Source organism: Erigeron canadensis, chromosome 4 (genome assembly GCF_010389155.1).
Source record: "Erigeron canadensis isolate Cc75 chromosome 4, C_canadensis_v1, whole genome shotgun sequence".
Classification (NCBI taxonomy): Eukaryota; Viridiplantae; Streptophyta; class Magnoliopsida; order Asterales; family Asteraceae; genus Erigeron; species Erigeron canadensis.
This window is the reverse complement of record NC_057764.1, coordinates 37348960-37621608: the sequence shown is the minus strand read 5'-3', so window position 1 is coordinate 37621608 and position 272649 is coordinate 37348960. Positions and strand designations below refer to the sequence as shown.

Here is a 272649-nt window from a genome sequence, read left to right as displayed (position 1 = left end):
ACGGGAAAGTTGTTCATTATGTCTGTTTATTAGAAGAAAACAGTGAAGATCAATTTTGGATGATAAATTTAAGCTAGTGTGTTTTAAGTGTGGAATATTGGGAGTTATATGTTGAGGGACTATTTATGACAAAATATGAATATTAGTATTAGAGGGAAACCAACCATTGTATGTTGTGTAAATACTCTTTATTTTTATTGTTTGAAAAATGAATTTCACTTAAAACTTTATGTCGTGATTCAACAGCGGGAGGTTCAGTATATGTTCTCCTAATCGGGTTCACGTTAGATAACTCAATCAAAGTAGAAATTTCTGTTTCAGAAGTCTTTTTATAATTAATGCTTAAGATAATAATATGCTTAAGAATATACTTTATAGTATAAGTTAGTCATAAGATCATGTCACATGAAAAAATCAAAAGAGATGATGAAGAAAGGTAATAAGTGGATTACACATGTAAAATTTTATGATATTAGGAGAATTTTTAAGCTATTTTTTAAGAGGATTGATCATTTCTCATTAATTAATAATCTATTTTTTTTTACATCAAAATTGAAAATTTCATTGATATAAACCTAACAAGGATTCAGAATAAACATACAATGTTCAGGAAAGTACAAACTTTGTAATACAAAGGAAACTACAGATTAAAAGAGTGTCATTGGGGCCATACGCGCGTTTTAAACAAAATGAAGTTAATGATAAACCTAAAGTTTATTTTATAACCGTTGACCAATTCCACTTCAACGTAAAGTATATACTAAAACTAATAATACTGTATCTAATAAACTAACCATGACAAAATTGACTATTGATATTAACTAGATTAAAAAGTCAGCTAAAAAGTCAACTATGGTGATGTAGTAATTTTTCAATGCAACAAAGGAGTCATGGACAGATAATATATAAAGATAAGTATTTAATAGCAAGACGATTCAAATTCGATGTAGCATTGTTATAAATTGTTTCTTCTTCTTGTCCATATCTTATCTTATACTATACAAGGTCATGTCACCATGTTTCGTGTGTTTTTCTTAAAAGTCAACAATCTTGTAATAAACTCAAGAAACAACCAAGTCAATGATCAAATAGTTTGTGGCCATTTTATCATTTTATGTATATCCATCTCTTTTTCAGAAGTAGACTTGTATGCCAAAGATTTGGCTATGCGGCTAATAATGTTAACAAGTTAGGGACGCTCGATAAAATCTAACCCAACATACATGAATTATTAGTTTATTTAACTCTATTATTAAGTAGACGGATACCCACGTGATGCAACGCGACAATATCGTCTGAAGCTTCGTGACGGCGTTATATATAGACCAAACACTCATGTAATTATACGCACAAAAATAATACCCGCACAAACTTTTTCGAAAGTCCTAATTTGCAATTTAGACATTTGTGTGGTTTGATAAACTATCTTTAATGAATTAGTTTATAGCATTAGTTCTTTTTATGTTTAAAATATTTTTACTACCTCTTTAGATCAATTAATTACACTATTCATCGCTGCATTAGTTCCCGCCATCACCACCAGTGGTCGCCACCACTACACTGTTAACGCTGTCATCATCGCCACATTGTGCAGGTATTTTTCTAGCTAGTTAATGATCATATAGTTTGGATCTTCAATAATGCTTTAGTGAAAATATTTTCTTTTTTAACAAAAAATTTATAACATGGCTTTTTACATGTAGCAGTTCATAATCAAAGCGAAACTTGTCTTCACACTATACAAACATGATAAAGTTATTTATAACTTTATTGGTCTAACCCTTGAATTAAAATCAAGAGTCCAGATGATCGTTGAATCTTGACTTTTGATTTCAATCTAAAGGTCAAGATGCTTCCAACTTTACTAGTAAAGTTGAAAGCAACTTTAGAGAATCCTCATTCGGGAAAAAAAATACTGGTAATTTAAGATATTTTTCAAGTTTGAATTTATAAAATACCATCCTAGAGTTTGTTTTTATATTATACAAAAAGAATAGCTCTGAACAACATTTTTGAAAATCAAACAGCTAGAATCTTAATCATCTATATGTGACAATAAACTCACGGTATATATTGGTACGTCCGGCCATATATATTTTGCTAAAGTTTAATTTGTTCCAAAGAAAGTCAATATAAACATAAACTGGTACAAGAACTATTTTATACATCGAATCATCTGTTAGATATTTAATAAATTTTTTCCTGAAAGTATTAATTAATTGTTTATTTGTAATAAGTCAAGAATTGCTAAAAATAAATGTACACCCGCAGTACTGCTCATAAAACAACATAAAGAGATGTTATGTATATATCTTGCTTTTAGGTATAATTTACTACCACATATATGATAATCATCCCAACACCAAAATAAATTTCTATATGAAAAAACTATAGAATCTTTCCTTTTAACATGAACTATTGTGAAAACGTGTATGAAAATGTTGAGAGAATATATATTGACTAGTAGTTCTAATTTAAACTTGCGATTTTGTATTAATTTGTGGCCGTTGATCTCTATTAGCAAACCATTGAACTGTTCTTCGAGCAATCGGCAGCCATAATCTCTTTAATCTCTCTTCTTTAGCATTAATGTCACCCAAATTACTTTCCTTGTTATTTGATTCAACATCAAGATATCTTGGATGAACAATGATCTCTGACATCGATCTTTTCTCATCAAGTTTAGCGGATTTATGCTCATTGGATGATCCAATATCCGACTCTCCACTAGGGAATTTCTTGATTTTCTTCTCAAATTCCCTTTTTCGTTTGATTTCTTCCTTTATCTTGATTACTTGGTGATCATGATTTTGGTCATGACCATTTTCGCCTGTTTTGAGAGGCGGGTAATGGTCATGTTTGTTGCATGAGATAGAAGCAACTTTATCTTGATCATTGTAGTGATCAAGATAGTTGCTTGACATGAAAGTAATCATCTCGGATTTCAAAAAGAGAAGATCAGATGAAGTCAAATTGCTCCATCTGTTCTTCGCAATCAAATCATGTTCATAATCGGATACTATAATCCTATGATTAAACTTATGCAAGATTTCTTGTTGATCTTCCAAGATTTCTTTGGCATTTTCCTCTTCAATCTTTTGAAAACTTCTTCCACTTCCAAATCTTGTTGATCCTTCTCTTTCAATAAATAGCTCCAAGTTTGAACCACCTTCACATACCCGACCCGAATGATTACTTAAAAACCTAAAACTACTTGAATACGCGAAAAGGGTTGCATCCTCTTCGCTTACTTTACACCTACAAAGTGGACACCCCGAGTGTTTTTCAAGCCATTGATCCACACAATCAATATGAAAAGCATGTTTGCATTTAGGCAACAATCTAAGAATCTCAACATCTTCAAATTTAGACAAACAAATGGAGCATTCCAAACCATTTCTCCAACCTTTTAAACTAGAAAACCGGAAAAAGGGAAGTGATTCAATAACCGTTTTATCAATACCAGAAACCCTGGCACCGAACCGAGGCAATTCACCTAAATTCTCTTGATTTAGGTAATGAAGAGAAGATGCTCTATGACAACATTTTGCATAAACCAAAAGCAAGAATGTTAAACAAAACATGATGGCTAGAACTCCAATCACAACTGCTAAACTTGGTTGGAAATTTGAAGCTACAGAATCTTGCGAGTTTGGCAAACCATCATTTGGTGAAGACAAAGATTGTGAATTTGATGGATTATGGGAGATGATGATGACAAATATGATGGTATGAACAAGTAGTTTCATTTGTTGGGTCACCGGAGATACACAAAACTCCGGTAACTTGCATGCCGGAAAAGTCATCATCATCATCATGGCAGCTTGTTTGTACAAAGAGAGTTTTGTGTTTTGACATTTGGATGGTTTAGTTATAGACTAGATTCTTGAGACCCGAAAATTTTAATTTTATATATCTAGTGAATAACTGGCCAGTGAGCATACTTTTGATTATTTTTCTATTTTATTAATTTAGAAAACTAATTTAATATTTTTGATATATACTCGTAACTTATTAGAAATTTGAAAACTTATACCGTGATTGGAAAGTGAGGAACTTGATGATCAAGAATATACTTGCCTTCGTAATTCGACAAAGACTTAAAGACAACCGGGCAACCCTCTATATTTCTTTTTCATCCTATCTATCTATCATGTTACCCGACAATTTCATGCGAATTTAAACTCGATTAACTCGAATGAATGCATAAAGATATATCTAATCATACTCTGGTACACGTGCATCATTAAGTTTGATATATAAACTTAATTTAGATATACATGACCAAACAATAATATCGGGTATCAAGTTTTTTTAAGGGTCAACAAAATTACTAAAAACTTCATTCATTAAAATTGCTAACAAGATATGTACTCTCAGAAACAGAGCTATAACAATATTGACTTTAGTTTGATTATTTGGTTGTATCCTTATAAGATAACCATAACTTAAATGATGACATACAAATTTACCTACTACGTATTTAATTTATTTTAGAAACAATTCATGACGCTAGAACCCATGCTGCGAGACAAGGTAGAGTTTAAAAAAATTAAACATTTCGATAATAATCTTAAATTTTTAATTAGGTTGGTTGTCACGTTAGTTTGATTATCTGGTGTCTTATAGAAACATAATCTATTATCTAAATCTGAATCTTATATAAAAACGAATACAAAACAATGTAAACTTATTTGACTTGTACTTTGTTTCCATTATTGTTTATCTTCTATAACATACGAGTCATATGTCCGCATAATGGGGCGACGATAATGATAGCAGCGTGGGGTGGTGGTGGTGGCAACGGCAGTGGCGACATGTGGTGGCGGTAACGGGCGAGAATGATGGTAAATGTAAAAGTAATTGACGTAAAAGGAGGTAGTGTAATTATTTTTAAGGATTGAAGATACCCTTAATTATTAGTCTTTCGGATATATATATATATATATGTGTGTGTGTGTGTGCGCGCGCGCGCACGTGTGTGCACACGCGCGTTTTGTTTAACATCGCATAAAGTTTTTTGTGAAATGAATAAAAATCTCACAAAAGATACATATTATGTTACATATATATAATATATAAAAGAATATATGAATCTTAAAACATTTATGTGTGTATGTCTATATATCTAGTGAAGTTGGTTTTTATAAAACAAATACTAAAGTAAAATAAAAAAGATAAGATTTTGATTTTAGATCATGATGAAATTGATGCACGATAATTCATATAATACATGTAAAAATTGATTCACAATTATTTCATGATTCAAAGCATTTCCAATTAAGAAAAAAAATTGTTTTATCTGTTAACTTATATGTATCAATTAATGGTCCCCGGCCCGAAACATATATATATATATATATATATATATATATATATATATATATAGATTATTTAATACTTAATTAATTAAGATAATAGCACTGTGATATATCCAATGGTTACATTTTATTTTTCAATCTGTATAGAATAATAACAAGTGGCTTTTCTAATTTTATAAGGTTCAAAATGATTTTCAAATTGTATTGTGTCATTGTGTGCGTATGTATGTATACACGCATATATGGTCAGCATAAAGCATGGAAATGAAAAATATATATTTAATCTTTGAATATATCTTTTACTTTAACCGGTCCTAATTTATTTTATCGGTGATATATAATCCAACCCTCCAAAAGTGTTTTACTAGAAGTAAATTTTCAAAGTGCTGGTAAGTTATCTATCTATGGTAAACATAGCATATGCAAATAACTTACTAACATTGATTTTTGGCTGGTTGATGTACATATTTACTACTATTCTACTAAGTACATATAATATTGAAAAAAGTGGAATGAATGTTGTCAAAATGTTTTTATGATGACGGTACTAAAGGGGGGAAAGGGGTCCAATGTCCCCCTTCAAATTTAAATTTTGTCATGTATTTTTAAATTTTTCATAAAATTTTAAAAATTTTTTATAGGTTTTTAACATTTTACCTCCTTTTATATTTATTTTTCATAGGTTTTTAAGTTTACCCCCTTTAAAAATTTTTTCTTGGTACCGCCTCGGATGATAACCACTAAACCCAAATGACTGTTTATATTTTTGTTGATTATTATTTAAATCCAACATCTTTTATCTTTATAATAATGGGGGGAAATGTCCAACCGTATGAAGAATGTAGGCATTATTTTCTTCAAGGGGAAAGTAGTCGTGTACCAAAAAGTGTATGCCTTTTCCCTCAATCAATGGAACTTGTTATTCTTTTCCTCCTAGTAAAAAATCACACTGGTTTTTCTTGTCATATGAACTTTTGATAGATTGATCATGGATGTACAGTCTTTCAAAGCTTTATTATTATTATTATTATTATTATTATTATTATTATTATTATTATTATTATTATTATATTAAATCGTCAGTTTTATTAGAAATTAATAGGATTTACAAGAAATTAGTGGGGTTATTATTATTATGGATTTTTAAGTTAGAATTTTGTTCTATTTTTCATATTAAAAGCATGTTCCTAAATTTTATAATAAAAAAATAATTATTTAATTTATACATGATAAGGCTCTCATTAACAAATCTCATTTATTATCGTATATGCATCTTTAGTTTTATAATAATAACGACATGGTTTCGAACTTCACAAAAAGTTTGATCATGAATATATCAATACTACTAAAATTTCTTGTATACTAAGCACCGAGATTCAAGCCTCCTTGATTACAATATGTAAAAAACAATGTTTGGAGAAAAGTCCTAATGTGATTTGTATCGACTCAGAAAGTGACACACATCGATTCGACGAGTCTGGAGCAAAATTGAATCGTCTCGTTTTTACTTTGTTTAACTCGACCTGTACGACAACTATGGAAGACATTAATGTTGTTGTATTGAATTTTGATGGTATCGATCTCAAAAATGAAGATAAATGTATATCAAGTATATATGAATTCGATATATTAGCTACAATATTTTTTTACTAGCATAACTTAATTAATTGACTTTCTTGAGTGTTTGTAAAATTGTTGGTTTTAATTTAAAAAACTAACTATTTTACATGGTGATTTGAGACAATTTGAAGGGATATTCATTCAAAGAAAGAAAACAACATAAAAGTTATGGTTATCCCTATTTATGTACTTGTATTTATTAATTCTTAATTAGGTTAAACAATAAACTATGAAATGTAGAATTTAATAAATTGATTTGAATATCTTTTAAACATTTTTTATTTAATAATAATCCAAATAAATGGTTCTAGAATAAAGTAAGGTTTAGAGAAGTTTGGGATAAGTTAGATATATTTTTGGCTGTGTTTAGTAACTACTTTTTTAGTCATTATTATATAGATAGATAGATTAGTTAATATTAATATATTATTAATTAAATAAAATGAATGGTAAATAACAGCAGCCCAACACCGTTTTAAAATAGTTGGTATTTTAACAGGCCCCGCGCACAGCTTGGACTCTTGTAGTCTTGTACCTCTCTTAGCCCATCACTAGAAAATGTATTAGGCTTATTATAGCCTATCTATATCTGGACTAGTGGTCTGCAATGACGGTAATAATCCGAATGAAACCCTATATTTTATTCTTGGAGCTATCAACCAAGATGAATTGTTTAACATTATTTTTTATTTTTTTCTTAAAAGTTAGTTTCGATTCAGACATGCTGGGGACAATTTTAACCAGCGATTTGCTAGACCTCCAATCCTCTCTTCATGGAAAATCCCTTGAGATGAGAAACCCAAGACTTGAACCCGAGACTTTGGGAAAAACTCACATTCAGGACCCACATAGTGGATTTAGAAGATACCCCTGGCCAACGGCCAACCCATCTAAGTGGAGTTGGTAAACATTATTTAAGGTAATCACAGTATCACATAACCGAAAAGTTTAATATATCTCGAATTTTGATAAAGACAAGTTTATTTATAACTAGTTTAAAGAAGCCCTTAATATATATTATATCAATAGTTATTAGCTTGTGACAGGACAAAGGAATTGGAGCTGTTTCAATCTTGTTGGTAGGCTGGTAGCTTATGGAGTAGGATGATGAACAAGTTGCAGTTTTACTTAACGATTTAGACGGATAAAGGAAATGGTCTTTCGTTTAACTATAGAATGTTCATGTTTGTTCATTAAGAAAAAACTGGTTCGTTCATGTTTGTTCGGTTTGTTTATAGCGCTGTAACCGTGTCCATCGAAGTTAACATGAACTAATCATCAATGAAAGAATAAAAGTCATAACATCATATAGATTAGAGAAAAGTGAGTATGGGGTTGTTATGCATCCAACTTGGGTGGAAAAACCGAAAAACCCTTCATATACCAATATTTTAATATTCTGAATAAATGTTTGGTCCCCCATAATTTTTATGGTTTAAAAAAATGTATATGAAAGATTTTTCACCCAATTTAGGTGTCTAACAGCCTTAGATTCTCTTCCCCTTGTATATTATTATTATTATTATTATTATTATAAAACAAACTACGTACATTTCAATTTTCATTTCGAAGTTGGTTGTAACTTTTTTTTTCCCTTTTTATTATCATATCAACCTACTCTACTCTAAGATATGGATCAATATTGATACGGATGGATTATTAACTTTAAAAATGTCAAATAAAGTCTTTTGGGCTTCACTTAACGTGCATAAAAAGGTTGTATGTTTTCATATCAAAAGTTCACCCTCTGATTTTTATAATAAAATACAATTATTTAATGTACCTTAATGAAAGCCCTTAAAGATTTATTTAGTAAAACCCATATAAATATTAGATAATAAATGCTAAAATGGCAATATCAATAAGATAACAAATGAATGTGGATATATCTTGCTCCCGATCTCCGCTTTTAAAAAGGATTATTAATTAGCTTGTAACTAACTTTATATAAGTTAATTTGTTTGAGTAGTTTGTCTTTTCCACGATAGCGTTACTAAACAACTTGTAACATCTGCATCTTGCTATCACTTGGCTTATAATTCAGCAGTCAAGGTCAACAATCATAAATAAATTAAATAAAAATAGCTCTAAAAAACATCATTAATGGCAACTTGAAATTGCTATTATTCACGGTTTCAGACATGGAAAGGGAATCATGCCATTTTATAATATGTATGACATGATCCAGCTTGTGTTTTTCTAATATTTCACAGGGTATTATATATTTCTGATAAATCATTGATTGCAACAAAAATATTATCTAGTATTAGAACTGCTTTATTGTTTAGTAAAAAGCATAGTCTTATAAGATAAACCATCTGATCATGCCACTAAAACAAGATTAAACAGTTTTGAGCATATATAGCTTAGTTAAGTAGTGATACCCATACACATAAAATATACGGGTCTCGATGAACATGGAACATAAGGAGGTTTTGAATTCAAGCGTATAACCACCAAGCCATCATCAATTGACAACTCTTTTTTTGAGAATTTTAGAAAATATTTATAAAATATACGACATAATTGGCAAATAACAGAACTTAACAAATTGCAAATTCCAAAAATAATAATACTATGATGGACACCCTTTTCGTTAAATAGAAGAAAAAGATGAAACGTGATGAACCAGTTTACCATCTTGATATGGATTGGTTAACAATTTACGTTTGGAAGGATAGTGACACTCAATGTAAACCGAAAAGCTTATCACCCATAAGCCCTTCGATAAAATACTAATTAGATAAGATTATCTAAAATAATACAAACCATAAGAATGATACTCATCATCACTAAGATGGTCCAAACAGCCAGGCATTATATTTCATAATAAAAGATAGATCTTATATTAGGTAAGCATTTTAAAGTTATCAAAAAAGTTATTACGATCACATGATACCCCTATGACTATGAGTGAAAAATATGTCAAGCATAAAAATATTTAATTTTTAGGTTATTATATATATACTAGTTAATTAACCGGGGTTCAACCCGCGTCACTTAATTAAAAAATTTAAATCAAAAAGTATATAGAAATATGTATGTAATATGTTGTCGATACATTATAATTTCATATTGAGATAACAACATACTTGTAATTAAAGATGAACACTAATATATAAAACCGATTAAGGTGATGAAAAAGTAAAAGCACTACGATAAATCAATGGTAGATTGGATTTAAAATTAAAGAGTTAAGATAAAGTCGATCATCTTTCATATTAACTAAAAATAAATAAATTAAGGTTAGACATATAATATGGGGAAAAAAATGACATAGGACCTAATAAAAAATATATTAAAAGAAAAGAAAAATGATTATAACATCATATATGTTTAAAAACCACTTTAGAAAAAAATGTTATGCCAAAAAAAAAAGCTCTAGAAATAATTTTGTTTTGTTTTATTTATATAAGAGTATATCACCTTAAAATTAGCCATTGAAAAAAAAAAGAAGCTAAGATTAACAATTTTATATACATAGTATAAGTGTGTAACATGGTTATTTGCAAAAATATCGCAATCAAGTTTGCTCCGCCAAATACAACTTGATATTCAAAGTCAAAAATTTACCAAGAAAGGACTTCACTTATTGAAAAGTTTCATTTTTGGTGATGTTGTTTGGTGGACATGCTTATTAGTTATACGGTTAAGTGCACGGAAATCTTGCATATACTTACATATATTTTGGTTTGAAAATTATACCTAAATGAAATCTGGGTTTGTTGAATGAAATATGGGTTTGTTATGAATGAAATCTGGGTTTGTTAATGAAACTGGTTCCACATAAGCTTTTATCCGGGTTCGTTATACAATTGAAAATTAGCAGGGTTGATGCATACAATAGAGTTTCTGTAAGTTAATGCACACAATAACTTTTTGGTCTTAGTTGATTACATTTCCGTGCACTTAACCCTTAGTTATATGTATCTTTTAATTCCAATTATTTTCCGACTAAAATTTAAACTCCAATGGTTATTTTATAAATGGAATGAAACTAGGTTAATTCCTTAAACAAGGAAGATTTATATGTATACCCAACTTACGAGAGCAAAGAAAACGTAATTGTAAAGTAATTTTGTATCGGTAGACAAAAGGAAAACTAGATTAGACAATTAATTTGCATACTGCTTGAGTAAAAAACTTGCATATTCGGTTAGACAAAAACTTATAACAAGGACCAAAATGACAAAAACGCATAACCAATAGACCAGAATTGTTTCTTGATCCAAAACTAAGACACCGTTTATGTAATTATATTTATTATATGGATAATCATAGAATTCAAATCATATCTTATATTAATTCAAAACTTATATATATATGCACAATTTCAACGCTCACAAATGTATTCTATATATGCATCATCATAATAATAATAATCTCATGAACTTCCATCCTCATCCTCTCCTACATACAACACCACCCCATCCCCACTACTAGAAAATTAAGACTTTTTTGAAAAATTTATCTTTTGTTGACTTTTGAGAAATACACACACAATGGCAGGCGGAGGAATGGTGTCCGACAAAGGCGGAGCCAGGGCAGAGTTATACGAACATAAGATCACCTCGTACTTTGTTTTCGCATGTATTGTTGCGGCTCTTGGTGGATCTTTGTTTGGTTATGATCTTGGTGTTTCCGGTTAGTAGCCTCACTCATTTATTTATTTATTTTTTTACTTTTTTTTTTTTTAATTAATCATATGTCTTTGTGAAAACATAGTTTTAACTCTTTGAGTAAAAATAATGACTGTCTACGCGATCATCAGTAGTGGCCGGAAAATTGTCATTGAGATCTAACATATATATTGACTTGATTGACTACAAGTGATGTGTGTGTTTTTGATATTTTTCTAATTTTCTTGTCATTGGTTTGAGGGTATAATAGTCATTTAACATAGATCTTCTGTATCTTAGTCAGTTTCATTGACTAGTTCTATGGGTATTTTCGTAATTCAATGTCTAACTTTGACTGAGTGACTTCAACCAGTAATATTTTAATTTTTTTTTATATTGTATATTTTTTTAGTAATTTAATGTAAAATATTCTGTACTTTAGTCTATCTATCTGACAACTTTATGGGTGTTTTGGTAAATTGGACTTATATAAAACAATAATCTTCTTTTAGATTTGTGTTAAAGGTTAAACATATTAAATTTTGTATTTTGTGTTTGTTTGTTTTTTTTGTTGAAAAGTTGTGGCTATTTTGGATTTTGGCACAAGAAGTGTGATACACCTAATTATGTACAAGCTTTCAATTATTAAATTACTTTATGGAGAATCAAACTATGTTATCATTTTTTGTTATGTCAACTCTGGCAACAACAAATATAACATATATGCATTTTTCCTATGCTTAAAAAATACAAGTCACATATGATTAACAAAGAATCGTTCCTTTTTTTATATACATAAAAAAATATAAAAGATATACGATTTCAATAGAACAAAAGTAAGTCTGGCCGAACGTATATGGGAATGACGATGTCTAGAAGAGTGACGGGCCAAGGGATGATGATATCGGGCACAAGTGATGTTGATGGTGTGACCGTGTGCGTGAGGCTGCACCTAATAAGTCGTTATTGATCATACAACAATTATAAAGTTATGTTTCGTTATTGACCATACAACAATTATAAAGTATCCATCAAAGATAAAATGATTATTTCCTTGTATCTCATACCTGGTCTTACTTTTCTTGCCTAGTATCTTGCACCCTTTACTTGACTTTTATTCTAATATACATTGTCCTATATTTAAAAAAAAAAAATGATTTATTTCATCATTGGTGGTTGCTAATTCAGGAGATATCTAGTCTATATGAAAAACTCGCATTTCTAACTTTTTATAGTATTTGACAAGGCTAGAAAATGATACTTTGGAGGCATGTGGTTTTTTTAAATCACTGTGTAAATTAAGCATATATCACGGACTTAGAACATAAATTTTTTTTAAAATATGTATATTTTACTCATTTAGTTGAACATACAATTATGAATCTATGATAGGCATGAAATACAATCATACATGCTTTGAGTACAACCATGACAACAAATAATTTTTGCTTGCTTAAACTGTTTGACTTTAAAGTCAAACGAGCACTGCAAATTTGACTCAAGAAAAAGTCAAAGTAGTTGAAGTGATGGATTTTTTTGTTACAGGTGGAGTAACATCTATGGACTTTTTCTTGAAGGAATTTTTCCCAAAAGTTTACAAAAGAAAACAAGCACATCTGAAGGAAACTGATTACTGCAAATATGACAATCAAATCCTCACACTTTTTACATCATCCCTTTATTTCGCTGCCCTTTTCTCCACATTTTTCGCTTCCCATGTTACCCGGAACTATGGCAGGAGAGCCAGCATTCTCTGCGGTGCAGTTAGCTTCTTTGCTGGAGCTGTTATGAATGCTGCAGCTCAGAACATTGCCATGCTCATCATCGGCCGGTGCCTTCTTGGTTTTGGAATCGGCTTTGGTAATCAAGTAAGTGTTGCTTACTTGCCGAAAGCTTTACAATCTTCTGCTGTTAAAAAAAAATTAAATTAAATAAGTTTTGCTTTCTTGACTATGCAGGCAGTTCCTCTTTACCTATCAGAAATGGCACCAGCCAAGATCAGGGGAGCAGTGAACCAGTTGTTTCAATTGACAACTTGTTTAGGTATATTTATTGCAAACTTTATAAACAATGCCACTGAGAAACATTCATGGGGATGGAGATTATCACTCGGCCTAGCCACAGTTCCTGCTACACTAATGTTCGTTGGAGGGCTTTTCTTGCCTGAAACACCAAACAGTTTAGTAGAACAAGGAAGATTAAAAGAAGGAAGAGAGGTTTTGGAAAAGGTAAGAGGTACCAAGAATGTAGAAGCGGAATTTCAAGATCTTCTTGATGCAAGTGAAGCTGCAAAGGCCATCAAGCATCCTTTTAGAAACCTTCTTAAAAGGAAAAACCGACCACAATTGATTATTGGTGCTTTGGGTATACCTGCATTTCAACAACTTACAGGCATGAACTCTGTGTTGTTTTATGCGCCTGTGATTTTTCAGAGCTTGGGGTTCGGTTCTGGTGCATCCTTATGGTCATCCACCATCACTAGTGGCACTCTTGTTGTTGCTACATTCATTTCAATGGCGTTTGTTGATAAATTTGGTAGACGGGCCTTCTTCTTGGAAGCTGGCACTGAAATGATCATCTGCATGGTAATCCATCTCATTCTAGTACCAGCATAAAGATTCTATCTTTTTGTGTTTTTGATTGGTTAGTTGGGGTGATTTGTTACTAGTTTCATGTTGTTGAGAATCTTGATCATTTTCTTGTATTTCAGGTGGCCGTCGCAGTTACTCTGGCCCTCAAGTTCGGACAAGGTGTTGAGCTACCAAAAGGAATTGGGATTTTTCTTGTGATCATGATCTGCATTTTCGTTTTGGCATACGGGCGATCATGGGGGCCATTAGGATGGTTAGTTCCAAGTGAACTGTTCCCATTGGAGACGCGATCTGCTGGTCAAAGTATTGTGGTTTGTGTCAACATGTTTTTCACGGCCTTAGTTGCACAGTGCTTCCTCGTGTCATTATGTCATCTAAAATATGGCATTTTCTTGTTGTTTGCTGGGTTGATCGTTATCATGAGCATCTTCATCTTCTTACTGTTGCCCGAAACAAAACAGGTTCCGATTGAAGAGATACATTTGTTGTGGCAAAAACACTGGTTTTGGAAATCTTATTGTGCACCTGAAGCTCAAACTGAAGAAAAAGTAATGAAACCAGTATAATTTGTAGTATATATTTTCTTCTTGCTTGTATGGATATTAAGTTTAATTTCCTTTCAATTGTATGTATGTACTTCAAAATAATGTTTGGTTTATTGGGACTTTATAGAAAAGAAGGGAATTACAAACGTTTCATTTGACAAAATTCTGTTTTCTGTTTGGCTTATATGATGAGAACATTCATGAAAGGTCCAAGGGTGTTGGCATTGTATGGGTGGTGGGCGAGTAGTTGGCGTGGCGCCAAACCGCTACACCGGCCCCATTCCCTTTTCACGTATCGAGTGGTGAGATTGAGTGGTTCTACTACTCATTCCATTCATGAGTGGTAGGTTTTCTCCTCCCTTTCCTTTTCTTTTTCTTGCCTTTTTTTTTGTCTTTTTTTATAAGAGATAGTGTGGTGTGAGTGGTGGGTGAAAGGTGAGTTGACAACAAAATTTTGGTGAATGGTAGAGTTGAGGTGTCATAAGGAGATTGGTTGAAGGTGAGTGGTGAGTGATGGGTTGAGAGGTGGGATGCCAACATATAGTGATAAAAGTTACATAAGAAAATTACATACGATGTATAACTAGCTTATGACTCGTGTGATACGTGCGGATGTATAAGAAATTTACATAACAAATGTTTTTAAAAAAATTAACAATGTTTTGTATATCTTCTAAGATCACTCCAGCCACGAATATTTCATTTCAAAAACAAAGAAAACAAACAAAAACACAACGTATAAAAAAATAGGCTATCATGTTCCAACATTTATTTATGAATCATGCCAATAGTCATGTACCACACCAGCAACAACAATAATAAAATATGAAAGAAATCAGCAAGAAAGAGCTGGAGATATAGAACACCATTTTGGTATTGTAATTTTTGCTTTCTTTTAAACGGCAAAATCGAAATTATAGTAATTCTAATTATTGTAATGTACTATATAACATATAGTGATAAAAGTTATCATTCTCCAAAACAAAATTCTATGATACATATGCTGACCCATTTACATCAATCTCATTTATCTTCAAAAAAAAAATTGGATTAAAGTTGACTCCAACAACCTATCTGTTACTTTTCTGTGTCAAAAGTAACAAAAATAACTCTTGATGGACTAAACTATAATATATAATAGAACTTGAACTACATCACTTTCCCGACCTCTTTCTCCCAAAACACACACACACACACACACACACACACACACAGTGAACTTGAAATCTTGAACAAAGATCAAAGCTTTGATGATTGTTGATAGAAATCCTTAATTAGAATTTTTTCTTTTATTGTAAAAATTTGTTCTTGATACACATTTGTTCTTTGATCTATCTTGTAACTTGAGCTCCATACTCATAGGTCAGCAAGATGATATTTTTATTCTTGTTAATGCTCTTAATCTATCTGGGTATTCCTTATTTTGTTCCCTTTTTGATTATGTCATATTATATTTGCTTTATACTAATCCAGGTTAAATCCTTTTAATTTTAGGAATGGTGTTAAGTTCAGTAGCAGTAGCTAGTTTACATTTAGCGATTTTTCACCTTTTGTTAACCCAAATCTGATAAATTGACTTGATTAGAAAGTGAAAACTGGAAGTTACATTTTACTGTATTGATGATTTTTGGAGTAATGTCATGAAATAGCAATAAAATGTGAGTGAATATCCATTTTGGTAATCATAAGTTTTTCTTGGTCTGCTTGAGTAATTATAGTATAACCCGGTCACAATAGACTACGAATTAAAGGTATCTTTTGCTATGTCACAAAAGTGAGCATGAAGTTTTAGCCAGTCAAATAAAGTTATAAAATTTATAATTGCCAAAGTACAATCAGGAAAAGTTTATTGTTCTTTTTTTTTTTTTTTTACATATCTTCTAGATTTATATGTGATCTGCTGTGAAGTTTGACTGAAAGGACGCTATGAATATATGTCGTCTATTGAGTGTAGTTGACCTTTGAATTTGGAAGTGCTTAAAAACTGTAACATTTTATAATTTTCAGGAGTGTTTGAATGTGCAGTTGGAAATCAATTAGTGTAACTGTGTCGTGTTTGGTGATCTCTTATTCTAAATATTTTCATTGGTTGTAGGTCAAGATTTCTTCAACAAGAGAAGATGGTATGCATGATTAGGTCCACCATAGTGTGCTGAAAGAAATTCCATACATAAACACTGGAGAGATAATAATGGAAACCGGGCGAACACTGCAGAGGTTATGTCGAGTACAAATCCAGAGGCTGTTAATTGTGGTCTTAATCCTTGTGGTTGTTCTCATAGTCCTAGCTCACCCAATCACATTTCCTTACAAAAACTACACATCAACACTCTCACCTGTCACTCAGGGTATTATAGTCCATGAAGTGGCTTTTTATGATAACGCCTCTATTACACACGAGGAAGCTTTGAATGAGTCAAAAGTAGAAGAAGGTTGCAAAGGGCATGATTGTGATCATGGATCTTTACTCTCACAAATTCCAACGAAGCAAAATGATCCTGGTCAAACTGGTCAGATAGTTCCAGTTGCTCTAAAACCAACACGGCTTTCTTACATGATGTCGGTTCTTAAATCAAGTGTTTCTAGTCGTTTCAGTGTAGGGATTTGCTCGTTATAAAATTTTCATTATGGGAAAGATGGGTTTTGACTTGAAAATCTTTTGCTTATTATAGAAAGCTAAGTCGTTATCTGCTCGTGATCGACAACTTCAGCATGTAAGGATGCAAATCGAGAACGCGCCTGTGTTGAGGAGCACTGAAGACCTTCATGCTTCTCTTTATCACAATGTTTCCAAGTTCTTAAGGTATATTCAGGAGTTGACATATTTTCACTTATTGTTATCCAGTTATTGAGGGCTTCATGCTTCTCTTCATTCACTTATTTTCACTAATGACTATCCCCCGAATAGCCTATTTGATACTAACTGCAACAAACTGGTTATCAAGTTGAAGACTAACACTGCATGTTTGTTTATTCGATGCTCCTAAAATTTATAGAATCATGCTCGACGCTGTTGAAAGTGATTTTCACAACTTCAAGTAGCAGAAGCACATCCAAAAACTATATTCAACAATGTGTTTTATTACATTACACCTGATTAACAGACTCTGTTATCCATTTTCATATTATTACTTTCAAGACACGCATACAAAAAAACTGAATAAAGAGAGTAGCTAGCATTTTTTTTTATCGATGATTAGTTAATATAAACATTTCGAATAATGGTAATAAAAAATAACTTCTTGTCTCTACTATTCTACAGGAGCTACCAATTGATGGAAAATACTCTTAAAGTTTACATCTACAAGGAAGGAAAAAAGCCAATATTTCATGATGCGAAACTAAGGGGAATATATGCTTCAGAAGGATGGTTCATGAAACTTCTGGAGAGAAATAGAAACTACGTCGTGAAAGATCCCAAAAAAGCGCATCTATTCTATTTACCTTTCAGTTCACTAAAGCTAAGAAATTTATCGCAAGCACAAAATCCTCGAAGCCAAAAAGATTTAGAGCAGCATTTAAAGAATTACACCGTCTTAATTGCTGGAAAATATCCTTTCTGGAACAGAACTAATGGAGCTGATCATTTTCTTGTTGCTTGTCACGATTGGGTATGCTTGCTTACTTTTTCTTGTTAGATAGCCAATCAATTAACTACACTGGCAGACACTCAAAGTCTTGCATGAAATAGTGGTATCGTGTCAGAAACAATATACGGCTTTCCCCTCATATTGGAGTGAGGTAGGAGAGTCTATAGCCATTTAAACAAGAAAAATTGCAGGAAGCAAAAGACCAAAATAAGGCCTTTCTATCCAGAAGCCGAGGATGCACTATTTAACATAGAAACTTTTTTTTAAAAAAACTTGGAGAATCACTCGAATAACATCTCTTTTTAGTGTAATTCTTTTCGCACTACATTTCTTAACATAACTTTTTTTATTTGGGTATGCTGATAGGCTTATCTTTTGGCGGCCCCTAATAGTCAAAGTGTTGGAACCACGTTAGTGTGACCGTCACTGATCATGTGTCATTCCTGATATGATAATTGACGATAACTGAAATCCCTATGTCTAGTAAATATATAATGGGCTTATTTACTCTTAGAGACGTAGTATAGGGTTTCCCATTAGGTGATTGTAAACTAAGAGGACTAATGATGCACACATTAAACACCAAAGGGGTTGAATGTGTAAATACTCTCCTTATAAATAGAGAGTCATTAACCCTAAGTTAAGGTTAATCCTACACGCATAATACCCTAATTTTCGTGTGTGTATTCCTCTCTAATTCGTGCATCATGTTCCAGCCGAATTTATCATCCCATTATTACTCAATCACCTTGTTATGGGAACCCGAAATCAATAGCAATTATGCTTTATGCTCTTATAGGTTCCACAGGACGATTGGGGATGTTTTATCACTCGAATCGAATCATGTTTATTCCAACACAAAGTCCTAAATCAAGATTTTTATACTATAGCATGAAGTTTTAAGAAAACTCTTGCATTACAGAAATTTTGGTTCCAGTGAGGGTTGATTTTAAAACTGACTTAGGGTATAATGGTATATTCATCGTTTTTTTTAAAAGGTGGATGAATCTTGTTTTGACAAAAACAGGCAATGAAGCTAACAAAAGATCATATGGGAAATTGCATTAGATCTCTTTGCAACTCAAATCTTGCAGGAGGGTTCGAGATAGGCAAAGACACAACTCTGCCCGCTACATATGTTCGTAGTGCAGAGGACCCCGTTAAAGATCTTGGAGGGAACCCACCTTCCGAAAGACCAACACTTGCTTTTTTTGCAGGCGGAATGCATGGAAACCTCAGACCAATTCTTCTTCAACACTGGCAGAATAAAGACCCTGACATGAAAATATTAGGGCCAATGGCCCGTGATATTGAAAGTAAAGCTACATACCGTATGTATATGAAGAGTAGCAAATACTGCATTTGTGCTCGTGGATATGAAGTTTTCTCTCCACGAATTGTGGAATCAATATACTATGAATGTGTCCCGGTGATCATATCTGATAACTACGTCCCACCATTTTTTGAATTTTTGGACTGGGGAGCTTTTTCCGTATTTGTATTGGAGAAAGATGTGGTCAATTTGGGTGATATTCTTCGGTCCATATCTGATGAAAAGTATGTGGAAATGCAGAAGAGAGTAAAGATGGTGCAACAGCATTTCATCTGGCATAAAAAGCCTGTAAAATTTGACTTGTTCCATATAATTCTTCATTCTATTTGGAACAATAGAGTTTTTAGAGTTGGAGCTTAGTTTTGTATCTAGTGTTGTAATTTCTCTGTTTGGCATAGCATGAACTGTATATATGTACAGCTTTTCAATTTGATATTCGAAATAAAATTTGAAAAATCAGGTTCATATTACCGTTTATGGAGGCATAGTAAAATATTATACATGACGGTTGGATATGATTTTTAGAGACAACATTTGTATGTATGTTAACCATAGCCTTTAATGACATAGTTAACAAAATCCATGTCCTTTTTATACGTAGATCATTTTTATATGATATATATCATCGTAACTAGCAATCTAGCATAGACTCTGCTCATCTGCTGTGGCAAGACACAGACAACTTAATACAACATGTAACACAATTTTATTTCAGCTTAGTTTAACTTTTTTTTGTCTGTCTTCTTTTTGTTGGGTGATATAAAATACGGTAATAGATATTTGTATCACAAACTTACTAACACAATATACAATTACTACAAGATATTTAACAAGTGTGATGAAACAACAGTCAAGATCTAAGAATCTACAAACATACATATTGTTACTATTGCATACTAAAATAATCTTGTACCAAGGAAAAATTCCAAGTCCCTAATACAAATATATCTTTTTACGTGTTAACCATCGCATTATACTAACAAAATCCCAAAAAAATCAATCAATTCTTCAACAATCTAAAGATATCAATCAATTCTTCAACAATGTGAGCGTATAAATTTTGAAACTTGTCAATAAAACCAAAGGAAGCTGGTCCAATATTAAATTTAAAATCTAATCTAAAGATGCTTCTTATACGGGGATGATATATATACCACTTTTTTTAATATATTCTTACCACAATGTATAAGTATCTTTACAGACTCTACAAGTATTATCTACACAGATGTGGTACTAATATCAATTCTCTTCTTATATATTTGATTCTATAGAGTTGATAAAAACAAAATCAGATGAATACAAGTCTATCAAGTTTTAACAGGGGCTAATGTCTACTATCTACTAACTTGAATCCAGGACTAACACTATGTTCTTGAGTTTGTTTTTGAAAAAAAGGAAAAAAAATGAAAGATAAATGATTAGAAAAGAAATGGCTCAATTTCTTTCCTTCCAAATCATCCCAAAAGTGGGATGATTGTTTTTGAACAAGATTTGTTGAAATTTTCCATCCACTTCATCTCATTTCCTTTCACTTCCTTCTTTAAAAAAAACTCAAAAACTCAAAAAGTTATAATATCTTTTAGCTTCCTTTCTTTTCTTTCTCATAAAAAACTTGAGAACATAGTGTAAAGATTATGAGAAAGATACTAATTTCAGACTTTCAGTGGATAATATTATTATGAGAAAATGGAGTATGTGGCTGTGATATACCCAAGTTATTTTTTAATATATATGTAAATATTTTGTTCCCTATAAATTTTATGGATTAAAAATATAAGATGTGAGGAGTTCTACACCCAAAATTAGACGTATAACAGCCACATAAACCTTACCCTCTATTATTATTGACATCGATTAATTTGTCGAATGTCATTATGACATTATTTTAGCTTAAAAACATGGGTAATTTATAATTTCAGGACCCAATAATGATATTGCTTGCATGGACCCACAAATTGATTAAATAATTCTTACCACTTTCCCATACAACAATAATCATGTCGGTGCTCAACTCTTTCTAGGATTCAACATCCCATTTCAATTCTAGCCAGGTATTCTCCTCTCTTACACTATACAGCACATACATCTATATATATTTGTATGTATGTAATGTAATTATGTAAATATATGTATCTTAGTATATGGTAATGATTAAACAGATGAGGTTTTGAACTTGAGACCTGACTAAATTTAAGTTAAAGTTTGTAACTTGTGCTTCAAAGGTGGCTCCTTTTTACTTTATATAGATTTCCCTTAAATGAGAATTATTAATCTTGTAAGTTAGTTGCAACCCATAATTTGTAGTACTAATTAGCTCACTAGTTTGATAATCTTTGGGTAGGATATATGAATTGTTATCTATATGATCAAAATGCAGTTACATGTATGTAATATCTGTATTTTAGTGTATGCTAATGATTGTTTGACCAAAATTTGTATTAAAGTTTGTAACTTTTTGGTTTATTAATGATTGATCTTAAAGTTCCAACTCATACTTTGCAGTACTAATTTGAAAATCTTTAGGCAGGACATGTTAATTGTTGAAAAAATTTGATGGCTCTGTTGAAAGTTTTTAGTATGAAGAAAAGGTCACTTCAGTTTCATCAAATAGAGAAAAGAAGATGGCTTTTAGTAGTGGTTTTAGTGGCTACAGTTCATTTGTTTTGTCAAACCCTTATGCTTCCTTATGGAACTGCTCTTTTATCTCTTTTGCCTGGGCACGAGAATGCTATGTATTTCAATCGAATGTCAACTTTTAGTACTTTTCAAGATGTGCTTCAAGAAGAAAGTCTTGAACTTGTTGATGGTGAAAGTTTAGGTGAAGTTTTAGTGGAGGAAAGTAGTGAAACAAGACATGAACTGCTTTCTGTAGACTTAAGTAACAATTTTGGAGATGGGGTTTCTAAGAATAGTACTATTTATATCAAAGAAGTCAAAATGAAGATCGTGAAGATTAATAATGTAAAACCCTTAGATGAGTCTCTTGTCAATAAATCTGGGAATGGTTTCCGGGCTAAAGTTCTTCCGATCAATGAGAAGTATTTTTTGTTCCAAAGTGATGATAGAAAGAAAATGAGATGTTTGATGCCACCAAAATCAGTCATGTACAATGACGCAATGAACCATTTGTTAGCTCGGAATCGAAGGTCCTCTCGAGCAATGGTATGGATATCGAATTTCCTTAATCTGTTTGACAAATTCATATCTTTTTAAATGCCAAATATTTTATTTTTTTTTAAATAATCCTTTGTTCTTGTGAATTGAAAAAAATAAGTATATTTTTTTGGGCAAAAAAGTGCAACGTTCAGTGTTCTTTTTGGCAATTCTGATAAATTTGAATGTTTGTTTGGAGAAAGGATCCAAGTAATATGGTTTGAAACAACATTCCTTTGACATGTTTGTATTGCTTTAAAGAGGCCAAGATGGTCTTCAGCACGGGATCAAGACATTCTTGCTTCAAAGGTACAAATCACTAATGCCCCCTCCCGGGTGACTGATCGAGAACTTTATGCACCCTTGTATCGTAACTTTTCGATTTTCAAAAGGTTGATCCTGATATCAGTTTCCATTTAATCCTAGAAACTAGCATTGATGAGTTTTACTAACATGATCAACCATCTAATGCACTGATGTGTTGTACTGCAGGAGCTATGAGCTCATGGAACGTACGCTCAAAGTATACGTATATAAAGATGGAGAAAAACCGATCTTTCATCAACCAATACTCAAAGGGTTATACGCCTCCGAGGGATGGTTTATGAAGCTCATGGAGGGTAATAAGCAGTTCGTTGTGAAGGACCCGAACAAAGCCCACTTGTTTTATATGCCATTTAGTGCACGGATGCTTGAACACAAGTTATATGTGCGAAACTCTCACAACAGGACAAATTTACGACAATTCCTGAAGATTTATGCAGAGAAAATTGCAGCTAAATACCCCTTTTGGAATCGAACTGGTGGAGCAGATCATTTTCTTGTTGCTTGCCATGACTGGGTATATTTATTCAACTTCCTTACGCATTTTGGACGGTTTGAGTAGATGTGGCAAAATGGGCGGGTCGGATAGATTGGGCAATGGGTGAAAATGGGTAGTTTTTTGTTTGGGCTCACTTGAGTTGACGCAGACCACCTTTCCTCAAAAAGATGTTAAATTGTTGAACAAGTAAATAAGTAATATAAGGATGTTTATAATAATGAGACTATTTCACGATAATCTAAATTTTGAGAACAAATCATTTAGGAGGGACCGTTTCATTTTGCCAACTCAAGTTTGGTGCATAATTAAATCGTACTTATGCAGGCTCCATACGAGACAAGGCACCATATGGAGCACTGCATCAAAGCACTCTGCAACGCGGATGTGACCGCTGGATTCAAGGTTGGAAGAGACGTCTCCCTGCCGGAATGCTATGTGCGGTCTCCCCGTAACCCACTCCGAGATCTAGGGGGCAAACCCACAGCAGATCGTCATATTTTTGCCTTCTATGCTGGAAACATGCATGGGTACTTGCGCAAAATCTTACTCGAATATTGGAACAATAAAGACACGGATATGAAGATTTTTGGTCCTATGCCACCTGGGGTTGCTAGCAAGATGAACTACATAGAACATATGAAAAGCAGCAAATATTGCATATGCCCAAAAGGTTATGAGGTGAATAGCCCAAGGGTTGTTGAGGCTATCTTCTACGAGTGTGTGCCCGTAATAATTTCTGACAACTTTGTCCCTCCGTTCTTCGAAGTGTTGAATTGGGATGCGTTCTCAGTTATCGTGGCAGAAAAAGATATACCCGATCTAAAGACCATACTTGCAGCGATTAGTGACGACAAGTACAAAGAACTGCAGCATGGAGTGAAGAAGGTTCAAAAGCATTTCCTGTGGCATGTTAAACCTATCAAGTATGATTTATTTCACATGACATTGCACTCAATTTGGTACAACAGAGTCTTCCAGATTAAGCCTAGATAGGCCGGGTTTGAAGAGTTAGACACTCTGTCTTGTACTCTATCCATTGACGAATGTAGTATAACATTTGTTAATGTTGTAAATATTTTATAATTTCAAATGAAGTATTTTGGAATGGGTTGATCCGTAAAACTTTTGACCATATGTTGTGAGTACAGGTAACTTCTGGACAATGTAAAACTGTGATACATACCATTGTTGTAGATGGTAAAAAATTGTATCCATTTCTCCTTTATGAAATGCAGTCGCTAGATATGCCAATATCATTAATAAAAGCAGATAAAACAAGTGAGACTAACAAATTTGGTGTAATGCTATTGTAGCTGTAAAAAACAAACAGGACATTATCATTAACAACCGGGAAGTTGTACCATCAACCTCTGAAAACACTAACACTTGTTAAAACCATATTGCAACAAACAGTATCTAATCTAGCTGGTAAACAAGATATGAGGAGGAAATGTAGGCAACTTTTTGAAAAAAACAAGCTTATGAGGTGTTCTTAAATAGGAGCATATTGAAAAATAGTGGATTCTAGTAAGTTTGTTGGGGTGATATAAACTATATAGCTTATGGATTGCAAAATACAAGGAACAGACTTTAAAGTAGTAATACAAAATTAAAATTAGATAAAAATACAGCAAATAACACTTAAACACCATAGGATGTCAAAACTTGCGAATAATTCTTCATAGTTTCAGCTTTCAACTACTAAAAACATAGGTTGTTTACAAGGCAATAACATACAAGCTCAAAAGCAATCAGAATCATTCTTCCATTCGATTATTATCAGATTCACGTTGAACCGTGACCATGACCCTTGTGTCCTTGGCCCTGGATGAATCCTTCGCACCAGGAGCAATAACCATGTGGAGTTGCTGCTCGTGTTCCTTTCTATCTTCAACACGTTTCTTCTTGATTCCAGCTTTCAACCTACATCATCAACAAAAAATTAAAAAAAAAAAAAAACATAAATGGAAAAGATAACAGGTCAGGTATCTGAGCTTATACAACACATTTTTGTTCAAATACTTCAACTTTTTTAATAAATATAAAGTGTTTCAAATATGAATACATATATTACAATACCCACCTGACAATGAGACTTTTAGGTCAGATCTGGATACTTCATGTCCCAAGATCAATTATGTCTACATATATTACTTTAATTTTTATGTAAATAATTAATGCATCCAGTATGATTAAAATTCACTTTAGATATTCTGTAAATAACTTATGCATCCAACATTTTTCTGTAAATATTTGATACAAAATGCATGGTGTACATAGCTTCCATTTTCCGGGGAATTTAGAAAACTCTAATTTAAAATTCACTTTGGGTCACTTTAAAACCCCATTCTCTTGTCTCATTTTTAGCTATCAATCAATATATAATACATAAAACCTATTTGAGCAGTTGGAAGCTGAATAAAACACCGGGCAAAAACAGAGAATGACACGAAAGGAATCAAACAAAACATACCTATCCGTAATGTGTTTCGCCGCGCGGCGGTTTCTAGTTTTGTCAATCTCTTTGATTGCCTTGAGTGTCTGCTCAGTGACGTTTCTGTCATACCTCTCTGGCCTGTTACGCTTCCTCTCAAACTCAAATGTGGTGTCCTTTCAAAGATGAATTTATTGATCTTTAGAAACCAAACAATTTATGTTTAAAATATCACCAATTGTTTGTAGAAAATTTGTATACCTGAGTCATGTCCTTGCCATGTAAACGTCTATAAGCCTTGGTCCATTTCACCTTTCGTGGATTCCTCTTCATTTTGAAGTTTTTATGACATTTTGAACGACAAAATCTAAAGATCTGCAATCATCAAAGTCAAAGTTACAGTCCAAAAATAATATTAATTTATATGGTACACATTACTGTAAATAACATAAAAATATATACCTTTGCATCATTACGAACAAACTGGATACCATGACCAGGATACACCGTAGAGGAGCAAAACCAGCACTTTTCCAACCTCATTGCAACTTCTTAAAATTAGCCCCAACTTTTCTGCAAAAGATCGAACACAAATTTATGCAAACAGTCTAAAAAAGCTTGTATACAAACACAGCTCAGAGAAAACACAAACTCAGTTTTAATCATATATTGCACAAACTATAGCAAACAAAAAACCTTGAATAATATATATATATATATAAACATAATTTAAGACCAAAAACACAATATTGAACGTAAAACAAACTGGTAATAAACAAATATCAAATCAACAACGAAAGAACACTCGAACAAACCTAGTAACAAAGCACACAAAAGAATAAGTCTACCAGACAAGATAATGGGCAGCAAAAACGGTATTTGAAAAAAAAACTTTATAGCAAACTTCAGCACACGTCTCATAGCAAACTGAAATGATCCCAGTAGAGAAAGTCATACTCTATGTGTTCTTAACTTATTGTAAAAAATTCGACACCGCATTGAAAATTTGCCAAAAGTTCAAACTCCATCCAATTCCGACCCGCTAACAAATAAAACAACCTAGAAAGAACAATACAACTGAACTATAATACTAACAGAGTTGTCTACAACTTTCAAATACATGATGCTTTTTATATTCTGTATAGATAAACAAGAGCTGAAGAAATCCTAAGGCACATGTATCATAAATATTGAATAACATCTAATAAAGTTACAAACTTTAGTACATATATTGATATATATATATATTCAGCATATCAAATACAGCGTTTTCAAGGAAAAAAGAACAGCGAAAACTTATAAATGAAACAAACCATAAATCTTAGAAATCTAGTGATGTAATTAGAACATATATTGTTTATAACAGTAATTATTAGAATTAGATCAACATAATAACAACTTACAAAATAAACAGCTAAAGAAATTACATATACATACATATATAGATACATAAATTGGGGGAAAATTATACAAGAAATAATAATTAAGAAGAATTAAAATAAAAAAAGAAAAGAAAAGGCAATTACCTGTTTGGTGTTTAGACCAAAAAGAAAAGGATGCAATAAGAAGATGAGGGTGGGGTTTTTGATATAAACCCTAGAAATTAATACGTGTTTGGGCCAGGCCCAATATACGGTTTTGGGAGTTGGGTCTAAATTTATATGAACCGGTTTAGTTTAGTAGTCTGGTACTAAGCTGATTATTGAAAATTGTTTTTGAGTAAGTTGTGTTTTATGATTTTAAAAACTGGTGTTGTATTCTCGAGTTATTATTAAAGGGAAAAAAAAAAGAGAAGATTGGATAGGAGAAGAAAGGATAAAAAATTATATTTATAATTGCATTCTTGAGTTTTATCATTTAAAAGAAAAGAAAGTGAATAAAATAATTTAAATGCATTTTGAGTTAAAAGAGAAAAATAAGAAAGGATAAAAATATGTAATATTACATTTATAGCCCCATAGTTATTATAGTTCATATAAAGGTTTGAAGGGTATATTGATAAACTTATAACTTATCATTCTAAATATGGAAGGAAAGTTTTTAGCTTTAAAACCCCTCACTTTTCCTTTCCATCACTTTCCTTTCTTTTAATAAAAAACTCAAGAATGCAAAAACATAAGTTTTCCTAAAAATTAAAACTCAATAATGCACCCTAGAATTGTAGTTTTTGTTTCTTTTTTTAGAACGAAAAGGGTTAGATGTTAATAGTACGAATCCAACAGTAACATATAATGTGGACAGTAAGTATGGTTTTTTGTTAAATAGCTGCGTTGGATCAGTGGTTCGATCCTCATGCCCAGCAAGACTAGATGTCATTTTCTACCTTTGGTAGAACCTGAAAGTAGTCACTCTATTTTTTGTAGAGTTAAGACTGTCTAAGTCTCAACCTTCCTCATACACCGTCAAAAACGATAATAGGACCCATTTATTTATTGAACTGTTGTATGTCTTGATTTGATACTTTTTATTCTTTTTAAAAGTAATTTACAAATAAAAATAAAAAAAAATGTTAATCCTTTTAAAAATCTTTTTAAAATTATCAAACAATGACATGTTGATTCCATTTACTCTATTTTCTATTTTCATTTATTTGATTTTAATACATATTATGATTTTATAATTAAAAGGATTTTTAGAATAATTAGTTAAAAGGGTGTATCATTTTTCAAAACGAAATTTTTTACATTTCATATCATTATCTTGGAATTGGTTTACTTGATATATACACTGGAATATGGAAGATGGGATGCGAGTATGCAACATTTAATGACGTAGATTCATTCAAATTCTTAGGTAAACTATTAGGTTATCTCTAATGGGGGTGCCCTTAGGCCCCCTTAGGTGTCCTTGGATATTCTTTGTCGTTGAAGCTTGTCCATAACCAAGGATTTTATGAAGGATTCCCTTATTTGTCCTTGCCTAATATATTTTTGTTTTTAGTTGGAGTTAAAGGATATGTAAGGATGTTTGTATGGTTGGAGATATAATTATATGATTTGAAGGAATTATAAGAATGTATAAGGATTTGTAATGATATGATGTGGCAGCTCATAGACGTCTAAGGGCGTCCTTAGCATTGGAGATAGCCTTATAACCATAGCTATCAAACAGATCAAACCAACCCTACACCAACTCACGAATGGTCACCCATATATTTATATAAAGCTATCTTTAATGGGGTGCCCTTGGATAGCATTGGAGATAGTGATGTGACCAATTTATACATATCGCCCACATCATTATTGGCCATTTTCTTAAGCGTTTTAAGTCGATTTTGTGTGCATTTGGCGCATTTATGGTGTTTGTTAGTGTTTTCAGGCTCTTAACAGGTTACGCGTTCATTTGGCACTTTTTTGGATGATTTTTAGGCCAAGAAGTCGATCCGTACAATCGAGAGTTGTTTAAAGTGGAAAGGATAGAAAATTCAGCAATTTTTCAAGCTGGAAAAGCAAGTCTCAGGTCAGAATATTTAGACTGCGCCGCAATGGGTGTGACCAAGGCCCACTGCGCCGCAATCATGACAGCCAAAAGTGCACACGCAGACCAGTATATTTAGACTGCGCCGCAGTGGAGGGATGAGGCCTCACTGCACCGCAGTCACCTGAAGATCAAATTGTATGTCGTGGATCCTCACTGCGCCGCAGTGAGTGCACGGGAGCTGCAACCATCCAACTTCTTTTGCATCAGATTTTAGGGGGGTATAAATAGAGGCAACTAACTGATTTTTGAGTTTATTAAAATTCTTTCTATGAGTTGCTCTACAGGGAATTTTTTTCAAGGATCAAAGCAAGATTTCTTCATCCGATTCATTGAAGATACACAAGCACCCATCTAGATCGTATCTGCTTTATTGTCTTGCAATTTTACTTTCAAGAACGATTGGTACAATATGTTCTTCCTTAATTTCAATTGTTACTTTCAATTTAGCATGAGTGGCTAGGCCATTAATCATCCACTTTGATGAAACTTGACAGATGATATGATTGCTATATTTTAATTCAATAGTTGATTCAATTATCGTTATGTCGTGATCTTTATCAATTAATTCCTTACAACTTATGCTTTTGATGTTATGGTTTATGTGTTCATCGTTAGTGGTATTAGGTGAATGTATTTATCGTTTCAATTTGATTGTCTATGATCGATTGTCACTGGTTCATGGTATGACAGTGAATGTCAAATTTATAATAGGAATTATTCGATAAATGTGTTTTGAAACGGTTGGTGGTACCACGATTTTATTCACATAGGCATAATTGATAATTGGATAACCAAGCAAACTAATTGTTAGGGAGATTTTCTAGGCATTGGTGGTACCGACTTGGGTAATTAAACTAGTAATTTAGGTGTTTGGGTGATTTGCGGGCGGTTGGTGGTACCACGTGAGCATTTTTATCCTTTCACGATTATCTTTTCAACTCTAATGAATTTGGTCTTAATTGAATGCAATCATGTCTGAAGTCAAGTGAATTCGAAGTGGATGATCGTTATTATTATTGTCTGAAGTTATTTTACTTTAAATTGTCTTGTCTTTTAAATTTCAAAATCGTCAGAGTGAGATAGTGTTCCACCCTGCTTCCAAACTACTTTACGCAACAACTAATTCAATCCAATCCCCGAGAATGAATACGGACTTACTTTTTTATTATATTGCATACGATCGGGTCCACTGCCTGATAGTGTGTAGTAGTGAGTTTTAAGATATATCTAGTTTTTAAATTCTTAAACCCGATTTGGCACATCAGATAGCCTAAGTGATTAAGTGGGCTAGCAATTTCTAGCAAATCGATGAACTTACATCTGAGAGCTTAAGCTTTATATATACTAACATTTCGGTTTTCAAACTATGTGCCAACGTACTAATAGAGTCGTACTAAAAGAGTCGAACACATTAGCTTCTTCATGACTCTCTTGTGTCGTTTGCGCATACCAATGGTTTATGGTTAATAGTTAGCGAATATATATATATATATATATAACAAGAATAGAATAATGTATTTATGAGATTAGACGTGGTAGTATATGTATATTGCAAAAAATCTCCCAATAATTATAAACCAGAGTCTTAAATTATTTTTTGATTAAGTCATAACCATTAGATGATAAAGAAAAATGAATTAGGACCATTAGATCATTTCCATGACCTCATTTTCATTTAAATTCTCCTTACACAATTTCTTTACAAAGTTTTAATTCATTAATTAATTGTTTTCAAAACTTATATCACGTTTATATTTTATTGCCTTTCATTCATTATAAAACTTATATACCTTATTAAATATCTTTATAAAGTTTGTCGTCATCCTTTTCTGAATTTTGTAAAATCCATTTTTAGGTTCTTCATAAGTAAGTCTTCAATAATTTAAAAACTTCCAAATTAAAATTTATATTTTCCTTAAAATTTAAATTTTTTTAGTTACTTAATGATAATTTTTTTCTTAAATACAAATTTAGACTCAAAAACAAATTACAACAACAACAACTGTACCCAATCCCTGAGCGGTGTATGGGGGAGTTGAGTTGTAGACAGTCTTATCTCTACCCAAAGGTAAAGAAATTGCTTCCATAAAGACCTCTAGCCAGGAAGATGTAAAACTCGTAAAAAGGTAAAGTGTCAAATTGTATATAAATAAACAAATACTAATTGATATAGATAGATATGTTAATTTCTCTTTCGACCAACTTTTTATCTTACACTTTTTTAAATTTGGTGTAGTAGACTTGGTATATTACTATTTTAACTTCAAATTGCTCCTATGTTACATGAATGGCTAGATGGAACCCAAGCCTTCTGAAAATCCCTCAATAACTCATATCCACAAATTTGTAAAGTGAAATTTAAACCCAAATGGGTATAATAAGGTCAAAAACCTTACTAATGAGTTAATGATATTGACTATTCTAACTATACTATAAATTTTAACCTGTGCAACATTATATGTTTTTGTTTTTCTAGCCAATGTATCACTTAGATATTTAGTCGTTATATCCGCTTTATGGAACACGTTTTTTATATAACAAAATTTTCAATACAAAAAATATATAACAATATTAGTGTAATACAAATACATTTATTTAAAATTTTCGCACCCAAATTTTAAGAAAACACAACAAAACAGTAATAGAACTAAATATAACATATAAAAACAATATGTTATATATGATGTATAAATGCATTGAACAAAACCAATAACTATATTAATGCAATAATGATAATTTGATGACTGTGATGTTATATATTATGCTTTAAATATTATATGAATGTAAAATATAACGATGATAAAGTTATTATATATTAGAAAACATTTTATATAGCGAACTGGATAAAAATAATGAAAAGCAAATGTTTAAAGGTAAACCTGTAAACATATGAAATTTGTTTAATAAAAACATTAAAACCCAAAAGTTTAGTGTCAAAAACTAAAAACAAAAACTTTGGTAAAGGACAATAGTTAAAAGATTTAAAATCAAAGGTAAAAATGAATAAAGACAAAAGTCAAAAGGTGTTTTACTTAATGCACATACAAATATGCTATGATGAGAGTAAAAGTTATAAAAATAAAAATTTGAAGAGGTAAAGAAAAAACTAACAAAAGATTTTGTTGTATTTTATGCATGAGTAACTTGTACACTTTATATTGTTTTTATGCATAACTAACTTGTACCTTCTTATGCATAGTTTACTCATAATGGTTGTGCATAAATAACTTGTACTATATACATTTCTTTTTGGTATATATATATAATATAATTAATTTGTTCATAACTGTTTATATTCAAATAACCTATATATTTGAAAGATTATTATTTTTGTGACATTCACAACCAAACCTACCAACACTATTCATAAAAAATAATTATTCTCTCTAATACCAATTTTTACAATTCCATTAACAACCCACTCAAACTATTTTTTTAATATATAATAATGCTTTAATACTTAACATTCTTTTTATTTTAGATTTCTTATAAAAATTGAAATACATTTTACACAGCAATAAGTTAAGTCATTTATCTTAAAAATTAGAAGAATAAAAAAAATAGGGTAAATTGTTTCTCAATATGTCTATATCGATACTTAACATATAAAGAACTATCAGAACAATAATGTAAATTGTTTCTTAATATGTAGTGTATTAAAATATAAATGTGTTAAATGTAAAATAATGTTATTACATTAAGTTAACATGTTAATAGTTATATAAGTTCACCCGCGTATTACGTGGGAAAATAATCTAGTTTAATATATAGTAATGATATAAGTTAAGATCAGCCACAACTATTGAAATAATTAACCCTACACCAACTAATAATGGGTCGCTCATTGTGTGATCGAGCGTATATTGTCAACTCAAAATTTATTCAAATGATCCCCATATAATCTTTGATAAAAGATTTTACGAATAGACTACTATTCTGGTTGTAAAATCTGCAAGAATACTTGAATATATATTAATTATGTGTCAAGGCATTTGTGCAAATTTTTAGCACGTTTTGGAGTCTAGCTACGAATCTACGATATGATGATGGTAGAATTCTTAGGTGAGTACGTCGATGGTAATTTTTTATGAACAATATGTAAATCCAAATCCAAATTACTTTTTTTAAGTGTCAAATCAAGATTACTTGGAAGATTATGTTTTGATGTTTTCTATCGATTACACATAAGTTGTCTACTCGTATACAAAACATGGGCTATTATAAGATGACTAATGTGTAAAGTAATGTGTGTACTGTATTATATATATAGTGAAGTTATCAAATGAATTAAAACAAAGATGACAAAGGTGAAAACCACTAAAAAGTCATTCTAAAGACAGAGTTCGTGCGGCTAAGGGCTATCCCAATACGGTATCCAACTATCACCAACTCTCGGATCACCGTCTATCAAATACATACTATTCACAGATGCGTCCATTGAAAACCCCTTTAGATTGTACCGTATTCATCCGTTTTCAACACATAACCCATATAATGTTTTATATTTAAAAAATATAAAAAAAACTAAGGGAATAGTTTTTTATTAGAAAAAAAAAACACACCAAAAAGAAAAAAGAGAGAAAAATTTGTGATTCTCACAATTTTTATCTTTGTTTTAATTTTCACATTAACTCTACTCATATAATAAAGTTTACAATTCTAAACATATCTAATCAACTCAACTAACACATGGATTTTATTCTTTCTCCTTTCTCATGATCTTTACCTTCAATTTTGTTAAGTGTCTTGAATTCTTTTTAGTGAGATATATTTGGTGTATAAATTTTAAACATTTGTATCATTCTTTTATAGATCTCACTATAAAATTCACCCACCGGAGCCGTAGCGAAAGCGAGTCTTCAGAGGGCAATTGTCACTGCAACACTTACACTTTTAATCTCTGGACGGCTAAAACTTGATTCTGCTTCTATAAATAAAATGCATTCATCATACATTTCACTAATCACTACCATTTCACTATCATCACCAATCTTTTTCTATAACATTTTACTTTCCTTTTCAATTCCAAATAGCTTATTCGTCTTCAAATAATGTTCACCAACCCTATATGACCTTCGATGAGATAAAAACACTTATCACAGCTGATATCGAAGAGGACGACCTCCTTCAAGCACAAATGTCAGAGCTGATGCAAAAATTAAAGGACAAACTGAAATGGTGGAAGGAAGAGATATTTGAAATACAGACGCCCAAGCATAAGGTTTTCAAGCTTGAAAAACAACATTTTACCTACTTGCATGAAAAGTTCAACATGATGCAGACTGCTAATGAAAACATCTAGTCTGCCAGTCACACGTTGTGAGACCAATGCACCTGGGCTGACATATACTTTCAAAACTGCGGTGAAGACAAAAGCATCAATGAAGTTAAGTGTCTGGCTTACGATCCTACCTGGTTAAAACCTTGGTATGTCAAAGAATAAGAAAACTTTACTCTAGGAAGTTCGTCAAAAAGAACTCATGATTAATGTATTGTGTTTTTCATTTATCTGTAGAAAGTGTGTTTTTATTTTGGTGTTTTTCTAATAAAAGTATAATATGTTTTTTTAAGTAATATATTGTGTTTGTTTTTTATCTAACAAAAGTGTAAGACTTTATTACTTTTATATATTTTATACGTAAAAAGAGGGTAAAATTTTAAAATTTTGAAAAAAAGAAACAAAAAGAAAAACTTTCAGCGTTCGCATGTATCGGCTCCATATGGCTGATTTGTCTTGCCAATACCCCTTGCCAAAAGGTGTCGATGAAGATAGTGTAAAAAACCGATTTGTCGATTTGTGCTGATAAAATTTAAAGACTACACTTTTGCCCTCAAAGGGAAAATAATAGATGAAGATAGTATGTTGTTTTTACAATGAATTTACATGTAGTTCAATGGAAAACAAAAACTCTATTTATACATAGTAGACAAAAACTCTATTTATACATAGTAGTCTTTCATTTCACAATGAGGCGTGTTGTGTGGAACACCACCTCAATAATTATCTATATCATACTTCTATATTATATATAATAAAGAAAATAACCCTCATACTGAAAATTACATGAGGAAAAATGACTAAAATACCCTTAGTGAATATATATAACAATGTCAGTCATTCTACTTTTGGAATATCCACATTAACTCTTTAAATCAATTATCTAATATCACTCGGCGCCACCACTACTGCCAACAATCGTCCCCCACCACCACATCATCGCCGCCCCGAAAACAGCCGCATGCGCGGGTAAGGTGCTAATATGTCTTTATATATAGTGGTTTTTCATTATTTTTTTTCTTTATTTGTTCAAATTTCACATCTAGTCTTTAAATAGAACTTTCATAGACATAGATTATAGGGTTTAACTAAACGCATCCCTATGGACAGTACTGAAAGTAAATTAAATAGTTGTGCACTTACCATAAAATTGAGAAGGTGGACTTTTGATATAAAAAGTACAAATTATATATATGCACGCTAAATGTTGTCATAAGGGTTGCACTGTTTTTTGTTTTTTTAAAGGCAGAAGAATATATTAATCAACGACTACTAGCAAGTTACTAGTAAGTCCCAATAGTACAACATATTTACAACATTATGGAAAGAAAAAATAACTACATATATCAAACAACTAAAACACCATGACAATCTAGATCTTAACTGCAATGGTACTAAAATGGATGAAAAAAAACCCGATGAGACCCCAGGGAAAAATCCCCGAGACTAGGGACCACGTAACCGGTTTTCACTCTAGTTCGTTTTCGATAGCACCTCATATAGACCTGGACCGAAAATTTTTTCCCAAAAACCATAAGCCCCTTTAAATCCGAAACCCGCACCATTTTTCCCATGATAAATCTTGACTCTTTGCACTGAATGATATCATATACTTATACGTAATAACAATATATATACTTAAAGAGTTAAATTTATGCCACACGATTTTCCTTGAAGGTAGCGTAAATGCATGAGGAAATTCAACCAGTCATTGAATGATCAATTCAAATGGGCCCAAGTTAATAAATGCTCGGTAACACATTTGAATTACGAGAGGGCTCAAATGGCCCAGCCCATTATAACAAAGTTAAGCCAGCTCATGCATTATAATTATGTTTTATAAACTGTATAAAATAAATGTAACGTCACCTGGACTGTTTTTAAAATGGGTTTACAATCCTTCAAAAGTTCAAAGTGCTTTAAATTGTCTAACTTAAAATGATTATTACCTTCAAAATATTTAGATAAGTATGTTTTAAATTAAAATAAAGAAAATCCAACGAGTTAATAGTCCAACCGTAAAGAAGTCCTTCTGTGAGGTTTTCTATCTACTAGATATTAAGTGAGGCTCCTTACCATGAACTCGTTTAAAACAACATTTCTAGAACCTCAATTATGATACATTTTGCACCTGTCAAAAAACAAATTTAAAAAAAAAAGCCAACACCTTAATTAATAAGTTGAAGCCCTGTAACCTTAATTATAAGTTGAACCCCTAAATCTGTTACCTTAGGTCTTGAGTTCGATCCTTAAGGATGACAAACTTTGGGTTTTCCTCTCCGAATACTTGGAACGACCCATAATCAATATCCGTTGTCTAAGGTACATGCAAGGCTTCACTATTATACAGTAAGGTTATTCTGATGTCGTATACAACCGAATGTTTTGATAAAGAAGGATGTTTTCATAATGGTAACTTGGAACACCACTTACAATAATACCTTTTTACTTTACTTTTTCGATTCCTTATCATATCCGCGTTACGTCAATAAATTCAGATGATTGACATATTTTTGACAATGTCTCTTCGTTTCTTATTCACTTACTTTAATTTTCATTTTATATCAATTAAACACAATAGTTTAAAATTATACATATTTATAAAATAAAAATATTATATGGCTATATATATATATATATATATATATATCAAAAAAGTTACATCAACAACAAATTACATCACTACTCGATCCTCGACTACTTTTGCATCATCATCACCTTCCCCTCCGTTAAACTCAGGCAACAAAATCATGCCAACGGTTCAGTTAACCAATAAGTTGTTCGATTTCAGCCGACGAAGACGTTCACAGTATAAACTCACTTCTACATTATGCTCCGGGACATGTATATTTTCTCATTTCGTCATAAGATTAGTTCCGAGACTAGCTAAGAGATTACCAATTAAATTTGCATTGTTAATATCCTATGAAAATAATAATTCAATTATGACACCTCGATATTCATAAATATAGTAAAATAAAATAGACACCATGATATAAAGAGGCTCATAAATGGAAACATTTTAATAAATTGTTTTTATGTTACAATGTGAATATTGTCAGATATTTATTCACCTAGACATGACTATTTCTAACTGTAATTCGTTTTTTTTAGAAATTGGAATCCAGATAAGATTGAAATGTCTTTTGTCATGAATTTCGAGATAATTTAAATTTCACATATATTGTTGGGCTTTGGTGAAAGAGCATGGCTAAGTTTATTATTTCTTTACATATACTTTATAATTACTTAATAATGACAAGATTTACGTTAATATATCTGTTGGTGCACGACCCATGGAGATTGATCGGGCATTTATGTTTCCATGCATAACAAAAGGGTGGAATTGATTTTCACATTGTATAATTATATTAAGAGATAACTAATACTGTAAGATTTATGCAGTATTAAGTAGGAAAAAAGAAAGTAAAAAAGTAGCAATTTCAAAAAATTACATATAAAGAAAGGGGAATGATTAATCCCTAGTTCATTGGCCTAAAAATCCCCTTAATTAATTGGATGGTGACATGTGAAAATTGAAAGTGGAATCCTCTTGTCACATTCATAAGGTTTTAGGAGAACTTTTAAACTAATGTTTAAGAGGATCCATCATTTTCCAAATAAGCTAAGATCGATGGTCAAACAGATTCAATGTTTAGGCGCCACATTAGTAAATTTTGAAAGTAGATAAAATAAGTATTTACTTGAAAGAAAAACCTGGAGAGGTCATAAATATTATTCAAACACAGGAAACATATAAAAGTGTGAACCTACACCATTTAAACATATAAATAAATTATGGGATTTTCTAACTAGTGCCCCTAGTGCACTACACTAGTTAAGAAACATTTAATGAAATTCAACTTTCCTAAAATATGAAAATATGTATTAACTATTCATTTAAAAATAGAAATTATTAGGTTGAATTAATACACATTAAATATAATTTTTGATTAATAAGGAAATAGTTAGTTCATTAAATGTTTGTTAACTAATGCACTGGGCACTAGTTAACAAATCCCATAAATTATATGGTGCATTAATATATTATTACCTTAGTATTTAATACATTTTGATCCATAAACATAAGTCATAAATTTGGCACATATATATAGAGAGAGCAAAATTATGGTATTGATGAAGGTTCCTCTGTTAGCCAACCCCATTTATAAGCCGCAAGCATGGTGCATACATATTAAACCTAATTTTTATTTAAAGTCCCATGCACCACCATTCATTATACCTTGAGATCCCAAAATATCACCATATTGTAAGGAACACAAAAAATTTGAAATTTTAACCGGGAGATTCAATTGTGTTTGAATTTGTGTAAGCCAAATATATACTTGTGAATAAAAAGGTAAATACCCAGAAACTCTTTAGTCCTATAAATGATTTTTTTCCCCTTTCAAACTAGCGACCTAGCTTGCAATGCTGCATGAAATATATACTTGTGGACTACACTTAAACCTTAATTAGTTTCAATTCGGTTCGTAGTTTAACAATCCCGGTTTGATTTCATATATGATCTGTAACTGCTTAACATAAACTAACGTTGTTTGATTACAGTAACTCATTTGGGTTTAATCTTGTATATATAGTTCACAATAAGTTTGGTTCAGAATCATCATCTTCAATTTATATGACTTGTTAGGAAAAGAAATTAAGTTTCATGGAATTGCAAAGCCAAAGTTTTGTGATTTTTAGTTAAATCAGTTTGTATTACAATTGCTTAAGTGGCCTAATAAAGGTTGCCTTCTCTGTTTTGTTTTGTTTTTTTTTTTAACGTAAGGTTTGCGTGTTAAATTTAGTGTGCTTATTAAATGAGACCCCTAGTTTATCAGAGGGTTAGCGTGTTTTGATTCCAAATGGGGTTGTATAGAATAACTAGATGAAAATACGATGAATGGTTTACCTATTTGTTTAATTATAACTAATTCGAACCTGCTATGGAATATAACCTAGGGAAGCCCAAACCATAACTGTAAAAAAATATTCATAAGGTCAACGTAGTTAAAGAATGAAACTTCTATATTCTAATTTCAAGCAACTCAGCATATTCTATGCTAGAGGTGTTATTTTATCTTAAATTCAAATTATATTAGATTTAGGTTTAATTTTACGATACTAATTATATAAAAGAGCCAAATTCGAATCCTTACAATGAGGGTATAGCTTTGGATGGGGTCTAAGACTCTCAGTTATGGAAAACTAGAAGTGTATCTGCGCAATGGGCGACAGTGATCAGTGGCGGCGGTGGGGACGACGGGTGACGCCAGTGCCGGTGGCATTGGTAGGGTAGAGATGCGTTATAATATAAAATTAATTGATTTAATGAAATAGTATAGTTATTTTAAGTATTGAGGAACGTACATTGCAAAAATTTTCAATAACGGTAATATAGATATTTTAAGGGTATTTTAGTCTAATTAAGTATATAACATATAGAAGATGTGGAAAGAGGAGGGGCGATATAGTCTTTTTAAGTTCTTAATTACTTAAATTGAAGAGTTTAGTTTACATTGTAAGGTACGAGCATGGTACCCGCGCAATGCGGCGGTGATGGGGAAGATAATCTGGTGGTGGCGTTGATAGGGTTTTACTTTGCTAGGGACGAAAATGGTTGAAGGGCATAGTTGGTATATCACGTGAGAGGGTGCTTAGCAAGGAAGATTATTTAAGGGCATTTTTGTCTTATCAGGTTGGTATTATAGATTATAGATATAGATATAGATTATAAATATATAAATTACTAGATTGAACCAATGCATTGCATGGTGAATTCATTGTCGTAAAATTTTGTTAAAAATAAATAATACATCTTTCAAATTTAAAGTCTTATATATCCTATTTTAGTTATATATAGATTAAACTTATATGGGCTCAATAAAATATTAATATTGTAAAGTTCTAATGAAATTGAAAAAAATTTGCTGATAATATAAAGTTTTGAATCTATTGAATTAACGTTAACAATTTTAATTTTAAAAATAACTCCTTAATTTTTGTTAACAGTTGACTCAATATTATTTATTCAGCTATTTAATAGGAATAATCTATTATAAATTTATATGACCTTAAAAAAAATACTAAACGCTATATAAATAATAAGTAAAAAAATCCTACTTATCAAAACATAAAGTGTTGTCACATAAGGCCTGAACAGCCTTCTTGAAAATAAATATCAAAGTATTATTTTTAAAAAATAACAATGAAATAAGTTTACAGTAAAATGACATTATATATACAAATAACAAAAGATGTTTTAAGCTTATATACATATATATATATACAGGGAAAATGAGGGTGGTGCTGTTCAACACCTAACTTAGGTGAAATACTACCTAAAACGATGTCGTTTCATATTAAAAAAAAAATAAAAAATTCCACCCGCGTGACCTTCGACCTCCAAAAACACACTTCTCGAAAATAAACTTCCCCCAAAATCAGACTCCCTCTCCAATCGTTACCCCCAAATCTTCATGTTTCTTCCTCTTCATCCTATTGAGCAGCTTGTTTCCTCCATTTCTCCTTGAGTGATATATCTATATTGAAGAGGTTAGTATATATCTCGTTCTATTTAATAATTTTAAATAATAAAACCCTAAATTTTTCAAGTATTTATTTTATATTTTCCTTTTTGCTGTGAAAAAAAATTCTATGTTTCATGTGATTATAGTTCATTCTTTCATGGTGATTGTCTGATTAATTTACATTAAAGTATTAAGATTTTAGTAATAAGTTACAAATATAACATAATTTGTATATGTATATCAATATACTAAAACAGGATTAAAAGGTTCTTTAAACGACACGTGCCGTAATCCTTACTCGACAAGTGTCATTTAGTTAGTTTTTATTTTTAAATATGTTATAATAATCCTTATCTAATATGTTATAATAATCCTTATCTAATACGAATATAACACTATAATATAATATTTAAAAGTAATAATTCTATCTAGATTATGAATCCTATTTAAAGTATGTTTCTAATTTATATCATAAAAACTCAATATTACTAATACACTAGTTAATCAACCCGGGTTCAACCCGGGCATGTTAATTAAAATTTTAAAATTATAAAATATATTAATATATATATATATAGATATATATATATATATGATGTTTATATTAAAGCATTATGACTTGATATAAATCTAATAATTCGACTAACACAATAACTATATAGTTAATAAATCATTAACACAATAATAATTTTTAAAATAAAAATGACTACTGCATTAAGTAAATAAAAAAAAAGACATATTATCTAAGAGATAATTTTTTTTCTTTATATAAATGATTAAGAGAGATTTTTTTTTCTTTATATAAATGATTAATACTTTTATTAAAGATGTAAAAGGCTTTTTCTATTTTATAAATATGACATCATAATTAAATAAAATTTTTTTAAGATGAACTATGGATTTGCCACATCAAAAACTTTCTAAAACTACTTATAGAAAATAATCTTTTTCTATTATATATAGAGATGTACACACAAAAACAGTCTCTAATATGAGTATCACGTATATTCACCATTTTAATTTTAATGTGTTTTTATTTTATGTATGAGTTAAATTATGAGGCATTTATTAGCCTCTCGAACAAAATACAATTAAAGGTTTTCAATCATATATTCAAAATTCACAAACCAAAATCATCATAAATAATAATAAGTGACTAATTGTATAAGTATAACCAATCCGTATATCGTATGGGCTTTAAAACTATCTACCAATAAACTAAAACATAATTGAGATGTTCTTAAAATGACACGTGACGCAATCCTTGATCGACACATGTCCTTTTAATTTATTTATTTTATTAAATTAACTTTTTTAATTGTATATGGATTCAATTTTCTTACTAGACTTAGAATTAAACTCTAACTCTTGACTTATAAATACAAAACACATTATAACCTTATTTGATTGATCGTTTTTTCATTAATAAAATTATATTTTTTTTCTTTCTCAACTCTTCAAATCATATTACTTATAATTCTTATAATAATTAATATATTAAGATAAAAGCTTCAATTTTTTTAGTTTACGAACCGAAATTACAAGGCTAGCCGTCATCCACTATGCTTACAAGTTCCGATTTTGATGTGATTGTATAAACTTAAAATAAATTCAAAACTCTAATTAAACGTATATTATATTTATCATTACTGTTTATTATAATTCGGTTTCGATCATCAGTTTACTTTAACCATAATTTATTTTCTACTCACGAATCATGTATGTGACATATTCAAATTTCTTCATGATACAATTTATATAGCTAATGTACATCGTACGGGTATTAGGACTAGTGTATATATATATATATAAATATATACAAAAAATGATAAAAGAAAAGTACTAAACTATATATGAACTTTTTCATTAGTAATCAGAGTCAACGATAAAAAAAAGGTATTAGAGTAGCCACCCTCTGGAGCTATGCACCTATTGGTACCCAGCGCGTTTACCGCATATACGCTGCCCTGGTGAAAACCCCTGAAGACTTGGTTGAGAACGAGATTCGAACCCAGAACGTGCGCCCCCAAGCCCCCATTGTTAGGGGTACGATACCAATGGACTATTAACCCATTGGTAGAGTCAACGATAATTAAAAAGGAGTTTCTCACATATTACCAATCCGTCAATTAAACAATATATTTAGTTTCAACGATAATTAAAAAGGAGTTTCTCACATATTACCAATCCGTCAATTAAACAATATATTTAGTTGCAATTATAATGCTTTTTGAGGATAAATATTAAAGATCTTATTTTTTTAGAAAATAGAAATGATAATGGTAAGTACATAGAAATAATATGCTTTGTGGTTAATATGTAAGGATCGTTAAAATAGTATTAAAGTTTAAAAGTCTTGGATCACGATTAATACAATAATTTGAGTTATTTATTGATAATATTTATCTTAAAAAATAGATTTTAAAGATTTATATTGTATCATACGAGTAATAATTAAAAATGATGAAAAAATGACAAGTAAACAAAAAGCTTAATTGTCACTTAAATAAAAATTGCCCTATAAAAATAAATCAATCCTCTCTTAATTATATAGAAAAGTATGATATGAAGTGCCAAGTTAATAATGGTGATACTGATGGTAACTTTTATGTATGATTTAAGATGAATGATATGTAAAAAGACATATCTTCTGTCTTAAATCACACGTATAAACTTTACATGTATACCCTAATGTTGTAATTATGTTATTAAATTCAACACGTTAAATGTGTGAAAAAGTGAATTTTTTTTTTAAACAGTCAGTCGGTATTCGGAGACACCTTACCGTATAACGTTGAAGTCCCATACGTACTTTAGAGTACGAGAGGTAGACCATAAACGTTACATGTGATTCAAATGAATAATCCCCGGACATGTCACTCTAGAGAGTTGAACCCATGACCTGAGGTAAAATCAAAGATGACTATAACCAGTTGATCTAACCTTCATTGTCGGGAAATAATGAATTATCCGATCAAACCCTTAATTCAAGATAAATGATGTTATTTTAATTCTCCAATAAATAACATCCCTAAGACTCGTCTTCGAAGAACTCGTGAAATTAGTTCCCGATGGTTAAACTAACAGAGTAACATACCTTATTTGGACTTGGTGGAAAAATTTCACCATTTAGTCTATTTTTTTAATTAAATTTTGTATGTTATTTCTAACTTCTATCCAGAGTTCATATACCAATAAACTTACTTTGAATGTTCAAAGAAAAATTAAAATCAATGCTTTTACCAACCCTTATTTGACCATGATCATTAACCCCTGTTTTGACAACTCTAGTTATAACAAGATCATGAAGTTTTAACTTGTCAGGGGTCCACAATTTAACTCAAACTGGACCACCAATGAATCATATACGAGTCCATGACAACTGAAGACATATGGCGTTTCACTAATAATTCACATATTTAAGTTGTCAATTATACGTGGTATTTCTTTCAACAAATCCTTTTCAGAGGATCCTACTAATCGACCAATAGTAAACTTTTTTAATATATATTGTTTTTCTTAGTTTAAACTAATATTAAAAAGAAAAAAACTAATCTTTTTCCTTTCAATAAGCTTTACTAATAAAAAATTTTTTCCTAACAAAAGAAAACTTATAAATAAAAATAGATAAAACTCATTATTTTTAAAACAATTAATAAGTATATTTTCTGTATTGAACTATACAATTTATATAGTACGATTACGATATACTTATTTAAGTTTCATGAATCACCTATAAACCAAAAAATGGTTATCAACAAATCATGCCCGTTATTTTACGGGTTTACGGTTTACCAACAATACCATCATTTTCACTTTATTTGTACTCTCACATCAAAATTACATGACTTTTTCTATTAGAATACTAACAAAACATGACCCCTATCAATAATTCTTCTATTTTCACATCATTCTAATTTCTTATTTACCATTTATTTTAAGATACACAAAAACAAAAACATATTGACTCACATTTACCTCACCATCCCTCCATTTATCCCGTCTTGATGAAAACACCAAACCCACAGACCGTACCAATGGTGTCTTAGAGAACACACCTAAAACATAATAAGAACATAACCGCTACGTTGAATATATATATATATATATATATATATATATATATATATATATATATATATAGTCTTAAATCATTGATTAAGTTTGTAACTTTACGAGTATATTTAATGAGATAATATATATGTTTTAATTAGCATTCGATTTTATATTTTCCATCATTCAAATATAATGAACAAGCATGACTCATTTTTCTTCGATAGTTTATAGTCAAATACCATCTCTCGAGATGTCCAACTCGGTACATTCATTTGTCTAACAAGGTACTACATCTCTTTCTATTTTCTATTTTTAATACCCTTTTCACATACCCTCTATTTTTGTGCTACCCCCACCCCCCTTTATTATTTTATGGGTTCCCTTCCCCCCTCCTCGGTCGGTTTCTAATTACCACCCCTACCTTATTTCTCCCTTTCTCACATTCTTAATTCTATACCTATATATCTATATCTATATATACCACACCACATCCATATACGTATACATATTACACACACATTATTATTCATAATAATAATTCCTAAATCTTCTATCTACCAACTATATATAAACTCTGCTCAGACCAAACTCTACTAAAACTAGTAGCTTTGCATTTATATTTCCATAACCCCCCTTTTCCCCTCTTCTCCCTTCCATCTTTGCATAAATTACTACACATTCCGGGCCGGGTAACCCAATTCCAACATTTCCTCGATCATCAAAAAGTAGTTATTCACTCACAATGTTGCAACCCGGAATACATATGGAGACTACCACTACATTCTCCGACCCATGTACCATTCAAACCGGATTATCCGAACCAAACCCAAAAAGACTCAAACGTGTCCAAGAAACTGACCCGGAAGATGATCTTACAAATACAAATGTACATGTTAGTACTACTACAACTAGTAGTTGTAACAATAAAACAAATAGTACTAATAATAGTAAGCATCCGGTTTATAGGGGAGTTCGGATGCGGGCATGGGGAAAATGGGTATCCGAGATCCGAGAACCCAAGAAAAAATCTCGAATCTGGTTAGGTACATTTTCCAACCCGGAAATGGCTGCACGTGCACATGATGTGGCCGCACTTTCTATCAAAGGCAAATCAGCAATCCTTAACTTCCCCGAACTCTCGGATCTTTTGCCCCGACCCGAATCATGTTCACCACGTGACATTCAAGCAGCCGCCACCAAAGCAGCTTCAATGGAACACCTATTCATTAACATCACCCAACCGCCGCCGTCCACGCCTTCCACGTCATCATCTGATGAATCGACAACATCATCGTACTCGTCCACGTTGACATCCTCGTCGTCGACAACCTCGTTGGTCACGTCGTCTGATAATGAAGTCTCGACGGCTCCGGCGCCGCAAGTAGAAGAGCAGCAGCTGTGTGAGATAGTTGAGTTGCCGAGTTTAGGACCGAGTTGTTACGACTCGGTGGGTGAGCCAAGAAATGATTTTGTGTTTCTTGACTCGGTTTGGGATTATTATTCACCAGCAGCTGCGCCACCGTGGACGGAGGAGTATAATTTCGCCGGAGAGACACCTTTTTATTCTTCTTCCGGTGGGTTTTTGTCTGATGCCTTATTATGGCAAGTTTAGTCTATATATAATATACTAATAAATATATATTAAATAAATATAAAAAAAGATCTCACAAAGAAAATATGGTTTGTGTGGTTTTTCTTTTTCTTTGGGATTTGCTTGGCTTGTTTGTTGTTTTTAATTTGTTTATGATACTTATATTTTAATCTCAAGTTGTTGATTCTCTGTTTTTTTCTTTCTCGATCATATTCAATTTTCCATCATGATTAGGTGTGTTTAAGTATTTGATTAATATATTACGTTTGTAAAATATATGTAATAACCTATAAAACTTTACGGATGAAAAAATAATTCTCTCAAAAACACAACTTTATATTGTAAACGAAACACCAAACACCACAATAGCTTTGTTTTGTGTAACATACAAATAAATCGTACGTTTAACAGGCTAAACAAGTTTAAAATGCGCAAAGCTTTATTAGTTTTGTTTAAATATTAAAAGAGTACGATTGTTTATCAGTTTGGTGTTCACATTCAACTAATTAAGTGTTTAAGTATCACGGAAATTAACTTGAAGAGTTAGAAATTAAAATTATAAACTCATATGTTAACGAATAAATCAGCTTTGTGAGAGACGTAAGGCGTTATATATTGTCACCTCTAATGAAACTAACAATATGAGTAATACATATATAAGTGCGTGACTTTAACATCTTTGACATATTTTTGATAATATTCCAAAGACAAGAGTTTGTGCAATGTATTGGTGGGGATTTTCCTTTTTCTTTGATGATCAACATGGTCCATTTGAAGGACCCTATTCTAAAGTTATGAAATATCAATCTCGAACCTTTGTTTTATTCTTATTTTCTTTTATTTTTTCATCATGATTTTATTTTCACAAGAACTCTCATATATTTTAGGAATCATCGACAAAAAGATCGCCTTTTGTTTTCTTTTAGAAAGGGGAAACTATTAAGTCTTTTTTGGCAGATAGCTAGGAAGCCACATGTTTTCCAACATCCTTTGAGAAAAAGAAAAAGGTTAAAATAGACTGATACCCCCTCCGTCCTATTTTAATTGTCCATTGATCTTTTAAATTCTTTTTACATAAATAGTTCTCTGTATATACATGATGAAAGTTATATCATTGAAAAGTTCATTTAAAATAAAATTTATTTATATATTTTATATCAAGTGTTAAAAAATATAAATAAAAATATTTTCGGTCAAAGTTGAAGAAAAAGACTTTGAAAGAACAACTAAAATGGGACGAATAGAGTAATATATGTGATTAATTTGACAAGGTTAAATAAATGCTTAAAATCTAATACTAAGATATAAATTCTACTGATTTTTTTATGGGGTTAGCATATCTGCATTTAACAGCAGATAATCTCAGCTGCTGCATATGAAAATCAGGGGTAGGTATTTAACATATGTCAGATTGAAGAAGAAAAAGTGTGAGGACAGCAAGCTGCTCTTAACAGTATATCTGATTTTCTCTTTTTTTATTTAATAATCCAAACCAAGTTACTTTTATAATTTTAACCTATGATCGGTCAATCAAAATTTTATTATATCTTAATCTTAATTTTGACTTGTTCTTCGTCAACACTAGACTTTTGTCAATTTTGACGGATTAATGTGTTATTAAATACTTAAATAATGATAATAGCTATACACATTGTTAGTTTTATGGACTGGTTTTCAGTAAGAACACCTTAAAATGAGAACACTAAAAAACATCATTTTGATGCATTATATATATATATATACATATCTCCTCTAGACTTACTTTAAGAACCACGTGAGAACTGTTAAATTTCGTATTGGATCAGATTTTTTTAAACTTCATTTACATGTGAAACATTGCAAAAATATATGTTGTAAAATAATTCTTTTTCAAAATAGCCTCGTATGAATTTGTGAATGAATTTGTTCACGTTTCAGTTCACATGTGAACAAACGGTTCTATATAAGGTTTTGAAAAAAGTTTTATTCAGCAACATACATTTTAACAACATTTAAAATGTGAATGAACTTTAAAAACATGTGATCCAATACATAATCGGGTAAGGTTTTTTATGAGAACTTTTTTATCTACAAGAATCACGAGAAATATAAGATTAATCCATTTCATCTTTTTAAATGAATGTTAACTAGCCATATATCAATTTAATGTGATGATGGTGACGACGGTATGGAAATGACGGCGACTGATAGTGGTGTTGGTGTCTGGTGATGATAGTAGCGACGAAGAATAATATATATAATTGATATAAAAAGACTAATGAATGCATTTTAAAATATAAAGAATTAAGGGTATATTTTTATCATTAAAGACAATTTTAATAATTTACGTGTTACAAAATAAGTAACATTCTAACAGGGGTGGAATTTTTAATAGGGGGATATATAGAAGGGCTTTACAAGTCAAACGAACAATGGCATCTAGTAGTTAGGGAGTCAAGATAATTAGTTACAATAGCAAGATACTAATACATTATAACTGAAAGTCAAATGTAAGTTATGTCATTCTTCGAAATGTCAAACTCCTTATTATATCTCAACTTATACGAATAAATGGATTTTTAAAAGGGAGCCGTAAAAAAGCACAAAAACTACTAAAGTCATTTAGCTTCATTTTATTCTTTCTGGTTTAAATAACTACTAAACATTATATATATATATATAGTGAGGGATCAAGTGAGAACCAACATATATGGTGGGAACCATTGAAAAATCATCTCTAAAGGCTTTGCTCTAAGAATTAAGGGCTACGCCCGTGCCGTAACAACCGTCACCATCTCTTGGATCGCCGCCCATCAAATCCATACCATTCTCATATGCGTCCGGTGACAACCCCTTTAGAATGGATGTGGGGCAACGCCCGTACCGTATTCATACGTTTGCTTAACGCGTAACCCATATGATTTTTTACAAACAAATTTTTCTTTTTTTGGAATGGGTTTTTGTTAAAAGAAAATTAAAACCAAAAAAAAAGTTGAAAAAAGTGAAAAACAAAAAAAAAAAAAAAAAAAAGAAGGAGGGAAACTAGTGGTTCTCACGGTTCTCTCCATATATGTGGTACTCATATTAACCTAACCCTACCCTGTATATATATATATATATATATATATATATATATATAGGGAAAAAGAAATATAAGGTTGTTTGACACCTAAGCTTAAATGTGGAACCCCTCACATACTAATATTTTAGTATTTTTTGTTTAATGAATAATGCATGGGCCCCTATGATCTTTATGGATTAAAAAAATAATAAGTGAGTGTTCCACACTTAAACTTAAATACCCGACAGCCTTATATTCTCATCCCCGTATATATATATATATGTGTGTGTGTGTGTGTATTAAACTACTAAAGAAAGAATTCTGATGACGTAATAAATGGTCAACAATGCTTTTTTATGTTATCATGACTAACCAGATTTTTTTATTTATTAAGAAAGAAAATGAGTGAAATACACATATCATATTTATAGAGTTTTAAAAATATTTTTAGACTAATGTTTAGAAGAACTAATTATTTTGCTTTAAAAAACCTCAAAATGCGTGAAATGTTCCAGTAAAAACCATCAATGAAGTGCTCAAGTGAATATCATCAGTGAAATGCATAAGTGAAGTGCTTAATATCATCATTAGTGAAATGCATCAGTGAAGTGCTTCGGTAAATATAATCGCAGAGACTACCATGTATCACAATTTTAGCCTAATGGGGATTCGAACCTGTAACTTAAAAAGTTATTAGGAACTTCTCCAACCACTGGACCAAATTAGTTATACTGCTTTAAGTTAAATATGACAACGGGCTGGGTATGGGCCTCATATAGAAAATCCCACACCCAAATCGAATTAAAAATATCCGTCTCAAATCCGGACCCGAACCTGTCAGGTCTCCATGTATTTAGTAACCGTCGGGTAACGGGTTTCCTCATGAGTAATCGGAGATACTTAAAAAAAAATGAGAAAATAACGTGATTATTACATGTGTATCAAGTATTTGATTATTACATCTTAGATTGATGTGGGATTTGTCTTGTCAATTTTATTAAGTATCGAACATCAAATTTTAGTAGTCATTTTAATACTTACATGGTTATTAAGTATGATAGCTTCTACCTTTTGTAAATAAAGATATGAGTTGGGTATACGGGTTCGGGCGGATTTCAGATATACGAGTCGGGTATGTGGGTTTTATCTAAAAACCATTCCAGACTCCAAAAAATATTAATATCATCCTCATACCCGACACTTGACCCGCATACTCGGACTTGAACCAGACCCAAAATGTCGGGTATCGGATTTCTTCATCGGGTATGGTCTTTTTTACCATTCCTAACTAATGATTATTTTATTATCATAAAATTAACATTATACATTTGTTTAAAAGAAGAGTTTTTTTTTGAAAGTTAAATTAACATTAATTATTATAAAATTAACATTATCATAAAAGAAAAGTTTAATCGCCCATTTAACGCGATTTTACCTATATTTATTTAGCACAAAACAAGGTGATTTCACACGTGGACATTAATTATAAAGTTGACCTTAGATCAGTTTTGATCACAAGAAGGAATTAATCGGGAACCACATATTTAATTACTCGTATTAGTTCTACATTTTTTTTGTTTCTTTTCTTCTAAGATTTTTTAAAAGAAGAATGATTAATACTCATAATTTATTAGCTTAAATATTCTTCTAATTTATTGGATGGTAATATGTAAAAACTAAATGGGAGAGATTAAGAAATAGATTAAGTGAAATCAACTTTTTACATTCTTAAGGATTTAGGAAGATTTTTAGACTAATGTTTAGGAGAATTAATCATTTTCTTTTTTAAAAAACAATTAGTATTAATTAACAATTAAAAAAAATAGAGAGGGGATTTCAAGAACACAGATTAAAAATCAAAATTAGATGAATCGTGATATAAAATTGAAACCAGAGAACCCTTCCAGTTGGCTAATATTCGAGCGGTATTTTGTTCAAATTTAACCAGTTGCTTTGATTGAACAAGCAAACAAACTGAAACCGGTTTATGAGAGAATATACGGTGATTGTGGGCTTGATAAGCCAACACGTTGTCAAAACGATTAGGCTTTTTAAGATGGGAAGTTGTTATGTTTATAGATTTCAACGATGTGTCTCTGCCGGAAGAGTAACAAGTTGGGGATGACACCAGGTAGCAAAAAGGGTGAGTGTCATTTAGACTCTCCACAACGGAACAACTTGCTGGAGATTCATGATAAGGGAGTGATGTTTGTGGAGAGGATATTAATGTGACTAATGACGTAAATCATTGGGTCATAGGGTGTATGTGGGGAGGGGAAAGATAGAGAATCTGAAGATAGATGATATAAATTATTTGATGAATGATGAAATTAGGTTGTTGATTGAGTAAAAAGTATTTTTGAGAAAAATGAGTGAAAAACTTGTGTGACATGGTGATTAGGTTGTGCGTGAAAAAGACAACCTGTAATTAATGCGAACAATTTTAAGGTAAATTACATTATTTTAATTGGGTATGTGTTATTAGAAAACACAACTTGTAATTGTTGCGAGCTAAGATTTATGACCTATAGGAAGAACTCTAAATGTATATCTGATTTTATTTGTTAATTTATTACGAGTATTCTAAAATAAATCAAAGTTTAAAAATATAAATAAACCAAAGTTTGAAAGTAAATAAATGTGAGAATCCCCAAAAGACCTTAAAATTAAGGTTTTGACCACCGTAGGAATACAACCATGTGAAATTAGCATGTATGAAAATTTTGATTAGTCCCTAACTAGGCGCACTTAAAACTACAAATTGACAGTCGAATAACTCAGATTTTTTAATATTTTATTTACGATTACAATATACAAGTCAAGCTCATAATCAAATTGGTTATGAATGAGTTGACGATTTTTTTTTTATTTTTTTTATTTTTTATTTTTTATTTTTTTCTGTTTTCGCCTAAAAGCAGCGGATCTAGAGGAAAAATGATACCAAAAGTTAATAAACCTCACGTTTTAATTATTTTGTTAATCCAAATCTACAAAACGCAACATTCATCCTATTACTATTCTTTATTCATACTTTGTTTTATAATTATTTAAATTGAGACTATATTTTATAAGCTTTTTAAATTGTTGTAATACTTATTCATCAATCAATCAAAACCTATTCATATTTCAAAGCTCAAGCATAGAGATCTTCATCAACCATGTTATCTTTCCAGCAACCATTAACTTTAAATGTTTAATCGTAACAATTCATTTCATCTAGTTATTAACCTTTTAATCTCATAAATCATTTAACACAACCGTTAATAATTCTAACCTTCTAAATAAAATGCTTTTGCAAAGCAAAAATGAATCAAAACTTTACAATACGAATACTTAGACTCGACCACACCATTCTCTAATTTATACAATAATAAAGAAAATCCTAAATGCAACCTCAGTTATGTTTACTGTGCATAAAAAACTGTATTTTTTATATCAAAAGTTCATCTGCCATAGAAATCTTACAATAACTAATCTATCTATTTACATTAATAACCTACATTAATCACTATCATCATTACTCTTTCATTACCACCATCATCTTCACATCGTACGAGTATTATCCAGTTGGTTAGTGACATAATTTGGTCAAGGGAGACTAGCAGCGTGTACGGAGTCAAGCTGGAGATGTTTGTCCATATACGTTGGAATGTATAATGATCCTCTCTCTATGTATATATATATTGCGTCTCCCACTTGCACATATGTAATGATCGATGGCTAATTAACGGTACCACCCATCGATCGATCACCACTACCATCCAGGGACCAGATACGTGTGTGTATCGAAGTGTAACTCTCCTACACATACACGAATGTACACATCAATCACTAGACATTCAATGTAAACATTACACATAACCACTCGCTCAACGTACAGTGTTTCTTTTGTATTTATAAGACACCCTCCCTCTCATCAAATTAGGGACTTTCATTTGGTATACCCCTACCCCTACTTAAAAGAGATTGATACCCTTCAAAGAATTGAACAACGTATGTGGTCCTATTTTATGTTGACTTTTCGTTTTTCGCGTACCTATGGCTATGGCTAGCTAGTTCATTTTTATATATCTTTTAATTATCAATGAGGATTGAGCTAGAATGTTAATGGATCATTTTGCGAAAAACACTCATTTTTTTTTTATTTTATTATTATTATTATTATTTTTTTATGTTTTCTAAAAAGTAGTTATAGAAAATAAAAAGCGTATTCTAATCTAAGAAAATTTTATAATAAAACATAAAACAATGTTTTCACTAAAACTTAAAAATATTATTTTTCATTGTTTTTCATTTCCATATTCAATCTCCCTTCACTTACCCCACATTTATAACATATTTTCTAGTTTTTAAAAATGGAAAATAAGAATAACATTTTTGTTTATTTTCTAGAAATGAAAAATCTCTTTTTTATTAAAAAAATAAAAACTAAAAACATTTTTCAAAACCAAATGCGTCCTAATTAAGGTTTCTTAATTAGGAAAAGCCATGTACAAAATATCCAAAACATTATACTAGTTGTACGTAAAGAAAAAAAACACTCTACATTTAGCCATTGTTGACTTAGGTGTAGAGTTTGATCAAACTATTACATGTAATAAAATATTAAACACGTAAAAACATACAATTTGTTGCAAAAGCGAAGAATTGTGGAAAACCATGCAAAATTCGCATATTGAAACCTTTAAGTGTGGGCCACCTTGTTTTCTTCCACTCAAGAACACAATCTAACAAAAATCTTCTCTATAAGTTTCCAAATTGTGACTAATCATTACCTCCTAGTCTCCTACTTGCCGTTCGAAAAAAACCATTTAGCTCCTAAAATTGTTGAACTACCACAAAACGTCATTTACCATCTTTTCTACTTACTCTTAAATATAGATCGAAGAAGGCTATTTTGGTTGCCAAGAGATAATAAACAATTCTTTAACTTTGATATATTATTAGCTAACCGTCTAAAACACACGAGAGACGAGAATCATGGAGATTATTTTATTTTATTTTTTTAACGGCTGAAGTATTATTAAATATAAGACTTACAAGAGGTACTAGAAGTCGAATCACAACAACTAACACGAGCAGCAACAAAATACCAGACATAACATACAATCCAAATACGGTGAAACGAAAGAACATTAGAAAGCTAGGGTAGGATTTTTGATCCACTCGCCCCAATCAATGATAGTCTTCGCGCGTCTATACCGAACCCAGAGGTAAGAAAAGTTGATGATGGCATCAACAATCACGGTATCCCCTTTCTTAGAGTGATTAAAGATAGCATCCTATCTAAATTTCCAAAGCTCCCACCAAGGAGCAATAGTAATAGTTATCACAATATCCTTTACCACACCTTCCTTTTGTTCATATTTTCCACAAAGAGAAGAAAGTCGACGGGGGTCAAGTGAGTAGGAAGATCACATATAAAGCTCCAAACCCGTTTAGCAATGTAGCAATCTATGAGAACACGAAAAGTCGTCTCAATGCCATTCCCGCAAATAGGACATATAAGCGAATTATTGTGCACTCCTCTAAACCAAAGATTAAACCTAGTATGAATTCGATCTAGCTTTGACCACCCTCCAAGTATGGATATTAACTTTTATGGAAACATTGTGGAGATTATTGTTAACTATTCGTTCTTAGTTCAGTAACAAAGGAAAACATGGTAATCACATATTAATTCGTCTGGGACAAGTGGAATGAAAATCTATTACTTCACATTTAGGACGTGCCTTATGTCAGGACTCATCTTTAGGTTGACTAGTCTTAATCAAAGTCACATCAGCAATAAACGATCTAATTAAAGACTAATCCCTTTAAAACCAACTTTATACCAAGGACTAATCTTAAACCCACCTTTTATTTTATTATACACTCACAAATTTAAAAAAAAAAAAAACAAAAAACAAACAAAAAAGCTTTCTCGTCCATGGGGGACAAGTGACCAAGGAAGAGTCCAAGGATAAGTTCAACCCTATGGTGTTACATGAAGGACGAAGGCATAAGGCACCTCCTTAGATACGGGGTTGGTTTGGACAATTCTGTTAGAGTTATTCTTAGAGGTTTATAACATGTTGTAATTTTAGATTCTCTTGTGTATTAATTTTAGTCTTATAGTGTTTTACTAGATGGTTTCTCTGTAACATTAATTATAATACACTTTATTGTTAAAAAAAAGATGTATTATTATTTATTTGAATATTTTTTACTTGGACAGTTCCAGTCATTTATAAAGTCACCTCAAAGTATTTATTTATCACAATGAAATTCGAAGTTAAAATCTTTTGTGAGAAACTTCATAAGTCTTTGCACATTAAAAAATATTAATAAGAAACTTTTATATTCGCAAATGTAAATATAAAAATTCATAAATTTATACTCATTAAAAAATATGTATGAAGTTTTTTATATTTGTTAATGTAGGATAATTCAAATAATTATAACAACTTTTACAGTTGTATATTTGAAAAGAAAAGAAAAAAAAAACATGACCACAAACAGATATAGAGACTGCAACGAATGTTAACACTACAAATCATATTTCATTTGTTCACACTTTTAGGTGAGTGCGAACAAATTAAAAATTTTGTCACGCTTTTTAGTGTGTAGAAATATATTGAATTAAAAGTGTCTGAAAATTTCTCCACACTAAAAAATATGTAGAAATAAAAGTTCACACTTTTTAGTGTGAACTTTTATTTGTACACACTAAAAAGTGTGTAGAAATTTCCATACACTTTTAATTCAAATATATTTCTACACACTAAAAAATGTGACAAAATTTTTAATTTGTTCACACTCACCTAAAAGTGTAAACAAATGCAATATTGTTTGTAGTTTAAAAACATAGAAAAAGAAGAAAAAAGAACACAAGCCTGCGATTTAAAATAAAAAGCTTTCGGCAAGATAAGTTTTATACTCAACATTAGATACGAACAATGCACCTAGACAATAATAACATTGGTAACATTGTCAACACATTTTTTCCATGTGAATCGAGACCCTTTATTTTCCCTGTACGCTCTTCTTGCTTATGTTAGCAATATCAAATAATTCATATGAGATAGAAACTATAAATTTGTGTAATAATCTAAGTATTTTAGTTATATTGTTTGATTTTATTTCAAAAGCTTAGCTACTGCTATGGCTGGTGAAGTTGTATATGAAAGCTTGCAAACAATAGGAAAAACACTACTGAATATAAGACAATATATAGCTTATGTAAGTGTATCATCGATCATCTCGATGGAGTTCATCAACTACATACCAAATATGCATCATTTGACACCATTGTCATACGCTGTCTATTATCTTTACATACCAAAGTACGTATATCTTGCTATTTTCTAGTCATGTCACTTTTACGATGCGCCAATTAACCAATTGGCGTTTTGTTTCCCGAAGTGGATTATTCCTTTTTACAACTTTTTTGCTTCTAATGCCAACAAATTAATAGGTCACAATTAACTCGAGCACGTTACTAGCAGATAATCACATAAAGAAGTCTGTATTTTTGTTGTTTCAAATAAAGCCGATATTAGTATCGTCATTTTTAATAATTATGTCATAACATATATATGACGTCCTTAAGCACTAGCTCAGGTGGTTGAAAGAGTGTCTCTTATTCAAGAAGTATTGTGTTTAAGCCTTGAGATGGACACAGAAAGTCCCTTTATGAGAGATTGACTTAGCTAGATATACCCAGGTTTAGGTCCGATGGACAGAGTTTACCTTATTAATCGATGTGCTTTTGGACGTATTATTATGAGGTTTTCCTTCTATCAGGTATTTGAAATAGACATTTTCAACTTGAAGGAAGTTCTCTAACGCGGACTTGGTTAAGACAACGTATGCTAGACCCCCGCTGTCGAATCGCAATACGAAGTTTCATTTGAAATTCACTTTAAAAAAAACTTAACAAACATACTACGGATATATATTGGAAAATATTTCAATTAATTCACCAGTGGAGATATCGAGTTGTTTTCTGCTAGCTTAATTAGTTAGGCGATCACTGAACATGTTTATCAAATACTACAAATTAACTTGTTTAACCTCAATATATATAATTTGAATTTTAATTAAGTTACCTACTTAATACAAATCTTAGCTAAGTTAGAAGCTTAACTTACACAATTGCCACAAACAGGGCAAACACTTAAAACGTACAGTAGTTGAATTATCTGCATAGCAAGCGAAAGTTAAATTTAAAAAAATTGTTCGATATGAGGGGATTATAAAAATTACGAGTTTTATATTAGATATGCTAAAAATGTTTTAACCGTTTTCATTAGTGTAATCAAAAGATATTATAAGGCAGGAATCCTAACTCTTTTGAGTGTTTCACCCCACATTTTTAATGGAAAAATGATTGTGTATAGTATATATGTTAATTTTGACAAATATTAATTACAAGTTGAATAATGCCAACTTTTTTTTTTTTCTTTTTTCCCTAACATGCTTTATAATCATGCTTAATTAGACTTTTGTATGAAGTTGCTCAACGACGGGCTGAGCACTTAGAAAGTGATAGTCGTTAATTTTAAAATCAAAAATATGTTTTGTTTTTTCAGTATAACTATACTATATTATAAACAAATTTATTTTTTATTTTTTATATATTAAACTTAAAATTTCAATATTGATATTAAGTTTCAACAATGTACAATTATACATATTATAATGCATGATGTACCATACATTATAACCACATTAAATCAATAACTTTCACCACCACCACCGTCACCACCACCTATCTTTGCCGCCACAATCGCACCGCTCGTCACCACCACCCGTCACCGCCATTACATCACCACCCCTCCGCCACTTCCACCACTGTCGCAAAGTACGAGTATCTTTCTCTCGTAATTATATTATGATCATTGTCTGAATTTTCAAAATGGAAATGATATTTCTTAATCCTCATGGGCAATTTTTAATTTATTCATCCTCCTTTTATCAATAGTGAACATTAGACGTAATTTTGATCTTTATTCATTGCTCTGAAAACCAATATAATCATTTCGTATCACGTCATGAGCACCTGGTTAAGGGGGTGGTTGAGCAACTCAAGCGTATATATGATATGAATTTCTAATATAATTAAAATACTTATATTAAAAATCATATTATATTTGTTATTATCACATATATAGATTTTCATCATCATCATTATTTTTGGTAGTACTACTTATATAAAATTTATTTGAAAGTTAAAAATATATCCAAAGTTTTAATTTAAAAACTAATATTACTGATTATCTAATTATTTATCCATTTATTGATAACAATACAAAAGTTAAAAATCGTAAAATGATGCGAACGATGTTTTACACCATTTTTTCGATTAGTGATATCATTACCAATATCAATAGTAACATTAAATCCTAATAAATACCTTTACGATACATGTTTGTTACTATTAGGTTATTATTGAAATGACAAAATGCATATGATTGGGTATGTTCAAACTTTTCTTTATTTTTAAAAATACCAATCGTCAAAGGTATATATAATCGATCCGTACATCGTTTTAATACTAATTAATATCCATAAGTTTCACATTGAATCATCCAACTAGGTTGGTCTATCATCTATACTTATTTATAAAACAACTCCTACCACCACCACCACCCCAATTTTTAATATATCTATAAAAAATTTAATAAAATAATTTATAACATACATACACCATCAATCCTTAAACTAACTACAAACTTCCTTTTACATTAAATCCAAACTTTTACCGCCACAACCGAGTGGGTAATACGAATTAACCTAAAAATAAAATAAAAAAATACAAAAATATAAAAATACAATAGTCAATTTGGCAAAGTAATAGTGTTTTGGGATGGGCAGTATGTATGCATGGACATGACTTTGGCAACAAGGAGTTTCGAAATTCAAAAGATAAATGCACTTTATTTACTGTATCATTTTTGAACATTAATAAATGCTATTTTACTAAATGTATAATTCTTTATTTATTATTTTACAAGTGCAAGTCAAATATAACAATGTATAGTTTAGACTATATTGTGTTAATGGATTACACATTAAAGAGGCCCTCACCCAGTACCTAGTAGGAGGGAAAACAAATAATATGTCAAAAAAAACACGACAACATATTAAGTGAGTATTTTGTCCTCTTAAACCTGAATCTTCCCAAATTCCACTCATAAAAACTTCCTTTACCACTGGTCTATCAACATAATGATCACAATTCTCTGCTCTTATAAACGGTATTCACGTACTGACGTACAATCTTTCAAGAAGATAACTGGATAAGTGTTTTTATTAATCAATGATAAGATTGAAATAAAAGATGAAAAAGAGAGCAAAATATGTTAATGTTAACATTGTTATTATAGATAATTCGTAGTAAGAAAGTAATTTGAATTAAAATTAGGTATTCGGACCTTACATATAAATATTTTATAAATATTTGTAGAATATATAAATAACTTGGATCTCATGTTTTTTATTGAGTAAAATATTTATATGTGAGGGATTATCACCTACTTTAGGTGTATGACAATTTCATGTTCATTTTTCCATATATATACTGTATACTCTCTCTCTCTATATATATATATATATATAGGGATGGTAATATAAGGATGTCGGGTATCTAAGCTTAAGGTTGAAACAGTTACATATTATTTTTTTAATCCATAAAAAGCATAGGGGTCCATGCATTTATTTATTAAACAATAAATAATAAAATATTAGTATGTGAGAGGTTCCACACTTAAGCTTAGGTGTCGGACAACCTTATATTCCCTTTTCTCATATATATTGTTGAAAATGACTATGTAGTTGTTAGACATCCAACTTGGGTGAAAAACTCCTTACATACTAATTTTTTAATATTTTGAATAAATGATTAGGCCTCATGTTTTTTATGTATTAAAAATTAGTATGTGAGAAGTTTTTTACTAAAGTTTGATTGGTTATTATAAAACAGGTATAATAGTAAAATAAATAAGATAACATTTTGACCGTTGGAGCATGATAAAATGATACACAATGGATTATGTGATCGAATGCCACTAGACAAAATTTCTCAATATGAGAGAACCATAATGTTTATAGAACAAAATATATACATTGATATACGAAAATTACCATGATACGTACACAATAATTTCATTGAAGATAAGTTAAATGTTATATTTATTATATATTTTAATAGTTGTTTTATTTTTAGATAAATAATTAATTATCTTAACAAAATAGTCTAAAAATTTTCCTAACTATTGGATTATGACATGTGGAAAAATCAGGGGTAAGATTAGGAAAGAGAATTAGTGGATATCACATGTCATCTTTTTAGAATGTTAGGAGAATTTTTAGGCTATTTTGTTAGGATGATTAATGATTTTTCTTATTTTAATCATAACCTATTAATAACAACAAACATAATTAAATGAAAGGATTTTAAAACAACAAGCATAATTAAATGAAGGATTTTAATTAGTCACACACACACTACTCCCTATATATAAATATAAATAAATATATATGACAAGATGTTTACCGATTTTACCCGAGACAAAGAGACATGATGGCATTTTTAACATGAGATTTATATTTACGTACAAGAAAGGTGCACATGCAAAATGACAGTACACATATATGTATCATGTATATGTATATTTTTACACATCAGTGGCCGGCCCTCCTTCCCACCGCCGAAGGCACCGCCACGTGAGCAGCTGCCACATAACTCCTGCAATGGCGCTTTTAGTTTATAGAATCCTCGATCGATCTGTGCCAACATAGAAAACCATTTTAAATCAATGCTTATTATATACTCGTATATGAGGTCAAAGTCAAACTAGCTAGCTAGCTAGTCTATTCTTAACTAATTAATTGTGCGTACATACGTTGTTCTCCATCAGTTATTTAATTATATATATACGAGTATTTCAGTACTAATCTATTTCTTTATCTTATGTAAATATTAATGTTACTAGCAAATTGATCCATGTTTGGATAGTATCAAAACTTCAAAAAGAACCCGTGGTTGTCTACTACTTCTTAGTATCGCAAACATTTATATATACTATATGGTTTTGCTTGCAAAGATTTGAATTATACATTGATTCTTTTTATTTGTAACTTATTATTGATTGAATTAAATAATTACTCGGTATCTCTTTGTATAGATAATTTTTTATTAGTTGACAATTATAAAAGAATGACATATAGAACTTTTCATTATGTGTAATACTTACATTAATTTCTTAATTTTAAGTATTTTTTTAAAAATTATTCTTTACAATAATCATTATCATTAATTAATAATAAAAAAGTTAAAAAGTAAAAGGATAGATAAAAATACATGATAACAAGTCGGCTCAATTTTAGTTAGCTAGCCAACCTCCGCACGAATAAATTTAGGTAACAAATTGAAAAGAATTGTCAAAAAGAATTTTAATTAAAAACAACTTTTGCCGTGTGTATCATTTGAATGATAAAGTTTTAATAGTTATCCTTATTTTTGGTAACTTAGATATTACTATTAAACTATTAATTTAATTTATTATAATATATACATTAATTTGAGCATTATTATTATTATTATTATTATTATTATTTGGATTTTATCTCTTTTTCTATCTTATGGTAATTTCTTCCTAAATTTTTTGGTAATTTGTGATTTACTCTCGCATTATAAAGAAATGGATGACGCTTTGCAATCTTAGAATGAATTAATGGTTTGTTCTTTTAATGTGATTTATTCACCTAATTTTTCTCTAAGGAGTATAATCTATAATATAATTAAAAGAAGAGGTTGAAATACATTTGACACCTTTAATCCTAATCTTTCATCTTTATTAATCCTCTAATTTTTTAATATTAATCTAAATTAATTTACATTTTTTGGTTTTCCATCACCAATTTACACTTTAACCCAATTTAAAATAATTAATTTACACTTTTTGGTTTCTCATCACCAATTTACACTTTTTAACCCAATTTAAAAATAATTAATTTACACCTTTTGATTTTCCCATCATTTACGACTCCGTGTTGTACATGTATAGACTGTTTCGGAATGGAACAACCCGAAAAAAATTAAAACGTTCGAGATGGTCTTTGTTGATAAATTGGTATGTATTTTTCAAATTATATAGTTTACACTTTTAGAATATAAGAAACTGTAAATTTTTTATTTAATAAAGTTGAAAAAAAAAGGTAAACTATAATCAATATTTATATGAAATTAATTTCCGTATATTTCTTCTTTAACTTTCTTATTGATTAAGTTGTGATATATGACTTAACTAATCTAAATATTATGTATTAAATTTTGTAATTGTAACCTATATTAACTCTTAAGATTTACGATTATATCTTTCTATAACCTTTTAGATATAAAGTCTAAACTTGCTATGAGTATGGTTCTGATTACGTACTTTAATAGATTGACTTTGATTATTTTGATATCGTTTTGAAAGTAGCTTGTTAATGGCGTATACTTAAGATTTACAATTATATATTTCTATAAGCTTTTAGATAAAAAGTCGAATTTTGCAATGAGTAAGATTATGATTACTTTAATATAGCGACTATGATTATTTTGAATCTATTTTGAAACTAGCTCATTAATGGTGTAAATCTTTAGCCGTTATTCTATAAGAGGAAAATGTTACATACTGAGATTGTGTTGAATGTTTCGTATGATTATTTAGCATGGTGGAACAATTCATCATTTTAGTTTGTGTATGATAGATATATTTCGGATCTTATGAAAAACATGATATCAATTTTAAATAATACCTTTAGATAAAACCCTTTAAACCACTTTATGTTTAAGATTTAACACAATAGGAGATGACTTTGCAAGGTTTTTGGCTCGACTCTTTTTTTTTAATCAAGAATTTGTTTCTCTATCTTTCTTGCATTTGCAATCATTTGATCCCCGTTTAGAATGTTCTTGACTGGGTTCCTTTTTTATCCTGAATAATTTTTTTGGATATGTATGCAAAGATGTTTATTCGATTATTATGTTTAATTTGTTTGGGTTTATTTTTTAAAATTGAATTAAATACATAAAAACACACTAAAAGAACTTATCAGTTTTTCCACGTATTTTTTTTTTTTGCTATTTGCAGGGCATGATCATACATGGCTCAGTCAATGGTGAATGGTCAAAAAATTTTAGGAGTATTTGACCGATAGAGTGGCTATTCAGCTAGCGAATTTCCAAGTTGATTTCGCTATATATCTATTTAATATATTTGAATTATAAATTTTTAGCTTTGATTAATATATTTTGAGACTACTCGTTCATTGGACGACCCTGAACACTAGTATAATTATAGTTCATAGTTTCTTCGTGTAACTATTTTATATATCAAAGATATTTAGGTGATAAGCATACAAAATAGGTTACAAAAATACAACACTACTTATAAAAATAAAAATTATAGAACCGTTATCATACTACAACTGGAAATTCTAAAAGATATGACTAACACTCAAACCAAATTATTTTTACGTAGGACAAAAACGTAAAGGTGTTGATCAAATAGATAGTAATTTTGTTTATATATATTTTTTTAGATAGTAATTATAGTTATATTTCTTTTACTGTACGAGTGTCTAACTATCATTATTGAACTCATACTAACGATAAAAAACATAATTAAGAAAATGAAACTAAATTAAGTAACGTAATATGTGTTTTTCGAAATGAAATTTAAATTGGAAGAAATGATAATGATTAAGTTGAAAAAAGAATGAAAAAAAAAAAAAATGAAATGTTATTTTACATTAAGTGTTCTTATTTTTGAGAAACTTTTTAATGATAGATTAAAAAACAAAATTTAATATAATGTCATAAATACAATTATATAAAAAGTTTAATTGATAAGAAAAAGCCTAGATATGTCGAATAAGGTTTTTTCTAAAAATAATGATGTAACTAAAAGTTCGTTTTATTTATATAATAGATTCAAGTGTTTGTATGCGAGTAAAAATAAGTTAAATGTATGAGTTATTACTCGCGTCTATCTACTGTTATATTACCGTCCAACGTAACGAACGGGTTTAATCTAGTAAGGTATATTGTGAGTTTAAGTTATATACAAGCTAGTTAAGCCTGCATAAAAATACGTCATTTTAAAGACAACTACAAATTACGTACTTACTTAATCACTAACCACATTTAAAGTGATTAAGTATATATGACCAATATCAAAATACTTTAATTAGGAGACAAATATTAGTCGATCATTTTCACGGAGCATTGCCAAGATACACTTAATGCAATTACATAATAGAATGAATGAATGATATCCGCCTATTTGGTACATTTACAACTAAATACCATTCTCTATTCATAGGAGAACCATTCTCTTGGTAATTAGAAACGGTTTTTATGTGTAGTCACCAAGCTATTAGAGAAGTACATGAACCTCAACATTTTAGAATTTAATTTGTACTTCAGTTGACTTTCATTCAATTCAGAAGGTAGTATATGTGTGAATTTGGAATCCAAATGCTTCGATCTTTGGATTACTTGAATATTTATCAGAAGAATTAAGATCGAGAATTGTGAGATTCAAATTTGAAAAAGGTAGTTCCATCTATTATAGTCTTGATATATACGAGTAATAGATGAAAAAAATTAAGACAGGATAAATTTTCAAGTATGTGTTATTGTTCCAATGCGACCTCTTGGAACAGTCTCAATATTCTTCATATTGCAACTATGATATATTGCAGCCATATATGACAAATTATCATAATTTGCTCTCTCGGTAAACATATCATAATTTCGCATTATTATTACTCCTCATTGTTTTATTAACTAATATATTGTTTATATTTTAATTATATATGTTTTGAAATTGTTGTATTTATTTAAGTGACAATAAAGTAATAAGAATATAAAAGAGACGGGAAGGTAATAAGGTATTTCACGAAATATTTTATTTAGTGTGTCAGTTTAGAAACACTGGCATAACATTGATGCCATATATAAAACTGATAAACAAAAGACTAAGGTCCTGTTTGTTTAAAACTTAATAATGAACATACTAAAAACAAATACTTAATTTATTAAGGTTTTCTTGATTTAATAAATAAAAACAAATATATTGACATAATCCATACATTCATTATGTATATATTTAGTAACTTTATATATCTATTCACTCACTTAACGGATAAATATACAAACAGACCGTAAGCCTTACGAACAAAGTTGACCACGTAAAGAAGTCTCATTAATATGTTAACACAGTGAGGCATTGAAGACCAAGGTTGTGTAGTTGTGTATTAAGTTCAAATTGGAACAAAGATGGACTTCAATTCATCCACTTACACTAAATAAAAGGCATAAAGCACATAAGGTTTTGTCGTCATCACTTTACAATGCATGCCTTCATATGATACAGGTGATCAGTCACAAATAAGAAAAAGAAATAATAATACGAGTACAATTAAGTTTAAACTAACTTTATACTTATTCGTATACAGGTCCCATTTTGATAACTGTACGATTCTATTTACAGGTAATGCCATAACATATGACACCATGCATGACATTAATCCATTAATTAGTAGGGTAACCGGTAACGTCGCTCGTATATATGTGTTAATATTAATAAGGCCTACCAAAGAATCAAAGATTGTTCGATATTGGGTAACAATGCATTTTCATAGATATGGCCGGATAAGATACAAGTCATGCATACAACTACTACATATATTCAGTTCGATGATAATATTCTTTTGATCGAGGACGTCATGGCCGGACATCCCAATTCAAGTAAATTAATGACCAAAAAATGCTCAACTTTTGGAACTAAAATCATGCGTATATATTTATTTTGTGAAATTTATAGCATCCATCCATATATATATATTATACCTTATATAAGTGCTGAATGTAATAAGTGGTTAAATGCATAAATGATGTCCGTCCTTTTTTTAGTCATTGCTGAATGTAATAAGTGACTGAATGTATAAATAATGTCCGTATATATTTAATAAAAAAAAAGAACAATACCTTATATAATGATAATTATTTATGCGCTTTGTTAATTTTATGTATTTCTAATGCATTAAAACGATTTTTTTAGTGTTCTCGCGCTGTTTTCATTTTAAGGTGTTCTCACCGGACCCCCCCCCCCCCCCCCCCCCCAACACACACACATATGGGAAAAATGAATATGTGACCATCATGTATTATACCCAAGGTTAGGTATAAATCCCTCACATATCAATTTTTTAATATTTGTTATAAATTAAGTAAATCACATGACCACCATGAATTTTATTATTAAAAAATGATATGTGAAAAGTTTTATATCCAAATTTAAATACAAAATAGCAATATATTTTCTTCCCCTAACTCTATATATATCACTATCGAACACTCCGACACCTTTTTGCCTATATGTTCCTATCATATTCATCGATCCATTTGGACAACAGTGCATACTATCTTTATATGCACGAAAAAATGTTCCGACATGATCTTCATGTATATGAAAAATTCGTAAAGACATTATTAGTTTATTTAGTGGGTTAGGAGACTATTTGAGACACTTTTAGCATGTTCATTTGTAACTAAAAATGCTATAGGTTGGATGAATAATAAAATGGTGGGAGCTGAGATGATGAAAAGTATATATATGTAATTGACCAATGCGCGCATGCCCTATTGTCAAACTACACTTATTATTTTATACAAACAAATACTTTTGCCCAAAAATAATTGACAAGAAAAAAAAAAGGAATTTATATAGATACAATTTGATTCAAGATATATATGGATGTGGACTTTCCATATGAAATTGACACTTCTGCCATTAGATCTCTTTGCCGACTCTACCTATTTATTTTCCTTTACCATAAAATATGAAAAAGCATATTGAAGGCAATATATAAATATGTGTATACTATACACGTACAATTAGCTAGTCAAAGAAAATAGGTGAAACTAAAAAGCGGTTTTACCGACTGTATTTGTTTTTATTAATTAATTATAATTTAAGGATTTAAAGACCAAGCAAATCAATTAATCTTCCTGAACAAAAACAAGGGTCTCTACTCTCTAGTGGTTCTTATTTTAATGAATTAAACTGATCAAATGATTGTTTTAGAATAACTAATTAACTATTTGTTACAATTACTCCTTATAATGAAGCGGAACCATGACAATAGACGAATATATATACATATATTAAAATGAACTTAATTTTGTGTCGTCCTAAACTACTATTTGTTGCGTATTTAACTATATATTGTGTTGAATGATCAAGAGAGAATTTGATCATCTTATCTTGAGTGACAATATTGGTTAACAAATGAAATAATTAATGACTAAGATATCTGATTTCTAATTAAAGCTTTATATATAATTGATTGAAAGACTGTCCGGCCCAATGTACGTAAAAAGATGAGTATGCAACTTAATTGATATTTCCATGGTTTTTCCAACGTAACATATTTATAGAAATTCGAACCCGTAATCTGAGATCTTCATACGTCTTGCTATAAATTGTTTTTTGCTTTGTGAAAGTGTAATGGGTGTTTGGAATTGCGTTTAGAAGACATGACCAAATTATTGCGTTTACAAAACACAAATAATTAGAAAAAGAAAAATGCACTGAAATATGTTTTTCTAAAGCACAGATTTGAAAATGTAAAGTCTATTTTGAAATCGCAAGGCCAAACAACAATGGTTTTTCATAATAGTTTAGCACAATATTATTACAATTGACTAAGAGTAGTTTTATTATTTGGTGGGACTCTAAATTTTTTCACAAATACATCATTAGTTAATCTTTTTGGAAATTAACCTATATATATACATAATAAAAGCAAAATGATTAATTCCAATGCAACTATTTGATGTGCCCCTGAGGTGTTTCTCCATATATCACTACTTAACTGATCGTTTTAAAAAATTGCATATATATTAGTTGGTAAATAAAATAAAACAAAATTGTCAAATAACTAACTAAAATTTGGCATATCATGAGTTTCAACGGTTAGGATTTTATCTTAAATAAATAATGTTGACACTAATTTCCATAAAATCGCTTTTGTATATTATGCATATGGTACTGTTGTTAACTGAAGTTGAATGGAAACAATATGTGCATATATATATATATATATATATATATTTATAATTCAAACAAAGTTGACCATGAAAGGAATGGTAGGAAGGGAGGGGATGATGGCAGGCGACAGTTGTCGGTGGTGGAGCAACGTTTGGGGTCCTCCATAAACTTTGGATTTTTCCGGCGGAATTCACACCGCCCCATTATCTACCACACATTCATCCATTCATGTTGTATTTTCAATTTAAGGACAGACATCCATGCACGTACTGCCGGAATTCATCTTTTCGAGTCAATGATAGCGATTATATATTTTATCTTACTGTCGGATCGTCCTAGCTAGCTAGCTTTGTCTATAACCCGCCGGTTCAATTTAGTTAATTATGTGTAATTAAATCTGCAATTAACGATCTGAATTGGCTTCATCATGGTGTTTTCGGTTGTTTTTAAACGATTCAATATACATAATATATATACATAGCTCGACAAGTCGATCTGTTTGATATAGAATTGTGCATGTTCAAGCTAGTATGAGCTTCAAATATGGTTTGAATATACAACTCTGTAAGTATATATAGGGTGTAAACGAGCCGAGCCTAGCCCGATCTTTGCAGTGCTCGAGATCGTTTTAAAAGCTCGAGCTCGGGCTCATGATGTATTAAGAAAGCTCGAGCTTGACTCAAGATCGGCTCGTTAATTTGTAAAAAAAAAAAAACCAAAGGAATTCGAGCTTGGCTTGAGCTCTAGCTCAGTAAGTGATCAAAATTAAGCTCGATTATTTGAAGCTAAGGAAATTAAGATTATTTAAACGAGTATTCTAAACTAAGTGATCAAAACTATTTGAATTGGAATAACCAAATGATTTGATATTCTGATATGATCATATATGAACAAAATTCGTTAACGAACAAATTAAATTATATCCAGTATTACATATGCTCATGTGTAAATGGTTTTTACATAAACTTTATTTTTATATTATAAGAATACAAATCTTATTATGATAATTAAGGAAATTAACCTAAGATATATCTAAATTTTCATAGAATTTGTAAAGGAAATCATATATCCTATTAATAAATAGCCTAATAATTAACAGTTAACCTTAAAAAATGACATGTATGTATAATCCATTTAATCTCATTTTTAATTTCATCTTTGATTTAAACAAATGTCATGATCTAATTGTTAAAAGTAGTATTAGCGAATATTTTAGGTAAATATATCAATTTCCATGGTTGTCACATGCCACCAAAAACAATGCCTTAAGTTTTTGTAAACTATTAAGAAAAATTAAAATAATATGTATTCATATATAATTAACTAGTCTTCGGTCTCGTCTAATAGCTTGGTGGTTTCAAAGTATATGTGTTATAGCTATCCTTTTACTGTAATATATTTAGTTATTTTATATAAGTGATAACAATTTGTCTAACAAAATTAGTGATAACTTCGATAAAAGAAACAACGATATCCATTATAGTGAATAATTCTTTTAAAACAAAAAAAGTTACTATCATTTAATTAGCAATATCAAAACAAATGAGAAAAGTACAGTACAAGTTACAATAATATCATTCAATAAGTTGGCAATAATACTATTGTACTTATTACACTAAATCAAACAAAATAAATCGTCTTTTTCCAGATTACAACTGTTGCATAATATATATATTGTCAACAGTATGATGTATGAAACAGTATACGCAAACATTCTACACACCATCTAAAAAATTCGGTCCATATAGTTGTTTAATATATCTACCATAGATATTGTCACAATTTGATAAATATATAGTACTAATCATTCTTGGTTATAATATTAGACAATTGATGACATGTTTGTTTTATAGCACTTGTTTAATAAATATTTACTAAATCAGCTACGCTACAAGCCTACAGAGACTACTTTTGATGTTGAAATGTTACCAAGAATGGGTTGAAATAAATAACCACCAAATAATAGACAAAAATACGACATGTAGAATCCTAATGAAAGGTCCATATATATTTCATATTTGCCATATTCCATCATCACATATATATTTTACGTCTACCCATACAATTATCATATTATGGTAGACCCACCCAAATGTACGAATAGCATTAAATTTGATTAGAAATAAAGTCTTTCGATAGCTACTTCTATATGCCACCCAACATATATGTCTCCTAGCTAGTTAAATACTGTATATGTGATTTACTATTGTCCTCTAGAGAAAGGTTGTACTACTATTTGATCATAATAAATTAGTTATATGATTGTTTACCAATTAGATTAATTAAAAATAAATATGATAAAAAAGTTATAATAATTATATGGGGAAATGGTAGGTATTGCATAAATACGAAGAAAACATAATAATGTATTTTGCCATTTGAAATTTATTAATTATACATATTAAGTATTCGGTATGTGAGAATAACAATACCTAACATACTCACATTATCTATGTTTTCCCTAATTCTATAAAATATAATAATAACAATACTTAATCAGTCGGAAGTGAAATATAATAATATATATGTATTTAGTCGATAGGAAAATGATTGATCAACCTAACCAAAACAACCTAAGTACATGATGATGACATTTGGCATAATCAAATGAAGAGATTGAGAGAGATAATGAGTGGATTAAACATGTCATATGATAAAAACTTTAGGTTGATTATTAGGTTGATCTTTAAGTTGATATATCATTATTCTAGTCGATAAGTTAATATTATATACTAGAAATCTGGTGTTGCAAATTTATACTAATTAATTTTATCAATGAATACAAAGACCGTATTACCAACGGAACTAGCAAATGCATTAATTAAGCATTTTTGTAATTTATTGATGAGGAAATTTCACACTAAATGCGAAGTAGGCATCAGATTGTTGTTAAAGAGTACACCAAATTGGCCGGTGGCCATTAAAGAAGCTCGATCGATTGAGCTCTCGATCAAACATCAATGACATGATCCTAGCTACTTAATTTCTCCAAAGAACTATACTGTATATGCCACTCATGCATGTTTTAATGAAGTATATATATGGTTGTCCAATCGACAATTGGGATCATGGAGACAATGAAGTGAAGTTAGCTAGCTTTATAATAAAAGCGTCTTCTTAAATATATAAAGATGCTATATATAGAATCTTTTGTTTTTATTTACTTATTTGGAGTAATAGTAAATGACACAAAATGAAGTTGAAAGTTGGGTTGATTGGCCATATTTTGTTAATGATTATCTTTGTAAATCCCTTTTTGCTATGGGGACGTCTCAATCGATTTGACTTTTGAGTGTCTAAAGCGAAATTATGAAATGATGACTCTTTAGCTAAAAGTTGTACGTATTAATACTCGACTAAATTAAAGCTTAGACACTCTTTTTTATTCAACTTTTTTGCTTGCCTCAAATGTAAAGAAAAAATGGACTCAAACTTCCTCTTGATTTCAAAAGTTAACTTCCTTTACCAACGGATTTCTGAATATACATACGTTTACATAAATGGGGTCTTAAAGAATCAAGAACTTAGACGGCAAAAGTTTAAGAACGGAAATTTTAAGACACTCATGTTACCTGCTTCTTGTATCTTGTTGTAATGCTAGTGAGTCTAGAAATAAGACATATATCAATCAATGTCTTCTTTATGAATTCTCTCATTAATTAAGTAATCGAAATACAACAAACCTCTTAAAAAGAGGTGATATACTTATCTCTCTTTCTTTTATACATTCACCATTATGTACAATTTAGATCAGACTATACATAGTTTTGGTAAAAGTCTTGAAAAAAGGACAATATAAATCACTTCCCTTTGGAAAGCCCTCACCGAGTTCAATTGTTATCGGGAAAAAAATAGGCACTTCTAAGTAATACTCATGAAAACAAGTGCTTTTATAATTATATACAAGATACATTATTCTTTTGTCCTAATAAACAACATTCTAAACTAAATAAATAGTTAAATGTATGTTAAATTTCAATCAAATAATGTAACGTAGCACTATAGCAGCCATTGCAAACAAACTTCAATATAACATATTATTATAGTTATAGTTGTATAAAAATTAATCATTCACATACTAAAATTTTTAAAGTCATGCACACAACCTAGCTTCTGGTCAAACATGCATATGGGTGTGTTGATGGGGGTAAAACTCAAGTATCGGTCTTCTCGCCTTTATACCCAACAAATTTGTGTCGTCAATTTGAGCCTTTAGGTGGGTGCACATTAACGGTATATGGCAGCTCAGATGGATCGGAGACTTAAACCAAGAGGAAGGGCGACCTCACCTCACTGGTAGAGAGACTATTGGAAATTAATTTGTTTCTTTCGCCATCAATTTTAGACAAGTGGTGGTGAACTCTAGACGTACGTATTGGGTATAATTTCAGTCAGATCGACAACTATCCAGACTTATACAAAATTAATTTGCAGATCTTAACTGAACCAAGTAGTCACAACTCATGTGGTTCTTGAGTGCCCCAAAAATCAAGTGGGTCTTTGGCTTAAAATTATGACCTGCTGGGTGGTGGCATATTACTAGTCAGTCTTTGATCTAAACAGGAAGTCTTCCTTTTACAGGTCTGATCTAAACAGGAGATTATTCGATCCATACGGGGTGTGTTACATTTTCCTTTGGATAATCCGGAGTTAGAGAAACCGTATAGTTCATGCGTATCATGATAATATTGACAAAGTCCGTCAAGAGGATCTATTTGTTTTGTGTCCAAAAAATGTCATAATTACTTTGGTTTTCTAATTAATCTGTAAAAAGGGGGGGACGGGGTTATGTTGGAGACGTTAGATAAGCAGCAATCCTGGTGACTTGAGAGTTGAAGGTGTCTTGATATAACTTTTTTTGTATCATGTATCCTAATTACTTTGATTTTCTAATTAATAGCGGTTTTATTGGGAGCAACCTTATTCGATCGAGCTCTCCACCTTGGTGTTAGCTTTTAACAAAAATCTTCGCCTTTCCAAAAGAAAAATCCTCGTATATCGAGAGCATATATCATATGCATATTTAAAGTAGATAGGGAAAAAAACATAACAGGTTTTACCATCAATAACAAAGGTTTTCTTCATTCAGTTACCATCAAAAACACTTATTTGACTCAAATGTACATGATAGCTGGTTGGCCATGCCCACTTTCAAACCCTTTCACTAGCCACTCCCATGATATAATCTAATAAAGTATATGAGTCACCATACGTGTTATAATTGGGACATATTGACATAACCATAAATAGCCCTTAAATCAACTGTGGATTGACATATTCAAGATCAGTTATAGAAAATTGAGACTTTTGGCACCTTTTCATGTCGAATGCCTAAACACATGTTGGCATCTTTAACGGCAGTAGGCCAAATTTTTTGCTTTGAAGTTGGATATTGCATGTTATAATGGTAACAAGGTGGAGAAATAGAAAAAGTTTGGATCTACTCATCTCTTTAACTGTGGTTTAGAACTCCTTCCACCATCAATATTCGCTACAAAATCTTTGGTTGGTCAAAGCCGTTCTATAAAATGAAACTGTATCACATCTAATTACCCTTTTAAGCAAAGAAACTAAGGTTTAGTGCCATGGGTTTTTCTTCATCGTTCCAGTTCTCGAAGTGGCCGAGCTTATTTTCTGCAAGAAGTTACAAAAGAAAAACAAGAAATTAGGTAAAAAACTTATGGCTAAAAGAATATGATATGAAGATGTTATTGTGTACCGATTTAGACTTCTTTGTCTTCCCTCGAATCCTGTTCTTTTGAGGTTTCAATTTATAAATTCGCACCATCCAATGATGCGTTGTGAATACCTGCAAACCATAAGAATCAGTAACATGAACTTGGGAACTTTTTTGGCAGGAAAAGAAGTTTTTGTGTCTACATATGAAAGGGGAAAAAAAGGAACTTTGAGGATTGTTTTGAACTTGCCTCCTCAAAATGAGTTAACTTAAAGTGCTTCTTTCCAATTTCGGTCCTCCTTACTCTATCGTATCCTTTACCACCATCAGTTTCCACAAACCTAAATTATAATAGCAACTCGAGTTAGAAACAATGACGATTTACACTAATGAACCAGCAATGGAACGTGTTTGTTTGCATATACGTATATGTATACATATATGAATATATGATGCCAGAAAATATAAAATACAAGGTCAAAGAAGTCTCTTTCTAATCGGGATGAAGTTATAATATCTAGGGCCATATTCATTTACTCGTACCCAATTGGTTGAGTTGAAACTACGAAGTAATAAGAATCAACAGCTACAAGTATTTCATAACCTCAATGTTTTGGAGAAACACCATACCTAAAATAAGATAGTTTGTACATGAGACTGTTAAGCATGGTTGGAGTGGCTTGAGAGTCGATTCGGTACTGACCATCTCTCTATACAAAAGAACGAAAATACAAAATTATCTTGATAGTTAATATGAGAGCTTAAGTAGAGGCATTCCATGCGCTTTGTACAATTTAAGAAGTATGATAATGCTGTGCATGGTTGTTGCCACATGCAATACTTACCAGATAATCAGGTTCCTTGATATGTGGGAACACACCTCCTCCTATACGCACCATCCATAAGAATTTATTTATGTCATCGCTAGGGTATCCCACAAGACCTGAAATATAAAGCTTCAGAATTCTAATTTTCTCCCTCGACATCTTTTATTTGATTTTATCGCGGTGAAAACACACCTCCAAACACAACAAGGACGTATTTTACATCCAAGGAGTTGAAAATTTCCCAAGCTGCCTTTTCAGGGGATGACATGGCAGTACCAACAGTGGCAATATGAGTGTTGTTCCATGTGTTGTTATCAACAATGACAGTTCGGTTTGCCATTGCAGTTGTTTGGTAACCATAATCCCACCAAGATGCAACCTGGAAGTGTGTAGCATCCATATTTAGTGTAAGCATAATGACACTTGAAATTTCATGTCTAGAGAGGTGCTCTTAGTACACTTTTAACTGTTTACAGATTAACCAACAGGCCTTTGGCAGTTTGGCCCAATGGTTTTGGAGGATCTGTACAACCATTAGGTTTTGAATCCAGGTCTCTTTAGAGAGATAGGTGTATCAATTTGATGAACTTTAAAAGGAAAACTATCTAGAATACTATTAGCAGAAATAGACAATGCAAATTATACCAACTTACTTTGTCGTCTACTTCAGTGTTATGGCTTAACCAAGCATAAGCCTCTCTAAAATCATCAAAGACATGAAGCCCGTCATGTGAATGAGAGGTAAGGACAATTGAAGGAGCTGAATATGCCTCTGCAGCAGCCCAAACGCTGTGGACCTATGATTGCATATTTACGCATGGGTTTAATTTAAAGAATACCAATTCTAGCAAAAGAAAAGTATCTAAGTAATGTTTGATGATGGTTAACAAAAGTAGCCAGGTAAGAAAAAAGAAGCAATTGTAACCACTGAATATAGTGATGGAAGGAAGAAAGTATGCTTACCACATAGAACGCACCCAGTAACACAGTTAAGAAAAGAGCAAAAAAAGATGCCTCAACAGGCAAGACCAGGGGCCTCTTTTCGGTCTTAGACTTGACAGAAGGCTTTTCAATAATCTCTTTTTCTTTTTTCTTATTTTTCCTTGAAGGCCGTTCCTTTAACGAGTCCTCTTTTTTGTCGTTTTTTATCACATCAGTTTGTGGAGAAGCCTTATTACCAGATACAATCTCCCCTGCCTTGGTGGTCAGTGTCCACAAAGAATCTTAGACAAGGAACTCTTCATATCGGGAAAATATTATATTTATTATTGCTTAGTCATATCAAGTACTTACATCAGTCTGCAGAGTCTCAGATAGGCCAGATATGTAAAATTTAATGGATCTAGTGAAAACATCAAAAGCTTCAGAAAGAGCAATTCCAGACATAATGCAGGCAGCAGGAGCAAGCACAAGCATTAGCCGTACCTGTCACGGCATTTTACATAAATAATGGGTTTGAGTGATGGAAGAATAGACTAGAGTAAACAATATGCGAATTTTTGGTGTGGTAACTACTTACCATGACACCGGAGAAATAAACCGACATTACAAGATAAAGGATTACAAAGGAGCTTGCATCTGATAGTGGAGTAAAACATGCCTGTCAGATAGTAAAGTAAAAAGCAGCAAGTTAAGGAAATATAATAGATCAAAAGTAAAAAGGGACCAAACTCTAAGAATATATATTTGGATGAACATCACGAGCTTACAATAATTCCAGCAGGGACCAAGAACGCTAAAACATTTAGATCCATAAAGTAAGAGGGCCATGTAGGTGGTTGATGTTCACTAACACTGGCAATGATTGGGATGTACTTGCTTGCATAAGTTCTGAAACAATAAAATAAAATTAAACCTAAAGAATTCAGTTTATTCAACGTTTTTGGCGGGTTGGTTTGAGAATGAAATGCTAGTAAAGGAACATAAAGTTACATTAGTAACTAGCAAATTAATTTAATCAATTTATATCAAGGAAAGACATGCAAAGAGAGAATATATGTTTAAAAGTGGACTAGACAATTGTAATAGTCACATGAAGCAATAAAGAGACACCAAACTTACGGATCAAGAAGACTTAAACTTCGTCCACTCCATCCCTTTGTAGGACTAGATGCAACTACTGCTACAAGTACTGCTACTACAGCGCAAGATACCACCCTGAATGATGTACAAAATAAATAAATATATTGAAGAGGAAGTTCTGAAATTCTAGAACCAATTGTAATACTTCATATCTTTCAGTGGGAAACAAACTGTCTAAAGAATCAATTTTGACTTTTAAGATTCAGTTTATCATCTTTTTGTCCCAGATAAATGCAACATTGGAAGAGCATTACAAATGCTAGAAAATTTATGTAAAGCAGCAAATGTTCAAACTTACAAGCCAACAGATACTACAAGGGTGACAGCTACTTTAAACATCTTTGGAGAGAGAATTCCTTTGATGTAATATACAAGAGCCACCACATGGATGACAATGAAAACCTGTAAAAAAAATCATTAGAGTTGACAAAAAAAAGTATGTAATACTTGAAATTAGTAACTACAATTACCACACCACGATTAGTTGTAAAATAATATCATGTGTATGAAAACGAAAACCACAAAAGCACTATATCTCAGATTCTCAGTATTTACCACCAGCCTAGTTGTGTGACAAATTCAGTTCAACTTTAGCAACATTTATGGTCTGTTCACTCTGTTAGTCTGTTTGAACAACTTACCGTTGATACATCCCCAAATATAAGATATGCATGATTTATATAAATGTACTGTTATAAAAAGAGGACATGAGCAAGAACTGCACCAACATTCATTGACATGAAACAACTCTTTCAAAATATATCTATTTTGTAAGCTGCAACTAAGTAACAGAAAAGACAATTCATATTGTGAGGTCTAGAAATACCTATTAATATTGAGGCAACAGATAGTGAGTTCAAAGATTTTGAAATCATGTTTATACCTCTTGTGTTAGTTAGGGAAGATAATGAATCTCATGTTAATTCCAACTCAAACAAGATTCGATATTGGTCCAACTATATAAAGAAAAGCTAATTTGTAACTAACTTGTTATAGAATATTATTGCCCTTCAAATCATAAAAACTATAGAAGTTCATACAAGGACAAGACTGTCTTTATAACATTTCATATCAAAGCCATGTGACCATGTCAGAAATCCTAGAGATGCATCAAAAGCCTAGATTCCTAGAATACCATAAACATGTCCAAAGTGGCACACTCATATGTGGAACTCACCAAGAATGATGCAAAATGTTCTGATGTCATGACAGCATTAAAACCAACAACAGGCACCAATGCTGCCAGTAGCGTTCCCAAGACAACCTGCATAGCCATCACAAAGACGTTAATGACTTGAAAGCAACTTTAACAACAAAAGCCAACATCATATGAAAAAATTTATAGTAAGTATTTGTGCTAAACCAAGTTAGTCTTTCGTAATCACTTTTGTGCAAAAATAGCTTTAATAAAAATACGAGTAAATAAATTCAGAGCTCTTAATTTTCGTAATTTTATTGAACTGTTATCATGTAAGTTGGACAGCAAGGAAATAGATAATGCAAAATCTTTCTCTTTTGAAATGCTTCTTCAGCAGCAACATTTCTTTCTAAATATTCAAGAACAGGATATTATATACTTACAAGTGGTGCGTATGCAATGTATAGGCGCGATGAATAGCGACCAGTCACGATGCAAAGAAGCACATGCATTGGTATGAGATTAATGATAAAGGTGTACCCTCCCCAAGAGCAGACCTGAATGGATGAAGAATATTATGTAAGATACGTAAATAGGAATTAATAGAATCAGCATAACATGTAAGTTGTAACAAAGAAAATCTGGACCATTCTAAGCATACCATGTAGAAGTATGAAATGGAATTTAATGTAGCGTAAAATAGGGATCCGGTGTTTAGAGTCTGCAAATACAATTATGTTAGTCATAAAAATATCTAACACATATATCTGTGTTCATATCATGTATTCCAATAAATTGTACAATACTGGCTGTTAAAATTAACACTGAGCTTTGTTAAAAATAAAATTGAAAAAAAGGTTAGCACTGAGCTTTGTTAACAAGATATGAAAGGAAGCCATTTGTATCAATATCCAACCTTAATGTAGAGATAGAATGTAAAGATCAAAGCAAAGATAGCCACAGCTTCATTGTCGTAGCTCCCAGCTACCGATCGGGATATATAGGATGGCACCTATAAGAATATAAAATAATCAATAATCAGATAAAACATTAGATCGTCATATGCAAAGGGATCAAGGGAATGAGTAAAATGTAGCACTACACTATCGTAGGCAGTGAATAGAGTTCTGTACACAACTACAACTCCTAAACTGCCCAAAACCCAAGGCTGGTGTTTTGAGTCTTTGATTACACGGGTGAGTATTGAGTAATTGACAAGTAATCATGGACAGTGACCAACGCAACGAGCCGAATGGGAAATAAAAATGGATTAGTCAAAATCACCTTGAAGTTTTCTAATTGAACAGCTTGATGTTTCTAAACATATTTCTAGGGTCCTACAAACAACTATGTTTATGTTTAAGATTTGAAGTATTTAATTCTATGGTCCTATGAACATGTGATAAACATAATTTTGAAATTTATGTATATAAAGTTACAACCCAAATACCCCCCGCCTAGGCCAATTACTCCCTACATCCAAGCCGGCCACTTGGGGACCACCTAGCGAGTTTTACAACGGTGATCACCTGAAGGCCAAAAGTATCTTTCAGTGGGGCCTAGTATTTCCCACTGTCCTTGCTCACATTCTGACCTCTAAGGCAGTTTATATGCTCGTTCTAAAACGTGTTATCATGCATTCACATCTCTGAAAGGATAAATGAACAAACTATACAGACTGAAAACATGATTCTCTGCTATTGGCAGCTTTACGTAAGCTATTGCATATTTGCATATGGTATCCATACAAGAAACTGATTCTCAGTTAATACTGGTGTGTGTCCTTCACATTAATGTCACACCATAACTTCGCCTGATTCATCTCCCCAGTCAGAAGCGAGCCGCAAAATTTGGCGGCCAGAACATTAAATATGACAAACCAGACTCTGTCTGAATTTACACCTACAGAAGTTTCATGTTTGATAACTGTTAAGAAACTAGACCTGTGTGCTTCCCAGAAGTCCTCTAAATGTTGAAGATACTGTAAGTATATATATGTGTGAAGGTGAAAAACTACATGGTCTATCAGAAACTCAGAGCACAGAATGAACTTAAAGGGCCTTATGTTTCATGTGCACTCAACATACATCTAAGATGTTTCTGAACATAGTTATAGAGTCTAATAAAAAAGAAATCCACCTTGATGAACTCATGTATATGAAGACTAAGCAATACAAATTGGAACTAGACTGTAAACTGCAAAGGAGTTCCACTCCTAAATCCTTATTAATGCACTATTCACATGTGTCTTACGTCAGTTAGTAATTGATTTCATTAAACAGTGCATGTGTCGTAAAGAAGTTGAGTGGAAAATAAGAAGAGATGATATCAAATTCTAGGAATTTCAGATCAAAGTTCTCTGCAAGTCTGTACGGTGTAGCTGAATGCATACAGCAATATCGACTGAAATTTATATAAAAGAAAAAAGACTAAACTATTACAAGTAATCGTTATGTAATTACCATGGCCAGAAGAACTGCAGCAGTCAGTCCAGCACCTGTTCCCTTAACTTCCTATGTAAAATCAAGTGAATAAGAATGAGGGATCTCAGTATCATGTACAACATTCATTCTTAATCTATATATTACAGCCAGAAAACAAACCAGCACATAGAAAACAAACCTTAGTTAAGAGATATGTTGACCATGCAGCAAAGGCAGAGAACACAGGCGCAGTAAATACGCACACAGTTTCAACAGACAAAGGAATATTTAAGGATTGAAGCACCCTGAAATCAAGAACTTTTAGTTATTTACTGAAACAGTACATGAGGCATCAACGGTTGCACTTAAGAATAACTAGCAAAAAAATAGTCGAATAGAAGAGACTGATACGCACTTCCATATAGTTCCAGCTGTCAAGGTCAACCCTGGGTAAACGGTTCCACCAATGACTCGTCCAAGCGGATACCTAAAGATACGTAAGCAATATTGTGTGAACTTCAGTGAGGGGATGCACAATTATAAAAAAGAAAGAAACAAAAGTATATCCACATACCAGGTACGATCATCAAACCAGTTCCAGAAGTCATATATCCCGTTCTTTGTAAGGAACTGTAATCAAAAGAAAAACATAAGCAATATAAGCATGCACCATAGGCACAAACAATTGTTATGAAACAAATTTTTGCAATGCGTTGAGAGGTGAGAGAGGAGGTAAATGTGGTTATTTAAGAATGTCTCCTCAAAAAGAGAGTACCAGATACTAGCCCGTCTACTTTTCCTTTATTCTTGAACCTTTTTATTCCGTTATGAAAGGTGTTTAAGTATTCAGAGTATTATATCACCAGACATAAAGTTGTTACCAAGGGTGGGTATAAATTCTATATACAGAATTAGCATATCAACACACTCCGTCCTTCTAGTTTGAGTTTGGAGTTCATTTTTAGTCTTTACAAAGAGTCAAAGATCCCAAAAGATCACTCATTAAAATAAGTCAATTCAGCAAAATTTCCAGGATCAAATAGACAATAACCACGGTTTCATCAGAAATCACAGAATGCTCACATTTATGGCCCTCTATAGTAAAAAATGGATCACCTTTTTACGTTTTAACAGCTACATAACCATCATATTTGTCAATTAGATTCAATAAAATCTTTAGAGCTGAGTGAACTCAATTATAAAATCAACAGCACGAATCTCTTAACTAAATCAATTATATACATAACTAAATAAATTAACAAAAAAAGGAAAAAGAATATACCTGAGTGACTCTATAATTAAAATAAGGATCAAATTCATGAATAACACTTTCATACTTAATAACCTGAAAACACAAAAATAATATATAAAAATATATTATAAGATACAGATCAGTTAAATAAATTCAAGCTTAAATATATAGATCCGAATGATTTGTAATAAATATATACCGAAAATAAACGGATCGAGAATGCAAGTACTCCAATCAACAACAGAATGAAGAAGGCGAGAACATTTCCGAAGGCGAACCGGAGAGACGACGGTGACGGAGAAGACGGCGGTGGTTTGGTGATGATGTCGACGGGAACCGCCATTACTGGCCGTCGGAAAGTGTGTGTGTGTTTTTGAAAGTGAGATCGGATTAAGTGAAGTCAACGAAGACTGAGGGTGTTCAGTTATTAGTTAGATGTGTCATATGTGTATGTGTGATTGGATCAGACTAAGTTTTGTACACGTGTTGTGTGATTATTGGCTATGCTACGTGAATTTTCTTAAACGGAGAAAGATACTCCTTTAAACTATGGAATTTGCATAAATGAAATTACATTTGACTCACCAAGTCGAGAAGGTTTGCCGTATGCATAATTCTCGAAATTTGATTTTTTTACTCGTGACTCAAATCATAAAGGCATCCATAATGGCAAATTTGTTTCCCAAAAGCTTTTGCCCCAATAATAAAAACTTGAAACTAGCATTAAATCCTTTAAATTGTAATAAAATATGTAAGATAGAGAGTGTAAAAACTTGAAGTTTTACAAGTCATTGGAAAAAAAGTTTTTACTCCCAATGATAAAAAGTCTTTATAAAAGGTTTTTGTAATAATATCAAGTCTTAGAAAAAGCTTTATAAAAATACCATTGGAGATGCTCTAATAGTCAGGATATTTGAAAATGTATATTTTTATAATTATGTGTAAGTATTTTTTTTTAGACATATTGTAATGTATTAATATATTAAGCTAAAAATAGAAATACTATTAAAATCAAATTAAATTTAAAAGCATATAAAAGAGTTATGTTTAAAAAAAATAAAAAAATTTAAATATTATTTTGTGACTCGGAACATGACTCGAACCGACTCGCCACAAAACACGAGTCTTGTTACGAGTCTAGAGTAAAGCGAGTCATTCCATCGAGTCGTCTCGTTTTCCCTTTGTTTTGGCTCGACTCGTACGAGTTCGACCGTATGTGAAACGATGCGTGGTGTACAAAACATTTTTTAGAAAAATCTTTGCTATCCACTATTTGTCCTTTTTTTATACTAGATATAGATGTATGCGTGGCATACAACACAATTTCAAAAGCAGATACAAATGTAAGTTAAAATTAAAATTATATCAATTGTGTCAATCAATACGAGGCTTCGTGGATCTATTGGTAATCCAAAGGTAGCTCGTAACTTTTAGTTCCTTAATAACATAACAGAAAGATGGTACTTTGTTCAAGAAAATGCATTCATTTTTTATCTCTCAAATTATCCACCAAATATAAACTAGGTTAATATATCGGCTCTTGCTATAGTTGATGTGAGGGTGATTATGTAAGCTAGGTAAATCAAGGATGATGTCAGGTTTGATTAGAGGTATATTGGCATATTTCACTAAGTTAGAAAGAGAGATTGTAGAAAATTAGCGAACTTCAATATTGAAAGAAAAAATGGTGAGTGAATTCGCTGTATGAGTTGCACATAGAGCAAATTGCTGAGGTGTATCAATTGCTTTTTGGTTTGGATTCTATCCATTTCGAGACACCAGCTAAAAATGTTAATCTTGAATGGTGCAAGGTGGTTCCATGGGAAAGTTCGTCAATTGGGTCCAATTATATACTAAAACCAAACAATTTGAAACAAAATCAACCACAAATAGGGATGGCAACGGGTAGAAAAAACTCGTAATCCACGGATACCCATCCGTCATGAACGGGTAATTTCAACAATTTTTACCCGTGGATACGTAACGGGTATGAATATGTGCCTGTTTGCGGGTCACGGACGGATAATGAGTATACTATATCCGTCATGGATAAATCCGTATCGCGAACCCGCGATACCCATATAAGATACCCGTGGATATATCCGTCATATAGTGTTAACCCGCATAATATTATTTAATTCTACACACAATTTATATTATACTTGTGATATATATTAATGTGATAGTGTCTAATGTATTGTTATTTGACGTAGAATTTGAGAAAGTTTTGTTTATGTAAGTTCCGAATTTCATATATATTTAGTTTCTTTCAATACACTATTTTTTATCTTGTTGTATAAAGTATCTTATAAAAAAGCAAACTAATATTTCATTGAATACTCGTTCGACAATCACGTTTATATTTAAACAGATTAAAACATTGAGAAATGAAGAACTTTGAATAAACTGTTTAAGTATTCAAAGGATATTAAATAATTGATTGTATTTTATAATTTAAAGTAATAACCCGCGTATCTATCCGTGAACTTACATAACCGCGGATCATGGATATAGATAACATATTTTACCCGTTGGTGGATACCCGCAAATTGGTAGATCATAAAAAACCCACAGACATGATAACGGAAAAGAGGTATCTGCACCCTTAACCACAATCTAGTAACTATATACAAATTAATGTCTTAAAGTATTAACTCCATATACAAGGTTTTGCCTGCACTTGTCTTATACCTCTAATTTTCTATCTAATTTTTTGGTGCAAAACAATTATTATTCTTAGAAAAACCATGAATTTGTTCCTCATTGTCACCACCAATTATATTGCCCCTAATATGTAGAACAAATTAACATCACAACTTATCATTTCAGCTCCTATTTTATCTTTGAGTCTTTAAAAGCCTGATAATCTTTGAATTTCAAATGGTTAAAAGTTATATGGTTCATCTACTTCCAAGTCCATTGCAAAGTAAGACCTAAAGCTATCATTTACACTATATTCTATATTGTTTTAGAACACTTAATTTTAACAAAACCATTTTATCAGTCTTTTTATTCATTCGGCATTTTATTCCGGTTAATTTTTTCTAGTATCTCCCCAAAATCCATTTTACATACTTTCGATCAAAGAAATTATTATGATAATATTAACAAAAGATAATTGTAAAATTGCATGACTATTGATAATGCTTTAATTTTCTTAATTAGCTTATATATGTTTAATTTATGTAAAATGAAATTGAAAACGACATATATGTTTAATTTATTGAACTTTAATTTATATAAGTTAATGTGTGATTGAAATTGAAATAATATAGATATAGTAAAATGAAATTTTTGAATAAAAAGAACTGGCTAATCAACCCAGGTTAACTGATACACATTTTGCAAATAAACCGAATGATACCTAGGTAGCTTTAAAATATGTTGTCATATTAAAATGTATAATAACAACGTTATGTAAGTTTAAAAGTTGTGATATATTATTATGACAAAAACAAAATTAAACGGTAACAAAATTGTGTAGTTGTGGACATACGATAAAACACATTCGGTTGACAAAAACAAAAAAATACCATTATCTGGAAAACAAACACCATAGTTTTGGCCTATTATAAATAAAAAATAAGGTGATTAAAATCTTACATAATAATACAAACATTTGATAAAACTCTATATTAATGATACATATTAGAAAAAAAGATAATTTGAATTTTAAATTAAAAAATTATGATGATGTCATAATTAAATTAAAAAGATGTATGGTAATACTACATAAGACAACTTTTAAAAATCTTATGTCATCGAAATATCTATATCCATATTTATAGTATATTATAAAGTAAATAAGTTTTAATTTTCAACTTTCAATTTCAACAATGTACACATAATACATAATGTACCATACATCAATGGCTACAACTTTATCTCTACTCTATAAATCATTTTATTATTCTAATTCTTTCAAAATCTTTTATTTCAAAAACCGTACATCGATAAATTATAAAAATTATATAGGTGTTCTTAAAATTTCATGCTCTTTCATTAGAGATGTCATTCGATATACTTTCGACGAATTTTTAAATCCGTGGTCGGAGCCCGTACGGCTAAGACATTTGGCTATGATACTCTATGACATATCACCTCCTATGACCTATCATACTCACTATCTCAGCACGCAACGAGCGGGTACTTGCTCTCGTTTCTCTATTAACATAATAGATTTATTTATATGTAAATTTAAAATACAGTTATATGTAGAAAACATTTTTAAATATTTTATATAATAATTGTTTTTTAACCTAATATGTATACATCGATAATTCATTCTTTATTTTTTAAAGGTAAATGACTAAATTTTTTAAAAAGCTTACTAATTGAGTCATTGAGATTTGAGGAGTAAGAAAAAAATAAGTGGTTGAAATATAGAGTTAGTTTCACAAATCGTCCTTTATCTTTTACCAAAACATCACGTTTCATCCTTTAACTTTCAAAATGACACTGGCAATCCTTTATACAAGGATAATGGTCACGTTCAGTCCTTTATATAAACGGACGTTATTGTTGGATGGTAACCCTCCTCACGTGAAAGCCATGTGAGGGCACTCTTGTCTTTTCCCCACCCCTTTTGACCGTCCTCTCTTTCTTTTTCACTTATATTACCTTTTTCTCTTCACTTTCCCCATTTCACACCAAAACTAAACCTAATATTTCATAAAATTCAATAAATTGTGGCCTCCAACAAGAAAATGGTGTTTTGTGGGTGCGGTAGGGAAGCAATAATTCGGACATCATGGACAGACAAAAACCCAGGAAGGCGTTTTTATGCATGCCCAAATGAGGTACGTTTTCATTAAATTTCAATTAGATAATAAATCTTGTATGAATTGAAATGGTTTCTTGCACTTTTGGTAGGCTTCGAAATGCAGATTCATTGGATGGGTTGACCCACCGATGTGTCAACGTGCAATGGAAATTATACCAGGCTTGTTGAGGTCTAAGAACCGAATTGAAGCACAACTACAAAAAAAAAATAACGAATTGAAGAAATTGAAGATAGTGTTTGTGGTTGTATTAATTGTGATTTTGTTTGTAAGATTTGGTTAGTAGTTTGAATCAGTGTATCTTGTATCTTTGTTAAGTATCAATGACAATGGTTATGTTTTAGTTTCTTTGTCAATTTTCTTGAAATTTGGCAATACATTTTGTATTTCATCAGAGTGTCAATAATTTACATTTTGTACATGAGCAGAGTAACAATAATTTACATTTTGTACATGAGCAGAGTTTCAATAATAATTATTCGATTTTGTACATGAGCAGAGTATAAGACATGTGAAATTTTGACTTGGTATAAAATCAATGGACATAAAAGACATAAAATACACATAACACATTACATAGACTAGAAAGACATAAGTACTAGTAGCAGAGTACATGACCACATTACATAGACTAGAAAGACATAAGTACTAGTCTGAAATTACATGGACATAAAAGACATAAGTACCATAACACATTACATTGACTAGAGTACTAGAAGCAGAGTACATGACCACATAAGGTAGCAAAATGTATCAAAAGATTGCATGATCACATGACCATATTACATTAGACATAAATATCGAATAACATTAAACTTTCTTTAGGCTGCTTTTCAGAACACATCTTCTACCACCTGGACTTGAAACAACATTGGACTTGGTAGATCTTGGACCTCCAACTTGAATTTCCTAGACTTTGACCTCCATCTGCACTAGAAACTCCCTCATTTGGAACTCTCTTTCTTTTGCTTGGTTGTGTTGGAGCACATTGACTTGCTTGTGTTGGAGCACTTTGACTTGCTTCAGTTGGACCAGCTTGACTTCCTTGTGTCCATTTGCAAGTTTTCTTGTTGTGACCAGCTATCCCACATTTCTTACAACAAACAGACCTATGCTTCCTTGACAGTCTCCCACCTTTGACCATTTCATCAATCTCTTCTGCAGTCTTTCTTCTTTTCTTTTTAAGCCTTCCAACAGGTACATGATAAGCAGGGTAAATGATCATAGTTGGTATTTGACACTTAACCCACATATTAACACCACTGGTTGGGTTAATTTTGAAATTGTACATCAATTTCCAAGTAGTCATCCTATAAATAGGATCAACCCATGCCTCTGGCACATCAACTGGTATTTGATTATTCACCATATCCCAATTAACTGCAATTGCATGTTTGCATGGTATTCCTGTGATTTCCCACCTTCTACATATGCAACTCATTTCATCAATATTAACAACACACTGATCTGACCAAGGGCCACTCACTTGATATTTGTTATCACCATTAAAGATAGCTTTGTATGATTCAGCCTCAGTTTTGTTAACTTCTAACAATTTAGTTGCAGTGGGGGTCAAAACACCTGTGGACTTGTCTATAGCCTTACACACATTCCCAATCTTTATCATCAAATACTCCCTAATGAACTCTAGACAAAATATTATGGGCTTCTCCCTACCCTTAACCAACTTGCTATTCAGTACCTCACACATATTATTCAACAACACATCAGATTTAGCCCTCCCTGTTTAGAAAAAGTACATATATTCATATTCTGAATTTAGAAAAAGTACATATATTCATATTCTGGATACAACATACCTGAAAAGTGTGATCTACTCCAATGTTTAGGTGGGATTTTGGCTAACCAGTTGTGTGCAGGTTCAATGAATCTTTTGAATTCAGACATGTACTTGGTAAATTCTTGGACAGTTGATGCAGTTGCACACCTCCACAGATGATTCTTAAAAGCTGTACCTCTCCATTGCAGCTTCATATTTTCATGGATGTGTTTTACACAGTACCTGTGTTCAGCACATGGAAAGACTTTTGCTAAAGCTGGAATGAGGCCCTGTGCATAAATTTTAAGTAATTAAGTAACAAATTATCAGTAATTAAGTAAAAAACTATAATTATAAGTAAATGAGTAACAAATTATCAGTAATTAAGTAAAAAACTACAATTATAAGTAAATGAGTAACAAATTAAGTAAATTTATAAATAATTAAGTAAGAGATTAACCTTTTGTCTATCACTTATGAAAGTGAAGTTGGAATTCCTCTCTAAATCTAAATCATCTCCCAGGCATTCTAAAAACCAAGTCCAAGAGTTAAGGGTTTCTGCTTCTACAACTGCATAGGCCACTGGATATATACCATTGTTTGAGTCAAGTGTAACTGCAGTCAATACCTGTCCTGGGAAAGGACCAGACATAAATGCCCCATCAAGGCCCAACAACTCCCTACCAACAGACTTATAACCCCTCTTTAATGCTCCTAAACAAATATAAATTCTCTTGAAAACTCTGGTAGGCTCATCTGCACTAGAAGGTCTTTCAACCTCAAGTTTTACAGTAGTGCCAGGATTTGAAGTCTGTAACTCAAGTATATAGTCTCTCATTAGGTTGTATTGTCTAGTGTAGTCTCCTTTCAGCTCACCTTTTGCTCTTTTCTTAGCTCTCTGTGCTTTCTGCTTTGATAAACCTATCCTGAATTTCTGTTGGAGTTCTTCTTGCAATGCTCTCCCTGGTATGTCAGGATTACCTTCAAAGATAGCATATTTGCAGATTAATGATTTAACATATTTAAGTAAAAAGATAGCATATTTAAGTAAAAAGAAATATTTGCAGATTAAAAATTAACATATTTAAGTAAAAAGATAGCATATTTGAGTAAAAAGAATTTATGGATACAAGCAGGATTACCTTCAATCCGTTGAATGATATTCTTGGCCAGAAATGTGGATGTGCATTGTTTAATAGATCTTGATTGAAGACATTTGTGCTCTTCCTTGCATGTTTGGACCATCCAAGTTTCAGAACCCTTGATCTTGGACACATGTAATGTCCATGGACAAGTAAACAAATCTGGATTAGTTTTGTGTCCTCTACCTCCTTTATTTCACATGGGAATCTTTGTCTGCCACATGGCTAGGCCCATCCCCACTTGTATTTTTCTTCTTAGGCTTACTCTTTTGGACATTTGTATCACTAGGCCCATCTGCTACCTTATTCACATTCTTCTTTGTCAACTTGGGCTTCCAAGGCCCTTCTGGATTATTGACTTGCTTTACACCTGCATCCTTCACAGTTTGGCCCAAATTTGTTTGACCAAGTGGATCAAAAACAGCTAATTTCCCTTCACAGACCACTCTAACTCTTTTTTTTTTAATCATTTTTTATAATTTTCAGTTGTCTTCTGGTTTCAATTGCATGGCTTCTAACCATATCTTTCACCTCCTTTGAGCTCCCAAATGTCTGACTAGGATAAAAGTAAGTTTTATGTAAATGACCTTCCACATTTGGCTTCTTCTTACCTAACCTTTTTAACATTCTATTCCTAATTTTGTTCACATTATCATCAGCATCATAAGCACTCTCAAATTGTTCATTGTCTCTAACATCAAGTTCAGAATTCTGTTCTGTCAAACCTACATCCTGTTCTACAGGTACATTGTGTCCCATGAACTCCAATTCTGGATCTACATTCATTTGAAAATGTCTCATATCCACCTATGCCTCCTCTACTTCATTCTGTTCATCTACTATGTAATCACTATCTTGACTATCATCACCACTACTATCACTATTGTCACTTGTATCATCCCCATTACCTTTTTCTTCTACACTATCATTACTACCCTCACCACTCATTTGCCCATTTTCATCTAAATCATTAGCACATGGAAACTCTACATGAGCTTTCCCTTTATCATTAGCACATGGAAACTCTACATGGGCTTTCCCTTTATCATTATTCACATTATCAGTTGGTTGGCTACTTGGAGTTAGCACAGGTTCCTCATTCCAGTCAAGTAACAATTTTCTATAAGGTCCAGTTTTATGTTTTGGTCTGGTTATAGGTACATTAGTCATTTCATCATCAGGTATCTCCTCAATCACTAATTTCTTGGCAATTGGTGAAAAGTACGAACTTAAATTGGTCTGGTCATGTTCTACGTAAACTTGTATTAGGTTATTGTCATCAATATAATTAGACAAGTTATGAACATCCCCATCACAGGATAGAGGTTGAAGACCATCTTTTAAATTAGTTTTTGGTTTTAAAAAATAATACCACATAAGCTGCTTTTCCTTATAACCCAAATCCACCATAATTGAGTCCATTTCATGCAGTGAGAAAAAATCAATATTAATACAATCGGCATAGTTTATCTTACCCCCATTGTATTTCATCACTGGCTTTTGTGTAAAAGAACCTCCATGGTGAATCTCCATCGAGAATAACCCAACATAACAAGCTACATTATTTAGAAAAAAAATTAATTAAATAAAGAAATACTTTAACCTAAATTGATAAACCCTAACCATATTATTGTTAATTAATCAAAGAACTCAAACAAATAAAGAGATACTTACCATAACCTTTATCCAGATCATAAACTTCACCTGGTGGTCGAATAGAATAAAGAGGATTAGATGTCATTTTTTAGGGTTTTTATTAAAATGGGAGGGGTGGGAGTATTTATAAGGGAGAAAGAGAGAGATGACGGTCAAAAGGGGTGGGGAAAAGACAAGAGTGCCCTCACATGGCTTTCACGTGAGGAGGGTTACCGTCCAACAATAACGTCCGTTTATATAAAAGACTGAACGTGACCATTATCCTTGTATAAAGGATTGCCAGTATCATTTCGAAAGTTAAAGGAGGAAACATGATGTTTTGGTGAAATTTTATGAAATTTTGTCTTGAAATATATTATAAATAAGTGATTTCAATTATAAAATGAAAATAAGAATAGATATAAAAATATAGATAATAAAAAAAAAAATAATGGGATATCTATATAATTATTAAAACAGTAAGAATCCAAACATTCTAAAGCCTTTTTCCAACCTAAAGCAAGCTTCAAATATTGTCACGTAGGATTTATCCTACGTGGCATCTCTATATTTTTCCCCACAATTTATATTTATATTTAATATTTAATATATATATATATATATTTAATTTATATTTATATATTAAAGTAAAAAATAACAATTTCATCTAAACAAAAAAAAACAACAAATGGTTTAAAGATTTTATAACGACATTGCTATATTTTACTTGCTTTCTAAATATATATGTAATAATTAGTATTATTAAATAAGAAACTATATCTTTATAGGGTTTTAACTTAATCCGTAGTATAAAATTTATTTTATTCATAATTAGATTCAAATCTTTTAGGCAAAGATAACAATGTATTTTAATAAATATATATGGAGTATTAAATTTCTTAATAGGAATTTGAATATTTTAATTAGATAAATAATATCATTTTACCCTATAAATTAGGTTTCATCTTTCTTAAGATTTTAACAGTTTTTTATACATTACTAATCTATCTTACTCAAGGGCTTTTCTTTGATCAAGGTAGTGAATAAACTAATGTTAACGAATTCCTCTTTTTATTATATTAAGTGGCCATTACACATGTGTAGTCACTAACTGAGTTATCATCTTTTTGACACAAACTAAATTGACATAATTATCACTATTTGTACAACGCCAATTTTGTTAACGGTTAGTTCCCAGGAGCAAGTTTTTCTTTTAGACCATATCTACAATAAATCAACATTCATCATTAATTAAAATAGCCGCACATCGTGCAGGTAAAATACCTAGTACGAGTATATAAAAGTTTTTTTATGATTTTTGATAGGATTAATCAATTTGTTTTTTGAAATAAAATGAAACACCAACTCTAGCGAGCTGCAATTACATATCGGGTCCATAAATACAAGGGGTGCAGCCAAAAGATAAAATCCGAACCCAATTAAACCCTAAAATTTTCGAAATCAACCACCATCCCCAATTTCAGATATTATTATACCCTATAATAATCGTTTCAGTTATTTACAACTATTTTATTTCGATCTATTTTATGTTTCGAAATACCTAGATTTGGTTTCACGTTTGTATATACATATACATTTTACGTATACGGATTTGAAGTTATATCGATCTAATTGATTTTTTTAGGATGGGTGCTTTGAAGGAGATATTGCCACCTGCGAAATCGTCCGCGACTACTTTCTACGATCATTCGAGTGAACCATGGTTTAAGCAGAGATACAGTGCACCGAAGGAGGAGGAAGAAGCTGCTGCGGTTGTGAAAAGTAGCAAGATTCCGTTGTATAACACTGCAGAACGGTTGAAATACCGGCCGTCGAAAGCAGAACATTACGGTGATGGTGGGGCGTTTCCTGAGATTCATTATGCGCAGGATATGGGTAGGAAGAAGGACACGTCAGGGCCAAAGACGTTGCCTGTTACTGTTGATAGTCATGGGAATTTAACGTTTGATGCTATTGTGAAACAAAACGAGAATGCTAAGAAGATTGTTTATTCGCAGCGTAGGGATTTGGTTCCGAAGGTTTTGAAAGAAGAGGAGGATGAGAAGCAGAAGGAGATTGAGGATACCACACAGCAGACGAAAGCGGCTCTTGAGAATGTGAGGTTGAGTGCTGCGCAGCCGAAGAATGTGCAGACCCAGTCTCAGGATTCCAAGTATAAGCCTTCACAGCAGTCGGCTGCCTTTAATTCTGGTGCAAACGAGAGGATTATTAGGATGGTGGAGATGCCTGTTGACCCGTTAGAGCCACCAAAGTTTAAGCATAAGCGTGTTCCTAAAGCTAATGGCTCACCTCCTGTACCGGTTATGCACTCGCCTCCACGACCTGTGACTGTCAAAGACCAACAAGATTGGAAGATCCCTCCGTGCATTTCTAACTGGAAGAATCCAAAAGGGTACACGATTCCACTTGATAAATGTCTGGCAGCCGATGGTAGAGGACTTCAGGAAGTGCAGATTAATGATAATTTTCCAAAGTTTTCTGAATCGTTGTATTTAGCAGAGCAAAAAGCCCGAGAAGCTGTTGCTATGAGGTCCAAAGCTCAAAAGGAAATGATGATGAAAGAAAAGGAAAAGAAAAGCTAGAATTGAGGGCCTTGGCTCAAAAGGCAAGATTTGAAAGAACGGGTGCCGGGGTGCCTATTGGTAATGGTTCCTTCGTACCATCTGACAAGGATATGATGGATACCGATGAGCCTGTTGAACGTGAACAGGAACCCAGGCGTGTGAGGGATAGGGACCAACCTAGAGAATCTAAAGAGGAGAGAGAGGAGCGGAATAAGAGAGAGAAGATAAGTGAAGAGAGACGTAGAGAGAGAAGGTTGGAGGCTAAAGATGCAGCCATGGGGAAGAAGAGTAAGCTCACAAGAGACCGTGACCGTGATATTAGTGAAAAGGTTGCACTCGAGATGGCATCCGCTGGTGCATCACATGGAGGTGAAGAGCAGTATGATCAACGTTTATTCAATCAAGACAAGGGAATGGACTCGGGCTTTGGAACTGATGATCAATACAACTTATATACTAACGGGTTGTTCACTGCACAACCGACTTTATCTACTTTATATAGGCCAAAGAAAGATGCCGATGATGAGATGTATGGTGGGGCTGATGAGCAGCTCGAGAAGATCAGAAAAACTGACCGGTTTAAACCTGACAAGGGGTTCAGCGGTGCCGGTGAGAAGAGTGGATCGAGAAGTGGACCAGTTGAGTTTGAGAAGGACGCGGGTGAAGAAGCTGATCCGTTTGGTTTGGACCAGTTTATTACAGAGGTTAAGGGAGGGAAGAAACCACTGGATAAAGTTGGAAGTGGAGGCACTATGAGAGCAAGTGGCGGGTCATCTACACGAGAAGGGTATGAAGGGTCCGGCAGGAGCCGTATTGGGTTCCAAAAGGGACGCTAGATTGAGTAGATCTTCGCTGCCCTCAGTAGTGCTTTGTCAAAACCGGTGTCTTGGACACCGGTCAACTCCCAGCCAAATATTAAAATAAGTAGAAGCAATTTGTTTAAATAAAGCAAATAACAATCAACAAAACGTAACAAAAATAAGACATGAATGTCTCTCAGTAACATGTATCTCATTGGAATAGTCATTAAATTGTATAATAAAACATTTATTACGATCTTACTATGTGTGAGTTCCTCTTCTTATACACATTGGAGTATATTTATAGCAAATCAAGGTGATCATCAAAACCTAATCGACACTACCCGACCCAATCAAGACAAGAGCCACACCTGAAGCATCCATTCGATCCTGGTGCAAAGTTGAAAGTCCAAAAACATTGATACTAAAATTGTCAATGTTGTTTTGTCTAACTTTCTAAATAGTTGAAAGATTGACTTTTGAAGTCAAAAAAACCAAGTTAAAATTTGCACCAAACGAGCTACTTCATCTCCCTCGAACCAGCTACTTCGTTACCTGATAACTACTACTCTACTTCTTAACACGGATAGACTATACCTTAGTCTAACTATAATGCCACTCGAATGAACTTGAGCCCTCCACAATTAACTCGTAAACTATATCGAAAATCCCGAAAAATACTCGTAAGTATTTTTCATGAACTGTAACGAAACTAATTAACACACTACTTAATGGATCATAAACGAGCTTATTACAGCTTTTAGAACGAATTTTTAACATACGACTTTTATACAAATTGAGATCGAAGTTTACGAACAATGTTTCGAATGTAAAACTTTAAATAAAATTTCCCGCTGACGAGTAAGTTTTAGAAAATATAACATGAACATAATAAAATGTATAAATGTTTCATACTCTTCAATTTATATATACAATTTCATCAGTATAAACGGTTTCTACGGAAGAAAACCCATCAGGTCGCATAAGGTTTTTTTATAAAAAAGAAATGAGTTTAAAACCGGTGTCTTAGACACTGGCATTGACAGAAGTACAAAAAAAACAAGAAGCCGGCTTTGTAGATATCGACTATGAAAGTAAAATTGGAAAACCCAGTGTTTCAGATACCGATTTTGTATGAAAAAGAGCCATGTAACACAAGACCGGTGTCTTTGACACCGGCTTTCACCCTTAAAACACAAGCCCGGTGTCTTGGACACCGGTTTTCGTAGGTTTACAAATTCAAAAACAGAAGTTCGTAGTTACACCAAAAGCCTCGAAAAATGTCGTATCCATACAAAAAATTCAAATTTGGATGGGTGTTTTTGGTGCTGTTATACTCCACTATGAATACTTTGTGCTATTGGTACATGCATTACCTTGTTTTTTAAGGAAAAAATATAGGGAACTCATAAATCGATGTTTGGTTTGCATTACGGTGGGTGTTAAGTTTTTAATTTTTCAAAAATCTCGGACATCAAATGTAGTTTAACTCAGAAGTCGAACCTGAATGTAATGTCATTTGTTTGCTGAACCTTTGTTTGATTTGGTTAGCCGTTGATCTTTCATAAGAGAAACGAAAGCTATTGTATCTTTATTTGGTTCCATTACGAATTAATATCTCTTTATCAATTTGCTATTTGAAAAGTCCATTTAATTCAGTTCATGTATTTAATGATGTAGAGCTTGCTGTATAAGATGGTGGTTACAGTGAAATTTCATGGTGTATTATCAAGTACCCCGTCTGATGGAATTGGGAATTGTCCAGCGGAATTGTGTATCCTTATAGTACCCACCTAATATACAATGTAATGGAACAAAATAATGATACAGGGTAATGAAAGCATTGAAACACCAACCATTGAGCTATTTAGACCACCAATAACCTAGGTTTGTTTTTTTATCTTCTAAGTTGATGAATGCAAAGGGTTATACACTTTTCCACAATTTTCTGGTAAGAAAACAATGCCACTAAAACACTACATGTACTGCATTTGACCTACTAGTGAAAAAAAATGCTATGAATAAATTGCAGCTGAAACATTACTTTTATGGTATGCAACTACTTATGACATAACAATGGACTTCTTACAATTTTTTATTTTTTGTTATAGCAAATCTTACTTTACGTTTACTCTATTCTATAAACCATTTGTCAGGATTTAAATCCTAGTGTTTTTTTCAAGAGACCAAAGCTTCTATACCACCCCACTAAAGTGGAGAGCTGGAACTTCTTACGTTCATATCCAATTTTTTCCTCAAAACAAAAGACAAGAAAAACCATATTTTTACAGATATTTACAATAACAGCTGGTTTGCAGCTAAAAATAGAAAGCAACAATATCTTGAAATCTTGATAATTTTTTCAATAGGTTTATAGTGGTCTTGATTTATATTAGAGGATCATGTCAATTGAAAAGTCGATATATTGTATGAATCTGCAGCTGATTACACAATTGGCATAGGCAGCCTATTGTGTCTGTAGAAGGAGAACCGCAAGCACATAAATCATCAGCACTACATAACAAGCTGACTTGATAGCCATGAAAACAAAATATCGAATAAGTGTAATGCCCTGTCTTACTAAACGTATAAAATGATATCAAAGGAGCTAAAAGGAGAAAAGGCCATTATTCTTATTTAAAAGTCAAACCAAATCCAAGCAAAAGTGAAAAGTATTCAAAGGTCTTAATAATTCAAATATAAAGTGTTTATTCATGAATTCAACTTTAAGCAAAATTGCTAAGTCCACTTCAGCCTTTGCTCCGTCCAATTCGATCACCTTACGCATAACAAAGAAAAATAAATTCGGCTGATCCAAAACCCAGTGAACGGCTATAACAAAAGCAGAAGAATAATATATGGCATGCGAATACACATTTCAAAGACAAACTTATTTTCAAAACAAAATCCGTATATTACCACAATATCTTATTCATAGACAAACTAAAATATTATAAAGACAAGTTTCATAAATTAATGCACTAAAAGTCAGACATATAACTTAACAAAATGGTCGAATGAAATTCTAAGGTAACTTCTCCACTAATCGTTCATTTTTATGACACTACGATAAACGTCCTAAGTCAAACTTACCAAAATATAGCTGGGAATGATCCATACGTACGCCTCCTATCAAAATATAGCTAGGACAGTAGATATAACAAAATACACCGTTATGGTTACGTCATTGGCTAAAAATACATTATTATTTATTCCATATCTATCAATGAGTTAAAATATATCTGTTTGATTATTATTACTTATTATTAATTATTATCTAAAATTTTTTGGGGTATCATAATAGAGAAGTAATCCATACTGCACACTTTACTTAATCTTAGCACTGCCACTTTAAGAAAAAGTTACAAATTAAACCTTTGAATTTGATAAACATATTACATAATCCCCCATGCTTTACCTAAGATAGGTACTGCATGCTTTACCTAACTTTTCCCCATCATAATAAGTACCTTCATAGCTTCTTCATCCATGCAGCAGAAACTTTCTACAGGAAAGATTGTCTCGGGGACAATGTTCTGTTGCAATGCCAAAATCATAGCCACGTGATTTCTACTGCAAAAGGCAAGCACAGTCCTCGGTTATTAGACACAATAGATGAATGAGATGGCATAATCTTTATAGCTAGAGGGATTATTAAGTTGATATAAAAAGTTAATCACCTGGCCCATGAAGGCACAAACTTCTTGGCCCATGAAGTCACAAACTTCTTGGCCCATGAAGTCACAAACTTCTTGGTGGGTAGATCTTCCTCATCAGAACATTGATATGGAGAAATGTCATATGAAATTTTTTGAACTGTCAATTTCACTACCCCTGCTTTTACAGGTAACATTTCCTAATATCAATTGTCACAAACTTCTTGGTGGGTAGATCTTCCTCATCAGAACATTCATATAAGTTGTACGTTTGATTGCCTAATATCGTTGCTTGATGGCCCTGATCAAAAAAAAAATTTCATTTTTTTTATGCATAGGCCATCAAGCAACGATATTAGGCAATCAAACGTACAACTGATATGAATGTGCGCAATAAAGATATACCAGAATTTTTTCTGTCCTCAGTCTACTTTGATATCTAGATTTGTGTTTTTATTCTGTCTCGGATTATCAGATCCTTTCTTGTTGCCGGCAATTGCAGCCTGTGCCAAACGACATTAAGATAAGTGTTGACACCAAGAATCAGAAACAACTGAAAAACTACAAAAGATTAAGGGGGGACTGACAGTTTTGGACTGCTGTTTTTCCAACTCCACTTTCCCAGCTGCACACGGTTTTTCATATGGTAACATGTGTTTTTTTTGTGCTTCTGTAACTAGCTTTCTTATGTGGGCCAAATGCTTCTTCTCGTCTTCCTCCCTTTGCCTTTTCCTTGCTGCACGCTCAAGCTTGAATGCTTCCTTCTTCCCTTTTTGCTCATTCTCCTTTTCTTGTTCACGACGTTTTTCACCTTCCGCAACCTCTAGAGCCTTCACCTTGATGTCTTTCCTACCTTGAACAAGAAACACAAGGTTAAAAGAATATCACACATGTTTATCCATGGAATAGAAATAAACAGATACTAAATCAACAAAAGCCATCACATTAATTCTTCTCATCTCGAGTCAATACAGATCTTTCAGTAACAGATCGATATAGATGTAAATTTAATTACCTGTGCAAACAGAGGCTGCTTGTTTATGTTGCACCATTGGAATAGATGATGTATTGTTTGATACAATATTGTTAGAGTTCGCCTGCTCCCTCGGCATTTCACTTCTCATGCTGCTTATTTTTTTATTTATTTATTTATTTTTAACTATATATACAGATAATCTCGGCACTTAATCAACTGACGTTACTGAAGCATGGCCAGGGTTCTTTATACCCATTTGAATGCTCTTTATAACTGCCCCATTATAACCACATTTATTGCATCAGTTACAGCATTTGAAATCTTCTGTGATCGCTAAAGAAAGTGTATATCCCTAGAAATTCTAGAAGTTATTAACCAATATAAATTGTTATCATATTAATACTCCACACTCCAACGAATAAGTACCTATTATAGATAAGTAATATATATCGAGCATGACACAAAAATACATAGAGCCATGATTCATAAAGAGTATGCATTAGCTACAGAATCATATTCACAGTCTGAGATAACAAGATTTTTAGCTGGATCTATAGGCCAATAACAAGCTCTCTCTTCCTTCTTTTTTGTATGATCTTTCTTGTTTCTATAACAGAATCATGATTGATGCTTGCTATCTTAAACTAGGTTGGTTTGATTTAGAATACACATACTACAATAAGTAAAAAAAATTTCTCTTCAACTTGTATTTTTGATAAAGATGCACGATCTACATTTTAATTCCTGGATGCTTTTTTTCTTCGAAGATGTATGCATCATGTTCAGCATCCTCCTCCACAGGTTTGTCGTTGTCTAAACCACTATTCATCATCTCATCTTTTGTGCTCTCTTTAATTTAATGTTGTTATGAGAATCCATCCTTCCAGCATTCCGACTGCTTGACAAAAAAAAGCCGCATTTGGTAATTGTGGGGCTCGTGGCTCAAATGAAGTGCCTCCGGTCCTATGATCTATTGATGAATCATGAAGCAAGACTCCTTTAGAGGATAACATTTCTCTCCCGACAATTTATCGAGCTTTCTCGTCCTGGAAAGTTGACTACAAATTTCGTCTAAACCACATTCATCTATGTCATCACTGTTTAGTTGCATAGGTTTAAATATCATACAACAGTCGGAAGCCTGCAATGAAACGAAATCTTCTAATTCCGGGCATAAGGTGATGAAGGATCCAACTTGATGCCAAAACTTGCAGGTTGCATTACAACTGCAACTTCTGGGGGGCCATTTTCCACAACAATCTCCATCTTTTCTTGACGGTTAACACCAAGTGTTGAGATTCTTTCATTGAACCAGACTTCAACCTCGAAACTCAGGGAGAAACAATATTAGAGGAGAAAACTGGCTTACGTACACCTTCACTGATACAAACAGCTTGTGTTTCCTCAGTTTTATCAATAAGCACCCAAGAAATTTTAAACTCATCCAACTTAATACAAGAGCTTATAGGCTGCATTATACCCGGGGCTTCTATCTGCTCATTTCCCACAACAGTTTCAGCATTTTCTTGGTGATTGTCACCAAGTTGAGATTCTTTCATACAGCCAGATGTGGACCTTGAAAATAGGACAGAAGTAATATTGGCAGAATCTACTTGCTTATGTACTTCTTCACTATTACATAGCTTGTCCAGTTCTACCACCAAGCACCTGAGAATTTTTTTTACTGCATCTAGTAACTTGATGGAGGCACATTAAGTGGACCAACAGGGAGGTGGACCTCCACTTCTTTTGGACTGCAAGAAGCAGAAGTACCCCATTTTACAGAAATCTCAACAAATATCATGTGTTGTGTACTTTAAAGCTTCATTCTTGCTGAACTGCATTGTTTGCGTACAGTTGATTTCGTTTTATGTAATCAATAACTTCGTCGGATGTTAGATATTTCACTGACAAATTCCTTGAAATGCAATCTCTGTAATTACATAAACAGAAACACTTAAGATTTATGTCACAACAAATAAGAAAGATGAGGATTAAGTTTATTAGTTTGATGGCTACCTTACTAAAGTTGAGCTGATACGATTTGGTATTATTTCATCCACCACTTCGATATTATCCTGCATGATTTAGAGAAGGAAAAATAATATTTAACGAAAAGATGCAACAAGATTGAAGAAAATGCAATCAATCAGAACAAAGATGTTATGTAACTTAGATATAAGGAGTTGAGAGCTTAGCAAATAAGATCCTTGAAAAAAAAAGAACACCCATAATGGGTTATCAAGATTGTTAGATAGAAAGTACTAGTATGTAAAATTGTATTGTAAAAATGAAGGTTGGTTACCTTATCTTCTGTTAAGATTTCATCACATGAGATGATTTTTTCAATGTCTTGACCTTCTCTGCAAATACAAACCACGCCATAATCTCTGCATATGATAGTTCAACAGATGGGGATGTGAGTCAACAGATGATAGTTCAAGCCAATGGGGTTGGTGGCCCATTAGTAAGGTAACTGTACCTTGGGGTTTTCCATTAGTGCGTTGCCTCTTTATTATTGAAATGAGTTGGTAATCGCACATATGAGATTGAAAACTTGGGGGGGGGGGGGGGGGGGGGGATTTTCGAGTATTTACATGAAAGTCCTAGGTTTGATCCTAGGCATTCAAGTTAGTTTAGAGTAGGATAGATTGCCATTCAAATAAAAAGTCATGAATTTGTGCTCATCATACATTTTTATTAGATTACTTTATTTGATAAAAACGTGATTATTTTTCCTTATTGAGGGTCAAAGTATTACTGATTATTAGCTGCAACAGATTTGATTATTTGGATCAGAGGAATGACCAGCTTCATACTTTTAACCACAAACACCCTTTTGAATATAGTGTTAAATTGCTATTAGTTTGGATACGGTAAAATCAATCTGTTCATAAGTACATCCGATCTAATAAGTACCTAATGTCAGAATTCATAATTTCTATGTCTATGACTGGTATCTCTAGTATTTTCTTATTTGTTACCTGTAATCTACTATTTGGGCAGAATAACCCTAACCTATTTCTAGTAAAAAACTGAACAAAGTCATTTGATAGGAATGTAAATGTATTCACAAGTTTGAAAGTTTGTACAACACCACTGGAAAGCTATTGCAAATGATTCTAGCAGATCAGAGCCACAGACAAGCACGACATTTAGGAACGCTACAAATCCATCAATAAAATTAGTCTTGATAGCAAATGGGATTTTCAACCCTAAAGCTTCTTCTACACAAATAATTACGTTTTATGCCTAATTAACAAATATGCTCAATAAGTACAGTTGTGGCACAACAGAATCCACTTTCTGTGTACCTGTAGGGTACAAAACATACCACTAGATACTAGCCCATTATTGGAAAAGAAACTCCTTATTCTTGACAACACCGTTAGTGAGCGTTGAAAGGAACGTTGGTTTGCCTAAAACAAATAAATGGCTCTGCATAAATATACTAAAGTTTAAAAATAAGGAGAAGTAGTATTTATTATATATTCAACCTGCTTTAGTCATAAAAGTACATTGCAACATGTTCGAGTAGGGCTTTAATAGCATATTTGTGTGTGCAAGAGAGAAAGATAGTGAGAGTGAGAGACCTCCCAACTATCAACCATTATAAACTCAGAACTTTTGCAAGCTAGTTGGCACATCGCGATATGATGCTCAGCTGGTATGAGACCCTATGCAAAGATAAATATTTCAGCTCATTCACCAATTCTTAAGAATCTGTAAAGGAACAGCAATAAGCTATAGTAGCCGAATCTTGGTCATAGGTGATTGCACAAAAAAAAAAAATCTTTGAAACCATAGATTCAACTAAAGTGGCATATTGTTGGTACAAATATAATTAGGTTCATAAATATAATGCAGAATGCAAACTCTCATTGTCATTTAGAAAATGAAAAAACAATAAAAGTCTAAAAGCTTCACAAGATTTCGGTTTGACCATTACAAGTCTGAATGTTCTTTAACTGGCATGAACAATATTAAGCTGCAGGAAGTCACATACCTTTTTCTTATATGCATACTTACTTTGCGTTCGAACGTGACGAACCATCTTCTTCTTCATCTATGGACTCTAACGACAACTTCTCGAGGGACAACGGATAATCCATTTCTCAAAGTTTTGATTGCTGCTGGCATCCAACACAAAGAAAAATCATAACTTTTTTAACCTTAATTTAACAATAATTAAGTAAACAAACCAGTTTGCATCTTTCACATTTGCATGAACTTAACATTTTTAAGGCATTTAATAAGCTTCTGTATGTATAAATACTTTGATATGAGTAACAACCTTTTTTTATTTTGGAAGGATTTTGCTAACCCATAAAGTTTGTAAAAGTAAAGCATCGTAATTGAAATAAAATAAGTTTACCGATCGACTAATTTTGAGGTTTAATTTCTATATTTTTTTAATGGTTTAATTAAGCTACATTAAAAAAAAAAAAAGGAATATAAATGATAATCGCAAATAAGAAAAAGGAAAGAAGCTAGAAACTCTCAGAAGGTTGGAGGGAGACTTGCATTGGTGTGGTATGGCCGGAGATGAGCGGTGGCCTGATCGGTGCCGGCGAAACAGGAGATCGAGGGACAGGGAGCATCTGTTAAGCGGTGAAATATATATGTATACAATTGATGATGATGTTCATTTTCATGATCATGATGAAGACAAACAAGAATGGGTAAAAGACGTGCTTAATGGTTTCCTTAAACTTAAAAAAAATGGTTAAACCGATTTTCTATTGTTATGTCTGAATCTAAATACTACATTGTTGTTCGTTGGTATTTATAAATTTGAATTTAAATTAATTTTTAGTATGACAACATATTACTATCAATTATTTTGTTTCTGTTTCCTCTTTCTATCCAATTGTATTTTTCTTTGTTTATTAAGTTAAAAGAATGAACTGTGAAAGAATTAATTGCAAACAAAAGGCCAAAATAAAAATTGCAAACAGAAGCCCATATATACGATGCATGCATAAAAAGATATACTACTTGTTTCATACTGTATTTATTTTCAGCAAATAGTCAAATCCTAAATCCTAAACATGCATTATATATCCTAAACATTATTTTCAGCATAAAAAGATGGGATTATGACACTGGAGTGTAACCAACTATGACTCAATGGTTATGTAATGTAGTGACCTTTTAAATTTGCTATCTGGTGTAAGTACCTTTCATTTTTGTTTTTTTAATGTACTGGTTGACTTGTTGTATCGGTAGCCAGTAACAATGTTAATTTTACTTTGAGATTATGGCACTTGAATGTAACCAACTATGAATGAATGGTTATGTTATGTAATAATCTTTAAAACTGGCTATCTGGTGTAAGAACCTCTTATTTTTGTTCTTTTCATGTACCGGTTGACCTGTTGTACGGTCATGGTTACGGTTGTGGGTTGTGAACTCTGACGAGATGGATGGTGGATGGTCTTTGACTCCGACAAGGTTGAAGTGGGTGGTCGCAGTCTCATTTTTAATTTTTTTCCGTTCAAGAGGTGCGACCTTCTCTCCACCGTCTCCACATCCGGACACGTGCCACCGCTGACTGGCACAAATAAAATAAACAAATGTCAGCCACCACCTAGACAACCACTGTCGTCATCCTCTATCAAAATCATCCCCTTTTACCCTATTGTAAACCAACGTTGCTGTATCTTAATGGTGGTAGGGATGGAATGGACGAATCTTTATTGTTAACGATGATGAGGTAATCATAACACAATCCGATTTGGGGATTAGGGTTTGTCACCATCAAAAAGTGAAAGATGGAAAAATGATTGTTATTATCATTAACACTTTCGCATACATCGAGTGACAAAACAGAGAGGTTTTTATATCAATTTAATACTTTCGTAGGTCACTACATTACATAACTATTCGCTCATAGTTGGTTACACTCCGGTGCCTTAATCCCTATTTTTTTTACGTCCAACGTGGCATTACCGGTTACAAATAGGATGTTACCTAGTATGATACATTAAAATTAAAGAACAAAAATGAAAGGTACTTACTTCACATAGCCAATTTGAAAGGTTAATACACTATATAACCATCGAGTCATAGTTGGTTACACTCTGGTGCCATAATCGCTAAAAAGATATATATTTATTTATGTATTCCACGCAAATACGTACATAAACATTATATATATATATATCCTAAATCCTGCCTAAAATTCTAATCTAGCTAGCTTAAAATAAACAAGTTCCCTAAACCACATACATGTGTCGCAACTCGAAACTTCTTCATTGTCGTCAAAAGCACTCCAACCCCTTTGAATTCGACTGATATGCTTCTTGACAGTTTGTGTTAATTACTTTTTGTAGACTAGTTAACCCATTTCTAATCCACATTTTATTCAATATGCATTCGATTTCATCTCTGCAACGTTTTACATTCCACTTGTTTCCTTGTAGTCTTGAGTACTTCATGTGATGATTCAAAACGTTTAATCCTTGTTGACGCGATGCATCATCTCCTCGCGAAAGAAGAATCATCCCATACACATACGTCGCCTTTGAATGTCCCTTCTTGACTGCTCCTTTTAAATACTCAAGTCCAGATTCGAACTTACCTAGGTTGAAATACTCAATCTGCAATTAATGAGATCATATCCAACATCAATATATATTTATTATTTAATAATTAATAAAGAGGTATTTAGCTCGAATAACAAAAAAAATTAACCAATACGACTATACGAGTAATTAACAAATGCTTTCACGCATAATAGTATCAATAAAACGTATGTACGTACGGATCTTACCATTCCATGCCAAAACAATGCGTCAGAGTTTCCTTTTTCGAAGCAGTGAGTTAGGAAAGAAAGCTTTCTATCATTCAATGGAAACCAAGGATTTATTGGAAACTTGTCTAGTGAAATACTTCGAGAGATTGAGTCATCTTTCGTCGCGTCTAGCAGAGCCTTGCAACTACATATAATCAAACAATAATAGAACGGTTTTTTAGCTGGGTTCGATCTATTATATTCACATAATTAATAAGGTGGAAAGTACTATATGTGGGAAACATATATGCATCGATTAAACTTTACGCTTTTTTAATAATAAAGATTAGTTAAACATGCATGTTATAATTTGCTTGGCTTTTTTCTTGAAATCTTGCTTTTCTATTTTTTCTTGTTTACTTTGTTTATATAACTATTTACTTTATATATATAGGAAACTATGTGTGTCATATGTCAATATTAAAAACGTACACATAAGGTCATCGATCATGATCGAATTGTAAAAGTAACTAATTACCTTAGTTTAGCTTTAAAAAGATTATCGAACGAATCTGAAGCAACACAAGCAAGTATGTCGACTAGAATGTCTCTTGGAAGTGACCCGAATGTCGTCTTCTTGGCGTATCGTCGACGAACAGATTTCCCAACTTGTTTTTCTCCATGTTTATTATGACTACCGTTTTGTATTTTTCTAGATTTTCTTGAAAATGCCATTGGTTGTTATCTCTTGACGAAATTATCTTTTTACGTAAGAAGATTTTTATTATGAAGATATGATAATAATGATGCTTATATATATAGAAATCGAAGAATGTGTTACTTGTTGAGAAAGTATGGGGATATGTATTCCGCGTATAAAAAGGAAGGAAAGTATGTATATGTAAATAAATAAGGAAAGCATTGTTACCATATATGAATTGAATTTATAGAAGATTTGATATTTGATAGATAAAAGTATGTACGAGTATCTACCAATAAATTAAAACATGAGTGAGATGTTTTTGAAACGACACGTACAGTGGCGTAATCCTTGATTGACACGTGTCCTTTTAATTTATTCAACTCCTATTATTTATAATAAGTTATTAACATGAAGACTTCAAAATTTTGAATTACGATAGGATTTTCCAAGTCTATTTGCCGTCATCCATTGTTCTTATAAGTTTTGATTTTGATGCGATTGTAAAATTTAAGCTAAATTCAAAACTTTATCTAAACATATATTATATTTATCAATATTGTTTATTGTAAATTAGCTTCAATTATCGGTTTACTTTAATCACAATTTATTTTCAAACTCATGGATCGAGGCATATTGAAATTTCTTTATGACATAATATATATAGCTACCGTACATAATACGGGTATTAGGAATAGTACGTAAATAAATAAGGAAAGCTCTGTTACCATATATGACTTGAATTTATAGAAGATTGATATTTGATAGATAAAAAAGAGGAGAAGAAAAAAAGAAAGTCAACTTTGAATGTTGGTCAATATAATAAGTCAATAGCATAGCCAGTGTACTGTGTACGTAAATAAACCACTAACTTTGAATTCAACTATTTATTAGTACTTGTATTTTACATTTTTACCCATCCACAATTATGTATAATATTTTATCAATGTTTAAAATACTTATAGTATATCTATTAATTTATTAATTTATTATTCCGTATAATATATATTTTAATAACTTTTATTTATAAAATTTTTAAATAATTTTTAGTTGATAAAAAGTTAAAAACATTATCTCATAATCTCATATAAAGCCCAAGGGTATGAAGGGTCCTGGGTTCCAAAAAGGGCACCAGATTAGAGGATCTGTCATCGTCTTACTGGAAAATTGCTTGCATTACAAAGTTTTTATTTTCGAGTTAATTTGGACAGGTGTTCAAAAGAGATTAAACAAGTTAAGCTTGCACAAGTACAAACTTAGTTTGCTGTTTATCTTCCAAGGTGATGTTTCCATACCATGCAAAGAGTAATACCCATTTCCATGTCTTATCTGACTTTGATAACAATGCAAATAAAACATAACATTTACAACATGCTTTGAACATAAAGATAACTTCTTTACATTCATATGTAACTTTTTACCCAAAACCAAAAAGACCATAATTGTCAACATATGTTTTACAAGAACAGTTGGTTTGCAGCAAAAAAGAAAAAATGACAACCAAGTAATAATTGTTTGAATGCTGGGTAACTCTTTCAACATCTTGTAGTCTTCATTTAAGGAAAAGGATAATGTCAATGAGCTTCTATCTATGATTCCACAGTAATTATACAGAATCATCATACGAGAACTCGGTCATCCAAACATAATTCTGATAATTATCACCGATTCCAATATAGACTTCCAGCATCAATATAATTGTGGTCCTGAACTTGGAAAAACTGAAAGTATCTAACCTAACAAAACATTTCAGAATCAATTTGCTCAACATTTGGGAAGATTTGTCTCAGAGTAGTCACATAGTCCGACAACTTGGCCTGCAAATTTTTAAAGAAATGTTACATGTTTATGGAAAAAAGATATGGATTTTAGTCTTTTAGAAAATTGCATGCTTGGTTCATTCCGTGTGTAAATCCTTCTTGGATCACATTCTGATATTGCATCCTTAAACACTAGCATTTTGGTACTATCTGACCAACATCTATTAATAAGATCATGATCAAATTGGTTCACCTTTTAGCCTGAAAATAAAACTAAATGACAAAAAATGGGGGACACATGGAATACATATATAGTTTCTGTAGTAGTGGTGGTGTAGTAAAACAATGATTAGCAAGTCTTCCAAGGGCCAAAAAGATGTAGATGTCACCTTAAAATTATTTTTATAGGGCGATGAATATTATGTAAAACATTCTACTGCTTCTTAACAGCTTAACCATAGCCCTAAGGGCTATTATTAGCAAAATTCTTAATAAGTTTCATGGAAGGATAGAGTATTATATTGAACACAAAGTAAGAAACCAAGGCTAATGCAGAAGCCCTAATTTTAAAATTTGAAGTATATAAGATTATGCTTACACATGGATTGTGTTCAAGGTAAATAGTGGTGAGCTTCTCTCTCGAACCAGAAACTGCCTCAGCAATGCCATCTAAAGATGCTAGCTGGTTGTCATTAAACCATAGATCTTCTAAGCTACAATGAGAAAACAGACGAATAGAAACAACAATGTAAGGAAAAATATGTATGATAAGAATCAAGTCAAATAACTGATGTATACATACCATGTCAGTTTCTCAATATCCTCGATTGCTGCAAGTTTATTTGAAGAAACATCCAAGACCCGCAGGTTTGCCAACCTTGATAGGCCCTCCATTTTTGCTATACCATTATGGCTCAAGTATACTTCTTCCAAGGCAGTACATTCCTGGTGACAATAGAAACCATAAAAACAATTTCCTAGTCATTTTGGTAGAAAAGCCATACTAAATATTTGGGGGTGCTTGGGTAAGCTTATTTGATGAGCTTATCAGCTTATTGTGTTGTCAAAACACAAAAGGCCCCTCTGCAGTATATCAGGTGATTCTGGTTAATAAGCTATTTTTAGAAGCTCTTGAGTAGCTTTTTCCAGAAGGGCTGATTAAGCTAATAAGCTTTTTTTGTAAAATAATAAATAACATTAGCTCCCTCATTTAAACCAAACATCCCTTTACTATAGCATAACAAAAAAGCTACCTCTAGCCCTTTCATAGAAGTTAGTCGATTGCTTTGCAAACTGAGCTTCTTGATGCATCTTAATCCACATAAGTTGATGGACTTTATACGATTGCGACCTAACCATAGCTCCTGTAACTTGGTCAAGTTCTGCATATTCTCCATCACCTAGAAGAGAAAAGTTTTAGATGGTCGCAAACAATACATACTTGATAGTTGAGGTGCGTAAGAATTCTGGCATACAAATATGGTGTTTATGCAAGTTCTAGTTTTCATATTGGCGATAATATCTTACATGTTGCTACCAGTGATTGGGCAATCAAACACACAGTTTTGGGATTCTACTCTTAAGATTTCAAGTACTATTCCCGTGAAAGCCAACAAGACCATCATTCGTGTATTTCAGTAATGTAAAAACTAAAAACTATTTGCATGCAAGTATGCTCTTCATCATTAACTGTTTGCAATCATTAGTATACCGTTTCTGCAGAATGTAATAATCAACTTAAATGGCATCGACTCACCCGTAATCTGTTGGAACCAAGTTCAAGAATTTGCAATTCAGAGAAGTGCTCAATCTCCTCGATCTTGGCAACTTCATTTTTAGAGACATAGAGTTCCTTGAGTGTGGTTGATGCCTTGGACAGTCCACTCATCGATGATATTTCATTAAAGGAAACATCAAATACCAAAAGGGTTTCAAATATACTGACATCGGGAATAGTCTTCAACTGGTTATCCCTGAGAACCAACTCCTACATAAATATCACAAGTAAGAAAATAATTCCACATGAAATTCATCTTGAATAGCAACATGTGTACATTGTTCACCTGGGTACAGAACATGGATACAGTCATATCAAAAGACAATGGATATCTTAATTAACTTTTGATGATAACGTGCTAGATTTTGGACAGATATATAACTATATAAGTGGCATAACAACGAGGCATAGTTTTAAAAAACATACATCAATTGGCCCAGCAAGTTTTGTTTGCCTTAATATGGCTCACTATATAAGAATATGCAATTCGCTCAGTAAGATTTGTTTGCCTTAATATGATGGTAATGGTCAGCAGAGCTCCTCTTCATAGACAACAATTTATATTACAAGCTCCGTCTTAATATAAATTCTGAGAACTGGTTCTCTAATTAGCCAGTTATCATATGGCACTAAAAACTGATTCAAACCCATACAAAAGAATCACCAGGCCGTATTACTACGTATATACAAACTGAAGGAATTATGAAGTTTCGACATCCGGATCCAATAACCACACGTTACTTTCTAGTCATAATATCTTCAAGTGTAAACCATATTAAAGCTATTCATATTCCTTAAATACTAATCATTTCACAACTACTATTATAAATCCTCTATGATATAATCACACACACACACACAACTACTATTATAAATCCTCTAGGCATCAAAATGTAGTTTTTAAGTGTTCTCATTTGTTCTCATTTTAAGTTGGTTCTCATTTGATTGTCACCATATATATATATATATATATATATATATAAATATCACTTATGTTCTATAACATAGCAAGTTTAATCTAAACTTATTACTAAGAATCAAAAAACAATATAGATACAAATAACACACACACACACACACACACAGATAGATACAGATACATATGTATGTATGTATACCTCAAGGCCAGAAATCTTAACTTAATACTAAAAATTTTAGAAAATAATAGGGTAATTTAAGCTTATATAGATATAGATACAGATACATATGGATGGATGGATACCTCGAGGGCGGAAATGGAGGTCCAGCTGGAAAGAGGTTGAACGCCGGCATCATCGAAGAGATTTTGACGAAGAGAAAGCTTTTTGAGATGAGATAAATTAGAGATACGTGAATCTAACTTATTCAATCGATTGGCTGTTAAATCGATCTCGACGAGGCTGGGCGGGAACTCGACTGAGTCGAGATCGTGGAGCTGATAGCTGCTGACATCCAGGATTGTTAGCGCTGTTGAAGATTCGTCATCTTGTTCGGTGATCATTGGATCGGTTTTTGATGGTGGAGCTTCCATTGATTTTTGCATTTACAAAAACCCTAGAAAGAATATTGGTTTTCCTTAGTTTATTCACCCTTTGATGACGATGAAACAGTACATAAATTTTACTGTTGGTAAAAAATGAGTGACTATCTTTTTCTTTTTAACATGTGCACATTACACAAATGTCGATGCACTCCCTACCTAACATGGTAAAGACCTACTTTCAATGGGTAGTCGGTTGTCTTAACCGAATCCCGCTACATCCAAATTGAGTCGGCTGTCAAGGGAAAACTCCAAGAAGCTCTCGCACATGAGAAATTTAACGGAGAGTCGATTCTACACTTGGCAGGGATCGAACCCTCCACTTCAAGGATAAAACCTTGGTCAATCACCACTGGAGCCGTGGATCATATTAGGGATGTGCACGGGTTAAAATCCGGCCCGAACCGTGATGACCCGCGACCTACGAGAGCATGAAAAATAGAATCGTGACCTGGCTATGAAGGTCCTGGTCGGGTGGGTCATGTGTTTCCTTCACAATTTTTCAGTTTTAGGCTTCACCTGATCCGGTCCGAACGTCCAACCCGTGACCCGCAACTGCACCAAAAACGTGACGTGTGACCTGACCCGTTAGGGCTTCAAACGGGTCAGGTCAGACACGGGTTTCTGGGTCTTTTGCTCATCCTTAGTGAAAATGAGTGACTAACAAAATATACAATGGGAAAGGGATTCCCTCAAGTTACAAATAATTTGACTAGACCTTTGATTAAAAATCAAAAGTTAAAATTAAAAGATTATATTGTAATCTTAAATCTTGATTATATCATGGGTTAAGATATATCCAATTTAATTAGTCAAGTTGAATAATCGGAGAGAATCTCTTTTCGTATACAACTCCGTTGGTCTTTTCTTTTTATGTTGCAGTTTGGTTAAATTTGAGTTTGTATTTACAAAAAGCCAAAAGGGAGTTTAACGAAAAAAATGAAAATACAAATATGATGCCATGTGATGTGGCAGCCATCTAGTGGTAAAATGGCCATATAAAAAAAAATATTGACGGTGATATCTCCATTACGATTTACCAGTACAACTGTACAACACAACCAGCAAATATATTTTTTAATATAAATAATTTTATTACAATAATACAAGTTGAGCTATACGAATAATCACATCACTAGCTACCACCTTAACCTATATTCCTTTTGTAAGATTTTGTAATCTATCATTGAAACCTTAGATAACTCATTGGTTAATAACATTTCCCCATTGGATCTCTAGGTTGGTATAAAGTTCAAGTCGTGTTGTATTCCTCCTAACTCGGTTGTCATGATCACTTTCCATGAATCAACATGGGAGCCGTATTTCTTCAACAACAATGGTGACAAGCGAAACACATGGCTACGCGATGATGATCATTAGGAATTCGGGATACGTATAGTACGTGGTTGAGTCAAATCGCCAGAATCATCTTTACTTGTTTCATCTCATATTTTCATATAATAAATATAGCTTTCTTTCATATCAGTCAAATTTTGTTCATATACATAATGTAAGCTTAATTTGCTTCATATCAGCATGTATAGTAATCGGCAACAGGTGCAGTAAACCTTTCATGTATAGTAATGACAATGTATCATAAGCATGCCCAATTTTTCTTAACTTTTGTACTCTTCACAACTCGTCTAAAGCTAATTCGCAAAATGCTAATCTTGATCCTACTTTGACATAAACCAAGGCTCCAAATAGCGAATAGCCCTTCTTTATTGCTAACAATATAAAATGGATAAAATTTGCTATAAATTGCTATCTATACTTTTACCTCTTCAAAAGCCAAAAAGGCTTATATCCGCTACTAAAACTCACAATTCCGCAACCTTACTTGTCCTGGTCTATGCATAATACTTCTGGGAAATCAGACTCGCGTTTCATTATCCGATTAAGTTGACTCATTCCCGACAAACCTAGCACGATCAAATTCAGGAATCCCATTTTCATCGAGAAATGTATAATCAGGTTTGTTTGACTTCATCTCAGTCAACCCTTCTGCTGCTGATATTGACTCTGGCTTTTTCACACCATTGAAGCTCGTATCATTCTTTTTATCCTCCTTATTAGGTTCATTGAATCCAAATCCATCATCATTCAATTCATCAGGATTTTTCGCGTCATCTAGATTCAGATTCGAGTCATGCCCACAAGTTGACTCCAATGGTTTGACAAGCCCTTTTCGTCCCAACGTCTTGATCATCCTCTCATAATTAAGATGAAGTGCAACGCTCTTGCCACTAAGACTAATCTTTGTGTATGACTCCCTAATCTGGTACAGTAACCAAATGCCAAAAGCCACAAACAATGCATTACGAATTGTCTGTTTAGTAGTAGATAACTTTGGTTTGCTGTTCTTGAACCCGCAGTGGTTACTCATCATGATCAAAACAACTTTCCTACACAATTTCAGAAAACGCCAAAATTAATCACGAATGTGTAAATACACAACTTAGAAGGTCAAGCTTAAATATATGATCGATCAGTAAATTTCAAAACACAATTTGTTTTTATCCATTTACTATTCTACTGTCAGATTATTTACTAAATCTAATAAAATTATCACTCAAGTCTCGTCACATCTAATTAAGAAGAAGAAAAAATAAAACAAATACATCAACAGGTATCCAACTTGTCGCGCCTTGTGTATGAGTATATATATACAACTTCTAAACCGTCTATATAACATATATCGTGTTGTATAGAATGTTCAATTCATTGTTATCATACATACATATATGACCTCTTATCATAAACCAGTGACGTGGCAGCAGGTTTAAAGATCCGAGAACTTTATTATATATAAGGCCGCTACATCACCAAAATGATCGGATAAAAAAGATAACCATATGCATACGATAAGTCAACAATAAATTTTAAACCGTCTTACGTCGTTTTGAGTTCTGTAACTAACTTTCAAGTAATGAATCAATTATATCTATACTTTAATTGCTATAACATGGAAACCTTAACACACACACAAAGATATATATATATATATTATATACACACACACTATCGTAGTGGTAAAACTGGGTGAAGGAAGTGATCGTTAAAATAACGGTGATAATTTTTGAAGAGAAGATTTTTTTTTTTTTACCTTGTAGCGTACGGATCGAGCAGAATTTGTTCGCTGAATGATTTAAGAAACTCCTAAAAACTGAATTCAAATTATTGAAGTGAAGTGAAATTTATGGGACAATATGTGGAAATCTTTGAATTTTGAACGAAAGATGGAATGATGATAAAATAAAACGGTCAACAAGTGTTTTTTATGTGACCTTTCTGTTGAACGGATTTTGTTTTTGTTTGTTTAAAAATAATTTATGGTGTTTTTTTTAGTTAGGAAAAAAACAAAGTTATCATAAGTAATTATATTTGTTGAAAACCCAAATGATATCGTAATAATGTGACCACATGGATTCATAGTTGAAGTCAAGAGGTCACATGTGTGAGGATGATAACTTATCAAACATGAGTTTTATGCATGTATATCATTTAGGTATCAAAACGATATATGGATAAAAGATTTCCCACATGTTTACTCTTTTTTATTTGTTGGAAAACAATAGTAAAATTAATTTGTATCAACATAAAATATTATACACATTATATTTGTCAAGGAAGCTGTCTTTCTATCTTTACTATCTTTACTACTTTATAAAGCAAAAACCTATTTCTATTTTTAGAAAGTTTTGTCTTTGAAATACCGAAAGTGCCTTTGGACATTTTATGTTTTTAATGAATTAATTTACACTTCAACCCTTATCTTCTAAAATATTTTCACTATCACTTTTACATCAACCTACAATCCAACACCATTTGACACCGCTACCACCACCAATAATACCATCACCGACAACACAAAACCTCCATCCCCACTAACGCCGTCGCATTGCGCGGGTACCATTCTCGTCTATGGTAAAAGTATTATTATCTACATATTACATCTCCTTGTATTTTATTTGTTATGTGTTTGAATATAATGTTGTTGTAAAATTGTAATACTATATCGCAAAGAAGATGAATTTTGTTTATCGTTACGGGTTCTTTGGAATAATATGTTTTTGTTGTAAAGATAAAGAAAAAATTACATTGTTTTACTTTTTTTTATTAAAAAGATTTTCTATAAACCAACGGTTTATATGATAACACTATAAATTTATAAATTAAAAGATATAGATATGGTGTCATGGATTCATGGTCACATGGTGTAAAAACAAAATGGGACGAAGAGTAATTTATTTTGTAGTGGATAATTAAGGCCCATTGCCATTTAGGATTTTCAACAAAGCCTACCTGATTAATATTAAATGGCTGGGCTTAAATCTATGAAATATTGGGCTTATGCTGGAATGTGGAAGGCACTTACAATTACAAATTACATAAACCAAAGAGTTATCGACACGGATCGTCCATGTGGTTTACCCAAATAGTCACGTTTCATCCTTATTAATCAAAAACCTCATTGACAGTCCTTTATAGGAGGATAAGGTTCGTGTTTAATCCTTTGACTTGTTGACCATTATCTTACATCCGTTAACATCTCCACGTTAGGGTATTCCAGTCTTTTCCTGCCTAAAGGATAAAACTTGATATATATTCTACCTTTATGTCTGATGATCAGATTTGTTCTATCTTCCCCACCCATTTCTCCATTAAACTCTAGCTAATTGAATATACAAAATGGAATCAAATAAAATCACTATCTCAAATACATACACAAAATACAGATGTTATTTGACTTCCTTTCATCGTCAACATAATTTTCAAAACATATCTAGCTAATCTAATATAAACAACACCAAAATCAATAAATTGAAAAAAAGCCTCAATTTGTTTGTAGAAAAAATGAAATCACATCTAGATATACCCATGTAATTACATACAAACTTTAATACGTATATGTTTCTCCGATGGTAACCACATACTTTTTTTTTCCTTAGATACCAAATCCTAATCTTAATTTGGAAAACCCACCAAAGCGCCGCCATCTCCAACAGCACATGGGGAGGTTGAATCTGGGCTAAAAAAGGTCGCGGATGATGCGGAAAAAAACTCAGGAGTCGAAGCCTTGGTTCGTGGGAGTACTCGAAAAAGGTCGAAATTCCCTATAGTAGGCTTAGTAGCTAATCAAAATAAAATAGAAAGGCTAAAGGGGCTGCATAAGCACCACCGGAGATGATGGTACGTGTTGGAGATTCCGGCGAGCTTCATTTCCTGCGACGATCTATACCTATGTATATGTATGTGTATATGAACAGGAATATGTATAGATCTGTGTGTGTATGTACGTATATTACTACGTGTACAATGGCTGGATCGTCCCTGCAGTTGTGGCAGTTGAAGCCGGATTTTTGTCGTGGTGGCCGGGTGTTGACGGGTTCGTATGGCTGGACTTTCTTACGGTTTTGGTGGGGCTACTGCTCTTCCGCGCCGTCCCTTAATGATGTTGATCGGAATCTCTGTTTTGGTGCCATCACAGTATCACACATACACACCCACACATACACACCCACACATTTATATATGTATATATAGAGAGAGAGAAAGAGAAAGATTGAGAAAGAGAGTGGAAAATGCAGGTACATTAAATAAGGATCCATTAGTAAATTGGCATCTCAAATTTGTACTCTGTAGATTTTATATTGGCAAAAGATTCAACCTTTGTTTTAAAGAGTTAGGTCCGGTTTATTGTATTTTGTTAAGGTTGTAATGTACAGATATAGATATAGATTTATTTGTTATAAACGATGATATACAGATGTGAGAGAAGCAGCTTTAAGAGGAGAGTGAATTTAGGTAAAAAGAATGGATAAATATATACTGTAATTTTTATTATATATTTAATTATAGTTATGTTTTATTAATTTTAAAATGATCAAGTTCCTTTATGCTTTTCAAAGTACTAAAATACCCTCACGTTAGAGGCACGTGAGATATTTAACGGAAGAAAGATAACGGTCAATAAGTCAAAGGACTATATACAAACCTTATCCTCCTATAAAGGACTGTCAATGAGGTTTTTGATTAGTAAGGATGAAACGTGACTATTTGGGTAAACCACAGGGACAATCCGTGTCGTTTACTCTAAACCAAATTTGAAAACTGAAACTGGAACTTTTGTAGTCTAACTTTAACTACCTATAAAAATGGACAACGCCAACTCTTGCAGTCTAACTACCTACAAGAATGAACAAACATCAATTCTTGTAGTCTAACTACAAATATAAAGATACTTTGTACTCACCTTATTAACAACAACTTGCAAATAATCCTTAAGATAACTCGAACTCAAAACCTATTACAATTGCAAAATACATGATTACTTATATATATAGCTTAATTAACTTTCCAACTAACCCATAATATACATATATTGTTGTGTTTGGCTAAATACATAATACACTTTTCTTAAAAATTCTCAATTTTAATTCTAATTAACCAAACAATAACAATTATAATAATATGGTTTCCAAATTTTTTTAAAAAAGAATGATGATAATAATAATCTTATTATCATCATATGTTAAACATATAAATATTAACACTTGTCAATAACTTTACCTTCACTTGAATTAACTAGTAATCACTACTTCTAAACTTGAAAATCCCTAAATTTCTCTTGATGAGCCCTAGCCAAAATTTCTTTTAAATAACTAGAGATGAGAGGCTATTTTCCTTTAATTATAGGATTATTATTATTATCACTTAGAATTTTGATTAGGATATAAAAGAAAGAGGTCAACAATCGATGAAAAGGAAGCTCCTCATGTTCTTTTCTTTTTGGCGGTGCACACTCACGATCTACACACACTAAGGGTGGGGGGAGAGCTTCCCTACTCCTCCCCTCCCCTTCCCGATTTTTCTTCTCCTCCCCTCCCCTCCCCAAATGCTAGGAGCACCTCGCCACCCCTTCCCCTCCCCACCCTTTTCTATTCAATTTCATTTATATTTATTTTTAAAACTAAAACATTTTATTTAATAATTAAAAACTAATACAATATTAAATAAAACAACAAATTAAAACACCAAACTACAATATTAAACGAAACGACAAAAAAAAAAATGAACTACAATATTAAACCAAACTACAATATGAACTTGAGTCCGATGGCATATTTGGGGGTGTTGGGTCGTGTTCCGAAAATATAGGATTGTTGAAGAAAAGGTTCATGGTTGTTGTTTGATAAATTATATGTGTATATATGATATATGTATGTGTGTGTTTTGTGTTAGTTTGAAAGGAAATCAAAAAAAAAAAAAAGATAACTTGTTGTGAATGAAAAAGGAGAAGAAAATAGAAGAAATAGAGAAAGAAGGAGAAAAGAAAGAGAGAGGGGTGGTGACCATTGGTGTGGGTCCCCCTTGCTTTTTTTTTCAAGCTCAAACGGTCAAAAAATCTGGCACCACAACTGGTACCACGCTCCCCAACTCCCTCCCCACCCTACCGGTACCAGGGGGTCGGCGCGGCGTGCCAACCGGTATCGGCCCGGTACCGGTCCCCTCCCCTATCCACTCCGTCCACCCTAACAACTTCCAGGAGGTTTTTTTTATTTTTTATGTATTTGGTATATTTAATTAAAGTATTTTATACTACTAATTACACTTTATCCCTTATTATTTATCTAATATATTATTTAGGCACCAACATATTTATAAGGAAATGACTCATTTATCCTTACTAACTATAAAATATAATATTATAATTAAAATATTAACTTTTAAAAAATCGGGATGTTACATTTAGTATGGTCGAAAATGGTTACAAAGGTTAAATTGCATATCACCAAAGTTAGAAAATCAAACTCGATATTTCTGGATAGTTTAAATAGAGAAAGCCTTATTCATTTTACCTGTTTCTTTTATAGAAAGTTTATATTCTGAGTTTTTTTCTTCTACTTATAATCATGTATCTTACTGTTAAAACTCAGATCATGTAAAGCACGCTCTTTAAAGAGAACAGTGATCACTATAATTGGTTGGCCAACCTTTTGCACTACACAAAGAGCCAATCTTTATATTAAATAAAAAAGGATTGTTGTGACATCATCATTCCATAAATATTGGTCATTTGTCACATCTAAATTATTTCTTAATATTAAGTTTGTTTTTTTTTTATAATTTACTTATGTGTCATAAACATTCTTATTCTTAAAATTTATTGCATTTTTGTTTTTGTTATTTTATAGATATTTTTTTAGAGATATATATTTTTTAATTTTTTTAGAGAAAAACTCTAATAAATTATATATTTTCTTATAAGTTTTATCGTCTAAATAATTTTATCATTACATATTTTTAATTATTCACATATTATGCGAGTTAATAAACTAATTATAACTTATAAGATATACTATTTTGAGGAGACGAGTGCTCTTAGACTATCGCAACTTCGGTGGCGAAAATGCGCTTTTATAAAACTTTGATTGATATGTCCGGGTTAAACCCGGATTAATTAGCTAGTAAACTACGAAAATAAGATCTAATTAGATCATTATAATTTGTTGCAAATGAACGATTTTGCAGGGTAGAATCCACAAATTCAACTTATTGGTGATAGGAAACACATTACATTATTCCACCATAAAAGACATATATAAAACAAGTTACTTTGTCTTAATACTCCAAGATTTGATTCTAATTCCGGTTTCAAATTTAAAAATCTTGTCAACTTGCTTTGGCAATTAATTAATCAATCTTTATATGTATCATTTGAAGTCGTTTTCTTCACTTAAATGGCTAATTAATTATAAGTTGTATTAAATTGATTACTTGGTTGGTTGATGTTGCCTTCGTTCATGGTCATTTTCATTTGTTACTTTCTCTATTGAATAAAAGTCAACAGTAATTTATGTATGATTGTATTCTAGTCATGATCATATCATGCGATCCAAGCCCGAAGTTCTGATGTGTCCATATATCTCAACAAGACCAAATAATGACCAATAAACTACTAGAAGGTGTGATTCTTGATGAAGTTATTTTTAGTTGCTAAACAGTAGTTCTATTATAGTGTGACAGATTAAAAAGTTTATATGGTGAGAGCCTAAAAGCACTAACTAGGAAGCACATAAAAACTTAGAGGCTAAATGGGCTAGCTAAACTCAAAAAAATTATTTTTAATATTCATTAATTCAACTTAGCATTTATCACTTTTATGCAAATAATAAATGCAAATCTTTATATTTTAAAAAAATTAAAGTTTGTTAAATACACTATAACTAGTGCCCTGGTATACTAGCTAGCAAATCTCACATTAAAAAAAAATATATTTCTACCGAACAAATTTTGTAAGCGAAGTCTTCAAAACGTTACAAAGCTATTTGAATAATGTAAATTTAGTTTATTATATATTTGTTTAAATATTAATAAAGAAAATGACAATGAAAATTACTCCGTATAACAATAGTCCATAGATTAAAGTGCGAAAGCGGGTACCAAAAATATTACTTTGAAAAAAGTGGGCAATTAAACAAAACAAAACATAACTTTAATGATATTTTATCTACTTTAAAATGAGAAAAAGCCTCTATTTGTCCTGGTTTATAATAGCGGAATGATGTATCTAGTGATATTGATCAGTTGCTTTAATTTTCATGATCCGCTTTTTTAATCTTTGTAATTTATGAAAGGAAATGTTAAATACAGCCCTTAACGTGCATAAAAAAATTTGCACTTTCCATATTAAAAGTTCGCCCCCTGATTTTCATGGTAAATGTACAAACAATTTATGCACCTTAAATACAACCCTAAGGGCTGTATTTAGCAAACCCCATTTATTAATAAAGCCGAATCTAAATCAAAAATCTTAAATGTTCAATCTACATTCGAGATGAAAATGTTCAAAGAGTGTTACATGAAGTTCGAGCTTTACGACTGCTCAATTAGATATCATTGTAGAGTTTCAAATACTAACTACTAACTTGTTATAAAAAAAAACATTTCTAGTCGTGCCATTTAAATTAGTTTGGTTAATCAAGGAGCAAAAGTATATATGGTTAACTGATCCACAGGAGAAGGTCAAGTGGTTGAGCACCTGCCTTATAAGCAGAAGGTCTTGGGTTCAAGACTTGGGAAGTACATAGGTAGTCTTTATATGAAGGCTTGGCTTGGGTATACCCAGGTCCAAGTATGAAAGGGCAGGATTTACCCCTATTGATCGTCGTGTTTTCGGGCGGATTAGTAGGGGGTTTTCCCCCCATCGGGTATTTCAAGGGCGCAGCTATATAGGGGCGGGGAGGGGCGCCCGACCCCCCGAAGTTTTTTTGCGATGTAGGGGTATATGGTTTTCGTGTAGAAAAATTTTGATATACTCGGTTTTGACCCCCTATTTTTTTTTAAAATAGTGTTAGGGGAAAAAAAATAGATCCCGACCCCCCACTGAAAATTTTCAAGCTTTACCACTGGGGTATTTGAAATAGGCATTTCTACTTCGAGAGAGCTCTCTAACGCGGACCCGGTTAAGACAACGTATGTTAGATCTCCCGCTATCGAATCGTGATACAAAGTTTTCAAGCGAAATTCACCTTTTAAAAAAAAAAAAACTGATCCACGGCAAGCTTATAGGCTAATAACATAGCTATTTGGTAATATCTTTTCAGTTTGAACACCTCCAATGATATTTTGTATAGTTTTTTTATAAGCTTTATTAGTATTAAAAAACCTATTATAAAGATTCTTTTTACCATTGGGTGTAAAATCTTTTTTGACAAAAGCTTATAAATTTCAAGTTTTACATTCTTTCTCATACATTTTTAATTGTAATTTAAAGAATTCTAAGCTATTTTCAAACTTTTGTCATTGGAGTGAAAATTTATTTATAAAAAGTTTTTAGAAAAAAGTTTTCTCACTAGAGATGTTCTTATTTTATTGGTTTATTTTAAATATTTATTTTAATATTTTTTAAACACTTTAATCTAGTTGGAAGTGTACTTAATAATATGTGGCCTTATATATCGTATTTCTTAATGAAATATTTCAAAGGTCCATTATCTTGAAGGTCTTTATCAATTAACTAACCAATGTGGGACTAGCCCACTTGGTAGAGGCTTATGCCTCTTGGAGAGAAGACCAAGGGTCAAATCTTAGTATAGGAAAATTTGGAGTAAATCGGATATGGTGTAATAATTTGTTGTTCAAAAATATAAAAATAAATTATCAATTAACTTTCTAAGGGTGTTGGCATCTAGTACACTTATCACTAACTCACCACTCACTTCCAACCAATCACCTTATGTCACCTCAAATCCACCACTCACTCACAACTAACCCAAAAATTGTTGGCATTGCCATCACTCACTCACCACTCACTACAACCATTAAAATACCTTACATAATACTAAAAACAACATTAAAAAAAACTTACATAATACAAAAAAAATGCATATAAAGATCTAAAAATGGTATCAGATTGAGATTAATCACCTATCCCATCCTATCCCATAAACCACGACAACTAGCAATGCATATTTCATTTGTAAAATCTTCATGCAAGTTAGATACAGATTCCACTAGCTGTGAGCACAAATTTTGCATCCTTTCACGGATTTCCCCCTATCCGTCAGCTTCCTTCGTTTCTTCAAGAATTCTTTGAAACCGTGTGCTGTGACTTGCTTGCACCTGTAATGATTTGTGACTCGTTAAATTTTAAGAAGTGAAACAAAATGTTTTTTTTATCGTATGGTTCTATGCTACTTACATTACTAATGAGCTTGACCATAACAACCTCTATGTAGTTTTTGTACTTTGCCCTTAACAAGACAATAACCACATTCATTTGCTCCCCATAAGTTGACTTTTTATCACCGTTGGCTGGAAGATACGATGCCTATGACTCGAGTGTTTTCTACTCTACAATGTAGAACATCAAGGATTCTTTTGATGGTATTTAGAAAAGATCCCAACTGCCATTAAACAAAACATAGAACAATGAAACTATTTGATTATGATACATAATTTTTTCATAAAATATTTAGAGTAGAAATGTCTCACCTGATTAGTAATGGAATAGGGGGCATTTGATAGTCTTCTAGTTAATTTTATGGACTTGAATTCCAAGCCTCTTGGGAATGCTATCCTTCAATGGTGTCAAAATATCTGCATATTGTCTTTCGAGTGCTTTCACAACTGCTCTTTCCACATTCGCAATGACCTATAGGTTGAAAACACAAAACATTTAAAAACATAGAATATGCATGCTTGTGTTTGGGATTGAAGCTTGGGTCATTACAACTCACATTCTCCAAGATCAATGTGTACTCCGGCCATAGATATATCACGAATTCATAGCCACTCAACATTTGCTATGTCCGACCCGTGCAATACAATACCAAGATAAAAGGAAGTAGAACCGACCTCCACGAGAGCCGAAACCTATCATACATGTATCACATTAATCCTAAAGCATCTCAAAAGTTAAGGTCTCTTAAATATTGACCCTATATTACTATAAAAGCTTTATTATGTCCATTTTATATGGCTTTGATCTAACCAAGGTGGAATCATTACGTTTTGCTTCACAATGAGTTGTCAAGACATGACCATTGTTGCTTAATCAAAACTTTTGATTTGTTCAAACTATTTTTTGGACACAGAAGCCTATACCATTATAAAGTAGACTCATTTACGCTTTTGTGGCCGCTTGAATCGTTGAAAACGGACTTACGGTTTACAAGTTATAATCGTTACAAGAAAGATGAGTTTTTGGCGTAAAACAGAAACATCTGGCGTAAAGCATTTGTAGAGGGGCGTAAATTACGCTGGGTACAGCTCTGAACTCGACCAACAACAGCCAAACACCCCTAAATCGACCCCAAACTCGTTTTTGATCATTTTGGGACCATTTTGAAGCTACCAAACATGTTACTAACATAATTTGAACAAAACCCATCATAAAACTCTTTCCATAACACAATTTCTCCAAGAATCAAACCCTAGGTTTTAAATCAAAACCCTAGAAATTAAAAAAAAATCAATTTTAACAACCCAAGAGACAAGTGATGTTTAGATTCGACCAAGAAACATAATAAGCAACATATAATGATGATTTTGAGCTAAGAATTTCTTACCAAAACAACCCGAAGCTTCGAATCCGATTTATTTGAAGCTTTAAAGATGAAGAACACTTGAATTTTACACTAAATTCTTGAAGTTTTAAAGATGATTATCATTATGAAATGATTTACTAACACTTTTAATTATTACACAAGCTCAAATCCGAAAAATAGAAGAAGAGATAAGAAAATGAGGTGGTGGTGGTGGTATGTTGTTCTTGAATTAATGAAAGAAAAGAAAAGAGATAAGGAGTGAGTGGGATAAGGTTTAGTTGGGTGGATCACGGGTCGGATCCACGAATAACCCGTTTCCCATTTCTAGTCCATTAAACACCGCCTATCATCGTATGACTAAATAAAAGGACCAATTGTCCTCAAATAAACACAAGGCACACAAATGACTTCAAATTTCATTATTAACTAAATTGTTAGTCAAATTGCACAAAATAGTCAACGGGTCAAAAGTCATGGTTGTTACATGATGACAAGGTATGATGAAGATGAAGATTTTAGCACTAATCTAACCCAAACAATATTTAATGATGAAGAAATCTAGTGAGAGTAAGCGAGAATGTGTGTGTTCTTTTAATGAATTAAAGAGAGAAAGAGATAGAGTAAATGAGATGGGTGGATGGGGGAAGTGGAAGAGTTGGGAGAATAGGGTTGGGTGTAAGAGTTGGGTCATGGGGTGTGGGTTTGACCCATGTGTTGACCCGTTTCTCATTTCTAGTTAATTACACATCGTCACGAGTCGTGTCACGTAATAAGTCGACCCACAAGGCCTCGTCTAGCTTATAACACGTCAAAATGTCATAAAATGGGTTCAAGTATATATTTAATTAAAATTGTTAGTCATTTTACACATAAAGTCAAACGGGTCAAAATAACGGATGTTACGGTATATTTCAGTACTTTAAAACACTTACATATGTTGGCCTTTAACTAAATTTTTCATGTTTCGCCACTTTGGATGGAAGACCTTCGGCCTTTAGTCCTTCACCATTACTAACACTCCTATGATGGGTGGAAGACCTTCGGCCTTTAGTCCTTCACCATTACTAACACTCCTATGAAAGTGATGTGCTTATTGACTTATGGTATATTAACATTACCATTACTACATATCATATGTTCCTATAAATTGATAGCTTGTCTTTATTATGGACCTATGGTTAATTAATATACAGACTTGTGTAACATCTTACATTCATTTTTCTCAATTATAAAATACTCCGTAAGTATTAACCGAAATATCTATGTATGTCAATGGAAAATATTTTTATACACACAAAAACGTGAAAAATATTTTTACACACTTTTAGTTCTATATATTTTTACACATACAAAAACGTGACAAAATTTTTAATTTATTCACACTAACTAAAAGTTTAAACAATTGTAATATTATAGTGACATTTATATGTTGGTGGAAAAGAATTTATGGGTTCTATAGCAATGCATTTTCTTGTCTTCTGCTTACAGAGGAGGCAAATCGAAGTTTCTCACCTTTAAATACAAATAAATTTCGTGTCAATTAATTAACTTTAAATGCAACACTCAACAGAACACTGTTCCTTGCAAATTTGTTCTCTTAAGCATGTACGAGTAATTTTTATTAAATTTTTCTTTTTTTATTAAATTGTATTAATTTTATTTCCAACGATAATAGTTTCTAATAAAAAACGATAAATGAGTGAGAATTATCTGGTCCTATCGCATAAAACCCATGTCCAGTGATTCGCAATTCTTATACATGGATCATAACATATATATACTTTATTTTATTTGCTTTTAACAAGGTTTGAAACTATAACTTATAGTTTTATATGTGAACTCATGTGACATTCAGGGAGATAAATCTTATACTACGTTCTTTTAACTATATTATTACCTAATTTACCTTTTGTATCATGATGGTAACGACGGGAGACCGAAAGTTAATAGGCTTGTAATCCAATCTTATGTACATATTTTTATAAAAAAGTTTTAATCGTATAATTTTTATTTTAATGTATACATAAACAAAATATGCAATTAATTAATTAATGCATTGAAACATATGCACCACATAATGATAATTTCGTAACTGAAGTTTTATTTTGTTCTAGAAAACTAATGGAAATAAAGGTTGTTATGATGATGCCAAATTTTGTTATACATACTGCATATTAAAATAACTTTTGACGTTTAAAATAATAATAATAATAATAATAATAAAATTTACGGTAAAATACTAAATTAAGGGTTGAGAAATTGTAAAGCCCGAAATGCAACCTCTTTTTACAAGTATTTGCCCTGTAGTGACCAGGTCTTCCAAAATATTATAGCGATCGGATTCCATCAATTGAAGTGAAGACTAAAGCATAAAGACATGCGGACTGATTTCAATTTGTGTGGCAAACTATGGTGATTATATATATATATATATATATATATATATATCCGTATGTAAGAATGTTATGTTATTATGTATGTTTTAATTTTAATGTTTTGTTAGACATGCTCGATCTTAATGAATAAAATTTTGTTAGGAAAAGAGAAAAGGTGTTTAAGGAGTCGTACATCGCATGGTACATACACTCTGAAGTCTGGAATACAAATTAGTAATTATAATGATGATGGTCGATTAGAACAATAATGATTTAAAGCAGCATAGCCTCTGATTATTTTAGACAGGCTTGTGTGAACTATGGTAAAATATTTATATTTTTAAATATTGATTTCATTCTATGCTCTTAAATATGTTTTTAATTCAATCCATAACCGAGGTAATCAAACCAATCTATTTATTATTTATGTTAACCGATTGTATGTTGTACATGATCTATTTTTCTTATGCTTTTAGTCGTGACCTAATCGACTAATAATAATTCTCAATTCCTCTAAAATCTTTCTTATATATAAAAAAAATACAGTTTTTCTAATAACTTATTGACTTATTACAACTTTTGATTTTTTCATATTGACTTATGCTTTCAATTTTGACTTTTATTACAAAGAGACAGTTCCTCTAATAACTTATCGACCAATCACAAGTTTCAATTTTCATAAATTAACTTTTGTTTTCAATTTCAGCTTTAATTTACAATTTTTGGTTTTTCATCACTAATTTACACTTTTTAACCAATAATTTAATACAATAAGTTAATATATATCCAACAGACTAAAATAATAGCTAATAATATATTGTAATAATACGTTTGATCATGCAAAATTGATTAATTAAATATAAATATAAATTAATGTAAATACGATAAAATTTAATGAAATTTTAATCTTATTTTAATAGTACGACTTTTGTCATGAACTTATTTAACTTTTGTATACCTCTAGATTTCTTATATACTCCCGTATATTTATACGGATCTAAAATCTATCTAAAATCTAGTTAGTAATTATAATGATGATGGTCGATTAGAACAATTAATAATGATTTAAAGCAGCATTAATTTGTTATATACCGATTGGTACATACATTTTATGTAACGACATACACAGGCCTAGTTAAGCCACTCTCCTACCACTAGTTTTATTAATTCCAACTACCAAATGCTAAAAGCGTGAATGTTCGCAACATCCTCAACAACTAGAATATATGTCGGAAATTATCATCCAGCTGATTAAATAGCCCCCCGGATCTAAAAATTTGATTTAAGGGGCAACAAATTATCAAATTCTTCGTAGCGGCCAAACTAGTAAAAATACACTACAATAATATCGTTAATACTAACATATTTATAATTACTTGATAAATAAAGATACACATGCGTGCAATGATAATTTTAGTGGATGTAACGGGCAAAATTTACCTCGAGTGTTTCAAATGCACCATCATTATAATGTACCAACTATACCAAACGCTTTGAAATGAATTATTCAAAAGACAGTTTCTTTGCTAATGTGAATTTTAAGCGTCTGATTAAAGTACTTATCAAGCACACACTAGCTAATTTGTGTTCTTACTTCTTACCTAATAATAAAAAAATTCTTACACGATTTCATTAAAAGTCATGATATATATTATTGATTAAACACTACTCTAGCTAGCTAAGTAATGATGATAACAAATACCAGTACGTGTTATCCCCATATATATATATATATATATATACTAGTCCATGATGTACGTTAGCTATATAAATTGTACCATAAAGAAATTCGAATATGTCTCATACATGATTCGTGTGTATGAAATTAATAAATTGTGGTTAAAGGAAATCGATGATCAAAGGTAAATTATAATAAACAGTAATGATAAATATAATATATGTTTAGTTAGAGTTTTGGATCTACTTTAAACTTTTAGAATCACATCAAAATCGGAATTTGTAAGCGTAGTGGATGACGACAAATAGCCTTGTGATTTCGGATCGTAAATTCAAAATTTTGAAGTCTTGATGTTAATAACTTATTATAAGTGATAGGAGTTGAAGAATTGAGAAAGAAAAATAGACAATTTATTAATGAGAAAATGAAAAATCAAATAAGGTTATAATGACTTTTGCATTAATAAGTCAAGAGTTGTTTAATTACAAGTCTAATAAGAAAATTGAATCTATTTACAATTAAAAAAAGTAATTTAATAGAATAAATAAACTAAAAGGACACGTGTCGATAAATAATTACGCCATGTATCGTCTCAAAAACATTTCAATCCTGTTTTAGTTTATTGGTAGATATTTATCTGGTAACTTATTCTAGCTAGCTCGTCTCATCTCATACTAGATAAATTACAAATGTACGTGAATGTGTATAAAAATCACCTTTTTGTAGAATATGAATAACGGTTTGCTAGTTTCATAGCATTTGACAAGTGCTTTAAACTTGTGTTCGATTTCCGGAAGGACGTACTAAACTCTAAAGACGATGCTAGACGTACAACTCAAGTAAATAATGCATGTCTCTATATACGAGTATGTCTACAAGAAATAAACAGTTTTAATAACGCAAGTATTAATAACTAGTTAATACGAGTACTAATTACCAAAAGGACGTACTAAAGTGTGGCCCACTTTTCTTTTAAAAAACTTTTTAACTTTTTCACCTTATAAAGTAAAAAAGCTCCACCGAAGTGGCTTCATAGCTCAAATAAGCTTAAAAATTGGAGTATAATCGATCTGTTTGGGAAAAATAAATAAAATAAATAATAACCGAACACTTAGAGCATTAGTAATGGTAGTATTACCACACTAAGGTGATAGTGCCACATCATCATTCCACCACAACCACACCACAACCATAACAATAATCTCAAAACCTATACCCCATGCATAATATTAAAACAACCAATCAAAAACAAAAGAAAATAATAAAAATTAACCACACCACCTAAATTACAAGTTGATCGATCTAAATTAAAATTTTAATTACGCTATCTATATATACCAAGATTGTGGAAGTCGTTAATCGTTCCTAGGTCAGTTGATAAGCGAGTTGGGAGTACTCGGGTGTATGCGGTGAGTACTCGGGGTCAAAATGGCCAAGTCGGGGAGTACTCGGAGTAATCGGCCTACTCGACAGCTTACCTTGTAGCGAGTACTCGGCTCCACTCGGTGAGTTTTACAACAGTGATATATACTACTTCTACTTCTAGATAAATCTTTTCATCTTTCCTTAAGTTTTGATATTTTACCTTCTTTTACTATTTCAAATATTTTTACTTGACACGAGTATCTCTTTAATATTTTTAATGAGATTAACTTACATCTATTTACTTATAAAATAACTACATTATCAATAAGCCACCGCCACCAGCACCACCATCCATATATTATAATCGTACCATCATACCATCTCCGTCACATTACGCGGACATTCGTCTATTAATTAACACCGGCACCTTAAACAAATATTTTATCAAGCTATATATATATATATATATACGGAGTATATTTAAAAAAAATGAAAGGATTGTAATATAAATATATTTAATTAGTTTAATCTTGATTTTGTCCACAGTTATTAAATCTTTGTATTTATAGTTGAATATCAATGAAATTAATGAATCATTTCAGTTTCTTTTCCCTAGCTTCTATATACACAAAACCTTATATATATATATAACTGATGACCTCTTCTATATGAATTTCCTACCCATCCACACCCTCCCTCTCACTCTCTCTCAACATCTTGAAAACAAAAAATATATAGTAATTAATAAATATAAACAAAGAAATGGAAATAGAGCAAAGAACACCAATGATGGCCAAGAAGCTATGGGGCATCATCAGAGTGATACTCTATATGATGAAAAAAGGAATTTCAACAAACATCCCATGGTTTGAAATCCATATGATGCTTAAAAGATCAACAAAACTCGCCGGAAAAGCAATCGGAAACCTCCTCCTTGACCACCATCAATCACTCTCTTCCGCCTTCACTTGCCGTCCAAACAACATCCATAAAACCTTCATTCAGCCTCTTGAGTATGAATTCTCTTTTACCAACACACCCCTGTTTCACCCTAAACGTAAAAACAAACGCCGCCATCATCTTTTTAACCACACGGTTAAAAACTCTTACCACCACCAAAACCACAATAATGAATCTTCTGTTAATAATGTGAAAAGGGTGTTTGATATTTTGAACAGTTACGAAAACCATTGTGAAACGACGTCGTTTGGGGAGCAAGAAACGGTGAAGTCGCCGTTAACTTTACTGGGGTTTGGAGAAAGTACTAATGTAAATGTACGGCAGTTACGGGTGACGGATTCGCCTTTTCCGGTGAATAACAATGACGAGGAAGATACGCTTCAAGTGGATAAAGCAGCTGAGGAGTTTATTAAGAATTTCTATAATGAATTGAAGAAACAAAAGAAAAGAGCTGCCGTCGAACCACCGTCCCCGTTGCCGCCGGCTTATCATAAATGGGGTCATGTCCGATGAGCTGTCCTTTATTATAAAGTTCTTAATTAATTTGGGTGCTTTTTTTATTCTTGTTATTATTTTTGTTTAATAGATATCTATATAGCTAGTGAGTTTGGTTTACACTTTTTTACTGTATTTCGTAACGTTTTATGATGGGAGTATAAAATAATAATGGAAGTTTTGGTAATTAATTTAGGTTTCTTTAATTTTCCTTTTGTGTAACTAAGTTAATCATAACATGATTTGTGTAACAGCTAGCACTAGAAATTATAAGTGATACGTACATATTGAATTACTATTCTGACGTTTTGTAGGTTATAATCATTTAATTCGCAAATACAGATAGGTATCATCATGATTTGGGTAAATTAATGAAATGTCACCAATTTTGTTTGGTGTATGGTTTTAAGTTGGTTAGTTTTCCATGGTAGTTATAGACTTATTGGTTGCGCATAAAGGTTAAGTTGTTGTTGAGGTGTGGTACTTCGTTTCTCACCAATGGACCGTACGCTTGCCTTTCTTTAATTTTAATTTTGCGACGCTGAGCTGATACTTCTTTATACATTTACCTTTTTTACATAAAAGTTATGTAACTAACATTGTATACTGTTTTTTGTTTAAGTGTTTAACAACCGTATAGAAATTTGGCATTATTATTTTATGCGGCCTTCTTGAAACGATGGAGTCAAATACCATATATTTTGTAGTATATAGTGTACGTTCACTATGGAAAATTTGGCATGTACTTTAATCCCACTTTCTCATGATTCTGAAAACGGTAAATGGCTCTAAATCGTTGTGTGTTATATATGGATTTGGGTTACATTATATATCATCAGTGAATAAAATAAAACGGGTAAGGAGTTTAATTAACCCAAAAATAAAACTATAAAAAGATTTACGTACATTTGTGTTTGGCGTTTCCTTCGAGATGTATTTACCTACGCGGTTTAATCTGAGCTTCGCCCTATTTGGTTATTTAGTGTAGCTTATTTCTTTCCAAAATGTTTTGCCGGGTGATTTCTTGATTCAAATCTAATGTGCTATTGAAAAGAAAAAAGCAACGTACGTACATTGCTTGTAAAAGGGATATACGTACTAATATCAAAATTAGTATAGTAATTAAACTCTATGTTAAACAATAAATGATATCTTTGACCATTGTAGTGTTTGGGCGAATATGTGTTCGAAGTTTACAAGGAGACATAATTAAAATATGGAATCAATGCTTATATATACCATATATTTATTACTCTCGTACGTACGTACATTAATCCTCAGTATATGAATTAAGTTGATCTAAGGGTCGGATAAGGACCTGGCAAATGACCAAAGATAAATGATTAAGATTAGTTAATGTTTATTTTCCAAACGGCTCGATCGCAATTTGGTTCACAATTTTGAGCTTTAATCGATTGTTTTTGAAACTACGTACTTTAGCTTAAAATGTGGTTGTTGCTCAAAACTTGACCAAATATGCTATTTTTGGTGTAAGTGGCTTTGGTAAAAGCAATCACCTTTAAGGAAATTTTGAAAATTTCAAGTAAAAAGAAAATGATAAGCATAAATTAATATGCAACACTTTTTACATTGTACGTCTTCACGATAATAGTCTAGTTGGTGAATGACATATAAAAACAGATGTAAGGATTTCTTAATTACCTCATGTTGATAGCATGAGTAAATAATGGATTCGTTATCTATACATCAGTTTTTACATTGAATTGTTATCTTTGACTAATAAATAGAATTGATTTGTTTTACAAGTATAAATCTTGATGTTGACTCATGTCGTAGTCGACAGTCATGATATTACTAATGAATTATGGTACAAGTACATGATTAATAACTCAAATATTCTTTAAATACTGACATGTCATTTGCATATGTGTTACTTCTTTGATACCACATATCTACGTGTCCATATTGATTACGATTTTATAGATCACAAGTGTCTCAATTTATAGTAAGATCTTGTACGTAACTACACAAATAAATCTTAAATGTCAAATGCGTACGTTTATATATAGTGATGTATCAGAACACTTGCTCGTATCTTTATTTATAGTATTATTAAGTGATGTTAATCGTGTTTAATATTAATATTAATTGGTATGCTACTTCCATACAATTAATTAGTGTTAAGTAATATTTTTTTTATTCGTTTACTTTATAAGTCTTCCAATCATTATTGTTACTTGTAAATTGTAATAATACAATTTTTAGACGCGTAAAACTTAGCCAGCGTAGCTTAAAAAGAATGTCACGTGGAATATTATTATAATGATGATTACAACAATTAAAATAAACAAAGTAAAACATTAGGGTGAATAATAATGTGATCAAAGTGTTGCAATTATCAACATTTTTAAGTCATACCTATCCATTTAATTATTAGGAATATGACAGATTTATTTATTATGTCTATACTGTCAATTTAGTAATGAATTTCGTGTTACACTTGATAAAATATGTTGGACAATATAAATATTACTGAGATTAGTAGTCAACATCATAAGTAAAAAAATAAGTGATGTCATTTTATATATGTTAATTATATATTTCCAATGGTTTGGTAGAAAAATATTGATGTACACATATATCTCATGATACGCAATGTGTATCTATCATGTCATAAAAACATTCTAAAACCAGACACCACTCTTGTATTATGTATGTAAAAGATTAATACAGTTATCATAAGTTTTTAAGCTGAAAAAAAGTGTTTTAAACATTAAATTCACCATATTTTTCGTCTAACTATTTACATATGTATAGGGAAAATCGAATATACAGTTGACTGCAAAGTTAATAGATGCAGTCACATACATATTACTCCGTATATAAATGATTGGTATATTACAAAAATGTACACCTGATTTTCAAGATAACTTCGTAAAAAAAAAATGATGCAGATAACTACTATACATCCAAACTAAGCCCATATGTATATTGTATAGCCAAAAGCTTTCATAAGTTGTTTATTTGGTACATCTTTAACCCAGTTATACAAATACCCCAAAGGCCCAGATAATTGTTTGATACCCATAACAAAATCAAACACTTCATTTTGTACGGTAAAACTCATAATCATAGAAACTTTTTGTACGGTAAAACTCATAATCATAGAAACTTTATCAGTATAGTACAACAACATGCTATATGCATATGAAATAAGTTTTATATGGGAAAAGAAACTTTCGTTTATGAAAAATAAAAAAATAAAATAAAAGAATGAAGATTGACCAAACTTTGGCTGATTTATCCCTCTTTGACCGATTTTGACTCGCTGACCTGGTTTAGAGTCAGAGTAGAGACAATTGCCTTGGTCGGTGTACAAGTCTCTGCTTTCTCGCCAAGTAATCTGCCTCAGGACTCTTGTACAACACTCCCAAATATGTAGTTTCACAACAAAATTTCCGACTTCTTGAATAGAATCGGTTTCATATTGGACGGTAACTATTGAATTATAGCAAACTGACAATTCCATTTCCATTTCCATACTGACTTAAATTACATGCTAAATATGCTCCCCAATAACATCAAGTTGAACAAAAAATTGACCATCTAACTAAATAAAATAAATATTGGGAATTGAGGTCCGTCAGCAAAAACTAACCAGAGCATAGAACTCTTGCTGAACCTATTGACTTTAAGGACCAGGTATATCATATAAACTTAACAAAAAAAATTGACCAAGATTTCTAGGATACTCCTACAAGCACAACATCATCTACAAATGCGCATGCATGAGCCGCAATGCTCATAGAAGTGAATAAACATATCCCTTCCAATAGAAATCTTTTAACTTTCGGCCTCTGATGACAATCTTTTTCTTTTCTTGATGGGAACCTTTTTCATCTTTTTGACGACCTTCTTCACCTTGACCACTTTCTTTGACTTCTTTACAGTCTCTGTAACAACATTATCACAACCACCAACTTCCTTTCCACGGGGTAATGGTTCTTCATCATCTAGATTCCAATTACAAAATAGTCCGTCATGTTCACTGAAGTCGTTCTGTATCTGTTCTCCAGCTCCAGGGAGTAACTTGGTAAATGTCACGTCACCGTTTAAACCTCCTTTTCGCTCCAACAATACCTTATCTGGTCTTATAATGGTACCAAGGATGCTGCTTTCAGGTCCTAGACTCATAAGGAGTTTTGTGTTTGTCAGAGTTGAGTATGCCATTCCAAATGCAGATCTAATCTGCACCAGCCAGATAAAAAAGCCACTTTAGAGCCTTAGAGGTTTTTGAAAAGCAAGAAGAGCTTGCAAGAAGGGCTAGGCGACCAGGTTCGAAAATAGTTGAGATCAGATGAAAACGGCGAACTTTTTGAAAAAAGGGGTGAGTCCACTGGAAAAAAGCTGATAACTTGTGAACCAAAGAACCAATTGCCATTATCTTAAAACCTCTTCCCCCATTTATTTTATATAATTACATATTTCATAAAAAAATTATGCATAATTTATTTCATCATTAGCCAATGTTTAAAATTTACTTGTTTCATCCATTCTAAAATGCAATGAAAGGTGGCTCATTAATGAAGCAAATCACCCAAATGTGCCATCACTAAAATAACATGTAATGCCTTGAATAGGAATATATAAAGAACGAGAGCTTGATGGTTCAATCACATAGTCCCTCAAATGAAGAGAATGGAAATAAATAAATCTAACCATTAAATTTGGGTCTTCAAAGCACAAGGCCTAGATAAGTATCGAGTATAAACTTTTTACTTTACAGCAATTTAGCTTAAGTACCTAATGTCATTCTAAAATTTAATAGATATTTTACTAACCTGGAAATAATTGAATGAATTTTTGCCTATATCGTTCTCCGGAGTCTATCATCAAACAGAAAAGAAAAAGTATACGGTCATTGCAAGTTAATAGAAAGTAAAGTTGATACAAACTTTATTGGGCTAAGAACACAGAGAAAGCCAATTTTGCAAACATTAGTGGCACACAAGCAAACTTAAAAACGGACATCTCACCTGTGGATCCTGAATGGAAATCAGTGACCGTCTGGTTGCATTTAAGAACCTATAAACAGAAAAAAAGGATAAATTAATAATCAACATGTAAAATAAAATGTAGGATACCCAAATAAATCCTACAAATTTCTATGAGAAATATGCATTAAAAGAACTCTAAACATAGATGAGTGTCTACACGCAGCTAGATCTGATCCAGCTTAACATTGCTAATAGTGACAGTCAAGATCGGTACACTATCTTGTCAACTTAAGTAAAAGGGAACGTCCAGAAAGTTTTCTTACCCTTTGCTCTTCTTAGAGAAGAATGTGCCGCTCTCGTTGCAAGATATGCCAACATCAGACGTGTTCAACTTACGCCCATACATATCAAAAAAGGTTACCTACATTCAAAAGAACAGAGTGTTCTTTGTAAAAAAGAAAAGAGCCAAGAAGAAAACATTGAATTAGTTCTTATAATAGAAAACACGAAAAGGACTCATACCAAGAGAACTCCAAGATTACGTTCTGGATAAGCGTGGGTATCCGATGAGTTCTAAACAATCAAGTGGAGCAAAAAAAAGAAGAATTCTATTAGATATCAAGAATGATGACAAATAACTATATTTTTCGTTTATGAGAAAAATTAGGTCATCTATATATGCCTAGACTCAAAGACATGAGCCTCATGATAAAAATAATATACGATAAAATAAAATAAACATAAGGCATGAATAAAAGGCAGATGATCAGAGGCGACAGTGATTAAACTAATAAAGCGTTAACTGTCTTAATCAGGAACTAATTACAGAATAAATGATCTCTTAATACAGTCAAAAATGAAACAAGTACCAATGTGGTAAGTGCTTTATAATATGTACCCGCAACATTGCTATTAACATAGCCAGGAGCGCATAGGACCCAATCCCACCTGAATACACCTGCACAGACAATAGCTTATTAGTGATTACCTTTGAAGAAAACATTATTTGAAGAAAAAGACAAAAAAAGTGCTACACACCTCGTTTAATTCTCGTTGTTGCAGAAAAACTTTCAAAATCAGACACAGTGGCCTTAAAGGGGGCCACTTAGATATAGCATCCTGAAAAGAAATGTGTATTAAAAAGTTGATATACACTACAAAATATTGCAAGTATTATTAAATAATCACATCTAACAAGTTGTTTCATCAAATTAAGGTGTATAAACAAACCTGTATATATATAGCAGCTTTTGGTCCATTGTCCATATCAAAACTATCGAAAAGAATACAAGTATTCAAAACTTATACTACACTAGTGTTAGCAAATAGAGATGGCAATTTCAGACACGGACCTGTTAGCACGACATGACACGACCTGGTTTTTTCGTGTTTCGTGTTTTGGCCTTAACGTGTTTCGTGTCCTAACAGGTCCGGGCCTGTTAAGACACGAATAGTTACCGTGTTTTAAAAGGTCCGGACCTGTTAAAACATGATAAAACAAGTAGTATATATATGGACATGTTAAGACACGTTAAAGACATGTTTAAAGACCCGTTAAAGACACGTTAAGGACACGATAAGGTACGCCATGTCCCTTATCGTGTAACTTTTAACAAGTCCCTGAACAGGTCCCTTATCGTGTAACCTGTTAAAAATCGTGTCGTGTTCATGTGTGGAAAAACTGACACGATTAGCTATCATGCCGTGTTCGTGTTTAACCCTATCGTGTTCGTCTCTTATCGTGTTTGTGTCTTATCGTGTCGTGTTGGACACGATATGCCAGCTCTATTAACAAACAACTTGAAAAAAAAAAGAAAAAAAAAAGATGCCTGCATTGTCTAACCTTACATCAAAAGAGATGCCACTTCTTTTCTCCACAAACTTGATAATCGGCACACGAGCCTTGCCAATCACCTGATATATTTTAAAATTAAAAACATATAGATTAGACAAAGAAATGATTAAAGCAATAACGCGTTTACCAAATCTTTAAAGAGTACCTGGATCTGTTTTGCAACACCTCTTTGTGATAAAGCCCTGGAAAGAGCACGTAAACCCATTTGAGGACTTCGAATATCCGATTCCAGTATCACCATCTACAATTCACAAAGCAGCCAAAAATTCTATTATAATAGGTAAGTATATAACATTAAAATTGGAGTAGCTGTTAGATTGAATCACTTCAAATAACAGAATGACAAACTGCCGCATATGCATCAAGAATTATCAGTTGTAAGCATCTATTCCAACTAGCATTGTACCCGCGCAATGCTTCGGCGGTGACGGCGATGGTGGTTTAGTGGTGTCGGTGACGGGTGGTGATCGATGACATCGACAATTGGTGTCGAGTGGTCTAACCGTGTAAGTTAATAGAATGGTGATAGTGATAATTTAGAAGATAAGGATTTAGAGTGTAAACATTAAGGGTAATTTTGGTAATCTATTAATTTCCCATCTAACTATTTTCTAAATCTTTCTTAAAATAGGGGGGTGAATAATCATTATAAAGGAGTAGTAGATAGCTAACTAAACAAAATTAAATGTTCTTACATCAACATCACTGCTTGGCAGAAACAAACCGGTCTTGAATGAACCAAAAACCTCTACCTACAATGAAAACATAAAGCATCAAATTTTCCCTCTTTCTAGCATCTACTGGTATAGTATTAGACTCTTCATCGTTCTAGTACCTTGCATTTGGGCCAAATATACTTTATAACATCAGAAACACTTTCAACCGCTGTGGTTCGTGACACTTGCTCTTCGGCCGTTGGAGATAGAAAATCACAGAAATCCAGTATCTCTACAAAAGCACAAGTTAATACCCATATAATCATAGAAAACATGCAGGTAAGCAAAAGCCAAATTTTAGATATCTTGTTACTCCAAAAAAAACAAATATATTATAACAGGCATACTACTCATCGTTCGTACTATGTTTTAACAATTAATTGATGTATGATCTATAGATCAAAAATCAAAAATCAAAAACTTGATATATATATATAGACATGTACAAGATATGTGTATATATACACACATACATCTTGACATACATATATACATATACATACATATGTGTATATATACACACATACATCTTGACATACTTGACATCTGAAATTCCGAACCAACTAATTAGAGCAAGATTTGCATAAACTACGCAGCATCCTGCCTTTTTGCATGAAAGGAGTTTTAGGTGCACAAAAATGTATCCAACATGTCACGTTTTGCAATCATGTGAGATAACTTTCAGACTCCCTCATTTCAAAATCAGGGTGTAATTCTATCTACCTAGTACCTCTCCATCATATGGCAAACCACCGTAACCACATCATGAAACATGTGCCACGTCCGATGTTTCATATATTGATAACAATAGAAATAGATTGAAAGTTTGCTACATACAATAATAAAACAAGACAAGCTGGATACTTTTTGATTCACTTAGCCTGGCAAAAACAACGTAATTGGGTAAAAACCTAAACTTTCTGCACACTATGTAAGAAATCGATATTAACAACTTGGAAAGGTGTTGACTTTGTCGCCGAACATACTAAATTAACATCAAAACAGAAATATATATCCAATATCTGAATACAAAACTTAATTGGGTTCCCAAATTTATCAACAAAGATTGTAAAAAAACACAGAACAGGTCAAATTAATGCATTATGCATATTAACGTCATCTAAAGTTCTGAAATTAACATCAATATCAATATTATTTGTAGTAGCTCAATACAAGTTTGATTGGGTTTCCAAATTTATCACAAAAACATGTCAAAGAAGTCAAATTAATATAAAAAAATAATACATCAAATCTATATATTTAAAAATAAATAAATAAATAATATTCTGCACCTTTATGAAGCTGAAGCATGGGGCTTTTAACCTTACAATTAGCACGAAACCAACCGGTTTCAAGCCGTCTTTCAGGTTCAATATCAGGTGTAGCTAACCGAGACCGTTTCAACTTTGGCGTCGGCGTTTGAAAATCATCACCGTCGAGGGAGAAAAACTCCGGCGCGGTAGTTTCCGACAACGGCGTCGAATTTGAAGATATGGGTATGTTGTTACGCAGCAAAAAGTACGGTTCTGAATCGTTTCCCTCGGTTTCCGCTGGCGGTGGTGTTGGTGGTCCGGCAACGGTGGTGGTGGTGGTTGTTAGAGGTGATAGGGTGTCGTATAGAAAACCGGAGATTTCCATCACCGCGGGAATCGTAATGACGAGGTGGTGAGTTATATATGTATGTATTGATGATGGCGGTCGGAAATTTTTGGGGGCAAAACTAGGGTTAGGGTTTATGGATTCTTATGAAGAAAACTTGAGAGTTGTGATTTTGACAATTTACACCCTTGTACTCATGAAGGGAATACACTTTTGTTTGATAAATGATGTAAGGTTTTTGTTTTTTTCTTTTATGGTTTGAGAAAAAGACAAAAATAAATGGACATGGTTCGTTGAGTCATGACACTCATGTATGATGTCAAACCATATCTATGTACAATTCTTTGATTCAAGGCAAGTGAAAGGTATTACTACGTAGAATCTTGGGTTTAGTATCTATCAAAGAAGGTTTTTGATAATTTGAATATCGAATTGTTTTACCCGTATATTATTTTATGTTTGTTTTTAAATTGCCAAGAATCTTTTAATTGAAACTCAAAGAGATTTTAAAATGACATACAATAAATCTTACATTATCTGTATCAGTTACAGGTTGTCATTTCTACAAACAACCTAATCAGCATGTCATTCAGATTTTTTTTTATCCTTAATTTTCACAAACATTCCTATATTGAGACTTACTTTGAATAATAATTCAGACCTAGGAATGATATGAATGGTAGTTGTATTTGAAGAATAGAAGTCGATCTCCACGGTCACCACTTTGGCCAAATCTCCAGCATCAAAATTCCGTTCTAGATCTAGTAATTTAGATATATACATACACATATGTACCTTGTCACATGATTGTCGTTTATAGACAAAGATTAAGAATCCGGTGACGATGAACACGAAGAATTCGATAAAGACGATGAGGAGTTTTATGGGATTTACAATTTACATAGAAACCAAGGTTTTGAGCTTGAATAAGCAACTTGGGTTTGAGAATTCGGCGATAAAAGATGATATAGGCGACACTGGTATTTCAGTATTTTTTTTTTGTCTTTGGTTGTTCGATCGAGTGTTAAGGCTTTGTTTATTTATAGATTTGTTAAAATGAAAGATAGAAGCCAAGACAAAGATGATGATGAAACACTGAAAATGGATATCAGTGATAGATGTAAAAGATTACATCATTATTATCATAATTTTATGGATTAATGGATGTCACCGGAATAAATGATGAAAGTTAGCGTAAAGTGTTTACAGTGGATAAAGCTGAAATTGGGTAAAATATATGTTAAGGTCATAATAGTCTATTTGCATCGGATTTTCTTGTATGCATAAAAATGATCCGTGAAATAATCACCACCCATTTGCTTTGCCGCTCATCACCTCAATTTACTTGGTGTGGCCGGAGAGGGTGTCCAGTAGTGCTGTCAACGAGCCGAGCTTTTTGCGAGCAACTCGAGCTCGACTCGATCGTGTCGAACTATTATCGACTTCGAGATCGAGGCCGAAATTAAGGCTCGATATAATTATCGAGTCAAGCTCGAGCTTTATATAGCTCGACTCGAATACTTATCGAGCTTTTTGAGCTTTCCATATATATATATATATATATTTTAGAACGGCAAAAATAATATTATTAAAGAGCAACTACCAAGGCTCTAGTTGATAAGTAATACAAATACAAGGTAATCTAGAAACTAACCAAATCGACTAATCTAGACTCTTCCCGAAACATTAACTGTAAGGCTTACAAAAGGAGTGAAAAAACTCGTGCCAATTACAGTGAAGACACGAGAAAAACTCCCAACTGACGAAGGTCGAGCCACCGGTTTTCACTTCGTGATGTTTTTGATTTATATATTTAATTCTTGAATAATAAATTTCTAATTCTAAAAGGTGTATTTGTATAAATTTTGTTATAAGTGATATATATTTTCGAGCCGAGTTTCAAGCCAAGCTCGAGTCATATTTATAGACACAAGCCAAAACCGAGCCTTTTTCGAGCTTTTTGAGCCGAACTCGAGCCTACACGCTGAAAGCTCATCGAGCTCGAGCCATGCTAAGCTCGAGCTCAGCTCGAATGCACCCCTAGTGTCCAGGAATAAACTTCTTGCCCTTTATCATCTAAGATATGTAAATTACTTTAAACTATATTTAGAATTAAAGAAAAAAAAAAGGACTGGAAATGAAAGTATATGTTACACATTCACATTTCTTTTTGGCAATACCGCAATACAGACTTCATTATCTAGATTTAAGTAACACCATTTGGTCGCACTCCTCAACGAAATTCAGTTCATTAAGGGGCCAAAAGGTGGTTAAGGCAACGATTATACCATGAACAAGTCGGATACTAATGAAATACACATTGAGCAAAGTTTCCATGGAACAAAGATGTGTTGTCTAAAGTTTGATGCCTCCAATGGATAACAATCCAAGTTATTTTGCCACAAACATAATTAAATACCTGCATAGTTGTCAAAATTTATATACCTGCATAATGGTCAAAACAGTCTAAAATACCCATATCTGCCACTTGTAATCAGAAGTTACCTAAACAGTAAACAAGTATATATATGTCCAAGCGAGCCATATATAAACAAGTCGAAATTTAAAATGATTTGGTCAAAATACTAACATAAAAATATGGGTCCAATAGCTGAAATATCTACTGTCATTGATCAAAACCCGATAATATTGGCAGCTTTTCACAGTTGATTATATGCAGACATAGGAGTAAAATGGAATGGATGCTAACCATGAGAAGCATTAGTTAGGTGCAGATGCACATATGTTAGCTACTTTTCTTTTCACTTAAATGACTAAATTCATCAGCTTCCTGAGCTCCAATTTTCTTGAATGCACCTATAAGCGTCTTTATGTATGAAACAACACCTTTCTTGAACTCGGTTGAACAGCTCTCGTTATGCTCATCGACATCTTGTGCAGCTCCTGTCACGAGACACCCCACTTGCACACCTTCTATGTAGGCTTTACATGCCATTAAAATATCTCGAGCCCGATGGCGAAAATAGCCAACCACCAAGTCCTCAAAGTTCTGCATTATGAAAAATGTCAAGCATACCAACTATAAAGAAGAAACAAGATAACTCAAGACTTGTGGGAATAGAATGAAACAATTTGAGTAGAGGTGACAATTTACTTAAGTCATCTTAGCCAACAGTTAAGATTATTATTGAAATGATTAAAACTACCAAGTCATACTCGACACATCGATCATTCATTATGATGAAAGGATTTAAAATAAATGAAATTAGTAATATGTCACACCTGAACAATAATTATTCATTTTGACACATTACCCAAACTACACGACCTGTCGACCCACCCAATTTTATCAACTCTAAATGTTACCTTGGGCGGGTTTTTCATCGTATACACCATCGTTTTGAGCGACAATATAAGGATTTTTTCGTATGGCTTCGTGTTCAAAATCAAACCCTGTATAGAAACCAGAACTTGGAGCATAGTGGAAGTGCCAGGGACCCACCTTTCATTCGAACTGCCAGACCATGTGTTTAGAAGGCTCAAGCAAACTTTACCGGTCTGGTACAAATTTGGATTTATGTGAAGACCACCAGAGCGATACTGCACAAGCTGACAATTGAAATATATATCCCATGAGTTTAACAAGTATATGTATTACTGATATACTGATATGATATCAAGTTACTATAAAAATAAAAATGGTGACTTACCGGTGGGCTATTTGGATAGGTGCTCGGAAAAAACACATCAAAAAAAAAGAGACCGCCATGATATGGAGTCCCCTCTGCTCCGATAATTACAGCTCTTAAAATATCCATTCTTGATTCGTAAACCCTTACAAAGATTGTGTCTTTTGACCAAAATAAAAGACAAAAATTGACATATATACATTAGCATTTCATTTTTGACGTTCTACTTAAGGCCAATCTAAGTAAGAGACATACCAGGCAAGTCTTTCTCAAGAATCCTCCAGTCTTCCTGAATCCTTTTAGCCCAATTTTTTGGTGGCTGAAACATGTGACAAGTATGTATATCAATAACTGAAAGCTAAGGTAGAAGGATGAAAGGTATCAACGAAACTATGAAAACGAAAACGCGCTAACTTGGCTGATTCATTGTTGAGTCCTGTTGATTATAATGATGATCCGAATAGTCCGCTACAGTATCAAACTTTTTAAAACTGTAACCCGGATCCACTTTAACCTCCTAAAATAGATGAAAATCACAGCTAACTACACATAGAAAACAAGAAAAGATCCATACTCAATAGTCAATAAAAAAGCTTATACCTTTCCCTTGTTATTTGACTTGACCTTTTTCCCAGAGTTCGTTTGCTTTGAATCAGATTGTGATGAACTACCAAGACCCAATGAGATGTCCGTAAAACTCTGGGAATATAGATGGACCATGATCATAACCAGGCTCAAGCTAGAGCAACACAATTCAAGTATAATACTAGTAAATTAGAAACCTTTATTCCATAAGAATGGGAAAGAAAGAAACTTATACCTTCCTTTTTTTACCAGACACCGCCGTCCCTTCAATGAATGCTGCATCACTGCGGTCTTCATCCATATCAACATCAATTATTTCGTGAAAGGCAACCTGAAGTGTCAATAAATGAAAGATAGTAATATAGAACATTCAAACCAAAATACGGATAAACAGAGTCTTTTTTTTTTCCAATAACATTTTATAAGAAAATTAAGATGAATAATCAACCATCTAAGCAGATTACATGAATCACCCATCAGTCTCCCTACAACAAACTTCATCTAAAACTTGACTACAACTTCTTTGCGCAAATTTAACAACTTCAATTCCTCGAGTGTCAAAGAGCTTCCATCATTGGTCATATATAGGCAGACAAGCATGTTAATTGGTGTATATTTAATCTGTTCCGTCCCAAGCAGTATCAGAGTGCCAATTGGTCATTGGCGAATATACGAGTCAGGAAAATGGTGTATCAAGGACGGAGCGATAGGTCTGTGACTATGTGTCTTTGATGTACGTGTTCAGTACTATTGCGTCGTTTTTATATATTATCGATCAGCGTCTTGTTAATTTTGGCTAACATATATAGAGCTACAATATATTCATCATTCAATTCAATTTAAGGAACCAATTAACATTGCTTGATTTTGATAAACACATTAGTACTAGTTAATTATATACATATATGTATACCTTATTCTTCTGTCTTTTACCCTTATTAGCCTTTGATTTCGGCATCTGATCAGCCGAAATCTCCATCACTTCAGGTTCCATGACACTTCACTTTCTTCCCTATAAATAATTCAATAAATATATATCTTGCACACACACATATATATAAGCAACTACTGACATTAAAAAAAAAAAAGGAGAGTTTTACCCAGGATTTATGTGAGAGTTGTATTTTGCAGTTGCTAGTGATCGCCTAATACTATCTATCAGTATTAGACTATTAGTATTCAATTAAAACAAAACACCTTGTTTCCAGGGTTTTGATCACTACTATCACATACCAGGTTTTATTTTTTTTATTTTTCAATTTACGGCGAAAAAACCAATATGCTTCTGGCAGTAGGGAAGAAACATGCATGCTTCCCCTCACAAACTCCCCCCATGAAAATAAATACAAAATCTTCCCCCCTCACAAAATCATGGAAGTACTGTGCTTCTAGCAGCATACTTGTTACCCCTTAGATAAATCCATATATGCTAAAAAAATTTAAAAATACTCGTATATATATATATTTCTCATATTTATCGGCGTTAATTAATACGAGAAATGTTTTTAATCTATAGTTTTGAATAATTTATCGTTTTGATCCTTGTAAAATTTCAAATCGACACCATAATGCAAACCTTAAGCTAATAAGTAATTACGAGTAGTATCTTTAATTCTTTATAGTTTAGATAAACACAGAATTAATGTGTCATTCGACAATGTCATATGTAGTTTCATTATAACTTAGGTGGTGTTTGTCTTGGCTTTTGGTTTATTTGAATTTTGGCTTATCATTAATAAATTATAACTTTTTTGAGACTTGATTATGGTTCGGAATCTTGTTTCAAAATATTGATCTACATTGATTGGGAAGATATATACGACTGTCACATGTGTTACATCACAAACAAAAAAGGAAAACCATCTGCCGCTTGAACATGAAAATACAATCAAGTGAACTTGAACATAACTTGCACAAACTTGGATATACCGAGTATACGACTACCTAAACTTGAAAACCCAACCAGTACTTGTATTGAAAACACAACCACTAGAACAGGAAAGAACTAACACAAAACTCAAAATCTGACTGCTTGTACTTAGACCGCTGACATTTGGAACTTGCCGATCAATACATGAAATCATCCTTGCTATTCATCACATTAGATATCATTTTGACCACCTATGAATAATTTTGTCGAATTTTTCCTACCATAATTGCAGTGGAGTTATAAGGGGGGTCGGAAAAATTTTGGCTTAAAATATACATATTGCGGGGGTAAATACATATAGATTTGTTTTTTTATCCTCAAATATTAGATAAATGCTAATTACAATCTAATATTTTGGAGGGACCATGACCCCTTCCGGTCTTATGGATGTTCCGCCACTGCTTGTTTGGTAACAAAGTTAAAAAAGATCAGAGAGAAAATACGTAAATGGATACTGTACATATATTTCTATAGGGAAATTAAGGGTACTACATATGCAAACAAGTCAAAACTTTAGCATTGAAAAAAGAGTTGGTCAAAATAGTCTATAATCTCTACATAGATGCAATTAATGCAAGGTCATTTGGGGTCCAAAGATGAGAATATTGCAGTAATGTATGTAACATTGGCATCATTTTTCCTACCACTTATTGTAACCAGGTCCAAGAGGAAACGGGAATAGAGAATAACCATAATAATGAGCAGGGACGGGTGCAGATGCAGATGCATGTAAAGGAACCTTCTTTTCACTTATAGACAGAAATTCATCGGCTTCCTGAGCTCCAATATTCTTAAATGCATTTATAAGGGTCTTTATGTATACAACTACATCATTCCTGAACTTGGCTGAACAGCTCTCGTTATGCTCATCGACATCTTGTGCAGCTCCTGTCACAAGACTCCCCACTTGCACACCTTCTGTATACGCTTTACATGCCATTAAAATATCTCGAACACGATGGCGAAAATGCCCAACTACCAATTCCTCAAAGTTCTGCATTAAGAAGAATGTTAACCATACCAACTATAAAGAAGAAACAAAATAAATCAAGACTTGTGGGGATACTGATACTTTTGGTTAACTTTCCCATATTTTATCCTTATAAATGAAGACAACTTACATAAACTATTTATTAAGTGGATAATTATAAGTGATATTTTGCATTATTTGTCTTAAGTCATTATAGTCAAAAGTTAGCATTATTATTGAAATGATAAAAATTGCATAGTCATATTCGACACATTGATCATTCATTATGAATAGGGATTTTTAAAATGATTGAAACCAATAATATTTCACACCTGAACCATAATTATTCATTCTTGACACATTACCCAATCTGCAAAACCCACCCATTTTTACCAACTCTATATCTAACCTTGGGTGGGTTGTTCATGGTATAAACCATTGTTTTGAGCGACAAAATAAGGATATCCTCGTTGTATCTCAAGGAACTCTTTTCTCCATTTACAGTGCCACTCAATCTTGCGCGTCCAGGTTCATTAAAGTATGGCTTTGTGTTCAAAATCAAACCCTGTATGGAAACCAGAACTTGGAGCATAGTGGAAGTGCCAGGGACCCACATCTCATTCAAACTGCCAGACCATGTGTTCAGAAGGCTCAAGCAAACATAACCAGTATTGTACAAATTTGGATTAATGTGAAGACCACCAGAGCGATACATCACAAGCTGAAAATTGGAATATATATCCCATGAGTTTAACAAGTATATGCATTAGTGATATGATACCAAGTTATTATAAAATTAAAAAATGGTGATTTACCGGTGGGCTATTTGGATAGGTGCTCGGAAAACACACATCAAAAAAGAAGAGACCGTCATGATATGGAGTCCCCTCTGCTCCGATAATTACAGCTCTTAAAAATATCCATTCTCGATTCGTAAACCCTTACAAAGATTGTGTCTATAACCAAAATAAAAGACAAAAATTGACATATATATACATTAGTATTTCATTTATAACAAATTACTTAAAGGCCAATCTATGGGACATACCAGGCAAGTCTTTCTCAAGAATCCTCCACTCTTCCTGAATCCTTTTAGCCCAATTCTTTGGTGACTGAAACATGCGACAAGTATGTATATCAAATAATATTGAAAGCTAAGGTAAAAGGATGAAAGGTAGCAACGTAATTATGAAAACAAAAACGCACTGGCTTGCCTGATACATTCTAGAGTTCTGTGATTGATAATGATGATCTGAATAGTCCGCCACTGTATCAAACTTTTTAAAACTGTAACCGGGATTCACTCTAACCTCCTAAAATAGATGAAAATTACAGCTAACTACACATAGAAAACAAGAAATGATCCATACTCAGTAGTCAATAAAAAAGCTTATACCTTTCCCTTGTTATTTGACTTGACCTTTTTCCCCAAGTTCGTTTTCTTTGAATCAGATTGTGATGAACTACCAGGACCCAATGAGATGTCCGTAAAACCCTGGGAATATAGAAGAACCATGATCATAACCAGGCTCAAGCTAGAGCAACACAATTCAAGTATAATACTAGTAAACTAGAAACCTTTATTCAAAAGAATGGGATAGAGAGAAGCTTATACCTTCCTTTTTTTACCAGACACGGCCGTCCCTTCAACGAATACTGCATCATTGTGGTCTTCATCTATATCGACATCAATTATTTCATGAAAGGCAACCTGAAGTGTCAATACATTATGAAAATATAAAACATTCAAACCAAAATAAGGATAAACAGATTCTTGTTTTCAATAACATTCATAAGAAAATTAAGATGAATAATCATCAACCATCTAAGTAGATTACAAGAATCACCCATCAGTCTCCCTACAATAAACTTCATAACATTTCTCATCCAAAACTTGACTAGCACTTGTTTGTGCAAATTTACCAACTTCAATTCCTCAAGTCCAAAGAGCTTCCATCATTTGTCATATGCAAACAAGCATTTTGGTGTATATTATCCGTCTCTAGCAGAATCAAAGTGCAAAGTGGCCGATGGTGCGTATCCGAGGCAGAAAAATGGTGTATCAAAGTGGTCATTGTGACAGTGTGTCTATGATGTTCAATAAACATAAACATCATGCATTCATGCTTATAACACTTTTTAAAACAATTTAAGAAACCTGTTATTTCCATGCAAGATTATCATGTCCTGTTTGGATTTGTTAGCGCGTTCAGTACTCTTGCGTCGTTTTTACATATTATCAATCAGCTTCTAGTTATTTTTGGCTAACATAACAAAAGAAATAAACTAGAGCTACAATGTATTCATCATTCCACTCAAGAAACCAACATTGCCTGATACTGATAAACACGTATATATAGATACCTTCTTATGTCGTTTGCCCTTACTAGCCTTTGATTTCGGCATCTGATCTGCCGAAATCTCAATCACTTCAGGTTCCATGACACTTCACTTTCTATCCTATATATAAATCGATACAAAAATATCAATCAGTAAAAATCTTGCACACATCTTATATTACCAACTAATGACATTAAATTAAAAAAAAAAAAAAGAGAGAGAGAGAGAGAAGTTTTACTTAGATTTTTGAGAGATGTATTTTGCAGTTGCTAGTGATCGCCTACTTTATACCATCAACATTCAGTGAAAACAAAACCCCTTGTTTCCAGGGTTTTGATCACTATAACTCTTTTTAATTTACGGCTTTTAAAAATACCATATATGTATATATAATTTTTAGTTTTGAAAATGTACGTATCTCATATATGTCGGGGTTAAAAATGTTTAATCAATATCTTTGAATGTTATCCTTTATAATAGTCCTTGTAAAATTTTCAAATTGATATATACCGTAATTTGGTATGAAAACCTTAAGCTAATAATTAATGAAAACTGGCAAATGTAATTTCATTATATGAACTTAGGTGGTGTTTTGGTTTTTTTGATAGAGATAAAATATGCTTCTAGTATCATTTAACTTGGCTGCTATCAAAGGATATATTATGTTTTGATATTATAATATCTATGACAAATTTGTGCTTTATGCTTTTTCATATGTACAACCTCAATTATGGAGAAAACTCATTATGGAAAACTCGAACATTTTGCTCATGTCAACCTTTGAACCAAGACACCTCGTCGAACATCGTATGGTGATTGATGGTCGACTCGTCTTGAGACTTTATAATGGTTCGAAATCTTGTTGAGAAATATTGATCTACATCGACTGGAAAGATGTATACGGCTGTCATTACAAATGAAAAAAGAAAACCATCTACGTACTACTTGAACATACAAGGGATTAATCACGGGAAGAGCTCGATTAGTTTCTGCTAGACAAGAAATAAAGAACATAACGAATACAGGCAATGTACTTTCCCATTTGTACACGGTTGCTCATTATATTTTTTTATTGATGAGGTTTTACCCACATACTTTTTTTTTGTACACGGTTGACCAATATTACCGACTATCACAGGTAAACCGGTCAACTTTGGGTCAACCATGTACAAAAAAAAAATATGTGGGTAAACCTCATCAATAAAAAGTATGATGGGCTGTACAAATGAAAAAGTACGTTGTCTTTTTCGTGATTAATCAAAAAAAAAATGAGTAGTGATGTATGGCTAAAAAAAATATCTTATGGATGATCCCGCATACTTAATACATGTGAATCTTTCTTACTAAAAAAATGACTAACAACCAAATATTTCATACGAAACCCAAAATACAAAAATTTTAAACATTTTGACGTTGTGGATGTTGGATATCATTGCAACCCAATAATAATGAATGTTTGTGCCTGACCTCAAAACTTGTTTTTCTTTGTAACGAGGTCTTAAGACCCGTGCGTTGTACACTCGGGATGAATTATATTATTTTCATTTTTAGCGTGTGGTTTAAAAATGATCTATATTAGAACGATGTTGAGTTGTGTGTAAGAGTATAATTATAATATGGACATAATTATGAAGATAGAATGTAAGGAAACAATTGACAATATAATATATAGTTGTGTTGATTAAAAAGTACATGTTTAGGAACGTTGATTAAAATTAGATTAATCACGAGAAGACCAACGTACTTTCACATTTGTACACGGTTGCCCATTATACTTTTTTATTGATAAGGTTTACCCACATACTTTTTTTTTGTACACGGTTGACCCAAAGTTGACCGGTTTACCTGTAATAGTCGGTAATATTGATCAACCGTGTACAAAAAAAAATATGTGGATAAACCTCATCAATAAAAAGTATAATGGGCAACCGTGTACAAATGAGAAAATACGTTGGTCTTCCCGTGATTAATCCCAACATACAACCAAGTGAACTTGAACATAACTTGCACAAACTTGAATATACCTATAGTATAAGCCTACTTGAACTTGAAAACCCAACTCCTTGTTGAACTTACACATAGACGAACTTAAACAAATGACCACTTAAATTGAAAACACAACCACTGGAGCTGGACACAACCAACATAAAACTTATAATCTGACTGCTTGTACTTAGACCGCAAATATTTGAAACTTGGAAACGCCACTGTAATCAATACATGAAATCATCCTTGTTATCATCACATTAGATATCATTTGGACAACCTTAGGCTAATTTTCTCGAATTTTTCCTACCTTCTTTGGTAACAAAGTTATAAAAGATCAGGGAGAAAATGCCTAAACAGATATTGTACATATATATTTTCTAAAACGAGGGTATAGTACTACATATGCAAACAAGTCAAAACTTTAGCATTGAAAAAGAGTTGTCAAAGTATAGGGTATGTTTGACAAGGAGCTTTTAAGAGCTTTAAGTTTTAGCTTTTAGGAAAAAGCTCATATGCAATAAAAATCCTTGTTTGGTTAAAAAGCTTCAAGCTGTAAAATTGGGTGAAAAAGCTTGTTTTTGAAACGCTAGGATGACTAGCGTTAGAATGGAGCTGCAAGCTTTTGCTCTAAAAAATTACTTTGATATCCTTGTGAGGGCATGTGGCATGTCTGCTTCCGTTCTCTCTCGCTGCCTCAAAAACTCAAAAGTAAATTCGATAAACAACTACTTTATTATTAATGTAAAGGTAATTGATGTAAAAAGATATAGTGTATTTATTTTAAAGGTTAAATGATATACGTTGTAGATAAATTTCATTAAGATTATTATAGGTAATATTTAAATTAGTGAAAAAGGGAGAAATAGTTTGGACAAATAGGGTTGAAAAATATTTTAGGGATATTTTGGTTAGATGTAGTATGTGAGTTGAGAATGTGTTGTAAATTAAGGATAAGTTAGGTATTTTAAGGTAGAAAGTTAAATGAAGAAGGGGTATGTATAGTTTGTTTATAAAAGAGTATAGATATATATACATATTTAACCAAGAAGGAAATTATATATGTGTTTAGTATATTAATCTATGTCCAATTTTGTCATTTTACACATTTTAGTAAAAGTTACAGCTACTCTGCCAAACACTTAAAAATATTTACCAGCTACAGCTTCCAGCTTTCAGTTACAGCTATCAGCTTTCAGCTACCAGCCATCAGCTAGTTTTGCCAAACATACCCATAATCTCTAAATAGATGCAAAGTCGTCATTTGGGGTCCAAATATAAGAGTATTGCAGCAATGTGTTTAACACTGGCATCTTTTTTTTACCACTGATTATGCAGGGGTAAACTGGAATGGATAATAACCGTAACGACGAGCACGGACTGGTGCAGATGCAGGTAAAGGAACCTTCGTATCACTTATAGACAGAAATTCGTCGGCTTCCTGGGCTCCAATATTCTTAAATGCACTTATAAGGGTCTTTATGTAAGAAACTACATCATTCTTGAAATTGGCTGAATTTGAGCGGTCGTCAACCTTATCAACAACACTTGTCACGCCTCCTTTCACAAAACAGCCAACTCGTACATCTTCCGTGTAAGCCTTACACGCTGACAAAATATCACGTACATGGTTGCGAAAATGCCCAACCACCAAATACTCAAAGTCCTGCATCAAAAAAGAAAACATTAAGAATGGCAGATATAAGGAAAGAATTAAAAAAAAACTCAATCTTGTGGGCATAGGATGGAGAATTTCAACCCATTTACTTGTAAACACAAAAAAATATATTTATATTTTTATTTATATTTTTTAAACACAAAAAAAATATATTAATAAAAAAAAGGGGTCAAATGGGTCTAACTGGTCAAAAATATCATAAAACATATATTTAATTCATTAAACACTTAGGCAATCATTTTACTGAAAAGTTTTTCACGTCAACTGAACCTAACCAGATGGTTCTGACCAGACCAAGAAACTACTCATCCTGATCCGTTGACCAACTTTCCCATTTATGACAACACTTCTAACTCTTACCTTGGGTGGTCTGTTCATGGTATACACCATTGTTTTTAGTGACAAAATAAGAGTATTCTCATTGTATTCCATTGAACGATTTTCTCCACGCGGAGAGCCTCTCAAATATTCATGTCCAGGTTCATTGAAGTAGGGCTCTGAATTCAAAATTAAACCTTGTATAGAGACCAGAACCTGGAGCATAGTCGAATAACCAGGGCGCCACTTCTCCTGCGGACCACCAGCCCACGTGTTTAAAAGGCTCAAGCAAACTTTTCCACAGCCATACAGATTTGGATTTATACGCAGGCCACTAGAGCGATAATTCACAAGCTGATAAGATAATTAAAAACACACAAACATCAAGTTAACGGGATATGCAGTAATACCACTAGGATAGCATAAATAAGACAACTCACAGGCGGGGTGTTTGGATAGTTTCTTGGAAAACACACATCAAAAACAAAAAGACCATCATGATATGGAGTGCCCTCTGCTCCGATAATTACAGCTCTTAATAGATCCATTCTGGATTCATAAGCCCTCACAAATATTGTATCTGTATCAAAAATAGAACATCAAAAATTACATATGTGTGTATATATATATAGGGGTTAGCATAGCTGCAGTCGACTGCAGCCATTTTGGCTGCAGCAAGGTGAAAATCAGAAAAGGGGGGGGGGGGGGGGGGGGGGGGGGGTTATATACATAATTTAAAAAGATTAAGATGTAATTTTTTGTTAAGAACTACACCTGCAGTTAGCTGCATAAATCATTTTCCCATATATATATATATATATATAGAGAGAGAGAGAGAGAGAAGTATATTAGGGAATTTTAGTATATTATTGAACACATTAATCTGTGAGATGTACCAGGCAAGTCTTTCTTAAGAATCCTCCACTCTTCCTGTATCTTTTTAGTCCAATTTTTTGTTGGCTGAAACACGTGACATGTATATATATATACATGTATATATATATAGGGGACAATCAAATAAGAACAGTTTTAAAATATATATATATTAAAAATAATGAAAGAGAACGTAAAAGAATGAATTACAGCAACATATTTATGAAGGCGCAAAACTTGCCTGCATCATTGCTTGATTCATAGATGCAAAAGTATGATCCGGAAAGTCCACAACAATATCAAAATTCTTGAAACTTTCATACATTTTCTTAACCTCATCATTATCAAGCCTTGCCATGCTAGATGAGCTTCCAATTAAACTTGAAATTGAACTTTCAAGGTTCGGGTTTGCGTTCGGGTTTAGATTCAGGCCATCTCCAGTATCAAAGTCTGGTATTGTATCGTACTCAGGATACATGCCCCCATGTTCAGGAAACATAGCACTTAGGGAGCCCTCATTCAGCTCCATATGGTTCTTCATTATTGAATTTTGCCATTCAGAAACTTTTGGATCTGATGCTGGAGGATGATAACTTGAGGAGAAACTTAATCTGCCATTACCAGCTTGAGTATTCGGATTATAATAAAAACCGCTGCCCGATCCTGTATAATGAGAGGGTATATTATCTGCAATATAACTTTGAACATCGCTTGGTGGCTTTACATCAAAAAAGCTGGACTTCTTCCAAACAGCTGAGTTTTTTTCACTTGATTGATGCCAGATAGATGACGGCAATGGATTAACCCCGTGTAGTTGACTTTGACTTGCTGCAAATGGTGTTTGTGAAGTTCCCTTATGAGCTTGAGCATAAGGATTGTTATATAAATTGGTACCGAACCCTGTATAGTTAGAGGCTAGGTTGTGTGCTGGAACATGTGTAAGATTGCTTTGTGATTTTACATCAAAAAAGGTAGACCTCCTTCGAACAGTTAGTTTCTTTTTATTTGAAAAGTTGAACGTTGATTCATCCCCATTCGGTTGACTTTTACTTGCTGCAAACAGGGCATGTTTAGTAACCAAGGGCTCAACAGGGGTCGTCTTCTTCATTTGGACAAAGTCTGGTAACCATGGAATGGGAGCTTCAATACCAGTAGGAAGATCTATGTTATCAAAATGGGCTTGCAGAGCCCACAGGTCCTCATCAACATAATCAGCTATATCAAAAGAGTTATTTGATCCTAAGGTACCGGGCTTCATTGGAACCTCCTACAGATTTGCAGTTAAAGTACACATATTGATCACCAGAAAACATAATAAGAAACATGAATCAAGAAAAAAACCTAAACCTTCCCATTCTAATTTACCTTTTTTTCAGACTTGACAGTAATATTTGGATCATATCGTGATCCACTACTAGGATCTCCTGTATAATTAGGAGACCAGGTAGATGTAGACAATTGGTCAACCCCGTTCTGTTGACATTTACTCCCATTATTATTTACCTTCTTTTCAGACTTGACAGTGATCTTTGGATCATATTGCCATCCACTAGTAGGACCTCCTGTATAATTAGGAGACCGGGTAGATGTAGACAATTGGTCAATTCCGTTCTGTTGATGTACAGGGGTCTTCTTTTTCATTTGGACTATATCTGGTAACAACGGAAAAGGAGCTTCAACTCCAGCGGGGAGATCTATGTTATCAAAATGTGCTTGCAAAGCCCAAAAGTCATCATCAGAAACATAACCATCCAAATCAAAAAGCTCATTTGATTCTGGGGTTAGACTCTCCTCAGAAAGATCTGGCTCCACAAGTATCCCCTATAATGGAGAAGAATCAAGGTTAAGTATACACATTAAACTATAAATCAACAGAAAACAAGATAGAAAAACATAATCAAGATACAAACATGTACCTTCCCCTTGTCAATTGTCTCAATCTCCTTTGCAGAGTCAACTGTGGCCTCTAAATTAGAATGTAGTGCACTCCTAGGACTCAATGACATGTCCGTCGAACCCTAGGAATACAGAAGATACATAACTATAACTAGGCTCAACAGCAACACAAGTTAAGTATTGTGGTAAACTTTAGATTATGGAATGGAATTGAAATAAATTTGTACCTTCATCTTTTTGGTAGACGCAATCTTATCTTCAACGAGGTCCTCGTCCATGTCAACATTAATCATTTCCTCAAAGTCAGCCTGATAAGATTGTGTAACGGGGATTAATGAGTTGCGAGAATATACAACACAAGTGCAACAGAATTAACTGGTCAATTAGTATGTTTCTAAATTATGAGAGCAATTCCATACTTGCAGCAACACTGCACCTTAACTGAGAAAACACAAAAACCACTATCAATTTAATTCTGATGTCACTTTATTTCTTTTGAAGCATCCAATTAGTTGCAATTATTCAATCAAAATATTCACAAAGCAGGGTGAAACAACAACTTACAGCCATTTTACCTCAGTCAGTTGTGTATACTAAAAACGAAACCCAGAGAGCTTATACAGCAGTGAAATTAAATTTGATACTAACATGTCAATAAATGAATAGAGAAAAGGTAACTAAAGAATCCAAAAAATTTATAGCAATATCCCAGCTTTCCGATTCTCCAACTACCACTTATTTACGAAACTTTACAAATTTTCTCAAGTCCAAAGAGCTTCATTAATTCAACTCTATGCAGACAAGCATTTTGTTTATGTTAAAGATGTAAACTCACTTAGTTACTTATAATTGCTCATAATTTTGTAGCGGCATTCTTAACAACACATATGTATTCTGACAATACAGAGCATGCTTAAAACTAAAAAAGAAAATTAATTTAACGCGATAAAAGTTAACAACATCCCTAAGGAGAGTCATTAAAAGTTAAAATTTTCATTACCATTATGAAATTGTTAATTCTAAGTTAAAATCCATCATCCAATCATTTTCGGCTTTGCTAGTGATAATCATCATACATAATTATCAAAAACCCATAATTTAATTAGTAAACCAAAAATATACAAAATCAAGAAACTTTATACCTCCTTCGATATCGATATCTGATCACTGGATTCGGGTTCACTCTTGATCACATCAAGCTCCCAACTTGATGAACTATTACTCTCCAAAAACAATCTTTTCCTGTAAATTTCAAAAAAAAAAACACACACATACACATTCAATCAATACATATATACATACATAAATATCAATATAACGCAATGTAAATAATAAATAAATGTATAAAAAACAAATCTTTACTTTGAATTGTGGGTGTATGTTGAAAATGTAGATGAATCCATATATATCAAAACCCTAATTTTACGTGGGTTCTTTTTATTAAAAAAATAATTTTTTCTTTGACAAAAGGAAAACCTTATTGTGTAAGCGATTGATTTATAAGGGGAAAAAATTAATTAATTTAGATATATATAGGTATGTATGTAATGTAATTATGCGAGTGCAATCTTATGGTAATTATGGTGGGAAGTGTTGCGTGTGAGGATAATTTATGGCCATTGGATTGGCTTTTCTGAAGGAATGAGACACGTGGACGGTTCTGATGAGGAAACGAATGGGCCGATAATGTTTTGCGTGTGTGCCACGTTGGATAGCAGTTTATATGATTTCTAAGTCGACAGTCAATGCAATTACTCGTAATATTTTATTTTTAGATAAGTATAAGTATAACACAACAAGGAGTTATTTAAGAGTGTAATCTCGTTGTAATTTAACTTTTGGTTAAAGAATGAGGAAATGAGAATTTTGGATTCTAAAATGTAGGTTTGGTTCTAAGGTGAAAATGTAGGTGCAAACAAGTTAATTATTAGAATAACTCATTAGTTTTAGACGTATGATTTTTTATATAAGGATTTATTGCTATTGATATATAAAACATACAAACAAATACAAATTTGTCACTAATGAATATACAAATAATTCTTAAAATGAATACTTAACCTCGATTTCAACTTCAACTGTTGCTAAAATAATACTCGACTTTGATCAGTACTTCAGTTGTCTATACAAAAGCACTCGACTCTTATCAAGTCTCCAATTGTTGGTATGAAGTGAATATTCGAAGTCGATCAATATATAAAATAATACAAATAATTTGTGATCATGTGAAAATAAGGTAAGATAATTTACTTTTATACTAGCCCTAAAAGTGAACATATCTATCCGGTGATAATACATTAACCAGATAATACAATGGGAAAATGATTCCTGCTGTTTGACCACATGGATCTTTGAATGCAGCAAAGAACAAATATAAGGGCTAGACGGACATGTCATGGGAGTAACTTTGAAGGACATATCTTCACTTTGTCAAGCGCACACAATACGTCTTCCACATTTTGCCTGGAGATACATAAATTTTTCGAAAATGCATATGTAATCATTTATCAAACCTCGGTCTAAAGTTTAAACCACATCAGAAACCTTGGACTTAAAATGATCAAGGAGAATAACGCACAAAACAAGCAACAAATTATCTCTCAATAAAGAGGCCAAATGAAATTTGTTAACATTAGAAAAGAGTTGGTCAATAGATTCTTAGTAACCCCTCCCCCTATATACATATATAATAGCATAACATAAAATAGATTAATCATATGGGGTCTCCCAAGATGAAATTCCCATCAAAGAAAGATAAAGATCATATTGCAATCTACCAAAATCCAGTAACATTGCCATTTTTTTTACCAATGCTGATTGAAAGCAGATACAGGACTCATAAACTGGAATGGAGTATGACCAAGAGAAAGAGTGGGGTTCGGTGCAGATGCAGGTAAAGAACTTTGCTTTTTGCTTATAGACAGGAATTCCTCTGCTTCATTGGCTCCGATATCCTTAAATGCAGCTATAAGGTTCTTTATGTATAACACCACACTGTTCTTAAAATCTGTTGAACAACTATTGTCACCCTCATCAACGTCTTGTACACCTCCTCTCACAAGACACCCAACTTGCACCCCTTCCGTATAAGCTTTACACGCCATCAAAATATCACGTGCACGAGCCCGGAAATGCCCAACCACCAAATCCTCAAAGTTCTGCATCAAGAAAAACATTATGAACCACCATAAGGAAACTCAAAACCTTGTTGGCAAAATACAAAGCAATCAATGCCGGACTTTGGACTATGCTTTCTCTAACAAGTCAAATGAGTAAAAATAAGACCATAACTAGTAAAACAAAACTGTTCATCATTGAAACAATATATGTTAACATTATAAACCTAGTAGGTTTTCCCTGTTCAGGTTACCCGGAGATGGTGAGGTTTTCTTTTACTAAGATGTACTGTCTAAACGGTGTATCCTCGAAGCACTCCCTTGGTCGCCCCCAAGATGCGTACCTAACGAAGTTTCAAACCTGGGACCTCTTCTAAGAAAACAGGGAACCTAACCACTAGGCCACCTTACAGGTGGTTTATATATAATCATAAGAAAATAACTTTTGGAGAGAGTTTCACGTCAACTAAACCCTAGACGTTTCAACTATTAACAAGAATTATCTATTTCGACTATACCCAACCTGTAAATCTTACCTTCGGTGGTTGCCTCATTGTATACACCATGGTCTTGAGCGATTTGATAAGGGTTTCCTCATTGTATTTGACAGAAGCGTTTTCCCCTCGTACAGAGCCATTCGAATGCGCAAACCCAGGCTCATTGAAGTACGGTTTTGTGTTCAAAATCAAACCCTGTATAGAGACCAGAACCTGGAGCATAGTCGAAGTGCCAGGGAGCCACTTCTCCTTCGGACCACCAGTCCACGTGTTTAAAAGGCTCAAGCAAACTTTTCCACAGCCATACAGATTTGGATTTATACGCAGACCACCAGAGCGATAATACACAAGCTGATAAAATAATCAAACACGCACACACAAAGTTAATGGGATATGCATTGATAATACCAAGTGAACAAAACTAAAAAAGATGACTCACTGGAGGGATATTTGGATAGCTGCTTGGAAAACACACATCAAAAAAGAAAAGACCATCATGATATGGAGTCCCCTCTGCCCCAACAATTACAGCTCTTAAAATATCCATTCTCGATTCATAAACCCTCACAAATATTGTGTCTATAACAAAAAATAGAACACCAAAATTAGCATATATATCAGTACTTATAGTATATTATTAAATATGTCACTTAGTGAGACGCACCAGGCAAGTCTTTCTCAAGAATCCTCCACTCTTCCTGTATCTTTTTAGCCCAATTTTTTGGTGGCTGAAACATGTGATTGTATGTATATTAAGGATAATGAACCATCAAGTTGATACCAAAAAATAAATAGATAATTATATAAATAAAATGAAGTAATTATTTAATAAATAATGGAAGAAAGCATAAAAGGATGATAGATAGAAACATGTTAATATAAAACCATTGAGATGCTATCTTGCCTGCTTCACTCCTGGCTTCTGTATTGCATAAGCATGATCTGAATAGTCCACGACAGTATCAAACTTCTTGAAACTTTCATATCTTTTCAGAGCATCATCTTTATCAAGTGTTGCCATGCTAGACGAACTTCCCACTAAGCTTGAACTTGTTGCATTTGGTTTTGAGGTTGAGATTGGGGTTGGGACATTTCCAGTATTTTGGCCAGCTAGCATATTGTCAATAGATATACCCCCAGATTCAGGAAACATAGCATCTGAAAAGGCATCATTCAGTCCCAGATGGTTCTTCATCACTGAATTATGCCATTTAGAAATTTCTGTATCTAGACCTAGAGGATAAACTGTGGAGAAACTTGAAGCACCGTTACCAACTCGAGGATAATATCTGCTACCAACACCTGTATAACTATAGGGGTTGTTTTGGGCTTGAACTACATTAAAATTGTTTGGTGTCATTGAATTCAAATAAGTGGACCTTCCAAGACCGCCTGGATTCTGTTCACTTGAAGGAAACCAGGTAGATGTGGACGATGGGTTCACGGCAGTATGTTGACTTTGACTTGCTGCCAACTGTGCATGAAAAGTTTCCAAGGCATTTACCGGTATCTTCTTTTTCATTTGAAGTAGATCTGGCAAGGAGGGAACAGAAGCTTCAATCCCAGTAGGGAAATTAATGTCATCAAAATGGGCTTGCAGCGCCGAATAATCATCATCAAAAATGTAATCATCTAAATCAAAAAAGTTATTTGATCCTGGGGTAAAACTCTTAGAAGAATGTCCATGCTCCACTGGAACTCCCTAAAACATATAATAAATGAAAGGTAACTATACATGTTAATCACCAGAAAACACGATAATAAACTTAACCAGGAAAACTTATACCTTCCCATTCTTACTTAACTTGACCTTTTTTGCAGAGTTGGTCAGGGTCTTTTTGTTAGACCCAGTCATCCTTTCAATGAAAACTACATCATTGCGATCTTCATCCATGTCAACATCAATTATTTCAAGATAAGCAACCTGAGAAAAACAATTGACAAAATAAGGACTCAGTGAGTTGAAAATAAACACAACCACATATAATACAGAATTAGTCACTTAGTTTTCTGTCCTTAATGTTCTTTCAGGCACCTAGCTTACAATTTTGCCTTTGTAAGAAATCTTCACTTAATATTGTAACGCAAGATAGTTGTGTATTCTAAGATCAAAACCCAAAAACTTTAAGAGCAATAATCCGCCTAGGAGATTACAACGTGAGGCCAATAAACTAAAGGAAAAGGAAGGTTATCAAATTATTATCAACAAAATGAACACCAAACCACAGATAATCATTTAATCACACCATTTTAAATCACATATATTTCTCATTCATAATACTTGAACTTAAACCATCTAACCACATTTCACGAAACCCACCAATTAGCCTCCTTACAACACCACAACCTTTCCATTGTCAAACATGACTACCATTTCCCTGTGCAGTGTTACCGATTCCCTCACACAGACGCACACAAAGACCCGATATCGTCCAGCTCTATTCAGACAAGCATTTTGTGTGTCTTATATAACATAAAATGATTAAAATCGCTTGTGAATACTTATAGCTATCTAAACAAACACATACTTTATTCCAACAAACACTAATCCAATGTATCAAATGCAAACCAAATAACCAATATATATAGGCTTAACATATATGTAGCAAAATCATAACACAAAAACACTAACTTACATCGATTGAATTCTATTTCTATTTCAAAAAAGTCTCACATTTTTTATAATTAAAATTACATATATACATATATATATATATATATATATATATTCACTTTTCCCTATAGATATATATATATATATACCTGCTTCCCTTTCGCTTTCCGTTTCGATATCGAATTCGCAGAGGGAGGAGCAATCTCAATCACATCGGGTTCCATATTACCACCACCGCTACTACTACTCCCCGGGAACACTCTTTTCCTAACAATCAAAACACACACATATATATATATAATTATTTACATATACAACTATACATATAGAATTGTACATAAAACTATTATAATATTTTACTTTGAAATTTGAGGGATATATCTTGCGATTGCCGAAGAATCCATCTCTATGAGACAAAAAGCCCTAATTTTTAAATACTGATTAGATTAATTCAAATTGAAAATCACAATTTTTGTGTTGATATCTCGTCTTCCATTAGACGATAAATATTGATTTTTAGGGTTTTGATTCTGAAAAGAATTTTGAGTGATAGGTTGTGTAATAAATTTATGTAAACACTGCTAGTGCGTGCCTACGATAGTTACGGTGGGAGAGGGTTGTATACGATTGACTAGTTGGATGATTTAAGATCGTTGGATTGGGGTTTTAGTTTAGGTGGTATACGTGGACGGTTAAGATGAGACGGTTGCATGGTTGCCACGTAGGACAATCTGATGTGGTGTTTTGCAGGGCCTAATTTGGCATGAATGAATGAAGTCATGGACAAGTGAGTTGTGTTCAATCTCGATACGTACATTCGTTTACTACATCAATCAATCAATAAAAACAATAAAACATAGATTTTGACCATGCTTTTAATGGAAGTTGGAAAAGTAAGAGTAAAATTAGACTAGAATTTGCTGTTAAAAAAAATTGTGTTTAGGAATGCTAGTCTTCAAATTTTAAAACGATGTCATTTTTATAGGTATAACATTTGCTATTAACTTACAGTAATATATACTTTTTTAAAAAAATAAAAAACCACATAATAAATTAAGAACATGAATTTTATTTTATTTTTTACAGAAGGTCAAGAATAGATACTTAGGAAATAGACTATACAATGAATCAGTCCAAGTTTAGGAGTTGTTATTGATATGGGGAGAAAAAAAACCTATAAACTGATAACTTTAGAAAGTCAAACTTAAAACATATGTGAAAAATAATAAACATGAATCTTTTAAGTTTTCCCCTTAAGAGAAAATTTTTGTTTGGTTAAATTAACTCCACTAAATAGTACTATAATTCATATTACTTCGCTTAGACAAGTAGTTCTTCTCTTGCCACTTTATGTAACCTGCTTGTTATATTGAAGAGCTATAGTTTAAAAACAAAATTAAACTAAACATATTTATAAAAGAAAAATATATTTTTTAAGACAAACAAACTACTCATTCTTTACCATTATAGTTATCGTTTCCAATTTATTAAATTAGAAATGTTGGATGATGATTCACTGGATAAAACCTTATAGGCCCATCACTTGTCTTGGACTAAAGTCTAACCCACCTTAACTTGTACTTTCTAGACTCTGGAGTTTTTTTTTTTACTAAAATTAAATTAGATGATAGCTCATTAGTCAATCAAGTGGTATCTTATTCACAGATTTAATCAATTAAAAATTCCACCAACTTTTTCTTAGGAAGGGAAAAAATGGTATTATTAATTTAGTTTACAATAGGTATATATGTCGCCACCAATTGTTAAAAAAACAAAGGAAAAAAAAAATAATAAAATAAATTCTTTATACAACCATACAAAATAATCAATCATTAATATAAGAACTAGTGGGCTTATGCCCCGCCTGATAAAGCCCTTCCTTATAGGGTGTCTCAGGGTGCGTCCGACTCCTGACCGGTGGAGGACACTATAAGCACGGTCGGCGTCTGAACATTTCTTTCAAATTTGAACGCGCATTAAGAGGAGGAAGAAAGGCCCGATTTTGGCTTAAAATTAAATATATATATAATATATATATATATATATATATATATAATATATATGGATGGATGTTATTTTGAGAACAACTAAAAAAAAGAACGCGAGAACCAATCTCAGCCCTCCATTCATCAAGATCAGAAGGGCATGTTGTCATTATTAAAAAGTTTTCAGCACTCTCTGTCTCTCTCCTCTTATTAAATCAAAAAATATCTAAATCATAAAAAACTTTTATCTCACAAACCGTACATCGTTAGACGGAAAAAAAAACATGGGTAGTCTTGAAATTTCGTCATCTTTCATTAGAGATGCGATTCGATATACTTTTGGCGACTTTTTAAATTTCTTTTTTTTTTCCATCACGTTCATCTTACACATGTGTAAATACAACCTACACATGTGTATGAAAGACCTGGAACTGGTGGTTGTATAACCTGCCCATGGGTAGTACAACCTACACATGGTAAGTTACTTATAAAGTTCAAAAATGATGAGGACGCATTGTAAAACCCTAAATACTAACCCTAAAGCTTAATTTCTAATCCGAGGGGGGGCTACTTTCTAAAAATCTAGGAAAATCTAAACCCTAAAAACCTAAAGCGGATGAGGGTTCCCACTCTAGGGTTTAGGGTTTAAAGCCCGAGTGTTAGCCTATCGGCTAACCCTCGACCTTCAAGGCTAACACTCGGGCTTTAAACCTTAAACCCTAGAGCGGGTACACGGTACGTTTTAGCGTTTAGGGTTTGAAGTTGTAGGGTTAGCCGTTATGCTAACCCTACAACTTCAAACCCTAAAGCTTAATTGCTAATATGAGGGGGAAGCTACATTCTAAAAACCTTGGAAAATCTAAACCCTAAATGCTAAACCCTAAAAACCTAAAAAGGATGAGGGTTCCCACTACAGGGTTTAGGGTTTGAAGCCAGAGGGTTAGCCGGCTAACCCTCGACCTTCAAACCCTAAACCCTAGAGCGGGATGTATTAGGGGTAAGTACAACTTGCCCATGGGTAAGTACAACTTACATATGTGTAAGATGAACGTGATAAAAAAAAACTAAATTTAAAAAGTCATCAAAAGTATATCGAATCGCATTTCTAATGAAAGAGAACGAAATTATAAGACTACCCACGCTTTTCTTTTCGTCTAACGATTTACGGTTTGTAAGATAAAAGTTTTTTAGTGAATTAGATAGAATTCTAATAAAATAAGAGAGAGAAAAAAAGAAGATGACGAAAATACCCTCTAGTGTTGAGAGGGGTTTTTTATTTTTAATTTTGTCCATCCATTTTCTTTGATCCAAGGGTATAGAGGAGTTTTGGGTTCTTTTTTTTAGAAGTTCTCAAATAACCCTCCTCATATATATATATATATATATATATATATATATAAAGACTTTTTACACCCAAATTCACAAAACAACAGCCACATCGATTTTTTTTTAATTTTTTAAAAAAATTTTCATATCCCTATATATAAACAACTTAACATAACCATTTCAAATCACAAACTTATTTCTTTCAACTCATTTTCATGTTCCACAAACCATTTTGTAAAGAGGTTGGTCGATGATGTTTTTAAGGTCGGTCACACGTTGGGTGACCAATGCATTTGGGCCGAATCGTACCACGACAATTGCGGGGAAGTCAAATGCCTACAACACGACAAGTGGTGGCTCGACGAAAGCGCTTAGCGTGACATAGGAAAAATGTTAATAAAAGATGATGAAGAGTAATCGTATCATTATTATGTATTTTGTGTTATTAACAAGTACTGTCTTTTTTAACCTTGTGTTGTCTTTTATTTTTAAGTATTGTAATGTGTTTTAATTATAATAAAATGTGTTTATTTAATTTTGAGAAAAAAAAATGATATAATAAAATAATAGATGAATAGTGGGGGTTATAAGTAGGGGGTATTCTTGGGGTGTCTAGAATAGAGAAAAGATGATGAATAGTGGAATAAGTGGGGGGTTATAAGAAGGGGCCTAAGGCTTTAGTTACCGTGATGATACGGTTTTGTTATGTTAGTCTAATTGTGTTGAATTTATAACTGCCTTAATAAAACCATTACTGGATATACGTGTATTCAAGTCTCATCTATCACATTTGTAGGGATAGATTGATTGGAGATTTTCAAAAGTCCTGGTTCAAGACATACTTGTAATCTAGAACTAAGAGTATAATAGTTTGTCGTTAAAAAAACCATTATGTGATTGATAGGTTTGTTTAAAAGTTTTTCATATCAAATGACTTATTAAATGTATAATTTGTTCAAAGGCAAGAAACACAATCACATCTAAAGTTTGCAGTATCAAATACATATATATATATAAAGAAAGAGAGGAAGAGTTTCCTTATTTTGAAAACTATTTTTTTAAGAACCATGAGAACTCTTAAATTATATATATATTCACATGTGTTTTTATTCATTCACATGTGAAATGATATAAAAAAAGTATGTTGTACAAGAAACCTTTTGAAGCCTTTTATGAATTTGTGAATGAATTTGTTGACATTTTCTGTTCATATGTGACAAACGACTATATATAAGGTTTTGAAATAAAATTTATTCTGCAACATATATTTTTATAACGTTTCACATGTGAATGAACAAAAAAAACATGTGATCCAATATAAAATTTAGGAGCTCTCACGGTTCTTAAAAAAAAATAGGTTCTCAAAATAAGGGTCTTTTCTCTCTCTCTCTCTATATATATATATATGTTTATAAAACTCAAAAACTAAAAGCAGAAGGAAAATCAAAAAGGTTGAATGAAAATTTCTAATATACTAGTTGAAAACAACATATAAACAAAAAATGTAAAACATATAAATTTATTTGTGTAAAAAAAACCCCCAAAAAAAAACAAAAAGAAACCCAAACGTATGTTGCAAAATCTGAAATGTTACGGTGTGACGGGGACAAAGAAGTTGTGCAAGAAACCAAAAAAAACCTCGAAGAAAAAAACTCAAACCGAAAATTCCACGTGGCAAAATCCAAACAATGCTACGATTTACAATGCAGCCAATGAGATAGTGCCAATTTCGTAACCACCACTCTTAATGTATAGAGTAATGTTAGCCAAAATGGATGAGGAAGAAAAAGCTTAAGTATTTGAAATAAGAATGCAAGTTGCAACTATGAAAGCAAAAATGTTACTTCCAAAAATTTACATTGCACGATAATGAATTACGAGAAGTCCCTCAGTCCATCACATATGTTCCAACTTCCAAGCCACTATAAAGGTCCAACTTATTTCATTTTCATGACATAAATAAGGATTATAAACAGCACGAGTCCGTATACTCCGTAATATCACTATTCATTTCATTTTATCATCACACTAGTCTTTCTCTTCAAATACCATTATGGCCTGTATTTCCTAATATAACTAACTGATTGAGCACCAGTTTTATATTCTGTAGGTCTCGAGTTCGAGATATAAGAAGAACATTTGAAGAAATTTCACAATAAAGTTCTCAAGTGAAGTAGGTTTGAAATCTTCAGAGGGGGCAGGACTTTATCCCAATTAAATGTCATGTCTTCGGACGGTTTAGTAGGGAGTTTCTTCTCCTATTAGGTATTGAGGGTGAGGGGGCTCTCTAGTGCGGACCCAGCTAAGACAACGTAAGTTAAACCACTTGTTGCGAACAAATGATCCACCCCTTTAAATATATATATATATATGTATATATAAAGTTATTTTGAGAACCTTCTTTTTGCGAGAACCTTTGAGAATTTTTCAAATGAAGCCCAACCGATGATTATTCCATACATAAAAATTGTTTTTTGATTGTTTTATGAATAACTTATGTGTAATTTTGAAGTTTATAATTATGTGGAGACATGTATTATCATCCGTTATAAAATTGTTTCTTGATTTCACTATATATATATATATACCATCATGGCTTCTAACAATAATACCATTGTTCTTATTTCATTCTCATTTATCATCTATTTTAAACATATAATAAGCAAAAACAACAACACATAAACTGATGGAGTGACCATTGCTTCACCTCCCCTCCTTTTATCCCAGTCTTCATGAGAACACCAAATCCAGAAATTACCTAAAACACATTTCGTGCCAACGGTGTCCTCAAGAACGCACCCAGGACACAGTGAAAACACCACCGTTGGGATCCCCATATACATCACTACTTTTGATTTATACATCACATATTTTTGTTATAAATCTTATCCGTGTATGCAAAAACATTTATGTAACTATGCAACTAAAACCCATAAGTCACCGCAAATGCCACACAACGATGGCCAAAACAATGAACAAAAAGTCAAGTTTGCAACGTAACCATGATAGCTATATGCAAAAAGAGAGAAAAAAAACATGATTTATATGTAACTTTCATTTTTCACCAAATATCTACCCTATTGCTATTTAGATGTTGCATTATTTATTTGAAGAATAGACATTTACAGTATTGTTTATTTTAAAAACGACCATGTCTTAATTCTCCACTATCTCCCTTTTTTACTCTAGTAACAAGGAGGTCCTTTTTCTAACAAGAGATTAGAACTTCGAATCCAACTCTAGATATTTAATTTCCATTTGCCAATGGGTATGGATGAATTTCCCCTCTAGATACCTGAGTAATAGGGGTTTTTCATCGAGAGATTTAAATTGAGACTTTATTCGATGAAGAAGCTCCTTAGCGTGAACCTGATTAAAAAACAACATATGCTGAAACTCTTGACATTTGCAAGTAAATCACCTTTCAAAAAAGTTATATCCAAACATCTACACATTTTAATTTCATTAAAAGTTGGTCTAAAAGTCCATTTAAAAGTTGGTCTCTAATCTTTTCTATTAATTTTCTTAAATACTTCATCTTTAAGTTAAGAAGATTATATCCTTCCAATAATTCAAATGGTAAATGAAATTGCATATGAATTGAAAAGCAAGCGGGTATGGATCAAAGGACATAGATATGCCGCGTGCGTTAACTAAAAACAGATGTTTGAATAGTAACCGATAGTTCAGTTTATGGCCTCAAATAAACCTGTGCTACAATATCTTCTTCTGGTCTTTTTTAATACTACTACATTCTTACTTAATTCATACATCTGTATATTATTTTATTTTATTTTTCATTATTTCGTTAAACAAACCAAAAATACTTCATAAAAAGCCATCCACCGGTTACTTCGGAAGATTCCATTTCCATATCTGGAACCTCTTTTTATAAAAAAAACCATAAAAAAAATTGTGGTTCTAATTTATGCTTATAATAATATAGAATTTATATATAGAACTATAGATGTAGATAATATAAGTTATTTGCTAGTTAAAATGTTTTTGTGATCAGAGATGGCGGTTGTGTTGATATTACAGACCAGCCGGCTTGATTTTTATGGAGGTGGTATAGGTGGATGATATATGGAAAACTCACCTTCTAATAACGGCTGGCAGAGATCAGGTGATCATGATCACGGTGATCAACCGCCGTTATTAGAAAAGAAGCAAGTTACTATAAGTTTAAGACAATGGTTAGACGACACAAAAAGAGTAGCTGACAAGATTGAATGTTCACATATATTTATGCAAATAGTCAAAATTGTGAGCTTAGCACATTCCAAAGGGTTTGTTGCTCACAATGTTAGACCATCATGTTTTGTTATGTCGTCTTTGAACCATGTTTCGTTTATCGAATCTCCGTCTTGCTCGGATTCATCAGGGTCTGAAAACTCTTGTCAAGAATATGGTGTAACGAATAGTCAGACGTCTTCATTTGTGTCGCGTAAAGTACACGAACGAGTTATTTCTGAATCTAGTGTTAGACAAGAGCCAGAACACGAACAAAAACAGATAAAACATGTGTTTCCTATGAAACAAATATTGCAAATGGAAACAGAATGGTATACAAGTCCAGAGGAGGCTGCAGGGGGTGAAAGTTGTTGTGCTTCTGATGTGTATCGATTAGGCGTTCTGCTTTTTGAGGTTCGTACGTGTTTTATATGTGTGATTTTAGCTTCGTATAGTTGTTTTTTTCGCTTAATTATATATTTGTTGCAAATCTTGAATCAGAAATATCTGAAGCATCAAGTAACCTACCCTACTAGTATGGGTTATCGTCTTCTATAACCCACTTTTGGGTTTATTTCCATGAACAGTTATATTACCCTTGTAGTTCACCAGAGGAAAAGACTGCGGCCATGTCTACGTTTAGATATCGTGTTTTCCCACCTCAGTTACATTTCATGTGGCCACAACAAGCCTTTCTGTCGATGCGCTTGCTGCATCCTGACCCAACGTGCAGACCTACAATAGAGTGAGTTGGAAATTTTACACTTTTGATGCCAAATCAAGAATTCTTATGGTTCATAGTTACTTTTATGTAGTGTTGATGCTAATAATCTCTCATGTGTGAGAACTAGACAAGAATATGTTATTCATAGCGTTATAAATATATGACTTACTTTTTTTTACAATTTATCAGTGAAGTGTTACAAAGTGAGTTTCTTAATGAAATTAAGGAAAATTTAGATGAAAGAGAAGCTGTAATAGAGCTTGAAGAAAAGATAGCAGAACAGGAGATGTTGCTGGAATTTCTTTTATTACTGCAACAAAGAAAACAAGAAGCTGCAAAGTACCTGCACAGAAATGTTTCATTTCTGTCTTCTGATTTGCAGGAAGTTTCGAAACTGCAAGCATCTATTAGGAGAAAAGAAAATTCGAGTTCGGGTAATGGAGCTTCATTTTCGAGTAATGTTCATCAAAATGATGAGCTTGATAGTTCAGGGTCCAGAAAACGCATCAAAACACCTAAAGAAAACCAAGAAAGTTCTAGATTGATGAAAAACTTCAAGCATTTAGAATCAGCTTATTTTTCGACTAGGCACAAGGCCATCAAACCTGTTGGAAGACAACTGCCTAGAAATAGAGCGAACCACAGTGAGTGGATAAGTCCATTTTTGGAGGGACTGTCCAAGTACATGTCTTTCAGTAAATTAAAAGTCAAAGCTGACTTAAAACAAGGTGATATTTTGAATTCTTCAAACCTTGTATGCTCATTGAGTTTTGATCGCGAGGGGGAGTTTTTTGCAACAGCCGGTGTAAATAAGAAAATTAAAGTTTTTGAATATGATTCAATCTTGAATGAGAATCAAGACATACATTTCCCTCTTGTTGAAATCCTTGCCGGATCAAAGCTAAGCAGTCTTTGTTGGAATCCCTATATCAAAAGCCAGATTGCTTCAAGTAACTTTGAAGGTGTTGTGCAGGTAATCCACATCATTTTCTTGATCATTTTTTAAAATACTTGCTACGATGTGGCAATTTCAAGCCAATTATTTCTAAACGGGTTGAGATGGGTCGTGAGTTATCCAAACATCATATAACTGTTCAATTAAGTACCTTAGAGCACTATTTCGATAATGTCAATTCATAATTAACTTAATAATGTTTTATTATTTACGAAACGGATAAAGAGTGTTGCAGGTTAACCTGACCCAATCCATTCCCATCCATTTCAAATCAAACCTGTTTTGACCCGTTACCCAACACGCCCATCTTGCGCCTCGAAATGATAGACATTACTTTGTTGATTCATACATTTTCAGTTGTGGGATGTTACACAAAATCAAGTATCTGTGACAATGAGAGAGCACGAGAGACGTGTGTGGTCTGTGGATTTTGCTGCAGATCCAAAATTGTTGGCCAGTGGGAGTGATGATGCTTCTGTCAAGCTCTGGAACATTAATCAGGTGATTAAATAGTTACTTAGATATTGAAGTGTGATATAAAACAATATTTGAGCACAAAATAACTCATTTTTGTTTATTTCTACTGCAGGGAGCAAGTGTTAGTACCATTAGAACAAGGGCTAATGTGTGTTGCGTTCAGTTTCTTTCCGATTCTAGTAATTATCTTGCATTTGGTTCTGCAGATCATAAAGTATATTACTATGATCTACGCAATACGAGTATACCCCTTTGCACATTTGTTGGACATGAGAAAACGGTTAGCTACATCAAGTTCATAGATTCAACAACTCTTGTATCATCGTCCACTGATAACACGCTGAAGCTCTGGGATTTGTCAGGCACCACATCTCAAGTTCTTGGCCCACTTCAGTCATTTACTGGCCATGTCAATCTAAAGGTATATTTTTATAGTACAGCAACAGTATCCAATCCCACATATATGTGGGGTATGAGGAAGGTAAGATGTTGACGATCATACTCATAAGTCATAACACTACTCAAGGGGGAGAAGGTGCTTCCCGGGGAGACCCCCGATTTAAATAGTATTTCGAAAAGTGCCGTGTAGCCATCGTAGGTACATGAAACGACTAGTTTTGAGATATATATTTATGATAACATACTTTAATAAATGTATATGAAACATAGATAAAGCATGTAAAGTGGCCTACAGATACTGTGTATCTAAGGTGTGAGTTCTAGAAAATATTGTGCACATTGTGATAGTATAATAGGATTAGACATACAAGCACACACATCTACATACACACACACCTCAATCTATCTCCCCCCCTCTACCCTTCTATACATGCATCCCTATCCGAGGTCATATCGTAGGGAAATGCATACGCCTGTAAATCTGTCTTCCATCTCTACCCATCTACTGTAATTCTAGTTCCACTCTAATATAGTAATGGTGGAAGATTGGAAAGGTTGGGTAACTATATGAATTGAAACATGTCAAAACAGGTTGACTCAAACACTTATGTCAAACTTTATATAAATAGTTACTGTGTCAAATATGATTACAGAAGATTATATTAGTAAAATAATAATCTAATTTCCGAATAAAATGCTTGAGGAGAGACTTCCCGCATTGAGAACAAAATTTGTGCAGCTTCAATCCCTTTGAACAGTTTCAAATCTAGTTATATTGCTTTGAATTTACCTATTTGGTGTGTTGGAGATAAAACATAACCCAAATCTAACAAATTCATTACAAAATGGGTCGAAATTGCAACCTCTACTTTCTGTAATATGGGCTCAATATCATTCACCGTTGTTTGACAAATTAGTTTAAGGTCTCCTGGACCATCTAAAGACACTGCAATGCTCAGCTTCAGAGTTTATATGCATACAGTAATTTTACCTTTGGCAAAAAAGTTATTGGTTAAAATTAAACTAGCCCGAGCCTACAAGTGATTCCCTTAGAAAATCATTGTTTTTTTTGTGTGCAGAATTTTGTTGGTTTATCTGTATCAGAGGGCTACATTGCTACTGGTTCAGAAACAAACGAGGTACCTACCACTGATCTTATTCCAAGACACTTGTCTATAGATTCATAGCCCATGATACAACTATCTAAACAATTAGTTGCAAATGCTATTTCACTCTTATTATTCATATGGTATTTGTAAACATGTCAACAGGTTTTTATCTACCACAAGGCTTTCCCCATGCCTGCATTGTCGTATAAATTCAACACCATAGATCCAATATCAGGAAATGAAGTGGATGATAATGAACAGTTCATCTCATCCGTGTGTTGGCGTAGTCAGTCCTCCACCTTGGTAGCCGCAAATTCAACGGGAAATATCAAGGTCTTGGAAATGGAATAGTTTTGAATTTTTAACTCAATTCGAGTTAACAAATTTTGGGATTAGAGGGGTATGCAAATCTTTGTGTATATAAATCAGTAGAGAAAAGTAAAAACTGGTAGAAGATCATATTCATTTAAATTTTGTAATTTTTGAAGTCCCTTGTGCAAGTCAAAGTATGACTTCAACCCCAAATAACTACATGTAATGTTTTCCCATATTGCAAGGAAGATATGATTGTGATGCTGTCTGTGAATAAAGAGGCAACTACCAATCTGCCTAGCTCACAAGTCCTTATGCAAGTCAAAGTTTGACTTTTACGGGTTCACTGATTGGATATAATCAACTTCTTAAATTAAATTTGCATTGACAGACTGGTAGGGATGTTTGGATTTTTGATCTACAACCTCAGTGTATCCATTTTATCCAGAGATTTATGAACTTTCCATAAAAATGTAACATGGCAACGCGTCATGGTTGATAACCCCATGAGAATGGCATTACCCCTCACGGATCAAAACAATATCCTCATGAAGTCGATGCAACCAAATAGCTGAAACCAAACCAACTGACTAATGGTAACTTGGTTCGAATTTTGAATTTGATTGGATGGTTCAGGTCCAAATTTTAGAAACTGAAGCCTAATTAGATTTATAATGATACATCCAAACGTATACCGTAATGACAACCCCGAGTATACCACTTCTGTTGGAGTAGTTCAAGTCCAAGGTTCCTGAGGGATCATTGCTTCATATTTAAGATTTCACCAAGAAGAGAGTAACGGAAATTCACTCAATATAACAACAAAAACATTGCACTTTAGATACAATGTGACAACTGTTCATCAGCTTGCAAATTGCAGATTAAACTAAATGTATAATCAAGTTTAATCCTTACGTCCCCAAGCAAAAATGCTATATAGCATATACTCATATTGTAAGCACTATTTTCAGTTCTACTTCATATATAACTATTGACATTGACTTTTACTAAACATAGGTTGTTGAAGTAAGTTGCTTATTAGCTTACTAAGCCTTTGGGCGCCAGGGCCCTCTTTCACCCGTGTGGGTTTCCCAACTTTGGTGCACAATGGGTCGCCCTTGCACCATCCACCTGGGGTGAAGCTCCCATTCTTACGATGTAATAACTCTTGGTCGATTCTATCCAAAACAAGGGTATCTTGCTTAAACTTGCGTCCAAATGGCGCTCCACTTGCTATCATTTTGTCTGTGTCATTTATGGTAAGAACATGTGGATGTTGTTTTGGAGGGGTGTCCCATGAAATAAAGTGCATATCGTGGTTCACCACTGTTTGAACAAATTCAGGGGAATTGCAGATAACTGTTTGGAAGTAACCTTCTGGTGACGAGACGAAATTTGTGTAGTACATGAGTAGAGTTCTTGGAAGATTATCCCAACCCCATATGCAATATTCGACAAAAGAACGTGATAATATCATCCATGCCGACCCTGCAAAAATGTGATATTTCATAACGGAATTTAAACATAATATTTTGCCATCTGAGACTCCTAATGGATGTTTTCCCTGGTTGCACATTCAGTTTTTGCATACAACATTAGCAGGGTAGTTGTTTTGTAAAAGTGATATCAGTTTTTTGCATTTTTCACATGTACATGAACTCTTTTTTTGAAAGGCAACTAGATAGATCCACACTAATTCAACACATATCTACAATATGTCTACCATGGGACTTAGACCCACAACCTGTAGGTTGGTTGATAATCACACATACCACATGAGCTAAAGCTCGAGGGTTCACAAGTACATAATTAGTTTCTACTTTCAAGTAAATGAGTTATCGGTATCTCATTATTCGGGGGTCAAAAAATCACTTGTGGATCAGTTCTGGAGTGGCTATAACAAAACTGATTCCAGCTATCAGTTATCTGATTATTTAAAGGTCAATCTGACATAAAGACTATCCAATTATCAACCTCAAAATCTGAAATTCACAGCCTGTTTTGTTAAAGCTGATTATCTCGTATTGAATTGTTTATAATTTTCCATATCACAGAATCACTTTAAAAACTCAATGCCAACAACCTTATCTTGAAACAAGTTCATAGGTTTGAGTTAATAATTCATACCTGTAAATAATTTAAAAGATGTCGGGAGTGCCCGTTTTGGTTGCACCCAAAAGATCTCTGACTTTGTGTTCTGGTACAGTCCCGGGTCAACCATCAATGGCATTGCCCTTTGTTTCCTGCATACATAAAAATATGTACTTTTAATAACGAGTTGCACATAGAGCAAATGTGCATAATTACATGGTGCTTACTCTTTCCAGCCTAATCGGCTTGTGTACTCTATGAAATTCAAATCCCGCTTCAAATCACGAAATGAAAAAAGAAGATCTGCAATGAAGTTCGACAATCAACCTAAACAGATATGATGAAACAATCCTTAAATTATTACTTGAAATAAAGAACGAACCATCTTGAGTCACGAGAGGATAATCCGAGGCACTTAGATTTATAAACCAATCCCAATCTTTATATTTCTTGAGAAGAATGGCACACGCGTGAAGAGTGTTTGATACCATTGTTGGTCCTCTATACGTAACCATATTAGCTTTCGGGATCACATACACATTCCCAACCGCAGCAAAAGTGGTATCATTTTCAACTCGTGAAGCAAGCTCCATTCTCTCCTCAAGTGGTGATTCAAGATCAAGATGAAGAACATAATAGTTCCACGGATGATACAATGCCCTTACCGTCCTCCATAACTTATTCAAATCCCCTTTTGATCCCGAAACCAAATAAGCAAAACGAGGTATATTTGGGCGAGCAGGTGGTGGAGGCGGAGCAAACTTTTCTTCAGCAGAGTTGTTGCTTGTTTTATCTGGCCTAATTCCAAAAAACAAATTGATTTTGGATATTGAAGACACAGTGCCCAAATTCAAACATGTTGCAAAGAGAAAAAGAGTCACAATTGAAGTTATAGCTAGCGGGAACGCCCATCGTTTCTCCAAGTGAAAATACTTCATTTGTTTAAGTCTCAACATCATTTCTTGTCTTCTAGATTATACACTTATTCAAATCAATTCTCTTCGACAATTTGTAGCCCCATGGAACAAGTTTAGTCCAACAAGATGTTCAAATAGTAACCAAATTCGATCAGATTCCGTTTTGTGGCTGTCGAATCTTTAGCTGTTTAAGATAACATCAAGAACACAAAAAGATCATTTTTCATGAATTCTTATTTTACTAGGAGTAATTGATAAAAACAATCAAGAACTCAACTTTAAAGATCAGACAAAGAACATAGCAACAAAAAAGTAATCACACACTAATAAATATATATTTAGTATCAATAAATATACACAATAATATATATATAATTCCATAGATTGAGCTAAACTATTTACCTATCAGCTATCAAATTCAAATTTTTTAACTAACCATTCAACACTACAAAAATCAACATATACTCCAAAAATGCTATTAAAACAATACTCATATCAAAAATTAACACAAAGATAGTATCTTTAAGCATTTATAGTACTAAAACTACTAAATTTAATATGCATAACTACAAATTAAGCAAATCCAGCACTGACCCATTACACTAAAACAAAATTCCCATAATTTTTTACACAATAACTTCAAAAAATGTAGTATAAAACAATATCTATATCGGATAGTAAGATTAAAAAAAAAAAAAAACTAACTGTTGATCCTGTAAATACTAACTATCCAAGGTTTATGTTGGTTAAACCCAGAAATTAAGCAAATTCAGCAACGACCCATTACATTAAAGCAAAAACCCAGAAATTCTATCACAATAACTTATATAAATGCTCAAATATGTACCTGGGATTTTAAGACAGCATTATATATAAGAAATATATAGTACAGGTGAAGAACAACTATCCAAGGTTTATGTTGGTTATGGGAGAGAGAACAAGAAGACACAATACCCACTGTGTTTTTTTATGATTTGATGAAAATTTATTTTATTTTATTTTTGGAATTTGTTTTTGTTTGTCAAGAATTAGATATTGTTTTCACATTTGTATAGTTGTTTTGATAATCGATACGACATGATGGAATTTCTGAGGTTTAATGACACCGACTATTTATCGTCCTAATTCATTTATTATTACGTTTCATTTATAACGGTCAACTAATTTTATATTAATTCATGTAAGGGTTCATGTAATATAATAAATGATACAATATCAATGTTATTAAGGGGAAGGGAGTGGTGTGGTTGAAATCTTCATCTCTTTTAAATTCTATCAATCATTTTTATCCAACTCAATTTTCTTTTTCATCCCTCCCAACTATCCCTCCAAACTATTTTTAATGGCATTCATGACTTTCCTATTCCTCTCAAAAAAAATTTTCTTTTTTATTTAATTTAATCAAACTTTTTCTTTTTTAATAAAAACATATTTTCAATATTTTCCTTTTTTAATATAAACATATTTTCGAATATTGCCTCGTGTCCCCACCTCCCAACGTTCATACCTCGCCGGGCTTATATGCCGCTACTCATCATGTCGTTGTCATGTCGGAGGGTTGGCGTCGGTGTTCCCTCGGCGGCATGGCATGCCGCGCCCTATGCCATCCACCACTCCCTTCCCCCTTACTCTAATTTTATGTTATTAAATTATTAATTGCATTGGTTTTTTTCTTTTTCAGACAATAATAATAAGTGTAATTGGTGAAGTTCTCCTCCCCTGTGATCCTCACTTCGTAGATCGATCGCTAGTGATTGTCTACCCATATGGTTGTAACGACTAGCCGTCCCGTGACACGAACATTTTATAAAAATAAGTGTAATTACACTATTTTAACCGTTTTTGTATTTAACTTAGAAAGTGGCATCTCTTATAAATAATCTCGTAAACACGTCTACGACTTATAGAAAACCCCCCAATATATCCGTCTATCATGTTAATTTCATTTGTTTTATAGTATTACTTTATTTAACCTTTGCTTAACTCCAATTATTACTTCATTTAATTTATAATTGAGAGTTTAGAGTTGAGTGGATAAATATTAAAGAGATTATCGCGTAATCTATATCTATATCTATCTATACTATATTATAAAGCATGTATTCTCTGTCTACATTTTAAGTTTCAACATTTACCTAACACTATTTATCTCTCAACAAATCATTTTTTTTCTCTCTGCTCCATTCATTTATTCCTCCAATTCATTCAAAATACTTTACCTCAAAAACCGTACATCAATAGATTATAAAAATTATATTAGTGTTCTTAAAATTTCATACTCTTTCATTAGAGATGTCATTCGATATACTTTCGACGAATTTTTAAATTCGAGGGCGGAGCCCGTACAGCTAAGTCATTTGGCTATCACACTCTATGATCTATCACTCCCACCATCTCACCGCCGCAATGTGCGGGTACTTGCTCTCGTATTAATAAACAAACTAGCATCTCTTTTTTCAACTCTCTACCTTTAAAATACCTAAAATACCCTTACTTTTCAACACATTTCTAACTCACACACCAATTCACCCAATATATCCCTTATATATTTTACACTCATACTTATCCAAACTATCTATCTTATTTATTAATTAATTTAAATATTTTCACATATATCTCTACAATATTGTTAATAAAGTTATTTACAAAAGATCTCTTAACCATAAAATAACTACACTACCATTTACCTCAATTACTTTTAGATTAATAGTCACATCGTTACCACCACTGCTACTAGCACCACACATTGCCGCCACCGTCGCCGCATTGCGGGTACCCATCTCGTATGAGTATAAATTGTACTATGAAATTTTTTTCTATATATTTATTTTGTGAATAATATATTTTGTAAAAATCTATCTATATATAGATAGATAGATATAGATATAGATATATTAAAGTATAAAAAAAAAATAACATTAACAATTTAACATACAGGTAAATTTCCTAGTTACATTCAATACGAAAGAAATCACCATTAACATCACGCATAAAGTTTAAAGTATAATTGGTGATTGTGAAAAACGATTAAAAAAAGTATATATTCTAATTAAATCAAAATTAACCTGGATTCAACCCGTACATTTTAACTAAAATTTTAAAAGTAAAAAAAATATATTTAAAAAATGTATATAATTATTGTTAGTGATATATTGTAAGTGAGTTTGGAGATATTAATTTGACTAACAAACTAATTTATATATGAGTATTTATTACATTAACAAAATATAAAAAAATATTTCATGATAGAAAGAATTTACCAAATAAAAGAATAATATTTAATGAGCTATTTATCTTTAAAAATACTACTAACTAAATATGACATCAACAAAACATAAAAAAACATTTACATTTATTTTATGTTATACGTTGTCATCAAGTTATGACTTTATATAGGATTTTATCATATACTATATAGAGGTGAATTATTTTAGAACCACCTCTTATTTTAGGACCAATTAGGACATGTGTTTTTTGTAACTTACACACCACCATCATCATCTACTACGGTATATAAGACTTTTTTGTAAAAACATTAAGACTTTCTGACGACACGGTGGCCGAAAAATCATGGTGGTGGTCAGAGATGATTATGGTGGTGGTTGGAGATAATCATGGTGATGTGTAAGTTACAAAAAAACACATGTCCTAAAATTGGTCCTAATATATATATATAAGGCAAATGAGCGAGAACTGGTTATAAGTCTTTTGTTTACATTGTTGGTATCTTATGATATTTAAATAAAAGATATTAATAAGTATATTGTGCTTAGAATAATTAAAAAATTTAAACGATTATAAAAATGACAACATTACCATTTTTCAACATCTTTATCTGTGTTTGTTAAATTACGATATCATACAAATTTAACATGTCATTGGACATCTCCAATGAATTTTTGGGAGTGAAAAGTTAATAAGTTTAACTCGCGTATTATGCGAGGAATAATCTAGAATGTTAATATAACCAAATGGATGTCCACATGATGAAAAACCTACAGTGGTATCATCCCTGGTGGTGACGGCGACAAATAGTGGTAATGACTGACGGTCGCAACTCGCGAATAGTATATGTTAAAAATTTTGTTTTTCTTAATAATTTTTAAAAGGATAAACTAAACCAAACAAAAGTTTGTTAAAACTTTATATTATATATGTTATAAAAGTATATTTTAACTAAATGAATGTCCACAAGACGAAATGACTATAGAGGTATAAGAAGGGGGGGAGGGGTTGATTGTCGGTCACAACTCACGAGTAGTATATGTTATTGATCATAAACGAGTTATGATTATCTTAAGAGTTGTGTAATAAATTTTATAAATTGACTTTAATTCAGTAAAGGTACTTTTTTTTGTAGACAAAGTTTGCTAACGTATTGTGTTCATTATGTACAGGGTATAAATATTCTTAATATTTCAAAAAACTGAATGATTGAAAGAAACATGTTTTTTTTCCGAACATTCAATCGGTGTGCGACATCAAGGAAACCTCACCATATAATGGTGAAACCTTACACGTACCCTAGACAACGAGATGTTGACCATGGACCGTTACATGTATTCGGAGAAAAAAACCCCAAGACTTACTATCCCTAAAGATCAAACTCAAAATATTGGGTAAAACCTGGGATACGAGTTGGACTAGTAATCATTAGCTGAAAGAATCATGTTAATATACTTTACAAAAGATATAGATGTGTTGATGATCGACTATCTAAATATTTCTTCATTCTTTCGGAAATAATAATCGTTTTTTAGCTTAGAAGGCAAGATCACTTACATATATACAAATATGATTTATTTTTATCTTTTAATCTTCTTATATAGATAAGCCATTCAGAATAAAGTATATTACACTTTTGGTCGTTAAACTTGACACGTTTTTCATTTTTAGTCACTAAACTTTAAAAATTACAAATTATACACTGAACTTGTCACTTTTTTTCACTTTTGGTTACCGCGTCAGCTTTGTTACATTTCCTCCGTTAACTTGCCCAAACTCGTTAGTTTTTTTTCCACGTTTCATCCTTTTCATTTATTCCATTATTAAAAGTGATAATCGATGAAAAGTACATTCAAAACTCAATCCACTTATATGATTTATTACAAATTTATATAACACAAACAAAAATATTTACTATTATAGTAATAGCTAATAAAATGAATTAAAGAAAATTATATAAATATATATAACACAAACAAAAATATTTACGATTAAAGTAGACATAAGAAAACTAAAAAAATTCAAACAACACTAAAAAAATCTAACAATTATTTCATCTTCGTTTAAAAACAAAATCTATTTTATCTAATCAAACTATTTTATAATCAATAAAGTAGTAAACTGTAAACATAAAAAAAAACTGTTTCAAAACGCCTCACATATGAATATGTATTTTCACTAATCAAACAAAACAATATCTAAGACCTGAAGGTAGGCCGATTATCATTATTAATAATGGAATAAATGAAAAGGACGATAAGTGAAAAAAAACTAACGAACCTGAGTAAGTTAACGGAGGAAAGGTAACAAAGCTGACGCGGTGACCAAAAGTGAAAAAAAGTTGCAAGTTTAGTGTATAATTTGCAAATTATGAAGTTTAGTGACTAAAAGTAAAAAACGTATCAAGTTCAGGACCAAAAGTATAATTTATCCCATAATAAATAACTCCAAACACAAAAAAAAAATATACAACAAGAGATACCTCAAAAGGTTTGAAATAAGTCTAGCAATATAGATTCATAGAACACTTTATTTGAGACATGCATGTATCTTTTAGTATATATTTCTCAATTTTGTTAAATATAGGAAAGCAAATTACACATATGGTGCTTGTGGTTTTGATTGACTAGTTTCATACTTTCATGCATATATTTTAAAAATAATGTCAGTCATATTTAAGTATTATGATTTATGAGTACCTTTTTTTCTCCTCGAAGCATAATTGAGTACTTTTTAAAAGTCATACATGTTGGTATTGTCCCATTGAAAAAATGTAAACCCTAAATATAATTTACATAATTTCTAAAAATGAAGTATGAAACTAGTTATCTGAACAATTAATACATATCGTCAGTGTAATTTGCCTAAAGTAAAATAAAAATAAGATTTTTTATATATTTTTTTTATTTGAAAGTGAAAAGAAAAAAAAAATTAATTGAAGTAAACCGTTAACGTGGATGAGCCTTCATCTTCGGACTTGAATATTGGCATTTGGAATATATCAATCAAAGTCAATACAAAGCTGACCGTGTCATTTACATAATTACATCCATGTCCTTCTACTCAACCCATTTGTTACGAGTTTACGAGTCAAACAAAGGAGACGTAATGGCATCTTCTTACAACTTTATTGAAAAGTTTGCTCACTTGTTTGTCAAGAAACACAAAAATCATCTTTTTAAGTTTTTTTCTTCTTCTATACTAATTACATCATCTTATTTTTTGAGATTAAAGTTGATACAATAACAGCACATTTAAATAATATTTCAATTTTTATAAATTAAACTAAAAATTGCCTAACTTATGAAATAGTGGTTAACTTTTTAAAGTTGCTGTATAAAATGGTATTTTGAAAAAGTTGTCTTTCTTTAGTTTTTTGAAACTTGTTTTTTTCTTCTGAAAAATGCAAATTATCACTTTTATGTTAAACAAATAAATTTTATTATTATTTAAATTATGCAATCTCAATTGTCAAATAACATTTCCAAAATACAATTCCAAAGATTCTCTACCATGTATGTAATGGATGATGATTCCTTCAAGTTCTCTCAGTCAAGTTGGGAGGATCTTGACCCTTGATTAAAAATCAAGGGATATGATTCAATCATTAACTTTAAATTTTGACCTTTGATTTTCAATCAAAGGTCAAGATCCTCCCAACTTGACTTGACTAGTCAAGTTGGGGGAACTTGAGGGAATTCCCCTCCGTATAGGATATACAATTCCAAAGACTGTCTACCATATATAATGTAGTATCTATTATTTATCTATTATCTATAATATATAAAGTATCAATGAAAAGTAACACCATGGGTGTTTTTTAGGCTATTAACAACTAGTTCTTTTATATACAAAATTACATCTTTAAGACATCAACAGTTATAGAAAAGTTCAGAGACAATTAGCTTATGAGCAAAGCTTCAAGAAATAGCTTATAAAATATAATATACGATCGATATATAAAAAGTATCAATGAAAAGTAACACCATGGGTGTTTTTTAGGCTATTAACAACTACTAATTTTATATGCAAAGTTACATATTTAAGACATCTAACAATGGTAACTTTACAAAAATGCTCACAAAGAAATAGCTTATGAACAAAGCTTCAAGAAATAGCTAATTATGGACAAAGCTTTATAAGATGGGAAGAGATTTAAATCACATGGCATTCAAAAGATTTATATGCATATGTACTAATCCACAATTGACTGTTAATTTATTTATAAAAAAAATACATAATACATATAGTGATCATAGATTTATTAACTTAATTTGTTTGATATATAATAAGTTTTTGGGATTAGTGTTTTCGGTTGTAATAAACTTTGTCCGATTATCTATGTTATGTAACGATGTATTCGGGTGTCTAAAGCATGTATCAAATGACTGGTTGAAATATTAGTTACATGCGTTAGACACCCAAATACATCGTTACATAACATAGACAATCGAGCATAGTTTATTGCATTCGTAATCATAATCCTAAGTTTTTTGGCTATTAAAAAAACATATAGTGATCATATATAGGTTTATAAATCTTACAATGGGTTTAAACACATAATGATTATAGGATTATAAACCTAGTAGTTTTAGGTTTTTCTATCATGTGCGTTGTATACATGATAACAAGTTATCAAGTTGAATGAAGTTACAATTCTCTTATGTTAGAATTTTTTTTCGTACGACGATGGTGATAAAATAAACCTACAATTTAGTAAACAACATTTTCTTTAAAATTAAACTATAATGATACATAAAACTTGATTAAAAACTAACACCGTAAACTATCACTTCAAATGGGTAGTCTTGCATCATTTTCATGTTTTAACAAAAAAATATCATTTGAAATTCGTATTCTGAATGATGTATAGACGTATAGTCATAAAATCAAATAAAGTAAAAAAAATTCTCTACTAGAACTGTACAAGTAAAAGTCTTATATATGTTGCGAATGACATAATGACATTTAGGCTATAGCTCAATCGATACTGCGAAATCTTTGTCACAAAGAGTAGAAAGTTTTTTTTTTAATCTAAACTCACACATTTGTATAGAGTATAGACACAACCTATTTGTGAATTTTATGTCACTGGCATCATTGATAGACGGTTGATTATGGATGGTTTGAATTGCGGGTAAATAATATTTTGTCACAAATATATGTGAAAGTAAAAAAAAAAAAGTTGATATCCAATACAACAAACGCGTCGTCAATGGTGGCGTTAGATGGTACGACTAAAATTAATGAAGTGGCTTCGTAATTGTCCACGAACAATTACGTGATCAGTGACACACTCACCACTGGTTCTGAGCCGTTCGATCAAGGTAAAATTAGAAATTAGAAGTTTCTGGCCGTTCACCAGCATAGCTATAATTGTTGGCCACACAATTATTCCGTGGACCCTACCACATAATGCATTTTTCTTCTTTTTTTTATGGAACATTTCCTTTCATTACCTATATTTATAAACATCTATATTTATAAATCCTTATAAAACATATTAAAATTTATATTTTAAAAAATTCTATCATTTTTTTATGCCTAAAATACCCTTATTTCTTAATTATAATTTCCTTATACAACTAATCAATACTTTTGTAATAATATCTAATAAAGAAAACAACTCTCTCTTTGAATGTTACATGGATAAATTATCTAAAATAACATAAATGATTAAATTACACTATCAGTCATTTATCATTTAAAATATCTGTATTAACCTTTAAATCAGTTACTTTTACATCAATTATCTACACCACTTGAATCCGCCTCCACACCAACAATCGCTCCCACTACCACACCGTCACTGCTACAACCACCGTCGCATTATGCGGATACCGTACTAATGGATATAGATATAGATAGATCGATATAAAATTAATGCGTGTTGGATGCACGTCTTATTCGTTGGATTGGATCTTATCTTTTGTGTGCTTATAATTGTATAAAATCGCAAGATAATTTTTTTTACTAATTTTATATTGTCGTAGAATAATTGTTTAATAAGTCGTTTTTATAGGTAGCTAATTAAATATTCTATTATAAAGCATCAATATACTTTTTTGTATTTTATCTTTGTTAAACTTTTAAGAGTTAATTACCAAATGTTAACATAGATTTTTTTTATTTTATTTTTTTTAACATAGATTTCATGTATAGTGAACAATAAAAATTTTAACAAATGATCTATCACTTTTTTTTTTCATTATGGAGTATAAACTTAGAAAAATAGGTGCAAGTTAATTAATAATCATAATTTTTAGTCTAAGTTTTTACCCCATTATAAATTTTAAAATTATTTTGAAAGAGAAGCGTTGATATTGCTTCCTTCCTGATAAATGAATTAATTTTGATAAATAATTTTCATTTCTAATTATTCCACTTAACAAATGAAATACACAATTTTAAATCACCACGTAGTTTATGTATCAACCAAAGTCTATGAAAAAAGTTTTTTTTTTTTCTTTTAGAATGACAAATTGTTAAATTCCAAACTACAATACTTCTTGGAAATTTTTAAAAAGGATATTAAAGAAGAAGTATTATAAGCTAGAAAAGAAATTGGAACCATAAGATCGATGACTTCTGAAAATACAATGAACAAAAACTAGAAATGTTGAATAAATAGCCATTTTGTTTGTTTCCTCCGCCTCAAACTTGTGGCCTTGTTTGTATTCAGTGGCACCTTACATAAATTGATATTCGTAAAATTCTGAAATTTTATGCTTAATCATTAATCAATTAAGTCCATAATCAACGTTGTTATTGATCAATGCAAGTCACTAATCAAAACGTAGTTCAATAAACATTACTGATTTACTGATTTGAGTGATTTCAATGGCTTTTTTGCAATCATAATGTGATTTGAGTTTGTTTTAAACGAAAACAACATGTAATTTACATTAGGATTTAGTTGATTCTCATGGTGGAGAAATAAAGAAATACGGAGTAACAATCAATGGATAATAAAACATGTGGCTTCCATAACATCTATATTACATGGGGAAAGAAAATATGAGGTTGTTAGGCATTAAGTTGGGTGAAAACTCCTCACATATTTTTTTTTTAAATCATAAAAATCATGGGAGGTCAAACATTTATTTAAAATATTAAAATATTGGTATATGAGAAGTTTTTTCACCCAAATTGGATGCATAACAGTCTTATACTTACTTTTCTCATATTATATTATATAAAAAACACCCTTGTTAAAAGTTACATGGGAGAATTTTGTATAAAATGCTCTTAATGAAACATTTAAAGAAGAAAAATGATCAATCTACTAACTAAATGATCTAAAAATTCTTATTTCCCTTTGAAGAATAGACTACAACAAATACTAAAACTATGGTACAGATATATTTATATAACAATTACATTACATACTGAAACAAATCATGTAAGAAAATATAAAATGATAAAAAGAAAAAATCGAGATATCAACAATAAACACATAACCATGACATGGTAAATGGTCAAAGTGAAAATCACATACAAGCATAGCCATGTAATCGGCCACTTTAAACATACATTGACCAAATTCCTGTACAAGGAAACATACACTGAGAAAAAGTACGACATAACCTGCAACAAGCTAGCTAAGGTAAGGGTAGTGTATGTAAACACTAACACATTTTAGTCTTTTCATATTTTCACCTATTCATGTTCTAGCCCTTCAATTCTCTCCCTTGCAAAAAATTCTCTTCCTCGATCTTTCCCTTATCGTTTTGTAAAACATGCATACAATATGAAATATGGATCCACAAATTGATGAATATGATGCGACAATAAATCCATATGCCAAGAAAAGCTTCACACTTGACTTGGTAAAAAAAGATAGTGAGAAATTAGCTTAGTTTTCTATAAGACTTTCGGAAATTTGAAAGCTCACCACCTTTCCGTAAACGTCGTGTCTTGGAGACTAAATAACTCATAAATTTAGACGTTATCTATAAAAAAATTAGGGTTCGGCTGAATATAAAAGCCGATGACATATATCTCATATGTTTTCGCCTGTGCAAGAAAACCGGCACCTAATACGAAAAGAGTTTGCACGTGATGAGAAATCAAAAAACAAAAGAAGTGTCTTAGTTTAACTATGCCAAAATGATGAGGGTTGACTTTAGATGCCTAGATTTTAAATAAATGAAACCATCTTATAAGAGTTACTTTAAGTTTGTCAAAGTAAAAGATATGAGTAAAGACCCTGAAGAAGCAAAATGAAATATGCATTGGTATACTTCATGCCATTCTTCTGCGATGCAATCAAATTTAAGTGGATGGGTGAATATACCTATATCAATCAAATTATGAATTGGAGCGAATTATCAAAGAATACTAGGAAAGTAAATGGGGATTCCGTGTTGGAAGAAAGTTATAACATAAGAATGGAACGACGTAATACTGATTTGTTCTATGACGAAGACACAATGGGGACTGCGGCAGAGCAATTTCTAAGTAATAAGTGTCTTGAAGTCAATGATTTCCGTAAATTTCCTTTTAAAAGAAATGCAGGTGTGCACCAACATGCCGAGGAAGAGCCGACTAATATAAGATAGAAATATTGGGAACAAATTTAGTCGGCTCTTTCTCATCAATCTTTTTTTAAAATTTATTTTATTTATTTATTTATTAATTTTTTTTTTTTTTTGGGGGGGGGGGGGGGGGGGGGGGGGGGGGGGGGGGGGGGACCCCTGAATTTTTTTAAAAATGAAATTTACCACCTTGGAAATCTTTAACTTCAAGACACTTCATTAAGTAATTGCTTCGTCGTCATCCCCATTGTGTCTTCGTCGTAGAACAGATCTGTATTTCGTCGTTCCATTCTAATGTTATAACTTTCTCCCAACATGAAACCCGCCTTTACTTTCCTATCATTCTTCGATACTTAGCTCCAATTCAAAATTAGCTTGATGTACGCATCATCAATTTCTATAACTTGAATGTCATTTTTTTTTATCATCGCCTCAAAATCTTCACCAATGCACATAAATCTGACTGCTTCACAGAAGAATAACATGAAGTATACCACTGCATATTTCATTTTGCTTGAGTCCGAGGCTCTTTACTTAAAATTATACTTTGACAAGCTTAAAATAACTAATATTATAAGATGGTTCCATTTATTTAAAATATGGGTATCTAAAGTCAGCTCTCATCATTTTGGCATATTTAAAATAAGACACTTCTTTTGTTTTTCTATTTCTCATCATGTGCAAACTCTTTTCATACTCTGTGCCACTTTTCTTGCACCGATGAAAACCTATGAGATATATCTCATCGACTTTTATTTTCAGCCGAACCCTAATTTTCTTATAGATAACGTCTAAATTTATGTGTTCTTTAGTCTCCAAGACACGAAGTTTACCGAAAGGTGGCGATCTTTCAAAATTTTGAAAGTCTTATAGAAAACTAGGCTAATTTTTCAATATCTTTTACCAAGTCAAATGTGAAGCTTTTATTGGCATATGAATTTAGTGTCACGTCATATTCATCCATTTGTGGATCCATATTTCATACTGTATACATGTTTTACATAATGATTAGAGAAAGATCGAGGAAGAGAATCTTTTGCGATGGGGAGATATGAAGGGCTAGATATGAATAGGTGAAAATATGAAAAGACTAAAATGTGTTAGTGTTTACATACACTATTCCTGCCTTAGTTAGCTAGCTACAGTAGGTTATGTTGTACTTTTTCTTAGTGTATGTTTTTTTTTGTGTATGCCATTTTTCCTAACATTCACCAATATTCACATTGTTACCACTAGGGGTGTTCAAACTCGGATATCCGAAATTTCAGATAGTGGATTGCAATATCGGAACACATATCCGAAATTGACAAGGTAGGAACCAAATTGAAACACGAACCTTTTACCCAACTAATTACAAGTATAATCAAGTTCTTTCAAAAACTCACTTCCCAAATCAAAAGTTCTCTTCTTCAAAGTTTAGTTTTAGACCAAACTTAATGATTTTCTCAAGCTAGCCAACAAATCAAAGCTCCATTATTTACCACAACCTACTATAAGTATAACTAAGTGTAAAATCTAACTTCTTTTACAAACTCACTTTTTAAATCAAAAACCCCTTTTTGAAACCCTAGATTTTTATAATTTTAACAAAACTTCCAAGATTTGACATAGTGATGAATAAATCTTGTAACCCACATCAATAATAACATAATCTAAGTATGTAGGAAGTAAATTTACATACAAGTTATTATCTTGAGATCAAAACGCGAATTTGAGGAAAAACGAAAAGAATAAAACTTGAATATTGCATCTTTGAGATGTTTGAAAGCCTCTAATGAAGCATAAGATTATTATTATTATACAAAGTTTTAGTTGATTTTTTTCCCCAAATTCATTCATGATATTTGAGATTTTTGAAAGATAAAATGGATGGATGAAATTCTCTCATTTTTAAAGAGGTGGAGAAAATGAAAAAAGATAGAGTAGAGAGAGAAAGTGGAAGGGAGAAATGAGGAGGAAAGAAGGAGGTGAGAAACTTTTATTTACCCATTGTCAGTCTCGCGATTAGTTCCGTTTTTTTCTCGATAAATGGTTCGTTTATCTAAAGCTTTAGACTCAAGACTCATTCAAATATTTTAATTACGCAACTTATACATTTTTTTGAATTACCTTTCTAATGACTAACGACTAAATATATGTCCATATTTCTTACTCCAAGTTTCTCTTAGATCCATTTTGACCCATATTTCACCCGAAATGGACTGCTAAGCAAGGTAATTCTTGCTCAAGGCTTTTCTTAGTAGTTTTCTTCATTTATTCAGTTTTTTTGTTCGTTGATTTTTTTATACCAAGTGTTTTTTTCTCTTTTTCCTGCCTAAAGAAACACGTGTTTGTTGATTAAAATAAAGAAAATGATAAATCCTCCAAATCAATCCTCCTAATATATCCACTTGTGAACATATGGAATCTACTAATTATTTTTCATAATTTCACCCCTGATTTTCTACATTTCACAATCCTGTTAATTAAGAATGATTTTTAGGCTAATAATTTAGGAAGATTGATCATTCTTCTTAAAATAAAGCATGTATGGGGTTGGGTTGCTTATTACGGGTCACCCGAAAATCGAATAAGAGTTGAATTAGGTCCGCTTTGGATAAAATTCAAAATTTCAAATAATAAAAAACCTCCCTCCTAAAATCCCTTTCTCCAAAATCCCTAGAATCTCAATGGCGACTTCCGATTACTCTCTAAACACACCAACAAAAACTCCGATTAGTGACAACAAACTTTCATCGAGAAAACACAACCACCAAACCACCGTCTCAAAGTCTCGATTCGAAGCGTACAACCGTCTTCAGTCTGCTGCGGTTGCGTTTGGTGAAAAACTTCCAATACCTGAGATCGTAGCGATCGGAGGTCAGTCGGATGGCAAGAGCTCGCTTCTGGAAGCGTTACTTGGGTTTAGGTTTAATGTTAGAGAAGTTGAAATGGGGACTCGTAGGCCGCTTATTCTTCAGATGGTTCATGATCCTACTGCTCTTGATCCTCGGTGTCGGTTTCAGGTTAATTTTACTCTTTTTTCCTTTTTTCTTTTAGGTGAATAATGAGGGTTAACTAGGGTTTGGAAATTGTGTGTATGGCATAACTGTGTAATTAGGGCTTAAATTGTTTGGTAATTTGCAAAATGTGTAATTAGGGCTTAATGTGTTGATAGATTTTTACTTTTTTTTTAATCGGCTATGAAAAAGGGGCGTTGACAGCGTTGTGACGCTTTCTTATTGATGATAAATTTTTAGATGGAAATGATGGTTTTGCTTTATGGATTATAGTTTCAACTAGTTTATATTATTAAGTTCATTACCTGAGAATCATTCAAGTTTTACAGTTTAGGATCTGCATATAATCTTCTTTATAAAGATTCACATTGACTACGTTTACATTATTGTTTTTTTCCTCTTTGAAACAAAAGTTTTAGAGATACTGACCTTTGACTGTAATGGCAGGAGGAGGATTCTGAGGAATATGGGAGTCCAATTGTTTTATCATCAGTAATTGCAGACACTATCAAATCACGAACTGAAGCGTTGCTGAAGAAGACTAAAACTGCCGTCTCTGCTAAGCCGATTGTGATGAGAGCTGAATACGCTCATTGTCCTAATCTTACCATTATTGATACTCCAGGATTTGTTCTCAAGGTAGTTTATATAAACTCATCTTTTAGTTGTGACATAAGGGTCAGAGAATGCCCAAGCGTTTTTTAAATAACCTGAAATGATTTTGGCAGGCTAAGAAGGGTGAACCGGAGAGTACCCCAGAAGAAATTTTATCAATGGTGAAGTCTTTGGCTAGTCCACCTCATCGTATCCTGGTCTTTCTTCAACAAAGTAGCGTGGAGTGGTGCTCATCTTTGTGGTTGGATGCTATTCGTGACATTGATCCAACTTTTCGAAGAACGTTAATTGTTGTTTCAAAGTTCGATAATCGTCTTAAGGTACATCAGTTCAGTAGTCTGTATGTGAAGCTAATTATGTAGCCGTATTTAGTTACTATTTCTTTATTATCTTGCATAAGAAAGTTTGGAGTCTGAGTTGACAATACTTTCAGTTTACAACCTCCCTTTATAAGATAACTACATCTGCAGGAATTTACTGAACGGTGGGAGGTGGACCGCTATCTGAGTGCAAGTGGCTACCTTGGAGATAACACACATCCGTTCTTTGTGGCTCTACCAAAGGAAAGAACCACAGTTTCAAATGATGAATTTAGAAGGCAAATTTCTCAAGTGGATTCAGATGTTATACGTCACCTCAAAGAAAATGTCAAAGGTGGCTATGATGAAGAAAAATATAAATCCCACATCGGGTTTGGTTGTCTAAGAGATTATTTGGAAGCTGAGCTTCAAAAAAGATACAAAGAAGCTGCACCTGCAACATTGGCTTTGCTCGAACAACGTTGCAGTGAAGTCACTGATCAATTAAATACCATGGACTCCAAAATACAAGCAACATCTGATGTTGCTCACCTTCGAAGATCTTCGATGTTGTTTGCATCCTCCATCTGCAACCATGTGGTATTAAGTTATTCCTTATTCGAAGAACAATGGTTTAGTATTTGCTTCTTTGCAGATAGATTTTTGTTTGGGCATTTGGCATAAAGAGTATCAAACTCTGGCCCATATTTTGTTGGGGTTAACATATTCCATCTCAATTTATAAAGGGCTCAAACTTTTAAGAAGTTAGATTAATAGCGGGTAGTTTTCTAAGTTAATCATTTCATGCTGCCATGCCAAAAAAAACCCACACGGTCAAAGTTGAGCCGTTTCTGACCCAAAACAAAAAATTGACAAAGTCGTTAGTAGTTACTTTATATGCAATCTGGACCTTGTTTTTTAAGTGAAGATATAATCTTTAACTGTGTATATATTGGTATATAATTTTATTTGTTTGTTTCAAACTATTAGTTAATTGGAACATTTTCTCGTTTTATAAATGGTTCAGGGAGTATTGATAGACGGAGCAGCTGATCCTGACCCTGAGCAATGGGGAAAAACAACAGAAGAAGAGAAATCAGAAAGTGGGTTGGGGAGCTGGCCTGGAGTAATGGCTGACATAAAACCACCCAACGCTACCCTTCGGCTCTATGGTGGTGCTGCTTTTGAAAGAGTGATGCATGAATTTCGATGTGCCGCATACTCAGTTGAATGTCCTCCTGTTTCAAGGGAGAAGGTAAAGCATACATGCACACAAAAAAATAGTACAAATATTATATTGACTGGATTTTAGAGAAGTTGAAGTGGCTATCGATTGATAGGTGGCAAACATCATACTGGCCCATGCAGGCCGAGGAGGTGGAAGGGGAATTACAGAGGCAGCTGCACAGATTGCACGTGCTGCTGCTAAATCATGGCTTGCCCCTCTTCTTGACACAGCTTGTGAACGACTAGCATTTGTATTAAGAAATTTGTTTGATCTTGCTATGGAGAAAAATCAGCATCAGCACTTTGATTGTAAGAACTTTAATGTTATTTCTAGAGGTGTTATGTTTTACTCATTTATGTTTGGAGTGGGTTAATTGTCTGATTTGAGATTATATCTCCAACATGTCATACACCTAGAATAAGGAAAATTAGCCTAAAAAGAGACTGGTTAGGTGGATCAAATAGGTCAAAGGTCTGCTGAAGTGTACTTATAATGCATATTAACATCCTACATCAACTATTCATAAAATTTTGAAGACTGCATGCTTTTGCCAACACAGTACCTCTTAAAACTTTGGAGTATTCATCCTCATTATATAGTTAGTCAGTTTGAATTCAGATAATTTTCCCAACACCTTGTGATATGTTTCACAGATGGGAACAAAACTGGGGATATGGATGGCTATGTCGGTTTTCATGCGGCTTTAAGACGTTCTTACGATTGTTTCATAAGAGATCTTGCAAAACAATGCAAGCAACTCGTTCGTCACCACTTGGATTCTGTTACAAGCCCATATTCTCAAGTATGCTATGAGACAGAACTCCTATTTGAGTCGGGCCCAAACTCTACCTTTAGATACCAGACATCAACTACTTCAATGTGCCTTGATTTGTCTGATCATGGGTCATCATTGTGTAACGAAACTCTAAAAGACCAAGAAAACATGCCTCCGGAAAATAATAATAGGAATAAGGATCAGGAAACAACTCCAGGAAAGCTTTTAAAAGCAGCTGGGGAAGCTTCCATGACGGTACCTGAAACACCATCACCTGACCAACCATGTGACGGAATTTATGTCATCAAAAAGGAACATGGAAACTTTATTGAAGGTGTAGCAAGAAAACGTCAACCTCGAATACATAACAGTAAAGTGTTGACTAATCTAGCTGGTCAAAATGGTGGCGGTCTTGTATTTTCAGGCGGGGATATGGGCTCACGATCAGGGTCAACTTACAAGGAAATATGCTTATCGGCTGCTCAACATTTTGCACGGATACGTGAAGTCCTGGTTGAACGGAGTGTAACTTCAGCACTGAATTCAGGATTTCTAACCCCATGGTATGGTACTAGTGCTCCTTTTAAACAAACCAGATTTAATTCTGCTAAAGTTCTATGTCCTTTGAATTATTGCAATTCTTTTGTCATCAAAGCAAAACAAAATCATGAATTTGAAGTAACTTACATATAAAACTTATGTACACAAAGTTAAATTGATTAGTTATAGAATAGTTATTTTTGGTAGTTAAAGAGATAATTTGCCGGTCTGATCCTTGTCAAAGTTGAAAGTTCACGTGAGAACGGAACAAAACCACATATTTTCTGCATAAGATGTACCAAGTGTTAAAGGTGGTAACATAGGTTGCTTTAGATGGAGATTTTCGGTACATGTCAAACGGGTCAGGTTCACTGCAAGCATTTTTTGTTTATTTTATAAAAACTTATATTTGAAATATTAGTAAAAGAATATGCTCTTTCAGTTTATAGTCCAGTGTTTGAATACAAAATTTTAGGTCTTTTCCAATAATTCTGGGACTTTTGACCAATAGGTATAACTGTATGAGGCTCAAGAATCTCATCCATTATTTGAATTTAATTTTGTAACCCATTAGAGACATAATTTACCCAATTCCAGTAATCGACCCATTGATCAGTAGGCTGAAATTTATAACTATTACGAAAATTCTACCAAAAATAAATGCAGATAAATTGTTGAACTATGTAAAGATTATGTCTAATAGTGTTTTTCTTTTGAACATAGTTGTTTATGAGATTGTTGATTCTTGACAGTCTAGTAATTTACTAATTGAAATGTTCTATAAGTTGTTTTCTTAGGCAATCTGTTGTATCCTAATACGCAGACTGGTTTTATGGGTCTCATATGTCTCTTGTTTTTGTGCTCAGCCGTGACCGCCTTATGGTAGCAATGGGACTCGATTTATTTGGTGTGAATGATGAGAAGTTTATGGATATGTTTGTGGCACCTGGTGCAATTGACAACCTTCAGAATGAACGACAGTCCCTTCAGAAGCGCCAGAAGATATTACATTCTTGCTTGACTGAATTCAAGTCAGTGGCAAGATCTCTGTAGTATTTACAGTCTGATCTTGTTCGTGAAGTAAGGAAATGAGTTGGCTGCTTTCATGTTAGCAAATATGAGAACTTGAATCTGATGCACTCTACCTTCAATGCTTATCTAACGAATTCCATTTTCTCACCTTTTTCAAACCAAACATCATATTGTCTGGTACGAGGGAATCTTGAATTTCGTTCCACTGGATTATGTTGAATTCTGATGAACCAAGCACACCTCATTTTTTTCTTTGTTGAATCTTGTATGTACGTTTCTGTAAATTTGGTAATTGAGCTAGAATTTCAACTTGAAAATTTGGTTAAAGATTTAAACTTCATCATGAAATGAAATCACAAGATTTTGCTTGACAACAGTTTCATTTTTATGTTTATGACAACTGACAAGGTGTAAGAATACATGGGATCGTGTTGGCGAGCGTTTTTATCTTTGTTAATAACTTGAGCTGTGTAAAGATGTATGTACTATCACTGCAAATTTGATCGTTCGTGCTTTGCGAATTTGTTTATGAGCTTGGTTTGGTTCTAATATAATCTCCAATTTTATTCATTTGTAACCTGTAAGTACATTGTTGGAGCCTAATGAATGGTCATTTCCACTATTATCAATAGTTTCACCGCTACATGATTGCCATTATCTTAAGCAATAGAAGAATGACACATCATCAAGAGAATCATTCGGATTAATAGTTAAGTCAGTAAATAAAAATGTAAAACCACAAGTGCATCTACACTGCTAGTCTGCTACTAGCCTACTAATTGATATCAGGAAGGAATCATTCATTCTCAAACATGAACAAAGATCATGTACAATCCTTATCTGGATCTTGAATGAAGAACATAATCAAGAACATATCATGAATCTTGAATACAGATTATATTATATTCTAATCTGGAACATAAGAGGGATAAACATAGAGTGATATTATATATAGGGCATATAATATAAAACCTGCTAAATGAAAGTGGATCATATGTCAATTATACATACAATCCATTGACAGCTACGATAATGAGAAATTCAAGACACTTATTTTACTATATAAAACCGAATTACTGCATTAGCTTTGAAAATACTGCAACTTCCAATCATATTTCAAGAAAATGCAGACAAAATGAAAGCAAAACTTCGGTTTGCGCCCGATATTCACTCTGTCTTCTTCTCATCCTTGGCTTCTTTCTCCACCGGCTTAGCCTCTTTCTCCTTTGGTTTAGCTTCTTTCTCCTTCGGTTTAGTTTCTTTAGCTTCTTTCACCTTTGGTGCCCCTTTTTTCGGCTTCACAAAGCAGAAACAAGAACAACAAGGACACTGAAACAAGAATTTCATCTCTGTCTCACTCACTTACTCTCTAGTCAATACTCAAAGTTTCAAGATGAGTGAAGAACTTTATTAGCCTTAGCTTTTACCTTGTACTACTATAAAATTGCCTTTTATCATTATAAATATATGTAGCTCAATTATAGGATTCCAATTCAGTCACTATCAGTGGGGACTAGTAAACATTACCTTTAAATTCACAGGCTGTTCCTCACTCCCTTGTGGGGTCACTCTTTTTGACAATTGAATACAAATCATAAGGCTTGTTAATTTCTTATAGGCTTTCATGCTAACACCGAGATTAAGGAACCTTATCGTTAATAGTATAATAATATTACAATCATAGAACTTATACCAGGTACATTATTTTATAACTGTTATTCCCCTAAGAAGCTTAAAGTCGAGAGGACTGTTTTGGTGATTTATGATAGCTGTAAACACCGATACCTCGCTTTTTACCAAGGCGACCAGCATCAACATACTGCACAAGGAGAGGGCAGGGTGCATACTTGATGTCTCCTAGCCCAGCTTGTAGGACTTTTAGTATTGATAAACATATATCGAGCCCAATAAAGTCTGCAAGTTGTAAAGGACCCATTGGTTGGTTAGTTCCTAGCTTCATCCCTACATCAATATCTTCCTTGGTTGCTACCCCAGTGTAAAGTGCATGAAAGGCTTCATTAATCATTGGCATTAGTATCCGGTTCACAATGAACCCCGAATAATCTTGTGAGCAAACAACAGTCTTACCAAACCTGCAATTTTCAAACACCAAAAGCTCAAAGTAAATACAAAAATATAAGCAGCAGTCAATAAAAAAGTTAAGAAGATACATTTGATCTTAAATTGTAAATACCTCTCTGCTAAACGTTTTGTTGCATTGAATGTTTCATCTGATGTATTTGCACCTCGGATGATCTCAACAAGTTTCATGATTGGAGGGGGGTTCATGAAGTGCATGCCGATTACCTAAAAAGCAAGAAAAAAAAAAATTTCCAGTTAAGAGATAAACATTCATGTAGTACAAGAATAGTGATCAATGCACACAACGATTATGTCTAAGAGTACCTGGTGTGGTCTATTCGTTGCAGATGCTATACGAGTAATTGAGATAGAACTCGTATTTGATGCCAAAATGGCCGACCCTTTAACAATCTTATCTAATTCTGCAAACAATTTCTTCTTCACATCCTCAGATTCTACAATTGCTTCAATTACTATATCTGCAGCTCGAAGATCTTCAAGATTCGAAGTATACTTTAGACGAGCAAGAGCATTAATCCCTACGTCCTGTCAAAGTGATATTGCACAAAACTTATTAGTTACTATAACATCTTGATCCATAAAGCATGCTCTAATTTTTTTTCCAGAAAAACTAACTACGTATCATAAAAAATGGATCATGGATTAAAGGGGTTCATATCACATGACACCAAGGAGAGACTACTTGTTTAAATTTGGGGAGGATTCTGGTGGTGGGTCATTTGAGTTTGGTGATAACCGACCATGTGTGATCATGGGAATCAATAGAGTAAGAATACAGGTGGATGATGGTAAAACCTGCATCTGGAGATAGTTTTCTAACTTGAGAAGGTAGTCAAGTTCTTTAGGTACTTTAGAAAAGAGTGGATATGCCATGAAGATGAAAAGCGGTAGCTTAAGGCAATCAAGTCTTGATTATCAAGAGTTCTTTGGTGGTGCAAACAGGAACTCTAGAGGAAGATAATGTTTATACATTGAATGGGAAGGCACACAAGGCATTTGGTGCACAGGGAAATGAAGATCTTGCACAAGTCCGGGACAGGAGACTTGAAGTGAGTGAAACAATAATATATGAGGCATACGGATACAAAGTACAAACATGTTCATTTTGAGGGGAGCTGCCAGATTATGATCATGAAGAAAGAATAAAATTAAGAAGGTAGTGTTGAAAAAGAACTGCAAGGTCAAACGCAAGTTTTGAGGACGTACAGAAGTTAAAGAAAAGAGAAGAAGACATACACGTGATAACAAAATGCTATGGGGTAATCAAGCTTGGGTGTTGGGATACATTGATTGGAAATAAACGTGAACACAAGGATGAAGACTTGGAGAAGAGCATCTACGGGAGACAATCAATGAGAGCTGAACTTGTGAATAGACAGAGACACCTTGGGAAAAAGGTGGATGAATCTGGGAAAGTCAAAGAGAAAGGTGCTGATGGGTTTTTGCTTGAAGCTACCAAGGTTCAAGTTCTTGCATTGTACAAGGATCTGCAGTATTGATATTGACAAAGTTACGCTAAATTGGTAAAAAGGTGGAGATAGTTATATGTATGTTGTAATAAGCATAGCTTGCTTATTAATTAACGATACTCTAGTCAAACTTGGTAGCAAGGCAAAAAGGTTAGTCATGTAAAAGTCGTAGGTTGGCAGAATATTTGAGTCGTTTATATAGTTTGTAATGAGGCCAGGTTTTCGTATTCCCCTTTGATATATAGAGGATTAGAGGGGGGTGACATGCTTGTAAAAGACATTCCAAAACCCATACGGATAGCTGTGGACCACCGTCAGTGGTAATAAAGGTCATATTCAGCCACTTCTCTTCTCGTCTTTCCTGTTGTTGTTGTGTGTATTTGTGAGGGCTTCTTGTATGTAGTTTGGAACAGCTGTAAGGATGTTCTTATAGCCCTCATCCGCAGCTACAGAGAAAGGATTTGTGGGAACTCAATCAGTTAATTGGCTGGGCAAAGACAGCCAAAAGAGGGGTGTGTATGCTACGTATTCGGCTGTTGTCCAAGGCTGATCATACATAGAGAATTTTAACCTGAATATTTTGAAGGGCTTAGAGGCTTAATTTCAGCTCTTAATTTTAAGGAGTACGTCCTGTGGGTATCATACACGTTTGTTTCTCACAAGTCACTAACAAAATTAATGTGTCTGAATTGGTTAAAGATATTCTTAATTCCACAAATAGACCCGTCGTTAACTCTGATGTATGCGACCTAACTGGTATATATAGTAGTATAAAGAATTAAAATAATCTAAGTATATATATATATAGAGAGAGAGAGAGAGTACCTTGGAGAGTTGACCTTTGGTGACAAAACGTTGAATGGAGTCAGAAATGGAAGTCTTGGCAGTTTGTAGAGCTCCGGGATCCTTATCGACAAGATAAACATCGGAACCGGAAACAGCGCCCAGTTGGGCTATCCCGGACCCCATCTGCCCCGCCCCTATCACTCCGATCATCATTATCATCACCTTCTTTTCTTCTTCTTCTTGTTCTCCCATTATTGTTATTTATATTCACTCTTTTGCTAACAAAGTGGCAGATATATTCAATGTAGAGGGGAAAGAAAAACAAAGTTGCTAACAAAGGGCAACATGTTCTACGTCACCAAAACCTATTACATAAAGTTATACTGTATAACTATTTAATGCATGTACTGTTGTGTATGGTACAAGTACGTTAAGTAGGGATCATTTCCCTTTAGTTATACCTATATGTCTTTAACTCTTTATAACTTTTTAACTATTATATTTAGAAAAAAAAATTAAAAGTTTAAAGTTAGTTAGGTATCTCATATTACTTTGATCCGCAAACAAATAAAGAATACTATCATTTGTAAAAAAAAAATAACACGCTACATTAATTCAACAAACCCGTAATCCGAGTTACCCTTATCTATAGTGTGGTTCCACCTAGCTTACTGTGTGTCTATCTGTCTAGGACTCTAAGGATGTTTTTGCAAAAATTAAATATTTTATATTAGTTACAATTTTTTATTATAGTATTTCTGGTGGTTCACGTTTAATATTGACAGAAGTAAGCCGATGGGCTACATATTTGTTCTCTGAGTTTGACTATTTGGGCTTGGTGCGCTCATGATAAGCTGAAGGGTTGTATCTTCGGGGTCTGAACTTTCACTATGGACTTTGATTGAGGTAAGAATGAAAAATATTATTGATGAGGTAAATGATATATCTTGTAACAGATAAAATCTTCTTAAACAACTTTAATACATAACAAGTATAATGACTTATTTTCTTTTTAATTTAATTTATCGATTTTGACAAGTGTCATGATTTAGTTATTAAGAGTATTAGTCGACCAATACTTTAGAATACTACTCGTATATCATTTCCCTTTAATAAATCGTTGGACTATTGTTTTCTGGGATGCTCTGCTTTTGATTGCCAAATTTTATTTTGATTATATCATTACAGTGCTCTACTGTACCAAATGTTTCCTGCTTACTAAAGCCACTAAATGTGTGAAAAATATATAACCAAATTAACATCTTAGTACACCTTTTGTTGTTTCATAAATAGAACAAAGAAAACAATAATAATTGCAAGTTTGCAACATAAGAATATAGGAATATCATCAAATTAGCCAAGAATCAACTTTACATTAAAATATCAGTTAGCTAAGTTAAGTGCATACTCATGAACCCCAACTCTGTCTCAAGTAGACAGTGAACACTTGATTAGTACAACTACTGAACTACTAGACATAATGGTCCCTACTTTTGAACAGCAACCACCAGAGCATAGATAACATGGCCACACCATGTGAACGTGCAACCTAAAGTGACGATTTCACGGCTGGCCTCTCCCCTAATTGGGTTTGAGTAAAATCGTTGGTGTCAAAGATATTGATCTGGTTGAAGAAACTCTATATATACCGTCGATTGTGATATCCAAATATACTGTAATTATCTAAACCAATCAAGAAAGTTTACACCAACAATTTTTCAGATTACAAGTGGGTATTAAATTAAAAAAAAAAACAAGAAAGATACATCACATGTTCCTGATCATGTCAAATACATTCTCTCCACAGTGTATCATACTTAACGAGACCCTGGAACGACCTTTACAAGATGAATTTAATACATAAACATGAAAAGATATAAAAGCATGGAAACGTACAAAAACAAGCAGCCTTATATGTTGTTTTGAATGTCTTGAATATAGACCAAACTACGGATCATTGGAACCTTACAACAATGCAGGAGATGTCATCAGTGCTCTTCCTTGCAAGCGCCTCGTCAGTTAGTTGCTTTGCAGCAGACTTTGCATCCTTCACATTCTTGATGCAATCTACAGCCTCTTGATTTGTCATAACCTGCAAATAACACAAGTTATAGATATACACATACATTACAAATGAACTTTTTGAAACTTGTAAGCAGTTCCATTGGGGAAAGAAACCTTCCACACGCCATCACTTGCTAGGATAATGAAGTCAGTATCATCATCTATCATCTCCATTGATACATCTGGCTCGGAGCTCAGGTGTTCCTTCAAGCTCTTGTCACCAAATGCTCTTGCTACCGCTAAGCGCCCATCAACACGTGGAACATCACCTGCCATCAAATAGTCTGTGATGTCTTGTTGCAAACATATAATACAGATATGCAAAACGTAACATAGATACGATGTGATTTGGAAGCATCTTTTTGTTGATCTCACTTGATGAATATACTACTAGTGGCACAAAAGCCTATGTAAGTCGTCCAACTATATGAAGGCCATAACTTCTGGTTATAGACTTACAGGGTGTCCCCTAACCGGCAGTTCTTCTAGTTTTAGTTTCAGCATTCTTTAAGTTCTAATTGCATATTCGTCTAAACCTTGATTTTTGGCTTTTTATTTTAAAGGCACATGTACTACACTACTGAATTACACCAAATAATCCTAAATTACACCATTACCAAGGATTGAACCTTGATCTCTACCCCAAGAAGCAAGAACCTCTACCAAGTGGGCTATTATAAAGCCGATTATCTAAGTAGCCTAAAATAAAATAGCACCTTGCAAATACAACTATACAAGGTCTCCTTTGTAATGTTTGAAGTACTTTCGAGTTATTACAAAACTTATATCCCTAAGCACTCTGGTTGTATTTGTGTTTTGTGCTTCTGTTCTATGTCAATTACTGAAATACTTAAGTCAACAGTTTTAGGCGGTATTCTAGATTCATCAGTTACCTGGAAAGGTAGAGACAAAACCTCCTCTGTCCTCGATAACTTTGCGTTCCTTGCTAGGTTCATGGTCAATTGATAACTGTTTAGCCACACCCTTCTTGCTTATCACAGCCCGAGAGTCCCCAACATTGGCTACCACAAGCTTTTTACAATTTATCAAAATGGCAGTAACAGCAGTAGAACCTCCTTTACCCAAATCAACTGCTTTATCCAGTATTGTTTTATCAGTTACCCGATACGCCCTTCTGATAGCATTTTCGGTCTTAGTCCAGAAATCAGGCTGGTTTTGCATGACAAAAACACACAATAAGGATCACAAACTTCGATAAATAGATTTAGCAGAGTAAAAACAAAGATAGGCCCTACCTCATTTAAAATGTTTTCAAACAAATGAGATCGAAGATAATCAGGAACTTCATGGCTTAAGTGACCATCGAATATAGCAAACAGTCCAAGTTCATCGTCACCAACATTTTTGAATTGTGCAAATACATAATCTTCCATATCATGGTATGATTTTCCCTTAACTAAATGATACCCATGTGTAACATGTTTATGAATCTTGCTTTTTCCTTTTCCAGTTTCACCTGAAGATGATGATAAACCAACCTTTTCCTATTGCCAACAACAACAAAAAAACAAATTAATTTCAAATGTCAAAAGCCTATACAGTAAAATATGTACTGATAAACCCTCTATATTGTACGATACAAAATTTCAATATTCCCTATCTTTTGAATGTATCCAGTTAACTATTTGTCCAAGAACAAGTTTTTTCGCGAATGTGGTAGTTGTATTAGTTGCCACATCATCAAAACCAGTGTCACATCAGTAGTTTACAAGGTATAAAAGGCCACGCACGTACACTAACAAAAAGTTGAAATATTGATACAGAGTCTGTTGTGTTACAGACAATAGAGCTTTTAGAGGGGGTTTGGGATTACGTTATGGAGTGATTATCTGATTATTACGTTTCTAAAACGCAAATAATCTAAAAAAGTGTTTGTATGAAAAAGTGATTATCTACTATGAAAACGCAGTTTTGAAGCAGCATGTAGTACATTCATGCTTTTTTGAAAACGCATAAATTATTTTGTATTTGCAGTCCCAAAAACCCTCTTAGAATTGGATAAATATATTGCAAAAATGTGAGAAACTTAATACATTTTTTCTTGTAAAACTTAGCATATTTCCGTTGTCCACATTGAATAAAATGAATACCAGGCTAGTGAGTCCAAAATTAATTCACCTAGATTCAATAGTATATTTTTTCTTCGCCTAGCTATACATAATACATTCATCTACTAATGAGTTATGACACATTCTATTTCAATTTCAATTATTGTCTAGTTGATCAAAATCACCTAGTTATTATTATGTTTATAACCAACAAATGAATGATCTATATATGATATAACAACAATAAAATCAGCGAAAAAAATAGTAATACATCATCAGAACATGATCCACAATTAGCTTAACTATTTGCAAACACACCAAAACCTAAAAAAGATGGAATTAAGATAATTGTAAAAAAAAATAGTGTCAAGTATACCATAAGTAGATGTGGCAAATATATATTATAAAAGTTGGAATGAGCTATAAGTATATGGATAATTATTAATACTTTACTTTACTTACTATATATATGTAGTTAGTAAATAAAATCATAAAACAGATAGAAAAAGATAGATATGTACCTTCATCTTGTGAAGGATTTCACGGCCAGTCATGGTTGGTTGAATATTTGGTGGATGGTTATCTGTCGTCGGTCGTCGGTGGGTGGATCAGTAGTAGTAGCTGGATATATAGTATTTATTTATTAGAGGAAAAGAAGGGGTGACTCAGAAAGACATTTTGTACAAGTTGACACGAAGACTTACTACCAAAATTCCACATGGACAAAAACTAATTTATCATTAGACTATCCACATGGATATCTTTCTAACAAATATGTTAATCAACATGTTACGTCAGTTTTTCATCTATCTTTTTCACAAATACTTTTTACCCATAACAATAATATATTTTATCCTTTTTACAAACAACCAAATAAATTCTAAAGTAACTTTTGTCTTTTACTTTTATCTCTCCTCGTTCTTCCTCATCCTTCTCTACAAACAATCATGGATGGACATCCTCCATGTCACCACAAATTTCCTATGAACATCGTTATTGTGGATAGTCTTACATCTTCTACAACATTAACAGATTGCCACAAAGACAAATAGGCTAGAGTGTAAAGGCTAAAAGAGGTGAACTCACTATTGTTGTCCTCCTCCTTGACCCCATAAAGTTTGGGCCACTAAGAGTAGGAATATTCTTGATTTTCAGATAAAACATATCCAAGCCCTTTACAAAACAAAGCCCATGTCCACATTTCCCTTTTGAAACTTTTTCCTTTTTACTATAATGGTCATTTGTTGTATTTTAAATCAAAATTAAAGAGGTCAATTTTTATTTGTTTTCATGCTATTGTTTTTATTAATAACAAAGTAAATTTTCTTTATTTTTAAACGATTTTTGTTGTAGTTATCGTGGTATTATATTCCAATTTACTAAATATCTTGTTGCAGATGTGACAAATGGTGATGTGATAAGATGATAAGGGCCTAAATAAGATTAGGTCGAGGTGTATATAAGATGATCCATATTTTAAACATTTACATTAAACACTAGTGAAAATGATTTTGCGTAACTATGTCACAATCTGATTTGTACATAACAATACTTGATTGTCATCTCACTTCAACAACAGAAATAAAAGTTGCAATGATGAATAAAGGTATAAATGTCAAATTGAAATCATTTAGTATATGTAATTAGAGTGTGAGTTTGAGGTCCGTATATGTCTATTTAGATGTCATTTTTATATTTCTGGTTATTTAACAACTAAGTCGCTATTTAAAAAACAAACAAATTTCATGTACATATAACTTTTGTTAACCACACTGCCATGGTGAAACTGTGAAACTCCAACATTGGTCGTTAGACTATTGATTAATTTGCTATTTGTCTTTGTGAAATAGATTTATGAAAACTGCTACAATAACACAATTTATTGTTTAGATTTATTATTACGAAGTACTGATACGACTGCCTGGTTATCTTTTTGCAATCTCGCTACAATACAAACTAAACGAAAAATGTAATAAAAATATACATTCATATCATCTCGGAAATTTACTAATTGAGACACAAGAACAAGAGAGAAAAAACATTGAGTCTTATTTCAATAATATCAATAGTCCTTATCAGGCTTTCCATTCCTCGTTTTTGTCTTTAACATTGTTAGACAACCTTAGGAATTTTATTAAAGGTACAATTGTCGAACCTTTTCATTCTTTTGGCACAAAAAAAAAAAACCAATCCACTTCGAACAACGGGTCCCAAATGTTCTTCCACATGAAACCCTTCAAATCCAACCAAGGGGTCTTTGAGTTGTCTCTTTCTTTTTGGGTTTGGCTCCCATCAACCTTAAAGCAATATAGATTAACATTAGAAATATAAAATGCTATTGGTATAATAATTCTTGAATCAAAAGCAAACTTTGTAAATTGGAGTAATCTTCAACATATGAAATTCAAACTTTCAACTTTTCAGTCCCTCTTACTAAAATCATGACTTCGCTGTCTTAAATCATTCACCGAGATTCAAATTGATCTAAAACTCAACAAACTACATGCTTGAGTTTCTTTTAGGCAAATATATAGCATCGAGTGTTTAACATTAGAAAAATAGCAAGATATTGAACTTACAACTTGTTGATATTCATTCTAAAATTTATAGATAATGTCACATACTAGGTGAAGTTTTTTAAAAAATGGAAAGGTTATGTAAAGCATGCAATACCCATTTTAAGTAAAATTCAGAGGGCTATGTATGTTTATCAATCTCAAAGGTTTAATTTGTAACTTTTTTTAAAGTGACCGTACCTAAACTTAGGTAAATTCTACAGTACGAATCATTTTCCCTTTTTAAAAATACTTTAAAAAATCAGAAAGGTAGAAGCGTATATAAATAGATAATCACTAAAATTACACCTATATGAAATGTACACCTATAGTTATACTAAATTTACAATTTATATGTCAATGTTACTTTTAGAGTGTTACAAAAAAAAATACTCGTATAATATACATACATCAAAGATAAACGACAAAACTTCTTACTATTTGTTTGTCGATCGCTAATATTCTTTTTGTAATAAACATTTCTCTTTTTTCCCCTTGATATATTTGTGGCATAGACACGTGATAATCTAATTATGAATCTAGTAGAATTATGCATTTGCTTGATGACAACTTGAAAAAGTTAAGTTGAACCCATCATTACTCGGTCTTGTGGGAGCCCAAAATAGCCCATCAAAATATGGTCATCCATCCAACTTGTCTTATCCTTTTGTACCGTGTTTTTGTCCCTTTTTTTTTTCTTTTCTATTCTTTGCTTGCTTTATGTCATATATTAATAAAGAAATTATAAGCATAGATTAAAATCTATGAAAGTATAATGTTTCTTTTTCTTTTACTTTAACTTTCCCAGGTACTTTGTGATGTTGATGATTTACAATTATTTTAACAAAAACTCCAAGTAAAACTCCTACTCCCTTTCAAAACATTATTTGACTTTCTTCTTGTCCATAATTGAGGAACGAAGTTCAAAAGTTTAATGTTCGTGTTTAAACTTATATGAATTTAAAAACATGAATCGTTTCTCGAGCTTGGTTTACCCAAGTGTATTGTGTAACGCTAAACTACGTCGTCACATTCCATCCCACACCGTTCGTGAGTTAGAATAACGAGCTTTTTGTTACACATTACACAAATGACTAATAAAATTCACTTTATAAGTTGACTTGTTCAAGACCAAGGATGAATCTTAGCTTTTATGTTTGGATCAAACAATTGTATATTAAAATAACTATAGATGCATAAAAAAGAGCTTTTATCTTTTAAGGTATGATATATTGGATCATCTTAAAATCACATTATATGATCATAAAATCTAAGGAGTTGGCCACGTTGAACCTTATGAATGTGGCAAAACATATGTCCCCATATGGCCTTCCCTTTAGGAGAAATCACAACCCAAATTGGTCCCATATCATCCACTACACAAACTTTCTGATCATATATATTTCCATGAATCCCTTCCTTCAAATGCATAAACCAGTAAACCACAATGGAGACTACTCATCGCCGCCACAAAAGCAATTCCTCCGGTGACAACTTCACATTCCCAACACTGTCACCCGACGTTCAAATGGACACGGAATTAGCAGACCATTTGTTCTCAAATGGAAAATTCCTACTCCACACTTTCCCTCTTCAACCAAAAAACATAACAAGTTGTACCTTTTCAAGAACATGTAGTGTTAGTAGTAAAGATTCACTCCTGTCTTCCAGGAGCAATAGTACAAATAGCAGCAGTAGCAGTTGCAGCAGCGCAAGAACAAGCACTAGTGACTCTTCAACCGGATTTGCAATGAAAACCACCATCTCCCCTAGCAGAAGCCCGGCTCACTACAACACTTGCTATCTTCCTGCTCAAAGGTGGCAGTTTATGGCGCCTGTGCCTATGCTTAACCGCCGAACTTCCCAAAGACGAAGATGTGAAGACCAGAAGCAAAAAGGATCACCGGAGAATAAGAAATGCATTACTAAGAAAGGATGCTGCCAGAAACTTTTCCGGTGGTTTGTGTCATCATGCATTCAATGCCATGCTATGGAGCCTTACACAACATAGCTTTGATTGTCATTAAGTTTTTGTGTTTTACTACTTTTTTTTCTTCAAATTTTGCTAATTTGAATGGTGGGATTCTGTCTCTTTTTGTAAAAGTTCACTAATTTAAATAGATTCAAGAAAAATGAACATGTAAAAGATCAAAACAGCTACGAAATATTGCATTAAAAAGAAAGATCACTAAGAGTTTCTTTCAAAGGTACATCACAAACTTGTCATACAATCGTTTGATTATCAATCTCTCGATCACTCCAAGAAATTTTCCATGACATCCGTGTAGATACCCCCCTCGTGTTTATCGTGATTCAAGTTCTGACTACCATCGGGCCTGCCACCAATCCCTTCTGTAAGTGCATTGAAGAAGGTTAGTCCATTAGGCCATTTGATATCGTTTTCAACATGGTCATGACTCATCATGGTTCCCATTTGTGGTTCTGATGAATGAGGATGGAGGAACATGTGTGTCTCATCTTTAGGAACGAACCCAAGTCTTGTAGGATTCTGAAAATTTGGTGATTGCATTCGGTTCGCTGCAGTCCAGTTGAAAGCAGGAGGTTGGTGGATTGGGTCCGTTGGTTGCTTTAACGGAATCCCAGTTGAAGAAGGCGACGCAGTGGATGCAAACAATTGTGAAAGATAAAAACCAGATTGGTAGCCAAGTGATTCAAAAGTATGTCTCATTCTAAGCACAAAATGAAGATCTTCAGGTACCTAATCCCCCAAAAAAACACATTTAGCATGCGTTTTTCGTGCTAAAAATTGGTAATTGTGCAAATTACTCGACCCGAATAGAAATACATATGAACGACTGATGATACTCACAATCTTGCATGATCCAAGTTGCAAAAGGCCATGACCAGCTTGAATTACAGCTATAGTCTAGTAAAATGAAATTCAAAAGCCAAAATCAAAAGGGTACTCAATAATAAAAAAGCAAGTAACTTTAACAAACTTGCTAAATAACAATCACCTGTATTCCTGAATCAAACTGTTCATTCCATTCTGTTGGAAGCTGCAAAAGCATAAAATTCTATGAGTACTAATTATTGAAAACTCATAAATAAATCCAAAGAATAGTAAACAATAAGTAGGAAAGTAAAAGAAATTAATGAGTTCCAATAATTGAAGATGAATAGTGAAGTATGTGTGTTTGAAGGTGTAAGTAAGTGTTCTTGAAAGGCATACAGCATCAAAAGAGCTTTGCCAATAGTTAGATATACTCTGATCACATTCTGTTGGCTCTTTGAATACCCATTTGTGACACTTATCAGAAGCTACTTTTCCCATTAATCTGCACACCTCAATAACAAGCAAACAACCATCATAAAAATAAAAAATAAAAAAAACTCTACAACACTTGTTTTTAACACACTATATATTACTGTATTACGAGTAATTAGTATACTACTTATTAGTCCCATAAATAAATAAAAAATTAAACACCTACCAAGTACCCACCCTTCTCCATAGTTATACAACTGAATAGACATTTTGCTGAATGCTTTCCTCACAGGATCTTCCCCTGCATCCATTTCTTCTAAACAATCCACCATTCTTCCTCTGCAATATCCATCTTCCCACATCAACATCCTGCCAGACAAATCACACAAAAATATAAACATTATCTCAAAATATTCCCTTTTTGGTTGTATTTTCCTTGCTAGTTTGGTTATTATTTTCAGACAAGCAAAATAACTGGCCTAGATAAACATTTAAGTTCCATATTTCTATGCGTGTCTGGACATATTTATCATAATCCTAAGGGCTAAATTGCTAACTAGTGTGGTTAACATATTGCATAGATAATATATATATATATATATAACCGCCCTAAATAAGCAATTAAGTACAAATTTGTGTATAAATCATAATAATCCAGCTATGGTTAGCAAAATACCACTTAATAACAAAAATATAGAGAAAAATAGTGACTTACAAGCTACCAATATCATCTCCAACTTTGCAGCCATTACCCCCTCTAACCCTTCTGAAAAAAGAAAAATAAATAAATAAATTCACTTTAGTGAAGACTAAAAATACATACAGTACTTTATAATGGGTAAGGACAAATATATGAAGAGAAATATACGGTCGAGGCCTAATGGTCCAGAAGACAGAGTAAGTCCAGTCAGTATTGAGACAAACACTTCTTAAAGCTTCATGAAGTGCCAACATTCCAACTGCTTCTTTGTTTCTATCTGTATTTGTTGTTGTTGTTGTTCCTGAGCCCACCATTATCTCCTCTGTTTTTTTATCCTCGCTTTTTAAGGTTGTTCTTTTCTCTCTTTTTTGGCAAATTTGATCTCCAAATTTCCAAGATTTACAAAAGGGAAGAACACTAAAGGGTCATTAGTTCATACCCATGTCTTCAATCTGTAAAACTTTGCTAAAATCTTGATAAAAATTTGAAGCTTTTTTTTTTAAGAAAAAAAAGTTTATCTTACTTGAAGCTTTTTTTTTTTTATCTTGATTTTGTTAGCTTTGTTGTGTGAGCTTGGAGTTTATTTGGAACAAGAAAGAAAGTGAGAGTTTGCACTTTTGCTAATAAGTTTATTTAGATGTAAAAACTAGAAGAGTTTGGTTGAACTTTAACTATGTCGTCTAAAATAATGTGTCTATATACTGTATTTACTTGATTATTTATTTTGTAGGTTAAATACATTAATTAACTCACCAAATTCTGAAAATCTTTAAATGGTGTTGCTTTAACTCAATCATTTAATAAATTGTATTTAAACGTGTTATGATAGTATTAATTAACTTGTTCTATCATTTTTCAACACTATAGTTTGATAGTAAAAAGTGAATAGTCATTCTTATGTGAATTATTTGGTTCATGTATTATAGTGTGTGTTTTAACTTTTAAAACAAGTAACTTTATAAGTTCTGGTTTATTTTCACATCTTTCGAACGCGTCCTACAATGTCACATACCCAATTAATTTCCACATTATGCAACATGATAATCCCAACTTTTGCAACAATAAAAAGGGTGGCAAGTAAGGTCTTAAAATGGTAGTGATTTAGTGTTGTTTGGATTGAGGACAAGTGACCTTAGCAAGGTCACAATCTATGACCAAAACACACTCCTTAATTTTGTGGTAGAAAGTTTGTTAAGGACATCGTGGGTTAGGCACAATAGAATCTTTACCGGTCAAAAGCATCGAGGTGATTTTGAAGCTTAGATTTGGAATGTTATATTATAAGAGTATAGAGTATGGTCCTAACATTATTATAATGAGTTAAGTTAAACTAATGAGATTTCATTGTAATACATAAACTTTTTTTTTCCGAAGATAAGTATGAAAAAGATTTAATAATTAATAAAAAAAATGAAATGATATGATTTAGAAAGATAATCTAGTTGTTTATGTTTAAAAAATTTTCTTTATATATTTGGAGTGATTTAAAATGAATCAAACTTAACTTTTAATTTTTTTCCCTTTTTTTCATACTTCTATTATCTTTTTCAAATTAGATAATAATATAATTTGAGTTTAACGAGTCCACTACTCCACTTGACTCTTTTACGTGCTTGAGTGCTTCCATAGTTTTTAAAACCCCGTCTTATAAACTTCCGGATCTATTACTAGCGTATCAATGCTTACATTTAATGTTGTACTGCCATACTGCATACGCACTCGACTGTTAAAATACTTTGTTGCTTACTAGATGTTCACTTATCTATACTCATTTATAAAGATTATATGCACTCCCTCAAAATAGAAATAGTTACTCATATGTTACATATGAAATTACTAAATTGCCTCTTAATAAAAACCCACTATGAAAAGAGTTTTATAAATTACCAACTTTGTCCTTAATAAATTAATTTACATCATAAACCCTTATTTTAATACTTAACACTTTAAGACCTTATCTTCTAAAAATTTTCACCTACACCACTTGACACTACCACCACCACCAATAGTACCATTACCGACAGTCCGACACCGCTAGACCGTCTTTTTCACCACCGTCATCGCATCGCGCGGGTACCATGCTCGTATTATATAATTAGTGTTAATACGCATGGCTTCAAAACATATAAAAGTTTACGAGAATTATATTTTGGTTAAACAAAAATAAATTTATATTCCTTTATAAAACAAATTCTCTTTCTCCCTCCTTAATTTTAAGAATCTGAAATGACATATCCATCTATTATTTCTATTTTATATAATGTAACTAAAATGACCTTAAAAAAATTCAACGTCTATCTTATCTCACGCAGAAATACATAACAAAAACTTTAACTCAAAGTTCGTCCCTCTCCTCCTTCCTTTCGTATCCTACCCAACAATTCATCACAACTCTGACTGCAATGAAATTACTTTTACGTTAATAACCACACCATCATCGTCATCGTTACCACCGCTGCATTGTGCGGACACCAATTTACTAGCGGAAAATACGAGTAAAAAACAAATGAAGATTAAGTTGGTCACGTGCACACGTGCCATGCCGTGCGTCGGTGCATAAAAGAAAGTCTGTTGCACTTACATAATTTGCGGGGACACATTGCGTCTTTTGTCCTGTGCGCACCTTCTACACATCTACGTGTTCTTCACGCGCCATATCCAACGATGGATCATGAGAGTTAAGAAAACCGGCAGTTTGAGGACGTGAGTCAAAATTTCATCGGCTCCGGTTTGACCGCCCAAGGCCTCGGTAGTAGACCCCACATACGTATCTTTGTGGGTCCCATTTCTCGCTTTCCAAATAATATTTCAGGTATGAAAATTTCAGCTCGCTTTCCTATGATAACGGTACATGGATCCAACATTGTTCACTTCGCTAATTTTTGTCGATTTTGGTTGTTTTCGAAACCAATTAAATAATGATTAAATCGATAAACCCATACGGTTAAAATAACGTCACGTTCTGGATTTATTCACATATTCGGTGGGAAAAAAAGCTAGTCATAAAAATACAGGTAAAGTAAACAAAACATGCTTAGAATGTCTATCATTTTATTAGCTTAATTTGGATATTATGATGGTTGGCTTTGGATTTGGCCATCTTGATTCCTAGCTACAAATATGGGTTTCAAGGTTTTAAATTTCATATTTTAGTCATTGTAAGGTTTGGTTTTGGCAGAATTACATTACGGATAATCCGAATATGCAAATATTCGATTAATGTTACAAAATATAAGACACCTGTAAATATAATTAATTTTAAGCTCTGGAAAATTAAGAAAGATATAAACACACACAACGGAGGAGCTATGTAGTGGTCACGAGTGGACATGACAACCCCACAATTTCTATAAAACTCCATATTAGTAATACTATTTCTAAATATTTAATCAGTTTTAAGGTAATTGGCAACCCCAAACTAGAGTAATTGAAATTTGTAGTTTAACTTTACACTTATTGGTATCGTGAAAACTATTCGGCAACCCAAGGATAAAATTCCTGACTCTGCCACTGAACGCACATATATACGACTGAAAGAGAATTGAGAAACTGCCATAATATCAAAAACTCTTAAAATTCAAAAACAACATATTAAAAATCTTTAAAAAAAACATTAAAATCGTTATCATGATACAATAACAATGTTTAAAAGTTTACTAGAATTTAGACCCCGTATCATATACATGAGTTTTACAACATTATTGATGTAGGAATTAGTATATAAAACAAAAATAAAAATAACTATACGTTAAATGTAAAAATATACCTAAAAGGAACTTGAGATATTTAAATGTAAATACTGAATGATTAATCAAATCAAGGTTGGATATAACATAGTTTCTTTTATACAAGCTCTTTCAAATAAACAATATTTTAACTTTGATTACATAATTGATCGAGTTCTCATTAATATCTTGTAAAAGAGTAAATTTATTTTCGTTAGCCATGATTGTTAAGAACAATAAAAGTAGCAGCTAGCTAGTTTGTGGGATTTTCAATAATTTTGTCTGTTGTGATTATATTTTTAGGTTTTAGTTTATATGAGAATTGAACAATCTGTATCTTAAATATAATTTGATTTCAATTATTAATAACAACAATAATTATATCAATTACAGTATGATTACAATTGTTAATAACAACAATATTAAAATTAATTTGACTTTTAGCTATATTTTGTTATTAGATGGATATTATGAAATAAATTTAAATTTGGTTAAAAGTGTAAATTGGTGATAAAAAGCAAAAAATGTAGATTAATTTAGACATGTATTGATTTAAATTTGAGATATTAAAAGTTGTGATTGGTCAATTAAGGTTATGTCAGTTGCCTTTTAGTATAAATTAAGATTAAGATAAGATAAGACTATATATATATGTGTGTGTGTGTGTTTCTTCCAAACTTGACTTCAATACTATCCATCTTTGTTTTAGACTTGAAATTGTTTTGGTATGTGAGTCCTGGCAATATTGAGGTTTTCTCCGCCAACCATCCTTATTTTTATTGCCGATATTGGTTTGTATCAAGGTTTTGACAAGTTATCATCTCAAGTTCATGGTTATGGTTATTTTTTTTTATTTTTTTATTTTTTCATCTAATGCTTTCTAGCGAGTGACTGCCTTTACGAATGTAAGCACCTAATGGTTATGTAATGTAGTGACCTACTCGGGTGGCTATGTGATGTATGCACATATATTTTTTGGGTCATGTGATGTATTTTACCGTGTATTGCAAGTTGTAACATGTAATTTGGTAATAATTTAAGGGATAATGACATACAAATATAACTACATGTGACAAAATAATTATTTAATATATCTGACAAATTTACACCCCGGTCATCTTCTCCAATGAGTTTTCCGGCAACACCATTCTTGAATACGTGTTAAACCAATAGATTTCCATATAAACTCAAAACCGGGGAGTTAACAGCAACCCAATAATATATAAACTCAATTCCAGATCCGAAATCAAAATCCAGTTGCAATTCAACAAAACAAATCAACCCAAAATCCAATTAAAGCTTTCCATATAAACTTAATTGTATATATATATATATATATAAAGTTATATATATCAAGAGAAACAATAGAATATGAACATGAAAGGAAAAAAATCAGCAACCAACACTTGCAACCACCATAATATCATTTTGCTAGTGACAATCTATGGCAACACCATTTCCAGCGAGTTGCGATATTTTTGGCGAATGTCTGACCATTAGTTTTTGGCTAGGAGTTGCGCGGAAGTCATTTATGAGTCGATTGACACCGGTTTCAAGTTCTAATTCGAAGTAATGTGTGAAAAATCGTGACTTTTAGTTTTTCGGCGAAGTTTTCCGGCCAGTGTGTACTGTTGAAACCATCTTTTCTGCATATATATGTATATTTAAACTTTTTAGAGTTTTTTATATACATAATCAAACAATCAGCCTCCACATGTACAAGTCAACGCAAGTCAACAAGTGTGGTGATCGATAAGCTTTACATTATACATATATAGATTTATATGATTATATTTATGGGAAATGACATGCGAATGATGACAAAATGGTTTTGTAATGTTGTGTGGTGACTGGTAACCTTTACAACAGATAACACGATGCATCACATAACCCGAAAAGTGAAGGATGTTACATCATATAGTCACCCGAGTAGGTCACTGCCAATGAGTTGGTGGCCCATTAGTAAGGTCTTTGACCTTGGGGAAAACCATTAGGGTTCGAATTTCACTTCCTACATTCGTAGGAATGGATTATTATTTGGGGGGGGGGGTGTTTCGAGAGTCATGGGTTTTATCCTAGGCATGCATGGTTCGTGCATCGCATACTGTCCAATTGGATGTCACTGTGGTATCTCGAATGCTAACTGTTAATTACTAACTACTAACTCGTTGTTCAAAAAAAAAAAAACCGACTAGGTCACTACATTACATAACCATTTTGTCATAGGTGGTTACATTCGTATGTCATTATTACTAGTATTATATGTATTTAATCATTTAACCGGAATAAATAACATAACTGCCCAATTGGTTTACTCAAAACTACTAAAGTAATATGGTAATTGATTTATTCAAAATTAAAAATTATAGAAGTGTAGAGTGTAGACACTTGAAATCAAGGAATAACGGATAAGCCACTCAAAAGCTGGTTTGGACTTAAAGTTAGGATTTAGGAAAGTAGATCGGCCCAATTATGTAAAAAATTAGCAACTTTTAGCCCACTCAAAGATGGGCCATTATTTGGTTTTATTCTGTTCTTCAGTTCTTGCGTATATTTTGATTTAGATTAAATAATTAAATCTGTTAATCCTTAATTTTTGACGTCAGTGTGCAAGGAGCAGATTTTCCATGCCTCATTTTTTTTTTAATTAATAAACTTAATAATTAAAAATTTAATTATTTTTATGTTTTTTTTTAACTTAATAAACAAAAATAAAGATATATACTTTTTTACTTAATACATATAAATTTTATTAATGACTTAAAAAATTGGCGCTTTGACTTACATTTCGACACATAATAATAAATATTATCATTATATCAACAATTACATATTAATTAAAATATGAATAAAGATACATCACAATGTATCAATAGTTCAATACGCAAAGCTTACAAAACCAACTTTTTAGTTTTTAAAACTAATAGAAATCAATTTATAGATACTAATAATCATTTTAGGGTTTAAAATGAAATTAATAATTTGATTGAAAAAAATAAAAAAAATATAAGGTTAAGATTGTTTAACTTGTCAAACTGAACATCAATTCGCTTCCATTGCGAAACTAGTATATTTGCTAGTTTGTCAAATCAATTAATCAAATTGAAGGGAAATTGAATTTGTTGGCTCAAATTCATTTTTATTTTCAAGTAAATGTATGTATGTGTAGTTAATATAATGTTTTTATTATTTTTTTAAGTTTATATGAATGATGGTATGAGTGTATGACATAGTCACATAGGCAAACTTGGTATCTATATATTGGGTTGGAAGCAATGAGTTTAATAAATTCAAACAATTAATAATTTGTTGTTGAAGTGTTTGGTTAGCTTGACTGCTTGAGTATTCAATATATGTCATTGCCTCATTGGAAATAATTGTTTTTTTCTTGTGTTTGTTTTACCATTCTCAAAAAAAAAAACGACTTTTTATATTTATAAAAATGTATGCTCAATAATATTTTTTCTTTATTGTCTATTTTTTTTTAATGATTTTTATAATTTATATCTTAGAATGTCATTGTCTCTATCATAAAATTTACAATTTATTGGGCTCATATATTGTTTCTATTATATGTTTTCATTGTAATAGACTTTTATTAAAACATAAACTTTTAGTTGCAGATATTTAACTTCAATTTTTTGGAAAATTAATTGTGAGATTTTTTTTCTCTGTAGTAGTGATATATTTTGTTCATATTAAGATTTAAACATCTTCTTCATTGCTCTTTCTATTTTGCATTTAAGCAAGACTTGATCCCTCTACCGACTAAAAACCTTCAAAAAATCAATCTATCTATATAACACTAAGGCCCTGTTTTTTTTTTTTTTTGACTTAATACCCTTATAATAATTCAGAAACTTAATGCATTCAGTCAAATTTTATGTTTTTTAATCCCAATAATTAGGGATGTGCGTGGTCCGGTTTGGACGATTTTAGCCTAAAATCTCAACCAAACCAATACATACGGTTTGACGATTTTTCAAACCAATCCGTTCAAATTGTTAGGTTAAACCAAACCAACCAAAACCAAATAAACGGTTTGGTTTGGGCGGTTAAACGGTTTTTCGTTCTTTTTAAAATTCAACATATTAAAACATGTAGTATGTAGCATTTAAGATTCGATATCATGAACTCAACAAAATATTCATAAGTTTTATTAGACATATCATACATAACAAATTGCAAATGTTGCACACATTACTTGAAAAGAAATATAATTGTTTTTAAAATTAAAAGCTAAAAATATAAAAATAGAAATGATTTATTATTTGAGAGTTTTGCAAACTCCCACCATCTCTCAATATCAAACTTCTCTCAACAGTAACAATTTTTCCATCCTTGTGTTCTACTTTAATTTTACATACCTATAATTTTTCGAGGACAATACTAAATCAAGATATGCGTCTACCAATACATAGTATAAAACATTATAATTAAATGGTTCGGTTTGGTTTAAACGGATTGTATAATGTCTAAAACCAAAACCAAACCGTACAAATGGTTTATGAAAAAAACAAACTGACGGTTAAAATTTTTAATTAATTCGGTTTAAATGGTTTAGCCAATTTCTATCAAACCGTGCACATCCCTACCAATAATTACCTATTTTTTATTTAATATATATAAACATAATATTTATAGATAGATTTGGTCACTTAATAGTTAATACATTTAATGAAAATAAAATAAAATAAAATAATAGTAATACATTACACGAGTAGTAAATTTACATAAAAGAAAAAATTTTCATTATATGCGGTACGGAGTATTTTTAACAGAAGATTCATTCATCCAGACAAAAACTTTTTTCATTCTCTGATTTGTTGATCCCCCTTTCTTTCTTCAACCCCTTGAATTTCACACCCCCCCAACTTTCACACTCTCTCTCCATCTCACTCACTGTTCAAATTCCATTTTACAAACCCTAATTTCCTGTATCTATCCGTATTCATATCCATCTATACGACTATACTCAAAGCCCTAACTGATTTTCGCAGCATTCAGGTACTATTCCGCTTTTCAATTAGTCAATCGTTTCATCCTCAATTTACGCACATTACAATTTCGCTTATTGTTTACTGTTTGATTTCACTCGTAGTTGTAGCCACCGAACTTATCGCTGATCTCGCTGCCTCAAATTATATACATATATTATATATATATACACATTACATATTTTATTTATATATGATAAATGTGTGTTTCAGATTTGAAGCAACACTGAATTGAGTTGACAGTTACCTGATAAAGCATATATATATATCATTGTTATTGATATGTATATAATTATTTGAGGAAGAAAGTAAGAAAAGGATTTTTTAAAAGTATTTCTAGTGAAGATGGCAGATGCAGCAGCTATTATGGAAGCTGCCGGTTCTCGATTTACTGATTTGGAACTTATCGGAAGAGGATCCTTTGGTGATGTTTATAAAGGGTAATACTGCCTTCCAAATTCACTTTGCTAAGTAGTGCATTATGATCTATATGATTATACGTGTGTATGTGTATAGTTTGCGTTGGTTGAAATTTAGCTATGTATGATGATTTTAGTTAGGTTAGTCTTAGGAGCTCGCTTGAGGATAAAATAGTTTGGATGAGACTACATAAAAACTGATTACCATTAGTATGATTAGCAATCACCACCATAAACATGATAAAAAAGATACGTTTTCGTGGATAATGTACATGTATTTGCATACAGTAATTGTTCTAAATACTTGGATAGTATTAATGATTATTTTTTTATAAGAAATTATTAGTATGGTAGTACTTATTGATGAATACGAGTGCTGTTCTTAATTCTCTCATAGTCCCAGTAGTAAGGTTTCCACAACCTCTAGGGCTGGACATGTCACATATCACCGCCGGAAAGAGTTTGACCAAGAGTAAAGTTAGGAATAGCAAAAGTAATCACCAATGGATTTGCCTTATAACTTTAGGGTAGGTGAGTATGTAGAACACAAGTGATTATGATGCCACCCTTCAGAGGTGTTTCACATCTTGCCTGTCATAATTACATCATGAACTCGGCATTGAAGAGCACATATCAAGTAATAAGTTTCAATCAATGTGGAACTGTGATAAGCAGGCCATGGATATTGTTTTGCTTTCCATCAATCCAGCCAACTTATTCATGGTATGCTGCTCCTCATTATGATCTACATTAAACTTTTGAATTTTCTTGTAGAGGACGTAGGACGATAAGGCATAGCTGATCCTTCTCTTGATCTTGGTGTTGATGAAGAACCCCACCTAGTAACAGTCCTTTAAGTCTTGGGCCCTTTAAATAACATTCTTTGAATTTTGACATTGGATTAAGTTGGGTGACAAGTGTGGGGTTATGGATAGTTATACTGGTGATAACCATAACAATAGAAATTTGCTTGAGCTACTGCGAGAGGGATTATCAGGAGAGAAGACTCAATAGACTTCGATACTTCATAGTGATTACTCTCAACAAAGTGCTTAGGCACACCTTTTTTCATCCCAATGTTTCCCTCTTTCCATTCCTTCAAAAATATCCATATTCTCAAGCAAGGGTTGTTTAGTAACTTAATCATGGATCCCTAGTAAATTGTTTTAATGTGTATGGACAAGGGAGTGTATGGATGATGGCGTGTTGTTTAGAGGTACAGCCGGACCATATGGGCCCTTAATATTGAACAAAAAGCTCTGTTTGACCACATGATATCTAACTAAAAGGCACATAAAAACTATCAGTTAGTTTAGTATACATTTATTTGTGTGTCCTCTACTCCTCTTTAAATTATGAACAGCTGTTTTAGGATTTAGCCCGTGTACTATTTACTTTTACAGTTGTACATTCTGAAAAACAGTTATATGACGTTCAAGCTTTCTTGTGCTGCAGGTTTGACAAGGAGATCAACAAAGAGGTTGCTATCAAAGTCATCGATTTAGAAGAATCGTGAGTTACCGAGTTTTTGCTTTTAAACTTTTTGTATATGTGTAATTCATCCTTTTCACTTGTAGTTACTCTGCAATATCATTTGAAAACCTTTATATTATTATTATTATTATTATTATTATTATTATTATTATTATTATTATCATCATTATTAATATTATCAATAATGTCTGTTTTCTATTATCTACAGAGAGGATGAAATTGAAGACATTCAAAAGGTATCCATGTCCTTGCAAATTCTGTCACATGCCTATTGAGTTTGTAGTGTTGTAGATATTAAATAGCCCATCTGAAATATTTTTCAGGAAATCGCAGTTTTGCAACAATGTCGATCTCAATATATTACAGAATACTATGGATCATATCTTCACCAAACTAAGCTATGGATAATAATGGAATACATGGCTGGTGGATCAGTTGCCGATCTAGTAGGTTATCTTTACCAACATCCGCATTGGAATGACAATTAATTATGGTTTTGTCATGTAAATGTGTAATTTTGTTTTCTTTATCTACTTAAGGAACAGTTAATGAACTTTACCTTCACAGATTCAACCAAATCAACCATTGGATGAAATGTCAATTGCTTGCATTTTACGCGATTTGCTGCATGCCATTGAATATCTCCACACTGAAGGGAAGATTCACAGAGATATCAAAGGTTCTCACTTCTCATTGATAACTACATGCTTAAGTCCTTCCATTAGTTAGAACATATATGTGATATTGTATGTTGTCTGTATGGGTAAAGCTAGATAAACTATATGCTATCCTTTTCATATAGAAAACAATGAAATGTGATTAAAATTTGTACTACATTTTAGAATTATTTTTACATTCTTCTAAATGTGACGGTGTAATGACAGTAATTGTCTTACATTTTGACAGCTGCAAACATTTTGTTGACTGCTAATGGTGATGTTAAGGTACGTTGTTTATGCTCTGATGTATCTATTGTGATTGTATTACATATGCTTCATATGGTTGTGTTTTGCAATTGCTGCTTATATATCGGACTTTCTTACAGGTGGCAGACTTTGGTGTCTCTGCACAATTAACCCGCACAATTTCTAGAAGAAAGGTATTTTTTGGTTCGATCCTAACACACATGTTTTGAATTTCTGAGTTTTAGAATTAGTGAATACTGATTGATTGGGTGTGACAGACCTTTGTAGGAACACCATTTTGGATGGCACCAGAAGTGATTCAGAATACAGAGGGATATAATGAGAAGGTTACACTGCTATGTGACATCTTCTTCCATTAACATGGCACAATCTCTATCTTCTGTTTGGGGCAAAATATTATTATAGTCCAGTAAACTCAGTACATGTCTTATTGATAATTCATCTGCAAACTCAATACTATGTTGTTGGACTTCGCTTGATACAGGCAGATATCTGGTCTTTAGGAATAACTGCAATTGAGATGGCGAAGGGAGAGCCCCCACTTGCTGATCTTCACCCAATGAGAGTTCTATTTATCATACCAAGGGAAAATCCACCTCAGGTTTGGGTTTTATTAATTTCTTTAATTTCGTAATTTAGACCTCTCATCTACTTGCCTCTATATGCGGTTAGCAGGATGCTATGCAACCCTGTTTTTAACTTTATATCTAAATACTAATGTATTTAGCTAGGGACATTCATTTATTTTTCTTAATTGAGTCAGAGTTATCTTAAATTAGGTTTTTGACATTTTGAAACTGTTCTCTTGCAGTTAGACGAACACTTTTCCCGTCCTATGAAAGAATTTGTTTCATTGTGTTTAAAGAAGGCTCCCGCTGAGGTACACATAACACAATATGTGTTTTTTTTATATTTATGAATTTTTTAAAGATGTTTAAATTGTATGTGTGCGTGTTTTTTGAGCTTTTTCTTGCTGCTACTGCTGGCATTACCATTATTCCTTTTGTTACAAACAAATTCTCCCCTTTAACTTTTCTTGTAACAAAGGATATACTTCGTATTTCATGTTTCTGTATGGAGGGAAAAGCCATTGTGTTAGTTTGTATGCCATCAAGTGTTCAAAATATTGTCTTCGAATTTCCACTCTAGTTTGAGTTTTCCTCCATTTGTTACGGGGATAATGAGTTACTTGTATATCTGTAGTTTCATGTGTTGTCCCTCTGTTTTCAATCTTATATTTCAGAGACCTAGTGCAAAGGAACTTCTGAAACATCGCTTTATTAGGAATGCTAGGAAGAATCCAAAGCTCCTGGAGAGAATCAGGTGCTTTTTGATTGCCCATTTTTTATGTTCACATCTTTTACTTTTTAATATAAATTTTTGATCACTCAGTTTTTCATTCATTAATGAATCTGCTATGCACCCACATTGGGAAATATCCTTGTATCTTGACAGAGAAAGACCGAAGTTTCAAATTAAGGAGGACGGGGAAAGCCCTAAAAATGGTACACAAGCTTTTGGAGAAGGTTCCAATACCATGAAAGTGACTAGGGAACCAAGAGTTGAGGAAACTGTTCGAGCCAGGTGGAATGTGATTACTAGAATGTGAATTTACAGTTTGATTCTTGTGATGCTCAAGTGTTACTAATCAGTATTTTAATTACAGTGGCCAGAGCAAAACTCAGAGAAATGCCGGATGGGATTTCAGCATAGGTGGGTCCGGAAGCACGGGAACCGTTAGAAGTGCAGTAAGACCACCTCAAATCAGAGACCGGAAAACCGACATTCAAGCAACCCAGAAGAGGACGGTGGACTCTGGTACCAGACGTTTATCAGAAGCTTCCAGAAGAGAGTTTAGAGAGTCGGACCAAGACAAAAAACAAGATTATTACATAGGTGATGAAGATACATCTATGGATGGCACGGGAACAGTTGTTGTGCGATCTCCACGAACTCAGACACCGTCACTTTTCAGTGAACAAAGTACCATGGTAGGGTCCAGTCTCGTGGAAGTTGTATAACTTTCTGTTTTCTGTCTGTGATTTGAACATATTTTGTTGGGTGTACAGTCAAGTAGCACATTTAGCTCCGCTGACGATGCTTCAATCAGTGGAACCTTTGTCTACCGTGGTCAACGTGATGAGTCAGATTCTCCTAGAACTCCAAAGTCAAGGCTGGGAATTCAAGAGAAAACTTCAACTGCTACACATGAAGATAGTGCATCAAACATGGCAGAGGTCATTTATTGTTTTTTTATTTTTAAACATTTTTTGTTGTATCATATCTTTTAATATGTTTACAGTACTTGATGTTACCAGGCAAAGGCTGCTATTCAAGGAGGGATGAAGAAAGGACATGCAAAAGATAAGTCTGTTATGAGCAAAGTTAAGAAAGGTGTCCAAGAAAGTGAACGAGTAGAGAAGTCAACAAATAGCTCAGATTCTTCAAGGTAATGATATTTCATTTGAGAGTTTTCTTGTATTAAATGGGTATCGAAATTTACATTTCTAATTAAAGTAATTAAATTTGTAATCCAGGTATTCAAGCGACTATTATGATGCAATAAAAGCATTTCCTAAACCTCGTCAAACAAGTAGTGATGAAGAAGAGAGTGCCAGGACTTCTGCATCATCAGCATCAGCTCCACTGTCTGTTCTAATAATCCCTTCATTGAAAGAGGTGAGTTTGAATATATCTCATACGTAAGGGGTACAAGTTTTAAGTCAAAGAATATAACATTGAAGTCTCTTATGAACCATGGTTTTTGAACAATCAGATTTAGTATCCCAATTAATGAGCAGTTGATGTTGTGATTTGAATGAAATGTAGGCAGTTGCAGATGATTTAGAAGCATCTGTAGTTCGTTCTGTGATAAATTCGTTGATGGATATGGAATACACCAAGCCCGGGTCTTGTGAATTTCTTGTCACTCGGATGCTTCACCGGTTAGCAAGGTAAATTACTTGTACATCACACTTTTTTTAGTGTAATCCTTTTTTGTCCTTAGTTTTGCGAATGAAAATACTTTTCAGTTCGAAGGAACCATCATTGAAGGATCTGCAAGATGTAGCAATACGTGGATTCTCCAAGGGTAAAAAGGTAATAGAGCCAGAGAATGTGAATGCTGAAAATGCAGAAGCTGATATCAGAAAGAAGCAACAGGAGAAAGAAGCTCAGTCTAATGCCAATTTAAGCCCTCTTGCAAGGTTCTTGCTTTCAAGGTTTGTCAAGTTACTTGATTTTGCTATGTTATCCTGGCTTTACGTGCAACTTAAGACATTCGCTTATTGTGCGGGATTTAAATATCTACACATATATGCTCATGGTCATTGTTACAACCTAATGTGGCATTTATTGTCCACAAGCTTTGGTTATTGATGAATCTGCACTTTTCCTTGATATGCAGATGGCAAGGCCAAGCAGCGCGAGATCTCAACTCAACTTAGAGAGGATCTTATTGTTGATTATAGTTACAACTTTGGGTGGATTTTCTGTTCATTATTAATTTATTCAACTGTAAATAACCTCGAGAGAAGATAGTAACCTTATATTTTTTTGCCATATTCTTCTCAATTTTTTTTGGCTGTATATTTCCTTTTTGCAGTGAAGTATTGTTGTATACTCGGGGATGTTGCTCATGATTTTGTGGGCTATAAGCTTAGTAGATCCGGATAATTAGTTATTTTTTTGTTTTACATTTCAACAAGTATCGAGTGAAGTAATTAGTGGATCGGATGGATTATTGTATCTATCATTTTGCTTAAACATGTTCATCAATCCCCAATACTTACTGTAGGGGTTCTTGCATGTTTTGCCTTTTTGGGACAAATTTTCCTCCATGTTTATCAAATTATGTCATGTCTAAGTTAAGTAATACCATTATGGGATCGTATAGCATTGGGCTAACATGTGCCGATGCTAGCTATTAGGAGTCATAATTGATTTTTACTAGAAATTTCCAATTATGAAAAGAAGAATAACAACCTTTCGACTAATAAAGGAAGTAAGTTATGGTATATTTAATTTAGTTTAATGGCTCTTGCTAAACGTTAAAGATGGATACATTAATATGGATATTGATCTTAATAGTATATATCGATATAATAATAATAATATTATAAAAATGAAAGGATTTAAACCATGAAATAAATGTTTCATCTTCAATTTTCATTTATATAAGCGAATTGGTTTGACTTTGACGTAGTTACAATAGTTAGGTTAACTTATTAGAAGATCATAACGTTATTACCTTCTTATAATTGTACATACTTTATGGGTACTTTATTCAAGAGGTGTTCAAAATCCTTCACGAAATATTGTGGAATACTTGCTACAAGAACAAAAATCTTATACTGGATACTTTAACACTCATAAAGCACAACCTGTATCATGATATATATTACTTGAACCAACTCTCATCTTGGAATGGGCAGGCGAAAATAATACGACATTAGACCCAACGAGTTAGCCCAAATAATGGTTCAAACCTACTTCCTCATAAAACCATTACTTCGGTTATAAGAAGCATTACCAAATATCCTGTTAGCAAGTATACATTAATATATCTATATGATATCTAGATTTTGATCCCTTCCTTTTGGTTTTCAATATATATGGAATGGTATAAAAATCATGTTAGAAAGCAACAAGGATGAAGGACATTATATTATTTTATACACAAATCTAATGTTTTTTACTCGAAGAATAATGTAGTACTCGTATCATTTCTCATATTAATTTTTTTTTTACGAGGCTAAAAATTACATGTTACTCACGAATCATCTTGTACAAATATCGTCATCAAGTAAGTAAAGCCAAACACATGGGCATTATAAACAAGATTAGTTATTCTAAATATTAATTACGGGATGCTATATTTGTAATTAATGATTTACCAGTACAAAAAGCATGCATCTACTCGATACAAATACAAGAAGTTCCAATATATAACTCTTTGTATATCATCAAACATTAGGACCTTGATTCGGTACACATCAATCAAAATCCATTCAAGATGCTGTTCATCAAAACACTCTTCGTGTTAGCTCTCTTTGCGACATTTCAAGGATGTCATCCAGACGCAAACCAGTTCAGGGATGTCAAGACCTTAACTTCTGGCCCATCATCGTCTATTCTTTTTCAAGTCACTGGAAATATATATCCGGACGGGTATAGACACTTGTCTTCCTTCTTCTTCTTCTTCTTTTTTTTTTTTTTTGTGATCAACTTAGCAAAAGGTGGCATTTTGTGTTATTCAGTATACTAAAATGGGATAAAACTAAAAATATAAACAAAATTCACTCAAAGAGTTAACAGAACAAATAGGGTATGGTATGCTGTGTTTGACTGGCTACAATTTTGTTGATCGCTTATCTCTAAGTTTAGTTGATGATAAAACAACATTTTTAGTAATTAAGCCTTTTGTTTTGACCTATGCATATATACAGTATGTCACCAATTTTGTGTTTTCTTCTTTGATCTTTTGGGCTTGGTTCAACATATTATTATTTGGTGTCACCCGTTACCAAATAGACTCATTTAATTTGACTATGTGTGTATATATATATATCTACACGCAAGTAACAGTAGGAATGCACATTTGTACTTATCATACCAATTCGTAGATTGATATGTATTTTACTTGTGTGGATTATGCGTAGCAAAAGCTTAATTAGTGATACTCAACTTTGGGTAAACTGGCTGACCCATCAGCAGCTTTGTATGTATGTATGTATGTATGTATGTATGTATGTATGTATGTATGTATGTATGTATGTATGTATGTATGTATGTATGTGTGTGTGTATATGCAGGTACTATTATGTGACAGTGAACCTGGGAAATCCACCAAAACCTTATGAGTTTGACATTGACACTGGCAGCCATCTCACTTGGGTTCAGTGCGATGCACCTTGCCAGCAATGCCTCCGTGTAATTAATTCTCCCCCTTGCTAGCTAGTCCCCCAAAATTTTAATCTTAAGCATATATACACATAATAAGCCTTTCTAAAACCATTACCAACAGCATAGCATCTTTGTAATGTTTTACTAATCCCATTTAAATTTTTTTTTAACAATAGACGTACACATCCTTCGTTGTTGTCCCGCATTAGACTTAAACTCACAATCACTTGATTAATTATGAAGATTACCTAATTACCTTAAATATGTACACGTTTCATTGATACCACTAGTACTACTACTACAAAGGCTAGAGGTAATGGTTATATAAAAGGTTTTACTTAGCTATGCAAACATCTGAAGACTATATTAATTAGTACTCCGTATTATTTAGACTAGGCAAATGATGAAATATATGTATATCCATTTAAAAAATTAGGGGTGACAATTGGGTGGGGTTTTGGATGGCTGCTAGATAAGAGGGTGATTTTCAATTCTAACATGAACCTTCAACGACACGACCTATTTGACATGTTTAACAATCGGGCTAGACAAGTTGGTGGATTATTTTGGGTCAAATGGGTTGATTTTAGTCAAAACTGTTTAAAGTTATTTATATAAAAGCAATTTTTACTGAAAAAAGGTGGATTGATGGGTCAGCCAGTTTACCCAAATGAACCCCAACATGGCCTAAAAACTAGGTTGACATGATTCCCTGTTGCGATATCACAACCCTAACCAATTTACTTCTGTGTCAATTTCAATTCAGGTTTTAGTAAAAAGTAAGAGTCAAGATCATTATATAGGTTAAATATATGTAGCAAGATTTTCTGAGAACACAACATATGAAGCAATTTTTGTTTGGTTTTGTAGGCTCCCAACTCGCCTTATAAACCTGCTACTGGAACACTTGTGGCATGCGAGGATCCATTGTGTGCAGAAGTTCAATGGCCAAAAATACCTCAATGCGGGTCTCCAGACGAGCAGTGTGACTACTATCTAAAATATGTGGATGGTGGATCGTCTCTTGGTATAGTGATAAAAGACCCATTTTCCTTGCAATACACCAATGGAACTGTAACCAACCCGCATCTTGCATTTGGGTCAGCCTCTGTTTGTTTGTTTGTTCTTTCCCGGAAAGTTTTGATTTACGTATACCAATTTAAGGAACTGGTTAAGTTATGCATGATCTTAACTGGTGTCATACATACATTCAGGTGTGGTTACCATCAGTCACATCCAAACCCAACGACCCGACCTTACGTTGATGGGATTCTTGGTCTAGGCATGGGCAAAGAAAGCATTGTAAGCCAACTGCAAGAGCTTGGTATAGTAAAAAATGTAGTGGCTCATTGTCTTAGTTCTCAAGGAAATGGATACCTGTTTTTCGGGGATGAGTTAGTCCCCCCAACTGTTGTCTGGACACCCATGGTGACTTCAGCTGATTTAGCGTGAGAAATTTTTTTATCTCTGTTTTTTATTTATAGCACCTATAGATATGATTATTCTGCAGTTTATAATGTGTGAAAAGTTATCATGGGCTTACGCACATAATCTTTCCAGGAAACGATATTTCTTGGGAGTTGCCGAGCTCTATGTTGCTGGATTAACAACTGGGAAGAAAGATCTCCGTATAGTGTTTGATAGTGCAACTACCTATACTTTCTTGATTCCTGAAGCTCATAAAGCTCTAGTTTCTATGGTGAGGTTAACTGTCACGGCATCATCAAACACATAACTAAATGCCTAAGTGTCACCCTAATTCCACTTAGGGACTAATTCCTTAAACATGGTTGCATGCAGCTTGTGGAAGACATAAGAGACAATTTCCATCCGATTTATACTGTATATGATGAAGAGTTCACAACCTCAGTATGCTGGAAAGGCTCGACACGACTCCATTCCATTGATGAAGTCAAACACTTTTTTAAGCCGATAGTGTTGAGTTTTGAAAATGCACAGAATTCATGGTTTGAGATGGACCCTGAAGCATATCTAGTCATTTCTGTAAGAATCAAGTCCTATAAACTTCTAAACAAATCTCTCTGCTTTTGTCTATGTGCATAATATATAAGTTTTGACATTTGCATACATCATTGTTGCAGAAACAGGGAAATGCTTGCCTTGGGATCTTTAATAGTGAGGAAATGGGTGCCCCTACTATTAATCTGATTGGAGGTAAATCAAAGCTAACTAGAAACAAATTAGTTCCACAAAATTATCATCTTTAAGTAAATGTGTACATGCATTATGAAGTTGCTTTTTTATTTTTTACTTGGTATTTGCAGATATATCATTTCTTGACAAATTGGTTGTTTATGACAATGAAAATCAAAGGATCGGATGGACTACTTCAGATTGCAACAACCTCCCAATTGTATAAATTAACACCCAATTGTGGTCTAATACAAAAAACTTACAATTATGATTGATGCTAACTTCACCATTATATTATAGTAAATGTAGTGGATGGATGGATGTTTGAAACTTTGAATGATTTTGCAAAACTACGTACTTATTACTTGAAGTTGTAATTTTAGAGTATTTGAAGTGTTTAATTTCTATTTTTCTATCTTGTGTTAAATCAAAATAATACATATGTTTGAAACATGATTATGTCATTATGTGTATTCATTCACATTTTTATATAGCTAATGCATTAATCGAAATAAATGGCTATAACAAAGTATTATATATCCTTTCATAAAACAACCAAAATGACTTATCCATTTTTTTAAGGCAAATTGTCTAAAAATGGGCAATTAATGTTCTTTTTCGCAATTAAGGGTAAAGTTAATTTTGCAAAAAAGATCAGTAATAAGTAAGTCATCACACTTGAACAGTTTTTACCCGGCCCATGTATGTTTCAAATTGATTAGAAACTTTATTGACCTAAAATTAATATTACTTCCTTATTGGAAAGATTGAACCATTAATTGCCCATTTAAAAAACTAACATACAAAATGATACACATACATGATCTTTACTTACTAGGACAGAACTTATACAAACTGGTGTGTATTAAATATGTTAAGTTTTAATTACTATATCAGAAAAAATAATGATTTACTGGTTTAAAAAGGCATGCATGTACCCAATATAATTACAAGTAGCTCCAATACTCTCTGTATAGTATGTCATCAAACACTAGCTATATACATTTTCCATCAACATATATGCATTTAAGAATGCAGTTCATCAAAACACTTTCCTACTTGTTACCTCTCCTCACGACGACATTTCAAAGATGCTACGCAAACGCGAATAATAATCATCTCAAGGATGTCAAGACTTTAACTAGTGGTACTTCTGGCCTTCCACCGACTATCTTTTTTCTAGTTACTGGAAATATTTATCCTGATGGGTATAGTATATACATCTCCCCTTCTATTTAATTTCCTTCTTTAGGTTTAGACATGTATATACATTTTTGCAATACTAAAACAGAAAAGTGGTGCTTTTTTTGTGTGTTTTTTATGTTGGTAATAAAGTAACATATATATATATATATATTTTTAAAGGTTTTACCCTAGTTAACTTATAAAGTAACATATCTGACTATCATAAAAACTAGTACTTTTTTTTTTGGAATAACAAAAAAATAAAAAGAACTACACAGTATATTATTAACTGTAATAATAAAACGTTTTCATCGTCAATGGGAAAGGTTTTACCCTAGTTAACTTATAAAGTAACATATCTGACTATCATAAAAAGTAGTACTTTTTTTTTTGGAATAACAAAAAAATAAAAAGAACTACACAGTACATTATTAACTGTAATAATAAAACGTTTTCATCGTCAATGGGGTTGGTGACCCATTGGTAAGATCTTTGACCTTAGAATGATCTATTTGGATTCGAGTCCTACTTCCCACATTTGTGGGGATGGACGGAAAATTCCATATGAGTATGAGTAGAATAGATTAATATGCCGTTCAAAAAAAAAATAAAATAAAAAAAAAGCATCTTCGTTAATCTATAGATGTGTGACTTTTGTGTTTTTCTCCTTTCTTCTGTTTTATCTCTTGGGCTAGCTATCCAGTATTCAATGTAACAAGGGTTGCGTTGACCGTCATTATTTTGTACTGTATTACCTGTACTCATAATATCAAAGTATATAGAATGTAGCTTTTGGAGTAGAACAATTGGTAAGTTTATAAACTGTCATCATAATTGTGTTAATAAATTCTATTAATTTTAAAATTGCATTTACATACCATATTGTTGGCCGGTTATTTAGAGACAAATAAACAAAAGCAATGAATAACTTGGCATATATGTTGATAGTAGAGAACTTATTAATCATGTAGGTGTTTAAATCTCTATAATATTTGTAAAACATGTCCTTTCATACAATATTTTGGTAAAACTTTCTGAATAATTAGGTGACACTGTCCTGTAAATTGTTCAAAATGTTCCGCATGAAAAGTGGCCGGATAAAACATATGAGGCGTTCCCTTATTCAGGTTATGTCTTTAGACTAAGATAATGTATACATTCTAAACAGAATGTCCTGCGAGATTATATTTCCCAAGATTCAGACCGGCAATCTCTTTTAAAAATCTCTGAGATAAGATATTAACTACTAGCTAGGCCACTTTTATTACATGAGAAGTCTGAAAGAACCAAGTATATTTTTACATAAACATATTCACTTGTATGTATGTATATGCAGGTACTATTATGTGACGGTGAACCTAGGGGATCCACCAAAACCTTACGAGTTTGACATTGACACGGGCAGCCATCTCACTTGGGTTCAATGTGATGCACCTTGCCAGAAATGCCTCCGTGTAATTAATTCTTCCCCTTGCTAGCTAGTCCCCCAAATACTTCAACAATTAAAATGAAGAAATATTAACTTTTGAAAACAACATATTAATCAACTTGAAAATGTTTGGTTTTGCAGGCTCCCAACCCACCTTATAAACCCGTTACTAGAACACTTGTTGAGTGCGAGGATCCATTGTGTACAGCAATTCAATGGCCAAAAACACATCATTGTGAGTCTCCGGATGCGCAGTGTGACTACTACCTAAAATATGTGGATGGTGGATCCTCTCTTGGTATAGTCATAAGAGACCCATTTTCCTTGCAATACACCAATGGAACAGTAATCAAGCCCCATCTTGCATTTGGGTAATAAATTACCTTCTTTTTGTTGCTTTTTTCAAACAAGTTTGATTTATAATGATCCAATAATATACATGTACACATTCAGGTGTGGTTACCATCAGTCACATCCAAACCCAACGACCCGACCTTACGTTGATGGGATTCTTGGCCTAGGCATGGGCAAAGAAAGCATCTTAAGCCAGCTGCAACAACTTGGTATAATAAAAAATGTAGTGGGTCACTGTCTTAGCTCACAAAGAAATGGATATCTGTTTTTGGGAGATGAAATGATCCCTGAAGGTGTGGTCTGGACACCCATGGTGATTACTGACGAATTACCGTGAGTTTTATGTTTTCAATCATCTAGCACATTCCATATTTATAGCAAATTATAAAGTGTCTAAACATATATACCATGTGTACTTTTGTATATACTCTTTCCAGGAAACGATATTATTTGGGAGTCGCGGAGCTATATGTTGCTGGAGTGACAACTGGAAAGAAAGATCTCCGCATAGTGTTTGATAGTGCATCTACCTATACTTTCTTCACTCGTGAAACTGTCAACGCTATGATACACATTGTGAGAATAATTGTCACATGACATCAAACACGTACATTATATATCTATTGATTGTAATATATGCTTAAATAGTTTCACCGTAATCTCTCTTGTCGGGACTAATTAGCACTATCCAAAAACATGGCTGCAGCTTGAGGAAGACATTAGAGACAATTTCCATGCTATTGATACTGTAGTTGATGAAGAGTTCCCACTCTCAGTATGTTGGAGAGGCTCAACTCCTTTTCGGTCCAATCACGAGCTCAAACACTTTTTTAAGCCGATAGTGTTGAGTTTTGAAAATGCACAGAATTCATGGTTTGAGATGGACCCTGAAGCATATCTACTCATTACCGTAAGAATCAAGTCCTATGAACCTCTAAACAAATCTCTCATTTTTCTTTGTGTATGTGCATATATAATATATACTCGTAAGTTTTAACATTTGCACACATACATTGAATGTTGCAGAAACAGGGAAATGCTTGCCTTCGGATCTTTTATAGTGATGATATTGGTGACCCTGCCATAAATCTGATTGGAGGTAACATATAAAATTTAGAGACAAATTAGTCCCAACTAAATCACCAATTTTAAGCACATTGTATATGTAATTATGTCAATATATAAAGTCTCTTTACTCTTTAGCTCATATATTTGCATTTGCAGATATATCATTTGTGGATAAAGTCATTATCTATGACAATGTAAATCATAGGATTGGATGGGGTCCAGCAGATTGCAACAGCATTTAAAACACCCAAAGCAAATTGCAAATTAAAGAAACGTGCTACACATAGACTTACGACTGATATATATATGTCAAATTTACAACTGTTATTGGTGCTAATTTGACCATTATATTAGTTAATTTATGAATGCTTTTTATTCAAGTACTTATTAATTACTTGAGGCTTTAATAATGAATCATTTTAGAGTATTTGATAGCAATGTTTAATCTTTGTTTCTCTGCCTTGCTGGAAGTCAAAGTAATCATAGGCGCACTACTCATATGAAATGTTTATTTTATGGCGAGTTCTACTTTCAAAAGTCAAAAGAAATGTAAGTGTATGTTTTTTAAGTTTTAATAATTATTCTTTTCTCATTCCCAATAAAATATCATGTTTTGAATGGTTAAAGTTTAAACTTCTAAATTTTAACCTTAAATAATTTTTTTTTTAGATAATATTTGATAAAAATTACACAGAGTTAAAAGTAATTTAAATATATTTTTATTGGTATAATTTTTATCTATAAAAATAATATATTTAAAGTCAAAGTTTATAGATAAAAATTTGACTATTCAAAATATGACACTTTTAATGGGATAGAGAAAATATATTTTTACTCACGTTTTCTTCTATATAAGAAAGAAAGAAACTGTTCAGTGCCGCTTTCTGCAGGTTTCGAGCCCAATACCTTAGCGGTGTATGAGAAAGGTTATGATATATGCAGACCTTACCTCTACCTAAATAAAAATACTGCTTCCATTTTCTACCTAAATGATAAAAAATGCCTTCCAATCTTTACATTGAATCATTCATCAAAATAATATTTCTCCTTCTCATAACCTTCTCTAGTAGAAGAGTCAATACTCAATGATAATGATTAAAAGACAATTCAAACATGAGTTACCATACCAATTTCATTCTTATATATCTTACCTTTTACTTTATCAAATTCATACTTATATTAAGAAGTCTTGTTAGCTAACATCTTGGGAATGGCTAGCGAAATGGCTAGAATCATATCCCTCATAGCAACGACGGAGAGACATGGGACAATTAGCTAGCTACATCGTTCTCAGTTGTGATACATTGTAATCTTTTTCAATTTTAAGGGTATATTTTGAATTTTGCCTATAAAGAAAAAATAAAAGAAATAAATATTGTCAATTTTAATGTTTTAAATTTGCATCCTTAAGATGAATATACTAGTTCCCTCTCCACAGTCTACATCATGGTAAATGAACCTAGTCAAACTGCTATAGATGAGTCAAAAATTTGAGTAGTAACCCGAACGAAAAAACCTTCATCGTTTATCCATTTATTGTAAATTCATACTTATGATAAATTCCAAACTACAAAGCAAACACATCCTCCTAAAATACCATCTTGAGATTGTTCTTTCCGGCCACGCTAGTTTGAGAGCTGACAGAGTGATCAACAAACTTGTAGGGTACACAAGAACTTTATGGGGTCTTCTAAAATACGCGTACGCATGGCATAACAAAACAAACAAACAAAAAAAAAAAACAAGAGAAAAAGAGACATAAATAAATCCACCAAACCAAAGAATATAATATTGATTGAAAACGTGAAGCAAAGAACCCACTCACGAAAGCTTCCCCTGCCGCACACGAATGGTATCACCATTAATTTTATATATAAAACAACTCCAAACATTAAAATGTCTCCTACCTCACCCCTCTCCATTACAATATATTGGAACTACATATATATTTTCTCAATCATATTATCTACATCTACATATATAAATATATACGTGGGGGGAATTTTTATATATCAAAATTAATTATTATCGGCCGATTTATTGATTGTGACATGAGATATAATACTTTAGTTTACAATATTCTACAATGAAAATACTTTTATCGTGATTAACACAATGTTTGATATTATTTAATGTCATTATTATATATTGATATAATAATATAATATACGAATATATACATTGATGAAGTACCTCAAAGTTGTATCTTAACTATTATTATTCATGTTTGAATTGTCTTTAAGCCATATAATATGCCACAAGTTTTATTCTTAAATAATTGTAAATGTTTGTACATAATAAGTGTCTAGTAAACCATTGTATAAATGCATTTATAACCATTCACCTGCTTTATCAACTATATTACCATGTGTCGATCTCTTATATTTTCAAACACATCTAAATTAATTTATACTATACCCAAATCAACTTTTAGTAAAGTTATATTGTTATACTAGGTATAACATGTTTTAATACATTTGAAATGACTAATTCCAATCTATTTGATGGATATTTGTCCTGTTTTATGTCAGTGAAATAAAAATCAAACCAAACGTATATAATAAGACAAAACCACCAAACATCAATTACATTACATCACAATCCATTGCATTTAACAAAGAATTATATTAAGGGAAATGTTAAAAACAAAGATCACACCGACAGATATAAATTTGCAATGGTCTTTGATATTGTTGTCTGTGGGTGGTCAAATATATATATGCATTGTATGTATATTTATAACACATTTATTTTTACAAATATGTTTGTGAGCTTCCTTCCTTGAGACTTCCAAACAGGGTCCATAGAGTACCAACCCACTTCGATTCCTTTGCTATATGTTCACTGACACAAACAAAACCACTTCCAATCCAAATATATATAAATTCACATTTCTTCGCTTCTCCTTCAATCCACCTTTTCATTCCTTCCTTAAGCAACATTTCTAGTCCATTATATCTTTCCATTTATATATACACTAAAGAACTTGTGTCTATTCTGCTTCACTCGATACATCATCGATCAATGGTTTTTCTTAAGGCTTTTTCTTGCTTTACTATAATCTCGGATAAGGTGGCCGATTGTAGTAGTGATAATGACTGTTGTAGCACCACCACTACTGTCAAACGAAATGATGTAATTAGTGTGACCAACAAGTTTTCATGGGAGGAGATAAGGAAAAGAAGCAAGAATTTTTCAAAAGTTATTGGCTCTGGCGGTTTTAGTACTGTCTACCTAGCTCGGCTACCAGAGTCGTCGTCTGGCTTAGCTGCTGTCAAGGTCCAATTGGCTTGCACTGAGAGGCTAGCACGAATTTACGACCAAGAGCTTCAAATCTTGCTTAGACTAAAACATCCAAATATTGTTAAGTATCTTGGATATTGTGATGACAGGGAAGAAGAGCGCGTGCTTTTGTTTGAGTATGCATCCAATGGTACTTTACATGATAAGCTTCACAACAGCAGAGGTGACGTGACGCTGACATGGAGAACGAGGAAGTTGATTGCCTTTCAGCTTGCTGCAGCCTTAGAATATCTTCATGGGATACAAATTATCCATGGAGATATCAAAGCTTCTAATGTACTTTTAGACCAACAACAGAACTGCAAACTTTGTGATTTTGGGTCGGCTAAGTTAGGGTTTACTTCCATGGTGTTACCTCCATCTTCGACAAAGATGAACAGAATGATTATGGGATCACAAGGTTACGTGGATCCACATTATTTGAAAACAGGATTAGTTTCAAAGAAGAATGACGTTTATAGCTACGGAGTCGTTCTTTTGGAACTTATTACTGGGAGAGTAGCGTTTAGTTTCGAGAAAGGGGAGAAGTTGACGGAGATTGCTGGTCCAGCGGTGAGTGGGGTAGTGAGCGTGGAAACAATGGTGGATCCACGGCTAAGACACTGTGATGGGTTCAATTTAGAGGAGGCGAAGGCTATGGTTTCATTGGCTGGGAAGTGTATTGGTGGTTCACCCATGGCTAGGCCTTGTGCAGCTGAGATTGTAGCATTCATGAAGAATAAATTTCAATCTGTTACACAATTGTAAAGATTGATGAAATGTTTCCTCATGTAAATTGATGTTCTATTTTTGATCCTTATTCGATATACTTTTTAATCTTTGGTTATGTGATAGGCTTGTTCTTCGGTTGGAGCCAATGTATTGATCAATTATTCATTTGTGCTTTTAATCTTAGTTAAAGATTGTGTGAAAGGCTTGTTTTTGGTCGGCACCAATGTACTGAACTCATTTGAACTTTTAATCTTAGTTAAAGATGATGTGACGGGCAACACTCACGTCACATTTCTTTTAATCTGGCTCATTACATTTGTCATTATCATACATGTCTAAACAGAGTCACACAAATTTGTCGGCATCTTATTTTTGATGTTAGTAAAATTTGTAGGGATAAAATGTAAAAAAAATAAATAACTCGTGATAAAATGAAGGGTTTAATGCATCAAAATGTAACTAACTATGGCAAAAAAGTTATAGTATGCATGAATTAAGTCCGCCTTTTATCTTATGCACGGACTTTATAAATATGTTTATATCATGCAAAAAGCATGACCGATCAATCAAAAACTTGGACGTGGCAACTGATATGGGGTGCCACGTAGCTGATATGAGTTGCCACGTATGCATTTTGCATGATATAAACATTTTTTACAAGTTCGTGCATAAAATAAAGGTCGGGCTTAGTTCGTGCACACTAAAACGTTTTGGACATAGTTTATTACATTTCAGCGCACTAATCCCTAAAATGAATGCATACTCACACATACATGTAATGTGTCATGATATGAAATACTCGTAATTCTCAAACTTGTACATTTTATACAAAGTTACGATAAGTTACCTTTGAACTAAAGTTTTTTTTGAAATAACAAAATATTGGCTAATCTATTTGGTGAACACAAGTTAATCAACTATTATTACATGAGCAGAACAATGGGACCTGACGTTACATATGCAAACCAATGGTTCACTCCTAACTAAATCAAAAAAGCATCCGGTCTGGTTCGATAGAATACCTTCTTCACAATTTTTCTATCTCTGTTTCCCTTTTGTAGCTTGCTTGACAGGAGTCAGCTTCCGGAATGAAGCATGCAACATCATCACTACAAGAAGTTTCATAGTTTTAATTAAAAAAAAAAAGAGGCATAAAATAACTATAAAAAGAAGTAGAGTCACAAAGCGGCAACAAAGAATTGCTTCAACTGACCTGCATAACTAACTCCAAGAGCATATATAACTGCCAATTGAACATTGCACACAAATAATATAACTGCGGTGGCTGCAGTTCAAAGATCAATGAGATTTCATTAGATACCATTAGAGTCCTTTAGGTGTACAAAAGTTTAGCTTGGATAACACATTAACACTAGGCACTAAGATACCAAAGTAAAATTAACACTAGGTTTTGGGATAAATTCTCAAAGTTCTTACAATAATCTACAGGCTACTATAAAGAGGTTAAGTGATTGATTGATCCATCTTGCCCTTCATGGAATAGGCATAACAAATACCGAAATACGTACCTAAGATATTCTCTATGATGTCCACTTTAACTATAGTCTGAAAGCATACCACACCATTATATCACTAACTACAGAACTAATGTCTAATGGCAAGGTGTACTCAACCTCATTATGATATGCTCCAAGCGAATCTCTATATCCGAGGAATAGACAAGATTGAAATGGGCATAGAAACATGCATTGATGTACCATATCGGCTGACAGTTTCTAGCATGCAAGTTACACATATACCATATCAACTAAGCTAGCATCTTGTGCACTCTTACAGAAGTAACATGCCCAAACTAGCAGTTCCCCTGTATACAAAATCTACAAGCAAGCCTCCACTAAGCCTAGATTAAAAAACAAAAAAACAAACTAATGTTGCATACCTGTTTTTTGTTCTTTTTAACAGCATACACGTTAAACAATGTTTAAAGCTAATGCCTTTATTAAGTTTATGTAACATTAATACTTGATATGGGTAGTGTTTACTAAAAACTTAGTGTTGGTTAAATAATCTCATTATTAAGAACCAGAAATCAAACTCCAAAAAGTTAATTAGCAACAACCCTTACAATTCCTCACGCAGACTTATCACATAATAGTATACCTACAATTCACCGGAGTCCCCTACAATTCCTCAAGCCAGGACACTAAGACGAATGTCCAACCAACTAATCCAGCCTCACTAATAGTAAGAGTGGTTGGTGTTGGATTGGTTTTGATGCGATGAAACCTCATTACCGTTGTTAGTGTGAACAACAGTGCAGTAAACACTGCAGCTAAAAAGGGTTCTGTGTAATTGTTAGTGCCGGCATGACAAGTTTTCTTCAAAGTGCTCTAAAGAACTATTCTTATACATCAGGTTCCTCAGCAACTCAGTTACACTAATAATAAAACATGGGCGTATTTCTGAATACCTCCATCCCCTTAACCAACTGGACCACCAAAAGGGATGCTTTTGGAAACACGTTTACTTGGCAGGATCCAACCCAATCAGTCGAAGCAAGTAAAATCTAATTAAATTCTACCATCTTAAGCTACTAGAAAGAAACATAGTCTAGCCCATAAACATAGAAAAAATTCAGTTGATACGAAAGCTAACCGCATTGCAATAAACGGAGCAGGCATTCACGAGCTACCGGATAAGCGTCCAGCCCCCAACGGTTTCCACAATGCGCAAACAAATCCCAAAGTGCTAAACTAGATACTAAACCAACAAGGGCAATAGGTATCTGATACCTACACAACATTATCATCTTCATCAATCAACAATATATACATATATAATTATTATATAATCAAAAGATGAAATAGAGATACGTACAGAGAACAAGCGAAGAATAGAATAAACAAAGTAGCATAATTCCGGCAATATCTTTTATTATTCTCTGTAACTCTCATCCGAGCTTGTGCGCGAGAAGAAGGAAAAGAATAAGAATCGGAGTAACCGATGAACCCTGAAGTCCACGGCGGAGTGTCGCCGGAAAAGTCATCATTGGTGAGTTTTGAAAACGGGTTTATCGTGAAAAGGGAGATTAAGGTTCCGATTTGGTTGAGGAAGAAAGTGGTGGTGGTGATGGGAGGGCTGGGGTTGGGTGTGGTGGTGGGGGTGGAGGTGGAGGTGGAGGTGGAGGTGGAGATGCGGTGGAGGTCGGTGGTACGTTGGTCGAGAATGGATAAATAGCCGCTGTCGCGAAGCCAGGTTTCGAAGGTTTGGTCGGGGACGCTCAGGGCCAAGGGATTTGCTGAGAATGCCATTTTCGTTTCTGGCCTGCCTTCCTTTGGTTTGGATTGGGTTATTGATTGACTTTAGAGCATTGGCCCTTTAATCACTACCTTACCAAATAATTACTGTAATATAGTTAGAAAGTTTATACACAAATCTCAATCTCTACTACCACATTATAAAACATTTATTTTTTCCATTTTTTCAATTTTACACAAGTAAAAATCCCAAAATACTCTTATCACTTATTCATAATATCCTTAGAATAAATCTCAATCACTCATTTTTTTCTCTCTCCTCAAATCTCAACCACTCATTTTTATCTTTCTTTCATAAATTTTTCTAATTCATTCAAAATCTTTTATCTTAAAAACCGTAAATCGATAAATTATAAAAATTATATGCGTGTTATTAAAATTTCATGCTTTTTCATTAGAAATGTCATTCGATATACTTTCGACGAATTTTCAAATATGAGGGTGGAGCCCATACGGCTAAAGCATTTGTCTATCACATTCTATGACATATCACAACCTATGACCTATCATAACCTATGACCTATCACCTTACCATCTTACCGCTGCAACGCACGAGTACTTACTCTCGTAAATTACAAATTGAACTTTACTTTATATGAGTTGAGTTGAAAGTTTATATACAAACAAAACGAACATTTTATATAGTAAGAATACTAGTAAATTAAATTGGAGTATATTGAAGCATACATACTTTTCTCAGATTGAACAGATAAATGTATCTCCAATCAGTGAAAAAGTTAAAAGTTAAGTTTGAAAGAACCTATACCAACCATTTATATGGTGGAATTTGAGACAAAAAATTTTGGATTTAAATCCTGATATGAAAAAAATATTCTCGAGAATAAAAATAGAATAAGAGTTTTTTCTAGAAATGAAATTAGGTATATGAAAAGATACGTCGTTAACCCAAAATTTATTGTAACAAAAAGTTTCCGAAGAATCTCAACTATCAAATACTCGTATATTATTTTGTGTTCATTATATTTTGTTAAATATCAAACAACATATGTATGTTACCTTAATCATGAACAAATGAAAATATTGAGAAATAAACAGAATATTCTCATTCAACATTAAATAGAAAGTAACATATTTTGTAGGACATCTATTGATACCCGTGGAAAAGGGTTTTTGTAAACAATTTTGAAAAGGGTTTTTGATATTGAGAAATAAACAAAATCCATTGGGTTTCTTGGGACAGAGTGGCCTCGCCAATCGACTCGGGTGGGCTGGGTCTTTGTAAACTTGCGGACTCAAATATCGCCCTCCTGGCTAAATGGGTATGGAGGTATCACAATGAACAGGACACCCTTTGGAAAAGGGTTATTGATTCGCTTCATAACACTAGAAGGTGCTCGGAACCTATTCCTAGAAATAGATCCTTGAATGGAGTTTGGAAGTCTATTGTCAAAAGCGTGTGTAAAGTGAAGATACAAGGCATCGAGTTAAACAGTTTATTCAAGGGCGTGTATGGGTCGAGTGAATGCATCAAATTCTGGATAGACAAATGGGCTTCTGAACAGACACTTAAGGAGAGATTTCCCGCTTTGTTTAGGCTCGAAAAGGAGAAAAGGTGTTTGATTAAATAGGTTCACTAGTGACTCAAAAACGTTTGGGTCCAATTGCAACTGGACACGGGCTCCTTCATCGTTTGAAGAACTCCAAGAATGGGAAGATTTACTGAACTTGATGGCAGGTGTCATTTTAAAACGTGAACCAGACAAGTGGCTGTGGGTTGGTGACAAGGACAATTCATTCTCGGTCAAAAGTGTAAAGGAATTTCTGAGAAATCGGTACGATTACAGTGATAGATTTGTTTTCAAATGGTCAAAGTGGGTGACGAAAAAATATAATATATTCATGTGGCAGGTCTCCTTGGATAGACTACCAACCTTGGTGGCTCTAAATGCAAGAAACTGCTCTTTTGGTAACATGAATTGTTGTCTCTACGAAGGGGAAGAGGAATCCATTGAACATGTTTTATGCTCATGCAAAATTGCTATGGATATTGAGGAATCCATTGAACATGTTTTATGCTCATGCAAAATTGCTATGGATATTTGGCACAAGATTAGTCAATGGTGTAAGGTGAGACCACTGTTCTTCTTTTCGATAAAAGACATTTTCGAGGTTTACAAACACGTGGGGCTAAGAAAAAGCAACAGCAAGATCTTCAAAGGAGTGATTTTTGTAGCGTGTTGGTGCATATGGAAGGCAAGGAGTGAAAAAAGGTTCAATGGAGGTGGCAACGTGATGGCGGAAAAGGTTTTCCACGATATCAAGACGACTAGTTTCTTATGGTTTAAAAATAGAACAACACTTTGTAATTGTAGTTGGGTAGATTGGAACTTGTTTGATGTCTATATGTAAGTATTACTTGTAACATATAGGCCAATCCCTGTTTTTGGGAGCTTGGCGATTGATGAATAAAAGTCTACTTTTCCAAAAAAAAAAAATCTATTGATACCCGTCACTTGCATCTTATTGAATGTATCCTTTTCCAGTAGTGAATTTGAGGAAATCTGCGATTTGACACATCTAAACAATGAACTTTTGAATAAAGACCGGGTGAAGATTATACTGAACAAAAACCATATTTGTTTAAAGCTTATATATACATTTATTTCATTTTGGTTGAGTTGAAGTATTTTGTTGTTGGTCTAGTGACAAAAAGTTTTAAAATTTCAGCGAAAATCCTTGTTCGAACTTCACTAAACATATAAAACAATCACGGGGATAGTAGTTAGTTGGCTGAAATACACACATTGATATTATGTAGCTTTAGGCATTTTAATGTACAGGTTTTTAATCATATAAAATATGCCCAGTTCTAACTTCTAATCACCAATAATCCCCACAAGAGCAAGAACCATCCACAAAATGGTGAAACCGATTTCGATCTCTAACAATGATTCTACGTTTAGTGATCATCGAGATCAACTTCGTTACTTCATGACAATCCAAACAAACCCTGAGATTCTTCACAATCTTGATACTAGTTCCAGGCTTAGTACTAATAAGCCCGAATGCTATAGCAAGTTTCTCACTATGAACTTCTAACGATCTTGCTCTTTCCCTAGCTCCAAAATCATGTAACACGATATCAGTTTGTGGACGATAACCATGAGCCTTAAGCCACCCGTTCACCTCCTCCAACATCTTATATATCTCTTTACTATTCGGGTGTTTCATGTCCCCTGCAACAAACTCATGCATCTTGTTATGCACTTCAATCGAGCTACATCCAGGCTCTTTGTAAACCCCATGGTCTTTCATCATGGTCCTCATTTGGGCCACCCCATCCCAATTTGAAGTAGCAGCATACAAGTTTGAAAGAAGAATATAAGTGCCCGAATTTGCCAGGTTATGATCTACCAAAAACTTAACGATCTCTTCTGCTAGAAGCACGTTTTTATGAAGGGTACATGAATCTAGCAAAGTTCCCCAAATGACTGGATCAGGGTTAACCTTCATGTTCTTGACAAGCCCATATGCTTGTTCAAGATAACCAGCTCGACCAAGTAGGTTAACCATACATCCATAATGCTCGATCGTTGGTTCAACTCTGTATTCCCTTTTCATTGAAAGAAATATACCCTTTCCAATTGAAACCAAACCCGAATGAGCACAAGCACTCAAGATTCCTATAAATGATATATCCGTAGGTCGTATATGCATCCTACTACACAAGTTGCTAAACAACAACAAAGCTTCTTGGCAAAACCCGTGCATTGCATAACCACTAATCATCGAATTATAAGCAACGACATCTTTATTCTCAAGCTTATCGAAGATAACTCGTGCGTCTTCTAAACTACCACATTTGCTATACATATCAATCAAAGCAGTACCCAAATGAACATTCATTTTCATTCCATTATTCTCCATATAAGAATGAACCCATTTGCCCGATTCCAACACACCAAGCTGTCCACAAGCAGATAAAACCGAAACCAACGTAACTTCATTAGGCTTCATCTTCATTCGCAACATTTCTCTAAAAAGTGTTAATCCGTCGTTCGGTTTTCCGAACTTAACATACCCACCAATCATCACATTCCAACATACAACATCCCGGTCCACCATTCCATCAAACAGAGCCCGCGCTTGTACTATCTCCCCGTGATTAGCATACCCGGTTATCATAGAGGTTAAAGATACCAAGCTTCTTTCAGGCATTTTATCAAACAGTTTACGTGCATTTACCAAATCGCTACCTCGTGAATAAACATCAACAAGAGCTGTTCTGACGTGCATATTACCCTCAAAACCGTATTTTATCACATGGGTGTGAATCAATTTTCCATGTTTTAGCTCACTTCCCTTTAAAACAGCTGAAAATGTGAATTCATTTGGTTCAACAGTTGCATACATCATTTGTATATATAATTCCATTCCTTCAGAATGAAGGTTATTTACTGCTAAAGAGTGTATCATGGAAGTGTAGAAATACACATTGGGTTTGCGGGTGCGGTTAAAAAGGTTAAAAGATAAATCTAGACGGTTAAAAAAGGAGTAAGAGCGTTGGAGTTTGAAGTTTACAGAAGGGTGGTTGTTAAAGTTGTGGCGGATTGAAAATGCGTGGATTTGGGTGAGTTGTTTGAGGGTTTTGGAGGTTGTGATTAGTGATGCGAGTGATTCCGGTGAATGTGGTGGATGGTGGATGGTGGTGGTGGTGGTGGCGGAGGAGAACGGAATTGATGACATTGTTTCGGTTTGGTTTCAAGGTATGGGTTCAGCAAGCCATAGAAAGGGTTTATGATAAGGCTTTTGTGAGTGATGACTTGCCAATTCATAATTTTTTTTTTGTAGATAACACAAACATTATAATGTATTATGACAATCTATTATTTATGAATAGATGATGTATGAAATTTTGTGTATCAAAATACAATTTAAATACATAATACTTGAAAAATAATGATATATATATATATATATGTTTAATTTATAGGCCTGAAAATAAGTCTACTTACATTACATATAATTGTTTTTATTAATTCTCTTTCATTATCTTTACCTTTGAAATTGTTAGTTTTATCTTCTTTTTAGGTCTATCTTTAGGCATATCAATTAGACATAATATGTACATAAAAATATATCTAATAAAAAGGGATTAACACATGCAAATTCAATAAAAAAAAAGATTATGAAAAAAAAGATGTGGAATTTATGTATCAAAAACCTAAATATATTAAGCATATTTTATTATTTTTAGATACATTATTAGACATATTTATCATTATTTATAGTTTTATTTATGTTATTAATTTTATTTTATGATTTTAACGTTTCAATATTAACTTATGTTGAACATTATATGTGCATGCGCTTGGAAAAAAAGTGATATCGAACACTATTTCAAAGATGTTTTTTTGAAAATGAAACTAAAATCCAAAGAAAATACAAAAAGCACAAGATGTTTTTTATTTCTAGTAAAGAAAACAAAAAGGTTAAGGAAGACACATAGACCACCAAATCACAACCGTTGGATTACGCAGAACATTTGGCTGTTTCTTTCTTGAGATACTCGTTCAAACTCGAAGACCATATTGCGAAAGTCGCCGCAACCTGTTTCTCACCATGAGACCCACCTTGTAGTCTATTTTTATTACACGTGCCACATTAAGTTAATTAATTCATGTTATATTTATGAAAAAAAATTATATTGGTCTAAAAATCTTTATAAAATTATTAAATGGTAGATATATGGAATTTGTTTAATTTTTTTTTAAAATTTTGTCTTTTAATTTTTTCATATATCTCCAATTAATAGTTAAAAATATTTTTAGGCTATTATCTTATAAGAATTTATCATTTCCTTATATTTATTTATTTATTTTTGAATTTTTTCAACAAATGGGGACTACAATATATACAAGTTTATCAAGGAGCGCACATTATGTAACCTTCAGCTAGTTCTCGTTAAAAAAAAACCTCCTTTGTCAATATTCGAACTCGAGGCTTAAAGGGTAACCCTCTCCTCCGTCAATTCATATAAATGATTTTTATTTTTGATCAAAACCCAATAAATACTTCATTAATTGATTAGGTCAAACTTTATAATTTATACAGTCTTCAGACCGTCCATTGGACGGGTGGTGTCAAAATATATAAATTAAAGTTTTAAAAAAAATTGAGGTATGTTAAATAAAAACTAAAAAAAATTCAAATAAATATTGTACAAAGAGCGAAACATATGGAGATTTTTTACCATATCAATATTGATTTCAGTTAATTCTTTTTTTCAACTTTTTTTATTGGAAAACTCGTTATTTTTGTTTATTAATTTTTAATAATTAGTTAAATAAAAAAATTACAGTTTGAAGAAAGAAATGAAAAAGGTGAAGAAAAGCAATTGGATCTTTCGATCTCCTGAAGTTGTAACCAAATACAAATTTTTACCCCTATAATAGACAACAAACTAAAATAAAAGAGATGAATAATAATAATATCAGAATTCAATGTCAAATAATAATGATTAAAAACAAAATAGATACAAAAAAAACCCTTTTTGTTTGTTGAGTAAGTCGATTTTTTTTTTTGGTCGAGAATTCGTGACGTAGTCGAATTTTTTTTTATAAAGAATTCGTGAGGGGTTATTTATTAAAAATAAAGGATTAATTTGAATTGAGAATTAAACTCAAGGAGGGGGATTGTGGATAATAATAATAACATAAGAATTCAATGTCAAACAATAATGATTAAACATGAACAAAATATATTAAGAAAACCTTTATGTTTGTCGAGTAAGTCAAACTTTTTTTATTAAGAATTCGTGAGGTAGTCGAATTTTATTTTTATTTTTTTTTGTTGTTGAGAATTCGTGAGGGTTTATTTATTAAAAATAGATGATTAATTAAGATTGAGAATTAAACTCAATGAGAAGGATTAGGGGTGCCAAGTGTAACCCCAACCTCTTATTTTAGCTATATTATAGATCATTACTACATTTAATAATCAATTTAATTTTGATAACTATTTATGTGTATAAATGATTATATTTCAATTCTTAATAATTAGCCCAACAAATCAGAGTCATTTTCAATTATAATCAAGGTCTTAAGTTTGATCTATAAGGATGACATGTTTTGGGTTTTTTTAAATACTTGTAATGGCCATAATCAACATCCCGTGTTTATGATACGTGTAAAGTTTCACTATTATACGATGAGTTTCCCTAATGTCTTATTTAGACCGAATGTTCGCAAAAAAGCCCTATAAAATATAAGTTACGACATAAACTATCAACGAAAATATACTCTAAAATAAACCATGAAGGTGGACAATTTTTTTGTTTTTATAATAAAGAGTCAAAATAAATCTATCAACGAAAATATACTCTAAAATAAAAGATGGTCGGTGTAGGGCAACCATAAATTTTATCAAAGAATAAAATCTAACAAATCAGAAAACAAAATAAATTTCATGACCCGTTTAATAGTAAGAAGACATTTATGCAAATTGTAAATACAAACTCCCTAGTATTACCTTAAATTCTGCCATATACAATGAACTCAAAAAACATAGGAAATCTGCCATATAAGGTCTTTGTTTTTCTTTTTCGTCTATATACACATACGTACATATATTAATACGGCGTATTATTTTTTTCGATCGAACGGATACATATAATGTAGAGAAACTTATAGATCATCGGATAACACAATCTCGTTCCACCTTAATCCCAAAACATCATTTTTGACATTTGTTTCTCTGTTCTAATTAATGGCTACACATATAATCTAAAACTAAATCTAAATTAATTTAAACTAAAAAGAATGCAGAAATCCTCCAAATTCCGGTGGAGGAAAATTGAGATCGAGTTCTAAAGCTAAAGATTTCTCTCGTTTCATCTCAGATCTGATAAAGTCCTTTGAACGGCTACATTTCTCACTATTATTATTATTATTATTAGTAATATCAAAATTCTTTTGTGGCGGACGACACATAACAGCCATCGGAAACGAACAACGCGGCGATAGGCTAAGCTCGAGCGCTTCTGGGGGAAGAAGCTGTCTCTCATTTGGAAACAAGAAATTATTATTATTATTATTATTAAAATGAAAATTTGTTTTCGCTTTGATCCCGCGAAACTGAATAGCGGCAGCATCATAAGCGCGAGCGGCTTCTTCTGCGGTATCAAAAGTACCGAGCCATACACGACATTTTCGACCGGGGTCCCTTATCTCGGCTGCATAACGGCCCCAAGGGCGCTTACGGACACCGCGATAGCGTGTCTCGTTAGCGCCATTGGTGACCGTTGTTGTTGTTTTGGCATCAGGAGGAGCCATTTGGGAAAAAACAAATGGCCGATGGGTTCTGTAGTCTGAGGAGGAGGCGGTTTGGTTTTGTGTATGTGTATGTGTATGTGTATGTGACATGTATTTTTTTGGCTCCTGGTCCGCTGCCTAAGGAACAGCTTTTACATCCCACAGATATATAAACTTTTACTTATATGTGAACATAAAGTTTGGAATAGAGAAAGAAAACAAAAGGTTTTTTTTTTCTTTCGAGGACTCAAATTATGTAACAATTTATCATTTGCACTATAAACTTAAACATTCCATTTTAGCCCCCCAAAAGTTTTGATGGTGAATAGCTTATGACGGTTCGTGTTTATTAAGCTTTTAGTTATTGGCGATATTCAATATCGAAAGTTATGTGTTACAATATTCGTGTTAATCAAACAAAAAATGTTGATGTTTCATGTTATTTTATTTTGCTTACGTAGCTATTGTCTGTTTATCAATAATCAGAGCCTAATTTGGGTTATGAATGATTTCAAAGCGCATGTTTTTGTTGAGCTCTTGTAGTCTTGTGTACACATTATTTATCATGTTAATATTTTGATTTCAAAATGGAGTTCAAATGTATAAATCTAAAAACTTTTCAAACAAAACACGATTGATGTGTTGAATAGTATTGAAAAAATGTAAACATAAAGCGTGTGTTTGGATAAATAATCGTGTATATGCTCCTATATAACCATTGATGATATAAGTTAACTAGCCTGTTTTAAGAGGACTAAAATGAGATTCAATTTGGTGTATTGCTTCCCAAAAGGGATAAATTATGTGTTGCATAAGGTCAGGTGTACTAAAAACAAATAGTATAAAATTGTATGAGGACCGTATAGCTAAAAAGTAAAATGATTAAAAATGCGTTTGATTGACGACATATATATAGGCGTTTTGATTGTGTGGGAAACTAGGGTAGGAGGAATTATGGACACACTATCAAGGGACCCGTTGCTCCTCATTTTCAGACACACAACTTGTATGCCCTTTTTATATTTTTGGTTAAAGATAGTGTTTCATGTCCCTACTATTTTTCACTCTATCATGTGAATACTGTACGACCCAATTTACCACCTTACAAAAACTATAATCCCAATGATAAAAAAAATTTTATATAAAAAAAGACATAGTAAAATTATTCAATGTTTTTAATGAACTAATTCATGTCACCAATTCTTTATCATTCTAAATATAACAAATACCACATTTATATTAATTACATTTATATCAACACCACTCAACGGTGTTTGAGTCACCACCAATTGCCCCTACAACCAATCACTGTCCATCGCCTCCATTATTTTACGCGGATACCTTTCCAATATTTTCTATCTTTAAGGTACCTGTTATCAATGAGGCCTAGATCCATATGTGAAGTTTAAATATGCGGGTTCGATCCTTCGGGGTGTCCAGATCATGTGGGGATTAGGATAGAGGTATTTTACCGGCATCATATGGCTTATACGGGGTGGATCGATGGGTATCCAATTATGGTACCGGGGCTAGGGTTCCCCCATTACTTTTTTTTACATTTATATCAACCCCACTCGACAGTGTTTGAGTCACCACCAATTGCCCCTACAACCAATCACCGTCGATCGCTTCCATTACTTTACGCGAATACCTTTCTAATATTTTCTATGTATGGTACACCAAGAATAAGTTTTCAGTAGTTAATACAAATTTTGATAATGATTATCACATGTAATTTAATAACAAAAATAATAATATGATTTATCAGTAATATATGTTAATGCAATGAATGGCAAGTTGAGTTATACTTATATGTCAAAAATACTTTAGATGAATATTAAATTCTATAAAGTTCTTTTATGTTTATAAAACATTGTTTTATGAAAAAATTTTTAATTGAAATAATAATAATAAAAAAAAGAACAATTCAAACAAAAGTGATAATCAAAGAGTTAATTAAAAAAGAGAGATAATAGACTAATGTATTAGAAATTATTACTATAATTAACATGTAAGATGTAAGGATATATTAGTAAATTATCATCTTTAAGCTTTAAGGGTTCAAACTTTAAACTAACAAGGAAAATATTTATAATAAACTTACATTATACCGAACAATACGACGAGCTTACGTGTATATTACTAGCATAATGCCTAAGCAAAGGGTGTGATGGTATGTTAGTAAAAATATTTAATAACATACATAAAAAATTGCGTGTTCATGTTATCCAGATAGTACAAGTCTTTGATTCAAATTGCAATTTAATCAATGTATCTTTAACTTATAACTGTTTTCGAGCTTTCTTTTTGGTCATCCTAAGATATTAATCCAAATGAAGATATATATATATATATATATATATATATATATATATAGTATAAACTTTTCATTGTATAAGTAAGTTCATATTAAAATTTTGGGGTTTGCTAAATACAACCTGTGTTTAAGGTGCATAAACTGTTTGTACATTTACCATGAAAATCAGGGGGCGAACTTTTAATACGGAAGACACAAAATTTTTTATGCACGTTAAATACATAAATACAGCTCTTAGGGCTGTATTTAGCATTTCCCTAAAATTTTAATAAAGTTAATGGAAATTCATATGTCCCATGAATTTATGAGAGAAAAAAATAAAATAAAAAAATAGTCGTGCCATCATTTATCTAATTTGATGAAATTGAACATTGAGAAGTTTATAATAGTTAATACATGAGTTTATAGATAGTGATTGTTTATAGAAATTGACATATCACGATATTATGAACTTCATGAAGTCCAAAAGTAAAACATTGAAAATATTCAGAGCCACTCAGCTAGTGGTTACGGTATTAAAAGTTACATCTAAATGAGAAAACGAGGTTTGTCCTGATTGTCTATTTTCACACTTCTTTGTCAAGAAAACGGTATTTTTTTATTTTTATTTTTTTTTAAGGTGAATTTCGCTTGAAACTTCGTGTCGCTATTTGACAGCGAGAGGTCTAGCATACGTTGTTTTAACCGGGTCCACGTTAGAGAGCTCCCTCGAAGTCGAGATGCCTATTTCAAATACCCAATGAGGAGAAAACCCCCTACTAATCTGCCTGAAAGAACGACGATTAATAGGGGTAAACACTGTCAAGCCCTCATAGAAAGACTACCTATATCTCAAAGTTGATGGAATGAAGATTTGAACCTGAGACCTATAGATCACAAGGGAACTCCAAACCACACCACCAACTCATCATGAATAAAAACGCTATTTTTGTATTAATATTAAGCTTAAAGGTTATATCATGTACATCACACTCACAATAATACGGCTCTATATAGCTAATATGAAAAGTAAAGTAGTAATCAGAATCTCCATGTGTTGCACAAGGTCAACTTTATAACAAATAATAAATTGATATATGAACACACGAGAACTATTTCATTACAACTTCATCTCATTCAGCAAAAAAAAAAAAGAAAAATCCTCACATATCTTAGCTTAATCTTAACAATCTCAACTATTATATACATAATCACAAATGTGACTGTTTGATATCTAACTGATAACCTCTTGGTTGATGTGACAGTACCGGCCTCTTGGTCACTCGGATGCAAACTAACAAATGCATGCTGCTAACATTGTTTTGTGTGGTTTGGTCTATGGTTAAAGCCAACATTAGTATTACCGATATTCCAAGACATAAACTGATAAACTATGACTAAGACGCCTCAATCCATACCTTGGTGTTCATCAACAATGCTTAACCGCATCAATCCATCCTCGTTGTAGCCTTTTCCCACGATCATGTTATCCTTCTTAATAATGACTTCATCTCTCTCAAAACACATGCTGAAACCAATCGGGGTAAGTTTGCCAAGTGATAAGAGACACTTCTTGATTGTTGGCATGTGAAAAACATTTGTAAGAGTCAGAATCTTTCCCGTAGTGAACTGAAGCTTCACTGTCCCAGTCCCAGCCACCTCAACATGTTCATTGTTATCCAAAATCACCTCATGACCACTCCATGCTTGGTAGTTTGTAAACATATCCCTAGAGTTACAAACATGAACTGTGCATCTGGAAGCCAAATACCAACCCCGACGCCTTAAGTTGGATAGAACAGGGTCCTCATTGACCGTAATTAAGCCTATTTCTTCCTCGTGCATCACCTTCACCATAGATTTTGGGTCTTGTCCTTCAATAATGCTCAACCGATATGATCCACCCTGTTCGTATCCTTTTCCCAATATCTCGTTACTCTTCTTAATGACAACTTCCCCACCCCCAAAAACCATGCTAAATCCGATATAATCAAGTTTGCTAACAGATACAAGACATTTCTCAATTGTGGGGGCATAAAAAACATCAGAAAGAGTTAAAACCTTGCCTGTCGTGAACCGAACCAACACTGTACCGATACCAGCCACTTTAACAGATTCATTTTTGCCGATATTCACCTGTTCATCATCCACCGGGTGGTAGTCCACAAACATGTCTCTAGAGTTACACATGTGCAAGTTGGTTTTAGAGTTCAGATACCATCCTCGAGCCCACACGTTGCTGTCCTCTTCAAGGCGATCAGTAACCATGCCCATCAATTCCTTGGGCGTCTCAATCCCACCTGCACATTCTTCCACGATGCTCAGTCGAAAAAGTCCTCCATCGACATAACCTTTTCCAACAATTTCCTCATCCTTCATAATGGTGGCTTTCCCACGCCCAAGAGTAACGTTGAGGCCAATGTCACCAAGCTTACTGATGGATAGACAACATTTCCTGATTCCAGGCATGTGAAAAACATTTGATAGAGTCAAGACTTTGCCCATGCTCAGTCGAAGCATCACTGTACCAACCCCGACCACATCAACACGACTATTATTGTAGTCCATAATTACCTCATAACCACTCAATGGTCGGTACTCAACAAACATATCTCTAGAGTTACAAACATGCACTGTGCATCTAGACATCAAGTACCAGCCTCGAGTCCTAGCATCAGATAAGACTGAGTCCTCCATAGTCATAAATCCTACTGTTTCATTTAGCACCATTTTGCCAGTCCCGGCTACAGATTTCCTGTCATTGAACTCCCGAACATAATGCCCGGCTTGTCCACATCCGTGACAATTCCCTGTCTTCTCGGATTTTGAATCTTCACCCATAACTGCTGACCTGTTAAGTACAACAAAAAAACAGAATAGATATTTAAAATGGAAATCAGAAGGATTCAGAAATTTTCACCTACAGCAGCAAAACAATCGTGGTGAATGGAAAAGACCATACATTAATACAAACATTTAGTAACTACCCAATAAAAATGCATGCGGAAAACTGATACAAAAGCATGGCTTCATATAACAAACTGTTGTTGGAGGTTTTACGCTAATACACCTATAAGTGACTTCCAATTCAAATTTCTCCCTTGGTATGACTTGTTAATAACTTTACTCATTTGACATGCTTTCAAGGTTCTCCATTTCTTATTCTTTGTTGCACTTTTTTTTTTCCTGCATGAAGCATCAACATCTTTTGGCTATTGGTCTTTCAAACCATAACCTTATTACCTCAAACACACAGATTACGGTTAAGAAGAAATCTAAATATAACACCTTTGTGCAATAGAGGAACTAGTAACGTAAAGCGTTTTAACCTCACGATTCTCAGGATTAATATTGGTACGCATATGTCAATTGTGAAAGCACCCATGTAACTAATTTCTCAAAATCATTACCTCTAATTGTCTCTAAGTTCATAATCATTCATATACCTCTACAACTACTATTAAGCAGTAAGTTTTCGATCTTGTAAATTTTAACATAGTTTGGATAAACTTAAGGCCTAAGTGCCTAACAAGTACCATTCATGCTACAAGTCAATCATTTTGAAAATTATACAGTATGCCGGCAACATATATAAATGTCAATAACCTTTTAAGTAAATCCAACAACAAAGCAACAGCAAATAACAAAACTTGTTTCTTTCTTTACCAAATTCTCGCCCATTTCTCAGCTCTGCCTAGCAATAACCCACATGCCATTCTATTCTTAACATTTCTCATGTAAAACAAGTTGCAAACTTCCCATGATACAACTATACACCGGTTTCCCATTGCAAGATTCTACTTATGCTAGTAATTTTCCCAGATTTATCAAATAACTCAACCAATTTTTTTTTCCATTTGATAACATATGGTAAGTTTTTGCATGCATCAAACCATTCAAAGAGGTATTTATCATAGTATATATACATCAATTGTCACACAAACATAATAACAATTCCAACATCAGTTGTAGACTTGTAGCTCATGAAACTCGTCAAGTCGATTTCAGCCCTATCTTTTCTCGCTAAATAAAACTTCAACAAAAGTATTCCATATCACCAGCTTATTAACAATGTTCTATGTAAGTAGAAACACAAAAATTGGTTGAAATTTTGTAGGACCGAAATGTAAAAATATTCCAAGAATGAGGTTAAAACATATATTATAGGAACTTTTGGTGGTAAAGTGTTTGTGAAAGAAATAAAGCCCTTGCTTCTCATTAATATGTCAGATATGTATCATAGTACTTTTCTATGAGGCTAATGCGACTAAGCATGGAATTAGTTTAGAAACACGCACAAGGATATATATGATCACATAATCTACATACTAGATTAGAAGATACACATAATCTACATAGCCTTACAGTTTGTAAACGTGTCAAACTTGTCACGATTAGCTGTAGTAGGAATAAAATTTCGCAACCTTTTATATGCGTGTATGTATCCAATGGCTCTTTATCAACCAAACGGTATTTTTAATCACATGAAAACCAAAAAACTTTTCATGTCATCAAAATCACGCCACATGATCAGTTTACATGTCAACTACATCAAATTGTAATCAAAAAGGAGAAAAAATGGTTTGATATACACACGAAAACAAGTTTTAAAGCCGGATACACACTGTTACAGAAAACCAAAAAGAAATATCATTCTATCAAAATCAATGCCACATCATTAGCTTACATGTCATAAACATTAAACATTAGGTGAAAAATAACAACTTTACAATAACTTTACACACACTACGGAGTATTATAATTTCAAAATAACCTTAAATTCTAGAAAAGGAATCAGTAATGGCGACCACACGTGTCTTGCAACTTTCTTTCAAAATAACCATAAGGCTATTGGGTATGGGGAGACCCTAGGCAGCGAAGACGAAGTCGCTTCAAACACCGCCCCAGGAGGCAATTTTAGCCTCTCCCCCGACTAATCTCATTCATTGACCAGGCATCTTCTTTTCTTCATATTCATAATTCTACACACACCTTAACAGTTTTAGGGCTGCCACATGGCACAAGCTCCCCACAGGTAGCCCCACATCAGGTTTTTAAAAGGCTTCCTAAACCCATACCCATTAGTCTAAGTACCAGCAACGTTTGGCGCATCAAACATGTAAACAACAACAACAACCAACGTACCTAATCCCGCCAAAAGCAGGATATGGGGGAGGTAAGACATAGAATGTCTTGCCTCTAGCCAAAGGTAAAAAGCCTCTACCCAAAGATAAAAAGACTGCTTCCATAAGGACCTTCAGCCAAACTAGTAAAGAACAGTAAGGTGTACATGTTGAAAGTCAAAGTCATATCCACGTGATAATTTCAGTTGATTTATTTTACCGTTTGTTTTCTTATAGAAGTAGTCAAGAGAATAAGTCTAGTCTTTCATTATATTTCGGTTTGTTACCTATTTTCTAGGAGTAGTGGCAGTAGCCCGTTAGTTTTTTATTAGTATTTAAGTGGTGTTATGTTTCTCATTGTGAATGTAACTTGAAAAATAAAAGTGAGTTCGTTCTCTTATTTTTGAGTGCACCTTAAATAGCAGTAAACTCAAATTGTGTGTTCTTCAATTATCTGATCTATAAGTTCTTCAATTGGTATCAGAGCCTATACGGTTCTTAATCCAATCATGTCGGAGATCCAATTAGTTGGTGGCGTGAAGAAATTGAACAACAACAACTACAACTCCTGGTCCACTTGCTTGATGTCGTATTTGCAAGGCCAAGGCTTGTGGGAAGTTGTGAACGGGACAGATACCACGTCACCCCTGCGAGAAGATCAGAATGGAGTGTTGAAGAAATGGAAGATTAAGGCCGGCAGAGCCATGTTTGTTCTAAAGACCACAGTGGAAGATGAAGTATTGGAACACATAAGTGACTCGGTGACACCGAAAGAAGCTTGGGACACCCTGGTTACTTTGTTTTCTAAGAAGAACGACTCGAAGTTGCAACTCTTAGAAAACGAACTGTTATCGGTGTCTCAAAAGGATCTGACGTTTCCACAATACTTTCACAAAATTAAAACGCTGTGCAGGGAGATAGGCGAGCTGGACCCACAATCAAAAATCGGTGACGCACGAATGAAACGAATAATCATTCATGGGTTGAATCAAGAGTATAGAAGTTATGTAACAGCAATACAGGGATGGCCTACACAGCCAACCCTCAGCGAATTCGAAAACCTTTTAGCATCACAAGAGGCGTTGACGAAGCAGTTGGGTGATACCTCACTCAATTCAACAATGAAGTCTGAAGCTGAAGCCCTATCTGTGAACAATAGAGCTAAAGGAAAGGAACGATACAAAGAGTTTAATAATAAGCCCTACATGCCAAATAAATCAGAAAGCCATCCCAAGAAAGGAGGAGAATCTGATAAGTATCGTGGGGAATCAAGCGGTGAACGAAGATCAAAATGGCAAGGAAAAAGGTTTCCGTTCAATTGCCATTCCTGTGGCCGCAAAGGTCACATGGCAAGGGACTGTCGTACTAAGCAATTAGATCAAGGGAATGCTGCTGTTACAGAGGAAGAAGCTTGGGATGTACAAGCTAACGTCGCTCAAGTCGAAGAGTCACCGACCTCTGCCCTAACCGTCACCACTGCTGGTAAGCCTACAAACCAATTAAGTGAATGGATTGTAGATTCAGGTTGTTCAAATCATCTAACTGGTGATAAGGAAAAACTAAGCAATCCGGTTAAGTACAAAGGCAGTAGGGTCATTGTTATTGCTGATAATTCGCGTCACCAGATTGCGCATATAGGAAATGTCATTTTCCCATCTGAGGATCAGAAATGTGAATTGAAGCTCTCAGATGTCTACCATGTCCCGGGAATGAAGAAGAACCTTTTGTCGGTTCCTCAATTGACCGATGAGGGAAAATATGTATTGTTCGGGCCTAAAGAGGTGTATGTGTTTAAGGAATTTAAGACCACCTCTGTTCCAATTTTGACGGGTCACAAGAAAGAAGCAGTGTATGTTTTATTTGCACAAAGTGCTTTTGTTGAGAAGACAAAGGATACCCAAAATGCTGATTTATGGCATCATAGGCTAGGGCACGTGGGGTACGATAAGCTGGATTTGATGATGAAAAGGGAGCTGGTTACCGGGCTTCCTAAGCTTGAAGTCAACAAGAATATTGTTTGTGGAGGATGTCAGTATGGTAAAGCACACCAAGAAACCTTCCACAGCTCAAATTATCGAGCTGAAGCACCTTTGGTGCTGGTACATTCAGATGTATGGGGCCCCGCTAAACATGCTTCCATTAAAGGTATGTTGTATGCTGTAACATTTATTGACGACTATTCCTGCTATACATGGGTTTATTTTATGAAAGAAAAAGCTGAGGTGCCTCAAAAGTTCAAAGAATTTGAAGCTGAAGCCGAAAGAGAAACTGGATGCAAAGTAAGGTGTTTGCGGTCAGACAACGGAGGAGAGTATTTGTCAAATACTTTCAGTCAATACCTGAAACAACAAAGAATCAGACGCCAACTTACTTGTCCAAACACACCCCAACAAAATGGTGTGTCCGAGCGTAAAAACAGGCATTTGGCTGAAGTTATGAGAAGTATGTTGCATGACAAAAAACCTTCCAAGTCGTTTTTGGGAAGAAGCTATGCGCACAGCATGCTACCTGATCAACCACACCCCATCTCAAAACTTACAGTATGCATCACCGATTGAAAGGTTAATACGTGTTAAACCCAATGTTCATTATTTTCGGGTTTTTGGGTGTGTGTGTTATGTGTTTGTACCTAACCAGTTTCGTGATAAGTTGGAGAAAAAGGCGACTAGATGTATCTTTATAGGTTATGATCCGGAAAGAAAAGGGTGGCGATGTATTGAACCAAACTCGGGAAAAGTTCATGTCTCACGAAGTGTGGTATTCGATGAGATGTCCTCGTGGTGGGGGCCTGAAAATCAGTTGGTTGAAGACTCAAAGAAGCTGGTTGAGGATGTAAATTCCTCTATGGTCAAGCTGAATATTGTTGATGAAGAAAAAGAAGTTTCTGATGCACCCGAGGAAGAACCGGTTGTGCTTATACAACCCAGTCAAGAAATAGTAAGTCCACAAGCACAGCTAAGAAGGTCAGAAAGGCAGAAGAAACCTAACGCAAAGTATGCAATCATGTATGCTAAGGTGGCTATTGCTGAAAACAGTTTAAGTGAGCCAGAAACGTTTCAAGAAGCTGCACAAAATGAAGAATGGTTAAGTGCTATGAAAGCTGAAATGAGTGCTCTTGTTTCAAACCAAACATGGGAGCTAGTTCCAAAACCTCATGATGTTAACCTAGTGACGTGTAAGTGGGTTTACAAGGTGAAGCAGAAATCTAATGGATCAGTGGATAGATTCAAAGCTCGTTTGGTAGCACGTGGTTTTTCTCAACAACTGGGGTTAGATTATGAAGATACCTTCAGCCCCGTTGCAAAAATTACAACTGTCCGTGTTCTTTTAGCCTTGGCAGCTTGTAAAGGTTGGAAGTTGTGGCAGGTGGGTGTTCATAATGCATTCCTATACGGAGAACTTGATCATGTTATTTACATGACGCAACCGATGGGTTTTGAAGATCAAGAGCACCCAGAATATGTATGCAAGTTGAAGAAGGCAATCTATGGTTTGAAGCAATCACCAAGAGCGTGGTTCGGTAAGATGGCAGAATTTTTGGAGCAGAATGAATATCAACTTACTTCAGCTGATTCGAGTTTGTTTGTCAAGAAAATTGGTGAGAAAGTCGTGTTTATCCTTGTTTATGTAGATGATTTAATTATTTCAAGTGATGTGGAAGAGGAAATTGAACTTTTGAAGTCAAACTTGTCTATAAGGTTCAAAATGAAGGACCTTGGAAGGCTCCAACACTTCCTTGGTCTGGAATTAAACTATACAGAAAAAGGAATGGTATTACATCAAACAAAGTATACCATTGAGTTGTTGCATAAGTTCCAAGTGGCTTCATGCAAACCAGCAACGGTTCCTATGGACCGGAATGTTAAGCTATATGCAACAAAAGGTAGAAAACTAGATGACCCAACATGGTATAGAAAGATGGTTGGAAGTTTGATCTACTTGACATTGACACGGCCTGATATTGCATTTGTCATTGGAGTTCTTAGTCGGTTCATGCAAGACCCAAGGAAGCCACATCTAGTAGCCATGAAAGAAGTTCTTAAGTACATCAAGGCCACCGCAGGAAGAGGTATACAGTTTAGAAGAGAAATCGAGCCTAAGTTGTTTGGTTATTGTGATGCTGATTATGCTGGTGATGTGAATGAACGAAGGTCAACAACTGGATATGTTTTTATGTTTGGCTCGAGCCCTGTTTCTTGGTGCAGCAAACGTCAACCGACAGTCTCTCTATCCTCGACAGAAGCCGAGTATCGGGCTGCTGCTATGGCAGCCCAAGAGTGTGTGTGGTTAGTCGAGTTGTTAAGGAACCTGAACCAGAAAGTGGAGTATCCAGTGAAGTTGTGGTGTGACAATATCTCAGCAATCAAGTTGGCTCAGAATCCAGTGTTTCATGCTAGAACCAAACACATTGAAGTTTACTATCATTTTATTAGAGAAAAGGTATTAAGTGGTGAGATCAGTTTGGAAGTTATTGCTTCAGAAGAGCAAGTTGCAGATGTTTTTACAAAAAGTCTAGTTGGTACAAAGCTGAGGGAGCATAGTAAAAGCATGAGCATGGTGGAGTATGACATTGAGAGGAGGTGTTGAAAGTCAAAGTCATATCCACGTGATAATTTCAGTTGATTTATTTTACCGTTTGTTTTCTTATAGAAGTAGTCAAGAGAATAAGTCTAGTCTTTCATTATATTTCGGTTTGTTACCTATTTTCTAGGAGTAGTGGCAGTAGCCCGTTAGTTTTTTATTAGTATTTAAGTGGTGTTATGTTTCTCATTATGAATGTAACTTGAAAAATAAAAGTGAGTTCGTTCTCTTATTTTTTGAGTGCACCTTAAATAGCAGTAAACTCAAATTGTGTGTTCTTCAATTATCTGATCTATAAGTTCTTCAGTACAGGTAAGAAACCATACCCATACCTGACCGGTCAAGTATCGCATGCCTAATTTATAAAATAGATTAGAGTAACAGGAGCATACATCATAACTCACCTTTCAACATGTCCAACAAAACAAAACATATGTAAAGAAATACTATATGTAAAAAAATTGTATATCGAAGACTAGTGTAAGCACTAAAAACCTTCACACATCTTGAAGCTAGCAATTTTATAAACATCGGGGACCATTTTGATTCCTTAAACCCTATTGAATAGGAATCATATGCATATAATAATAAAGATCCGGGGACCATTTTTTTATTTATAACAATTTACAAACAACGATTCCCTGTATTCCCTTTATATGAATCGTTTTCTAACACATTTATTTATTTGTTTATTTATTAGAATTAGTCAATTACTAAACTGTTTAATTTAGTAATCTCCGACCAAAATGTTTAATTATTTTTCTTTTTGAAAGGCAAAAGAAATGGAGTTTTTTTCCAAACTAGTGTAGTGGGAAAACTTATTTACTAAACTAGTATAGTTTCAATAATATTTACAATTTTAGTATAAAACATAATTAAACATTATATTTATATTTATTAAATATAATAAATAAAGATATGTTAGTATATAACTTAATTAAACATTAGATTAGGTGGGCTGGTCAGGGGTATTTTCTAAATTTATTATGTGGGTCTCGAAGGTGAGTTTTCCCCAATGTCTCGGGTTCGAATTTTGGGTTTCTCGTCTCAAGGTATTTTCCATGAGGAGGGGATTGGAGGTCCAACAATTTGTTGGTTAAAATTGTCTTCAGCACGTTTGAATCGAAACTAACTTTATACAAAAAAATGTTGATAAATATACAAAAATCACTAACAAAGAAATAGTAAAATATATGGTATTTCTGTTGAAACAATAAAATAAATGATAAATCAAATGCGGATCGTCGAATCAATGGAAGAGACATTTATAGAGATGATGTCATCCCATTGAGAATAACATCTCTGATTAACAACCAAGTAATTGCTTTTAGCTTTAGCTATTATCCTATTTATCTCAGATTATTAAACTAATTGGCGTATAATAATATCAAATTAGATCGATATTATAGAGCATAAATTTTTAGTGTTTGGGACATACTTGATCGATTTGTATTCACGTGTCATCGTAAATGCCAATATTTTTGTCTTTGTAGTGTTGTTTCATCTTCAGAAAACTCATAGTATTGATTTTGTGTTTGCCTAATTAATCAATGTGTATGGTTGTATTTTTTATACCCAATCTTTATTGAAAGAAAAAATGAACGTGAATACAATCGAACAACAGGTGTTATCAACATATCTTTATTTATTATATTTAATATATATATATATATATATATATATATATATATATATATAATGTTTAATTATGTTTTATACTAAAATGGTAAATATTATTAAAACTATACTAGTTTGGTAAATAAGTTTTCTCACGATACTATTTTGAAAAAAACTCAAAGAAATGTTTAATTTAATTAATGTGATGCATCGAACAAAACTACAACATAAATTTCAAGCGTTGAATTTTACCTCTGACTTTGATTGAAGGAATTCTTTCCGTTTATCTCTCTCACACACACACTTGGCAGAGATGGAACACAACTTCTGATTTATTATTTATTCCGTTTCCTTTGCAAACTGATCATATAGTAAAAACAGGGGTAAATGTGTACATACAACAAAGTTAAATGCTAAAAATGTAAATACAACAAGACCAAGATATTTATAAAAAACGAGCCCAAAAAAAGATTAGGCTCATGAGTATAAACAAAAGCCACCGGTAGCCTTTGGGTCTATCGACGATATTCCCCTCGCCACATATGCCTATATAGATTACTATTAAAAACTTATATTTAAAAGAGTTAATAATATTTTTATCAGTTAACTTTGATAATATAAATGTTTTAACCATTTAACTTTTTTAAAAATGTTGTAATCCTAAACTTTAGTCGACTAAAAAACCATCTCACCTAATATTTACCTATGGTAGCCGGTTACTTTTATATGTGAGCATCTTATGTGTGTCAGTAACTATGAAATGTTTTTACATGGCATATCTAGTGCATCTTAACCCAAAATATCATTCCATTGAAGGGTTTCATCAATAAATCCTTGATGCAAACTAACAAATGCATGCTGCTGCTTACATTAAAGTAGGGTGGGTAATGAGTAAGTCATTGTTTTGTGTGGTTTGGTGTATCGTTAAATTGGCAACAAGTTGGTTTGATTCATGTCAATGTCTCATTTTTGTTTTGATCCAACCAACTTATAATCGGATATCAGGGATATTTATGTTCGAGTGATAGATGGTTGGTTTTGCAATGAGACTCGGCGAGGCATTGGCGAACTGACCCAAGAAGCAGAGATCTCGATGAACTTAATAGTTTTAGTAAGTACTTTGGCTAACTTTTCTTGGAGTACAGGTGAAACTGATAGCTGGTATTGGACATTTGGACCTGCCAAAGTCATTTACTGTTGAGAAGCTTTCAAGGATGATTGATGAAAAATTGTTATTAGGCCCGAGGATGCTTGGGTAAGAAATTTGATTGTAACTCTTGCGTCCCTCGTAAAATCAATGTCCTAATATCAACTTTACCTGGTTGAGGCTTGGATGTTGATTGTCGCTTATGCCCTCGATCTATGTCAAAATGAGGTTGAATCATCAAAATTCTATCTTAGTTGGTGGCGAGAGTGGTTCTAAAAGGCTAAAAGCCATAACCAAACAAGGCTTTCAAGGGCGAGCCTCTCTCTATTAATAATCTGAGAAGAGATTGACGAGTTTAGATGATGATATATTCCTGATTATACAGAACATGGAAATCTTATGGATTTCGAACAGATACTCTAAAAGGGTTTTCCAGAAAACCAAAAAAGAAAACATTTTCAAAAATTAATCCATATAGGTCATAAATAGATTAGGATTGAAACATAAAAAATATTTCAATAGCAACCAGATTTACCATTGTTTAAATTTGGCCAGACATTTTCTTACAAATTCCATTGTTACTATGCATAGAGGAATTTAGTAGGCTAAAACCAACATTAGTATTACCGATATTCCAAGACATAAACTGATAAACTATCACTCAGACGCCTCAATCCCGACCTTGGTGTTCATCAACAATGCTCAACCGCATCAATCCATCCTCATTGTAGCCTTTTCCCACAATCTTGTTATCCTTTTTAATGATGGCTTCCCCTCTCCCAAAACACACAATGCAACCGATTGAAGTAAGTTTGCCAAGGGATAAGAGACACTTCTTGATTGTTGGCATGTGAAAAACATTTGTAAGAGTCAGAATCTTTCCCGTTGTGAACTGAAGCTTCACTGTCCCAGTCCCAGCCACCTCAACATGTTCATTGTTATCCAAAATCACCTCATGACCACACCATGCTTGGTAGTTTGTGAACATATCCCTAGAGTTACAAACATGAACTGTGCATCTAGAAGCCAAATACCAGCCTCGACGTCTCAAATTGGATAAAACAGGGTCCTCATTGACCGTAATCAAGCCTATTTCTTCCTCGTGCACCACTTTCCCCTCAGATTTTGGGTCTTGCCCTTCAATGATGCTCAACCGATACAATCCACCCTGTTTGCATCCTTTTCCCAATATCTTATCACCCTTCTTAATGACAACTTCCCCACCCCCAAAAAACATGTCCGAATCCGATATCATCAAGTTTGCTAACAGATACAAGACATTTGTCGATTGTGGGCGCATAACAAACATTCGGAAGAGTTAAAACCTTGCCTGTGGTGAACCGAACCATCACAGTACCAATACCAGCCACTTTAACAGAGTTATTTTCGCCCATATTCACCTGTTCATCATGCACCGGGTAGTAGTCCACAAACATTTCTCTAGAGTTGCACATGTGCGAGTTTGTTTTAGAATTCAGATACCAGCCTCGAGCCCGTGGGTTGTTGTCCTCTTCAAGGCGATCACTCACAGTCATCAAACCCATTGTATCCCTGTGCATCTCAATCCCACCTGCACATTCTTCAATTATGCTGAGCCTATATAATCCTCCATCAATGTATCCTTTTCCCACAATTTCTGCACCCTTCGTAATAACGGCTCCCTCACCCCCAAAAAGAACGTTGACGCCCATCTTACAAAGTTTCGAGACAGATATACAACATTTTATAATTGTGGGCATATGAAAAACATTTGAGAGAGTCAAAACCTTGCCCGTGATCAGTCGAAGCATCACTGTACCAATCCCGACCACATCAACACGACTATTGTTTTCCTCCATAATCACCTGATGACCGCTCAATGGTTGGTATTCAACAAACATGTCTCTAGAGTTAGAAACATGCACTGTGCATCTAGACAAAAAGTACCAGCCTCGTGTCCTTGCTTTAGATAACACCGGGTCCTCTGTAGTCATAATTCCTATTGTTTCATTTAGCACTACTTTGCCAGTTCTGGCTACAGATTTCCTACCATTGCACTCCCGAACATAATGCCCTATTTCTCCACATGCGTGACACTTGCCTGTCTTTTCGGGATTTGACCTATCAGCCATGACTGATCAACCTGTCCAGTATAAAGTAAAAACAGATATTATTATGTATACGAAAATCAGAAGCTAAATTCAGAAATGTTCACTTACAAGTTACAACAGCAATTCAATCATGATGGATGGAACAGACGAAACATTAATACAAAGATTTAGTAACTACTCAATAAAAATGCATGCAAAGAACCAATAACTCAAAAATATGGCTTCGTCTAACAAAATGTTGTATATTCGAGGTTTTAAGCATCATGATACACCTATAAGCAACTTTCAACTAAAAATTCTCCATTGGTATGACTTGTTAGTAACTTCACTCTTTCGACATGCTTTCAAATTTGTCCATTTTTTATTCCTTCTTGCACTTATTTTTCCCTGCACTAAGCATCAAAATCTTTTTTACACCTATTTTTGTCTCAAACCATAACCTTACACACAGATTACCGATATGATGAAATTTTTCATATCATCAACTGTGACATGAATTGGAAGCAGATAGATCCGCCCCGTTCATACAATATGTACTAATTAAATGACGTTTGTTTTTTGAAAGTAAATAAAAATCATACGTATAATACTAAATTCCTTAATCTATATATAAAACCATCGTGCAATAGAGGTACTAGTTACAAATATGTGTTTAAGACATCACGATTCTCAGAGTTAAAAATTGGTACAGATTGACATACTCGTAGTAGCATCCACGTAACGAAATCATTATTCATTACCTCTAAGGCTCGTCTCTTAGTTCATAATTGTTCCCAAACCTCTAAAGCTCCTATTGAGCAGTAAGTTTCCTATGTTGTAAACTTTAACATAGTTTGGGCAAACTTAAAAGCCCTAACAAGTTCCGTTTCATGCCACAAGTCAATTATTTTGAGCCGGCAACATATATAAATATCATGAAATTTTTTTGAGTAGTTGCGACGATGCAGCAGTGTAGCTGGGCCGACATCCTTGTATTGACGCCGATTTGGTGTGGGCTCCATTTTGGGTATTGCCGAGTCCAGTTTTTTGGTTATTAACTTATTATAACTGTGTTATTTAGTGGTGCTGATGTGGTTAGTACACCGCCTTGGTGTGGTGGCGTGACCATCATCAACGTTTGGTGTATCGATATGTAAAAAATAATATGCAAACACGTGCTAGCATAAAAAAAAACCTTCATATATTTTGAACCCGGAACATTATATAAAAATAGGGGACCATTTTAATTCCTTAAACCCTAATGTATAAATCATCATATAATAATAAAGATTCGGTAACCAATTTTTTTAATTAAAAACTACGATTCCCTATATTCCCTTTCGTTTTCTAAAGCATTTATTTATTCACTAATTTATACGAGTACTAATTAACAAACCAAAATAATTAACTTGATTAATGTAAAAAACTACAAGTAAAAAATACAATATAAATTACAAGTGTTGAATATGGAGTATTTACCTTTGACTTTGAAGGAATGCTTTCCGTTTGTTTCTCACACACAGACACGCCTGCGAATATGGAAGACGAGAAGGAGGAGGGGTTAAATAACTTCTCGATTTATTTCCGTTTCTCTTTCCCTTCTCCTGATTTAGTAAACAGTAATAACTAGGAGGGGTAAATGTGTATATACAACAAAGTTAAGATAAAAATGTAATGAAAAAAAAAAAAAAAACTAGGCCCATATATGATTCGAGTTTGTTTTGTTAAAATTCTTAAAAAAGTTTGACTCGAATAAGGACGTGAGTATACACTAGTCATTTAAACTTAGGAGTGAGGCTAAGGATAATAACATATGGATGTAGTGAATTATGACAAACTGTTTATGTTATGTATTGATCTAATCGGGGGTTTATGTTATATAACGAACTTACCAAAACTGTCTAAGTGATGCATGCAACCGGGTAATCTACAGGTAGTCGGTTACCATCCATATTTTTAAGGGATAATGACATGTGGTAGTAGTGAACTATGACAATATATCTATGTTATGTATTGATCTAATCGGGGGTCTATGTTATGTAACGAACTTACCAAAACTGTTTAAGGGATGCATGTTACAGGCTAAAGCTGGTCATCAATTTTTTCCCTTTATTTTTTAATCTTAATAATTTTTATTTATTTAACATATATAAATAAATATAAGTTATGGAAACATATATGTATATAAGTTCGGTAATTATATAAAAACTGTAAACACCTTCATATATTTTGGGCGCCACCTACCTCCTCATTTTTCCGATCAACCCTAACACAATCAAATACCAAAAAATCAAAGATCTCAAAAATTAAAATCGCATTTGAAGATTTTGATCCCTTATAAAGTCAAGAACCTGAAACCAATCATTACATATATTTACAAACATATACACATTGACATACACAAATCTAAGGGTACATATATACAACCCACACAAACAAACAATGAGAGACTAGGGGACGTATTCTTACTTGGCTTCTTAAAGCATAACTTAGAATTGAAATGAGAAAAAATAACTAATTGCAACAAACTTAGAAGAACGCATTACAAGTCTAAAGCTGAAAAGATCAAATCCCCTTGACCTCAGAATTCGTCATTTCTCTTTTCGGGATATTAATAAATAACTAAATGGAAACAAGAAAATACCAGTTCTCAAATACTCGGGGGGGAGTTGGAAACAATAAATAACATGCATGACTTAGACAGTTTTGGTAAGTTCATTACTTAACATAGACCCCCGATTAGATCAATACATAACATAGACATTTTGTCATAGTTCACCACATTCACAGGTCATTATCCCTTTGGATGGTAACCGGCTACTTGTAGATTACCTGGTAGCATGCATCACTTAGACAGTTTTGGTGAGTTCGTTACATAACATAGACATTCGATTAGATTTATACATAACATAGATATTTTGTCATAGTTCACTACATTCACATGTCATTATCCCGTAAGGCTATTATTAAAAAAAAAAGACTTTTATATAGCTGACCCATAAACTTGTAATAAATCCTTTAAAAAAAACCAAAGTAAGACTACTTTGTATGATGGAAAGACTATCATCACGTGACATATTTTTTTTTTAGAATTTAATAATTTATAGTCAAAAGAGTAGTTGGTAGATACAATGAGGCATTAAGCAACTTTTGTAGAAAAATTGGGTAACCAAAATATCGGATGTGGGAAAAAACTCTAGGGAAGTATCACTTGGGGGTGGGTGTGGTGTGTTGGACGTCCTTGGGGGCGTATGGGGGGCAACTTAAGCTGGTATCCTCTCACTCCTCATAGTCACTGGTAGTCTTTTGGATTTACTAACATCTTTCCTTACTGCATATTCTTTGTGGGTTCAATTCAAAAGACTTTGCTAGAAGTAGGTTAAGTATAAGAATAGCTCGAGGTGATGGTATTCGGGTAATATAAGAAACCCCGTATTAAATAATAAATATTTGTATGATATATTCTTTATACAACATGAAGTAACCATTTCCAATACCACATGTGAATCCAGATGGAGAGCAAAGCATAAAAAACATAACCCTTTATCATATTTACAAACAGAATTATCATAAATAAAAAGATATCTAAGTGCTTTGTCGTAAGATGTGTATATGTAAGTTGGAGTTTATGTCGCGCAATATATATGTAGAGCTCACTAACCGTCATGCCGTTTAATTAAATGTTTCATTATTGCAAGAATTTGTAACAATGGATATCAAATTACTAAATTAGACAATAACTCAAAGATGATATTGGACAAATGACCCAAGTGTAAGTGTAGTGCAGATCTCCAGCCCACCTCCAACAGCATAGTAAACTTCCCAATACGGTCAATACATAAGTCCACCATGACCTTGCCAACTGTCCAACAAAATGCACCAAACATATTAGACACTCGCCTAACTCGATAACAAAACTCATAAAGCAAGTACACACTACATATATAATACAAAATGTATCAATAAGTCGTAACAACAACTTAAAACTAA

General features: G+C 32.8%; 27 protein-coding genes and 3 pseudogenes across 32 annotated transcripts; 13 read left to right on the top strand and 17 right to left on the bottom strand.

Annotated features, from left to right (window-relative positions):
- Positions 1–2362: 2362 nt before the first annotated feature.
- Positions 2363–3848, bottom strand: LOC122598119 (E3 ubiquitin-protein ligase ATL42-like). The gene has a single exon (XM_043770721.1). It carries the CDS (start codon positions 3816–3818, stop codon positions 2475–2477), a length of 1344 nt encoding a protein of 447 aa, XP_043626656.1. The 5' UTR covers positions 3819–3848; the 3' UTR covers positions 2363–2474.
- Positions 3849–11266: 7418 nt separating this feature from the next.
- On the top strand, positions 11267–14859 carry LOC122597728 (sugar transport protein 14). Its single transcript, XM_043770293.1, has 4 exons — positions 11267–11585; positions 13106–13428; positions 13519–14145; positions 14271–14859. The coding sequence occupies exons 1-4, from the start codon at positions 11444–11446 to the stop codon at positions 14715–14717; spliced, it is 1539 nt and encodes a 512-aa protein (XP_043626228.1). The 5' UTR covers positions 11267–11443; the 3' UTR covers positions 14718–14859.
- Positions 14860–15891: 1032 nt separating this feature from the next.
- On the top strand, positions 15892–20089 carry LOC122595927 (probable glycosyltransferase At5g03795). The gene is made up of 5 exons (XM_043768406.1): positions 15892–16058; positions 16792–17292; positions 17369–17499; positions 17959–18307; positions 19314–20089. The coding sequence occupies exons 2-5, from the start codon at positions 16888–16890 to the stop codon at positions 19977–19979; spliced, it is 1551 nt and encodes a 516-aa protein (XP_043624341.1). The 5' UTR covers positions 15892–16058; positions 16792–16887; the 3' UTR covers positions 19980–20089.
- A 1561-nt stretch (positions 20090–21650) lies between these two features.
- LOC122596720 (probable glycosyltransferase At5g03795) lies at positions 21651–24717 on the top strand. Its single transcript, XM_043769345.1, has 5 exons — positions 21651–21670; positions 22143–22781; positions 23034–23164; positions 23265–23613; positions 23920–24717. Exons 2-5 carry the CDS (start codon positions 22173–22175, stop codon positions 24586–24588), a joined length of 1758 nt encoding a protein of 585 aa, XP_043625280.1. The 5' UTR covers positions 21651–21670; positions 22143–22172; the 3' UTR covers positions 24589–24717.
- A 464-nt stretch (positions 24718–25181) lies between these two features.
- LOC122596291 (probable ribosome biogenesis protein RLP24) lies at positions 25182–27642 on the bottom strand. Its single transcript, XM_043768840.1, has 5 exons — positions 27556–27642; positions 26492–26602; positions 26291–26404; positions 26069–26205; positions 25182–25518 (listed from the first exon to the last, which is right to left on the bottom strand). Exons 2-5 carry the CDS (start codon positions 26570–26572, stop codon positions 25353–25355), a joined length of 498 nt encoding a protein of 165 aa, XP_043624775.1. The 5' UTR covers positions 26573–26602; positions 27556–27642; the 3' UTR covers positions 25182–25352.
- Positions 27643–45882: 18240 nt separating this feature from the next.
- Positions 45883–47160, top strand: LOC122595700 (ethylene-responsive transcription factor TINY-like). The gene has a single exon (XM_043768125.1). The coding sequence runs from the start codon at positions 46119–46121 to the stop codon at positions 46986–46988; it is 870 nt and encodes a 289-aa protein (XP_043624060.1). The 5' UTR covers positions 45883–46118; the 3' UTR covers positions 46989–47160.
- Positions 47161–74522: 27362 nt separating this feature from the next.
- On the bottom strand, positions 74523–82897 carry LOC122595432 (dolichyl-diphosphooligosaccharide--protein glycosyltransferase subunit STT3A). Its single transcript, XM_043767789.1, has 23 exons — positions 82697–82897; positions 82528–82590; positions 81820–81875; positions 81661–81732; positions 81445–81550; positions 81285–81335; positions 79739–79834; positions 79484–79543; positions 79266–79379; positions 78862–78948; positions 77983–78086; positions 77664–77759; positions 77312–77432; positions 77122–77202; positions 76896–77027; positions 76566–76799; positions 76256–76399; positions 75795–75981; positions 75621–75718; positions 75406–75485; positions 75026–75116; positions 74818–74907; positions 74523–74732 (listed from the first exon to the last, which is right to left on the bottom strand). The coding sequence occupies exons 1-23, from the start codon at positions 82838–82840 to the stop codon at positions 74676–74678; spliced, it is 2364 nt and encodes a 787-aa protein (XP_043623724.1). The 5' UTR covers positions 82841–82897; the 3' UTR covers positions 74523–74675.
- A 10380-nt stretch (positions 82898–93277) lies between these two features.
- On the top strand, positions 93278–95478 carry LOC122597828 (annotated as a pseudogene).
- Positions 95479–101676: 6198 nt separating this feature from the next.
- Positions 101677–103918, bottom strand: LOC122597540 (nicotinamide/nicotinic acid mononucleotide adenylyltransferase-like). The gene is made up of 7 exons (XM_043770121.1): positions 103859–103918; positions 103446–103529; positions 103187–103271; positions 102929–103016; positions 102158–102251; positions 101872–101930; positions 101677–101785 (listed from the first exon to the last, which is right to left on the bottom strand). Exons 1-7 carry the CDS (start codon positions 103916–103918, stop codon positions 101677–101679), a joined length of 579 nt encoding a protein of 192 aa, XP_043626056.1.
- A 2112-nt stretch (positions 103919–106030) lies between these two features.
- On the bottom strand, positions 106031–107323 carry LOC122597539 (annotated as a pseudogene).
- A 1340-nt stretch (positions 107324–108663) lies between these two features.
- Positions 108664–112374, bottom strand: LOC122596316 (protein phosphatase 1 regulatory inhibitor subunit PPP1R7 homolog). The gene is made up of 6 exons (XM_043768866.1): positions 112048–112374; positions 110805–111035; positions 110302–110448; positions 109851–109993; positions 109647–109761; positions 108664–109105 (listed from the first exon to the last, which is right to left on the bottom strand). The coding sequence occupies exons 1-6, from the start codon at positions 112345–112347 to the stop codon at positions 109025–109027; spliced, it is 1017 nt and encodes a 338-aa protein (XP_043624801.1). The 5' UTR covers positions 112348–112374; the 3' UTR covers positions 108664–109024.
- Positions 112375–131597: 19223 nt separating this feature from the next.
- On the top strand, positions 131598–132316 carry LOC122594850. The gene has a single exon (XM_043767155.1). The coding sequence runs from the start codon at positions 131607–131609 to the stop codon at positions 132288–132290; it is 684 nt and encodes a 227-aa protein (XP_043623090.1). The 5' UTR covers positions 131598–131606; the 3' UTR covers positions 132291–132316.
- A 3423-nt stretch (positions 132317–135739) lies between these two features.
- Positions 135740–141587, bottom strand: LOC122595631 (terminal nucleotidyltransferase 4B). The gene is made up of 13 exons (XM_043768037.1): positions 141094–141587; positions 139921–140033; positions 139781–139837; positions 139231–139326; positions 139074–139144; positions 138461–138503; positions 138269–138349; positions 138129–138188; positions 137753–137803; positions 137554–137651; positions 137270–137318; positions 137075–137119; positions 135740–136481 (listed from the first exon to the last, which is right to left on the bottom strand). The coding sequence occupies exons 1-13, from the start codon at positions 141437–141439 to the stop codon at positions 136077–136079; spliced, it is 1515 nt and encodes a 504-aa protein (XP_043623972.1). The 5' UTR covers positions 141440–141587; the 3' UTR covers positions 135740–136076.
- Positions 141588–144146: 2559 nt separating this feature from the next.
- On the bottom strand, positions 144147–150977 carry LOC122597538 (annotated as a pseudogene).
- Positions 150978–153900: 2923 nt separating this feature from the next.
- LOC122597536 lies at positions 153901–164399 on the bottom strand. The gene is made up of 18 exons (XM_043770120.1): positions 164214–164399; positions 164003–164120; positions 163026–163163; positions 162144–162941; positions 161904–161967; positions 161679–161818; positions 161279–161590; positions 160435–160784; positions 158989–159129; positions 158769–158868; positions 157854–157934; positions 157647–157748; positions 157096–157551; positions 155972–156997; positions 155754–155817; positions 155298–155437; positions 154900–155211; positions 153901–154527 (listed from the first exon to the last, which is right to left on the bottom strand). The coding sequence occupies exons 1-18, from the start codon at positions 164255–164257 to the stop codon at positions 154192–154194; spliced, it is 4722 nt and encodes a 1573-aa protein (XP_043626055.1). The 5' UTR covers positions 164258–164399; the 3' UTR covers positions 153901–154191.
- Positions 164400–171009: 6610 nt separating this feature from the next.
- LOC122594934 (protein SPA1-RELATED 3-like) lies at positions 171010–175637 on the top strand. 6 transcript variants are annotated; one of them, XR_006323154.1, is made up of 8 exons: positions 171010–171811; positions 171985–172142; positions 172311–173094; positions 173434–173577; positions 173666–173674; positions 173760–173974; positions 175032–175091; positions 175224–175314. XR_006323154.1 is itself a non-coding variant. In XM_043767218.1 (7 exons), exons 1-7 carry the CDS (start codon positions 171251–171253, stop codon positions 175410–175412), a joined length of 2205 nt encoding a protein of 734 aa, XP_043623153.1. In that variant the 5' UTR covers positions 171055–171250; the 3' UTR covers positions 175413–175637. The 6 variants fall into 6 exon arrangements, 5 of the variants coding, with proteins under 5 accessions (XP_043623153.1, XP_043623154.1, XP_043623155.1 ...); XM_043767218.1 differs by having other exon boundaries at positions 171055–171811; positions 173666–173974; positions 175224–175637; XM_043767221.1 differs by having other exon boundaries at positions 171793–171811; positions 171899–172142; positions 173666–173974; positions 175224–175637.
- A 532-nt stretch (positions 175638–176169) lies between these two features.
- LOC122596520 (beta-glucuronosyltransferase GlcAT14B-like) lies at positions 176170–179396 on the bottom strand. Its single transcript, XM_043769107.1, has 5 exons — positions 179229–179396; positions 177847–178565; positions 177692–177767; positions 177501–177616; positions 176170–176861 (listed from the first exon to the last, which is right to left on the bottom strand). The coding sequence occupies exons 2-5, from the start codon at positions 178421–178423 to the stop codon at positions 176362–176364; spliced, it is 1269 nt and encodes a 422-aa protein (XP_043625042.1). The 5' UTR covers positions 178424–178565; positions 179229–179396; the 3' UTR covers positions 176170–176361.
- A 13353-nt stretch (positions 179397–192749) lies between these two features.
- On the top strand, positions 192750–197937 carry LOC122598157 (dynamin-related protein 5A-like). Its single transcript, XM_043770758.1, has 8 exons — positions 192750–193148; positions 193590–193781; positions 193871–194077; positions 194228–194656; positions 195084–195311; positions 195397–195592; positions 195938–196622; positions 197466–197937. Exons 1-8 carry the CDS (start codon positions 192813–192815, stop codon positions 197650–197652), a joined length of 2460 nt encoding a protein of 819 aa, XP_043626693.1. The 5' UTR covers positions 192750–192812; the 3' UTR covers positions 197653–197937.
- Positions 197938–198556: 619 nt separating this feature from the next.
- LOC122596485 (uncharacterized protein DDB_G0286299) lies at positions 198557–199117 on the bottom strand. The gene has a single exon (XM_043769068.1). It carries the CDS (start codon positions 198976–198978, stop codon positions 198799–198801), a length of 180 nt encoding a protein of 59 aa, XP_043625003.1. The 5' UTR covers positions 198979–199117; the 3' UTR covers positions 198557–198798.
- Positions 199118–199221: 104 nt separating this feature from the next.
- LOC122596484 (3-hydroxybutyryl-CoA dehydrogenase) lies at positions 199222–202320 on the bottom strand. Its single transcript, XM_043769066.1, has 4 exons — positions 202029–202320; positions 200038–200259; positions 199826–199938; positions 199222–199724 (listed from the first exon to the last, which is right to left on the bottom strand). Exons 1-4 carry the CDS (start codon positions 202239–202241, stop codon positions 199364–199366), a joined length of 909 nt encoding a protein of 302 aa, XP_043625001.1. The 5' UTR covers positions 202242–202320; the 3' UTR covers positions 199222–199363.
- Positions 202321–203647: 1327 nt separating this feature from the next.
- LOC122595389 (probable protein phosphatase 2C 39) lies at positions 203648–206824 on the bottom strand. Its single transcript, XM_043767741.1, has 5 exons — positions 206644–206824; positions 205310–205558; positions 204947–205223; positions 204168–204322; positions 203648–204081 (listed from the first exon to the last, which is right to left on the bottom strand). The coding sequence occupies exons 1-5, from the start codon at positions 206674–206676 to the stop codon at positions 203944–203946; spliced, it is 852 nt and encodes a 283-aa protein (XP_043623676.1). The 5' UTR covers positions 206677–206824; the 3' UTR covers positions 203648–203943.
- A 3300-nt stretch (positions 206825–210124) lies between these two features.
- LOC122597535 lies at positions 210125–210688 on the top strand. Its single transcript, XM_043770119.1, has one exon. The coding sequence runs from the start codon at positions 210125–210127 to the stop codon at positions 210686–210688; it is 564 nt and encodes a 187-aa protein (XP_043626054.1).
- A 135-nt stretch (positions 210689–210823) lies between these two features.
- Positions 210824–213036, bottom strand: LOC122595847 (protein RICE SALT SENSITIVE 3). The gene is made up of 7 exons (XM_043768304.1): positions 212775–213036; positions 212622–212672; positions 212144–212275; positions 211871–211976; positions 211656–211697; positions 211508–211564; positions 210824–211396 (listed from the first exon to the last, which is right to left on the bottom strand). The coding sequence occupies exons 1-7, from the start codon at positions 212918–212920 to the stop codon at positions 210932–210934; spliced, it is 999 nt and encodes a 332-aa protein (XP_043624239.1). The 5' UTR covers positions 212921–213036; the 3' UTR covers positions 210824–210931.
- An 8080-nt stretch (positions 213037–221116) lies between these two features.
- Positions 221117–227849, top strand: LOC122595478 (serine/threonine-protein kinase 4-like). The gene is made up of 20 exons (XM_043767846.1): positions 221117–221338; positions 221542–221768; positions 223203–223259; positions 223450–223477; positions 223565–223687; positions 223809–223920; positions 224148–224185; positions 224287–224340; positions 224425–224493; positions 224652–224768; positions 224979–225047; positions 225411–225490; positions 225623–225751; positions 225834–226158; positions 226237–226404; positions 226486–226616; positions 226705–226846; positions 226997–227121; positions 227200–227388; positions 227574–227849. The coding sequence occupies exons 2-20, from the start codon at positions 221674–221676 to the stop codon at positions 227611–227613; spliced, it is 2091 nt and encodes a 696-aa protein (XP_043623781.1). The 5' UTR covers positions 221117–221338; positions 221542–221673; the 3' UTR covers positions 227614–227849.
- A 1270-nt stretch (positions 227850–229119) lies between these two features.
- On the top strand, positions 229120–232451 carry LOC122597534 (aspartic proteinase Asp1-like). The gene is made up of 8 exons (XM_043770118.1): positions 229120–229336; positions 229981–230098; positions 230942–231171; positions 231286–231519; positions 231632–231770; positions 231872–232075; positions 232174–232246; positions 232357–232451. The coding sequence occupies exons 1-8, from the start codon at positions 229182–229184 to the stop codon at positions 232449–232451; spliced, it is 1248 nt and encodes a 415-aa protein (XP_043626053.1). The 5' UTR covers positions 229120–229181.
- An 806-nt stretch (positions 232452–233257) lies between these two features.
- Positions 233258–236503, top strand: LOC122597533 (aspartic proteinase Asp1-like). Its single transcript, XM_043770117.1, has 8 exons — positions 233258–233433; positions 234747–234864; positions 234981–235210; positions 235293–235526; positions 235631–235769; positions 235876–236103; positions 236220–236292; positions 236418–236503. Exons 1-8 carry the CDS (start codon positions 233258–233260, stop codon positions 236501–236503), a joined length of 1284 nt encoding a protein of 427 aa, XP_043626052.1.
- Positions 236504–239127: 2624 nt separating this feature from the next.
- Positions 239128–240476, top strand: LOC122597944 (probable receptor-like protein kinase At4g10390). The gene has a single exon (XM_043770537.1). The coding sequence runs from the start codon at positions 239286–239288 to the stop codon at positions 240309–240311; it is 1026 nt and encodes a 341-aa protein (XP_043626472.1). The 5' UTR covers positions 239128–239285; the 3' UTR covers positions 240312–240476.
- A 569-nt stretch (positions 240477–241045) lies between these two features.
- LOC122596673 (PRA1 family protein H) lies at positions 241046–243595 on the bottom strand. The gene is made up of 4 exons (XM_043769292.1): positions 243114–243595; positions 242892–243028; positions 241489–241560; positions 241046–241384 (listed from the first exon to the last, which is right to left on the bottom strand). The coding sequence occupies exons 1-4, from the start codon at positions 243545–243547 to the stop codon at positions 241314–241316; spliced, it is 714 nt and encodes a 237-aa protein (XP_043625227.1). The 5' UTR covers positions 243548–243595; the 3' UTR covers positions 241046–241313.
- A 2705-nt stretch (positions 243596–246300) lies between these two features.
- LOC122598002 (pentatricopeptide repeat-containing protein ELI1, chloroplastic) lies at positions 246301–248308 on the bottom strand. Its single transcript, XM_043770610.1, has one exon. The coding sequence runs from the start codon at positions 248258–248260 to the stop codon at positions 246395–246397; it is 1866 nt and encodes a 621-aa protein (XP_043626545.1). The 5' UTR covers positions 248261–248308; the 3' UTR covers positions 246301–246394.
- Positions 248309–251157: 2849 nt separating this feature from the next.
- Positions 251158–251951, bottom strand: LOC122598612 (ethylene-responsive transcription factor 11-like). The gene has a single exon (XM_043771198.1). The coding sequence runs from the start codon at positions 251935–251937 to the stop codon at positions 251326–251328; it is 612 nt and encodes a 203-aa protein (XP_043627133.1). The 5' UTR covers positions 251938–251951; the 3' UTR covers positions 251158–251325.
- Between the last annotated feature and the right edge of the window lie 20698 nt (positions 251952–272649).

Coding starts and splice junctions, on each gene's coding strand:
- LOC122598157 (XM_043770758.1), top strand. CDS start 192,813: ATGGCGACTTCCGATTACTCTCTAAACACACCAACAAAAACTCCGATT. Junction 193,149..193,589: donor ATCCTCGGTGTCGGTTTCAG/GTTAATTTTACT, acceptor CTGTAATGGCAG/GAGGAGGATTCTGAGGAATA. Junction 193,782..193,870: donor CTCCAGGATTTGTTCTCAAG/GTAGTTTATATA, acceptor TGATTTTGGCAG/GCTAAGAAGGGTGAACCGGA.
- LOC122597535 (XM_043770119.1), top strand. CDS start 210,125: ATGGAGACTACTCATCGCCGCCACAAAAGCAATTCCTCCGGTGACAAC.
- LOC122596485 (XM_043769068.1), bottom strand. CDS start 198,978: ATGAAATTCTTGTTTCAGTGTCCTTGTTGTTCTTGTTTCTGCTTTGTG.
- LOC122596673 (XM_043769292.1), bottom strand. CDS start 243,547: ATGGCATTCTCAGCAAATCCCTTGGCCCTGAGCGTCCCCGACCAAACC. Junction 243,029..243,113: donor CTATTCTTCGCTTGTTCTCT/GTACGTATCTCT, acceptor AATGTTGTGTAG/GTATCAGATACCTATTGCCC. Junction 241,561..242,891: donor GCTCCGTTTATTGCAATGCG/GTTAGCTTTCGT, acceptor TTTGAACTGCAG/CCACCGCAGTTATATTATTT.
- LOC122598612 (XM_043771198.1), bottom strand. CDS start 251,937: ATGTCACATACACATACACATACACATACACAAAACCAAACCGCCTCC.
- LOC122598119 (XM_043770721.1), bottom strand. CDS start 3,818: ATGATGATGATGATGACTTTTCCGGCATGCAAGTTACCGGAGTTTTGT.
- LOC122598002 (XM_043770610.1), bottom strand. CDS start 248,260: ATGTCATCAATTCCGTTCTCCTCCGCCACCACCACCACCACCATCCAC.
- LOC122595847 (XM_043768304.1), bottom strand. CDS start 212,920: ATGGTGGGCTCAGGAACAACAACAACAACAAATACAGATAGAAACAAA. Junction 211,698..211,870: donor GGCAAAGCTCTTTTGATGCT/GTATGCCTTTCA, acceptor ATGCTTTTGCAG/CTTCCAACAGAATGGAATGA. Junction 211,397..211,507: donor AACTTGGATCATGCAAGATT/GTGAGTATCATC, acceptor TTGGGGGATTAG/GTACCTGAAGATCTTCATTT.
- LOC122594850 (XM_043767155.1), top strand. CDS start 131,607: ATGGCCAAGAAGCTATGGGGCATCATCAGAGTGATACTCTATATGATG.
- LOC122597728 (XM_043770293.1), top strand. CDS start 11,444: ATGGCAGGCGGAGGAATGGTGTCCGACAAAGGCGGAGCCAGGGCAGAG. Junction 11,586..13,105: donor TTATGATCTTGGTGTTTCCG/GTTAGTAGCCTC, acceptor TTTTTGTTACAG/GTGGAGTAACATCTATGGAC. Junction 14,146..14,270: donor CTGAAATGATCATCTGCATG/GTAATCCATCTC, acceptor CTTGTATTTCAG/GTGGCCGTCGCAGTTACTCT.
- LOC122595478 (XM_043767846.1), top strand. CDS start 221,674: ATGGCAGATGCAGCAGCTATTATGGAAGCTGCCGGTTCTCGATTTACT. Junction 223,260..223,449: donor GTCATCGATTTAGAAGAATC/GTGAGTTACCGA, acceptor TATTATCTACAG/AGAGGATGAAATTGAAGACA. Junction 225,491..225,622: donor AAGCTCCTGGAGAGAATCAG/GTGCTTTTTGAT, acceptor GTATCTTGACAG/AGAAAGACCGAAGTTTCAAA.
- LOC122597533 (XM_043770117.1), top strand. CDS start 233,258: ATGCAGTTCATCAAAACACTTTCCTACTTGTTACCTCTCCTCACGACG. Junction 235,211..235,292: donor AAGCCCCATCTTGCATTTGG/GTAATAAATTAC, acceptor GTACACATTCAG/GTGTGGTTACCATCAGTCAC. Junction 236,293..236,417: donor TGCCATAAATCTGATTGGAG/GTAACATATAAA, acceptor TTGCATTTGCAG/ATATATCATTTGTGGATAAA.
- LOC122595927 (XM_043768406.1), top strand. CDS start 16,888: ATGGAAACCGGGCGAACACTGCAGAGGTTATGTCGAGTACAAATCCAG. Junction 17,293..17,368: donor GTGTTTCTAGTCGTTTCAGT/GTAGGGATTTGC, acceptor TGCTTATTATAG/AAAGCTAAGTCGTTATCTGC. Junction 17,500..17,958: donor AATGTTTCCAAGTTCTTAAG/GTATATTCAGGA, acceptor ACTATTCTACAG/GAGCTACCAATTGATGGAAA.
- LOC122595700 (XM_043768125.1), top strand. CDS start 46,119: ATGTTGCAACCCGGAATACATATGGAGACTACCACTACATTCTCCGAC.
- LOC122596484 (XM_043769066.1), bottom strand. CDS start 202,241: ATGGGAGAACAAGAAGAAGAAGAAAAGAAGGTGATGATAATGATGATC. Junction 199,939..200,037: donor CAACGAATAGACCACACCAG/GTACTCTTAGAC, acceptor CTTGCTTTTTAG/GTAATCGGCATGCACTTCAT. Junction 199,725..199,825: donor ACAAAACGTTTAGCAGAGAG/GTATTTACAATT, acceptor TGAAAATTGCAG/GTTTGGTAAGACTGTTGTTT.
- LOC122594934 (XM_043767218.1), top strand. CDS start 171,251: ATGGAAAACTCACCTTCTAATAACGGCTGGCAGAGATCAGGTGATCAT. Junction 171,812..171,984: donor TAGGCGTTCTGCTTTTTGAG/GTTCGTACGTGT, acceptor TTCCATGAACAG/TTATATTACCCTTGTAGTTC. Junction 175,092..175,223: donor CTGGTTCAGAAACAAACGAG/GTACCTACCACT, acceptor ACATGTCAACAG/GTTTTTATCTACCACAAGGC.
- LOC122597540 (XM_043770121.1), bottom strand. CDS start 103,918: ATGAAGAAGAAGATGGTTCGTCACGTTCGAACGCAAAGTAAGTATGCA. Junction 103,272..103,445: donor TAATGGTTGATAGTTGGGAG/GTCTCTCACTCT, acceptor TATTTGTTTTAG/GCAAACCAACGTTCCTTTCA. Junction 101,786..101,871: donor ATCAGCTCAACTTTAGTAAG/GTAGCCATCAAA, acceptor ATGTAATTACAG/AGATTGCATTTCAAGGAATT.
- LOC122595631 (XM_043768037.1), bottom strand. CDS start 141,439: ATGGAAATCTCCGGTTTTCTATACGACACCCTATCACCTCTAACAACC. Junction 140,034..141,093: donor CATGCTTCAGCTTCATAAAG/GTGCAGAATATT, acceptor GTGCTTTTGTAG/AGATACTGGATTTCTGTGAT. Junction 139,145..139,230: donor GTGTTGCAAAACAGATCCAG/GTACTCTTTAAA, acceptor AAAATATATCAG/GTGATTGGCAAGGCTCGTGT.
- LOC122597536 (XM_043770120.1), bottom strand. CDS start 164,257: ATGGATTCTTCGGCAATCGCAAGATATATCCCTCAAATTTCAAA. Junction 160,785..161,278: donor CAATGAGGCAACCACCGAAG/GTAAGATTTACA, acceptor TTCTTGATGCAG/AACTTTGAGGATTTGGTGGT. Junction 157,552..157,646: donor AGACAATTGACAAGGGGAAG/GTACATGTTTGT, acceptor TCTCCATTATAG/GGGATACTTGTGGAGCCAGA.
- LOC122595389 (XM_043767741.1), bottom strand. CDS start 206,676: ATGACTGGCCGTGAAATCCTTCACAAGATGAAG. Junction 205,559..206,643: donor AAATCCTTCACAAGATGAAG/GTACATATCTAT, acceptor TGTTGGCAATAG/GAAAAGGTTGGTTTATCATC. Junction 204,082..204,167: donor CAAGTGATGGCGTGTGGAAG/GTTTCTTTCCCC, acceptor TGTTATTTGCAG/GTTATGACAAATCAAGAGGC.
- LOC122595432 (XM_043767789.1), bottom strand. CDS start 82,840: ATGGCGGTTCCCGTCGACATCATCACCAAACCACCGCCGTCTTCTCCG. Junction 81,336..81,444: donor CAACATATCTCTTAACTAAG/GTTTGTTTTCTA, acceptor GATTTTACATAG/GAAGTTAAGGGAACAGGTGC. Junction 77,203..77,311: donor TGGTCCCTGCTGGAATTATT/GTAAGCTCGTGA, acceptor ACTATCTGACAG/GCATGTTTTACTCCACTATC.
- LOC122596720 (XM_043769345.1), top strand. CDS start 22,173: ATGGCTCTGTTGAAAGTTTTTAGTATGAAGAAAAGGTCACTTCAGTTT. Junction 22,782..23,033: donor GAAGGTCCTCTCGAGCAATG/GTATGGATATCG, acceptor ATTGCTTTAAAG/AGGCCAAGATGGTCTTCAGC. Junction 23,165..23,264: donor AACTTTTCGATTTTCAAAAG/GTTGATCCTGAT, acceptor GTTGTACTGCAG/GAGCTATGAGCTCATGGAAC.
- LOC122597534 (XM_043770118.1), top strand. CDS start 229,182: ATGCTGTTCATCAAAACACTCTTCGTGTTAGCTCTCTTTGCGACATTT. Junction 231,771..231,871: donor ATAAAGCTCTAGTTTCTATG/GTGAGGTTAACT, acceptor GGTTGCATGCAG/CTTGTGGAAGACATAAGAGA. Junction 232,076..232,173: donor AAGCATATCTAGTCATTTCT/GTAAGAATCAAG, acceptor TCATTGTTGCAG/AAACAGGGAAATGCTTGCCT.
- LOC122596291 (XM_043768840.1), bottom strand. CDS start 26,572: ATGAGGTTGGAAAAGTGCTGGTTTTGCTCCTCTACGGTGTATCCTGGT. Junction 26,405..26,491: donor TTGTTCGTAATGATGCAAAG/GTATATATTTTT, acceptor TGATGATTGCAG/ATCTTTAGATTTTGTCGTTC. Junction 25,519..26,068: donor GCGAAACACATTACGGATAG/GTATGTTTTGTT, acceptor TTGATGATGTAG/GTTGAAAGCTGGAATCAAGA.
- LOC122597944 (XM_043770537.1), top strand. CDS start 239,286: ATGGTTTTTCTTAAGGCTTTTTCTTGCTTTACTATAATCTCGGATAAG.
- LOC122596520 (XM_043769107.1), bottom strand. CDS start 178,423: ATGATGTTGAGACTTAAACAAATGAAGTATTTTCACTTGGAGAAACGA. Junction 177,617..177,691: donor AGCCGATTAGGCTGGAAAGA/GTAAGCACCATG, acceptor TTATGTATGCAG/GAAACAAAGGGCAATGCCAT. Junction 176,862..177,500: donor ATCTTTTAAATTATTTACAG/GTATGAATTATT, acceptor ACATTTTTGCAG/GGTCGGCATGGATGATATTA.
- LOC122596316 (XM_043768866.1), bottom strand. CDS start 112,347: ATGCAAAAATCAATGGAAGCTCCACCATCAAAAACCGATCCAATGATC. Junction 111,036..112,047: donor CCTCCATTTCCGCCCTCGAG/GTATCCATCCAT, acceptor ATATTTATGTAG/GAGTTGGTTCTCAGGGATAA. Junction 109,994..110,301: donor CTTCTATGAAAGGGCTAGAG/GTAGCTTTTTTG, acceptor TATTGTCACCAG/GAATGTACTGCCTTGGAAGA.